The 275,788-nt window shown below is 37.6% G+C and overlaps 1 protein-coding gene across 1 annotated transcript; it reads right to left on the bottom strand.

Moving 5' to 3' along the window:
* Positions 1-101,329: 101,329 nt before the first annotated feature.
* UNC13C (unc-13 homolog C) lies at positions 101,330-249,643 on the bottom strand. Its single transcript, XM_068143868.1, has 33 exons — positions 249,080-249,643; positions 238,081-241,337; positions 226,367-226,389; positions 225,778-225,842; positions 213,991-214,069; positions 210,298-210,303; positions 204,862-204,933; positions 199,717-199,936; positions 192,386-192,613; positions 189,259-189,400; positions 181,577-181,746; positions 179,415-179,530; positions 178,090-178,253; positions 172,975-173,125; positions 170,541-170,609; positions 169,097-169,186; positions 167,863-167,991; positions 155,292-155,425; positions 144,195-144,280; positions 134,626-134,752; positions 133,572-133,668; positions 133,000-133,143; positions 131,921-131,998; positions 127,561-127,638; positions 120,839-120,927; positions 118,120-118,269; positions 117,053-117,176; positions 114,872-114,928; positions 113,717-113,797; positions 112,337-112,484; positions 104,277-104,369; positions 103,442-103,601; positions 101,330-102,750 (listed from the first exon to the last, which is right to left on the bottom strand). Exons 2-33 carry the CDS (start codon positions 241,046-241,048, stop codon positions 102,465-102,467), a joined length of 6,624 nt encoding a protein of 2,207 aa, XP_067999969.1. The 5' UTR covers positions 241,049-241,337; positions 249,080-249,643; the 3' UTR covers positions 101,330-102,464.
* Between the last annotated feature and the right edge of the window lie 26,145 nt (positions 249,644-275,788).

The following is a 275,788-nucleotide window of genomic DNA, read 5'->3' as shown; positions in this document are numbered from 1 at the left end:
TTCAGTGTGGGCTTTACTGGACAATACATTACCTCTTGAGCTCTGCAGGTCAACACTGAAGGAAGGCAGAAAATGGTGCATGTTAGTATTTGCCAACTAAAATCTGTAATGAATGTAAATTGGTTATTTTAATGTATTATTGTTATGTTCCCTTGTATAGGAAAGGCCAGCATATGGTCTCTTCTCCCAGGCAACCAGTACCAGAACAAGAGGACACAGTCTCAGGCTGTGCCAGGGGAGTTTTAGGCTGGAGGTTAGGAGGAAGTTTTACAGAGAGAGTGATTGCCCATTGGAATGGGCTGTCTGAGGAGGTGGTGGAGTCACCATCACTGGAGATGTTCAGAAGGAGACTTGATAGGGTGCTTGGTTGCATGGTTTAGTTGATTAGGCAGTGTTGGATGATAGGTTGGACACGATGACTTTGAAGGTCTCTTCCAACCTGGTCTATTCTATTCTATTCTATTCTATTCTATTCTATTCTATTCTATTCTATTCTATTCTATTCTATTCTATTCTATTCTACATATGGTGGGGTTTTGTCTTTTTTTTTTTTTTTAATGTTCTAAAAATTTGGTTTGTGCCTGAAGCACATAAATTTCTTTCCTAGATATAGCTGGTATTAATTTTACTGACACAGCATTACTCATCTAACAAGCATATTAATGATATGCTTTTATACGTCACTAAAGCTTGCCTATTTTGGGGATTATGCTCCCTATGAATGCTACTAATTCTTGCTAGGTAATCTTGAGCTTGATATCCCAAGCTTCAAAGAATACACACAGAATGACAACTTTCAGATCATGTTAGCACATTGGTAAATCACTACTGGTAGTGAGTTGCTGCAAAAGCAGATCATCCACTTGAATAAAGTGTTTTCTCCCTTCATCAGGCACGTTGGGCTGGTCTCCCAGAGCCATTCCAGCACAGGGGCCAGTCCCAGCAGGGTGCCATGGAATGTTGCTTTTACCTGCCTTCCTACCATGGTGCTTTGTAAGGTTGCTCAGTACCAAGCTCTTCACAGTCGCCTTCAGATATTAAAATGCTGAAGTGCAAAGTTTACCAAAGGGAAAGGCAAACAAAGCAAGTGTGTCAGAAAGGGCATTGATGGATGGTGCTGGTGGATGGGGAGAAATGATGCTTTTCTTTCAGCTGACACAGCAGGGACAACTTGGATGGAAGTCATGGACACAAAGTAATGAAGTCAATTTTTTTTTTGTTTGGGATCCTCTACATCTCTATGACAGTGACAGAAAGAAGATCAGGGAATCTTTTACAATTAAAGGAGCTTGTAGGAGAAGAAAAATACAGTTTGTACAGAATTTTAATTAGTCAAGAGGAATAACAACCTTTAAGAGAGAAGCTTAAGATGCAATCACATTTCTAGAGCTAAGCCAGGATCAATGTCCTTTTATTTTTATTTAATATATTTTTAATTTGCTGAGCAGTCAAAAGCTATATGGGAGCAAATCCAAGGAAATAAACCTTGTGGAGTAAATAAGGTAGAGGTTATAAACACCAGCATTCTAGTGACTGCACAAATATCAGAGGTGTTGAATCATTTGACAGTTTAATAAAGGAGGTCTAAATAAAATTAATTCTGAACATATGCGTTCTCACTGCTTACAATCTGAATCTCAAAGCTGAAATACTTTGCACACAACAAGCACTAGGTTCCTTATTTGGAAAAATGAGGGTGGATAATAAGTGTAAGTAGGTATGTAGACAGCAGGGTCAGGAACAAGAGTAACAATAGCCATCTGGTTATGACTGGGAGCTATACTTACAGAAGAAGAAATTAAACAGAGGAGCAATGGCTTCTAATTACACAGCTGAAAAAAATGCCCTGGCTCGTTGTTTACAAGATACTGCTGAAAATATATTGCAGCTAAGGCATGAGAAGAGAAAATCAGTCCTCTGATAAATGGGAACTGGGAATGTGCAATAAAGATATACCACCCCTATTGATATTTTGTCTTTAGCGATGCCTGATTTCATATGCTCTGTAAAATCTTCCATCAACCCTGGGAATTCTGCACACAGGAGTGATCTCACCTGCCAAGGAGGCAAGCAGCTAGAGAAAAAAAGCAGAGCAGTTTCTCCTCTCTCTTAAGAGAAAATATTTATGTAACTTAATGGTAAGTATGGAGAATGTGGGTGAGTGCTGTTTGGGAGCTTGATCTGGTTGACCAAAACTACTCAGTATTACTCCCTCATGGCTGTGTTGGTGGGTGATTTGCCTGCCTAAAGATGAGGCTTAATGAAGGTCCTTTAGTTTTAATATTGGTGCAGCTGCAAATCAGGCCTAAAAACTCTTGATGCCATATATCTGAGTTTTGAGAAGAAAAAAAATTGTATTGTTAGTTGTTAGCATTACATTTCTAAGGACTAGGGGGCAGACCACATGATTACTATTCAGAGAAAGTACTGACTTGTGTCAAGTTGTCAATTAGAAGCATATCAGCCAAAATCAGCTGTGAGGAAAACCTTGATAAAAATAATAGAAGGAGGTTTATCAAAGTAAAGTGAAATTTCACTAGAAACACATATTGCTTGACTGGTGATTTTGATTAGGAAGATAGTGTGATTGCTGGTGGACCTTCTCTAGGACAGAGCAATGCTTCTTATTTATCTTGCCTTAGAAAAAGATGCTGATAATCTTGTTGAGGGAACACTAAAATTAAAAGCACAACCAGAAGAATGTAACAGGAGAGGAATGAACATTTCCATGGAAAGGAATTTGAAGGTGATGGAAACTGCCCTTCTGTGGGCAGTTTCATGTACAGATTTGTCTTATTCTCAAGTATAGCTGAAATGGAGTTTTAAAGTGAGTTTGGTTGCAGAGCAGAACTTAACATTGCGGCATATTTAGGGAGATGTTTGAATCTTTTGTGCAGTTATGCAGCTGTTAAAAATATGTATATATACTTCATCAAATGCTTTTGTTTTGCTTTTCCTCTGGTTAAAGTAAAGATATTTACTGATTTGTAAATCTCATTAGACCTCTTGTTAGGCTGTCTCAGAAGACAGCCTCTACTGAACTTGTTTCTGACAGTCAGGCAGGTGAGATCTCCAGTGAGACACCCACTTCTAACTTCACAAATCAATTCCTGGATATCCCCCTGAGGTTTCTCAATCTAGACTTGTACAGGCAGCCCAATAACAGTGAAAAAAATGCACTAGACCTAATTCCACCATCTCCAACTATGCCTAATAGAACTATACCATTCCACATTTCTCATGTAGACTTCTACAAGATGAATGTTCCCAATGTTTCTCTGCTTTTCAGGTTCTCAGCAGATATTAGAGCAAGTGTCTGTCATTGATTAGTGTGCCTGTCAACAGTCCTTTGATGGATCACATGCCTGATGTTGTTTATACAACATGTTTGGTGGTGTCACTTGCAAGAGCTAACTGGTGTAAACTGGATTTGAAACAAAGGGAACTGTACTGATCAGCAACAGAGAGTGTACATTCCATTTGTAGATTAGTAATGATTTTGTCATAGTTCCCCAGTTGTAAAGCATATTTTACAGAATGCTGTGTGGAGTTTTTTGTTGGTTCTATATATGCACTATTAGCAGCTGGTGAGCTGGAGAAGCATGAGCTTGTTTTTCATGAGAGAAAGTAGCAGCCTCTGTTTTGAATGTGACTTTTAGTTTTTCCCATGTTTTCCGCCACACTGACAACCATTCTGTTGCTCTACCACATTCTTGTTTCTTAGTCCAACTTGCTGTTCTGCTTCCATGTCTGTTATCTCAGCTGACATTAGCAAATTTTTCTCAGCAATAAAAGAGCTGAGGGTTCTGATCTGGAAAAACTTGCTCCTAAATGCTTTTGTAGGGCATGCAGCTCTTACTTTTCTGTAGGGTGAAAAAAGCCTGAGAATGAATGTGTTACTATATAAACAAGCCTCAAGAGGAAACTCCAGGGAAAGAGTTTTGGCATAAGTGATGGACATAATCTGGCAGGGAATAAATTAGGATCAGAAGTGAACTTCCCAGGTGTCAGAGGAATAAAACTCTTGGACAATGTGTCTATAGCAGAAGCAAATGGAGGGCTTAAGTGCAACAGCTTTAGTTTAAGAAAGGTATATCTGAAGTGGGTATGGTAGAAAGTGTTGGAGTTGATATCAGGAAGAACCTTAGTCCTGTACACGTCACTTGCAGACTCCTGAGGGTCATTTCTGTGAGCTCAGCTTGGATAAATGTGATACTAGAGAGAGGAGCAGCAAGTAATGATGAAACAATTTCTACTGCTAGTGTAATGATTTTTCTTTGTAGAAAAAATTCAGGAAGAATAGTTAAATGTCTTCCTAAAGATCAACTTTAAAATTAGAGTATCAATAAAAAAAATATAGAAGTGCTCCCAAAATTTCTGTTCTGAATTTGTGATGGGCAATTATTCAAATTACCTGAATTACCTGATGGTTTTGCAGGATGTATTGGAAAATACAGGTGATCTGTCTGAATAGCTATATACTTGGCACAAACAGCTGAGAAAAAGCTCATCTTCAGAAGGTGCTTTGTTGCTTGGTTGCTGTGAACCAAGACTGACTAAAGCCTTTTCCAACTAAGAGGTGCCTGTACTCCTGTGATCCCTGGGTATGTGTCACTGTTATGTCCTTTCTTAATAAGGAGGCAACATTTTGCTGTGATTGCTTTTATAGCAGCCTGCTGGTGACATTCTTGGTATTAGTGGTAGAAAAATAGATACCCTGTAAATTGTCTGTGGGAAAATATTTCATTTTGTCATGACCAAACAATGCAGTCAAGCATGTAAGGCTACTGTAGACCATTGTCATTGTACTAACACCTACCTTTTGTCCCTTGTGTCACTCCTGGTTTTACTCATTCAATGAAGTCTCTAACAATCTTGATTTTAATTTTCACACTTGCTTCCTGGTCAAATCAAGAGATTATTTCTTGATGATATTCATTCAGTGCTTGATGTTTACTAGAGATCAAGCTACCTACCTTTAATTCAAGCTTCCTTTAATTTCTGATAACTTTTAATACCTTGTGAAAATAACCACATAAGAAACTGCTAAGGTGACAGGAATAAAACAGAATTAAAGCCATCTCTTCTGCTGAAAGCTGAACAAAACATGTAAGTATCCCATCAGTTTGTGACTATTGTCACAGTATCACAGTATCAGATTACTTTATGATATAAAGCTTAGGCTCTTCAACATTCAAGCACACCTGTTTTGTGAAATTTAGATTTTGAAGTTGTACAGAAGCTGTTAGCAATCGATATATGCCTATCCCTTCTTGTTAGTTCGTATCAGAAATGTGCAAAGACAATAATCTGACTGGTTAAAAAAAATAAATTCAAGGGGAGTGGAGTGTACAATTTTCATTAGCACATTTTTCACTGACTGGTGAGTTGCCTACTTTTTAATCTGTTCAAAAACATTGAAGATGAATGGGAAAAAAAATAGACATAAAGATCTAGGTGTTTTCATCTGAGAACTATCCAAATCTGATTTTCCTGCTTTTTTCTCTTGGGTGTGGCAAAATTTTTTTGCCCATGATAACACCCTAAAGAGCTATTTGTTTAAATTGTAAATGAAGTTATGGTTAAGTCAGGAAACTATGTTAATTGGTACACATCACAGCAAAAATGAAGGGTTTATGAAACAACTCTTCACAAGCAGAGTATACATCGTGTTCAACTACTTGGGGTGGAAAGGCTAGTGGCCCTTCTGTGTTCTTGTCATCTTAGTATTTAAAATAGGTTTTTCTTTGCTTCCAACCTGGGCTTAATTTGCAATTCAACCTGCAGAAGGAAATCTGATGTTTTCTGGGTTTTGGTTTTTTTTTTTGAATAAATGAAATTTTATATGTGCGAAAATATTGTGGATTTCTGAAAAAAGACATTTAAATAAGCTTCTCTGAATCACTCTATTGACCTTGGGTGACAGCAATGCTAATATAAACCATTCAGGATCCTCTAAAACATTTAATCACATTAATTAGTGTGAAATTGCTACATTTGCTAAAATAATTGCAGTAAATGATTACCCTAAATATGGCCTTTATATGACTACTGATTATAAACTTGCTTTGATTTATTTTATTTAGTTGAAACCCCTTTGTTTGCTTACATTTTCACTTTAGTGTCAGCATAATCCTAATTGACTTCTAAAATCAAATTGCATCTGAATTAAACTCAACTCTTCTTAACTTTCTACACTGGAATAATTAACTTGTTTTAAAAATAATTGCACTTAGTTTAGAATGGTATGACTAGTTTTGTGGACAAGCCATTAGCCTGAATAAGCAGTCATATTTAGGCTTGGTGATGTTTGCTGGTGAACAGCACATGCAAAATACAGCTTTGTGACAAGGCAAAGCAGACTTTCATCAGTAACTACAAAAATGGTGCTTCCCTAGAGGGCACTTGGATGTGCTTCCCTGTCAGTGGATGCCATTAGCATCTGACTGCAAAGTCAGACTTCAAAATCTGGTGTTTAGTGTACCCAAAAGGAGGCATAAACATAGACCCCGAGGAAGAGTCCACTGGTTTTGGATGGAAATTGCAGCAGCTGCTTAATGCTGGCATTTGTGGGATTCCTGTATTTCATGTATGAGTGCCTGAAGATATTCAGCTCTTGGCTCCTTGAGGCACAGCAGCCTTAGGAGTAATTGTGGCCTGTGACAGTCCAGAATGACAGGACAGGATTCCGATAGGGTTATCTAATTTCTGTCTCCTTATAACCATAGACACAAGCAAGCTGTCTTTTATTTGATTTCACTTTTTGAAGTTACTGTGATTTGCTTTTTGTGTTTGCATGTCAGCTGCTGTCTGACTGCATGTTGCATTCTGGCAGAGAAGAAACTATGATTCAATTTATCAAAAACGTAATTTCAGATACCAGCATTTTATGGTTGTCCCTTATCCACATCCAGACTCAGCAGGCACACATGAGACAGCAAATCTCCATAGAGACAAACAAATTTCAAAAGTTACAGGCTGCAGCCTAAATTTTCCTTCACTTTGGAGAGTGTAGACAGGAGATCCAGCTCTGCCTTAGAGCAGTGTAGAATTTAAGATCATAATTCCTGTAAGTACTGAACTTAACTAACAGTGACTGGACAGCTGGGCCCAAAGAGTTGTGGTGAATGGAGGTAAATCCAGCTGTTGGCCAGTCAGAAGTGGTGTTCCTCAGGGCTCAGTATTGGGACCCTTCTATTGAACATAGAGGGCGATGCAGAGAAATAGGTGCTGGTCTCTTCTCACAGGTAATTAGTGATAGAAAAAAGGGAATGGCCTCAAGCTGCACCAGGGTAGGTTTAGGCTAGACATAAGGAAAAAAAATAAATCACTGAAAGAGTAGTCAAGAGTTCGAACAGGTTGCCCAGGGAGATGGTTATCATCCCTGGATGTGTTTGAAAGTTATTTAGATATGGGTCTTAGTGATATGGTTTAGTGGTGGTGTGGTAAACTGGGTAGAGGAGGGTTAATGGTTGGACCTGATGATCTCAACAGTCTTTTCCAACCTGAATGATTCTGTGGTTCTAAATCAACTAAATTACAAGCTGTACTCCTAATTATAGGCACGCACTTGTGGGAACATAATCATACAATTCCCTGAGGTATATCTGGATTGCTGTGTTCAGATTGTGAAAAGTAGAGTGTATGATATTGGGTTTTCCTTTTAACATTAACATGAAGTGAAAGCCAGGGCCCTGAGGCCACATGGCTCAATACATGCTGTCCTAACACAATAATGAAAGCTTGCTTTGAAATAAAGCAGGAAACTCTGCCTTCCCTGTAAACATCAAACCTGAGCAACAGAGTAGTTTTTTGCTTCTTGAGACTACTCCTTGTCACAGGGCAAGAGTCCCTGGAGGTTAATACTCTTGCAGTTAACTGTAATCACAGAAGACTGCTACTACCCTGAAATAACGTAGAGAAGGTTCCCAGCGCCAGGAAGCAGCAATGGCAACACAGAGGGAAGGCTGAACTGGATCAGTGTTTCATTTATGTAATGGATAATCTCCTGTTTAATGAATATCTGAAATCAAAACATGCCATTTTATACTGGTTTTGTGGGAAACATCACTCATGTCCCTCCTGTAATGCAGCGTATAAGCCTGCTTCTGAGCAACAGCATTGCAGACGTCACTCTCTGTAACTTGTCTTTATTTTGCTGTTGGAGCTGAATCCTCTTAGGGCTGCAGGCGGGGATCCAGTCTGTGCCGCAGCCCCCTCTTAAGGGAACACACCACATGACCAGTGTATCCTCTCACATGAGCTAGCAATTTGCTTCTCATTCTTTACTTCATGACATAATTTTATCCAGTGGGACAATGAGGCTGCTTGTGCCCCCCCCCCCACCCCTGCCCCGTGTTTGTGCAGCAGAGTACTATTGCCCCTCTGATTTAATCTTAGAGCAGAGGCAGTCATGGATGGGACTTTACCTTCTCATACTGTGTGAAGACAGCTGTCAGAAAAATGTTACAGTTCTTATAACCCTCTCTTGCATGGTTGTCTGCATTCTCGAAACACAACTAGTTGGGTTGCTTCTTCCCTACTAGTGATCGGTGATAACCTTTGAGTATATCTCAGCTTTGACATCTTTTAGCCAGCTGGTGATGAGATCTGCTGGGATAACAACATGTATCCAGTCTCTTACATTTGAGATTTCTTGCTTGGTCTTCCCATAACATTAGCAAAGGCAAGAGAGAGAAACCATGGATTTCAAGAGACTCAGGTTTTACAAGGGTACTAAGCATTTCATGGAAAGGTAAAAAAATCAGTAGTTTTATGAGAAAATGCTGTTTCATACTATGAAAACCTACCACAAGAGGGCTAAAATATTAATGAAATGCTGCTCCTATTAGCATTGAAGCTGTTGAAATGCTGCATATTAATAAGGACAGTATTTCCTTTAGTCTTGCCTACAAAGCCAGAGTCTGCTGATGTTCTTGGGAGTTGAAAAACAGATTCACCAGCTTTGCTTTTCAAGCGTTGCCACTTAGGTTATTAACACCATTTTCCTCTGTGGCTTGTCAGGTTGTCGTTGTGGTTATACCTGATGAACTAGCAGATATTTGCTGTGCTCTTCTTCAGTTGCAAAATTTTATTGAAAGAGTATATTTATATAAACAATACTTTCCTTTTCAGTAGCTTGAAAAGAATTGCTACATGAAGCAAACTGACCTTCACATATTTATGACACACATGTGTAAAAAACCTGTATACCTATTTGCCATGCTTCTGATGCAGGACATAGCTAGCTCAACAAAAGTACCTTTTGCAGTCTTGAAACAAACTTCTGTTGTGATGACATTTCCCTTGTTCAGCAATATATTTCAAAGGGCTCGTCATGCCTCTGAACGTATTGCATACAAAGGAAGGAAAATGACAACATTGTTAATCTTTTCCCTTGCTTCCTCAGATAAAAACCTCTGGTTTTGTCTGGGGTTTGCACATTCAGAAAGAAAGTAACTCCTGTCACTGTCATCAATCTGATGGTGAAATTTACTGTGGTGTTTTCCTGCAGCATGGCTCCATTCAATGTAAGTACTGAAGTTCAGTAAGTTTTACCTTTGCATTGAGTAGAATTTGATGCACGTTTGTAAATCCCTTACAAAGAATTCAAATTAACTTCACATGAACATTTTTTTTTTCTTTGTAGTGCTGCTAACAAACTATAATTAATATCTGTATCTTCTGTATCATGCCAAAAAGTAGGCCAAGGAACAAGATTTGTCGTGCTTGTGAAGTAAGTGTTTGGCTTGTATGTGTCCAGGTGCTTGGGAAGGAAAGTCTTTGTGAAAATTGGTGTGATGGGATTGAATCTCCTTTCTAAGTGCTTAATTGAGTTTGTAATGGTACTTGCTCCTGGTAAAAGTAATAAGAATTAAACCATGTGGAATTCCTGTAAAAACTATTAGCAGACTTCTTGTGAGAAATACATAGAAAGGTAGCAGTTATGTATTTTCTGTGCTTTTATTCAGTTCCATTACCTAAGTAGCATATCCTAATCTATTATAATTCCAATTGTTTTTAGTACAAAGTAACATCATTATTACTACTTTTAAAATAGGCTATTTCCATTAATTTATGACTTTCTTTCAGTTTGCAGTATTTACAGGGTTATTTAAAAGATGAGCAGACAGAACCGTATGATGAAAAATCAATTTATTTTTCCGTTGTGGAGGTGCTCGAACCACCTAATTCTTGGAGTTGTAATGTAAGAGGAAAACCTGCAGAGGGCAATGTATTGTCTTAGATGAATTTGACTTCTGCCTCGACTAGTACACAGGATTTTCCAGGTTTCTGTATTTTGGTAAAATTTCAATCAGAAAATACACTTTTGTATATACAGTGAGAGTTTTATATGTAAGCAGAGTTACAGATTGGACATCAGGATTACAATCTCTGTTCTTGTGTATTTGAGACCAAAGGGTATAAAACAGAAATAGCATGCCATCTTTTCAACATGATTCTTGCCCTTGCCTTCCTTGCTTCACCACTGACTGTCTGAACAGAGCAGTGCTTGGCATTGCCAAGCCATGCAAGCGCTTGGGAAATTAATGTTCTACCTTAATAAGGTAAATTCTGGAACTGCTATATCTCAGAACAGGAGATTTGACACACTACTTGCAAAGTGTGCAGAATTCACTTCCATTGATCTAGAATGCAGGGCTCAGATTTCAGACAGGAGCTCTCCTTCCATGTTGGGAGGATGTTGCAACACATCTTTTCTGCAAAAAGTGATTCCCAAATAGAAATGTCTGCTGACTCTGGTCTTCCAGAAATTACAAATTTGTCAACTCTGCTTGTACAGACAACATATTTGTGATTGCTGGAGAAAAGTGATCAAACTGCTGTGTCTCATTGTGTGCTTGTGGAGTGGATTTAAGTAAAATTTTAGTGATTTTAAAATGCAGACCATGTTACTGCATATATTTTCAAGTCTCCTTGACGTTTTTGTTTAGATTAAGGATTTCTCTGTGAGCCAGCTGGTGTCTCAGCATTGCAACAGTCTGCCTTGTTTTTCTTCTGCAGATAATTAGAATAGAATTTACTTTCTGGTTTAATTTTCACTAATGTTTAGATCTGTGTGTGAAATACAGTCACGTCTTCTAGGTATTATTGCAAGCTCACATGCACCATTTGCAAAGGGGGTTGTTGCTTCAAAATTATTTCTATTGTGTTTTGAAAGCTGAACTTCAAAACAGCCCTGAAGATCAGCTCTCATTATAAGGTGATTCTTTAGAAAACAGTGAAAAATGAGAAAGACTGTTACAGCCAGTGAAGTGCTCATCTAAAAAAATCACAGATGATAATGTCCCTTTATGTACATCTTGGGTCTCCTAGTTTTTCCATACTTTGAACAGTCTATCTTCTGTAATTGGGCAGTGTTAGGTAAGAATGTGAGATGGGTATTCCAAGGGGCTCTATATCTGGCCATCTAGTATGCCCGCTGCTGTTTAGTAAAGTTAGTGTCCTACAAAACAGAAAAAAGGGAAAACAAGACAGAAAGAAGAAGAAAAATAAGAACTAAGTAATCTTGATTCAGACCTTGCTTTAGAAGAGGTTACAAACAATCTTCACCTTTCAGGCTTGTGGCCAAACTTTCATCCTTCACTTCTTAGCCCCAGTCTGGCAGCCCCTCCTCCTAGTGAGCAGGAGACAAGCTGATACTTGACATCTGATCAGACTTTTTTGCAACTCAGCATCTAAAAATGCTACTGTCCTTATGCATTTCTGTCAAGGGGACTGAAGATAGGTGAAAGACTCCTGTTCCTTGGTAAAGCAGAACTATTCAGCCATAAAGAAAATTTATTTGGCAGAGGATAGCTTCTGTTCAAGTCTTCTAAGGTTCATTGTGCTGGCACTTCCTAGTGAAGGGGAGCTTGTTTTTCTGACTGGACCTGCAAACTGGCACCTGAAAATTATATTAGAAAAAAATGCTGGTAATTTTATGGCAGAAATATGTGAGCTACTTTTATCTGAATGCTTTTGCTGAACAACAAGGAGACTTGATACCAAGTCTATATTTGGTTCTTCCATGCCTGCTATCAGAACTTTAGTGGCTCTCTTAGTACCACATAGCTAGACCTCTCAGAACAAGGGGTAATTGTCATAAAAACAAAGTTTGAAAAACTGAAAAATCAGTTTTTGCCTGTGATGCAAAATGATGTCCTCTGTTTATCTTGATCTGTAGAATTAAATTAGAGCAGACTGACCTACAAAGTTGTGGACAAGACTGGAAGCCCTGGCACTGCAGTGCTTTTTGACACTGTAAAAGCAGCAGGTCTGAAGCAACATAATGCAAAAATCCTGTATTTGTTTGTTCCTGCTCATGGAGCCTGTCTCCTTGATGCCTGCCTTATGTCTCCAAGCTCCTGCTAAGTATTGTGAGAGTGCAAGGTATTAGCAGCTCTGCTGAATGGTGACTAAGAATTCAGCACAACCTTGTAGCTCCCCTGCAAAAGAGAACATTGAATTCACATCGGTGAATTCAAGACAATACAAGTCAAGACAATACTAAAGCACTCACAGAAGATAGATGCATTCAGATCACTCAGAAGTGATCCAGTGCTTTCAATGCCCCTCCTGGAAAGCCCCTGAAAGTAATTATTCTCTGAGAACTGAATGGCAGTAATGTGTGTGTGGTTTTGCCTTGTGCAAAGTCTGGAGAGCATGTCACTGGGCTGAATGGGGAGCTGGATTAAAAAAAAAACATCTATCGAATAGTGGCTGTGGTTTGCTATCCTGGCTGACAAAGACAGGAGAGATTAAAGGTTAAACTAAATAGACTATTTGTGATGCTCTTGGCCCATTCAAGTCAAGGTTTAGGTGTCCTATTTTCAGACATCCTTTTGAACTGGGAACTCTGGATACACACTATGGTTAAAGTGAAGATATGCAGGAAGGTTTTAAGAGCATCAGACTCATTTATAAAGAAAGTACTTGCATTTCTTACAAACTGTTCTTGCAAACTTTCTAATTAAACTTTCCTACACCAAATAAACAGGGATACAGTTAGCCTATGCCAGTGCCTCAGGCCTTGCAGGACTTGAGGACTCCTGTAAACCTTGACACAAGTCTCTGCCTGCTTGCCTCTTCCCTGAGTACGTACTCCAGGTGGTAGGGACAGACGCTGTCTGCAATATTCTTATCTGAATGCAGAAACAGTAAAGGACAGAGCCATAGGTCTTTCTAAAAACAATTACATAAAAAATAATTTAACTTGCTGATCAGCAGCTATCATTGGAGTGCACCACAGTGGCTTACCAATAAAGTTCACAATACTATAGATGGGATTACAGCAAGCATGTACAAAAGTGTGCAAAAAGACTCTTTAATCAGAACTATGCTGTGAACACCTCTTAACCTTAGTAAAATATGCCATAGAATCTGTAGTAATTGTGAATACTCTGGATTGAGACAACAATGTCCATAAAGTTAAAACATTTTGATCTGTTCCCATGCTGCTTCTGTTTGGCATCCAATATGGGAATTAGGAAGCAAGATTATTTCCTGTTCCTCTTTGCATTAGGTTATTAGTCCCTAAAAACCACATCTGAAAATTCTTATACTATGTTGTGGACTGAAGACAAATTCTGTTATGTAGTTATAAACCTCTGTGAATAGGTTTCTCTACTGAAGTAGCTGACATGTTCATAACTGTACCACATACAAATGGGACAACTGTGCATCCATCATAATGTAAGAGTAAAAACCAGTTATTATCTGTTTGGGAGCACATTGATTTATGTAGCTGACTACATGGCGACTTAAAGCAGATTAGAGGATAGTGAAGATATTTTTCTCTTCTGTGCTGATTCATATGGGAGACTGTCTCAGCAAACAGTGATTATTATTTCATTGAAAAAGCTTTTAATATAGTAAATTCCATCTGCTGACAATATAATGAGACTCTTTTGAAATAACAAACTATATAGAAACCTGCTGGGAATATTGATAGCATAGCACCAAATTAGAGGTATATGCAGTAATCTGTCAGCTACTTTTCTGCTAACTGACATATAGAGAAATGCAGAGCAACCACATTCTTTAAGAGTGGGAGCTGCAAGAGTAGCCTTGTAAAGAGGTATTTGAAGATGGAAACAACAGTAAGAAATTATCTACTGAGAATGGGCATCTTCACTAATATCTGCTGTCCCAAATCCTGTGCTAGAAAAAGGCCAGCTTTTTAGAGACGGCAACATAGCTGGCACTTCATTCATTACAACTATATTAATAGCTTGCTAATTAGTAATTTGCTCTATCCTATAATATAAAGGAATGCGTTCAAGGCTTTAGTTTGCTTTTGTACTTCTGTAGTGCATTAAACATGAAAATGAACTAAAGCTTTTTTGCCTACTACGTGGTACTGGATGACTTACTGTGAAGAAATATTTTCTCTGTAGAGTGAATGTGACTTGGTAAGGTGTAGGAAAAGACTTCTACTCACACATACAAAAACTTCTCAAAACAGCGCACAATGTTAGGCTATTTGCTTACCTTCCTTCTCTCCTTCCTGTCTGTGGCTGCATTTTGAAAGATTCAAGGTGTTTCTGAGGTCTGTGTACTTGTCACTTGGATTTCCACACTAAACCTCAAGTTATTCAAGACTGACAACATTCATACGCACCTCCAGTAATCCTTCCACCCTAGGAAAGATTAAAGAATATAGCAGAGCTTCAGATTCAGGAGGAAAGCTTTTCTGAAACCATATAGGTGTGGAGAGAATACAACTTGTATCACTTTTAAAAGAAAATAATTATTTTTCAAATATAATGGGGAATGTCTAGGGCAAATATTAAACCCTAGAGTCTTCTGGACAGTGAGGCCTGCATAAATGACTTCCCGAGATATTTTTTCCAGTGGTTTTGTTATAATATTAAAAGCAAGTTTAGAGATTCTGATGCACATTTTGGGAAGTTCCTGATATTTTCTAAGCTGTACTTCCATTTTGTCAATTCTGTGCATATAAAAGGAATTAAATATTTACTCCAGTATCTGCTTTTTACATGAGTTTAGGATTGGAATAGGAAACATAACATCACAGAGTCTCAGTAGACATCAGCAAGTTTTCTACAGTCTGGCATTTCCCTCTAGCCCAGTTCTTGTGGCACTCTTTTTCACCTTGTTTAGAGTGTGCATTTGAGAAAAATTCCACATAAAATACAATATAAGTATAGAAAGGCATCATGACAAACACCTAAATAAGTATTTTTTTTGTTCACTTCTCAGTAGACTACAGTTGTTCTCTGTGTAACAATTTTTTAGGGACTTTGTTCAACTCAGCTGAAGTATCTCTCAATTTTATGCCATAGTCCTACTTATAACCTTAGGTTGCCTCTAAATAATGTCTTCATTCCATTGTTACTGTAATGGATTGAAGTAATGAGTCATGGCAGAAGAGAGCTCAAACTGGTGCTGAAATTCATTTGGCCTGTGAAAAATGGGGATTTGGCCAGTGGTGCAGTAATTATAACATCTCCTCGAGGTTTTGCATAGCTGTGGACAGACATGTTTTATGCTGCCTGGAAGACAAGAAATTGGTGAACCATTTTTTTCTGATGAAGTGTTTGAACTTTGTATTGACTAATACTTCTCTCCAGCTTTTCCATTTTTTTCTCCAGCTAGGCATTCTATGTGTGAAGGTGAGATCAATCTGTTTGGGTAAACATCCTCAGTGATGAAGTATTTTGCACTTCCTATGTGTTATAACAGTGTATTTAAGTCTGCTCCTACACAAATGGCTATAGTAGTCAAGTAGTCTAACTCAAGTGGGAGATACTGACACTCAGACCAGTTTATAATTTTTTCTTCTGGTCTTTCCATAGTTTCAGTGTATTGTGATATGTTTGTTCACATTTTGTTAAATGCTTGTCTTAAACCTTGAGCTCTTTCTGGAGCTCTTCCTTTCCTTTCCCTCTGCAAAAGAGAAGAAACTTTATGCTACAAAGGCAAAAAAGTTTTATATTTACCCTCAAAACCAGATTATTATTTTTTTTTTTTGTGAGATGTACCTTTTTCTGTAGCTGTTCTGAGTTCCAATGAGAATAAATTTGTCTACTCCAAGAAAGGTATTGTATCACAAATGCTTTTTTGTTTGGTTTGCACTCCAGGGAGTTCCTAATACTCAGTCACAATACAAATTGCACCTATTTATTTGCAGTTTTGCCAGATTACTTCAGTTACAAATAATCCAATTTTAAGCAATCTTGTGGGGCTAAATAACCCAAACAAATAAAATCAGCTAGAAATTTAAAATGATTTTTTCTGGTGAAGCAGGAGATAAAAGTAAATGGAATCAGAGAGGATGATTTATGTTTTGGGTTTGGATTAATTGAATGAGAGACAAGAGAGCTTTTTTCCCCCATCCCAAACACTTCAAATTTAAATTCTGAAACAACCCTCTACAGTATTTTTCAAGCTTTAAATTGTCCCCAGTAGGGATAAAAAAGCAGCTAGTGACAGTTATAAATAATGCAGTCTGTATCAATGCTGTGTGCTGTGGTGTGATTTGTGCTTCAGGGAAGACAGAACTCAGCTTTGGCAGGGGTGATTTTGAATGAAAGGTTCCAGGAAACCGTAATTTTCTTAGTATTAAATATCTGACTTTATTCTTGTATAAACACAAAGATTCAGCACTGACAATTGTAAGCTGATATAAAAACTTGTTCAGGGAGAAGTCAGTGTTTGTAGTAGAGCCCTGGTCAATATTTTAGTGTCATTTTCTGAATGTGCAGAGCAGCTTCTGTGATCGTAATTCACACAGCCCTGGGCTTCTACTCCCAAACGGCAGGAATGGTAGGATGGGTGGGTGCTCACAGCAAGTAACAATTAACAGAGTGGCTCTGGTCCAGGGTAACTTAAACAAATCCAATATTCTTCTGTGACCTACTGCAGCACTGAGGTCTCCCTCAGTAATTTTCCTTGCTTTCTGACTTCAATCAATATCACCTTACAGATGCAAGGCCATTTCCCTTATGTGTACCCTGTTGGTCTGACTGTCATCTTCCATCTAACACTTTTCTTGGGCTGCAAACTATTCTCATTGTTTGAAACTACCACACTAAAAGGGCTATATTTTAGGAGAGTAAGAGTCAAGAAGAAAGGACTTTGTGCAAAACAAAAAAAAACCATTAAAACCTGACATTGTCAAAAATGGTGTTCCTTGCTTATATCTACTAACAGAAATGCATTCAAGTGATAAGAAAGATGTTTTTTTTTAAATTTAATTTTTGGTGTGATGGGACTCCAAGGCAGGCAGAGCTTTGCAGTGGACCTGCCTAGACAGTTTTTTAAGTGAGGTGTCTGGGATGCCCAAAAGGCTTTAAACCATGTCCTTCTAAAATGGTTTATTAGAATTAAATGCAGAGATTTAATGTTTAAAACAGAAGAAAGACTCCAAAACTCAGAGAAGATGAAGCAGGATTTAGAGCTTGTACACAGTTCTGTCACCCACTGTCTTTGCAGGAAAGCTTTGTATTGCCCAACTCAACATGTTTTGGCACCAGTGAACTCTGAACAGTTCTTGTTAGTCCCACTGGGCTTCTCCCTGTGCTTTCTTCCAGAGGGCACCACCTGACCCTTTTCCTTCTCAGGAGAGCATGCGTCTCACCGACACCACACAAATCCAGCATGTAACTTGTGTTGTCGTTGTCCCACCCCCCACCCCTCACCCCCCCTTATCCAGTGAGGACGGCATGATTCTAACTCTTGCACAACTCACTGTTTTGAGTCTTCTTTTTGAGGTTTACATATGTATGCACATACATACCTGCTGAGCTAAACTCCATGTTATGCAAATGTTGGTTATCCCTGTCTGTGCAGCATATACTAGCAACATACACTTAGTTTTAGATGGTGTTGGGTGATAGGTTGGACTTGATGGTCTTGAAGGTCTTTTCCAACCTGGTTTATCCTATCCTATCCTATCCTATCCTATCCTATCCTATCCTATCCTATCCTATCCTATCCTATCCTATCCTGTCCTGTCCTGTCCTGTCCCGTCCCGTCCCGTCCCGTCCCGTCCCGTCTTATTCTATTCCATTCCATTCCATTCCATTCCATTCCATTCCATTCCATTCCATTCCATTCCATTCCATTCCATTCCATTCTATTCTATTCTATTCTATTCTATTCTATTCTATTCTATTCTATTCTATTCTATTCTATTCTATTCTATTCTTCTATTCTATTCCATTCCATTCCATTCCATTCCATTCCATTCCATTCCATTCCATTCCATTCCATTCCATTCCATTCCATTCCATTCCATTCCATTCCATTCTTCCAATGAAGCTCCCTTGTTATACTTCTGAAATTTGGTAACTGTAATAACTGTGACTGAACAAAGTTTAAAAACTGTTGGAAGGTTTATGGAGGTTTCCTCCATTTCTGCTAAGGACTGAGCTGAATATGTGAATTGAATATTTAAGCATTTCTTTTTACAAGAAATTCTTTATTACTTTTCATCTGAGAGCAGGTGAAAATTGAAGCTCTGCAGTCTGGGTAGTGTGAAGATGAAGATCTTAAATTTGGTTTCAAAGTACAGAGAAATGTGGTAAATCTGTTTTCCTTATTTGTTATAATTTAATAGCTGTTAAAAAGCAGAATTTAAATTGTATTTAATTACTACAAGGGAAAGAAGCTTAATGATAAAGTAGAAGAAAAGACTTCTTTTATGCTGAAGCAATAGTGCTTGTAAATGAACTAGGTTTTAATCAAATGATCCATACTAAACCTCTGTCTCTTCTATTGCTACTTCTGACATTTTTGATGAATCCATATCACGTGTTTCTGAGATAATAATGAAACTCATCTTATGGAAGCATTGGGAAAACACTAAACTTTGTAAACTGATTTCTCATCATCAGATGAGAAACTAGCTAAGTGGAAATTTATGCCATAAAGCTTCAAGTGTCTGGAATCAGAGAATGTTTAACATGTATTTGCAATTACACTAGGAGTTATTTTTGTTAAACTCCTATCACGTAACTGATGGCTCTTTCATGAGAGGCAAGATGACAGCAATAGATGCTCTATAAATCACTAAAATTAATGTTTGCCTTGTACTGTTATAATAGCACTGTTATAATAGCACTGTTCTTGATTAAATCATCTGGGCTCTGCTCTTGCTCCTAGAGAAATCTTGGTGCTGATGTTGGTGAGGCTGTCAGCGTCTCATTCGCAGAACAAATAACCTGGCTGCTCTCAAAGGGTTTGCAGTTCTTACAATAAAACTAGCCCTTTCAGCATAAATCAATATCCCAAAGTCATGGAAACTCTGTAGCAAGGTAAATAAATAGCTGTACTAGAATATCCTTAGGTTCTCTCTATACATTTAGCGCAATCACAGAAGTGCTATAAAGATTAGCAGCTTTGGAAATGAATGAGATAGTAAGTGGCTCTGTTAATGTAGTTATCTAATTAAGTTGGGTATAAAAGCGTGATTTAATCTCCCTTATTATCTACCTGCTGGAGAAAGAACAGTTAGTAAAATGATGTGATTTTTTCAGGAAGAATAGCAGTGCAAGACCCTCCTTTCCTGGAAAAGTCCCTTTTTTGGGAAAGTAGCTACTCTTAGATGGGTGGGTAGGGAACAAACCTAGTATTCAAAGGGTGAGTTATGCAAATTAGAATCGTTTCATTTGCATGAAAGTATGGATATTCACACTGAAATAGTGGATCTTTAAGTATGTATTGTTTGATTTATTTCCCTTCCACCCCCCAGTTTCTGTCCTTTTGGAGGACTTTACCTTTGTTGCATGTGCCAATGTGATTTAATGTAAGTTAATATCTCTGAGCATTTTTCTATAAGAAAAAAATCATAGATTCCCAAAGGTTCTTCTCACTGGATTTTATCTGGAACAGAATACCATTATGGATTACATTTTGCAAAGAGGTATTCAAATATTCTTCAGTTTTGATTTCTTGCAAAACTACAGAAAGCCAGAATAACAGCTGTCAGTGTATCTCATCGGAGCCTGAAGAACTGGGTGAAGGCAAGTATCTGTACCTGTGGTGAGCTGGGTAGCAACAAAACCCAGCAAAACAGGGGCTCACCTTCAAGCCACTGCTACTTTATCCAGCAGTAAATTCATTAGGAAATATTTTCTGTTACATGTTTGAAATACTCTTCTTTAAATTTGACAACCACCTCTGAAAATGATTTAGGAATTCTTAAGCTACCACAACCATTTTGAATACTCCGGTTGCATTGCATCCTGATTCCTTGCTTTTATAGGGGCACAGTGAGATTCTTATCTTCCTATAGCTAGTCCAACACTTGAAGCAGTCTGCAATTAACATATACATTGTATATATAGTAAACCATGCCCTAAGTCTTGTGACAATAGTAAAACATGCTTATTTATGGGGGAAAAAAAAAAATCTCTCTAATTCTTTTCTCTGAATTAAATCGTCTCCCCTCCTTCCTCTTCTCTCAGCTGTGTCTCTCTTTCTCATGTTACTGGAAATGAGAATCTTTTCCACAGGAAAAATGTTTAGAATCACTATAGAAAACATTTCTAATTTTCTCTGTTTGCTGTTGACAGTGGTTACCCAAGTCCTGACAGCATCTAATTAGACTGTAAACATGTGTTCTAATTAAAAACATGTGTCTAGTGAGGAAATGAATGATATTCTTGAGAGGACTCCTTCACTTGACTGGTTATATTTGATCTCTGAGCTTTAACATAACAGGAGACAGAAGCAATTACAGAAGACACTTGGACACACTTTTCATTGGCTCTTCTGAATGTATGTTGATATTAAAACAACAACAGCAACAATAATAGATGGGGACCCCTGAGGCCTGCCCTTCTTTCAGGAATGATGCCCCGGGTATGTCAGCTCAGGGTGGCACTTCAGGCTTCTGGTCTTATTGCGGGAAACCAGGAAATGCTATGAAGAGCTGGGACAGATGGGATGGCAAGGAGGCAGATGAGTGGGCAGGAAGCCAGAAAGCTTCAGTCATTAGTGTTGACTAAACTGACTTGCCCTTGCAGAATTTTGCTGGATTGACATTTTTCTGATGGAAAATTTTGGTTTGTTGAGGAATGGTATTTTTGTTGAACAAAGAGTACTTCTGTGCCAGGCTATATTTGTCACCTCACTTTCTGTGCAACTTGGAGCAAAGCTGCAGGGCCAGGAACGGTTGCTAGTGAGGCAGCATGGCAGTTTTTGACATGGACTCCTTAGCTAAGGACAACTGATGCCTTCCACTGGGAAACTGGGGCAGTCACAGCATTTCCTGAATGCAAACTAGAACTAACCTCACTCAGTTCTTAGCTAGACTAGACTATAGACAGACTAATCTATTAGTCAGTTTTGTTGAGCTCATACATTTTGATTTTACTCTGAAAATACCAGAGTGAAGTGAGCATATTTTAAAGAAATTTTTCTTTTTTCCCCTGCAGTCTCACAGTAACTTGTGAGAGATCTGCAGCCTGTACACTGAAAGGACCCTAAAAATGCTCGTCTGTTTTTTGTTTTGCTAGTACCCAAGAGGAATAGTATTTGCTGTTACTCTCTGTGACACTGTCGCCACTTATTAATGAAGTGACCTCTTGCCTTATGGGGACTTGTATCCTGTTTCTCAGAAAAGTTGCTCCTACTTATTTATCAACTTATTTACTTTTAGCACATCTAGTTATAGGAGCTGTCTGGTTTCTTTTACCTTGCTTTTTAAGCATGCAATTTCGATTACATCCTTGTCACATCTGAGATATGAAAAGCCATTCACAGTATTGTTGACATGTCAGTTATAATACCTTCCCTTCTGCTCTTCAGAAAGCCTACCAAGGAAGTTTGTATTTGAGGGAGATAAATATTTTTGATGATCACCTTTAAAACAGGCTGATGAACAGAATTTTCAAATCAATTTTACTGCTTGACCCCAGGGGGAAAAAGACCAACATGTACCAGGATGATTGAATATAACTAATCTTCATATGCTTTGCTGTTGATTTTGTCTCTTTCCTTAAATTAATAAAAGCTTTGCATATTCATATTAGGAAACTTACTGACAATATACTGGTTTCTACAGATTTTCCAGTGCAAATTTTTTGTGTAATGGTTTACCTCAGACCATTTTCTCAGTTTTCTAACAGAAATTTGGATTGTCAATCAGATGACAGTATTTTTATATGTTGTCTAATTTGTTTAGCAGTGCTTACTAACTGATAGTTTCAAACAGGTAGGAAAACATGTTTTGAAAACTTTGCTTGGACAAAGCAGGAAAAGGCTGAGATATTAGGAGAGTCTCCTCTGCTCATTTCTCAGCCATTTGTGCTCTGAGCACCACAACAGGCTGTAAAACCCATTGCCATGCCAAAGGGGGCTGCTTGTCCATATGGGCCCAGCTAGCAAACACAGTGTGTTTCAGAAGCATTGGATTTACTGCCCACGCAGAGATCACCTGTGCCACATATTCACAGCAGGTTCCTGGGTCAGATTCCATTCTGGAGGATATGCAAATGGCTGAGTTTAGACATGAGATACAACTTTGAAGTTTATAATTTTTTAAGCCTTTTCTTTGATAAAGATTTTTCTGCTCCAGTCCACCTGAATTTTGATATATAATTTAATCATATCTTAATCACTGCAGAGAAAGTCTGCAATATTTGCTTTCACATATGGTGCAACTGCTGCAGAGCCTGAACTAACAGAAAAGGAAATCTTCTATCTTAAGAAGTAAAACAGAAAACCTTGGAAAATACTTGATGTTGATACAAGTAGTGTTACAGTAGAATAAGACATTTGCTGCCTTCCAAATAATAGGAAAAAGTCAGATGAAGTGTGATTGTCTGGAGACGATTCTCTTCTTGGTTTTTTTTTTTTTTGAAAGATTGAATTTCTTCTGATGGATCAAAGAAAAAGTCCTCACAAATCTTCACAGTGATAGTTAATAGAAAACAAGGAAGCAATAGAAAATAAAGTTGCCAAACTTTATGTCCCTTTGGGATCAAGAATCAGTGAATCATACAAAGACAGATTGAAGCACCAGAGTGTAGAAGTTCTCTAGCAGAAAAATAAAACCACAGAGGTTTACTTTCCTCCTATTCACAAGGTCAACACACACATTCTCTGCTACTTCAGTCTAATTCCTCCATGAGAGCTGCTTGCTGAGGTACAATGAAACAAAGTCCCAAACAGACGGAATGTTTAACAACTTTCTGATTTTGTTCTTCTGGCACGTGCAGGTGGGAGGATCCAAGACAGTCTTATTCAGCTCAGAAAAATAAGAAACACAGTGCTTTCACATATGTCATTATCTTATATGAAACTGAGGTAGCTAGTGAACACAATGGTTGTAGGAATGTTTTCCTGTGATCCTCGTATCTCAGCTAAAATAAGCAGGCCTAGCATTCTGTTTACATGTTCTTCTCTTACAAAGTAGATTCCTCTTTTCCTTCCTGGGCTTGATAAATATGCAAGGGTATGAACCAGAACAGAGAAGCCCTGTCTCTGCAGAAAATGCATGATCCTCAAGGCATTGTTGATGTCACAAGATTTTGGTTTGTGCAGAGATTATGTGGCTGTTTTGTTCTTGTGTTCTCATTCTGTTCATAAGAAATGAAAATGTCTTTCAAAGTAGTTATTTCACAGCTATGTGTTTTTAAATCAGAACTGATAAGCAAATTAACGGTTGGGGGTAATGCTGGCATCAGTTTCACCAGATACTTCTACCACTGCACTTATTTTAAATGTAGAATCTTCACTTCTGAATATGACACATTAACTTCCATGTTCTTCTGGTTAAGACTGTTTCCTCCACATCAGAATTATTTTGACTAATTATGTTACCCATGGACATATATGTAGCCTATTGCTATGTCATGAAAAAGCGTGCCAGTGGATTTTTTTCTAAATACCTACTTTATTTGGCTTGAGTGCCTGTTAGAGAATGCTAGCTTTGCTTAGCATTCTAATAAATGTTATAAAAATGGGTAGAATCTTGATGACATTGAATCTGTTAGCTCCAGGACCTGACACTCTAAATCTGACTAAAACATAAACTCTTCAATGCTTCTATACTGACCAATAAAACAGTAGTGTGGACTGAAATTCTAAGTGCTCTGTGAAATGCAGCAGCACAGTGATTTGCTTGCTTCAGGTACGATTCTTTGTGTTTCCCTGGCTGTTTAACTAAAACACTTTTTCTGTCCTACAGCATTTTGCAGGCTTGTGATTGAGAACTTTCTGGAGAAAATGTAGCACAGCAGGAGGTTATTGAGATCCTGCCTTTGCTGTTAATTTTTTGAGTCCTGTGGTTACAATTAATGACAGATTTGCGGAAGGCTTGTAGCTGCTTTGTAGTTTTGACTTCTAGCAGGATCTGCACTGCCAAGCACCACATGCCACTATCCTGATCACAGGGGTGCACCACTACAGAGCTGTTCTTACCATGTTTTCCTTCTGAGCTCCCATTCTAATAAGGAAATTGCCAAGCACCAGATGATTTCCGGTTTGACAAGCACAGATGAAAGTCAAATATTTTGTAGGCGGCAAGGGAGCTCGATACCCTGCTTGTTTGACATTACTGAGGCGTTCTGCTGATGGTGTTTCTGCATATTAACTAGTCTAATGTGAAAAGGTTTGGTGAAAATCTAAGGAAACATTTGTGTCTTTACAATTGGATCTTGTGCTAGCCATGGGAATATGTGGCCCTCTTGGGAAATGGGGATAGTTAATCTCAGCCGCAGGGAAGTGCTCTGAACTCTTTTGGTGGAAAGAGTGGTGGTTAATACAAACATCAGCATTAATCCCATTGGAGCAGCACAGAAGGAATATCCTTGCACAAAACATACTAAGGCTTGATCTGCAGAGTGATAATTAGGTCTGCTTTGTGGTCTCAATCCTTTCTTACTATTAGTCAGGTGAGTTGAATTTACCGGTTAAGATAAGGCAATTTTAAACTAACAAAATGGAATTCAGAACGGTAAAATCTACATTCTTCTTCCTGTGAACTGTAGCTTTTACCTCTAATAGGTAGAGTGTAAAGACAAATGGATATGCAGTTCAGATTGTCATGGGATACAACTTGGTAATAACAAACACTTTAAACCTGTAATACTGTGCAGGGGGGTTTTGTGTTTGTTTTTTTTCCTTTCTTTTTTTCTTCCTTTCTTCCAAATGGAAGTTACTCTTGTCACATGGGCCTCTGGTGTTTTGTGGCAACAAATCTGAAGAAACTTCCAATAAAGCAAATCCTTCTAAAAATGGAAAGTTCTAGCAGAACTTAATTACTGGCAGAGGGTAGCAGGAAGAAAACTAGCTGTCAGATGAATAACTCCCCTAAAGGTTTTAACTTTTAATTATAGATTAAAGAAAGCCTTTGCTGAGTTGCTCAAGATCAATATGAAATACAGATCATTCATTCACGCTACAGTGCATTGGTGGCATAGTTATAAATATTCAAAAAGAAAAGGAAAGTAATATGAGCAGCCCTGTTTTCTGAGGACAATTACTCCACAACTTACAATACTTTCATATGCTGTGGCATATTGCAGACTATTCAAAACCAGAACAGTTCCAAAGGTCTAGAAGTATGCAAGAGAAAAAAAATACTTAATTAGTGACTGCATATATTCATAATGACTGAATTTTCCCCAAAGGTTCCTTCTGATGGATTCTTGCCCGGCAGGTGAGCAAGCTGCAGTGTTACATAATGACGTTTGCAGAATGCAGTATCTGGCGCAGCCCTGGCAGTGCAGTTCAGTTCAGTGGAAGAGGGTCATACTTCTAGTCTGAATTATGGCATTTTATTGCTTTACTTAATTTTTGCTCAAATTCACTTGCTAAATTACTGACCTTTATCCTCTCTGAGACTGTTATTCTGAGTTTATTAAATTAATTATGGATGTATTGAATAATGATATTTAACATAGCCAATAACCATTCTGTGTTCTGTGGAAGAATGAAATCAGACTCAATTTTCATGTAATGAACTCTTGATTCTTTTTGTGTAATGCTGAAACAGGTACATTTATTTTAGTTTCATGTTTGTGAGAGTATTCCCTTTAAAAAACCCAAATCCTTCCTTTGACAAGTGAGGGAATTTCTCTGAACTAAAGTTACTATAATAAAGGGAGTCACCCTCATGAGCCAGCTGCATGGCTGATGTGAGTTCTGCTTACACTGTCTCCAGGAAAATTTGCTCTCAACTCCTGGTGCTGCAAGTGAGCTTACTTTGTTGTTTACAGGTACACAGAGATGCTGACATGATAACTTTTGTTCTATGAAAGCTGGAAGTATGTAAAGTTACATTGGAGGGACTGAGGAACATATAGAGCAAGAGCTATTTGCTGCAGATGCCAAAGATAATTATGGGGCCTTCACCAAGTCTGGTTGTGGAGGTATCTAATTCACTATGTAATTGATTAGTTGCAATGATGTTTATAAATCGGATTCACAAGATTGCACCAATGCTCTTTTAGTTATGCATCACTCTGTCAGCACTGCTGGTCAATGCCACAGAAAAACTACCTTTTATTCTGCTTTACATGGCTGAATACAATGTTGGAGGCAGAAACATACTGATGCCTGAGGCAGACAGCACCATTTAATAGTATTTCAGTTGAAAGAAACTTGTCACTTGGGTAAGACAGCAGAAGAAAATAGCTTCTGGTGACCAGTCTGACTTTTGAGTGAAACTGTCTTGAAAGATACAAAAATGTCTTATGGGCTGATGTGTGGGAGTGGGATGAGAGATACTGTCACCTGCTTGTGGAGTCAGTAGGGAGAACAGGGCAAGAGCAGGAGGCCCAGAAAAGCTGGGATTACTGACAGGTAATGAATTATTTCAGATGCTTCTTTTTATTGACCTCTGTTCCCTCAAATTCCTTATTAAAGAAGGTAGATACTAGAAGTCCAGTGAAAGATAACAGATGTTGAGTAATGTTGCTTGTGTTTTACTCTGTTGCAACTTCAGGTCATGAAATTGTGAAAGCCTTTTTGCACTCACTAGCAGCAAAGGGAGCTGTGAAAAAGGGGGACTTACTCTGCAAAACTGGTTTAAGTCAGCTATTTTGACCAAGAAAGTCCAGAATCCTTTCATCAATTGGATTAAAAACCTTTGCACAACAGTTCTCGCTTAGCAGCCATGTGTTGTTTCTGAGCTCTTTCCCTGCAGTTAGCAGAAGCAGGTATCTGGGCTGTTGTGATTCTGCCCGCAGTGTACTTCACTTGATGAGAGCACAACAGTAGAGTTTGAGATTTCATATGGTTTGAGTTGCAAGAAATCTCAAGATTAGTTCACCACCGCAAGTCATAGAAAAACATTGTTTGAGATTATTGGTGCAGGGGAAGGAAAGAAACTTAAAGGTGAAAAGCTAAGATGCCAACAGTGGATGCAGCTGGCAGAAGCATCCTGATCACCAGCCAAAGTATCAGATTGCAACCATACACACTGGCATTTTTTGGGGGGCAAGTTAGCATGTCTCTAGCATTAGATAGCCCCAAGATGTGCATTCAAGAAGGAGCATTAAAAAAAACAAACCAAAACAACAAAACCAAAACCCCAAAACCAAAACCCCAACAGTTTTCTGAACTGTTATGAATAAATTTATCTCATTGCTTTAACAAAATCAATTCAAGAATGACTGATACGACCTTTCAGTTTCACTAGCACTCCATGGGACACCCTTTACTGAGGAACCAGAGGAGGTTATGAAGCAACAGACTTTATGGTGTTTCTGATAACAAGAGGTGTTCAAAGCAATAAATATTTTTGGTCTTGAAGTCCAGGTATACAAGTCAGAACCTCCACAAAAGCAGAGATACTCAGCAAAGACCAAATGGTAGGGATTTTGTACCAAGAGCAGGAAGATAATTCAAAGTCAAAGGGGAATTTAAGCTGTCAGGGAGTAATTACAAAAAATTGGAGCCAGGCCAGCATTCAAGGACTGGTGTCCTTGTCTTGTACAAATGGCTCTATGAAATCTTAATGATGAGAAAATGTCAGGTCCTCAGGCTTTACGCTTTGGGCAGAATTTCATCTCTTGTATGTATTCCCTGAGGTCTTATTGGGCTGTTTGCTCTCCCAATAAAAAGAACCTGTCCTATGAATCACTATCATAAATCCACCTCTCTTTTTGTGGAAGGTCTCCCATTCAAACTGTTTTGCTACTATAGGACTTCAAATCAGAGATTTCCAAAAAATGTACGGTAAACATATGTGAATTAAAACATTCTACAAAAGTGAAGAAATAATAGTTGAAGGAATTTAATCTATTCATGACCATTAGTTGGGATTTCCATCTGCGTCCACACTGACTGACTGTTACCTCATTACTGGCAGAGACGTGAAAAAGAAGCAGAGAAGGGAGGAACTTAGTTATCCGTTTTGTGGGTGGGAGGTTTGAAGAGTCAATAAACCAAACTGTTGTAATGAAATATTGGTTTGTATCATTGGTGATATGCCATGTAAAGAGGGTTTTTTAAAACTACTTTTTACTTTTCTTACTGATAAACTGCATCTGTAAAATAATCTTCGAACGTTCCCCCATCCCCATACATTTGCTAGAGGTAAACATTTGCAGTAATTCCAGGGGACTTTTTTTCAGCCCAACACCCAGGAGTCTGGGATAATTATAACTGCAGCAGATTCTACCTATTTGAATGTTATTAATGAGAGAATAATACATTAGTTTATATCTTTGTGATCAGTCTTTAACTGACTAAACAAAAAAATCAATTTTGCTAATATATTTTCAGTCGTAGTATTCTTAGCTTTTCAGAAACATATCCTTTTAATCTTTTTTTTTTCCTGTATGAATTAATTCAAGTAATCCAAGAATTGTCAGTCTTTGAAGTACTATGGGCAGAAAATTTAATATTTCATAAACTTAGCATATCTATGAATTCAGATGATCTTCCCTGAGTTTTCTTTCACTCTGTTTCATTGATTGGCAGATGTTATGCATGTTTGGAGCAAAAGAACAAATTTGTGAGCTGTCATCAGTTGGTGTCACGTGAATTTCTTTTTAATACATACCAAATAACGTCACTGTAACTTTGTTGAATTCGCTCTTGAATAATATTTGATTTATTAAAAAAGACAAGGCTGAAGTGATAAAGCCTTGGAGCAAATTCAGATGAGTTTAATTGTCTTCAACAGAGTTAGATCAGCAGCTAGTATAAGGCTCTTTTTCTTACATCTGTGCTACTGGCATTAGCTTCCTGCTCTGGAGATAGTAAGCAAACTAGAAGTCAAACACATAATCCAAAGTGTTTGATTTATTTGGAGTTTACAGATTACCTTTAGTGATCTTTCCAGCTTCCTAGTTCTGGAATCTTTTGCCAATAACCAGTGATCCAGAATTTTCTGCTACATGAAATGTTACCAATTTGTTGATTCATCAAAACCAATTCAGTATCATTTCCATTTTTTTTGCTGTGACTGGTAAATATGGTCACGACTTTCTACACACTACTTGATACCTGACTGCTGTAATAGTTGCTTTCCAGGAATCATGAAAAACAATAATGAAAATCATAATCCTTGTGACAGAAATTCATGATGCACATGCACATGTTTTTTGGGATTATTTTCTTCTATAGTAAAACTCAGGTGGTCTAAATTGTGTGACGTGATGTTGTAGGAAGCATAGAAAGGGCAGACTGTGAAATGTGCTGCTTTATACAAAGTTTCTTGTAAAAGGTGGAGTACTACTAAAACACATCCTATTTATGCTTCAGATCCTATTTAGGTTCCAGATTTTTTATTGTCAGATTGCACACAAAAAGCAGTTTTGTGTTAAAGTCAAAGCAATTTGAGAAACGACTGTTGCTGTTAGTATTTTTACTTCAGCATGGACCTTCACAAGGTGAGAAATTGAAAGGCAGATAAAGAGAACAAACTCAGTAGCTGCATTAAACTAAATGGTATCTTCAAGGTGGTGCTACAAAACAGTGTACTGGGATATCTTATGTTGTTTTTGTTTGTTTGTTTGTTTGTTTTTAAGAACAAAATGGTAAAGCCTTTTTGTGTATGTGTGTGTGTGTGAAATCAAAGTTTCTCTATTGCTCCCTCCTGACAGCATCACAATAGAAATGTATGTTCCCTTATTTAGCAAAACAGCCTAATTCCCAAGTGATTCTCCTTATGCTAGAGTTCTATCACTTATTTAAAACATATTTTAAAAATGTTTCTTTGTGTATGGACATAATCAGATATGCCATAGCTTATGAGTCCCATGACTACACTAATGGCAAAGATATCAAGAAAGGATCAATATGTATTTGAGGTAAGATAATTTTTAAAAACAGTTTACAACTGCAATTGGAAAATATTCTTTTTTCTCTTTAAAGAAATTATTTTTGCCCTATTGCTGCTTTTTCTGTTGGTGTATGTTTATGCATTATCAAAATAACGTGAATGATTTTTAGATAAGCCTTCCTGGCATGCATGGGACTCCTCATGTCTGTGAACATCCTGAGGACAAACCCCACATTTCCTTTGGGGCACTTCTGTGCTCGATGGAAATGTCACCACTTGTTGCTCTTTTGTGAGAACACCAAGTGTGGGTGTTGGTGGTCCATCTATCCTAGGGTTTGCTCTTTGTCAGTAGTAGCAGGAGACGCGGTTTAGGGAGACATCAATGAACTTTTTAAACGTGGAGAGAGAGAACTAAATCCAACAGAGCTTAGAGAATTATGGATATTATGAAATGTAATTCTTGTCAAAACTGATTTAGGAAAAGCAGACAATAATTGAGATAAATGACTATGCTCCGCTGCACCTCTTCCCCCCTGACTTCCCCCACGAGCACTACAGGGACATATGAATGTGCTTTTGCTTTTTTTAGTGTTGGCTCTTTGTCAAGGTTGCCACTACTTGACTTTCTGATAAATGTGTTGTAAAGCTCTAGTCAAATTCCTTTGATGTCGTGTCTGGAATACAAGACATGACTTCTAGTGCTTCCCTTAGAAACACGCACTAAGTGAATGGAAGCAGTTGCATGCATCTCAATAAATGCAGTCATGGAGTGGTTTGGAGTTTATGTGACTGTAATGAGAAACATTTCTGCAGGCAGCAGCTGGATGATCTCTATAGCATGTGGGCAGGTTGGGAAAATTTTTTCTTGTATGAGTGAGTTTGTTTTTTGTAATGATCTCTTTCAATGTCAGTCATTAATGTTGAGACTTGGCTTAGAAACGTCTGAGCAAACCAACAGGTTGTAATTGCTGGCAGCTGAGCTGATAACCTTTAAGGTAGCCTTCGAACTGGTTACAGTGGTCAGGGATGGCTGCAGGAGGGTGAAGACAGATGGGACTGAGCTTCTCTTTGTGGTGATTTTCTGGATGGGCATACCCTTGATGGAGGTGAAGTCAGTGTTACAGGCAATTATTTTCTTCACCTGAAGTGAAACAGCTGGCTCTGAGATGGCTCCATAAACAGGTACTGGTTCAGAATTTCTAAGCACTGGTTTGAATAGCTAAGAAACTCAAAAGTATCTAATAGAAATATAGTTAATTTTAAGCAATGGAACTGTTTAGAGTCTTCTTCAAGCAAATACTGTAAAGATTTATCTACCAAAATGACCTGATTTGGAGAGAATTCAATTGACTTCTCAACACTACCAGCTGGTTTCTCCACCTGTGGATCCTATATACTGAATGTGCTCGTTAGCTGCTTTCAGACTTGCCACACAGGACTAGAAAGGCTAGGGACCCGAGCGTTATCTGTGAAAAAAGGTAGAAATGAGTTTGGTGTGTCAGCTTCACACTGCCTCTACCCTGAAAATAGAGCCTATCTAAAAAGCATGCGAGTTCCCTGAGCTCAGGGACAAAGAAGCACTTTCTTCAACACAGGCAAGCAGGTGAGTCTTAATGTTCCTGAATCTTCTCATTCGTTTATGTCCCCACTACTCTTTGAACTTCTTCCCTAATGAAGAACCTACCAGCTCTGTGTAAGTTGTCTTACAAAATTCTCTATGTCTTATAAAGCCAGACCCTAGTGCTGTCTTCATTCTTCCTCTGCCACAGTACCACCATGTTCCTTACCTACCCAAACATCTGAATTCCCATGTCCTGATGTATGAGACATACCCTCTTTAGGATAATCCTGTAACTTAAAGCAGTGTCAAAGGACTCAGTGCTTTTGGATTCTTTGTAAGGGCTTCCCAGAGCTGATGTCAACCACATCCAGCGTGAAGCAATGCAATTCTTCAGAAACGAGTGCAGCAGGAACTGCATCTAAACAGATTGCAAGCCCTCAGCCTTTCCCCTACTTCCCCGTGAATCTTGTTGCCAGGTGGCATAATCTCCGACCACCAGTCACCAGTTTACACAGGATCCTCAAACTGCAGTAGGTGAAGAGAGCAAAAGGCATTTTCCTGGAAACCACTGGGTGAAGTCTGGTGTCTATTCTGTCCCTTGTTTCTCCCAGAGATGCATCCTTCTTTGCACTCACTTGTAAATCCTGCTGTACAGCACAGCTTGGATCCTTTCCTTGAGCATGGGGGCTGTGAGCAGGATCTGTTCAGCAACACTGTGTGGCTTGTGAACTGGCCACCGCCACGCTGCACCTTCTCTTTGTTGTGTTATCCAGACAGAGGTTTGTCCTTCAGGCCTGGAAATGATACTTGGTCTCAGTCCATCCTTATTGCTAAATTGCTTTGGCAGCAAACTTTATTTACATTTCGTAATTACCTTTAAGTCTCATTACGGATAGCACCTGGTGCTTGCTGTCACATTTAAGGTTGCAAAACAGTTTCCATAGCAACAAATGTCTCTGAATACCACAGTTTTGTACAGCGTTTCCCCATTGGCCCAAAAAAAAATAAAAAATCCACAATTACATTCTAATTTTCCCATCAATCAATTCTGAATTAATTTGAGGTGAAAGAATATATTACTTCTTAATAAGAAAAAAAAATTATCTCCATTTTCTTCTGGGAAAACTGATTGCAAAAAGACACGCTGAGCATTACTGGTCTTGTTTGGGCTGAGAAAAAAAGTTTGGTTTTAATTTAGTTTTAATCAAAGTAAAATACCATGGGTGTAAGGGGCAGTGATTTATTTTTGACCATTCAGTTGTACTATTGTTCATCTGTCCTTTTACCTGACCTGCTTGCTAGTTTTAAATGCTTGAACATTTAAAAACTAATAGCTATTTATTTTAAAGATTAGCTTTATTTTTGGCACATACTGTACTTTGAATCTTAGCTCTCTAAATAGTGTAATAATGACCCAGTGTTTTCAGACTACATTCCTTTCATATTAATGTGTCTGTAACATTGGTGGATGTGGGGAGGTCTGTGGATGTAGTCTACCTGGACCTCAGCAAGGCCTTTGGCACTGTCCCCCACAGCAAACTGCTGGCCAAGCTGTCAGCCCATGGCTTGGATGGGAGCACACTGCATTGGGTTAGGAACTGGCTGGAGGGCTGAGCCCAGAGAGTGGTGGTGAATGGTGCCACATCCAGCTGGCGGCCAGTCACTAGTGGCGTGTCCCAAGGATCAGTGCTGGGTCCCATGGTCTTTAACATCTTTATTGATGATCTGGATGAGGGCATTGAGTCCATCATCAGTAAATTTGCTGACGACACCAAGCTGGGGACAGGAGTTGATCTGCTAGAGGGTTGAGAGGCTTTGCAGAGAGACCTCGACAGGCTGGACAGATGGGCAGAGTCCAACGGCATGAGATTTAACGCATCCAAGTGCCGGGTTCTGCACATTGGCCACAACAACCCCATGCAGTGCTACAGGCTGGGGTCAGAGTGGCTGGAGAGCGGCCAGGCAGAGAGGGACCTGGGGGTACTGGTTAATGGTAGGCTGAACATGAGCCTGCAGTGTGCCCAGGCAGCCAAGAGGGCCAATGGCCTCTTGGCCTGCATCAGGAGCAGTGTGGCCATCAGGAGCAGGGAGGTGATTCTCCCCCTGTTTGCTGCACTGGTTAGGTCACACCTTGAGTACTGTGTCCAGTTCTGGGCCCCTCAGTTTAGGAAGGATGTTGACTTGCTGGAGTGTGTCCAGAGAAGGGCAACAAAGTTAGTGAGGGGTTTGGAACACAAGCCCTATGAGGAGAGACTGAGGGAGCTGGGGTTGCTTAGCTTGAAGAAGAGGAGGCTCAGGGCAGACCTTATTGCTCTCTACAGCTACCTCAAGGAGGTTGTAGGCAGGTGGAGGTTGGTCTCTTCTTCCAGGCAACCAGCATCAGAAAAAGAAGACACAATCTCAAGCTGTGCTAGGGGAGGTTTAGACTGGATGTTAGGAAGAAGCTCTACACAGAGAGAGTGATTGCCCATTGGAATGGGCTGCCTGGGGAGGTGATGGAGTCACCATCATTGGAGGTGTTCAGGAGGAGACTTGATAGAGTGCTTGGTTTATGGTTTAGTTGATTAGGTGAGTTGGATAATGGGTTGGACGCAATGATCTTGAAGGTCTCTTCCAACCTGGTCTGGTCTATTCCTATTCTATTCCTATTCTATTCCTATTCTATTCTATTGTTAGAACTGGTCAAAGCTAAAGCTGTGCTGGGAGGTTTGGAGACTCTCCCATTGACTTTATCCATTCTTACATGAATTAGTTCCACGATTTGCTCCTTTAAATACTTTTAACTTAAAATTAGCAAACTGATTTTCTTCAGTCAGTTGGACTGACTCCTGAATAAAGCTACAAAGCAAATCTAATTTGAAGAAAAACAGAATTTTAGTTCCAAAGTTATTTGCATTTAACAAAATGCATTTGAAAATTATATAATCTTGGTAACGCTGTTTCAGATCTCATTCTGTCCATGTTCAACCATTATTCAGTAATTTCTTGGATCTTTTCAGTTTCTCAGGCTCTATGAACACTCTCGGAATTGTCTTTTTGGATTATTCTGCATGATCAGCTTTCTTCACTTTGTTAGGTTTTATTAAATAGAAATCCCATTTAAAGCATTTGGAGGATTTAAATCATGGGTGTGTATAAAGACTCAAATTTAAGGGATAGCAAAATCTATTATGAGTCAAGAGATATTTATGTTCCTTTTAACAGTATATACACTATGATTATTAATCTGGAAATGCATGGTCAGCTCCCAGATTTATTGGGTTTGCTGTGTGTCACCTTTATGTCCACAGTGGCTGCAGCAGAACTGGAGGCATTTCATTGCACTTTCTGGTGGGTTAGCAGTTCTGTGCATGGTGCTTCAAATGCACAGCTTCCAGCTCCATGTTAAACGCCCTCCTATGAAACAGATTGCAGCCCAGAAATATGTTTGTGGGTTGGTTTTTTTTTTATTTTTTTTAAATTCAATGCACATTTTTGGTCTTTGCATATATATAATAATTGTCAGCAGTCTGAGGATGTAATTTTTATTGATATAATTAAGTTCTTTACAGACAGAGTGATTGCCCATTGGAATGGGCTGCCCAAGGAGATGGTGGAGTTGTCATCATTGGAAGAGTTTAGGAGGAGACTTGATGGGGTGCTTGGTTGCATGGTTTAGTTGACTAGGTGGTGTTGAATGATAGGTTGGATGCGATGATCTTGAAGGTCTCTTCCAACCTATTCTATTCTATTCTATTCTAAATTCCCATTTAGGCTAGATATATCTGCATTAGTTTTTATACCACAACACTTTTTTGTGTGAGGGAGTGAGTTGGTGGAAATAACATAGCTATAAGTGTAAAATTAAATCTATTGAATTACATACTGAAAGTGTATTATTAAAAAGTAGTGCCAAAGGTCTGAATACAAAATCTGTTAATGATAGTGTAATGTGACCAATTTTTTTATATTCCTTTGTTTTTTATTCAGCATTAAAATGCATAGCACTACAATTTTGATGTATTCAGAATAATGGGCTGTAGAGCTTGAGCTGCAAGTCAAAGGTAGATTCAGTGTGTCTGAAAACAGTCGAAATAATGATTGAGGTTTTTGGAAGGAAATATCTTTTCCAGTGTACTTATTGCCTGGGACCAAATTTTGCTCCTAAGAACACCAAAACCATACTGATTTTGGAAAAGACAAGTGGTCCAAATCTTATTTGAATGAGTATCTTATCAATTTGCCATTATGGCTTTAATGAATGGTACAGTTGCACAGGAAATACACATTTTCCCCATTTGAATTAAAGAATATATGTTCTAAAATATCAGAGACATACTTATTTCTGTTAAAATTAAATTCTTTACACAATTTTGACCTTTACCCCTTTAAATTGGTAGTGCATCAGCATACTAGAAGAAAAAAGGCACATTTATATTCTTTTTTTCCACACGTCTTTTCATCCTCATCTATCAAGTTCAGACCTTCTGGGGTTTTGTCATATTTTTATTGAAATGTTAATGTGCAACGTGAAAGTGCACAAAAACTCTAAGAAAATACAGGGGGAGAAAAATCATAGGCATCTTAACATTTAGAGTAACTGAAAAGAGTAAATGGATCTCTTACTGCTTGTGTTTGGATACTGGCCTTTAGAATTAGATAATATTCTCAAACATCTGCTGAATGTGCTGAATATGTCTATGTCTTGAGTCTGGTGGGTTATTAGCTTTCTGCTATCCCTGAGTTCCGGGGCTGCTCTATAACAGTAATGTGCTTTTTGCAGTCTAACACTGCAGATTTGGTGGCAATATTAAGCTGTCTTTACTTTTGGTCTTAGAATAACACAAGGAAGTCAATAAAACAGAAGAAAGTTGAGCTTTACAAAGACAAGTCTAGCTAGAATGACAAAACTTTCCATGTTTCATATTCAACAGCAGGCACAGTGTTTGTGTGAATATGGAAATCCAGAGATGCCTTTGTTAATGAGAAAGGACATAAAATTAAATAGCAAAACAACATATTTTTCCTGCAAAAAAAGTGAAAAGAAGCAGGCAGCTTCTGCAGTTCATTTAATGTTTCATTACTAAAGTTTTGTGTAGTGTATTTCCAAACACTCTTTATAAGATGATTTACCTTTCAATAACTGTTAATGTCTGGGGCTTGACATTAGTATTTGATGTAGCATCACCGTCTTGTGACAAAGGCCTTCGAGGAATGAGAATAATTTCTGGAGTACTTCATTAAAATAACGTTATCCATATAGTCAGAAAAAAACACGTTATTGTTATTTAAAGGCAGTCCACTTGCTGACTTGAGCACAGACATCTGGATGATTATTTGCTGTCTACCCAGAGCTCACTTCCGGTGTTTTGGACAAAGTCTCAACTCTTGATCCAACCCTTGCATAATACTTAAGAGCAGGATAACCGATGGAAGTCGATAGAGTCACTTGCATTAGGGAGGAGTCTGTGGCAGAGGTATAGCTAGTACAGCCAGCTCAGTACCACCTTCTGTTATGTTCTTGATATGTTAGGTTTTATTTTGTTTTTGAGTGCCTGCCATGTTTGGAAAGAGGAGATGCTGTGAAGTATAATTCATCCTATGTTTTGTTGGCAAAAGCCATTTGAAGAGTGATGTGAAGCTAGTACAGATCTGAAGCAGCCTTGGGGTTGCAAAGAACAGAGCAGGAACAAGCTGAAATGGGTTTTGCCAGGAATGAGATGAATGTAAACAACTGTAATGATATTATTACAATCTGTTGTATTTGTTGTTAAGGTGTGATTTATATCCACAGAAGGAAAAAAACCAAAACAAAATACCAAAACAGGAAAAAGTTTTCAGTCAGGGAACCATCATCTCTGCTTCACTAGAAAAGTGATGAGTTGACATCTGAACATTTTTTAATGTGGACATCATTATGGTAATTGAAGTATTAATTCCACACTGTCCTGTTGGTCATTTTGTACTTCTCTGTTGAAAACATGGGTTGTTTTCACAGGACCAACTTGCCAGGTAAGCAGCAGTTTTATATTTTGAGTGTTGACTGGCATCGATGAAAGCTGAATCTGTTTTGCCAGTTACAAGTCAACTATTCCACTCTTTGCATGAGGCTGACCAGCTCCCAGTCATCACTTTAATTGTTTGCAACACTGCAGTAACAGTGGGAACATTTGGTACTTCAGGATTTTCATGGATTTTCAGATTTGCTAAAAGTAGTTTAGAGAACTTCCCAGCAAATTATCCAGGCCTGTTGATTTCAAACAGTTAATGTTTTTCCAGATGCTGCCTTACAGATGCTTCTTTTATTGTGGGTCATGCAATTCTCTTTTACTTACAGCCAGGTAGGATGAATATATCTCTTAGTGCTCTGTTTTAAATCCATTTATGAATGGATAATATGCATGGCAGTACCTGTATAAAACATTGCCTGCAAGTTACTTTCTTTGCAAAATTGTTTTTAAGAGCATATACTTGATGTCTGTGACCCCACTGGCTATTTTATTGATTCCTTCAGAGTCTGTTATCAACCATTTGCATTATAAATCTTGTAGCATGGATGCTGACAGTTTGGTTTGTACATTCTTGTTAAGGTAGCATATTTTATTGACAATTAAACTGCAGCTCTATTTTGCTTCTCTCGTTATTAAATCTGCTGCAATTTTTCTGGTTTGTGAAAGTGTGGTTTGCTGGCATCCAGTTGGATTATTGTCAGTTTTCAATTTGAAATGTAGTATTAGTAGCAGAGATGTTTTTGCTATCACACCTGCATACTATGTTAAAGAAAAAAAAGTTTAGGGGGATGGATACTTTATGTTTCTTGCTCTCTCTTTTTCCCTAAGCAATGATGTTACAAAGTACATTCTATCTCTTTGTATTTTTATTGAATACTATATCCAAACCCCAAAAGAAACAATTTCTGTATTAAAAAAACCCAAATCTCTAAAAAATGAGCTGATTATACAAGAAAGGCTTTATTCAAGAGGAAAAGGGCAACCTCAAGATCTAAAAGGAAATTATTTTAAGTTTGAACTTCCTAGTTATTCACAGAAGTCATGCAAATGAGAAAAAGGTCCTTTAAAAGTGAAACAGTCTGTCTCATGCTAGAATCAGGAGGGAATTGAATGATCTATTTAATATAGACTTTCAAGTTTGTTAGATAGGGTTTCTAAATTTCTGAGCTTGAACTGGAAAAAGCTTTAGCTGATGTTCAAACTACTTGCTGTGTTTTTGACATTCTGGTTCATCTTAGAGACAGCAAAGGTGATGTCTTCTGACTGAACACTGACCTGGTCTGTGTTATTACATGGATTGCTGACTTGCTAGTTATAGTATGTCTTGACTTACACTGAAAAGAAGTATTGGTAATACTTTTACACCACTCAAGGAACTTACCAATATGAGGCAGGAATGCAAGTAACAAAGCTCAGCTTGTTGTTCATAACATTAACCCATAATGGACCCATTTCCTATAGATTTAGGTAATTACTCTTTTTGGTCTTGTGTCTCTAGAATGTACCTGGCTTAAACTGGCATACAGTTTACTGTGCAGTGCATAAAGAAAGATACTTGCCTTTTGGTTTGCATTGGCAAGTCATTCCCTGTAAATCTTTTCAGTACTGTTTGTAGTCTTCTGTGCACCAGAATGGCTGTCCTTATGTTCTACCCCATACCTCCCTCCTGCCATCTCTTTCTAGGATTGAAATTGTGTTCTGTGCACTTAGTCACTGGTCATTCTCACCTCTGCTGCTCTGACAGGAAGACAGATTGAAATCCTCATTGTAAGTTCCTTTTCTAATAATTGAACTGTTATAGGAACCCTTCAGCTGTTCACTGCAGTGGACAGCAATGCAGATAATTCATTTAGTTTCTCTGTGAAATGAGAGTCCATCTAGCTTGCTGGTTTTACTTCTCGTGATCAGCCACTACCCTACCTACCCTTGTCAGAAGTGATGAGATTGTGCATCCTACAGTACACAGAGCTGCAAATCACTGCTGCAATGTCACAGGGATCTTGAAACAGGCAGAGATATCCTGCTACTAAAATGGCAGGGCCTGTAAATTAACATGAGAATATGCAACTGCATTTTGAGAGGTTTACAGACTTTAAAATATAGAATTAGAGCCATGCTCCAATCTTAAAGCAGAATTAGTATCAGGGAGGCAAGTACATGTTCTCATAAACATATTCAGAGAACAAGGAGAATGACTCCATTTGGTATTATGTGGCTTACACAATTAAAGACTGAAACTTAATGTAAAAAGGACTTGGGGCTGACTTCTGCCCTTCTCTGGACTGGCCAGATGTGAATCAAATCTGGTCTAGAAGCCAGGTGGCCTTGTAATGTCATTCCTGAGCTAATGTTAGACACTGCCAATTAGCTTAGTGTCCCCCTGATGAAACCACACTAGCTGCATTACATTCTGAATGGATTGAAGCCGATTCCCATCCTCTTGACTTGGAGCATAAGCAAAGAAATTTCTACTTGTTCAAGGTAGACACAGTAAGGACTATAAACATGAAAAGTCTCAACGTTTCTGAGAATGTAGGCTTCTCAAGTCCCTTAGGCCTTGCTTATTAGAACTACATCTAAATGGTTTAAAAAATCTCCATCTAAATTAATACAGTGCAAATGAACTATCAGTTGGAAAACACATGGTTGCATCTGTCTTCTGACTATGAATTATACTCCATGAGAAACTATGGGAATAAAAGATGGAAAAGTTTGGAACTAAATTATCTTCTAACTTCACTCTTGCATTGTGTATAGCTGGAATTCTTAGTTCTTCTGGTATGTTTGCTTCATTTCCCCCTCCCAGCTTTGGAGACCTATCACATCCAAATGATCTCCAATTACTACATATTGTGACAGAAGCACTGCTCATTCTGCTTTTGTGTATAGCGGTTTCTGCGTTTCACTACTGAGAGTTGTGATTTTAAATTATGGGCACAAAGACTCAAAGGAAAATAATCCTATTTGCTAGAAACTTTCCAAATGTAATAATGCAATTAAGTAATACAATAGAATGCTGGCAATGAATAGCATCAGGAAAAAAAGTATCTAAATCTAATATGGCATAGCTGATATAATCATAGACTACCAGGTTGGAAGGAACCTCAAGGTTCTGCTGCAAATTGTCTTGGAAAAATAGTCTAGACAAGATGGCTCAGCACCCTGATCAGTCAAATTAAAGCTGTGAATGTTGATGACCCCAACATTTCCCTGAGGAGATTATTCCAATAGCTAATTGTCCTTGTTGTGAAAAATAAGGAGAGATTGAGATTGGAGCAGATATTATCTCAGAGAAATAAAAGCATAAGGAATGCCATCTGGTCCATGAAAATATGCCATTGAAATTATTATGATATTAAAGAAAAAAGTCTACTAACATTAGCAGTGTAATGAATATCATTGCTATCTCTTTAAACAGAATGGCAAGCCCAGAGATTTGTTAGGGCAAGAAAACTCTGCACTGTGACATGCAAAATTATTCTATGTCATCTATGGCCCCTGGTCACAAATTTAGATAAAATCCACAGCTGATGCAAAACTGTGAGCAATACTAAGCTAGTGCTGAATTACCATTCCAGATTCCCTTGTGATGGAAATGTGTATCTGCAGCTGAAAATGTAAAACCTCCTACAGATTTTCAGCGTTCTGTTCCTCAGAAAGCTGGCGTTTCTCTTGGCACTTAAAGAACCCTGTATTCATCTCTGGAGATATCAAAATATTGTCATGACAGCAATGCATATAAAACAAGCTGTAAAAAAATGAATCTGTGTCTTGTCACCCATAGAGCCTGATAACCATACTGATCATTTCCAGGCACAGGAAAGCTTTTGTGCTCTGATGTGAACAAGGAACACCTGGATGGTTTGAAAGTGATTTGAAAATAGTTATTGCTTTACAGTGCAAGGCTGATAGCTTTTAACTTAGCCTGGTGAATGTGTGTCTGCCTCTTTCAGATACAGGTGATGAACTTTAACTGAAAAGCACATACCAATTACTGCTGCTAGTCCTACTTGGATGATGCATTTGTGGTCATGAAAATGTGTTACTGAATCTTTCTCTGCCTTTTATATTACTGGCAAAAGAAAGGTAATTTCAGCTGTAAATACAAACAATAGGGGAATCAAACAAATATCTTCTCCTGTATTAATTTAATACTCAGCTTTTGACAAAGAAGTGAAATTACTGTTCTCAAATGTGCCTTTCATTTTTAGGTCTTCCACACTTTACAGGTATCTGATAGGAGCCATTTGGCTTTTCTGAATTCAAGATGATGGAACACTGGCTTTTTCTATCAGGTACCTCTTGAAGAACACTCTAGACTTATGATTTTGAGAGTCTTAATTTCCAGCACTTCAGTGTCCCCATCTCTACCTACAGTGGCTGTCCCAGCTGGATGTCAAGGAGGCTTGCCACTTCAACAGTAAACTGGAAAGATTGCATTGCTACTGTTCTCAGATTGCACTATAAAAACTTGGGAGAGGGAAAGTCCATGGTAATTCTCTTTCCCTCATGAACGTTTTTCCTTGATGCTTTGTCAAGGAAAAGACTAATAATTTTTTTGCACTTCATTGATCTTGCTTCTAAATCACACTGTTGGTGGGCCCTGTGCAGAAACTCAGACTGTCCATGACAGTTATTAGAGAAATATAGGATAGTTTTGGTTGGTAAAGACCTTTAAGATCACCTTATCTCCACAACCTTGATGGATCTATACTGTCCACTAAATGAACTAATGGAAAGGCTGAATGTCTGCTGAAACTGTACTTCTCCATCCTTTAATGCTCATCCATCAGCATGTCTGCAGAAAGTGAGGAATAATTTTACTAGAGCTGTCTCTACTCAAAACCACATAACTGGCACTCTCTGTACAAAGCTTTTGTCTGTCTACAAGCTTCTGTATCCTACAAAATGGCTGTCATGTTGGCCATGTAGCTTCTACAGTATGTAAAAAAGAAGTCCCACTGTGAATTTGCTTGGCAGGATGTTAAATACATTAAACTTCTGGTTGGAATACTTGCATTGAAGAGTAAAATCCTGGGCCTGTATTTACCTTTGCAGTGTCTATGTAACTCTGGGTGAAATTGGTCCTTCGAGCCTCAGGTTTCTAGGAAGTTTCTGTTAAGTGCAGAGAGTTCTCATTTTAGAAGTTATCTTTTGTATGGTGAAATTTCAATAATTTAAATGTCAAGTAGGCATTGAATTTCACATAATTTTCTCTCTGAGCTTTGATAGAGCTACGAACCTGCACAAAAGGTAAAATTGTGTAGCCTGAGCAAGCCCAGTATGGGAAATAACTTTGGTTTTGCTCTTCACTTGAAACTTTGTGGACATTTTGATGATAAATGTGAAAGGCACCTTGTCTGGACACCAGAGCAGCTCACAATCATTTGCTGGAAACTACACACTGAGGCAGATTTTTTGTGTCATACTGGACAGTTTCCAATGCATTTCCTTCAGTGCACCTGTGCTGCAGATAGCAGTGACCCATTCTCTGCCAACTTTCATACAAGGTTATTTTCATTTCTATGAAATTCCCTTTAGGAAAGGTTAGGTTGTCAAACCCTTGACTGATCAGTCTCAGATTTCTCAGAAGCACTGCATTCATGGTAAGATATCTGCTCAAGGTCTCAGAATAATATTTATAGAGTTTTCTATCATTAATAATTTCTAATTGACAGGTTTGAATTTCTAGTTGCTAAAATATCCTGAAATTCACCTTTCTGAACTTTACAAGTTATGCTTGTAAACTGAATAGGGGAAATTTTCCACTTCTAAGAAAGGGTTAAAATAGAAAATATAAAAGAAACCTAAAACCAATTTCATCTTTTTTTTTATTTCAAAGTAATATTTTGGCTAATTTATTTTTCTTATTCTGTTTGAAAGAACAATTCAATACTTTGATAAACAGGAAAAAAATATTTAATTTATCAGAAAAAGTAGTATTATCTGAGTCTGTGTTGTTGCTATGATTTTCCAGGCAATAACAGAGCAACATCAAAGGTAGTTTTGTACATGTTTACCCTCTTCTGCACAGTATCCAGTACATTTATGTTTAGTGTATCTATTCCTTGGGCTTATACACGATAACTGCACCCTTCATCCCACCATAGTTCTTCCTTGCAAAGTTCCTTGCTTAGTGATTATAAATGCAACATTAGTAATGTTCTACTAAATTTCATGAACCTAGCACTGTTGAGTAGAGCTGTGCTGCAACTGGGTTCCAAATGGAAAGATGATATGCTTGATCCTGCTTATGCATGTTGGGGTAAATGAGCTCCAGGGTGCTGCTGGAGCTGTACTTGGCAAGTTGGACTAAAATTAGAGATGCAAACCAGGTAATTAGAGACATGGTAATTAGAGACATGAAACCCTGTCCAGCAGAGGGACACAATTAAGTGGTTGTGCCTTTAGCCTCTCATTAAGGAAACTGTGTTTATTGAAAGAGGACAGTATTTTAATAACAACTGATTTCATAAGCCCAAAAAATGTATGTGTCCACCATGGAATGAAATGCTATAGCTCCTCTTCTGGGGAAAGCAACGATGAATTTCAGGTATATATTTGGATCAAAATATAGTACCATCTATTTCCATTTTAAAGCTCAGTTAGGTGCAGAGTAGCAGCAGCAGATCTCCTGATATTACAGCAGTTACTATAATATTAGAGTTAGTTCAGAGACAATAAAATGTGGAAATAGAACTGCCCAAGGTCATAATGGTGGTAACAGTTAGAAAAACAGATATATATATATATTTTTTAATATTTCATTTTATAGGCAGTTAAAGTTGATCCCAGCCAGTTTCACTTGTGAACACGATTCTGTTTTAAAATAACCTGTAGGTCTCTGAAAGGCAATGGCATGATTGTCCTGCAAGTGTGTTTCTGGGGCAAAGTATCATGACACAGCATTTTTGTAAAACAGAAAGAACAAGGCTGTGTTCTGATTTGCTTTTTGAATTGTTCTTCCCCTATAAAAATATAAAGGGATGGAACACTCAAACTATGATTTTGAAAGGACTGCTTCTGGTTTGGATGAGCAAACTCAACCCCTAGCCCTGCACCCCCCACCCCCTTTTTTTTTTTTTTTTTATTTTTAAAACTTTTTAAGACTCTGATTCTGTAGTGGTTTGAGCCTTAACTGAGTTTAAGAGCTCAGATGGTAACAAACTGAGAATTCCTCCACCCACCTCCCTGTCCTTTTCCTTGAACCTCATGAAGTTCAATAAGAGCAAGTGCAGGGTCCTGCATCTGGGTCGAGGCAATCCCACGCACAAATACAGGCTGGGCAGTGACTGGCTGGAAAGTAGCCCTGAGGAGAGAGACTTGGGGGTGCTGGTGGACAAGAAGCTCAACATGAGCTCTCAGTGTGCACTTGCAGCCCGCAAAGCCAATCGGATCCTGGGCTGCATCAGGAGAAGTGTGGCCAGCAGGTCGAGGGAGGTGATCCTCCCCCTCTACTCAGCCCTGGTGAGACCCCACCTGGAGTACTGTGTCCAGTTCTGGAGCCCCTATTACAAGAGGGATGTCTAGGTGCTGGAACGTGTCCAGAGAAGGGCCACGAGGATGATCAGAGGGCTGGAGCACCTCTCCTATGAGGGCAGACTGAAGGAGTTGGGGCTGTTCAGTCTGCAGAAGAGAAGGCTCTGAGGTGACCTAATTGTGGCCTTCCAGTATCTGAAGGGGGCCTACAGGAAGGCTGGGGAAGGACTTCTCAGGATCTTAGGTAGTGATAGGACTAGGGGGAATGGAATGAAGCTGGAGGTGAGGAGATTCAGGCTGGATGTGAGGAGGAGGTTCTTCACCATGAGAGCGGTGAAACCCTGGAATGGGTTGTCCAGGGAGGTGGTTGCGGCCCCGTCCCTGGAGGTGTTTAAGAGCAGGCTGGATGAGGCTCTGGCCAGGCTGATCTAGTGTGGGGTGTCCCTGCCCACGGCAGGGGGGTTGGAACTAGATGATCCTTGTGGTCCCTTCCAACCCTGAATGATACTATGATACTATGATAAGGAAAAAGGAGAGAAAGAAAAAGAAGGGTAGGGGAAAAGAGAAGGAGGCAAATTTACCCAAAATAATCTGGAATTGGTTTGGAAGTAGAAGTAAATTTTTTAACTATATATATCAGCAACAGGGAGGGTTTACAAGGGTAAGGAATAAGGATAAATAGGAAAATATACAAAACCAAGCCTGGATGGTCTTGTATTTCCCTGGATGTGTGTGGATTTCAGTCCTTTAGAGAAGCATGGATGCAGTAGGGAAAGGCCAGTCCTGACCACTTGGAGAAATCAGGAGACTGGCCACAGCTGTTGGTCCTCTCTAGCAGGTGAGGTAGAAGAAAGAGAACAAATGGCAGCAGTGTCCTCCTTTTTATAGGGTTGCTGGACAGGAAGGGGGAGTGGAATAGCCCGCCTTTGACCTGAGGGACGCCCTCCTCCTGGGAGGGGGAAACCAGGTCCCTCTCTTTTCACCTGGATCAGGTTTCTTTTGTCTCCTGGGGGAAGCAGAGCTCTTGCAGCCCTCCCCCCAGGATGAGTGTAACACAGCACAGATTCAAAGGTAGTGACTAATTTTTTATTTATTTTATTTTTTTTAAATAAAAAAAGGGATGGGTTAGTGTGCAGTTTATTCCATTTGCCATTAGCAGCATGTGGAAAGGCCATTCTGAGTTTTAGGCATCAAACTTCGTATCCAGTAAAATCTGCATGGAGCTTTGCGATTTATAAGTTGAAGAAACCAAAACAATAGCAAACATAGACCAAGAGCACTCTCATTCAGGAAATCTATTCTGAGGAGATCACTCTGTTGCCACATAAGGTTGTGAAAGTATAAGACCAGTTGCAACTCAAGTAATTATTTAGACATGATTAAAAGTGATAGACTCTATTGAACGTGATCTTCTGCTTAGACAGTTGAAGAAGGACATTGAGACACTTGAACGTGTCCAGAGAAGCACAATGAGGCTGGTGAGAGGCCTCGAACACAAGCCCTATGAGGAGAGGCTGAGGGAGCTGGGGTTGTTTAGTCTGGAGAAGAGGAGGCTCAGGGGAGACCTTATTGCTGTCTATAACTACCTGAAGGGTGGTTGTAGCCAGGACGGAGTTGGTCTCTTCTCCCAGGCAACCAGCATCAGAACAAGAGGACACAGTCTCAAGCTGCATCAGGGGAAGTTTAGGCTTGAGGTGAGGAGAAAGTTCTTCACTGAGAGAGTCGTTCGACACTGGAATGGGCTGCCCAGGGAGGTGGTGGAGTCACCATCCTTGGAGGTGTTCAAGAGGGGATTGGATGTGGCACTTGGTGCCATGGTTTAGTCATGAGGTCTGTGGTGACAGGTTGGACTTGATGACCTTTGAGGTCTCTTCCAACCTTGGTGATTCTGTGATTCTGTGACTTGACAGTTAAGATTCTCTGAGGGTACTAAAAATGGGAAAAAGGAGGCCCAAATTAAAGGGGTGGCTTTAGTGAGCAATTTCAGTATTCAGTTGACTTACATGTACTGTAGGGGCATAAAGACCTAAAAAACATCAATTTTTCAGGCTATTTTGATACTTTACATCTTGTTCTTTTCTTTCCCTCCCCTTCCCCCCCTTCTTTTACACATCTTTCTCATCCCACATCCTAGTCACAAAAGACATTTCCTAGATGTTTTTCTTAATTTCTACCAAAGACAAATGTCTAAATATTTACATGAATGACACATTGCATATACATTTTCAGATGTTAGAGGAATGATGGTCTGAAACATCTTTACAGACAGATTCCTTTGCAGTAGTCTCTGCAGACAAAATTGACTGAAGTTATTTGCCTAGAAGATTTAGATCTGGAAAAAAACTCAGATTTTTTTTTTTTTTCTGTTTAAATAAATAGTGTGCAGATTGTAGTGTATTTATTATGGTGTGAGTAATTTATAGAGATCTGGAGACATACTGTCTGTTAATAATAACTCAAGGGAACTCTCATGGGTTAGTGCAGCCCCAGAGCAGCATAGTATGTATAGATAGGGCTGCTAATGGTGTAAGGAAGACAGATCAAGTCACTGGCCAAGCCACACATTTTTCACTCTGACACAGCATAGAGGCATTGAGATCTAAAATGTAATCTTTAAAGCTAGTGCCCACCTCAGGGTAACAATGTGGTAGGCAGCGCTGATGTAGATGACACTGTTCCCAGATGTGCAATCTTTTGAAGCAGTTATTCCTTTCCAGAATATTAAACTACCATACATGTATCAGATATGCATCATCCACTGTATGAACAATAGCTAAAGGACTGTATTTATTTAATCAGTTATGTAATTTGTATTCCATTCAGTCTTATTTCACAGTGAAATTATCTAAGAGTGATACCTTGCTTGAAGTCAAAGCCCTGCTATATTAGGTGCTATGAAAATGTGAAGGAGGGGGAAGACAATCTGGTTTTACCATCTGCTACTTAGTCTTGTGAATGTGCAATTATATGGCTCATTTTATGCAGCACATATAGTTTGTGTCATATAAAAAGTGATGTGGCCATGTAATAACTGAACATATCAGTCCTTGCCTAAAGTTTCAGGGCTATAAGTGCTGCTTGAATAGTTCTTGGTAAGAGACTGTTGTGTGATGTAAGGTTGTGTGCGTGTGCTTGTGTCTGTAATAGCTACAGGTTAAGACACATTTGGGGAAGGAACGAAAGAAAATGACAATTACAGTGTCTATGAATATAGCCTAGCATCATGTATAGCTGGTTAGTTTGTTTCTCTTCTAAGTCATGAAATGTTTAAGAACTACCTACCACAGGATTGCCTACGCCATTTTATGATTACCTATTCCATTTTACCCAGATTCCCATGGGTGTTTTGGCATCAGGTCTCTCAGTACAATTCTGCCGCTGGCTCAAGTCAGCAACCTTCATTAGCGTGCTTGCAGTTGTCTTTCAGGGTGCCAGTGCTATACACTTTTGCCTTTTTGCTGTCTATATTGAGATGGCAATACCTGTACCTTAATTTATAGTCAATGAAACTGAGCAGATTTATAGGATTTTGCATAAGTGCAAAAGATGGAAGTTGCCCATGCTCTGAAATTGAAGAAGAGAGGTTTCCTTGTCTTCTGCTTCTGCTTCTGCATCACAAATTAGAGATTATACTCGACCTTGCTTTGTACAAGACTTGTAACTCCACTGTTGATGCAGTTCTCTAGGATTATTTTATCTCATTTTGTAGGTTGATATTTTGTATTTTCCATGCTCCTAATAAAACTAAATTTTACTTTCTAGTAGAGTTCAAGTTACACAGTAAATCCTTAAACAGCACGGGTATAAAAATTTAATTATGCAAATAATTCAAGTACTCCCCTGATACCTTAGGAGAATCAGACTCAATTAATCAGGATTAATTGAAACCTTTTAGTGTTTATTGTGTGTGTTTGTGCTTGGGAACATAATTTTTGAATGAAAATGAAATTTTAAAAATATTTTGTTTCTGGTTCCCCTATAAACATAATGTAACCAGCTAGGAACTGAATGGCTTGTATATTCATGAAGCTTTATGGCTGTCACTGGTGGATATCAGAGCTGGTTTTATGTATTTCCTATCTCTATGAGTTTCCAAAGACAAATCACTTGTGATTTGCTCTATGGGATACAGAGACTGCTTGTCAGGCATATTGAAGAATGAAGAATAATCACTAGCCTTTTATTTATTTGTCCCATTAAAATGTCTTTCATGAGGGCTTTTATATGTTAGGGATCTACCAGCTACCTTAACATATTTATTTTCTGAAGACTAGGCTAAACAGTGGGCAAACCCATATTTTCTGTGTAGCTTACCATGTTTAACTTATAATTTCAGGAATTATGTTATTTATAGAGAAGAATTACCCTAGACGCCTTGGAATAGACATCATCAGCTAAAATAGTAGTGCTCTTCTGAAGTCAGTATTGAGCATCATCATTATTTGATACAAACCACGTATGCTCCAGAGAGGGGTTAATGAATGAAACTGACTGCAGCCACCACTAGCTGCGGTGGGCTACTGTTCAGATTTGGAAGTTAAAGAGATACTATTTGTAGCTGAACAGAAGGGAAATCAACCTGTCAGTAACCTTCTGTGTGTCATGATGGCAGTGAGAGGAGAGGGAAGCCTAGGGATTTAGAAATGTTTGGATGTGAGGAAGTCTGGGTAATCTCTGAGGTCGGCAAGCGGTTCAACAGCCAGTAGGTCAGAAGTCTCTCCAGACTTTTTTTTCAAGAGGAAAGGATCCTAAAAATGATGGCAGCCCATTATTTTTTCTGACCACATTTTCTAATTATCAACCTTGAAAGAACCAGACCTCCTGGATTGCCTACAGGTTGATACAATGACAGAGATACAACCCCATCACTCCAGAGAATAGGTGAGATTGACTCATGTAGAGGTATGCACCACTATGTCATTACTGGAAACCATATCTGATCTTCAGGTACTCCCTGGAGGTACCCAAGGGCTGACTCGTGATTTTGAGTGTTTCAGTTTTTACTACTATTGCCTACATCCCATTTGGACATAGATTCACATTGTTTCCTTTAAAGCTTCTTTATTTTCTGTATTTTTTTAAATCTTCCTCTGTAGACAGCATTAATGATCTTTGATAAACAAAATGTGAATTCAGTTAATTTTGTGACTTTTCTGTTACAAAATACCTTAACTGCCTGTAGGAATAGCTTTAGTATAAATATTCTACAAAGGCTTTTAACTTGTATTTTGAATTGATATTTGTAAAGTGCTGTATGCTGATTTAGAACAACCAACAAAGCAGAAGAACCACCAACTGGCAAAACAAGCACTGCCAGTTTTATCTTCATGATACCAAAACAACCCCCACCCAGAAATGTTGTTTCCATAGTCTATCAAGATGGAAAATGAAACTGAAACTTATCTGGAAATGACAAAGATGTTCTTAGAGATGAAATCTGATGAAAAGCCATCAGTGTGGCAGAGGGAGATTGTATTTCAGGGTAGTTCAACTGTTTGTGCTGTAAGGACTCTGAAACTGCAGACAGTGACAAAATGCTGGGTGTGTTATGTCCATATTTATGTCAAAGCTGAATCTTGGCAAATTTAAAAATGTCCTTCCAAATTATATCCCATGACAGGAAACTTGAAATGGGAAATGGTTTAATTTTGTGGATAAGAGGGTAATTTATTATGTGTCTGCTTCCAGAAATCTCTCAGTATCCTGCGGTGGGTGGAGTTTTCTTTTACTTAGCAGTAGTTAACTTTGATCAATGGTTATTGTATATGTAACTTTGATCTGAATACTTGGGCTTTTTTACACACAGACATATTGTAATGTGAAAGGAAGTGTAATCATAGATTCATATTAAGCATGGTAGCAATACTGATACTAAGGATGGCAGAATTTACACCATTCCCAAACACTAGTTCTTTTCTACATGTGGGAGCTAGCATGTATGAAGAAAGTTTGACATTTTGGAGGGGTGTCCTGAGCCAAGCACTTTTTGAAAATAAGTAATCAAAATAATCACATTTTTATCAGTTATCTTTGCCACTGGAAATGCATGATACAGCCTTTTTTTGTTTGTTTCAATACCTTTTCTGTGGGTTTGTACAGCTGCATTATGCTCTGTAAGGCATCTGCAATTGTTACTCCCAGTGAAAAGTAATATTTGTGTACCATGTTTGCTCAGAGACTGTGTGACCACACCAGAGGAGCTGGAATCATTCTCAGCTGGATATCTACCCAGAGTAAGAACTGGGTAAGGAAAGAAACTATTTTTGCATATTAGGATTTCATGGGACTATGTCATATATGTGTATCTAAAACCAGAGTGAACAGCATTACAGTAACAATTGGTTTAAAATTATATTAAGAGACCCTGATCAAGCATATTTGTCCAGAGGGATCATTCTAAAATTTCTGATATTAACAGCACAGAATGCCATTTTAATATTATGCTCATGCAAAATTCAAAGAAGTTATTATCTGTATTTCTCATTGAATAAATCAAATAATTTTCTGTTGCACTTCCTGCTGTTAACTATTTAAAGACCACCCTCCCTCTCCTACCCCTGATATTAGAAATTTCAGATTAAGTAGTAATATGGTGGTTAAAATTCAGAATGTATCAAAGCTAGAGTTGTGTGTTCCTGCCTGTATAATAACTGTGACACAGTATTTTGCTGAGTCAGGGCAGTCAAAATTTCACTCAGGTGTCAAAACAATCTGTTTTAAGGCTGGGCCCCAAAGAGTTATGATGGAGTTAAATCCAGTTGGTCACCAGCCACAAGCTGTATTCCTCTGGATGAGGAAAAGAAGTCACAGTTCATTCAGGTCCTTTCAGAGGTGATACTCTTTATTTGCCTGGATCTAGTTGTGAGGGTGTATGTGCATATTTGTCCATGTGCATAGCAGAGCAAGCAATTGTTCCAAACATTGAGACAGTTCATACTGATAAAAATATAACTCTTCACAGGGCCTGTGCTGGAAAGTTCACATTTATTGAAGCTTTAACTCTTTTGGTCCAGCCATCCAGCCGGTTTCTATCCAGCAAAATGTATGCCTATCTAAGCCACAAACAACTAGTTTCTCCAGGAGAATACTGTGGGAAATAGTGTCAAAAGCTGCAATAAAGTCTGAGTAGACAACATCCACAACCTTTCCCTCATCCACTGAGAGAGTAATTTTGTCATAGAAGGGGATCAGGTTTGTCAAGCAGGACCTAATAATAATGTCATTGGTATTTCTTACATTTATTGTGGAGGTCCTTTACGAAGTAAAGTAATTTATGTGCCCATATACTATTTTAGGTGCATTTGATGGCTCAGGGGAGCATTTTTTATTTCTTTTGCTCTTTTCATTGTTTTCCTCAAAAAGCTAAATTCCCTCTGCTTCGTCTTTAACATTCCATTTAGTGGCTATACATATCTGTTACAGTCTATAGCAGTAACTGGAGCAGTACTGTTGCGTTGTAGATTTGTCTCTTGCGTATCTTCCTCAGCTCAGTGTGTGGACCTGATAATGGTGTTTAGGCTTGCACCCATGGGATACTCAGTTCCTTCCTTCAGGCTGGGTGTTCAATGCATATAGGATCAAGCCTAGGATAAATAAATGAGCTGGTTTCTTCATAAAAATAAACCTTAATGAGTTCATGGGCAGAAATGATGATTCACTTCTTTGAGAACGCTACCCTAGAGAGTTGTGGATCTGTAGTAAATGCAGAGCCCAGAATGTTAAAATGCTTATATTGATTTCCTTAAGTGAGAAGGATTCTATAAACTAGCAGTTTCCCCAAGGATTTTGGAGAAAGACTAATCTCAGAAATTTCTATTCTGGATTCAGAGTTGAAGTTTTTTGAGCCAAATTAGGCATGGGAAAAGAAGATTTTCTATTAAAAATGTAAATGTTCAAGTGAAAACATGGATTGGGGAGCTTATTTTCTAACCCAACTGCTGTTTTATGGTTACAAAAGTGGGGAAAAAAAAGGCTTCCTGTGTAACCAGCCCTAAGTGGTTCTGCTTTGCAATGGGGTTGGACTTGATGACCTCTGGAGGTCCCTTCCAACCCCTAGCATTCTATGCTTCTATGATTAACACTGTAGCCATTAATCATAATAATCATAATATTTTTCTTCCTAAATCTTCATTATTATCTATTAAAAAATGCAAAGAATCAAATATGTTTAAAGCACTTTTAAAAGTCTCCCTGTAAACAATTCATACCATTTCGCAGTGCCATAACAATAAATAGTTTTCTCCTGAAAATCTTTCATTTAAGAATATGCCAGCTGCAGTCTAATCATTTTACAATCTGTTCTGCAATATATAGGACATTGAGATCTAATATAATCTAATTTAGGACACTGAGATTTAATAAAATCTATCTTACTGAATGTTTCATCCGTTGGAAAGCATTTTCAGGCTTTTCTGGTACTTGCTTGAAATATTTAGTTGCTTGTCAGAGATAATTTTTGCAATTTTGAACAACAGTGTGAAGTGTGAAAATACCTATCTTTTCTGTAGGTAGAGCAACTCCATGGCTTTATTCAAAGGGTGTAAATGAAAGGGAATTGTATTTATAATTCTACAACAAATGTCATGGATCACTCCTAGTTGATGTTTACTTCATATATATCATAATATACACTGTAATTGTGCGATGCAGTATAAAATTGAAGGAGACAAAGCTCTTATTAATGTTATGATTATGAAAAGTTTATCTTCATCAATCAAATGAAGATTTAGTATATTCCTGATTATATGATATTCTTAGATGATTTTTTTCCCCTAATTTAAAGAAATTAATGTGCATAAAGGAAGTAATATAACCTTGTATCTGAAAACTGCCATCACAGTTATATCTTACTGGATACAGGTCTGATTGATAGCCTAACGAATTTGAAAAGAAAGTTGGGATAAAAAACATTTACTGACGTTGAAAGTGATTGGAAGAATATTTAGTGAAGAGTATCCTTTGTGACATATTGTTTTTTGATGAAAATTTCCATGCTTTATTCTGGAATATATATGCATGGATTGATAACAAAGTGTACCATCGTAGAATGATGGTGTTACAAGCTTTAAAGCAAAACTGGTTCCTTGGCTGTGATTTCTTAACCCATCCAGCAGGCTTGGTATACAGGTGTCAAGTTTCACTAAGAAAACTATGTTTAGAATTATACATATGTGTATAACTGATGCATTGAAGCCCCAGGCTGAGAAAATTTATTTACAATTTTAAAAACACTGAACCTGTGTCTGGTGGCTTAATCCCATGTAATCCTGCCTTGGTAGGGCAGGCAGATGCAGAGTTCAGCATTTCATAAAGCAAGAACAGTGTTTTCTCAACTGAGCCAACAAAATACATTAGATACAGGTAATATAAGAGGAATTCAGTGCTGTTTCAGTCTTCTGCATTAAAACAAAAACATGCTTATAATTTTGAAAGTACAAATTCAAGATGGAAAGTTGTCTCATCTCCCAAGACTTTGGCACAGAGCTGCTCCTAATAAGACATTTGAAATGCATTAATGGGACAGTGTTCAAAATGGAATTGTGGTGATATGGTCTCCTTACCTAAGAAGCTTCACAGTATAAAAATACTCAAAAAATTGTTGTCATTGTTTTACCTGAATATTTTGGTACCTAAACCCTACTGTGTATATCTCAGTTTATATTTCAACTTTTGGCTTTCTACCTTACTATGTCTCTGTATCATAAGTCTTGGTGATCTTTTCAGTATCTTTTCAGTGAAAATATATAGAATATTTATTGCTTTCCATGACCATCAGCATTAGCCTGATTAAATGTTGAAGTCATTGTACTGGAACATACATCGCAATCAAAATGTAGAATAAAATGAATGTGTGTGTGTGTGTATAGCACACAGCAAAAGTAATGCCATTAATTTGCAATATATATTAAGAATTGATGTTAATTCAGGACATTTTTATGATGCAGATACAAAAATTGATGTTGATGGATATTTGTGTTGTACATAAGGCACAAGACCAATGAATTAATTATTTGCTGCAGACATAACACTGGATTTTGTGGTTAAGCATACATACAAAGGAGGTGAAGTGAATGGAATGTGCAGGGAGATTTTGTATTAATTTCTTTTTTCTTTTCAATTATTTTTTAGTGTACATATATGATGGTGGCCAAACATACAGGGCATGCATTTCGCATGAGTATTCTGTTATTGTATAGAAAGCACCTCTTCAATCTATAATTACAATTGTTAGAAATAATTCCTGGCTAATTGTTAATTCTTGATTATATTGAAAGTGGCCACCCCTGGAAGTTTTTAAGGCCAGGCTGGATGTGGCTCTGGGCTACCTGATCTAGTGGAGGGTGTCCCTGCCCACGGCAGGGGTTTGGAACTAGATGATCCATGGGGTCCCTTCCAACCCTGACAATTCTGTGATTTTGTGAAAAGAGTTACGTGTGCTTCAGAATAATCATTGCTTGCTGACATTTGTATCAACATACAGACCGTTGATACTTGATCTGTAGAAGACACACTGAAGTTGTTTCTAAGAAAATAATTGTAGGAAAAGCTCCTTTTCCATCTTGACTGGGATAGTTAGAAACCTTCACAAACCAGAAACAAAAAAAAGTAAATTCCAGCCTGTTTTTATAAAATGGACTAATGGAAACAAATAAAAAGATTACACATATTCCAGCTTAAGAGAAATACATATTCTGGATGTATTTTTAAGTTTAAAAATACATTAGAAGCTTTTATTTTTAGATAATCTCTCACACAATCTGTCCTGAATGTGCTGAATGTAAATTGATCCCAACTGAAAAGGGAGTATGGGAAGAGAATACATTCTTATTCTACCAGCTCAGTATAATGGCCATGAGAATGGCTGTTTAGTGGGCACAATAATTTTGCCACATGACATTCCATTCGGCATCCTCTATTGTGTTTTCAGACCCCAAGAACCAGATCACAGGCAAATGAAAGATCTTAGATTATTGCTAATTAATTTAAAATGCTTGAAAGTTCCCTTTGGAACGGGCTGATTAAGTACAACTTGTTTTCCACTCATTAGAAAAAGCCAAAAATACAAATTGTGAATTGATTTCCAAGAAGTTTTATATTTATATATATAATATATATATATATTTAAAAAAATTTCTTTCCTCTGTTTGTATAATGGAAATGTTTTTGCTGTAGCAGTACATATGTTATGTCACAGAAATGGAAAGGATGGATTCTCAGATGATGCTGTATACCAAAATATAGTCACAGGCAGAACTTTACATGAAGTTCTATTTCATTTAAAATATAACTATATAGAAGACTTGGGCAACAGTAGGAAATTGTTATTGATTTCCATGCATGGCACAGCACTGGGTTCTGTCAAAAGCTAATTACTCATATCCTCTGCTCAAGAAAATATCCTGCCCAGGGCAGCCTCATGGATGGTATTCAGCTGTGTCACAGCCTTTGTGTCAGTACCCAGGTGTTGTGAATGAATGATCCATGAGCTACCATGGCTTGGGCAGGTTGGGCATTAACTAAAAGTGCTGCAGCTGCTTGTGGTTTAGGAATTGTTTTTCTTTGAAAGTACCTATTGCTTGAGAAGTAATTGCCAGGAGCAGGTAGGGAATTTGTTGATAAAATAAATTTGATAGCAATTGCCTTTGCTGGACGAAACTACTGTGTTGGTGCCATTCATGTACAATAGAAACTCTGTGTCATAACCTGTAGGAGGTTTCCCATGACAGGTTTGCTCCAGAGATGTGGGCCCTAAATATGTTGTATTTAAGTCCACAAGGAATGAAGTGTTAAGGGGACTGCCCTGAATCTTGCTGTACTTCAGTGTAAATTATGCTAAGGTCTGGGCTCCTTGCAGTCTTGCAGTGCAGCTTTTGTGAAACATGGTTGCAGTGCCCAGCAAGTAGTGTGAAAGGAACCCTGTTCTCAGTGTCTTTATTGCTTCACTGGTCCTATGAGCCAATTGTCAAGTTACTTTGACATGACCTCAGGATACTTTGTTTTAGGAAAAATACATTACATTGCTTTTAGGATAAAATTTTCTCAGAATTTCTGGTTCATCAAAAATTAAGAGAGCAATCAATGCCAAATCAGACTTAAATTGATGTTTTTATGAACCACCTGTCTAGACTTTAAAGCCAGGTTTACTGGTTGCTTGGAAGAGTCAACTCCTAGAATTCTGTAACTGAAAGACAATTATATTTCTAATGTGAAGTAAGCCAAAAGAAGAAATTATTTCTCTTTGTGTATATTCATACTAGACAGATTTTCTTTTAAATTATTGGAATGTCACCAGGTGAGCTTTTTTTGGTGATCTTTATACTTATTTACCAGTATTTAGATGATTTATAAATGCAAGCAGATATTGATGTCAATTCTCATAATGCATTAGACTAATTATGGTGTCCCATTTTTAGTCTGAAACTCAGTTAAGAAGTAGCAGGAAGACATCAATGTAAACTGTGAAAGAGAACTGGAATGTACTTATAAAATCACTGCCAAAGAGAATACCTATTTATGGTAGTGCTGGTTTTAAAAGCTTGCAAGTTTTGTCCAGAGATATAGTTGGAGTCCTGAATACATTTAATAAGCTTCTAAACTTGAAACATTTCACTGGCTTTAATAGCCAAAATTGAGTGGCTTTTGGCAGGCACAGATGTGGCTAGGTGGGAGGGTTTGTCAACATAAACTATTCTCCAGGCTTAGACTGGGGATTAAAAAATGTCAAAGTTATTTGACAAAGCTCATCAGGGGAGTGGAAGGTCCAGAAATTGCCATTAAAATGTTATGGATGTCGTTCCAAATGACAAGGGGACACCCTTGCAGTAAGAAATCCAGACAGAACAGGAAAACCTTTCCCAAAAGGCTGTAATTATTTTGACAGAAGATAATATATGTCAAATTAAAAGAAAGACAACTTTCAAATTGTCATAACTAGTGTCAGGAGAGATTTTCCAGTTCTTGGTTGGTGGTATTTCTCATGGTAGGAGCAACAGAATTGATGTGAATCTCTGTGAGGTAGCGAACAGAATATAGTGGATGAGAAAACTTTCTGGTAACTTGATCCAAGATGACTTTGGTACCTTGCTAAGCATGTTTATCATTTTGTAAAGCAGTAGCCTTGTAAGCCATATTTGTAGCTATGTACCTTTACACTTCTTGCAGTGTAGGGACTCATTGATTTTACTTTGAGGGTGGTGAAAAAAAAAGATTTCCTTTTTATCTATTTATTTATTTATTTTTTCCTAGAGAGGATAGTAAAGAGACATTTTCTCTAAAAACCACTACTTTAAACACCTTTTCATTAAAATACTACTGATGGCACTTCAAAATGTTATTTATTCTTCTGTAGAGGTCTTCTAGCAAAGAAGAAGATGCACCTTCCTTAGATAAGCACATTTTTAGCCTGCCTACTAAGAACTTCAGTATAGGAGTGTACTCAACGATTTAAAACCATCACCCCTTGTTCTGTCCCTACAGCCCTTGATAAAAAGACTGTCCCCATCTTACAGGCCCCATTTAAATACTACAAGGCTGCAAGCCTCATTGACAACAAAGGAATCTCTTCCATTTTCAATAAGATACAGCAAGTTTAATAACTGTAACATCATCCTGCTTGAAGTCTCCTCCAGGAAAACTCAGATTTTTATGGTGTTTAATGTACACTGAGCTGAAAAAGCTCAGTGCCTTCCTGTAATGCCCTAAATATGTCTATCTGACATATTTTGCTATATATATGTATTTTTATTTCTCTAATTGGAAGGAATGTCATTGTTATTATAAATTCAAGTGCTCATATCAACACACATAGCTAGGTATATGAGGAGAGAAGAGATAGTTTTAAAATATTAGGGGAAAAATTTCTGCACATTTTTATTATCAAGAATTCTTTCCCTATCTTTAAGCTGACATTACTCAACTGGAAAATAAAAATTGCCATTTATAGGACTGAATAGCAAATTATAAGCACAAATAGGGGTCAGTTCTCAAATGATTCATTAACTGTAATTGCTAACAAGGAAATAACTCACAGTACCGTTGGGCAGTGAAGAAAACTTGGAGTAATTGGAAATGGAGGAAAGGGTGAAGTTTTTCTAGAAAGATATTAATTGTGCATTACTAGCATAATTCTCAGTTCTTTGGTGCTTCTGGCTAATGATATTTTCAAGAGGGGAATTGTAATGAGAGAGAATGAATGCACGGCTGACATGTAATGCCAATTTTTGTTATGTTTGAAAAAAACCCAGATTTTGAAGCCTTGGTTTTTGGTCAGTGTTTAAAGCAATGGAGAATAAAGTGTTTTAAAGAAAAATAATCTCCTACCTGCAGAACAGGACAGATGTTGACTAATGGTTAGGTATCTGTAAGATGCAAATCAGCATTACTCTTGAGCAGCATTGATAATGCTGATGCTTTCAAAGACTTCTTTTTTTGTTAACTTATATGCTGCCCACATTAAAAAGAAAGACATTTTTTCTGCCAAGAAAATGGTAATTTTTGACAGATATAGCTGGATTATTTGAGCTGATGTTCTCATTACTTGTAGGATTGAAAAGTGCAATAGTTGCATATTTACACAAAACCAGCAAACTTACAAGGATTTCCCTGAGCAAGAGAGTTAATGCTGTCTTTTAAAATTAGTTTTTAGTTATATTAATTTGTTTTCCACAAGCATGACACAAAGGTACTAGTGCATTGTCAGCACATACTGTGATCCCCCAATATAATAACTGGAGGACCTTCTCATAACTCCAGAGATTTATATGTCTGTTAAATATCTCCCTGGTACCCTTCAATTTGCCTTTGGCTCCCTCCCATGTCACTTACACGTCTGACTGGACAAGTGACAGAGTATTTGCTGTGGCAGATACAGAGTTGTGCACATGCTGCTTGACCATCCTTCTGTCCTTGTGACACACAATACTGACCTCTGCTTCTTTCCTTTTCTGCGCTGGGCAACTGGCTCCTTATTGGTTGCTGTTTCTCACAAAACCTCTAAAAACCATCTTTGCAATATTCACAGGTTAATAGAGTTCAATGGCTTAATGTGCTTGCTTTTATTTTTAAGGAAATCAAGGCTCTGTATGTGCCCTTGCTTTTAGGGTAATTGCTGTCCATAGCAAGTAAAAAGCTTGTCTTATTTTTCACATAATGATTAGCGGAATTAGATCTCATGCTGGATAGACTAGATCCTTCCCATTTCTGTTCATCTCTAGCAGGTATATTTGAAATGGCATCAGGAGAAAATGTACACTTATGAGTCCAAAATAATGCATTAATTATCTCCTAGAATTCATTGTCTGGAAGGATGTAAAATGCAAAATATATTCTTTATTTCAGCATATTTTGGTTATAGCCTGTGAGTGAGAGCTACAGAAAAAGAATTATAGGGGAACTCAGAAGTTTAAATAACAGTAAAATTGAAGTGATTATATGGAGCAGTAATTGAATAATTTCCAAAACAGTAAAGATTTTTTTGGTGTGTGTTTATTTTTTTGTGTGTGAGATATGGATACTTACTTATTTTAACTATTCATCTGCTTTTAGAGAAGAGTGATTTTATCCTAGAGTCTTGAAAAATGCTTAGCATCTCAGTATTTGCAAAGATTCATGTAAACAAGAGGTTAGAATCATAGAATTCATAGAAGAAAATTTTGGTCAAGTTGCCTAAAAAAATGTTTTGGGATACTTCAGGAATAAATTTTAAAGTTGGCATCATCTGACTAAATTCCCCTTCTGATATTTTGCCAAAGGAAACTGAACTCACTTTTGAGCTCCTTTATATTTTTGAATTAATGTGCCCAGCTGCTCTGCAGGAGCATCAGCACAACTATGCTGGTTGAGGTGGCCTATTCATAATAAGAAACAATCACTTTTCTGAGCTCCAAGGGAAGTCCCAATTTAGTGACCTTTTATTTCAGAGGCTTTCAAATACATAGTTCTGGTGTTTCTTTGGACTTCTCCCAAGATTAAAGGTAGTTCAGAGAGTTTTTGTTGTCCTAAATCAGCTTATGAGGGACAGTGGTTGATTGCAGGAAATGACAGACTCCATTTGTCTCCCTCATACTCTCTAGCTGATGATGTTTGCTGTGCTACCTTACTGCCTTCTGGAAATGCATTTTGATTGGTTGGTAGTACTGCTATTAAATACATTTCTCTCTGTTTTATTTGTGGTTTGGTATTTGGGGGAGAGGGATGTTGAGTTTGTGTGAAGTGTATTTGTGTGATTGTTTTTCTTTTCTTTAATGTTTTTTTTCTCAAAGAGGTTGAAGTATTTCTTCTGCCAATGAACAATATTGTAGGTGTGTTAAGATGAATTAGGGGAGAAGTAGAAAGAAGTCTCCAAGTTTATAATAAAGACAAATGCAGGAATCTTTGGGCAGTCCTGAAGATCAGTGAATTCACTGACTCCTAAAGCAATAAATAAAAGCAGCAGCCAGAGCGGAATCTTGTTAAAATGCAAAAGTGTCTTTTTACAGAGGAAAGGCAAAGACAAATTGGAAATTAAATATAAAGCTCAGGAGTGAGAAGAAACAGTGGAACACAGCTCAACACATTTATATGGTATATATATGAGATTAGAAACAAAGGAGGAGGATCCAATGACCAGTGATAGGGCCTGAGAGATAAAGCAGCTGGAGTTGGAGTGGTTGTACAGTTCTGTGTGCACTCAGTTCCTTCTGATGCCTGTTCTTGGACATTGAATGCACTATGCATATTTAATGGCATCACAATAGAACCTCATCTTGGTCTTAGCACAATTGAAGGACTGTACGTTAAAGAGAACTTAAGAGAGAAGGAATTGAGCTAAAATGGGTGAAAATGAGACTGTGTCTGGCAGCTAAGGAGTTGTTGTTTTACAGTGAGCTATTATCTCTGTAATTTAGTACTAATTCCTAACCTTTTATGTGTTTTTATGGCACCTGTGTTCATGCTTCCTATTCTCTCTCATAGAAAGATTAAATGATATACAGCTAGTATGTATACTGAGCTGTGGAAATGACTGTAACAAAGCATTGATATTTATTTTTTTTTTCTTTCTCTTTTGTATTTAGTCTTAGCTCTCCTTAAATTACTTTAAAGCAACTGAATAACTCACTTTAGGTTGTTCTGAATGATGGATCGATTGATTTGTAATGCAGGGTAAAAGATAAAAAAGGAACCTTTCACTGTCCACTTTTTCCAGTGCAATCTTGCTATCTGGCTAACATTTAACTTTCTCCGTGGACTAAAATATAAACACACAATAATTTTTCTTTCTCTTTTGTTGCTAAGAGTTGACATGCTTCTCAAAGCAGAAAGTCATATATCACACCAGAAAATAATTATATGCTGCTCTTGCCAAAGTGAGATTAGAATCAGAATAGATAGCTCTTCGTGCCACTATACAATTGTTAGCGCACCATAAGTATCCAGATACGCTGTGTAGCACAGCAGCAGGCTAGATTGAACAAAAAAATTCAGATCTGTGTAAGTGCTTTTCCAAAGGGTAATACATAAATCTCACCTTAGGCATTTCTGTTTCTACTGATAACTGGTAAAACCAAAAAAGACGCTGAGACATTCACTGATTTTTTGGCAAAGTAGAAACAAGCTATGTACACAAAGTTGGAAAGCATATGAAGCCCTATTGTTTTCAACACGTTCCTTGTGCTGCCACAAGAGTCTTCGGAAGTGTTAAGTGTTCTCAAGAAGAACAAATTAATTTTAAAATAGATGTGAAAGCATGAAAGTAAACTTCTTGGCACATCTCACTTCCCCACAATTCATATTTGAATGATTCAGGTCTTAAATATTGCTAGCAAAAGGTCAACAGATAAAAATTTTCAGTATTTCCTTCTTTTCCATTTCCTGTCATGGTGCTTCTGAAATATGTGTTGTTTATTAAGCTTTAAGGACTCCAACAAAGGACCTTTACTAGGTTCATTATTATGTTTGTATTCCACTTTTTCCTAGAAATGAAGCTGCCAGAGTCTGAAACTTTGCATGCCATTATAATTAATAGTATTTAGGTTTAGAAATAGAGATTAAGGGCTGTGTCAGATAATGCTAAGTCTCCAGAAACAAACTGCATGTGTCTGATTTCAGTTTAATGGGATGTTCTGTAGCAGTAGTAAGAGTTGCATCACTGCTTTGTAAGTTATAAGGTCATATTCTTTCTTGTAGATTAATGTCTAGCTGATTGAATATGAAGAAAGCTGTCATCTACTGAAATTCTCACTGCATTATATTGTTTTAAAAGCCCTCCATGTTGCATGATGACTGACTGGGCAGTCTGATCTAGTGTAGGGTGTCCCTGCCCATGGCAGGGGGGTTGGAACTAGATGATCCTTGTGGTCCCTTCCAACCCTGAATGATACTATGATACCTTAGGGTACTGTTGCTGCTGCTTATATTAAAATGCAGTTTGTGTTTTCACAGAGCAGTTTGGATTTTAACTTCATTGGATGACATTGCGTATTTGTGAACAGAGCAGGAAAAAAAAGGATTGTGCCCTGGGACTGGCCATGTGCACACTAGAGAGATAAGCCTGGCAAGTTTTTGCAAATTTGTGAGAACTTTCACTTTTTTCTGGTTTTCTGTTGAAATAAATTATTTTGGCATTGACTGAAATGTCTGCAGGTACAATGCAGCCAACTCTCAGGCTGGCATGTCCTTCCTGTCCATTTCAGAGAAAAGCTTTCCTTCCGTATTCCTGCTCTGCACTCCTCACCACCATTGATACGAGAATAAATATGAGATGAACTTTTTAGTTTATGCATGTTTTGCTGAAAGGTTCTTGCTTTTGGCTTGTCTTCTCTGGCCAAGTGGATGTCTTCTGGGACCTCTCTGACAGTTGCTGTAGTATTTGGCAGCTTCTGGTTCTATAAAATGTTCTGTTTTCTTCTGACAATATAATACATGCTGGAAGAAGTGCTGTGTATTAACCTTTACTTCTTTTTGAAAGTGATGACAATGACAGATTACCATTAATCATGTGCACTTGTAAACATTTCAGCTAGAAGTAACCAGAGGAGTTGAAAAATTACTCCTGGTAAGTTTTTCCATATTATCCTTTGATGTTATAGGCATGTCAGTGTGAAAATACTTCCATTCTTCTTTTGAGCAAAAGGTAACACTGTTTTGTGTAAGGACACCCATCATGACCAATTTCCTCTGCAGTCAGTCTGCATCTTTTGTTTTTCATTTATTTCTTGGTGTGCTATGTAAAATAGGAATGCTCTTTCAATGCTGCACGTAGCGTGAAATCTGCTTTGTTTGTACAACGTGTCACGGTTTTGTGCCCTGCATTTCCAGTTATTAAAGTGAATTCGAGTTGTCACATTCCAAACTTGTTATCTTCCTGTTTCACAAAATGTGTGTGGAATTTTCCCATGACAGACTGTTGTCAACTGTGCTCTTTGGCAAGTATTTTCATGCTGAGGAACCAGATGGATGGGCAACAGAGAAGACTATCTCCTTGTTTAAAATTACATGAACTGGAGACCATTTCTTGTTAATTGAATTAGTGAGGTCAGTGAGATCTTTCTAATAAGAGTAAGTTAGGCCTTTGCATAATTTTGCATTCCTATAACCACTTATTCTGAATTGAAGAGCAGTGTAATGATTCCTAGCTAAGAACTTCAGGGGTTTAAATGTTGAGTATTTGTGATGATAAATCAAGTCGTTCTGGAATCCACAGCATCTGCAAAACCTCAGAGGATTATTACAGATTCACAGACCAGCTAAGTATCTCCTACAATATTTTTTTGTGTTTCTCAGTTATTGTCTATTACAAAATCAACAAATGCTCCAACTCCTTTCTTCAACCCAAAACCCAGTTCCTCTCTTCATAGAGTCATAGAATGGTTTGGGTTGGAAGGGACCTCTAAGATCATCTAGTTCCAACCCCTCTCTTCTGAGGTAGATTGCTACCACCTAATTCTGAATTGTCTGAGAAACCTAGCATTCTAGGCTGCTTGTATGGTCCATGGAGAGAGAATGGGACCATCAAAGGCAGTACAGCTTCTCTCAGTAGGTGCTCCACACCTAAGGCTTTTGGATTTCTAACCCTGCAGTTCTCAACGTGCATCTGAAAGGGTTGAATCTTCCTCTCTGTCACTTTCCTGTCTCTCAGTACAGATAGAGTATAATAGAATTAACCAGGTTGGAAAAGAGCTTGGAGATCAAGTCCAACCTATCACCCAACACGATCCAGTCTCTTCCTAAACACCTCCAGGGATGGTGACTCCACCACCTCCCTGGGTGGCACATTCCAATGGCAAATCTCTCTTTCTGTGAAGAACTTCTTCCTAACATTCAGCCTAAACCTCCCTTGGTGCAGCTTGAGACTGTGTCCTCTTGTTCTGGTTCTGGCCTCCCGGGAGAAGAGACCAACGCCCACCTGGCTACAACCTCCCTTCAGGTAGTTGTAGACAGCAATGAGATCCCCTCTGAGCCTCTTCCTCTCCAGGCCAAGCAACCCCAGCTCCCTCAGCCTCTCCTCATAGGGCTTGTGCTCCAAACCCCTCCCCAGCTTTGTTGCCCTTCTCTGGACACCTTCCAGCAACTCAACATCTTTTCACTGTGCACTTTCATTCTCTATTTCTTTACCTCACCAGCTCTCTCACATTGGGAGTGCTACATTGCAGCTCTTCCCCCACTGTTATACCATCCTCCCCAAACTGGTATTGTTACTATTTAGAAGTTTGGTTGGTATTCATTTCATAAAGGGAGTCTGGAAAAAATGCATGGGATGAAAACAGTTGTTTTTTTCTCTTTTAAATTTGCACAGTACATTGTTTTATTCCCTTCTCAGACCTAACCCCTGGTTTATGTGTGTACCCTGTATCCTCTCATCAAGAGTTTTAGCATTGAATAATGGTAATAATGACATTTCCCCCAAACAAACAAATGAACAAATAAATAAATACTTTTCAGTACAGCTGAAAAAGCTGTACAAGACTAAACTGACAAGGTCTTCAATAAGACAGTTGGTGAGGTAGAGCATTTTATGGTAGGATCTTGGAAATACTACTTGGTATTGAGACAATCTCATCAGAAGTCAGCATGTAATAGACTTTCAAGTATTTTCTTTTGAAGTAACCTGTGAAATGGGGAATTCTAGAGTAATGCAGTGGATCTGTAAGAATGGCTCTTGTTTTCAAGGGTGCTACAAGAATATACTACAGTTATATTCCTCAGAGAAATCACTGTACTTTCTTAAAGAGTCTGACAGACGCTTTCTACACCAGCTACATTTCTCCCATGTTTCTAAAATGCACTGTTGAGAATTAAACACTGTTCGTCTGTTGCCACTGAGCCGCAGGGTCACCTCAAGGCAGGCTGGAAAGAAACCCCACAATTCAGAAGAAAAAGCCCTTTGTAATTCTATGCTTTAAATTGTCCTGAAAACTCATAGCATGTGAGTAAGATGATCCCATAAAGGTCACCCATTGGGATTTCAATACAAATTATTTCTTAAAGAAAATTACTCCAGTCCTTTAGCTTGAAAAAATAATTTGCACATCTAGAGTACTCTAGAGTACTTACTGTTCTTTCATAGCACAATTCAAACTGAAAGGTAGTTTTGCAGTGAGTGGAGAGCCACGTGTTACTACAGAACACCATGTGAAAATCTTGGTATGGCTTTTAGACATCCTTGCTTTTATTTCAGATCAACAGCTGCAGTTTTAACATTATTTGACATGTACATATATTCTTTTAGCTACTGTTCAGAAGCAGTTCTAGCAGACAGGTGACTATGAATTTTGAATTAATTTTTTTTGTAAGGCATTATTCTTTCTTCAGTTATTTCTTTAATCCTTAAAATAAGAAGCAACATGAGAACTGGTGTTTCCTGGCCTTTCAAAACCTTTGTTTCAGACCAAATTCAAAGTAGAAATTGAAAGGAGATATTTGAATGGACATTCATACCCTTTGATTCCTAGGGCAAGCTGCTCAGGGTGAGTGCATCAGGAATGAGAACATAATTTTATATGCAAACAGCTGTTTCTGCCAGTGTTAAGGAATTTATTGAATTCATAAGTAAGATATGGCAAATAGTGATATTAATAAAAATAACTTTTTTGTTAATATGGAAAATTGCCAAAAACATATTAAATAGGTTAAATGTATGGTTAGAATATATATTTACAATGGGAATGTACAGTATTTAGGCAAATTTTATGCAAACAGGTAGGAATGACAGGGAAAGAGAGAATCCCCGGAAGCAATATGGCTCTCAGTCACAGGGAGGGAGACTCGATAAGAACCGTTAAACCAAAGAGCCAATGAATTAATTACAGCTGATTCCACCCAAGTGGAGCATGCTGCTGCTGTGTATTAGCTGTTGAGGCTTTTGGGGTGCTCTTATGTGCTAGGCATGGCAAGTTTCTGGCAGCAAGGCCACACGGTCTTGGGGCTGGTCTGGCTTCAGCAGGACAGTGGGCTGTTTATGGTGGTTCTCATGATGGGCTTTTGCTTTGTTCTGGGGAAACTGAGGCATGGCAAAAATTCTAGTTGGAAAGGGGAGTGAGGTTTGGCTCCGGCTCCTAAGGCTCATGGCTTCTCTAGCTCGTAGTGAGTAGGCTCGTGACTATTATCCCAGGCTCTGGACTGGGCAACTCGAGGCAAGGCCACTCAAGGCAGCTTCAAGCAATGCAGGTCCAAGCAGGCAATTCATGCTCAAGCAAGGCAGGGCGACTAGAAATTGGCCTACATATATCTTGCCCAAGATTCAGTTGGGACAATAGGGCAAGCCAGCAAATAGTTACCCAATGAAAAGGTGTTCTGCCAGGCTGTGGCCATAAAAGGCAGAAACATAGGCCTGGTCGGGGAGAGCAGTACAAGTGCTCTTAGCCAAGGAGGAAAGTTGTTTACCAGAAATGTTAGGTCATGTCCCTTTTTTCCCTTCCCCGCATTACCCTGCCTTTCTGCTGGAAGGAGGGGGAGAGGGGGACCATGTCTAGACACATCAGGGCCTCTCTGGGTTTGTGCTGAGTCTGTTTGGCCCTACCATGACATGCAGCACTAGGAGTTATTTTTTATAGCTGCTGAAAGTCAAGAACTCTTGTGAAGTGGTTTACTTTGGGAATTCTGTTGAAATCAAAACTGTTGGGAAAGTTGTAAGGGTTGTTAGCTGGCAAGAAGTAAATGAAACCATCTCTGACACATCCAGGTGTAGAACAGAATGCTTCTAGCTTACTTTTAATGGGTGGGGTGTCCTATGAAACAAGGATGTGTGCAGCAGTACTGGGATGTACCCCAAGACAGGGGGAAAACAGTGTCAGGGGAAGAACTCCCAACACAGTTGAGGAAGATAGAGGCATCTGTCCACTTTATCTTTTGGACTCTGGTAAGAGTGATTTTTCATGCAGAAGATGAGAGTTGTAGGAGATAAGTGAAACAGACAAGTTTTTGTGGTGCCTATCCTGGTGGGAGAGACTTCCCTTGTCCTGAGGGAGAGGGGATGTCACAAAACAAAATGAATCCCATACTGACCAAAAGGTTTGTGTGCTGCACAAATTAAATCTCTTGAGAGAACAGTTTGAACTGAGTACTTGATGGAATTATTTATTTAGAGTGCTAAAATTTCTAGCTTGAGTCCCAGCTTGTCACACAAAATACCACGAGTGCTTAGGAGCTAAGGGACAGCAAGAAACAGGAGTAGCAATGATGAATGTGTCTGGTAGGTTTCAAATATATTTGAATATAAATTAAATTAAAGTGAGCACTAAATAGAAATACTTTGTATTCTCAAGTATAAGTATGCAAGAGATGTTTGTATGTTGGTCACAGATTTTTAAAATCCTTTGTATTACATTGTTGTAGTTTTATTAATTGTAGTTATGCATTATGGTAGTTCAATGTGTTTTTTATTTTGTAGTAAGCTTAATTAGTCTGTTGACAAAGTGACAGCACAATGGGTGATAACTTTAAATGCGGCTTTGTGCTTATTTTGGTTTCTGTCATCTTCTAGCTTCATTTCTGAATCTTTGGACTGCTCAAAGTAATGCTCTCTAGAGGCAGAATTACTTTCTAACATCCAGTTTTAGAAGTGAGCTATATTTTATTGCTCTGAGCTAACAGCAAAGTATGATTCCCCTGGAGGTTGCTCCAAACAACTTTGTAAGAGAAAAGAGAGAAATATTTTCAGAAACAGCTTATCCTTGACAAATATATACAGCTGTCTAATAGAGCAACCTCCTTAGACCCCATCCATGTCACAGGATTTTTTTTTGGTCTCTCTAATCTTCTTACTTTTACAGAATCCAGTTTTTTATTCCTTTAGTATGCATGTGTATATTCTAATAGACTATAAAAATGCTGCGTGACCTACTTACTGAGAACCTGGTTTTATGTCCCATTAGTGGGCATGTATTTCCACAGTAACAGACTTCTGAAAAAACCGTGTGACCCATTTATTCTGCTTCAACAGAATGTATTCTGCTTCAGCAGTGTGTGTATCTGCATGTGTGCATGTATATCTCCTTTTTAATTATTTGTGAAAATATGAGAAACCCTTCCGGTTCTGAACAAGAGTTCTGTGCTGCTTGAGCTGCTTAAAATAATTCATGACACTTGGAGGCATTTGCAGTGGAAGAAAGCAGATGCAGATAAAACAACCTGTACTTAGAGGAGGATTAATATTGCAACGTAACCTGACCTATTTTTGAAGGAATCCCTCTCATTTTACTGATCTGTGATTTGCTGCTGAACTCACCCCTTTCATGCTTTGGTTTTCTCTGAGATTTACATAAGATGTTGAATGAAGAGGAATTCCTATAAATGAGAAAAGCATCTATTTATAAATTTTTCTTCCTTAGCATAAATCTTGAATATTGTGAAGGACCAGGTTTTTTTTTTTTTTCTTTCTTTTTTTTTGAACCTACCATCTGCCTGTGCTCTTTGGCATGCTTTATTTTCTGTGTTACCCTTGCTTTTATAGACTTCTATCAAAATTCTCTTTCAAAGACTGAGGAGTCCTTGTTGACTCTAATCCAAAACTGTTTAATAGGTTTACTCATTGTTGTCAGCCCTCTTTGCACTTTCAGTTGTTCTGTTTCATTCTTTTTGAGCACAGGGAGGCCAAAAGTTGATATTGAAGATGAATCCACCATGAGCTGCATAATAGGTTTTTTTGTTTGTTTGTATTTTTTTTGTCTTTATTTCTTCCTTCATGCTGTGTAAGATTTAATTTACTTTCTTTGAGTGCCACTGAACAGTAATCTGGTGTCTTCATAAAATTAGCTTATTAGAATAGAATAGAATAAACCAGGTTGGAAGAGACCTTCAAGATCATTGTGTCCAACCTATCATCCAACACTACCTAATCAACTAAACCATGCAACCAAGCACCCCATCAAGTCTCCTCCTGAACACCTCCAGTGATGGCGATTCCACCACCTCCCCGGGCAGCCCATTCCAATGGGCAATCACTCTCTCTGTGTAAAACTTCCTCCTATTATAACCCCAGATCTGAAATCCAAGTGAAGGATCTCTCAGCTGAGAGCTTATCAAATATGCAAAGTTACCATTTTGCTATTTGTATCATGGAATGTTATTTAAATATAACATTATCTGCCTTGGTGGGTACTTTGTCAGATCTTTAGTGTTTTCTTTCCATAGGTTTTCAAGGAGATAGAGTATCTTGTGGTATAGTACCATCCTTGGTGTGTCCTCAGGGTGCCATGGTTTTAGATGATTTGTGCAGAAGTCCACCTGCTTTCAGACATACCCTAGAGTGTTTTACATCCTGAATGAGAAGCATATGGTACTGGTTTTATAACATCACTCTCTGTATCACCATGTTGCTGAAGAAACTTGAAAACTCAATGGGATTCTCATCTGCTTGAGAAATAGTTAACCTAGAAGCAGTTTTGCCGTTTAAATCTAGACAGTGGTATGGCCCTGGATTGACTTATTTATTGTCCTTTCCTACCTGCACCCAAAGGATGTTGGTTTATGGTAACAATGCAAATGAGAGCTGAGTCCCAGAATTTAAACAGAAGATTGAGGCAGGCATTCCAGTGTCAAAAATGAGCATAGCATGGAAGAGGAGGACAGAATGATTTAGTTCAAATCATTTGTAAAACTCTGTGAATGTAAGAGAGGGTATTGCAGTTCTCTGGGGGTATTACTGTGTCTCGGTGTGAAGTTAATCTACTGAATTAACAGTATTTAATTTGGGGGTTTTACATTGTCCTTCTGAGGCAGAAGCAATTACATGGAGAAGTTACACAAAAGAATATGAACACATTGTTTTATTGTACCTCATCAGCACATAAATACTTCACATCTATTATATCACAGGAACTTGTTTATTTGCTTTACACATTATATCTAGGCTCATTAATTGCAGTATTGGAATTAACATAACTGAAAAAGTTGTTCTATCAAGACTGGAATTATGAGATCAATGTTGTAACTAACACCTGATGCATAGTTATCACATCTGACCTGCAGTTAATCATCACACATGAGTAGGGAATGGTACCATATTAAATAATTTTTTTGACCACAATATTTTACCTACAAGGTAATGTTCAGAAGACAGCCATTTTGTTTTGACTTTTCCCTTTGGGAACTCAGTGTGAAGGGATCAAAAGAACCGATTTGATTTGGAACTTTTATGTTAAAAGTTCACTTACAGTGAACAGGCTGCCCAGAGAGATTGTGGAGTCTCCTTCTCTGGAGACTTTCCAAACCCACCTGGAAGCATTCCTGTGCAGACTACCCTAAGTGATTCTGCTTTGGCAGGGGGGTTGGACTCAATGATCTCTTGAGGTCCCTTCCAACCTCTAACATACTGTGATACTGTGAGTCCACAAATGACAAAATGCTTAAGAGCTTTCTGAACTCTTATTTGGCCTTGCAAAACATAGTTCACCTTCCCTCATGTTAACCAATAAATTATTCAAAGTTGTAACCACTGCGTGCCTCAAATATATGTATATATGACCTGGAAAGATGCAAGATTAGTTTTGAATTTCTCATGGTATATTACATAAAGTATTTTATCCATTTGATACCTAGCAACATGAGGTATACAACATTTGTAGAGACCTAGTTAATTAAGGGAGCAAACGTCAATATTTGCATGTTTTGGACTCCAAACATTGTGTTCTTACTCCTGTAATAAGCATATGCTCAGGGAATTACAGAAGTGTGACACTTTTAATTCATCTCATGTAGGATCATATGATATCTTTATTTAAAATAGTGAATCTTTGTTTATGTAACTTGAGAATGACCATCTGGTTATTTGGCCAGTGCTGTTGACATTTCTCTATTTGAGAGTAATTAGATTAGAGAATTGCTAGGAATCTACTGCTAATTAATCTGGAATTGGTTTAAGCTGAGCTACTCTACCCATCAGTTACTGAAATTGATCTTTTGGAAGTAAGGAATGAGGGCATCTCAGAAATTAAAAACTGGCTTAAGGTGAAGTGTTTCAAGTGTAGCATGCTAGCATAGTTTTGCAAATAGCAACTGTCACTTCTACCAAGAACAGTGATAGCCTTTTGGTATCTTATTTCTTTGTTTACTCAAAATATAGAGTGGTGTAAAATATCTTGAATGTATCACTTACAGTCTACTCCATCTGTGAGTGCACTGAAACAGTCTTTCTCTCCATCTGTCCCTTGTTTCTATCATATGGAGGATTCAGTAAAAATTGTGGTTGCTTTATTTGGAACAGTCTCAGAAAAACCCTGAGTGAACACAACTAAGTGAAATGTTTAAGCATATTGCTGTTATTTTTAATAAACTGTAGTCTAATTTTAGTACTAGTGAGGTAGATTTTAATACTTCTGAGTCAGATCCTGAATTTCTGGCTACATAGCTGGCATTACTTGTTTTAGTGGAGACAGTCCCAATTATCAGTGGCACAACTGGGAAGATAATCTTTCCTGCATCTCTCTTATTTGTAATATTTTCACATGTAACTTTTATTTTTATTTTTTAAACCAATGATACTTTCAAAAACAGGTCTTCAAAGATGCAAATTTTAGCATCCTATTATGCCTTTTAATACAATCCTATTTCTTTACCAGTTCCATAATAATACAACATGTTACACAATGTTTAGCATCTGAGAAAACAGTGTTGCGTTACGTTGGAAAACGTGGCAGTTAAAAACATAAATATATTCACTCTTCACTTTTCATGGGCCACATTTAGTCTACAGATTTTGGGACACTGAACATACTAACTGCATTTAAAATTTGAAATCCAATTCATGAAGATATCAAACAATGGAAATCCTTTTTTCATCTTTTAGATGCATGCAGAAGGCTATTTACCCTCCAGCTGCAGTTTTGCTAGATAAAAAGCTTTTTAGTCTCTCCTTCTTTGGTTGTCTCTATAGGCCATCTCTGCATTGTACCTAATATGAATTGGAAATCCTGTCTTTATTGAACATGTCATCATATAAAATATGCCAGAAGTTTGTTATTGCCTTTTACATTTGCAATAATACATCAGCATGCTTCCTGGAGATGTTTGACTTCTCCTTTCCTAATCTTCCTGCTTTGCAAATGTCATTCTGTCTTCTGTTTTCTTACCTTCCAAGAGTCCAGTCTTAGAGCTGGATTAGGATTTTCAAAAATTAATTCTTCTGACTCAGGGTGAAGGTGCATAGACAGAAGAGCTGATCTGGGAAAGAATATGGGGGAAGCGGGTGAAGAATCAGGTGGGGTCATCAAGTGCTGTCTTGGTAAGAGAAGAGAGGAAAAATTTACACAGGAACATAAAATATCAATTGTCAGAAGGGACTATGAGGATCAGTGAATCCAACTCCTGACTCCACAGACTGGAACCTAAAAGTTAAATCATATATTGTCCCTTCATTAGCAGTTGATCCCAATACTCCATCCCTTACTGTGGCACCAGCGGAACCTATGTTAGCAGCTAGTGCCTGAGCACTCTAATGTTGTCTCCAACACAGTCCTTATATGACTACTACTCCTGCTATGCTACTTTGACAGTAATTTTTTTCTTCTGCTTCTTTGATTTTCCAGTGTTCTCAGAATTGCTCCTCAACTGTACTTCTGCCTCTGTGGTTGCTTCTTTCTCCTGTGTTCTGTCCTTGTTGACACAGCTTAGTGAATTACTGTCATCTTCAATGGATATCTGCCAAGGTTTCAGCTCAGCTACTGGCTGATGATCTAGAGTGTAAATATAAACACTCCTCTTTTGAAAAACTCACAGTAAATGAGAGAAATTATTCACACAAATCTGGAATTATGTGTGTTGTGCATTAGTTACTTAGAAACATAAAATCCCACTTTACAAAATACATCTGACATGCTGCTCTGTGCAAAACTTGTAAAGGTGTCGTTGTTTTGTTAGTCATTGGTAGGTAATTGCTGGTGCTTTTGTGTTTCATATAAATCATTAGAGAGGTTGACTGTCATGTTTGTTATGTTTGCAGGAAGCATAGCACAACAAAGCCTCAAACTTATTGACCTGTAGGTGCTGTCTCTGTAAATGTTAAATAACAGGGGTATGGTAGGTGCCAACAGATGGTAGTTACATGCAGTCTTTCAAGTAGGTTTTTTTCTTGGTCTATGAGCATATGTTCCATCTTGGGAAGACATGCTGTGTGGCTGTTAGCTTTGATTATGCAAGTCTCAGTATAGTGACAGATCTTTTGGAGAAGGCACATGAGAGCAGCAGGAGAATTTGCTCTCTACCCAGGCTTCTGATTAAATTCAATTCTTGAGGCAGAGCAGATCTTTGAGAACTGCCCACTGCTTTGGGGCTTATTATTGAAGGAAGAGATTGCCTAGAGGCAATTTGATAATTTCTGTTCCAAACCTTGAACAAAGGTCCTGCATAAATAGAACAAGTTACACTTAAATTATACCCAGACTTGACGTCACTAGTTTCTCTTCCATTAGGAAGCTGACCTGTAAGGCCCCAGACATCTGCTGTCATTTGGAAGAGCAGTGTCAGAATGAAAACTGCTGTGGGAAGCAAGAGAGACAGGGAAAAATATCAATCAGTATCATACACGTTATGTGTGGTATTTCATTCAAATGATCTGTTTGACAAAGTGTACGAGTTCTACATCTGTTAAGGGAGACAGCAAAGAAAAAAGAAATGTATATATGTGTGTTCTGTCCAATATCATAGATACAGACTGGCTTGACAATGCAGATAAATATATTCCTTGGTTAAGAGGTATAGATAATGGTGAAGGAAGAAAACAAGTTTTGAGGTTTAAAGTGCATGGAAAACATACTCTGTCTTCACTTGTACTCATGCAGCCTAACAGTGGTCCTTTTGTTAGTCATATTCCTTGTTCTGTCATGCCCAATGTTCTGGTGTTGTTAGACAGTAAAAATGAAAAGTTGTTTTTGTAATAAATGTTATTCCACAGGTTTTATCTGGGGAAAGTCTGATAAGTGTATCTATCTATTAATATATGAATTCCTGTTCAATGTGTGAAGTACGTTGTTGTCTTTCTCTTTGTAATATATCTCAGCTGATGGAGAAAGAAAAAACTCTGGGTTTTGATAGTCTTTTCTGAATAAAAAAGGGTAATAAGAATGATCATCACTGACTAGCTAGAGTGGCTCTGAGAGGCATACCAATGTCTTCACTTCTTACACAGGCCACTACTCTGCACATGAGTCAACCCCTAGGTCTCCCTGCTAAAGAAAGAATTCTGCCTGTGGATGCTCATTTAGAAGGATTTGCTGGGTCAAACCATAGTGTATATATATTAAAAAAGAATATAATATATTAATAATTAATAGCAGCACAGTAATATTATAATTAATAATAAACAATGTGTTAAGATATATAATATATATATTATATATATATATTATAAGACTTTCTGAGAACATAACGCCTGAGCTAGGGACTGGTTCAGAAAATCAACTTGGTAAGAAAGAAAGGTAATGCAGGAGAATGCTGAGACAAATGGATGAAGCATACATACAGACCCACTTCTTTTCTTTTCATTTTGAGCAATGCTAACCTATGAATTTTCCCTGCACTTGGCTTCTTATTCAACCTTATGTCATCTCCTTGCTTGTGCAAACTAATTGAGCTTAAAAATAACCTTTATCTGGAGCACATATTTACACGCTGAAAGCCACTGAGGAAAGAGTGAGAGTCCATGTCAGTTTGCCCAGCTCCTCAGGCTAAATTCCAACGTTTGCAGAAGAATAAACTCATGAAGGAAAGTTTGGAAAGGTGGTAATAGATCTCTATGAAGATGAAATTAGTATTCACATGTGCTGCGAGGGAAAAGTTTTACTGATGCTATCTTAAAGGCTGTGTGAAGTGAAAGTATTCATTCATCTACTATGCTGAAAACAAGAGAAAAGCAGTTTTGAAAAAAAGCAATGTTCCTTTCAGCTCTGCAGTTCACTTGTTGGTTACAGATTCTAGGGAACTCAAGAAGAGGCATCCAGCAGCAGTAGATACTTCACGTTCTGGTGAAGGACATTTTACTAAAGCTGGTAGAGATAATGGCTTCTTAATGATACTATGGATTGTGGGTTTTATTTATTTTTCAGTCTTGGAATTCCTATTCCGACTGTTAGGTTAGCTGTAAATCATCCTTTTGTATAGTTTAGGTGTATAAACAAATGAAATAGTTTTGGATGTGCCAGTTCGTACAAAGTTACATGTACAGTACTGATCAAAATTACCTCTGCTGAGATGCTACACCAAACACTGCAAAGATTTTCTTGAGAAGATATTGGCAAATCACAAAGCAAATAAGGGAATATAAAAAGAGATGAACAGGTGTGTATGGAAATAGAAGTAGAAAGAAAAGACTTGCAAACACCTTTGGGTTTTGTAAATGGTTTAATGATTTGTGTTTAATGACATGGTTTAATGACCATTGGTTAGGTCATAGGTTGCACTTTGTGATCTTAGAGGTCTTTTCCAACTTGAAACAGTTCTATGATCCTATGACCTTCTTTTGTGGAGAAAGTGAGTATAGATATGCCTGAATGATACAGATGCCACCAGATATCCCAGAATCTACTTGTGCTTTATATGTACAATGATGCATATCTTACCAGGCAAAAGATGGAATAAAGCAATTGAGCAAGGAATTCCTTAATTCTGGGTTTGTATATTTGATGGGTTTTGCTCACACAGAGTAAATCACCATGTATTTGTGTGTCTGTAGAGAAAAAGGGCTTTTAAGAATATTAAATACAGAGTAATAGCTGTTAGTATGTTGGTTGTATCCACAACAGGTATTAGTAGCATTAAACTTGAATAGATTGCCTCATCATCAATATGTAAGGCTCTGTTTATCAGAATATTTTCTTGATTTCCTCCTTCCCCCTTCACCTCTACAAGAGGCTTTGAAGAGGACTTGTGGTCAATATATTCCCAAATATAAAGACTGCCTCTTCTATTTCTGTAGATATTGGTGATGAATTTTGCAGTTTTATTTTTCACCTCTCTCCAGGAAGTATTTGAAGTCCGTCTGCACACATTTAATTGTTTGAAATCCACATTGATTAGATGTATAGATGAAGGGAATTTCAAATGAAGATATATTTGGGGAGGGAGGATGGTGAAAAAACACTGCTTCTTCTGGTATATATATGCTTTCAGAGTTGATAATGTTTTGGAATAGTTACATATCATCCTTTTTATATTTCAACTCTTGTTTATTTATATCAACATATATGGCTGCTCCCAAACTTATTTTTACAGTAGCCAATCAGCATGCAGGAGAGCTAAACCGTGCAGCTTGGAAGTAGCTCATCAGCTGTATAATGAAGACAAATGGCTTGTGAAATTTTGCTGCCTGATTATGCAAAAAGAGCTTTTTATGACAGCAGGGGCTTGGCTTTGCAGTCTGTAGAAAGCCACACACCATGCATCTGATTAATCGTGTATAATGAGATTGAAAGAAAGGAGAAACAAACAAACAAAAAAAGGGTGCTATATACTCTGGGTCTCTTGCAAGCAAACGGCTTGTCCTGGTGCTGAAAGTCTTGCCCTTTGTGGACAGGCTTCAAGGCTGAATTAGTGAAATTCTCAAACTGTAGTAAGACTAATTAAGAATTGTCTCTATTACTGTGATTATAAGAATGCCTAATATAATCTCCAATGGAAAATATTTGCCAGGATTGGTTAGATACAAATCAAATGATGGAGAGGATAAGCAGAAGAATGGTTCTGAATTCCTGATCTCTTGGCTTCCCTGTGGGCTCTAACTATAAAGAATATTTGTTGGTGATATCATTGAGGGTAGGTTCCTGCATCCAAATGAATCCAGCTTTTATTTGTCTTGAGTAGGAAGGATTATGGCTTGGGTCTGTTTCCACCAGTAGCCAATTGTGACTCTGTTTGGTTGTTTGTTTTGTTTTTCAATTGGCTAATGCACTACAAAGCTTCTTGCATAAGTTTCCATTGTCCTTGACATCTGCAAAAGTTGTAATAAGAAATCTCAAAAGGCACAAAATGCCTGATGTTGCTGTGTTCCTGACATGCTCTTTAAACAAGGAGAATCACAAGGCTTAGAAGATTTGCAGTTGTCTTGTCTTGGGAGATTTTCAGATTGCAGTTCAGGACTCCTCCTGAAAACAAAATGCTCTCTTATCACAGTACATTTGGTCTGTGGAGGATAAGGGTTGTTGATTGTCACAGCAGTATCTGACAGTTACTCTACTGTCAGTAGAATAAATGGTTGATTCAGCATATAGAGTACTGTATCAGAAAGCAAGAGGAAACTGAGTCAGATGATATATTTTTCATTCATCCTTAGACTTTCTGTGAACATCAAGGCAGTTATATACCAACGAATGGTAATGAAAGCAGACTGCATTGTAGTGCAGCAACATAAAAACCCAACCCCAGGCACTTGATGTGAATCTTTTTCACTTATATGCCAGACAATAGCTTGCTTTTTGAAAGGGTTTTGTGTTGGAACACAAAGCAGTATTTTCTGGATATTACTTTTGTCACCAGTACTGTAGTTAATCTCATCAATGATTTCCAAGTCCATCACCTCTGCATTATTGCCTTATGTACATCTATACAGTATTTCTACTGTGCAGCAGGAGAAATGTGACCTAATTTTCCAGAAGTAGGTCCTAGTTGAAGATAGAAAGCTGAGGTAATGACTGTACATTCACTTTAAGGCAGTTGATTGAACCTAGAAGCATTGTACAGTATTGCAGGGCTGCTCTGTAGTGATACAGTAGGCACTGATTGTGAAAAGACAAGACAGGACTGAATAGGCTCACAATAATTGAGGGTGGCTTATTGAAAGACAGACACCCACACTTTCTCTACTTATTCATACAGTCCCTTCCTTTCCCAGATAGGAACTCCACAACAGCATTATTGGAGCAGAATTTGTGACACTGTGGTTCCAGAATGTGTTTTAATCTTAGGGCTGAAATTCAGGGTGTTTCTTAATGGGAGACCAGAGCAATACCTGGGGAGAGAGATTCAAGGTGAGCTAGCTGAAAAATGTCTTAGAGTTAATTCATTGAAACAAAGATTGTGGCTTTCACACCTACTTGAACTCAGGTCTTTATTATCTTCTAACTACATTGTTGCAGGAAAAATGTGATGTTTGCTTCTGGCAGTAACTAGACCATGCCGTGTTTTCATCTGAAGGACACACCCGGTTGGCAGAAAAAATCAGCAGTACTTCAGATACGCTAGTTTTGCTTTAGCTTATGTATTTATTTCCTGATTAATGCATTCGCCTTACAGGGTCATGGGGAATGAAACAGTACCAGGAAGCAACACCTCTTGAGCCTGTGGAAGGACAAAGTATTAAAACTTTAATTTGCACAGTATAGTGTAAGAATATGTTCAAAATTCAATAAACAGGACGTGTCTTTGACAGTTTTGCTGACAGCTGACTGCTATAGTCAAAGTTGTAAAGTCACCTTTTGCCTATGACAACAGTGTGATGTGGATATCATTCTCTACTGCTTTGCACCTTATACAATTATTCATACCAGCTCAAAAGACTGCAAAAGAGGTGAAAATTTGTGAACTTCTCTTATATGTTCTTTATACTCTTGTTAGTTCAGAATGGAGAAGAATCAGACCAGAAAAAATGTTGCATATTCAGAAACAGTCTGGCAGTGTGTCAGTAATCCAGCATACAGGAGAGAGCAGTTTGTGATGACAGAGATCATAATTTTGTTTTTGAGAGCCCAAAACTCAGTGCAAATGCTGATCCTTGGATCCCATGGACTTGTGGGGATCCATGTGGCTGAGCAGACCTTTAACTGCTTCTTCCTGGATTACAGGGGGCTATATTGCTCCCTGACTCCATCTGCCAGCTCAGGAGGCCAGTTGTCTGGAAGATAACCTATCCTGCTATTAAAAATTGAGGCAAAGAAGGAGCTTCTAGCTCCTTGTTTGTTACCCATACTGCATTCATTAGTGTACATGCACTTCAGCTGGGCTGCTGGTTTCACCCTTGACTCCAGTTTACTACTCTCAGACTCCTGTCTGGGGGGACTAGTTTCAGCCCCTTCCCCCTTCAATTCTAGTTTAAAGCCCTGTCAATGAGTCCAGCCAACTCTCTTCCTAGAACCCTTTTCCCTCTGTGGGCTGTTCTCATGTGCTAGGATCTTTCTCCCCCTCTGGAACGGGTGTACTCCATCTGTTGCTAGTGGACCCGGTGCTATAGAAAGTTCCCAAAGATCAAAACCCCCAAAATTCTGTTGGTGGCACCAGCCTCTGAGCCACTTGTTAATTATACCTGCTTTCCTGTTCCTTTCAGTATTCCTTCCTGTAGCTGAGGGTATTGATTATGAAAGTGCTAAAAGCATTGAGGAGACTTATTTGCAAAATCATTCTCTATTGTGTGTGGTTTTAATTGAACACTATTCACTGCACCCTCACTCAGCAAATAGGAGAGAAAGAATGGTGACAGTCTTTGTATTTTGTATCTCATCTGTACCATCCTTATCTCTTCCACTCAATGAATCTGTCTTTATGGTTTACAAAAGCTACCTTAATTTCATAAATGTCAGTTTCTTTTCTTGGGAAATGTTTATCTGGGTGAATGTTTTTATTACAGTGGAGACTTTAAAGGCAAACAGGCAAAACAGGAAAAAAAAGCCCAAACTTCTTTAAAATGATTGTTATGTATTGCTAGCAACAGGTAAGGCCTTTTCTATTGAAAAAAATCCCTAACCAGATGGAGTTGGTAACATTCAGTCAACCTTCACTAAGCAATTGCAATGAACATTTAGGATCTAGTCACAAGAGCTTCTCTGTGCTCCCTGCAGATTACACATGAGGTTTCAGAACAACCTCTCAGTGGTGCACAAATGTTTCCACGTTCCTCAGGTGTTAATTTTTTACCTGAACTTCTGTCCTCAAAATTTCATACACAGACATAATTTCCTTTTTATGTCTACTTCATACAGGTGTAAAAATTGGATAATTAGTCTCTTGATTCTGAATTTGTTTGTAATTTATACACATTATTTTATATGCATTTATATTCCTTTCTGTGAAATGCATTCTGAAAAGTCTGAATTCAGGACATAACTGCATAAGAACACTTCATATATGCTTGACCTGTACTTGGAAATGCAAAGTCTACCCATTGATATCAAAGTCTGCAGCAATGAAATTGTGCCAGCAGTGGTGAGATAATGATGACTCTGCTTCCTGGTGTAGATGAGGTCTTGGTTAGCACTGCTGAGCTCTGTAGACTCCAACTGTTAGCAGAAGGATGGCATGCATAATTACCTATGAGAGTGACAGTCTGTATTGACTCATTTATAGTTTATAGGGGTATGTAAAGTGCTGCTTTGCAGCTGAGCCAGGATCTAAAACTCATGTGAAAACATGGGAATGCTGTCTTGCTGTGATTAAAGGAAACTGATGCATGACTAAATGGCATCTTAGCTAATAAGCTAGCATCCAACAAAAGGGGAGCTTCATAGCTTGAGGCTGTAGTGGTCGAGATGAGGTTTTGGTATTTCCTAAACAATCAGCAAGTAGGTGTGTGTATTGCACCCAATATTTTATATATAATTTGAAGAGTGTTGCTCATTTGAATATTCAAGGATTTCTTTTCTTTTCTTTGAATTAGTATTATTAGAATCAGGTAGCATACTTAGAAAATATTTAATGTTGTTTCTTAAAATGTGTGCATGAATTCCTTTCATCTGAGCTTGGTTCTTGGTTTTCAGAATGTGTTTTTCTGTGTGCATATGATGGTAGTCTTGACTTTCCAAGTCTGATAGCACTCAGGAATGTGTGCAGTTTCATACTCTTAATTACTTTGGTTTTATGTGTAGCATTACTGTAAGCTCAACTTTTAGGAATGTTCACTACTTTTATCTACCAAATTGCAGAAGGATCTGGGAGAGCTCATGAGAGAGAGTCTGTATCAAACCTAGCACTTTTGATTCTCATTCCAACCAAATGAGATCTATTAGAGTTGTGACTTGTGTAATAATTTTGCATGATCTGGCAGGAGCACTTCTCCAGGTGTTCTGACTCCTGATAACAAGTTTGAGAAGGAGAGATCCAACATGTACACATTCAAAATAGAGGTCTTTTCAGTATCCCTGAGTAATTATTCAGAATTATTATATCCATAATGGTTATGTTTTGTATATCAACCTTGCTAGCAACTTTCAGATTGAACCTGGTTAATTGTTAAAGTATTTTTTTTTCTTTCTGAAGTCCTTGGATTGATCTTTACTTAAAATCTTTTTCTTCTCCTAGTTTTTCACCTAAAACAACTGTGCATGGACACTACCTTATACATGCATCCTTCTTAAATTGGACTTGATCTACTTTGTGTAGAAACTTACAAGTTAATTGAAATATATGTTGTGAGAAAAGCCAGACTACTTAAAGAGTAGTTATTTCAGCTTGCCAGACTTAATTTGCTTCCTTGGTAGCATATATTAAAGGAAAGTTGAAGTTCAAATACACCTCTTTTTAAATTTGAGTGGGTTTTGTGCTGTGTAATCTTTACCAGCTGACAGAATAACCTTGACAGAGTGTAGATGTTGGCCTTTGCTTCTTTTCATATTTATCCTGCTACTCTAGTACCATTCAATGAGAATTAATTACTTCAGAGGTGATTGAAGAAGTCTTGTTTTAAATATAAGCCATTTTATGTGAAGTTTAATTCACAACATAAAAGCAGCTCCTGGGTAATAACTAAAATTGATATATTTTTACTGAAAAATAATTACTTTGGTCCCTCAGTGTCCAGCAGACATGACTCTCTTTCCAACAACCACAGATCTTTGCCATATAATGTTTAATACTTTCTTATCTTTTAATTACAGGGAAAATTCAAAATTAATAATAAAAATGTTCCTGACTGAACTGAAAGGCTTTTAGAGATGTTGAGGAGGTTGGTTTCCAGTTCAGTTCTCTTACATTAAGAAATTTTAAATGAGTTTGGGAAGAGCTCAGGTTACTAAGACCTAAAGTCCCTATGTTTTCAGGTTTGAACACAGACACTAATTCTGTAGATAGAAGGTTCTGTTTATAGGCTTGTAGAAATGTTCATAGTGGTACTCCCACATGACCCTCAGTTCCCTGCCTTTTTGTTTCTGAAAAAACTATAGCTACATCATAGTTATAGTTCACAAATAGTGTGGTCATAAGCAAATGAAGCAAAAAATTCAATTTCTTGAGTTCCTGAGTTAGTCAGAATACTGCTACAGAATAAGTATTTGAGAAGCACAGAACCTGCACTTAGGTGACTAAATTGACATTCAGAAGGCTAGCTCTGGTCCCTGTTCTATGTGACCCTAGGCACCTGTCTCTGCTGCTGTTTCCCTTTATTTTAGAGTGCCTCATCTATTTTGAGAATCTCTGCAGTAAAAATATTTACCTCTGGTTGCACTTTTACAGATAATAGGTGACATATATAAAGTGTATCTGGTATGCTATAAACCATGTTCTACTAAAACATAGATATAAGCACATAACTCTTTCTTCCCTACTTTTTCTTAGAGCAAAGTATTTTACATAGCTTAATTTAAAATTCAGTATAATCATAGATCAGACAGCAGCCTAACTCTGAATTAAAACCTTGATCAGCTTTGAATTTTAAATTTGGATCTCAGTTTGCCCTTTAAGTAATTTCTAAAACTTGAAGAATACTCAGCCTTTTGAGATATTTAATTTTTTGCTTTGGACTTGTCTTTTTGATATCCAGTGATAGCAAATACAGAAGTATTAGAGTTTTGCTGAATGAATAACATCTGAAAATGACTTAAAACCCTTCAGAGTAAAGTAAATAAATCAATCAATCTGTATTTTTATTTGTGAACTCTTTTGCTTCTGGGAACAACAGCCAGTTCCTATAGTGCCATGAAATTTCATTTTTGTGTGGTATTCTTTCAGATGGCCAGGCCAGGGGAATCACCCTGGAGCTATGTGACTGAGATTTCCAGGTGAAGCATACATTCAAAGCTTAAAAATTATTACAGCATGTGCACAGATGTACTATTTTTTTTTTTAATAGTGGAATTCTAAAATGTACTAATGAGGCTGTGAAACAATTAAATACTCATGTAAGCTTAGCAAAAAATTGCTAATGGTCATGCAGAAACGTGGTGCACGCAACATCATTCAGTTCCTGGTGGTAGCTCTTGCCTGGTGGTAGATCTTGCCTTTAGGCTGGATGTTAGGAAGAAGTTCTATACAGAGAGAGTGATTGCCCATTGGAATGGGCTGCCCAAGGAAGTGGTGGAGTCACCATCATTGGAGGTGTTCAGGAGGAGACTTGATGGGGTGCTTGATGCCATGGGTTAGTTGTTTAGGTGGGTTGGATTGGTTGATGGATTGGACGGGATGATCTTGAAGGTCTCTTCCAACCTGCTCTGGTCTGGTCTAGTTCTATTCTATTCTATTCTATTCTATTCTATTCTATTCTATTCTATTCTATTCTATTCTATTCTATTCTATTCTATGGCAAGAACATAAAATTGTTGAATAATCCCTTCCAGAGACAGAAATTATTTCTCCTCCTGTGCTGAACTAGAGAAATTCAAATAATTGCAGATGATGTGACACATTTTTCAAAAATAATAAACAATTAGTATCTAAGAAAACAAAGAATATCTGCTTTTAATGGTGAAAACTCAAGTCCTGTTAACACTTTGCCAATGAACAGGAATATGAAACAGATGAATTCCTATGTGAATTGAATAGACAGAAACATCAGTAAAAAGGAGAATTAGGTTCAAACAGCAGTAATGCCTGATTCCTACTGTCATTTCTTATTATCAATCCTTGTATTATGATCAAATCTCAGGCACCTTTACCAGCTGATAACAAATAGAATTTTACTAATGTTAACTGTTTGTGGGTGCATGGCATCATAGCTGTAGGTTTTTAAGTGAAGCCTGCTAGTTTTCTCTTGTCAAAGATGCTACTGGCTGTAAGTGGTAGTTGCAGAATGCTCTGAATTGAGAAAAAGAGGATCAGATATTACTTCTCTAATTCATCTGCCTGTTCAGTTTTGTGGTTTCTATTAAGAGCTACCTATGAGTCCCAAGGCTGAGTTGCATATTTATCTTCCACTTCGATAATTTGTGTAAACAGTGTTCTCAAGTGCCTCGTGTTTTTGCTCTCATTGCAATCAGAATTCCAGAAGTTCTGTTTATTACATTAACCATTTGCCATTATCACACAGAAAAAGTTATCAGGAATTTGATTTAAAGTGTGTGTTAGTTGCACAGGATAGCTATGATTGTAGTCTCTTTAGATCTTCAGAACTGTCTGGGGGGTTTTGTTTGTTTGATTTTAAAGCAAATACAAGATTTGTGAAATGGATTGGTTGCCACTGAATAGTGATATCCTCACTACAGTGAAAATTGTTGTACTTTTTGTATTGATATCTCCCTCTAGAGATTTGCCACCCTCCCCCCCAACTTATCATCTAGGATTACCAGGGGGCTTTCTTTCTTGAAATGTCAGTTGAAGTCTTCCTGCTTGATCTAATAAAATAATTGAAACATATCAAACAGTAATTATAGGCAGAGATAGCAGCACATCCTGTATTGTGCCTCAGGAAAAAACAAGGTACAACAGTTAGAGAGTAAATTTGGAAGCTAAGTCTGCCTTAATTTCAATTCTGATTCTGTCACTGACTCTCTATTGTTTAAAGAAATAATTTAATTCTACTCCCTCAGTCTTTGTGTAAATCATTAGGATGGGACTTTGCTTCTCTGAGAAGACTACTGTGGATAGGTTAGCAGCACACAGGATGAATGCTGACAGTTACTGTTCTTCAAATCCTGACTTGTGACTTCTGGCTCACTGCTAACCTAATCAGAAGTCTGTTCTTGTAATTCCATCAAGAAATGTGAACTAGAAAATTAGGCTGCACAATAAAGCAATGTACACATCTGTACTGGAGACAATAAGTCAATTAATCTACACATGGGACAGCACATTGTCTTGTTCTCTGGACACATCTGCCCAGGGAGGTGGTTGAGTCACCAACCATAGATGTGTTTAAAGGGTTGTTTGGATGTGGTGCTTGGGGATATGGTTTAGGGAGTGAACTTTGTAGAGCAGGGTTATCAGCTGGACTTGGTGATCCTGAGGGTCTTTTCCAACCTGAACATTTCTGTGATTTTGTGATTTATGCAAACATACTTATGCATCATGCTTGACACAGAAGCAAGGACACAATCTTTTGGAATGCTGAGTTGAAAAGTCAAAACTTTATGATGTAGTGACTCCTGCAGTGTCTAATCGGTCTCTTCACTCACACTGTGCACTTTCAGATCTGACCAGACAGAGTTCAAACTGTATGACTGGTTGTGTTTTGCCTGCTCCAGCTCCCACAGTTTATCTTGTTTTTCTGATATTATGATATTGTCTGACTGTAATTTTTCATAGCCATTTCTAATTTCTGTTCAAATAATGCTCTGACAGCAAACCTTCCATGAGCATGAGATGCGGGTAGAAAGAATGGGAAAAGCTTCTTATACCACTTCCCTATCCTATATTAACCAAAGAAATACTGAAATTATATTTGGTACTCAATATAAATCTAATAAATTTTGTCCTTATCACAGAATTTCAAAATATATTTAGAACTTTAGTCCTCCTGCTGGACCTCCTTCACAATAGGGTCTGAAGAGCCTTTTTTTTGTTTCTTTCTTATGGTTAGTCACAGTCACCTTGGAATATAGATTTCTGCTAATTATCCTTCATCACTCAGTTGCCTAAATAATTTACAGTGTAAAAGGCTCAAAGGACTCTCTAGCTGACAGGTCTGATTTAGAATTGTGCAGTCTTTGTTATGCAAAAAGGTCCTTTCGATTCTGCCCTTCCTTCTCTGCTTTGTTGCAATGTATTGTGTTTTGGTTTGGGTTTCTGTTTTTTCCAGTGATGTTTTATTTGATACTGTCACTGAGATGCAAAATGTTACTGGAAATAATGATGCTCTTCCAAGCTTTCCTCCTCTGCTTGGCAACTTATGGTTTCTAATATGTTCTCTTGGCTCTTTGCACTAAAGGCAGATGTACTTGCTATGTATTCTAGTGAATTGCATTTGCTAATAGAAACAATGTATGAAATGCTAGATTGTAAACCAGTTCTGTGTTTCAATAAGCTGATTCTAGCAGTTACATTCAGCCAGTTTGGATTCTTGCTGCTAACCTCAATAGCTGAGCATTCAGCAAAGATTTAACCCATTCTCAAAGATTATTTAGCCAGCCAATCTAAATAATAGCATTTACCAAAATTGCAAGCTGTTTATAAGCACATAGTAAATAGAGAAGAGATTACATCAATGAAGAGTTATACTTTTAATTGTTTCCATCTAATAAAAAGCAAATGTTAATAAATGTAAACAGTATTCCTGCTTTTCTGCTGTGGAATTTCTCCCTGATCAGAAGTGAAATTCTCTGCAGTAGAGAGATGTTGTTCTTCAATTATATGGGCTATTGAACACAATACAGCATATCCAAAAGGAGTTAAATTCACTGCTGCTTCTGACTCCAGCTCCCTTCAGCAGCTCCTGCAATGTTTTGTCTGTAAAATCAAGCTGAGCAGAGGAGAACGAGGGACTTGACCTACTTTCATGTTGGTCATTGTGCTGGGGAAGCTTAGTCCAGTATATTAGTTTCTCACAAATAACACAGGAAAAGGGGATAGCATTTTAAGGGCATATTGATTGAATATTTTCACATATGTGCAAATTAGCACACTGACGGATTGATGCACCATTAGAAGGTCCTCAAGAGAATGTTCCACCCAGTTAATACCCTTGTATTTTGGGTATATATTATTCAGAGAAATGATCTCTGCAGACTGTTTGGCTTGGATTTGTTTGTGATGACCTCCAGGCTGGGAATATGCTTAATCTTGTTTTTAACAGAGGGTAGTGAAATGTGGAACTCATGTATTCAGACTCAGTACAAAAGGAGAGGGGAGACCCTCTCAAGGTCTGAATCCTGTCTTGTGCCTCCGTTGAAATCACAATCAACAGAAGTAACTCCTGAACCAGACCAGCACATGGCAAAAATGCAGAGACAGATTTAACTTTCAGCATCTGTTACACCAAAACCACACTCAATATCTCTGGTTCTGCTATGAGTTAAGGAATGCTATCTGAGTCTGGCCTGCTGTCAGCCCTCTTTGTTGTCCATACCTCTCTTTAGTTCTTCATCTTTTCCTCCGAATGTCTTCCCAAACCATTGGAAAAACACAATGAGGATGACTATGTAAAACCATACTTCACTAGCTGATTGTGGTATGAGGATGACTAAGTTTCTCCTCCTTATCTCTGTAAAATATCCCAATATTCACAACATTTCACCCTTTACCTGCAAGAGTCTTCCTGCCACCTGTGCTGAAATTCCTCTCTTAGGAGCTACCTCCTAGTCTTCCAGTGACTTTTCTTCTACACGGTGAACAATGATCACATCTATTCATGCAAAGCACCCATACACATAACTTTAAAAGCAAGTCACATCATGGTTTGTAGTTCTGGTGGTGGGTTTTTTTATTTATTTGTTTTTCTAAAACCTCTCTCTTTCAAATGTCAAAATTTTGGTCACTAACAATTTTAAAGCATAGCAGTTCAAGCAGTTCAGCTCTTCTTATTATCAACTTTACCTGTCTATATTGCTTTTCTAATGCATGACTGCTCCGTAATGCCTATAAACTCGGTGGTTATGGACAAAGCTCTGCCATGTGGTGTAAACTAAAACCAAGCTAGCAGGCATTGTGTATGTACAGTACCTCTCTGCTAAAAGAAATCTAGCAGATTGCTGTCTAGAGGGGAGCATAATCAACACACTGTAGACTTCCATTAGTATTCTACTGTTCAGTGCATATTTGGGCAATCCCTTTTCATTTTTTGACTCTGGTAGTCAGTAATTGACATTTGTTTTCTTAGTGTCATGACCTCAGGCCTGGAGGCTTAACTCCCAGTGCAGTCAACTGCCATCACTCATCAGCAAAAAACATCCTGCTTAATTGGGTAAACACTATTGAAGAAAATGTGTGGAGCTTTTTACACTTCAAAGGAATGAAAGTTAGAGCTGCCTCAGTAACTATCAGAGGAACTGCAGTGAACCAAGAGCAGTAACTGTCAGCAAGCTCTTGTATATCTAGGGCAAGTGAAGACAGAGATCTCCGATTTTCCTGAGTACAGCTCCAGTAAAGTCAGCTGTGCTAATTAATGTAAATACATTTTATGTATTATGTACATAGTCAAACAACAGCATACTTACAGTTTGCAGACCAGAACTGTGGACCACTCTGTGAGTTCGTTCTATGGCCCACAGTGTGCTCCAGATTGTCCTCTTTGCCTGGAACTCCAAATACTGTTCTGAAAAACTAGAGAAATAGATGTTAACTTAATATGAGACCCCAAATCAATGCATATTGGATCCTAGGTCTATACTATAGTCTGCTACTGTGCTGTCAGTACTGCAGTAGAAATAAATAACAGAAAAATATTAAGGAATAGACTTCCTTCCTTGGATTAATTTTTCTGATTATTTTGTATTTGTTTAGTTGAATATTAACTTCTGACATTTCAATGCTTTCAGTATGAAATTTAAAGCATGACCACATGTTATTTCATATTCTGCAGTGATTATTTAGCTAAATTCACAGGGAAGGCTTTCAAATTTAATTGCTGCAGTCTTTGAACTCTGAACCAGAATTGTCATAGCAAAATGGTCACGAATCATTTAGGAACAGTTTGTTTGGGAAAGCTGATTTTCAGCTATAGGATCTGTTTGAGATGATCCATTTGTTTGTTCATTTTCTTCTCAAACAGGTTTGTCTTCAAATTGGATTCTGTAGATGCATCATTCACAAATTGATTTATACTCTGTAGTGTGTGCACATTCACTCAGAGCAGTACACCAGAAGCAGGTATTGTCCAAATACATGCTCTGTGTTTTCTACATTTCAAAACATACTTACAGTAAGATCTTTTTGCAATATCCTACTTCTGTCCAGGAGTCACAGTCTAATGTTTGTCTCCAATCTCTTGAATATAATTGCTAAAATAATTTAGGATTTGTTTCCTGAAAATTAGTCTGTAGGAATTCTTATAATACAAGTCCATTACATAATGTGATGCCAAAAGCTAACACAAATGATATGAAAATACCATCAAAATAATCACATGTACACAACTGAATACTTTCCAACACTTACCCAGCTGTATTTTACAAATAACTCTGAATCTATTTATGTTGCTTGAATGTCTGCTAGCTGAATATAAGGTAATACAACAGTTTAATGTTTCCCACATAGTTGTTCAGCTCTTTTCTTTTGTTTTCAAGGGATTTGTAAGAAATGGGTATTTAATTCATACAAATGTGGTAATGGTAAGTTATTCTTCTGCTTTCAGCATTTGCCAACAAATTTGATTTCTACAGTCCGTAGTGTGAGAGTATCAATGAAAACTATTAAAACAGATTAGAGAAAAACAAGGAAAGTTATTGTTCTACTACTGCTGCTCTGTAAGCTTCTCAAGTAATTCTGTTGAAAGTCTGTCAGACCTAAACCTACCTTTTTCTGTTTGACACTGTGTGGCATTGTGCAGCACTAGTTTCCTACACTGATTGACAGGATAGTGTTTCATATGGAGTTGTCCTATATACACAGTGCATACAGGGTCCAGAGAGTCTTGCTGATGCTGAGTCCAAAACTTCAAGTCAGATTTCTCTTGATCAGGAAAAATATTACTTTTCTGTTTATTTGTTTGCTGTTTGTAGTGGATATACTCTACCATATACTGGATTATAATCTAATAAAATCCGTAGCTCCCAATATCTGGATTTGACTTTCCTGTTATGCACAAATGATATGTCTCTTCCCCCTCTTTCCCTGCTCTAAATTTAGGTAAGAGAGAAGAACTTGGATATGTCTTTCTTTTAAACACATTAATGCAATAACTGTCCACTTGATTCCACCTTGCAAAACAGTGTGCATTTAATCACAGGACAAAGGAGATGCAGAAAGGCTGAAAAGTCTCCAGAAGCAAATTCCGTGCAGTCTCCTCACCATAAAGAAACTAATGACTAAACCCATAAATTCAGCCATGTTCTAATTTTGTTATATCTTTTTGTAATGAAAGACCCTGTACAGATTTTGTAATTACTGCTATTGAAAGGCAGGGATGCTAATTTCATTAGAGGCCCACTCAGCTTCAGGTTAGCTATATAGCCATGGAAGCTACTGTTGTGTGTACTGTGTGCCATATAGGACATCAATGATTGAATTATTTGTTAGACTCTAATTAGGACAATAGATGAAGGCATCTGTCTTAAGGTGTGAAACCGGAAGGTAATCTGGTTTTGCAGTTCTGCATGGTAACAGCCTATTTTGTTGAGCTTTGAGAGTGAGGTAGACCAGCTGCTCTCCAGAGGTGCCTTCTAGCTGTTATTTTGTGAGTGTAGGGTAAGCATTTAGCTTCCTAAGTTGAAATTAATTATTTTTTTTAAAATAGAATATTTACTCCCCTAAAAAAGAATGCAACAGCTTTTAAATTAGTGCTGAGAGCTTTGCCATATCAATTATGCTTACTACATGAAATGGTTGAATTTGACCTGCTTGTTCTTCGCTGTTACACATACTCACATTTTGATTCAAAACAGTATTTAAACAGCCCTGATGTAGAGTTAACATATTTTCTCTCATCTTCTACATGATAAATTTTGAGGCAGAAAGTATATATTTTTGTTAAATATAGTGAACCACTGAAATGCACTGTTTAAAGCTGTAGATTATAAGGGTTTGCATTGCCAAGTTGCCTGATAATCTCTAGTATGTGCAGCTGAAGGAGACTGCTAAGAGCAGTAATTGACTTCCCTGACAAGTTTGGTTCTTATCCCTTTATAGGTGAATTTCAGAGATAAATAGTTAAGTGGGTGGTGAACAGAATATGCATTACAATGTATGAATGAAAAAAGCTACAGAAACACATAAAAAAACATGAAAAAGTGCTTCAGGTAAAAGCCCAGAAACTGTCTACCCTATCTTTTCTGTTCTAATTCATAGAGCCAAGTGTTTTATTGTGGAATTCTCATTGCATTTTATCCACAAGAATGTGACATTTTGCAGGACCCATTTGTCTCTTGATTTAATTCCCTTCCCCATTATTTAAAATGTGAGACTGAGTCTGCTCATGTTTTCTTACATTATATCTTGGTAAGGGTTAATAGATTCTGTGTTTTAAATGTCATCCACTGTAGACATATTGAGCTATGCCTTGTAGAAATACAGTTAGGAAGCTGTATGACTTGCATGTACAAACAGAAATTTCTCAGCAGGCAGTATTATACAGTCTCAGCTGAAATAGCCTTTGTGGCCGGTTGACGTTGCCCCCTTAAGAAAGGGAACATGGTGGACGGAAGTTGGTAAACGGAAGGAATAGTCTAAACTAATTTCATTGGACGAGTGGGAGGAAGCACTTTTCGGAACTGGGAGTGAACTGGACATTTCCAGCACTTCTCAGTCAGTCTTGCTTCCGCCTCTTCTTCAGGCAACAGCTTTCTGTCCTGGGCTTTCTGCCAAGGCTCCGGCCTTGAGAGAAAAACAGATAACAGGCCTGTATTAACTCTTTTCCAATTAACACAAACTGCTTCTAACATTTTTTTTTCTTTCCTCTCTTTTCTCTCTCTTCCTATCCCACTCTGGGGAAAGGGGGGAGAGAGGGGAGAGCGGAGGTGGGGGACCCCTCTCTGCCGAGGGGGGCACTCTCATTTCTGTGTTACTCTGTTGTATATCTTTGTATATATTGTAGATATTGTAAATTTGTAAATAATCCCCTGCAAACCCTACATCGCTTTGTAAATATAGCTCCACTGCTTTGCTAATTCAGCTTGCGAGTTTTTTTTTCCTTTCCCTTCAATTTTTTTTTCCCTTTTACTTTACAAGGGGGAAGGGAGGAGGCTTCTCAGCCTTACCCCTTCCATCCCACCACATTTTTTTTATTGGCGTACCCAACGTGCGGCAGATAATTAGTTTAATTTATTATTTGATTGATTTAGTGTTTTCCAGCTGAATTAGCAAACATGAAGGTATTGTGGTTTGTGGAGCGATTATTCTTTTCAATTTTTGGGGCTCTGGTTTACAGGTATTGTTTGGGTTTGATTCTGGATTACCTGGGTAAATATTTGGTGCGGACAATTTATATGTGGGTTATGTATAGAGTTAAATTATGGTATGGAAAATGTATTAATATCCTATGGCCAGTGAGATACAGGAATGTTACCTCCACCACTCTCCCAATTGAGATAAAGAGTTTTAAGATTCCGCCTGAGGAGACAGTAACTTTAGGTGATGCCTGGGATCCAAAGGTGATTTATTTCATGTGTATAATTCTGCTGCTGGTGATAACTAATGTGTATTCTCTGTATTCCTGGCGTCGGGAGAAAAAGGTGTCCAGGGCGTGTTTTGTTATTAAAACTAGATCAAAAAGAAAACGCCGTGGCTCTCGATCAGTCCCAGAGTCATCTAGTGACGAGGACTGTGGAGAACCCGTGTCAGTTAAAAAGAAGGCTAAAAAGTTAATTGGTAAAGCAGCTCTAAATGACTTTGCTGATTCTGGCAAGCAGCCAAGGGCATCGGCTGGTATCAACATGGCACCTACTCCTTCTCCCACTCCTTCTCCTTCTTCTTCTTCTCCGTCGGCCATTAACGGAGCAACGTCACTTCCACCCACTCCCTCAGTGGGACCGGAAGTCACTGCCCCAGCAGCTGATTTATCTCAGGACCTGTCAGCTTCCATTAAGGTGGCTGTAAATTCAAACACAGCTCCAGTTAAGGTGGCTCCTTTAAAGACTAGAGCTGGAAAGGGCAAAGATGGAGAAGAAGAGGAGGAGACTGATCCTGGTGAGGGGCCCTCTACTCTAAAAGATCCTGCTCAGGAGGAAGAGAAGGTTTGTTTTAAAGATCTAGCTAACCTAGTGAGATCAAAGCAGGATAGAGATGAAGCTAGGAAAGCAGCTGGCAAAGGTGGTTCTCAGCTTAAAGAGATCCTTAGGAGAATGACAGCAGGATTTTATGGGCAAAGAATTCAGGGAGATGAAGATGAAGATGACATTACGGACTGTTCGTCACCACGGGAGGAATTGAGAAATGTCCGTAAAGATTTCACCAGGGCAGATAAGGAGCCAGTTCTAGCTTGGCTTAGTAGGTGTTATGATACAGGTGCTTCAGCTCTAACAGTTGGAGACAAGTCAGCAGCTCAGTTAGGAACTCTCTCAAGGGACAATGGAATAGATAGACATCTAGGCGAAGCTCTCGGTAAGGTTAATCTGTGGATACGCCTTTTAATAGCGGTTGCCCTGAGATACCCTTCCCGAGATGATCTTCCCTGGAATCCTAAACCCTGGACTACCATAGATGAGGGAATTAAGCGCTTGAGAGAATTTGCTGTTAGAGAGCTACTCTATGGTGAACATGAAACTCTGAATCCTGATGATATTCCTGTGGGTATTGGTCTTGCTAAAAAGATCATCAAACTTGCTCCTTCCAATTATGCAAACATTCTGGCAAGCAGAATTGTGTCAAGAAGTTATGGTGGAGCTTCTCCCACGGTTGGCCAATTCAGTGATCAAATGAGACAATTGGAGGATAGCATGACACGTGGTTCTTTGGTTTCAGCCATTGAAACTCTGTCTGGAAAAATTGAGAATTGCATGAGAGAGTTAAAAGATGAATTTAGAAATTCCATATCCCAATTGGCACAAAGGGATAATTTCAATTCTTCCTCCAGGTGGGTACAAGTCTCATCTGTGAGGAATACACGTCCTCCAAGGAGGCCATTCCAAAACAGGACATTCCAAAACAGGTCATTCCAAAACAGACCACCAAGGCAATCACGTAGAACTATTTGGATAACTCTGCGTGATCAGTTTGGTGAGAACATGAACCGCTGGGATGGCCAACCAACTTCTAATCTTTTCAGGAGACTGAGGGAATTGCAAAGTGGCAGAACCCGAGGTAGCAATACCAGAAGGGTAGCTGTTACTTCCACAGTTCCCCAGAACGACTCTTATGGCTCCAACAGTGGCTCCAGTTATAACATGCAAAGTTATAACCCTGCACAATATGTGCAATGCACATGTGCACATGTTCCCCATAACTAGGGGTGCCCTGCCTCCCGCCAGGGGGAGGAGAGGGATAACAGAGATAATAGAATCTATTGGGATGTGTACATCCAGTGGCCTGGCACTTCACAATTTCAGAAGTACAGGGCCTTGGTTGACACAGGAGCTCAGTGCACCATAATACCATCAAATTATCAGGGATCAGAGTCTATAACTATTCTGGGAGTCACTGGTGGATCTCAAGAGTTAAGTAAGGTAGAGGTTAACATAAGTTTAACTGGTAAACAATGGAGGAAGCATACAGTTGTGACCGGACCTGATGCACCTTGTATTTTGGGAATTGATTTTCTGAGAGAAGGGCGTTTCAAAGACCCTAGAGGTTACAAATGGGCTTTTGGAGTAGCTTCTATAGAAATTGATGGACAAAAATTGAAGCTGTCTGCCAGACCTGAACTTTCTGATGAATCTGCAGTTGTGGGACAACATAAGATACAGGACATTAAATTGCCGGTTGCTTCTCAGACTGTGCATCACAGACAATACAGAACCAACCGTGACTCTTTGTTGCCCATTCAGAATCTGATTCGTCAGTTGGAAAGTCAGAAAGTCGTCAGCAAAACTCATTCACCCTTCAACAGTCCAGTGTGGCCTGTGCGGAAGCAGAATGGAGACTGGCGTCTGACGGTAGACTACCGAGCCCTAAATGAAGTGACACCACCTATGAGTGCAGCAGTGCCAGACATGATGGAGCTACAGTATGAGCTGGAATCAAAAGAGGCCAAATGGTATGCTACCATAGACATTGCTAATGCATTTTTCTCTATTCCCATAGCAGAGGAATGCAGGCCTCAGTTTGCTTTCACCTGGAGAGGAATCCAGTACACTTTCAACAGGCTGCCAATGGGCTGGATCCACAGCTCAAGCATCTGTCATGCAGTGATCCACGATGCTCTGGAGAAAGGAGGTGCTCCAGAACACATCCAGTTCATCGATGATATCATCGTCTGGGGTAAAACTGCTGAGGAAGTCTTCGAGAAAGGTAACAAAATCATTGACATTCTTCTGAATGCAGGTTTTGCCATCAAACGAGACAAAGTGAAAGGACCTACCACAGAGATTCAGTTTCTGGGAGTGAAGTGGCAGGATGGACGCCGACACATTCCAGTGGATGTGGTAAATAGAGTCTCTACCATGGCAAGTCCCACCAACAAGCAAGAGACCCTACGTTTCTTGGGGATAGTGGGATTTTGGAGACTGCACATTCCTGGATACAGTCAGATTGTGAAACCTCTGTATGATGTAACTCGAAAGAGAAACCATTTCCACTGGGGACCTGAACAACAAGCAGCCTTTGACCAGATAAAGCAAGAGGTGATTCAAGCAATGGGTCTGGGACCTGTCCGAGATGGTCCAGACATTAAGAACATTTTGTACACGGCTGCAAGTGACAATGGTCCAACCTGGTGCTTGTGGCAAAAAGCTCCAGGTGAGACACGTGGACGACCTCTTGGTTTCTGGAGTCGAGGTTACAGAGGTTCAGAGGCTAATTATACTCCAACAGAGAAAGAAATCTTAGCTGCCTATGAAGGAGTAAAAGCATCTTCTGAAGTGATTGGAACTGAATCACAACTTCTCTTAGCTCCCAGATTACCAGTTTTGAATTGGATGTTCAAAGGCAAAGGATCCACACCACATCATGCCACAGACTCAACCTGGTCTAAGTGGATGGCTCTGATAACACAGAGAGCTCGAATGGGAAATCTTGAAAGACCTGGTCTAGTGGAGGTGATCTCAAGTTGGCCTGAAGGTATCAACTGTGCTAAACCTCCAGAGGAGAAAGTGACTCGTGCTGAGGAAGCTCCTCCTTACAATGACCTTTCTGATGATGAAAAGAAATACGCTTTGTTCACAGACGGTTCCTGTCGTCTTGTTGGGAACAAGCGAAGGTGGAAGTCTGCAGTGTGGAGTCCAACACGCCGAGTTGCAGAGGCGAAAGATGGAGAAGGAGAATCCAGTCAGTTCGCAGAGGTAAAAGCTGTCCAGCTAGCTCTCGACGTGGCTGAACGTGAGAGATGGCCAAAGCTTTATCTCTACACCGACTCATGGATGGTAGCCAATGCTCTATGGGGTTGGCTAAAGAACTGGAAGAAGAGTGGTTGGCAGAGAAAAGGAAAACCCATTTGGGCAGCCAACCTGTGGCAGGACATTGCTGATCGAATCGAGAGAATTCCAGTGAAAGTGAGACACATCGATGCTCACATTCCTAAGAGCAAAGCTACTGAGGAACAGCAACACAACCATCAGGTAGATCTAGCTGCAAGAGTTTCCCAAGTAGACATGGACTCTAATCTTGATCTCGACTGGAAACACCGAGGTGAGATATTCTTAGCTCGGTGGGCTCACGATTCGTCAGGACATCAAGGCAGAGATGCAACATACCAATGGGCTCGTGACAGATCCATAGACATTTCCATGGATGCTATCACGCAAGTCATCCATGACTGTGACATTTGTGCTGCTATTAAGCAGGCAAAACGACTTAAGCCCTTGTGGTATGGTGACAGATGGTCCAAGTACAAGTATGGTGAAGCTTGGCAGATTGACTACATCACTCTACCACGTTCTCGTTCTGGTAAGCAATACGTGCTTACTATGGTAGAGGCAAACACTGGATGGTTGGAAACTTATCCAGTTCCACATGCAACTGCACGCAACACCATTCTCGGTCTGGAGAGACAGATCCTGTGGAGACACGGAACTCCAGAGAGGATTGAGTCAGACAACGGAACTCATTTCAAGAACAACCTTGTAAAGAACTGGGCAAAAGAGCACGGTATTGAGTGGATATTCCACATTCCCTACTATGCACCAGCTTCAGGGAAGATTGAACGCTACAACGGTTTGTTGAAGACCACTCTCAAAGCCATGGGAGGTGGATCTTTGAAAAACTGGGAAAAACATTTAGCACAAGCAACCTGGCTGGTAAATAGTAGAGGTTCAGTGAACCGAGCTGGACCTGCACATTCAGATTTGCTACGGAAAGTAGAAGGTGATAGAGTTCCTGTTGTTAGAGAAAAGAATCTGTTAGGTAAAACTGTTTGGGTATTTTCACCCTCAGGAGAGGCTAAACCTGTCCGAGGGGTGGTTTCAGCTGAAGGTCCGGGTCACACTTATTGGGTAATGCAAGAGAATGGTGAAATTCAGTGTATTCCACAAAGAAATTTAACTTTAGCTGAAAGAGGTTAATTTCGAACTGTTGTACAGCTACATCGCGTCCAGAGGAAGAATCAATGAGGAATCTACGGTGCACGAACCCTGAGATCCCTGAGAGCCCTGAGTCAACTGAGAGACCCTGAGAATCCCTGTTTCCCTTTTCTTCGCTTCATCGGTGAAGAAATGAACTGTTTTCCATTTTTCTCATTTTCTGATTTTCTTGGACTTTTGAATCATCTACATCTGAGCATAGCCGGAATGGACTATGAACTTTACTCACGAACTGTAAATATCGTTTTGGATTGGATGGACAGTATGAACAGCCAATGAAATTGTTTAGAAGGGGTGGACTGTGGCCGGTTGACGTTGCCCCCTTAAGAAAGGGAACATGGTGGACGGAAGTTGGTAAACGGAAGGAATAGTCTAAACTAATTTCATTGGACGAGTGGGAGGAAGCACTTTTCGGAACTGGGAGTGAACTGGACATTTCCAGCACTTCTCAGTCAGTCTTGCTTCCGCCTCTTCTTCAGGCAACAGCTTTCTGTCCTGGGCTTTCTGCCAAGGCTCCGGCCTTGAGAGAAAAACAGATAACAGGCCTGTATTAACTCTTTTCCAATTAACACAAACTGCTTCTAACATTTTTTTTTCTTTCCTCTCTTTTCTCTCTCTTCCTATCCCACTCTGGGGAAAGGGGGGAGAGAGGGGAGAGCGGAGGTGGGGGACCCCTCTCTGCCGAGGGGGGCACTCTCATTTCTGTGTTACTCTGTTGTATATCTTTGTATATATTGTAGATATTGTAAATTTGTAAATAATCCCCTGCAAACCCTACATCGCTTTGTAAATATAGCTCCACTGCTTTGCTAATTCAGCTTGCGAGTTTTTTTTTCCTTTCCCTTCAATTTTTTTTTCCCTTTTACTTTACAAGGGGGAAGGGAGGAGGCTTCTCAGCCTTACCCCTTCCATCCCACCACAGCCTTTAATTTAATTGAAGGTACTGGAGCTACACCTGGATTTTACTTTTAAGCACACACCACCACACTAAATACATCTGAAACATTAGAGGTCTGGATAGGTTTCAAGAGTGATTTTGGGGTCTCTAAATCTTTTGGAGAGTTTTGCAGCTATTTGCAACTACACACAACTAGTGTTAAGCTTACATTCTCAGAATTGTTCAACAACTCCATGTCTAAATTGATGAGCTACTTTTTGAAATGTGAAATTATCAGCAAAACATTTCATGTAGAGAAATTTCTGAAATTATGACTTACTTAAAAACCAAGCTCATCAAAATCCTTCTCTGCCACAATGTATTTGCAATGCATAACTATCTATCTGCAGGATATACACTAAGACAACCACCTGGGTCACATCCTGCTCTGCTATGATCTTAGTGAAGTGTTGCCAACTCTTCAAATATCTAAATGTACTTATGGCAAATATACTTTTCAGTATTCCAGGCAAGAGGACTGAGGGTGTTGAAAGACATCCTTAAAACCTCATTCAAGTATCTCCCAAAAGGTTATCCTGGAAATAATGTGGTTTGCCTATGTGGAGTCACATACCACATTTTTAAAGCCTAGCTAGATGTCCTCATTCCTCTGATTTATTTTTTCCCTAAGCAAAGTGGAAAACTCCACCCTGTGTTAGAAATACTTGCAACCCAAACCAATGTCAAATATATGCATTATTACAGAGAATTAAGTATATTACTACAGAACATTACATTTTATCTCTATCTATATGAGGCTGGTGAGAGGCCTCGAGCACAAGCCCTATGAGGAGAGGCTGAGGGAGCTGGGGTTGTTTAGCCTGGAAAAGAGGAGGCTCAGGGGAGACCTTATTGCTGTCTACAACTACCTGAAGGGTGGTTGTAGCCAGGAGGAGGTTGGCCTCTTCTCCCAGGCAACCAAGAGGACACAGTCTCAAGGTGCATCAGGGGAAGTTTAGGCTTGAGGTGAGGAGAAAGTTCTTCACTGAGAGTGTTGTTTGCCATTGGAATGGGCTGCCCAGGGAGGTGGTGGAGTCACCATGCCTGGAGGTGGTCAAGAGGGGATTGGACGTGGCACTTGGTGCCATGGTTTAGTCAGGAGGTCTGTGGTGATGGGTTGGACTTGATGATCTTTGAGGTCTCTTCCAACCTTGGTGATTCTGTGGTACGCCTACCTCATTTGTTGGAGTCTTTTAGGACACCTACATATCAAATCTTATATTTATAAAAAATCCAGATGCCAGACACTGGAAATCATACATTGATATACTGTAAAGCTATATTACAAGCCTACTGCCTGGGCTTCACATGTGCATAAACCCTATAGGTACGTAATAATACCACATGGCAAAAGCAGTTTCTTCATACTTTATTTTACAATTTCTCACTAAATATATTTACAGGACATGGAGTTTGCATTAGTGCAAGACACAGTAATGTTGCATAAGTACAAACTGTTGAACTTTTCTAAAAAAAGAAACAAAACCCAAAGAAATAAAGCACTTAACTGATGTCACAGCTAAGTATGTAAAGCAACGTCATTAACTGTGTGAAAATGCTAACAGCATCTTTTCTTCTCATAAACAATTTCTAGAAATGAACCACAAACCAGCATTACAGAGTCCAAACTACTAACCCTTGTACAGTACCAGATCATTTAAAAAGTGATTTTTTTGAAAGCACATACACTGTACTGTGTGGCAGTCTTTTTTTCTACAGATACCGACTTACTCTTTGAATACAAATATGATATGACCTTGGCAGTTTTGAAGAACAAAGTTATCTCAAGATATCAAACATCAGTAACAAACTCTGATAAGCATAGCTTCTTGAGAACTTGCTTTAACAGCATTTCTTCACAGTGATACTTATGAAAGGTTGGAAAAAGATTAGCATAAAATATTTCCATCCTTTTTCAGTTTTTATGCAAAAATCATTACTTTATATTGGTAATTATAAAATTACAAACACTTTCTATAAGTAACTGCATCTGTAGTAATGATAGAAAAAGTTATCAGGAAGATACCTAAAATGAGGCTTGCTTAAAACAATAGTTTGAAGAAAACTTGATAGGCCTTTTAAAAAATAATAGTAAGGAAGGTAACTTAACTTAGAAATAACAACACAGTAGTTTAACAGAAACAACCTACTGGTCAATTAAAAAAAATAAATCTAATTATTTATTAACAAATGTTAAAAAATAAAGAAACTGTATGAGGTGAACTCAACAGTTAAAAAAGAAGTGATGAAACATTTTACTCCTAGTCTTAGTTTTGGCACTTCATTGGAACAATTACTTTACCAAAGACCAAAATAATGTATAAAAGATAGAGGGCTCCTGGATATACCTTGCAAATATAGTACATAGGTACTGGCAAACACAGAAAACAGAATTAGTTAAACATTCCCACAGATTTGCACATGCATGCACTATTTGGAAAACAGCATTGCAGCTATGCTCTTGGCGGTGCCGGTCTTGCATTACTTGGGTATTTCAGGCTGTTTCTTCAGCAGATCTTGTTTCTGATTTAAGTCTTACGAATTCTTTAGCAACCTCATCATTGGTCCTCTGAGAAAGTATTCTAAGAATTGTCAGCCCAGTTTCATCTACAGAGATGTTTCTCAGCAAGGGGTACCAAGAAGCACAGCTCCCTTTCTCTGCTATGTTTTGCAGCTGTATAACTGTCATCCCTATAATGCGATCTTCCCTAGCAAAGCAGTAATCTTTCACTGAAAGGTGAAGTTCGTAGGCTCCAGGCTTATCTTCATTACTCAAAGTACTGCATGGATTAAAAACATGAATTTAGAACAACAAGTTAATTAAATTCCCCCGAGGAATGAACATACTCTGGAAATCTTGTAAAATTTAGTGATAACAGTAGTTCAGTTTTGGTAGTTCTGTTGTGTTGCAAAAGAATATCATTTAGTTTGAAACCTCCTACACAGTTAACCTTTCATGTGCTTCTGATGACATAGCCTCTGTTCTCACTGACCTAAACAGAAACAGAATTCATCATTTGCTCCATATCAGTAATAAACACCATTACCTTTCCGTGGAAAGTACCTAAAACATTCAACTAGTTCTACAACAGACATAACCAAATCTTTAAATTAGCTGCAAAAAAGTAAAGCAAAGCAGTGGTAGCAAGCCTCAAAAGGATATTTGTGGTCAGATTGTGAGAAAATGAACTCTGTTGGGGGGATTAAAGAGAGGGAAAAGGATTTCAGTTATGAAAAGGAAGGGGAATTAAACAGGTGAGAGGTGCTGTAGGAAGTACTATGTTTAAAGCTCCAGGATAGGTTAAAATCTCTTACTGTTTTAGGGCTTACATAATAGAAATAAATAATTGCATTAATATTCAAATGCATATAATGTGGCTTAGGATTTTTTCACGTTCTTACTGTCTTAAGTACAAGAAATTCTAACAATATTTGCATGGAATATGCCATTAACAGACAAGGAAGACTTACAATTGGAAAGTTTCATTGTATTTTGGTGACCACGTATTGCTTTTTGTCTTGGTTCCATGTTTTCTCTTCTTGTCACTTAGGTTAGGACCTAAGAGGCAAACTTCCACAAATGGTCGGAACATAGCTGTTGTTTGCCAGTTCAGCTTATTAAGTGCTACAACTATAAAGAAATAAAATACATTTAGTTAAATAAAATGACTTTGGGAAAGCTCCGATTAATTATCCAGCATGACTTTGTACAGCCAATGAAAGGTGACCTGAGAGATTTCCTATGGCATACCAATACTTGGCAAGCCGAGAGGAACTTTGCCTCTTTGCCAAGTAAGATGTCTGACTATTTTGAGTTACAAGAGCAGCAAATACAAGCATTCATTTTACAAATTCTTGACATTTTCAGCTCTTTTATCTTCTACTCTCACTGTAGTTAACAAATAATTTTATGTTAATCTAAGTGATATTGAGTTTCCTCGGGAATTCAGGTTGTGCAGAACAAGGGCATTTTGTTAAAAATGGAACTCCTAAAGTCTTGGTGCAGTCATTGACCACAACTAAATTATAGGCAATTTAGAAGTGTAACTTGGCACATTTGAATTTACAACCTTGTATGATAAATTCTGTTTACACAGAGAAGCATAGGCAGTACCTACCTGCATAATGCTAACTTCTGCTGATGTTGAGCAAGCAAGGAGTACAGCCCCAATCACCTGAAGCATACTTATAGCTTTACAAGTACTGTAATCCTTTCATTATTGGTATACTTTATTTTGGGTTTAATGCTCAGAGGTATTGGACTTTGTTGCTGCTTTCATTTTAAAATCAGCTGTTTGTAACTTACCTTTCACAGTGACTTTATGCTCACCAGTTCCAGGATGTGTAGAGATCTCCACCTGTATAGATATCTCACCCACTGAGTTATTAGTGCCTTGACCTGAAATAATAATTAGTAGGTTAGCACACTTGCCTTCTCAGTACATCATGAGAAACAGACAATGAAAGCAAAAGAAGGTGAGTGGTATTTTCTCTTAGAAACATTGAGAAATTTCTGACATATATTTCATGTTGTTAAAAATGTTAGAATTAGTTAGAAATTCATCAGTGATTTTGCCACAAAAGTACCTAGTAATTGCAAATGTCTATGTAAAGGGCCTCAATATGATAAAAAAGGCCCCTTTCATCTGGAATTTTCCATTCTGGTTGTCATTAGGTGTTTTTGCATCTTGAAATGCAAAAGTTGGTGGTTTCATTGAGTGTTGTTTGCATGTACACCTCAAAAATCTTATTGTAAGCACACATTTGCAAAGTAATTTCTGTGCTGATACTGATGAAGCCTTTGCTAAAGGTTGTGTCTGAGCAAACTACTGAAGTTCTGCAGTAACACAGGCATGGGAGCTTAAAGAAGAAAGGGATGTAGGGATGGCAGAGGAGACAGGAAGTTAATTTTGAGGGCTTTTACTTACAAGCACCAGATCATATTCTAAGTCAATTTGCAAACAATGATTCCCTGAAAAGACTTTCAATCCTTGAAAGGCCTTTTAATGCATCAGATTATAACAATACAAACAAAATCAGATGTGGTTACTTGTTTTTGCACTGAATAACTGAGCGTGTTGACCTCTGAACTGTGCACTTGTTCCCCAGTCTAATTTCTGTGAACCATATATTAAAGCAAATGTCTATCCTATTATAAGTGGCTACTATTTCTGTGGGTTAGCATAGGAAAGAGTCTATCCTCTTTCTGTTTACACAGAATGTCCTTACCCACTAGTTCCCCATCTATCTATATGTGCCAATTACTTGTTTTAGCCTTTAGCTTAAAAACACACCAAATGAAAACCCTTTTAGAAGAAATCAGGAATGTTTCAAAAGAAAACAATTTGCATTATCATTAGATAATGTATGCTGCAGTCTGTGTGTGATGGCAACAATGGAACATACTTGTTAGGCTGTAGATAAAGACACATTATACTATACTAAGATAGAAATCTACAAATCTATAAGATACGTCTTGTTCTGTTTCCCTGATATTAAGTATGCAAAGCATATCCTTGCAAAGGTGTCCTGGCTGACCTTGTCCTTTCCTTGTCCTAGTAGTCCATAACTCACAACAGTGCTCTAAGCACTCATATACCTCATTAGTCCTATATGTATAGTCCTGCTTGATACAGTTATGAACTTTGTGTGAAATCTCACACAGTTTTATACTGAAAACAGCTGACATAAAAATTCCTCTGCATTTCACTATTGCTGAGGAAACTTCCTGCAGCAGAAAATCTCAGCCAGCAGAGAGAATTTCTAGTGGAGTCTGGAGTTTTCTCTCCATCCTGCTAAACTAACTAGAGGTAAAATTCTAGGACATTCAGTATTTGCTTATGGCAGCTCTTGTTGAAGAAGTCAAGGACTATGGCACTTAATTTTAAAGTCTCTGATCTGTCTGCTTCTGCTTTTTGTTTTCTTCCTTACTACCAGTTCTTGTAAAGTCCCAGCAGGAATTAGTGATTCTGATTGCAATATAGAAAGTTCTGTTTACACTACCACATCAAACAAGTTTGTTTAACTGACAACAAATATCCAGCCCTGCATTGCAGAGGATGACTACACATTTCTTCCTTTAGTGCTATAATATAACTCATTATATTTGAAAACTGCTTCCACTCTAAACCCTGCTTTGGATTATTTATGAATCAAAACACAACATCCTCTTCTAGGTGGTTTTTAAAGTGATCACCTTCATTTAGACTGCAGTCATTCTATTGCAGCAAACAAATTCTAAAGGTGTTTGGCTGTCCTCTGGCCAAAGATACTGGCTCCTCAGTGAGCAAGACCAGTCACCTTTGATTCATGCCTTATTTAGCACCTGGAATATTGTCAATGTGGTAGATGTTACAACCCAAATTATTGTGACAGAACAGATTCATTTTGGACTAAGGACATAGTCAAATATTTCTTCATAATGATAGTCATATTGGCTACGTTTACACAAAGAAACTACTTCCTCTATCTTCTATTCCTTAGCAGGTACCTTTGGAGAAATATGAGCTTGTGGACTTTGGTAGAGAAAACAGCAGAAAATACAAGTGGAAAAATTAATCATATCTATTTTGTAAAAATAAAACAGAAAGTTCCTATATTCTCTAGAATAATATTCCTGCTAAATGCAAGAGACTCTATTGAATCAGTCTGTGATTGTGCATAGAAGCAGGTTTCTGTGAGAGAGGACCTTTGTCCTGCATGAATCCTTCAGCAGCAAAAAGTTTTTTCTTTCAGGAAGACTATGGAAACTATCTTCTAGGTTTGCATGAAAAAAAGAGCCCAGCAGAAATAAATGGGATTCACAGAAAATGAACTAGCATAAAACTTAAAAATAGTGTAAGACTGAAATAGCAGGAGCAGAATCTCTGATGGAGTGTACTTGACAGTTGCTCTGAAGGTTGGGGCATGGAAAATGCGATGCTTTCATAATTTCTTGAGCTAGGCTCGTCAATGGACTGCTCACAGTTCTCAGCTCTGACTCTCAAACTACCACAGTTACAGTGCTATGAGTGTGTAAGACAGCAAAGTTTGTGTATGTAATTACTTTAGCTATGCCCTATTCATATATTCTAATACAAACATAGGGAAGCTTACATAATGACACAAAATTCTCATCCAATTCTTATGGCAGATAGATTTCAGTATTCCTAAGGTTGGAAGGGATGACCTCAAAGATCATAAAGTCCAACCTGTCACCCCAGACCTCATGACTAGAGTAGAGAGGACACTACTGCCCACTGGAGGCTTTGAACTCACAACCTTCTCATTAAGGGTCTGATGCACTACCAACTGAGCCACTTGAAGGATTTGTTGTGCCTGAAAAGGTATTGCCTGACCTGTCTGTTTAACAAAGTTAGTTTTTATCTGGTATTGAATTTAAACAAATGCTATCACCAAGCTTGCAATCTCTTCTATTTACAGTTCAGTATAGAAAAATCTGGCAGGTATAAAAAGTATAACACAACAGCCTCAAAAACTGTGCGGTGAAAACCAGTAATTGGATGGTGTAAAAACATCAGACAGAATTACACAGTACTGAAAGCCAAGAAAGAAAAAAATCTGTCCCTGCACTCAGCCATGCAAGCCCTCTCTACGATCAGCTCTGTGCCCGTAGTACAGAGTTTGAAAATGGTTGTGCAATTCTAGGTTAACAAATCATTTCATGCTGGGGAATATCAGCTACTTTATCTTCTAACTTATAAGTGCAATTTTTTCTTTTGAAACTGCCTTTTTTTTTTTTTTCTTCTTTCTTCATTCATCATATCTTCCTGTTGGTAGTTTCATATAAGACCCTCAAGTCTGGAGAAGGCTTTAGCTGAGGGTCTGTTTCTCACAGTATAAAGAATAAAAGACGTTAGCAAACTGTGCATCTGCTATTAAGAACATGCTTGCAAAAAGACATTCTTTTTATACTTCCAAGTCACCTAGTAACAAAAGAGAAGAAGAAAGGAATGCTTTTATTGTTCTTCAGCTAGGGATATATTCTTTTTGTTTCATCCAATAACAACTACAGCTTTAATAAACAACAGATTTAATTTCATTTTCTTGAGGTTGATTTATTTATTTACATCCCTCCCCCCCCCCCCCTTTTTTTTTTTTACTGTTGAATTCCAGAAACAATTGTTAAAATATTTGTGGTCTGTGCAGCATCCATTCTTGCTTGGTGGTGCTTGCAGGGATATTTCTAACTATGCAGTCATAGTATAAAAGTACAACTCACTGTTATTTTTCTTTTTTTTTCAAAATATTTGAGGACAATACACAGATGTTCTTATGCCTTCCATTGTGTCTATGAGCCCTTCCCCAAACTTGCATTGCAGTTGCAATGCTCATAGGCCTTGACTGGAAACTTGTATGTTATTCCAAAGTGAGTTAGACTACAGAATACAAAATTAACCAGGTTGGAAAAGACCTTTGAGATCATTGAGTCCAACCTACCATCCAACACCATCTAATCAACTAAACCATGGTACTAAGTGCCTCATCCCATCTCTTCTCAGCCACTTCCAGAGATGGTGACTCCCTGGGCAGCCCATTCCAATGGCCAATCACTCTTTCAGAGAAGAACTTCCTCCTAACATCCAGCCTAAACCTTCCCTGGTGCAGCTTGAGACTGTGTCCTCTTGTTCTGGTGCTGGTTGCCTTGGAGAAGAGACCAACACCACCCCCACCACCCTCCCCGGATACAACCTCCCTTCAGGTAGTTGTAGACAGCAAGAAGGTCTGCCCTGAGCCTCCTCTTCTCCAGGCTAAACAACTCCAGCTCTCTCAGCCTCTCCTCATAAGGCTGTGCTCCAAACCCCTCCCCAGCTTTGTTGCCCTTCTCTGGACACATTCCACCAACTCAACATCTTTCCTAAACTGAGGGGCCCAGACCTGGACACAGTACTCAAGGTGTGGCCTAACCAGTGCTGAGTACAGGGATGAGTTGCCTGCTCCTGCTGGCCACACTATTCCTGATGTAGGCCAGGATGCCATTGGCCTTCTTGGCCACCTGGGCACACTGCTGGCTCGTGTTCAGCCTACTGTCAACGAGGTGGATTTTTTTTGTTTGGTTGGTTTGTTCCCCTCACCCCGCTGCTAGTTTATAGATCTGTTAAGCTTAAGTTGTTGGAGTTAAATTGAGTTGTCAAGAGCTGGATGTAGTAATCTAAGTGATTTCTTCTGTACATGTGTTAGAGAAAAGGAAGGCAAGCAGGGAAACCTGCTTTGTAGTGATAACCATGCTTACTGCAATACATGCTTCGGTTCAAGAAGTTGCTGCACTGTTGATAATTGTTTTGGGGATTCTGAGAACCAAGTTCAGCTAAGTGGTGACTGACTTTCAGCAACCATTCTCTCACTGAAAAAAATCAGAAGTTTCTATTGGATTAGAAAACATAAATCAGCTATCAGAAGAATGTCTTGGTGTGAAGCTATTAAAGTTCACAGAGATTCTGCAGCATCTGTAAGCCTCTCCACTTTACAAAGCCACACTATCAAAACATTCTCTCCTATTTGAATTTCTGTAATGTCAGAGTGATATTAAGAACTCAGACAGCATAACATAAAACCAGAATATTTAATGTGTGTAGAAACTACTGGTTTGAGTGTCAGGGGGAAATTGCCAATTAAGGCCTTCCCTTTCACCTCTGCATGTAAGCCATGCTGCACATGATGTGGGCTGGCAATTGCACAACTCCATTGTGACTCTTATCTGTAGTCACCCCTATGCCTGTATGGTGAGAAACCAGGGGTGAGCCAGCTTGGATGTGGGAGGTAAGTATCCAATTAGCATCAGCCATCTATATGTATGTGTATACATACACATTTATATACACACACACACAGAGAAGTCCAATTTTTTAACCTGGCAACACAGAGGCAAGTTATAGCATCTCGTGTTACGAGGTTTATGTAGTGAATACTTCACTGATATAATTAAGAAACTAAAGTTTAACACTGGTGGATACCTGTAGCTTGTGTTAATTTTCCTTAAGACTAAAAAGAAACTGTAATATACCACTTATTTCTAATTTAGGAGGTTTACTGCTTCATTTAAACAGAGACATTTTCTGTTGTGACAGCCTCTTGAGTGAATGTTTTGTAGAAACCCTTCACTAGCTTTCTGCCACTATTCTGAATGAATTTATTTTTATATAAGCATGGGCTAGAGTACTTCTTTTAGTTGCAATTCTGCAAGTTTCTTCATTGTTCTTGTGGTTTCTTTTTTTGTTACTATACATTCATTGAAATTTTGTGCTGATTTCTGAAGCTGATAATGCAGGTCTGCTTCCCCCCTCCCCCCCCAACTTCATGCAATAAGGTTGTGTAACACATGATTGTGACCTCAATTTCAAACTACAGAGCAGGGATTACTTCTTGAGTTAAATTCTGTCTGAATTATAGGTTATGAGAGAACTGGAAACGCTCTGTAGGACATAGAATTCATGATAGAATACAGACACAGCTTTCAAAATATGACAGTTAATAATAACAGTTTTGACACAATATGGCAGAAGAAAACCAAAAATCTCCTTTTTCATTTATAAGAGCTGGCAAATTGCTTTTATTTTCTATAATCTGATGCTGTCTATCTGCCTGCCTAAACTTAATGCTTTCTAAATTAACTATCAGTTTAGTATTTGAATCTTATTCCATATATTTAAGAAGATAGTGAGGTTTTGCTTGGAATTGAATTTTGGCTTGGCAAAAGAATTTATCTTCATTTTTGATCATGTAATTGCCCTCAATTGCATCATAAAACAAACAATGCTTCTGTTACAGTTACTCATTCTCATTAGGTATATATTTTTAATTCTGCTTATTATCTCATTTTCAGATGCTTCTCCCCCTTTTAGCTTTCAGTTGTCCAGCAGAAGAACAAAGAAATTTGATACAAATTAGCTGATGTGAAAGAACAGCATTTTCTGCAGCCATTTAAACACACTAGTAGGGACTGTAGCATGAGCTCAGTGTTGCCAGATGAGTATTGATTTTTCTGCTTATGTAATACAAACTCTTTAAAGTCAGTCTAAAAACTGTATTGCAGTTCTGCCACTCTGGATTGTTATGTTGCATACTGCACAACAACAGGAGCATTCTCTAATGAGGTTTATAAAACTAAGATGATGTAAACTTAGTAGAAAAAGAAACATTTCTCTGACTATTTACAATAAGTAACAGTGGCATTTGCTTTAGAGAAATTAGTGGCAATAAAAGAGAGCAAATTCAGGATACTAATGTTTGAGGTGTTATCTTTATGTAGTTATTATTCAATATGCTATTTTCTTTAGATTTGAAGCACTCTTCATTGCTTTAATTACATCTGCCTATGGATTATGGATTCGTTACCTGGACAAATATGAGGGCTAACTGAAAGCTGATTGTACTTCAGAGGAAGTTCCTGAGATGGAAACAGGATCAATTTTAACTAAATGCTAATGAAATGGCTACACTTGTGAGGCTGGAGGATGTAATAGATGAGGTTTTAGCTCTTTTAAATGAGACATGATGATGAGAAGCTATGAGTTACTTTTCCTTAACTTTAATTCCCAGTGGCTACACTTCTGTTAAAACTGGTGTGAAAATGTAGGCATGCTAATGTTTGCACAGAGATGAACACAGACCTCAGGCTGAAATCATGATGAAAATCAGAATACTATAACCTATGGTTTATGATTTATAAAAGCTCTCTGCTTATGGCTACGACTTGTATGCTTTTTTTTTCTCCTGAAGTTACAATGAAAGTGTGCATAAGAAAAAGCAAAATATACTAGTAATTAATAACGTTCTGCCTAAGTCCATATTGCTAATATTTGAAAGTGGGAGAAAAAAGAGTTTCAAAGTAATTTTCTCACTTGTAGTGTAGGAGTTATTAACAGACATCCTCAGTCTAATATGGAAACTGCCTAGGAACATATTCCTTAGAATTAATCTTGGGGCAATCTGCAAAACTAGTATTTCATGTTTCTTATACTGTGAGTAACATACTGTACTTCAGAGGTAAAAAGAATCGATTTCCAGCCTAACTGCCCAATTTTTGATTCTGGTGCGTGGGAGCAGGGGAATTCTTTATAGATCAGCAAACTGTTTTCTTTCCCAGTCATATTGAATGGCAAGCAGGCTATCCTATTGATAGTGCTGATAGGCACTGCTCATAGAGAGCTATGGGACTCATGTAAAGTGACAAGCTGATAAACATGCTGCCTCCCCAGATAAGCTCCACTGACTGACTGCAGGTGATAAGGGATAGCATCACATGGGCAAATTTATGACAGGAAACTCTAAAATACCACAGTGTTTGGAGAATGTGATTGGCAATCAGTCTTTTAAACATTTAAAGTATAAATTGACATACTTCTACCTCTGTTATTGTTCACTTACTTTGAGACTTCTGAGTGTCTATAAATTTCTTTATCAAGGAGTCAGTCGTTTGCGTGTAAAGGCTAAGAGCGTATTTCAGAGACTGCAGGTCTGGGCTCTTTTCCAGGAAGTTCTTTTTCAGTCCACTTCCCCCAGCGTGGAAGTATTGCTAAAAGGGAAAACAAACAGGTTCTTCAGAGAGAGGCCTCAGTTACAGACATGCATTTTGAAGTAAAATTCATATGCAAACTTTTAAAAGTAACACCTGGCATATGTAGCTAGATTTCTGATTACAGCAGTAGAGACAAATGTCATTGTATCTATTGCACAGCTTCCTTCAAAGGCAAAACTTTAAGCCTTGTGGGAGATAAAAATACAAAAACCCCTTAATTTTTGCCTTCATGATCTCAAGTATGTATATGGCAAAACTATATATATATACACACCATATGCACACCCCCCCCCCCCCTATATATATATTTGCAGGGTTCTTCTAGTTTGTGGAAAGTGTAATAAGTTTTAATTCTTTAACTAAAAAAAATCAAGTCATGGATTACAGCACAAGTCAAGAACAGACTCTTTCTGCAGGACAGGGGAAATTTGTCAAAATTTAAAAAAAAGGAGAATTCTAGAATATGAAGTTTTGGATTTTGCATTGTAATTGTGCCTGAAGTGATGATTATGCTTTGAGAAATGATTAGAAATTCCATGAGAGAGTCCACATTGATTATCTTTTTTTCATTCCAATTTTGACTTGTTATACTGTGGATATGTAGTAAATGTATGTCTCATCCTTCAGTTACCACACTAGGGGTTTCCTCCACTCTGAAAGGAAGAGGATGTAAGAGAAGAGGAGCTCATCTGTTGGTACTGCCCTTGAACAAGCAGAGTAAATTTCCTGTCAACTGGACATTGAATTTAAAACAGTGCAGGGTAGCATGTGGTATTAAAAGTTTTGTTGTCTGGTGTGCTATAAAGATCATGTCATAGGTGTTTGCAGGAGAGTACAGCTAGTAATAACCACATTTTACAGGCTTAGTGTCATCACTATGTGAGAAAAAGAGGCTGCGCAGCAATGTAATAAGGATTTAGCGCAGCTGCTTCAGCTGCACTAACTCTAAACTTTAAAGAAACACAAGAATCAGATAAGCTTTGGCCATCCATTTCTTCAAGTGAATATGTTCTGTCTGCAACTGATAAAATCATTTTTCTAACTCTTCTTCAAGCAGACTATTAAACGCTTGCTTTCAAGTCAATACAAGGAACTCGGGATCAAATGCTTCTTGATGTATTCAAGGGACCTTTGTGATTCTAAGGGACCATTCTATACTAGAGTCTGTTGTTTGTCAGTCATATTTCTGGTCATTCCAGCACAGAACAGGAAAACATGTAAAGCTGTACCTTTATAGTAGCTAGTGCTACTTCCATTATTGCACACTGCCTCAAGGTCAGGCTTCTGGCTTCCTCTCGAATCACATGGTCCTGCAAAGCAAGTGAAAACTGCAGTTGATTTTGAAAGAGAGAGAGAGTGCTGTGGCCAGTCTGCTCTTGGCAACACATAGCCAAACCCACCAAATGTCTCTCAAGCGCCTATGATTAACAGGGATTAATTCAGCTTCAGACTTTTTTACAATAAATTACAACCAAGAGCAGTAACATTATAATCTGTGTTTCCAAGAAATAAAGAAAAGGAACCAATGTTTAATACTAAGCATCCCTGTAGCTTTATTTCTTTTCCCTGGATGTACTTATCTCAGGAGCAAGAAAAAAAATTAACTCTAAAGTTTAACCAAGGATAATAGCTTACACTGAAATAATTCATTTTAAATATAAACCTGACTGGTTTGCTAATGTTTTTAATGCCCTGTGTTTAAAAAACCAAAAAGTTCTATGAAAATATCAGGTAAATAATGTCATAAAGCAACTATAATCCTGTGAAATCTTTGCTTAAAATAAGCATCCTGCAGTTTACTTAGGCAACATTTTAACTCCTCTAGCAAACGGAGCAATTATTCATAGAGGCATGAATGACCACATTTCTGCTCAAATTTGAAATCCTAATGGCAAAGTGGATTGGTGAGCAACTGACATCAATACCAAATATCTAAGTTCTCCATGAAGCATCTTAAGGAGTTCAGGAATGTGGTGCTGATGAGTTTAATGTAGAGGTACATGCTGTCTTTCAATGCATACCAAAATTCCTAATATTCTCAACTCAGAGTTTTTTCAGAACTGGTTCCAGAAGGTAACACAAAGACCTCATGAGTTATTTTTTTGGTGATTAATGCTTATAAGGCCTAGTTTTGCACTGTGGGAAAAATTTCTTGACCCATTTAGTGATCATTTTACCACATAAGCATGCAAACTTTTGTTCTTAATTTGCCTTTAATAAGACTGTAAAACCATCACTCACCTATGAACAGTTACTACCATATTCAATTTTCCTGTAGTAAATAAGCACAAGAGCAAAGCTTCACAGTCACTAACATTCAATCTATTTTTTTTTTAAATTTATTATTAGAACAAGTCATTCACAGCTTCATTTGGCTCCATTACCTTGAGTTTTGACAGTTGTCCAAGATCTTTGGCTGCACTGAATATCATCTGGGGCCCCTGTGATCACATTGATAATTCAGAAAACAGACTGATTACAGTGTGTCTGCTTTTTATGTCAATATGATCTTCTTTTCTGCTAGGACATTAGCCAAAGTCACTGTTTTGCAAAGCTAAATAAAAAATTCAATTACACGAGACACATTTTCACTCAATTGATAAGGCTGAGTAGTTGATGACTGCAACATAATTGCCTCCAGTAGCCCATGTTTGATACAAATATTGCACATTCTGTCAATAGTGGTTTTGTGTGCTCCTGTTTCTTCTCTCATTTAGCATTTACTATTTTTAAGCTTAGGCTGGGATCATTCTCATGCAGGGTGTCAAATAGATACTTCTCCATAATCATAGTTCTCAGGTCCTATGCTAATATAATCATAAAGGGAAGTGAGCATCCTGCAAAAGCTTAACTGTCTACAGTGAACTGCTCAGCTGAGTAAGACACAGCATAACTGTGTACAGGTAAGACAAAACCTATTTTGAATGTAAAGTGTGATGAAGCTAAATCAACAGAGTCTTATGATCACTTTTTAAAAATCAGAACTACTCCAAGAAATATAATTACTGGTGCAGATATTTGGCAGTTCAGAAAGACATAGTTCTGAATATCTGGATTTCAGAAACAAAAAAAAAGTCAGTCCAACTTACATAGCACAATATAGGAGAATTTTTCATTAGTTCCAGAAGGTTTCAATTTCCAGAAGTAATTTTGGTTCTGTACGGTTCAATTGCAAAAGGTGTAACATAGAACCACAGCTTAATATTTCATTATTTATTAGGAGTGAGGAAGGTAAGAGAAATAAGAACAATTAAAAAATGAACCCTGCTTCTGTTTGTCTGTACCTCTTGTCCTCAGAAAGGAAGTCATATTCGAGGCTACAAAAGGGAAATGCTTCCCTTACAGTAACCTACTTTTCATTGATTTTGTTTAATTGTGTGTTCAACAGTAAATAGAAGTAGCAAAATAAATGAGACTAGCTATACAGTCCTCACCTCGCCTGAAAACTAGGACACTATATAGAGACTACCACTTGTAAAACCCAACAGCTGTTGAAGTGCAGCATACACATATGATACTGAAAGCCTAATGCAGTAGTCTTTGTACCTATTTCTCCTGTTTCTTAGTCATTATAGACTATATATTTGAGATAGTCTGAGGTTCATGTTTCTTTCCTAAGTGTGTGTGAAGAAGCAAGGGTTGTTTCCGTTTATGAAGAATGGGGACAAAGCACTTGTGGAAATCTCATCTGTCATCATGTGAAATATCTTAAAGTCATGAATAATAAGGGCAGTCTCTGCCTTTAATTGTTCATGGGCTGATAAACAGAAGCCCTTTTACTTTTCATCACTAACTAATCTAACATCCACTCAGAAGACTTTTCATTCCAGGTGAGGAGGGAGGGGGGCTCCTTGTCTGTGTCACATGCTGAGTTCTGCCTGAACTATGGAAATCTTGCATTCCAGATGTATACTTCTAGCTTAAGGAACTATCAACTGTCTAAACTACTGACTGGAACAAGCCTGTTTGATATGGCCCATAACATCAGTGTTACAGCTTTTTGTTTAGTGTTGATTTCTGAGCATCCATAAGGACAAGAGAGGTGCTTTCAGGCAGATGAGCTGACAGCCATGCTCAATTTGCAGCCAAAGGTTATTTTCACTAGGGCTAGGTTATATTTCAGCTAGGGGGAAATTTTACTATCCCAACTAACTGGAACATGTGCTAGTGTCCAGGTGGGCTTACTAAGCTTTTGCCAGGTTATTCTGTATTCTTAGCAGCCAATTTAAAAAAGCAATGAAATTAAATTTCAAAAAACAACAGAAAAGCCTCTTAGCTCTGAACTGTGCTGTTCCTATGAATCACAGTGTGACAACTGATCCTGCACCAAACCAATAAATGCTCCAAACGCCTGATGAGAAATGCAGTTACCCAATTTAAATGCTACTCATATATCTGTAGATAAAATTTGCAACAAAATGTTCGAGCAGCAAATTAAAAATCTTAGAAATTTAAATTGGACACAATCACTCATAGAAAGAGAGACTGCTTCTCGTTATGGATAGTAAACAAGAGCATTACAGTAAATAGGAAGTACCTATGTGAACTGCTGCTGGGACACTTACGGTTTGGTCTGTCAGTGGTGGAAGCACAATTTGTTTTTCTATTTTGTTCAAGACTAACTTCCACAGCTCTTTTAAAATCCGTTTCAGAACTGTCTTCTCACAGATTTTTGCAGACACACTTAAGCTGAAATAAAACAACACACAAATTAGTCTCCAAAACTAGCATTAAGACTTCAGAGGTGTTGCATCCCTCTCTGCTTGGATTAATGTCCTTACCATTTAGCTTTCCCAATATCTTATTGCGCAATATTATCAATAAATACTTTTGGTAAGAAGAAAAGAAAAAAGAGATTATAAAATCATAGAAAACCCCACTATCCAGTTTACTGCTTAATATATCACTGGCATGTATTTATCAAAAATGCAAAATGATGAGTTATAAAGCTTGATGGATGATAAAATTTAGCACTCCCAACTCCCCACATTAAAGATTTATTATGTAATTTATGTCTTAAAAACAAAAAGCAAGTGTTTCACTTGTTCTCTTATACATGTAGAGCTAGAACAACTAGGTGTTGTTAGCTGAAGCATATTCAGGGCTTCTATTTCTATATACTGGCATGTCTCTGCAATCATATTCTACTGCCAGTGGTGAGAATGCAGGACTCTCTGAAAATTTGCCTTTCTACTAACTGAAGTAAATAATGAAGTAGAGCTGCAGTGTAAGTCTGCCAATGGTGACCAGGCTTTTGGGGACACAGAAATGTATATTAATAAGCAGACTGATATTTGGTGCCAGCCTACAGTAAAGTCCTTGTCTGGCATTTAATTCTTTTATTTCATTGAATACAATCTTGTTTATGCCACGGCTCATGGAAGAGAGACTGTATATGGAAGAGAGTCCTTTGTAATGACTCAAACCCTGACTAGAAAAGCAAGTATAGAATTTATGTACAAATTGCTCGGTGTAAGTAAGCAGGTTGAGCTCAGTATGCTGCACACGTGACTACCACAAATATTACAAATACTACAGAGTGTTTCTAAGTATTAAGGATGCTTCAGGATGAAAGCAAATATTCCTGACTGCAGCACCTACTTTGTAATGCAAACCAGCTGGCCACACTTACGTTTTGTCCAGGAAATCCATGAGAGGTCGAAGCACAATCTCAGCATCAATGGCTGCACTGTTCTTATTGGCTGCTGCATTCCCGTTTCCTCTCATTTGGTTCAGTTCATTGCTCATTTGCTTTATGCAATCTTCAATAATAGATTGGAAACTACAGAATGGACAGGGGAAAAAAAAGACAATGAAAGAATTCTGGGAGAGAATAAACCTTTCATAATGTGCACCAAGTTCTTCAACAAGATTTAACTCTTCTGCAAGGATGGAAAGTTCACAAATGCCTGCAGGTGCTTCAGACTGACAATAACTCCTCCTAAGGACTGTAACTCACATAACTAATTCACATGCATTTTTTTTTAGTTCCCCCCTTTTATTTCCATTCTGTCATTATGCTTTTCATGCACTTCTAAGGGTGTTGAATTATTATTTTCCAAACACAAAAGATGTATCAGAAGCTGTAGTTTTGGGTATGATTGACTATTAGCTAGTGACAACTTCTCAAGATTTTATTTATGGTGTGAAAGGGCAAGAGGAACGTGATCACAAATGATTTGTCTCTTGACAGTAAACATGAACCAAAATTTTATATTCTTCTTGGGGACAAGTAGACATCTTCTACTGATTTTGCCCTGTTTTTTTTTTTCCTAGGTTTCACACAGAGTCAGTACCATGGGAAGCTTTTCTTAGTTCTTTGCAACTAGACAGAGTTAAAACATTTGGACTATTTTACTGTTTCTAAAAAAGCCCTCTAAGAATCACAGAATGGTAGCAGTTGGAAGGGACTTTTGAAGATCAAGTCCAACCTCCCTGGCAAAGAAGAACCACCTAGGATGGGCCACACAGGAACACATACAGATGGGTGTTGGAAGTCTCAGGAGAAATGACACTCCATAACCTCCCTGGGCAGCTTGTTCCAGGACTCCATCACCCTTACAGTAAAAAAGATTTTCCCCATGTTGAGATGGAACTTCTGTGTTCCAATTTGGAACTGTTGCCCCTTTTCCTATCACAGGACACTACTGAAAAGAGACTAGCATCTTCTTGACATCCATCCTTCAGATATTTATAGACATTAATATGACATCCTCTCAGTCTTGTCTTTTCATGACTAAACAGCTATAGGTCTCTCAGCATTTTGAGAAGTAATTGGACTCTTCCTCATGGAAAGAATCTTTTCCACTTCAAGGTGCATGTGATCAAATTGTTGCTCTTCAAGTTGTACCTGTTCAGCTTTTCTGAAAACTGTTCCTAACTGATCTGCCTAAGCAATGTGTCTGGCAGTCTTCCAGTGTCATTGAGGTGCTACGGTCTTTGGTCAATATATTTAAACAATGCAGAACAGCAGTTAATCAGAGTCAACAGTTCAGAGGCAGAATAAGGCTCTGCACACATGGTAATTTGGTTTATTAACTGATTTATAATGAATTGAATGGGTTTAGGATTAGTTTATGAACAGAAATGTAAAACAGAGGCCGTAAGTATACAAGGCCTATTAATGTGAAAAGATAAATGGCAAAGATCAGCTTGAGGGAAGTGAAAGCACTTTTGCTATGACAGAAGAGTAAATTTAGAATAAGGCAGTAAGCACAGTTAAATAATAAAAAGAGAGTGAAAACATCCATGTAAAAACACTGAAAAAATGTAAAACTTTTCCAAGTACACTGGGACATGTACTTACCTTCAAAGCCCTAGATAAAGTCAACATGAAGTTGCTATTGAAGCTACCCATGTCAATCCTTGGGACCAGTCCCTCCAACAAAAGCTAAAATATTACATCGGCTTTTCTTGATGCTAGACAACTTCCTAACATTGCTAACCTCACACATCCCGGTCATAAACTGACCCAGTAAGGAATGTTCTAGCTATCTGGAGCATATCTTAGGTTAAGCTATTCCTGGGTTTTCTTTTGTAGAAACCTAGCTGGCCCACTCAGAAAGAAGCCCTGGAAAGAAATAATATTCATGTACTGTCAATGATCAGAGAAACAGTGCCCGGGAGCAAAAATAGAGCAAGATAATATGACAAGCTAAGCACGCTCAGAAAAAGTGAACACTTTTCACCCAGATGGTTTGTTAAGTGGATTGAATAGGCAACCACAGACTTTGCTTAATGAAGACCACTACAGCGCTGACCCCTCTTAGATTCCTTTCTAAATTGAAGTAAAAATAACTTGCAGTTTCTTAAAGCACAGGCACTGCTGGTGGAGGACTGTACTCAGACTGCAATGTGCACTCTGAAAAATCTTGAGAGTAAGGATCAGTAGACAATTTTTACAGAGCCTCAGGGCAAGGAAATGACCCAAGGAGGCCATTCGCAGTGACCATTTGAAGCGGGCTGAGCATAGGCAGATATTCCTGGATGAAGCAGGCCACTTGGAAAAAGCTGTCAGTTTATGAAGGTAACATAAACTTGGTCAGACAGAAAAGTTTAATCTTCTGTCAATCAGGAAAACATCAGTGATTTTTGATTCCCAAAAAGCAGAACGAAAGTTATCAGCCTCAGCTCTACAATATGTTCATGCTCAGACAGTTTTCAGTTTTCTTTACAGTGAGATACCTGCTATATATTTCACCCTATGCACATAGACACACAAAAAGGCATGCCATCAGGGCAGAAGCAAGCTATACTTCAAGACATCTAAACAGCCACCTAGGCTTAAGCAATGAGGTAGATTTTTGAACAGGAGTATTTCTCTAAGGCTTGCACTAAACCAGGTTCATTACCTTGTAGCATATGTTACGCTGAGTTCATCCAATACACTGCTAAGTTTCACCTGAAGTTCTTTTAGAACAACACTAGCTTCAGGGTCCAGCTGCAAAGAGAGAAGCAACATTGTGGTTCTGGGTTTTCTATGAACATTAAAGAATTAAGAATTATATGCAATGATACACTGCAGTATGGAAAACCAAAGGTGAAAACACTTGTTACAACACAGGACTGGTTTAGTAGGCCTAAAAATCCAATATTTGATAGTTAATAGTGAAAAAATAAAGTGTAAGAAATAAAACCAGTGCCATTAAACACAATGGCTTTCTATGGGATGGTGCAAACCATGCTGGGAGTCACAAGAACAGAACTACCATTACAAGGCAAATGGTAGTCACAAGGCGTGTCCAGAGAAGGATGCTTGAGAAGTTAGTGCTCATGTTAATGATGCGGCAAATGGTTTTGTCTTTTAATTAATGTTGCACCGTTCAGCACTGTCAGGAATTTTTTGTGGTTTGTGTGGAAGATGTCTCCATATTCCCATTAATGCAGTGTAAAAGTAGAACAAGCAGCGCTGGTAAAGATGGCTTGAAGACAATCCATGCTGCTTCGACTGACACAGTATGAGGGAAGGGAATCTACTGAATTTCAGCACTTCTATTTCTAAAGGCCATTAAGACATACATAATTCAAGCACAGAGCAACACATTCTGATGCACAGGGAGAACTCCCAGACCTCTGATACAGGTTTTCTAAAAATAGGAAAAAATAGAAATGCAGGAGAGAAATCTAGTTTCACATTTATGGGGGTGGGGATCCATGCATGAATCCAGCAGCTGCTTTGCTATGCATTCTTTTTCAAATAAAAAAACAACAAAAAAAAAAGGCGATTTTTTTGTCTCCTTGAGCTTTAATATCTCGTATAAATGGTGAAGGAATGATTTTCAGGAATGATCCTCATATTCTGGGCCGTGTTTTGCAGTAAGCTCAGCTGCAGATCTGACAATTTCAAAGGAAATCACACATTTAGAACACAAAATCAGGTCTGCATTTTCATATAATTTAACTGTGTGGATAGTCTTTAGTGCTGATTCTTCATCTGACGCTTCAGAGTACTGTGGTGAAGTAGGTTAGCTCTTTTAAACATACTTTAGAGACAAGGGAAAGCTGTGTCACAGCACGCTGGATAATGTACAGAATCCTAAGGCAAAATAAAGGAAAAACAAAACAGAACTATGAAACACCTCCAAAGATCTACTGTGTTCTGATCTTTGGCCATCCTTTCTCTCCTTAGAGGTTATGTGTGGTTTAAGTATATAGAAAATCCATGATTTTCATTACAGGTTTTGACAACAATCTGAAACAAGGGGGAGCTGCCCCACATACTTCAGAAGATAGTCAGTGATCTGTTGCACTTTTGTAGTTGGACAAGCTCATATTTTAACACTGTGACTACTCAATGATTTTGTTTGTAATTACTTTGCATTGGAAGAAGTTCTGCTGCTTTTCCACTTCTTGCCTTAGTAGTTTCCTTGGCAGATACACTCTGACAGGTCATATACTTAAAGTGATTGTTCATATGAAAAGCAGGGATAAAAAAGCTACTTTTACTGAAACGTCTATATTAGTTAACAAAGCTAGGGATTACTAACAGAGGCAAAGATTTGTCCAGGAAATGCATTTCACTAGGGAATAATTCTGCTTCCTTTGGTGGGATATATACAGAAATCAGAAATTAGAAATTAGCAGAAATTGGAATATTAACATTTAACAAAAGCTGAGCACACAAGCATTCACACTGAACATGGCATACACCAAAGAAAGGACAAAATACCAGGCAGGCAGAAGACTCAACATTTCTTACCGGATCATGCACAAGCTAGGGACTACAAAGGCCAATGTTATTACTACCTATCAAAGGTTGCTGTGATAACCAGAAAACACAATTTATTTGGCAAATTCACCTAGAACTGGACTGCCCAAAATTTAATTAAATACTAATACCAGATTGTAGAGATAACATGTATTATAGAAAAGTGCATGCAAGTGCTGGATGTTTTAGAAGACTTTGTGCTCACAAATTGCATGAACAAGTTTGTGTGTGCACAGCTGGAAGCGTCTGGCAGGACATCCAGCCTTGTGTATACACATGCTCATGCTTATAAATGCAGTGTCAGAGGGAGAAGTGGAATACAAAGAGGTATGCGGGCTGACCATCCAGGTGCTCATCACCTGGGGATGTTGTGATGACTAAGCACATGTTAGCAAGATTTTTAAATGCTCTTCTTATTTTGGTTTGGCTTCTGGAAAACATGGCACTTTGAGTGTCTCATCAGGACTAAAATGTGCACTTTTCATTTATTTTACCACATGCCTACTGCTAGTTACTTCCCAGGGAAAATCAGGTGGTCTTCAGGCAAAGCCCTCGACTGGCATTATTCAAATACACCCCAGCCACGACCTGCTTTTTGTTTCTGCTATGGTACAGCTAAGATGGGAGCTATTGCGATGGTTCTATACTATGAAATTCTGTATGCACTTCCCAAATGGTAAAGACAGTTTTAGGATGGACTTGTACAGTGGAGATAAAACTAAGTCAGCTTTTGGTACCTTGGCACATCATACGCTAGCCATTGTGAATTATCTTCTTTATAGCTTGTATTTAATATGTAGAATAGAATAGAATAGAATAGAATAGAATAGAATAGAATAGAATAGACCAGACCAGGTGGGAAGAGACCTTCAAGATCATCGCGTCCAACCCATCAACCAATCCAACCCACCTAAACAACTAAACCATGGCACCAAGCACCCCATCAAGTCTCCTCCTGAACACCTCCAATGATGGTGACTCCACCACCTCCCCGGGCAGCCCATTCCAATGGGGACTCTCTCTGTATAGAACTTCTTCCTAACATCCAGCAATATCAATAGTAAATTAATAAATTGATTTATTTTTTTACTATAAAAATACATTCAGCTATGATGCCTCCTTACTTAAATCCCCAGCTATCTAAAAAGAAAAGAGAAAAAAAGTGGAAACTGTGAGGATTATTGTCTCACTCTTAAATATTCTGAAAGGCTGTAGTTCACAATATGACTATGTTGTGCAAAAACATGACAGTTTTGCAACAGCAAGCTCAACAAGGAATTTTATCTGTTCTTTAGAAGGCTCTATTATTACAGCAACTCCTGCTAGCACATTTTATACTAGGTTTGCTTACTCTCAGCAAAGCATTGTGTGGGAAATGTACTGTGCTTACTAAAGCTGACATGCTGCTAGACTTATGCAGGTCGACATCACCACACTCACTACTTGAGGCAGTAAAACACACATCACAAAACCACCAAGAAAAGGAGCTAAGTTTCCCAGTGAGACAAATCAGTGATAAAGAGATTAATTGATTTATCTAAGGCTTTACACCGTTCAAGAGAATTCCTCAGTGTTCTTGACTTGGCTGAGACTGCCTACTAGCAAAGGAGTAACAATAAACCCAGCCATCTCTGTTTCACGAGACAATCTGTTTCTGCATAGTGCAGGGTTATTTTAGGAAGGCAAGTGTGTAAGAACTTGAGTAAATGCAATCTCTAACTCTTCGTACTAGTTGGCACATTTCATAAGATCTGAATTATGGATTATGAAATAGATAATTAGAAGTCTGACTTTTTCTGAATGCTAAACAAAAATAGAAACTACTTTTGCTGAACACCTGAAAAAGTAAGAAAGAAGAAATATTTGAATGTCATTGTTTCCAAATTCCTCCTGTCTAAAAATGTGGGTGTTTTTTTAAATGCATATAAGCCTTGGAAAAGAATTACAGATTGGATTCATTTGTCTGTTTTTGAGATATTATGGTAGATTGAGCTATTCCATGCTGTAGTTTAATGTGTGCTTCTATGAACATAATCATGTTAACCTCCCACAGAAAGGGAGGAAACTACAGAGATACAAATTACTTTGCCTGAGTTAAATGGAACCTCTCTAATCTGAATTCCTATTACCTGAAATTTCAAAGGTCTAATTGCTTATAGTTTCCTAATAGAACCACCTAGTTGCTTCTCTTCAGAAAACAGATTTGCATATTGTATCTACATCTGGGAAAGATAGAGGTGATTAACAGATTTGTCACTTTTCTGGCCCTTTTTGTTTCTGATAGGCATCATCCTTCCTGCTCCCCCTGACCTCAACAATCTAGCTTCAGTGAAATCCATTCTGAGATGTTTGGCTCCTATTGCTCTAAGCACTTAGACCTCTGGCTTTAAAGATTTAAAGATGGACACTTCAGAACTATTCTGCTGAAGTCTGAGCCTCTGATATCCCAACAGTCTTTAGGACCACATATAGTATCCTGTATAAATTCCTAAGCAATACACAGAGTTGGAACTGAACTTACCAGAGTGGAAATATGATTTACCTACAGTCAGTGTAATGCTGTTGTACATAAACAACCTGCTTTTGCTTTCCACCTATTTACTTTTTTTGATCCCAATTGCTGTAACTCATCTCTGCCATGTTCTGCTCTCTGATGAAAAGCAACACAAGCATGAACTACTTTTCTTTCCCATTTATCAGCTTCCAATGTGTCAAGACATGAAAGAATGGTTTAGTGCAAACATAGGCACTCCTTTTAGATGCAACAAACAGGCGCTAAACCAAAATTTTATCTGTTCCCACCATTTTAGACTTCATTTAAAGAAAAGAAAAGATGGTTGGATCTCACTTTACTACTCTTACCTCATTATGGCAGACTGATCTCATTTATATAATTTTTAAAGTATGCTTCCAGCTTGGCTACAGCAGAAGAGGAGAGTTAATAAAGAAACTCATATCGTTCAGACTATTTTACTTTACTGGCAGGGGAGCTGCGAGCCCAGCTTTTTTTCTCTATTTATAGAGCTCCCTGCCCTGCAATACACAACAGGCCTACTGCTGCTTGCAGGCAGAACTACTGCTTGATTGTGGTATTTTGACTACATGGTTTAAAAGACATACTGCTCACAACGTGACACTGAAGAGATTAACAACCTTTAAGTTTTCTTAGAATTAGTTTCCTTTCAGCTGGAAAAGGTCTCATTACTCCCCTGAAAATCATCTGACTTTTTACGTGCTCTACAAGCAAAGTACTAAACTATTTTCTCCCTGCAAGGAAACGGCTTCCAGGGTTTATTGCTGGCTTTGTTTCTTATAAGTATGGGTTCATTAAGGCATATTTGCCATTAGCGTTTGTGCTTTTGGAATAGCTAGGGGAATAAATATTCCATTCTTAGGACAAACATGTTAGGGGCACTTCAGTGTGGCTGACAAAAAAAATGGAACATGCAGGTACTTCAAGAAAGAAAACCTATCGAGAAACAAGCAAAGCAAACAAACCAAACAATTTCCTATTGAGAAACAAACAAATCCCCAGTGCATTTTTTTTTGTGTGTGTTTGGTTTTGGTTGGTTTTTTTTTTTTTTTTGCTTGGACCATGAGATGCACTTAACATATGAAAAACCAGAAAAAATTAATCTCAGAATTCTCTTCAAGCTTCAATGTGCTGCACCACATTTGTCAGTAATATTGCTTTGATACTGTAACACCTTTACTAATTCACCCTTCTCAGTATCAAAAGGCAAAGCAAAGATGATGAGAGATTTTGAAAGAAAACTGTTATGAAAAAACTTTAATTGCCTTTTGTCCCCACTTTATTTTTTATTATATAAGCTATTGGGAGCAAAAGGAAAGACAAAGCTTTGTGAAACTATCAAACTACAGTGTCTATGAGAAAAAGTTGATGCATAACTTGTTTATTTAAAGTCAGCCTCTGATAATAAGGATACCATATTTGTGTTCTAAATGTTATTTTTAACAAGAAGATAGGATTCTATAGCCTGAAAAATTGTTAATTTCTTCATTAGCTTTCAAAGCACTCAAGGACTATAATTGGTAAAGTATTGAGGCTCATGTTTATGTCCTGCTGTTGGCAGGACTTAAGGCGCTTTAAAGTCTTCTCACATAAAAAGCAGATGAAACAAAGCATGCCCTGGACTGTTAAGTAGCAGCTCTTGGTGACATGGTACCAAATCTTGAATACAAACTGGACTTCTCATACTGAAAAGTGCACTTGGAAATGTTTTACAGATTTAGAAATTGAAAGACTTTACACTATCTACCTAGTTAAACTTTTCAATTAAGAGTGTCGGCGGAATGCCCAAGCATAACTCTTTTTCATTTGAGATCATAGGGAATTACACAGATGCATCAATGGAAATTAGTAGGAAATGTGACTATTCTTAGCCTTAGAAAGTATGGTCAGGAATAATAAAAGATGCTTACTATCACAAACCTCATAAGAGAATCTCTCTCCTTCTTTCTTCTGCTCAGTGGATTGCAAGTCAAAGGCATTAGACAAAGACATGACACATTACAGACAAAGCACAAAGCACATATTCTACAAAATTTTCAGATACAGGCAAAACATACTGATACATAGAAAGGCAAAGTAGAGTAAAGCTGGCACTACAGATTGCAACACAAAACACTCAGTGCTGGTTGAACTTTACAGATCATTAGCATGTTTCTGTGGAATAGTGCTAGGTCTTTCAGTATTGTCAGGACATTAAATAGTTCTTTAGGACTTGGTTTTAAAAACATATTTTGATCTTTGCAAGTAGAAGAGAAAGCTGTGACTAGGTGGAAAACATGGTGCTAATGATCTCTAAGGAACCTTGAATGAACCTTGATTCAAATATGACTCACCTCCTTTCCACCCATGGACTCAAACATTTTCTCAAGCTGGACTCTTAATTGTTGAATGTTGTTCATCAAGATACAGGGCTGCAAAGAGAGAACCAAATGTGAGAATGTGCATGTCATGTTTCATTTATGTATGAATGAGTATATTCACAGCCCCTGGGCTGAAAGCCAGTTCTTTGGAAGCCCTGCATTCATGAAATGGTGGTTTTTAAGAGGAGAATCGCAGATTCACAACTGCTGTCTTCCCTTTCTACTTTAATTCACAATCCTTGCCCAGTCAGCAAACCCATGCAGCCACCGACTACATTATGTCCTTAAGACAGTGCTGTGTTCAGAAAACTAACCGATTGGGTAGTTTTCAGAGCCCAGTAGCATCCTGAACCTCATATCCCATGTAGTTGCTAGTCATGCTTAATACAATTACATCTGATGGAATAATGCAAATAGTTCTCCATTGAGGTTGGTGAGACACTAGCACAGGCTGCCCAGGGAGGTGGTGGAAGCTCCACCCCTGGATGTTTTTAAAGCCAGGCTGGATGTGCCTCTGAGCAACCTGATCTAATGGAGGTGCCCCTGCCATGGCAGTAGGGTTGGAACTAGATGATACTTGGGGTCTCTTCCAACCCTGACAATTCTATGGTTCTGTGAAATAAGAATTATTATCTCTTGGAGAGCAGACACAATAATAATCAAAATACTTTTGCAGTGAAAATAGGCTAGGGGAAAGGGATTGCCAGATTGCTTCCTAGATCCAGTCTTTGCAGAAAGCTGCAGAAGAACTGCCATCCAGCAAATGTCTGATGCTTAAGTATTTGAATAAATTAGCAGGCAGTTCTGCTTATAACAGAATATTATTTCTTAAATTAAATTGAAAAGTTGGTGAATGAATTAAGCAACAGAATTTTGTAAACATATTATTTTAGTCTAAAAAATACTGCTGTTTAAACTCATTTCTTAAGGCAGCACACAAAGACATAGTACAAAAGGCAGCAATTGCTGGATAAATATAAAGCAAAAAATAAAACATGGATACAATTCAGCAGGTTATTCCAAAGTTTGGAAGAAAGCATTTATCATTAGAATTTTGTGTACTCAGATGACTTCACATGCTGGTGTGGTATGTTGGGAAACTGGTAGGACAACGCTTGCTAAAAGAGTTCTGGCTGGCCAAGGTCAGTGTGTTCTGGTACATGACTAGATTCATTTGGATGCTGAAGGAATGCACTTCAGTAAAACACATGTTTTTTTTCAGAGAAGAAAGTGTTGGAACCATTACAGTGATAGATACTAATTTTTACCTTTCTAGTTAATAGCATGTTCCAGTGTAGCAGCTTTAATTAGTTCTGCATTGCTCTCAAAGGACTCTGGTGTCAGAGTCCTTCTCAAAGGAAGGAAAAAGCCATTTGATCTAACTTCTTAATACTTAGATTACTGCTTCCCTGTAAGCCATGCTATTTGTCCTTCTGCAAAATACAGCTGGCTTGGCACAGAGTTCAAACTATCACCTCTCTTCCTGTCTCTTGAAAAACCACAAACCCCTCTTTACTATTATTTGTCTTCATTCCATTAATTTATGACTACTAAGACTACTAAGTCCTCTTCTCCTGTGCCGTCTCCACTCTTCAGACATTCATTACTCTGGAAGTGATCTGCAGTATCAATAATTATGATTTCTGATGGGCAAATAAGTAGCTGAGCTTGGTAATGTGGTGCTTTTGTTCAAAAGAATTGCAGAAGTCTTTGGCAATTTATTGAAGCTGCGAGATAAATGCTTCATACCGAGGCAGCTCTCCTTGAGGCTAGACAGAATTGCTGCAGACCCTAAGGCTACGTTGGCTCAATGGAAAATGTTCTGTTGCTGTCAGTAAATAACAGAAGAAGAGCTTAAAACCACTGTTATTATTTAATTATCACCTTGTCCTTCAGAGTGCTGTTCTCAGCAACAGGAATCAGCCAGTCAGATGCAGCAACATGGGAAAGCGAGTGACAAGTACAATACACAACATCAGGTTTGTTTGTAAACTCTGACAGGAGGTGGAAGAGAAGCTATTTTTACATTAGATACATGTCTTTATGAAGTGCATCTTTGGTGGCTTTTTATTTGCACAGCTTATGAGCACATTTAATAAAAATAGTAAAAGTACTGACTTGAAAAAAAAAAAAAAGAGAAAAATCTAACTTTAATCACAAACAGTATCTGTTGTAATCTCTTCTATCAACTCTAATGCAGGAGATGGGCTTTTAATGTAGCTGAGATCACCAGATCAAATAGTCTTTTATTAAGCTATATGTATGTATTTTAAAAAGGTAGTTTCTGCTAAAAAAATGTTATGCCCCCCAAAGGCATTTGATATGACACTTTATACCATAATGAGATTCATGTCATCTGAAGCCTTAGAAAAGAACAGCACACTAGTGTGACTTCAGAAATCCATCGCCCCAGCAATTAAAACAATCCCATGGGACAGGCCAAAAGACTACACAGACAATTTGACTCGATGACTCAACACTATGTATCAAAACTAATTTCTTCTAGAAAGTAGTAAGTTTTATTTAATTTTAACATTAAATTGACATAAATGGGAAAAAAATATCCATTTGTTTTGTACATTAAATTTTGAGAAGAGTTGCAACTCATATTGGGGCAAATACAGAGATGGATTTAGAAGAAGCTTGGCTTGACTAACATTAAAGCATCACTTCTCCATACTGGGGAGGGAGTGTTGTGTTCTTTTCAGTTCTGTGTTTGCCCTGAAGGGGACAGAAGTAAGGAATATGCAGAAGGTGTATTTGTGAAGTTCGAAATGCCTGGGGGGGAAAAACATGGCAATGTTGTGTGCTGGTCTATCATATATCTGCTAGTATCCAGTGACATGATGTGTGGGAATGGCTCAAAGCTGCATCAGGGGAGATTTCAACTAGGTATTAGGAGCCATTTCTTTACTGAGAGGGTGGGCAAACACTGAAGCAAACCACCTAGGAAGGTAGATGATGCCCCAGGCCTGTTGGTGTTTAAGAGGCTTTTGGACAGTGCTCTTAGAATCAAAGAATTGTTTCAGTTGGAAAAGACTTCCAAGATCACTGAGTCCAACCATTGACCTAACACCACCATGGTCATTAAACCATGGCCCAAAGTGTCATGTCTACATGCTTTTGAACACTGCCAGGGACAGTGGCACCACCTCCCTGGGCAGCCTGTTCCAATGCCTGACCACTCTTTCACTAAAGAAATTTTTCCTAATACCCAATCCAAACCTCCCCTGCTGCAATTTGTAGTTATTTCCTCTTATTCTGCCTCCTGATACTAGGGAGAAGAGTCCAATCCTTACTTAATAACATACCTAAACTTTTGGTCTGACCTAAATTGCTCAGGTAGTTGGACTAGACAATTGTTGTAGGGCCCTTCCAGCTGAGCTACTCCCTTCTATAGCTGGTAAGTTCCCTCGCATTTCTACAGCTATAAGATTTAATCCTCCTTACTTAATGATTGCCAAATGCGGTCTGATGCTTTTACTCTTTTCAGGTGCTAAAAGCGCCGGAAGAAAGATGTGTGACAATTTACTAAGATGAGTCTTTTCACTGTTTTTATTGCAAAGGGCCTCAAGTTTGAAAGTAATCCAAGTGGGATGTTAAATCCCAGATGTGACACTTCTACGTACATTAAAGTCACCCCTCTGTAAAAAACCTGTACATAAAACTTCTATTTAATAATCAGGTTTTGAGTTTGGTATTTTTATTTGTTAACTCTCCTTTAGAAAAAGCCTGCAAAATGAGCAGAATCATATAAGTATATCCTAATACTGATAGCCTGAAAAATTAGTAGGTTTAGTCTTTTGTAATTGTTCTGGTTTAACCCTAGCCAGAAACTTAGCAGCATGCAGCTGCTTGCTCACTCCTACCTCCTCCCAATGGGATGGAGAAGGGAACTGGAAAAAAAGTAAACTTTGTGGGTCGAGATAAGAACCATTTAATAATTAAAATAAAATAAGAATGCCCTGATAAAGAGAAGCAAGTCAATGCAAAATGAAAACTGGAACAAAACTATTTTCTTCTGTTTGGTAAAAAAGATGAAGCCACCATATTCACCGCTGTATATGGCTGTTATCCAGGGTGCGTCTCTGGCTGTCTTGTAATTTTATTTCTATCTTAAAACTGAAATTATTAACTGGGATTCTTAACTAATTCCACCTTTTACACAGCCATATAAGCAGCTATGAAAACATCCTGACCTGATTAAAAAATACAGCAAACCAAAAATCCCTTCTTCCCTTCATGGTTTTTGTCATGTACGAAAGTGGTCAAAAAGTACAGCATAACAACAGGTAATTTCTGAGGCAGAAACAAAGCACAGCCTTTTACTCACCACATTGTCTTTATCACAATATGAGCTGAAGTAATTTGAAATAATTACAGCATACTGAAGCAGCACTTTGTTGATAGTCTAGGGAAGGAGCAAAATATTTTAAATTGCAAATTTAATCACATAATAAAATGCAAAAAAGAAGCTTTCTATAAATTGCAGACTTTACTGGTGTTTACACATTTAGGATACAGTATTTATTATTATTTTGGTTTTTTTTAGATAGAATATAAACAAACTTGTGAGCAGATTTTCAATTCCCTGTGCAACAGCTGGTGGGTTTTTCTTAAAGGAATGTAATCTTCAGTGGCAGAGATACTTTAATTTTAGCAACACTGTTCCTGAGCAGTACTGAGAGCTGTACTCCTTGCATACTTAGTGGAACAGTAGCAAGCTCAAAAAAAATCCTCTAGGATGTCAAGGCAGAGATTAAAAACATAGTGAAAAAAGACCAGGAGAGCACTGTTCAAAGCCTGGCAACATGAGCTTACCTTACAATAACCATGTAACTAGGAACCTTGTTTGCAAATGGAAAACTGTCGCGATGGAAGAACAGGAATAAATGTAAATGCAAACTTTTTCACAGCCATCAGGACTATAATGGAAATCTAAAGCTTGTGAGGAAATGTTTCAATCCAAATAGAAAGCTGGCCTAAGTGAGTTGAGTTTATCAGGCAGCAGGTGAATAAGAACTAAAATCTCAGGGCTTCAAGCAACATACTTTATTGCCATAGCTTGAATTTTTTCTTCCCTTTGCACTGACTAATCAGATAACTGCACTTCACTGAATTCTTCCATTAATGGAATTGCAATCAGTGCTTAGCAATAATAATAATTTATTGTACAACTTATATAAATATGAAATCTCAGAGAGGATGGAAATTCTCAAACTGGTGAAAAATTTTAACAAAATGCATGAAAAATAGTCTTGAGCCACAGACAGTGTGTGTTTCTAAGGATCCCCAGTCAGAAATAGAAGAGATTGATTCTAAACATCATGGGAATTACTTAGCTTTTAAGTACATGGCAACACAATGCCACCCTCTCTGAGGCTTAGTTCAGATACATTGATTTTAATTTACCTTTGCAAATCTTCTCATTAAATGAGAAAGTGCTTCTGGATTAGGACACTCCAGTTTCCTGATGATCTCAAAGCTTTGATTGAGCTGTGTGAAGACATCAACCACAGAACAAGAGAAGAGGGCATGATCTGACGTTTGCTGAAACTAAAGAGAAACATTTGAATGAATTAATGCTTGTTCAGAGATCAAGACTGTATTAACGGATTTTCCTACACTGGAAATTCTTCCTAGAAGGGTAAAAAGTACTTAATAATAATAATAGTCTCATTTTTCATTCTGAGAAATGTGGCTTTTTTACATTTCTGTTACTTTTAGACCTCTTACAACTAAAATTTTCCTTCATGACATCAGCATCACATCAGAGTTTAGTGAAACTATAGGCTGCAGCCTATAGGGAATTTAGGCAGATGAAATTAGAAGAGGAATTTGTTCACAGGACTGTTTCAACCATTCAACCATTATGGACTGTGTATCTTCTGAGGTCCAACAAGGATGCTATGGGACTAAATGCACTTCTGGTTTTGCAAAAGTAAATAACCATCTTACTACTTTCTTTTTATCTCAAGCCTCACCCCATCTTTCTTGTCTCTTTCTAGTGCTCCATGAAGAAACTCCATTGAGACATCTTCATTTTCATCCAGCCATTGAATGACAAATGGTTCAAACCACCTGATAATGAAAAACAATTTTGTAAAGTAAACATATTTCATAAGCCTTCTGAGAGCAGAGATGCTTTTTGGCATCTTGTGCCTTCACATCTGCTCTAGTTGCTACAAAGCCTGAAAATTATTTTCCACCAAAGGCACTGTGGCTACCAAAGTCTTTCAGGCTTCAGTTTCACAGAACTCTTAACTGTTCTACTTTAGTGATACACAATTATCAACAGCACTCAGGAAAATGTGTCTGTGTTTTGCAGACACATATTCTGCATATTCTGCACTTAGAATTTCTTTTATTAACATTGTTTCTTATCATTTATTATTTACTTGTATATGAAATAACTTGGATAAAGCATGGCTTTAATAAAACATCAGCTGTGCTTTCTGTAGTTTATTAAAAAAAATATATTCATCCAATAAGAGGTAAAAAAACCATCTCAGCAAATCAGCAGACTTTCAGAAGATTAAGGAATGAGATTAAAGATAGCTCATATAAAAAGAAATGGCTAAATGTATTAATCTCAGGAGGAAAGGCAAAAATGAAAAGAGCAGCTTCAATATTAACCCAATGCAGTAAGAATAATTTCAGTAGCATACCCCACTACCATTATATCTTTATTTAACTTTGGGTATAAAGCAAATTCCGGGGCCTATAACTAATACTGCTGCTGTTCCCAGATTTCATACCTTCCTCAGGCACTTTCTTGCCAAATTATTTTGTCATCTATGAAGACCTGCAGTTGTAGCTGTCAAATAACCTGCCCTATGAAATGGCTAATTACATTGTGAGTACCTGAACTACTTCATTTGATAGACTGAAGAACTGAAGGGCAGGAAGTGCAAAAAGTAAAGAGCTGTTGGTGCTACACACCTTGAGATCTTGCACAAACTTGATCATAAATATTTAACCAAAATAACCCTTGCACCAAGGTTGAGCTCACAGGAGACTTCCCTGTACACTACTTACAGAGAGTATTCAGGCACTGCATCCTTGAAAGCAGAGAGCTCTCGCACATATTCATTATAAAACCATTTGACTTTGAAGTGCAAATTCATATAATCTGTGCTTTTGCATAACCGCTGTTTTTCATGTTCTGCAATAGAAGATGTTGAAATAAGAGCATTTAACAGCATTCCAACAGTAAATACCATTCTTGTGCCTCAGTGCACTAGTGACATAATAACGCAGTACTTGCATTTTAAAGCATGGTTGGTTTGATATTTTTAGGAGTCATGCCCACAGTTTTAGCCTTCAGGTTCTGAGTACCCTTAGAAAAAGAAAGCAAAGCAAAGACTAGAACGTAAATTAGGCTTTTCAACTTTTTTTCACTGCAGTGGGGAAAAATCCCACAAATTTCCTGACTTCCTGTTCTTTAGATTCTTCTTTGGTTATTACAAAAGGGTTAAGAAGCTGTGTCAGGTGGCAAGTTACTCATAATAGCTAAATGAAGTAACAACTATGAATACCAGTCCTGTATGAATCCATCATATATGCATTTGTAAATTATCACATATAGTTCAGAAAAGGGAGGAGGAGACAGCTCCACAGCGATGCAGCCATCCAATTTTTCCATGGCACAGGTAGAAAAGTGTCTTAAAGTGGTTTTGAAAATTTTCAAACGGGCTTCTCCACCCTCCCAGAGTCCTCCTGCTTTTACACACTGGATATGCAGATGATCATGGATTGCAGAAGTCATGGAGCTACTTGTAAACATTTTCTGCATTTTTAGTATGTGATTTAACTGATTTTGAGCAAATGTCCATTTTTCTTCCAAGATTATGATCCTTATGTTAGCTCATCCACTCTTATCCACTCTACTCTGCAGACTTTCCCATCCAGTCACTTGACATGCTACACAGCTTCATTCTAACACGCATGAGTGTTTCAAAAACACATTACTATGAAGTGAATTACTAAGTTTTGTGGAAATCTGCTTCTGAAGTGCTCCTGTGGGGCCTTATTGCCTTTTTAGCACTGTGTTAAGATTTTCACCTTCAGTGCCTTTTCATTGCATTACAGAAAAATCAGTAAATCAGTTTCTGTGTAAATACTGATTTTTTCATGCTCAATTGCTACCTGAGAGTACTACAAATCCTCCCTAGCATAATATCATTGGCTACTAGCCTTGAACAGAACCACAAACATGATTTCCCACAATCTACTATTGTAGACAGCTAGACGAACCAACACTTGCTCAATAAAAAGTAGTTTTTACGAGCGAGACCCATCTTTGACCGAGAACAATTATCTTAGTCCTACCACATTCACTGCACATCTAGTGCAATCATTATCAAGAAAAATATGTCTTGTATTGCTTCCCAAAAGAGTGGAATTTCTGCAATGTGTAACACTTCTTCATTCAAGCATTGCATGAATGTGTTATTCAATTATACAAAGAAACTTAGAATGCTTGCTGTACACAAACCAAGCAAATGCTTATTTCAGTATTAAATATGAACTGCTGCCAATGGTGTGCAGACTTGTTCAGGAGGATACAACTGACACATTACCATTAATTGATAATTCCTTTTTAAAAATCTAGATCTAAATTATAACACATTAGAAAGGAGCATAAAAGTCAATCATGAATAACTGAGGTTTTTCCCTTGACGCTTTTATGCCTTGAAAAGAATAGTATCATAGTAGTATCAGTCAGGTTTGGAAGGGACCACAAGGATCATCTAGTTCCAACTCCCCTGCCATGGGCAGGGACACCCCACACTAGATCAGGCTGGACAGAGCCTCATCCAGCCTGCTCTTAAACACCTCCAGGGACGGGGCCTCGACCACCTCCCTGGATAACACATTCCAGGGTTTCACCACTCTCATGGTGAAGAACCTCCTCCTCACATCCAGCCTGAATCTCCCCATCTCCAGCTTCATTCCATTCCCCCTAGTCCTATCACTACCTGATATCCTGAGAAGTCCCTCCCCAGCCTTCTTGTAGGCCCCCTTCAGATACTGGAAGGCTACAATCAGGTCAGCTCGGAGCCTTCTCTTCTCCAGACTGAACAGCCCCAACTCCTTCAGTCTGTCCTCATAGGAGAGGTGCTCCAGCCCTCTGATCATCCTCGTGGCCCTTCTCTGGACATGCTCCAGCACATCCATATGCCTCTTGTAATAGGGACTCCAGAACTGGACACAGTACTCCAGGTGGGGTCTCACCAGAGCTGAGTAGAGGGGGGGAATCACCTCCCTTGACCTGCTATCCGCACTTCTCTTGATGCAGCCCAGGATCTGATTGACTTTCCAGGCTGCAAGTGCACATTGAGAGCTCCTGTTGAGCTTCTCGTCCACCAGCACCCCCAAGTCTCTCTCCTCAGGGCTGCTTTCCAGCCAGACACTGCCCATATATTTAAAAGGGCCAATATTTAAAAGAATCTCCAAGGATATTATTCGCATCTACATATAAATGAGCAATGAATATTTTACCATATTATCCTGTGAGAACATCAGAAAATATTTCACATGAACTAAAGCAATTTTTACCCTCTCAGTTTATATAAATCAAAGAACAAGCAGGTGCCCATATGAGCCAGGCTGTGACAATTTTAACTGGCTGATGTCAGAGTGGTCACTGGTTTCAGTCAGAAAGCATGGAAACATCACTGTAAGCATTCTGAACTTAGATTAGAACCCACAGATCACGTTCTTAATTTCTGAAACACTTGCACAAGTTAATGTGAACGTGAGACAACACAGGATATTTGAGTGTACTTTGGAGATCTGTGTCTTTTTTCCTGGAAGGAAAGCTGGCACCGAGTCTTGCTATAAAAATATATCCATTTTAGACTTTTGGAAAACACGTATAGTAGCTGCACAAGACAACTGTTCCTAAAAAGGTCCATTCTTGCCTTGCAAAATTAATGCTGAGTCAGTCTTGATCTAAACCTGCCCATTGTAGGCCATGCTCAGTAACAATTGTAATAAAAATACAAAACCTTTCTCAGAATTGATTCCAGATAGAATCCCAGCATAGTAAACCAAATATTATTAATCTTTTTATGAAAAGTTCCCTGTAGAGCAGCATATTTTTATAAACACCTATTAATCTACCGACTTTCAAAACAAGGACATTTGCAGTTCCTATTAGTGATAATGGCACATTATTATATGTTCCTGTATCATGAATCAGTGAAAATAATACTAAGATTTCTGTAAACTGTAGAATCTGTAAGCTGTAATGGGGGTGGGGGGAGGGGCACTTTAGCTGCTTTCATCTGTTGCAGTTCCAGTAAGAGTAACATTTTTTTACAGCATTGATTACACTGTGGGGTTTCTCTAATATCTCCCCCAGGGCAGTGCTCTAATGCACATAAGCTTTCCACATGTTTGAAGTAGTAGGCTGTGTAACTGCAACTACAATGAAAACTGTATAAAGACTCCTTACATCTCACTTGTACAAATGACACTTACAGTAAGATTTTAAAGAATTCCAGTAAGCCACAGCTCTGAGGAAAACAAAAAACAAACAAACAAACACAATCAATCTTCTGTTCAGGTGCTGCTTGTGTAACCAAGAAAGAATAAAGGTGTTTGGTTTTGTTTGCTTGCTTGAGGTCTATTATGTGGAATGTAAGTGTGTTTGGTTTGTGATGAAATCACAGACCTGGTGACGCTGCATCTAGCAAATAATCTAATTGCAGGCAATCATTCTTTTGGAGAAAAATGTATAAATGGACATTGTAAGAAGGACTGTAAGCCAAGGTACTTTCCTCAAAAGCCTGTGACCAAACAATACTTTGCAACCATCTTTGGGTTCTTGTGCATTTTTCCAGCAACTGCTAAATAAAGCTGAAGAGATTTTTCTCAAGGTAGCAAACAAAAAAGATCTGTCACACAAATATTATATATTGTCTGATGTCTGTAGTGTCACAGTATTTTGTCAATGAAGTCATAGCGATGACTTCTTATGTAGACCCACATGATGCTGAAGACAATGCAGGACAGGATTAATTGATAGCTGTGTATAATTTACATTGATTTTGATAATATGAAATATTACTGGTCTTTCTGAAAGGGCTCTTTGTGTTGAGATAAATGTAATAAACAAAAAACCTCTCTCACTGCCTCTCTGATAATGGATTTACAGTTGTAATTCTCCTTTTAAAAAAATGACAATGTGTCTTTCAGAAGTGATTTCTACATAGTCAATCTTTTCTCTGCATTTACGTGGAAACATTTCACAAACATAACAAGTTACACCTTGAACATCTCACAGGTGAATAAAGTATGCTATTATATTTTACGAATGGGAAACAGAGGTGTAGGGAGACCAAGTGAATTTACCAAGGGAACACACATAAACCATGAAAGGCAGTATAAATCTTGTTCAATGGTTTCTTAACCACAGCATCATATTTTGTCACTGACAAGGAACTGAGAAAGGCAAACTGTCTCACTCTGTATCACAAGAACAATAATCTGAGTTGTGCTTCTTCACTGTCAGTGGAATTCTTGCTTTGAACCTTGGAAAGCCTAAAGAAAAGAAACCTATAAATGGAGAAATAGAAATGGCCTATTCTGTCTGAGAGCTAAGATGATGATTAAAGTCTTCATTCTGAAGAGTATGATGGAAGTATTATATACTTTGTATTGAAGTTTCAACATTTATTCAAAGTAATCACGTAATCAGAAAGTAATAAAAGAGGAAAAGTAATGCTAGTATAGGAATCCAATTTACATTGTTCAGACCTCATAAACTTCTAATATGTATAAAAATGGCAAAATGAAAACAGAATATACTTGGTTCCTGGAAACCACTGTTTCTTGGGAAATGTTATCACATAATTAAATGCTATGTTATAATGCTTGAACCTGGGAGGAAAAAGAGAATAGAGATAATAAAGGCAGCCTTAATGGCATTGGGTCTTACCTGCTAAATATTCAGCTCTGCATCTTCAGTGTATTTTTATGAGGCTATTTTCATTTAGTTCTGGTTTCATTTTTTAGAAATACATCTTTCCATGAAGGAAACATCTAGACTTGATTCTCTGCTCTTTGGCTTGTCCCAAGAGTGCAAAGTGAGCACAAAACATTACCCAAATAAGCATGGTGACATTTTGTGGGCAATTAGTAGAATGAAGTACAAACCAGGATGAATCAGACAAGACAAATGTGAGACTGCACTGTAATAATTACCTGTGCTGTATCTGGCTCTGCCTGTAAAGCAGAAGCAAAGGCTGAACACCTCTTAAACCACAGTGGTGTTCTCTGACTGTTACCCAGCAAATTTCACGTAAGGCTTACTAAAAGCTAATGTGGAAACAAGCAGTTCTAATGGATTTATCCTATTCCCCTGGGAGTAGAGCCAGTATCAAATGTTTAGTTTAGAACTAATGCACTTGCCTGTAAGAGGAAATTTGTCTCTGCATCTATTAGAGAAAAAAGACACTAAGGAACCTCTATACATGGAAAAGCCCTGAAAGGATAAGACTGAGTCTACAGTTTAATAAAACAGAGGCTGAAAAAACAGTTGTTTGCTGTATGAGGAAGGATCATGCAAGCACTGGAAAAGTGAGGATTGCACACAATTGCTGAAATGTGTGAATACATAATGAGATGAACTAAACCAAAAAGGTCTCATGTTTTCATACTGATGAAACCTTACACTGTGGTGAATGCTGCCCTGTTCTCCCTTCCATAACCACAGTCCCACCCCCCCCGAATCTGCCCTGCAGTCTTCCTCTAAGCCAAGGCTATATTCTGTCTTAAGGGGAACTTCATAAATTGTAAAGTTGGAATGACAATAGACTTGAAATCTGCCACTAAATGGCATGACCTTTCTCTGGGCAGCATTACCCTTTCAAATCACTTTATCAGTTCCTGTCATGAAAGAAGAATCTCTCATAGAAACAGGAAGATGATATTTGCTTATGCACTGAGAACAACAGCAAAATTAATAAGCAAACCTACCTTAAAAGCATAAAATGGTTAATGGCTTTCTTGTTCTTCTACTATTTTTTCTGGGCCTGACACTTCAGAATCTTAGCTCTACAGGATTGAGACTGTTTATTGCTACTTTTACACCTGCAACTAATTCATTTCTGGTCTCATCCTGGTGTTGACTTCTGGCCACTACCAGGATTATCATAATAACAGCAATTAGAATATTCTCTTTCTAACACACTGGATAGCTTTGGATGTTTGATCTAACCTATTACAAAGTTGAAAGTATGAAAGAACTGAATAAGACATTTCCGAGGACATAGAATTAAAAATTCTTCTGTAATTGCATGTCAAATTTCAGCTCATTACTCTCTCATCATCTTTTAACCTTCTCAACTTCATACTTGGAAAGGAAAAGATTTCTTACCATATGAAGTCAGTAACAAATCACTTGCACTGCTGGTGAAATGCTCTCTTCTCATTTGTTTGTGCCATAAATACAGGTTAATTTGAGGACAAGACTGTACAAATATATTCACAACCTATAAGCTCAGATAGACTTGAGTAAACTAAATGCCAGACAACAACAGTTATATATATAACACTTAGAATAACCTACAAAGATGCAAAAAAAGAAAAAGGGCTAGATCTAATAAAGTCAGTTCTCAAAGAGAAATGTGATACATTCTGCATGAAAAAGCTATACATAAAAATAATCCCAAGGTCAGATCAGAAAAAAAATTAGAACTGGTGTGGACTCAATTTGTTAAATTTGCATGACTTTTAACAGTATGCAAAGGCTAGAAGTTGTTCTTAATTTAAAATGGAAGAAAATCTAGAATTAAATTATGAACTGAATACCAGATCTTGGTGGTTTTGGTTGCAAGGCATGTCAGCTTGGCACGCTGTAGCCCTCATCTTGGCTGTTGTAGAGACTGCTTTGGGTGGCCTTTCATCCTTCACTTAAAAAGCAACCTGTTTTTTTCTGACAGCAGCCATCTACCTTGTCACATGCAAATATGCTGCCTTAGTATTCATAGTGACATCCCACCACTACACACACTCTTCTCTAGAGAAGGCCACTGCTATGGAAGTTGCTGCTCACTCTAGCTTCTCCATGTCATAGAAGCAGCCTCCTAGATAGACTGTCCTGGGCAAGAATTAGGGGAGACAAGTGTTAGAGCTGCTGGTGCCTGGCTCACAGGGGCCATTGGCTCCTATTGCCAAGGAAGTAGGCAGCAGGGCTGAAGAGCAGTGGTTGTCCCTTGCAGCAGCTGCAGCTCCATATATCCCCTGAGCAGGTACAGGAGGCATTCAGCTGTACAGTGAGAGGACATAGCCTGACAGCCATTGTGAACTGCGCTCAGTAAAAAGGGACAAAGTAATATAAACTGGATGTTCCAGAATTACTCTTGTATCAAAGAATGGAGTTATTATATAACTGACAGGAATGGGTATATATATGGAAAAGCCAGGAACAGGATCTTGGATGAGCTAATTCGATCCTGTTTGTGACGTCAGCAATCCCTTTGCATACAATGCTGGATTATTTCATTCCTTCTTGACTGGATGTAGAAAGGCATCAACTTACACTACAAAAACACTGTTTCAGATCAATACTAAATTGAATCAGGCAAAGATTGCAATCACAGCCCTGGACACTACATATGAGCAGATGGCAGCCTGTGTTAATAACTTGGATGGTGACACTGGCAGAATTCAATGCATTCTAATGACCTCCATTAAAACCATGAAGATTGAGTGCGAACATATTTAAGGGTCTGCTCCTTGTTTTACTGCCATTAACAACTAGAGAATCAAATTCAGACTGTAGAATGTCCATGGAAAGAATTAATGATTTAAAAGACAGTAAAGCTAGAGAGAGTAACAGCGTGCTGATGAGTATTTGTGCTTAAATTTATTGAGGTGCCTCTTTAGGAATGGAACCATAGAAGGTGAAATTGCATATATTTAAATTAATTTATAATTAATTTCCATTTCCTTTAATTACTACTTATACACAGGAACAATATCACTGCTGATTCCAGGAGTGCCTTGGAAATTCTAATGACATAAATGGCATTTACTCTTTTCAAAGAGACAGTATCCACAGCAACACAGAGACGAGACCATATGCAGGACTCACTTGGAACAGGCATAGAAAGTCAAGTGCCTCCTAATGAAGCTTCTATCTCTCTACAGAATTAGGATATTAACATAAAAATTTGTTTAAAAGTCCTGATCCAGCCCAACCATCCACTCTATTCATATATTATAAAATTACATCTTTCTCATGAGCTTCCTGCTCTATTCTTAACAACCACGAAACTAACCACTGCTTGTTCTGAAGCTTTCCTTTGAGTGATCAGTGTGCTCTACTTACCGAATAGAGTAACTATCTTGTTGCAGCACAGAAAGTTTGTAGTTTAGTGGCTAACACACTACAAGCACTGGGATGCTCAAGGACATCTGTGTGCAGGGTGTAAATACACATTCCAAGTTACAAAGGTGTGACAATATAAGAGCTACTAGAAACTCTTATTAATCTGCCACTTTGAGATGACTATAAAACTTTACTTTCAAATGCTGGTTTAAACATCTATGCTCCTACCCACATCTTCAATTTAATTTTCCATGTCTTCTTTTGGCACTTTGCATATTACAATAATAGTTCCCGAAATTCCTTCCTTCCTGTCTTCCTATCTTTTTCTTCTGCTGTGCATTTCTTACTGTGCAAATTCCACATTCACATAATATAATTAATGAAGCAACACAACAGTAGGTGAACAAAATAATTCTTCCGTTGACAGCTATTCTAGTCCCATAATTTTGCTCTCATTTTCTTTATCATCAGGAAAATCTACAGTATCACCTAAATGCCACCATACTGGTATTACTGAATTAGAGATTCTACAGCAAAGAATAGAAATTAATCTTAAAACATTATTTTTTTATTTAAAAAAGAAATCCTTTATGCCTGTTGAATTATATTGTTGTGGATATCCAGGAATATGTATATGTTTAATTCAGACTATTTCCCTAACTTCTTGTCTTCAGTAATTTAAAAAACATTTAGTGCAGGTATTTTCACTTGGTTTTCTGTAAACATATGTTAGTGAGTGGGTAACCATCAGTTGAGGTTATCTGCTGCAGTGAATAAAAAGGTATATTTTGTCTATAGTTAACCACAGCAGTATCTTAAAGAACAAAAGGATTTGATTCTGCTGGAACTAGAGTGACTACAATCTGCCTTTTGAGCACAAAAGGCTTTAATTATTTGTGTGTGTTTTCTCCATGATTTCAGTCAGTAAATGTTTCTTGTAGGCAAGTTGGAAACGTTCTGCTGTAAAGAAAATATGGAATGCCTACAATGCTCTCCTGCAAGATATTGATGATTTTGTCAGGTTATAAGCAGCAGCATTTCAAGTTACAGCTCTTGTCACTTGCTTCCACAGGTAACTTCATATAACTGCAGTGCAATGATTTTCATCCTTTACCAAACTTCTTTTTCATTAACTTATAAAACATCTTAAACAAATACGCTAGAGAGCTCTTACCACCCACAGAAATCTGATGGCAGGTGTCATCTGCAGTGGAAATCAGTCTTGGTGAACTCTCTAGTGTAAATAATAGTTTGTTCTAATTACCTTCCAGAGCATATTTCATGTCCTGGGCAAACAAAGTCCACATGATTTCAGCACTGATTTTCCCCATGTTCAGCTCTTGAGGGAACCTGCAATCAATCATATTACATCAATTCAGCTGCTGATAGAAGTTGTGCCTACAGCTGCACAGCAGAATGGCAAATATTCCCACAAAATTAATTCCCTAATATGCAGTTAGCCTGTTTTGGGGTTTTGTACAATTATATCAACCATCCAATCTTCAGATAAAAACTTCCCTTTAGTCTAATGTCAAGGGCCAAAGTAATTGGATGAACATTATATAAATTCCCTAACATCACACTTTAAATCAAGAAACATCTGTCTATCTCACATATAAATTCCCAACTTTAGATAAATCATAAGGCAAAACAGTGGAAAACAGTGAAACTCTCTGGGAAGATATAGAGGTCTATACTAATTGAACCCGACTCACTGCTTGAAGACTTTCACCTTAAAGTATGGATCATGGAACGGTTTGGGTTAGAAAGGACCCTTAAAAGCCATCTAGTCCAACCCCTCTGCAGTAAGCAGGGACACCTTCAAAAAGACCAAGTTGCTCAGAGCCCAGTGAAATGGGAAAGAATATAAAAGGTAGAAAAATGCATACTTTTGATTCAAAATTTTAGTTTTGGCCTCATGCTTCATGTCACTGAACACCAGTCCTTCTTAGCTAATTTTTGCTGTTATCAGGTAAGTATTTTTCACATTTTTTTTCACCGACCTCAGCTGCTTCTTATACTATGCAAAAGAAACGCTTTAATCTTTCAGTTACCATCCTTGTTTAGTTACTAGCAAAGGCTGCCACTTTAGTGACAGGCACTGTTTCACATTCTGTTTAAAAAGAGAGCTACTTGCCTGTTTTTTGGTTGGTTTTGGTTTGTTTATTTTTTCAAATCCCCAAACCAAAGAAACCCAACAACAAACCCCAAACAGATAAAACCAAAAAACCCTTATGTCCATACTGCAGCTCTCAGGGCACAGGAGTAGACCAAATCAGGTCATGCAGGTTCAGCAGAAAGTACTGCACAGAACCCAGGCATGGGAAAACAGTTGTTTATCCTGCAGTGGTGCAGTGAGAGCCATATGAATATCTGGCAGTTCACTGTGAATGCCTCAAATCATCAAAGGCCATACTCATGGGTGAAACATACAAAGCTGTGTGGCTCTTGTCTGGAATTCCTCACATAACTTTACAATATCAGAGAGTTTGGTCCAGAGCATTTTGACCTAATCAGAATAATAAAATTCACTAAACAAATTCAGAAAATATTAGCCAACAAACAAATTTTTTGAAGTTCTTGTTGCCCAAGAAAGACTGAGTGATGTGCAGCTTCAAGATGGTAGCAATATGATGTGATGTATTCAATCCAGGGACTTATTTGACTTATTTGACCCTGATCATATCTGAAAAAAAAAAAAGCACTTAACCAATTAGCTCTGTGACTTTCACATGAAGCAATTCCCAGTTCAGATCCCTGATATGCCCTCTTTCTGCTAATGGCTGCTCAGTTACAGACTTTGTGTTAATTCTCTTAACACAAAATTAATTGTTGTTCAAAAGCTCAAATGTGTTTCATCTGTCTTAATTTCCTTGCCTCCAGGTCAGACTGAGTGCTCTCTTAGCAAGAGATTTGAACTGTGACAACTTGCTCTGAGGAAATATTTAAAACTTGATTTAACATTGACACTTTTGTCCATATGCAAAGCTGACCATAATGCAGGTCTGGGTCTGATAAAAACATACTTTTTTTTGAGTAACAGTATATATATGTGTATACATTTTAACTTGTTGGAATACATGCACACACGAACTGCAACTATCTTATTACTGTTTCTTAAATTACCGTAGTTGAACACAGTATTCTTGATTAATACCACCTGGTACCCGAGGGTCACACCCAAACGTGTTGACTTCTGTGTTCTTGAGAAATATAATCTTAGTGCTATGGCCATCAACTAGACATACCAGTGAAATTCTTCCATCCAATGGCCAGTGTATGGATATTTGCAATTTCATAATTACACAGATACAGCTCTGTACATAGCCCTGCAGGTCTGAGTGTCAATGCCCATAAATCCTATTTCATGTTACCCCATACAGTGTCCTCTTAGCAGGAGATTACTGTGACAACAATCATTACAGAACAGAAAGCCCACTTTGTTATAGTTTATTTTTCACATGGAATGAATTTGCTTTGTGGCAGCTATGATACCTGTAGGTGCATTTATTAGAGACTCAGATAACAGAGTTTTAGTTTGTCCAGAGCAAGTTATCAATGCCATGTGGACAGCTAGCCTGATCAGCATTTTCAGTCAGTGCCACTAATTCAACATGCTAATGAACTAAGACTGAATATGTGGAAAGACATCATGTAGTTTACCAGGGTACAGCCAGACCTTAATTCATGAGTGTTCACTACAGTTTAATCAGATGCCTTCCAGACAGTATAATCCCATTTAAGGAAGCAAAACTTCTTGCCTGTCTTGTTCTAAGTACAGAACTCTGTCTTCAGGACTACCCCAGCCCCTTTTCCACACAACACCACCACTGCTTTTTCACTTCTTGGATTTATAAATGAGCGAGTGGAATCCCATAAACAAAGTAAACTTCTGGTTTTCCACACTGCCTTCTCAATGTTGTATGTTAGCTACTGCTCCTTTACCCAGCTCAGACAGGCACGCACAACAAAAACTGTGACAAATGCCTTTGGACATTAGAAATAACCATTTCACATCTGATTCATGGCTTTGTTTTATCTGTCATTTGTATGAATTGTGTTGACATAAGAAAAGAAGCTTGCACTTTTTTTTTCCTATTACCTTGCTCTGCATTCTTTAACCTGTTCACTGATGTACTGCAATTTGAGACAATATCACATTTGTATCACAAAACTAATTAGCCACAGGCTGCTTCTTAAAATAATGTACTACTCATAAACACATTGCAGAAATAAGTGTTATCTTTTATATATGTACTAACCACAATGGTTGAAAATGGAAGTACAGGCAGACATTACAGCTGTATGGTATAGACAATTTCATTTTACAAATTTCAACTGCTACTAATTTACAGAAGATTGGACAGAAATGATCAAATGGTAACTGACATGGCATTTCTGCATTTCTGCATTAATTGCAGAATTGCATAATTAATTTTTAATAATTTTTAATGATTTTAAAGTTTTCAACTAGTTTCTGCATTTGCTAACATCAAAAACCTGGATTTAGGTTTTCTCCCCTGATATAAGTAATGTTTATGTGTATTTTCAGTCAGCTATTCTGTCAATAAATACTGCACAAAGTGTACAGGATTGGCAAACTACATCTTGACAAACTACATCTTGACGAACTGCATCATGCATTCAAAAGATTTGCTATGAACATCAATGCAAAGGAAATAAAGCTCAGACCTGTGCCACCAAGTATCAGAGAGCTGTGCTGGAGTAAAATTTTGTTCTCAACAGGAAGGACTATAACATGATGGCTACTATTTCAACCATCTGCTGGATCATTAGCAATGATGACTGTGATACACCTTATCTCTAGTAGTGATCACAAAGACAGAAGATTGGATTTTGTTTTGAGCTAATGCAGCTATTTTTATAATATTTTTGAGCAAGTTAAGCTGCAATGGACATCTGAAGGTCATCTAAGTTGAAAAAGAAAGAATCTCAGTGACATCAGGTTGCTCAGGGACTATACAGCGGAATTCTGACTACCTCCAAACATTAAAATGACACAACTTTTCCAGGCAATGTATTTCAGTGTTTGATACCTTTCACTGTGGAATATGAATTTGCTCCTGTAGAACTAATATGAGTTTCCCTACCTGAAAATTATGCTCATGCCTTTAATGTGTACTTTTGGAAGTGGCTTGGCTGTGCCTTTTCCTTATAACATCCCACTAGGAAGTTGAAGAATGCAATCAGCACTGCCCATAGCTGTACAAACTGCTTCCTCAGCTTCTGCTTACAGAAGCTGTTGACAATGGCTGTGTTCTACTGGGAAATCAAAACTTGAAAAAAAAGATCCCTATGCACTGTCAGGGGTTCTGACTAGAAGGAAGGAATCACCTCCTTCAACTTGTGGGCTTGGTCTTTCTAATGCAGCCTAATTATATTATTAAGCAAAATACAGCTCAATGCCTTGGCAGGCCTGTTCATGAAGGTAGCTGCATTTGGTCTCCTTAACGTCCTTAAGTTCTTCACCGAGCGAGTCATTCGGCATTGGAACGGGTTGCCCAGGGAGGTGGTTGAGTCATCGACCCTGGAGGCGTTCAAGGGGAGATTGGACGAGGCACTTGGTGCCATGGTCTAGTCATGGGGTCTGTGTTGATAGGTTGGACTCGATGATCCCCGAGGTCCTTTCCAACCTAAGTGATACTGTGATACTGTGATTAAAATGGTAGCTGAAGTTTTTGTAGTACTGTTTTTTTGATTAACATTCCTCCATTGCATGAACATTATTTTAGTAACAAATTTCATGCCTTATGAGACCTCTTTTATCAAAGCCTCAAAAGAGGCAATTAAAAACATTCCTGGAATTAAAAAAACCCAAAACCAACAAACAAAAACCAACCCCAAAACCCCTTTGAGATTTCTATAGATACCCACCCCCGAAATCCAAATGACCTCTTAATTTCTTATTCAAATAAAACAGACACTTCAGTATTTTAAATAAAATCCCAAGAGAAATTCCTTGAAAGAAGCATTTTAAAACATGTCAATTTATCTACAAAAGTCTCAATTATCTACTTCATTTCCATTTGATGGAGTTCTCATGCAAGTGTGGGCATACTAAAATAGATCTCAGGCAAATAAGTTAAAGCCTTGTAGAACTTCAAACAGGCAAAAATTGTATGTACTTTGTTAAATGTAACACATCAGATACAGAAGCTTCCTTCCACGCTTCTCCCAAATGTGTCTGAAGTTGTTATTCAGTTAAAACTCACAGTATCTGTCAGAGAAGCTGATTCAGCTTCACTAATTGTAGCAGAGGTGGCACCTTTCAAGCAGACAATGGGTAAGATATTTCTTATACCACATCTCAGACCCTGCATTGACGAACATGGAACAAAAGTCCATTGACAACAGTGCTGCTGATAATGCAAGATATTTTGCCCTTTCAGCTACATTACTGTTAGGACTTAAGGTGCAATCCAGTGATAGTAAATCACATTAGGCATCATCATCTGCATCTTCTGCACCGTGCCCCACAGATAATGACTTTGCAGACCTCATTTAGAGGAGCTGCATTACTGATTCCAGCATAGGTGTGATGAAGGCAGGCTGACTTAGTGCTTGAAATCTCATGTCAAACATCCATCAATATTATAAATTAATTGTAATTATACATGGCCAATACAAATCAGTTCTACCACAGCAAGTAGCAAAACCACCTGTAAAATCAGCTATCATAGTTGTGGGTATTATGCAACCATCATAGCAATTGTTGCAGTGCTGTTATATGTGAGTCACTAGCAGAGTTTAACACCCAACAAAAGCATATAAAATATTCTACAAGCTACATGGTAACAGCAGCAGCTGATTTATGAAAGAGAATGGATAAACAAAGGTCAAAAGCATCTATGAAAGCTAGGAATTTTGTATTGTTTGAGTTTTATCACCTTATTTTTAGGTAAAACTACTATTTTTTTTTTTCAAACTACTTCAGAATCTTGTCTCTAAGCAGCAAAATATCAGAGAAATTTCCCATGTAAACCTCTACATAGTACATCTTCTAGCCTTTGTAAAAGCCACATATTTTCACATTTGCAAGTGAAATATGAGGATAACCAGGAGAGTGCTCTATCAGTAATTTTCTTTTCTCTTGCTGCAATTATTGCTGTCTCATAGGCCATAAATTTCCCAATTGCTCTGTCATTCTTAGAGCAATACTATAAAATCCCAGTTTATCCAAAACATTGTTATTAAAATCACTTTGATCATCTGTGTGACAGTCTCTAATTCTCAACTCATATGTCAGCCATGCAATACTATTTGCTAAGTTTTTATAGAAAATGAACTAACCATTAGGGTGCTTGCACGTGATACTTCCCAAAGTATTTCCTAAAGTACTAGACTGAAGGTAGTCACTTAGGAATGTCTTCCTTCTTTGAGATAAAGTAAGCAAACAAACAAACAACAAAAACCCCCACCTGTTTACAGAGGCTAGTTCTAACAGAGTGCTATACATAAAATCACATATCAATGAAATGAAATTGAACATAGCTTGAAAGAAAATGAGAAGTCAGTGTATGATGCAAACACAAATATACCTCCAAAACATTTATCCTAGATAGTACTGCATGCCTGGTTGAATTCCAGAACTAAGAAATTTCTATTGTGGCAATTAAAAGTGCTTTATTATTAATCTGTGTTGTTAAATCTTTTAAGATTGAAGTCCCTGAATCTCAGGTGTACATTCTCAGGGCCACTAATATTCCCAGTTTTATTCAGCTGCTAATGATGGTTTGGTCCTGGTGGTTTTGTGTTGTGCATGTAACAACAATTTAGATTGCACTATGTATAGAGTGCTGGGCATGATCTTCTACAGGTCTTAGAACAGAAGTTCTATCTGATTTGAAAAATCATATTGGAAATTCTATTTAAACCACGAGCAAAGATTTTATCCATAGAATCATAGAATCAACAAGGTTGCAAAAGACTTCAAAGATCATTAAGTCCAACCTGTCACCCAATACCTCACGACTACTAGACCATGGCACCAAGTACCACATCCAATCCCCTCTTGAACACCTCCAGGGATGGTGACTCCACCACCTCCCTGGGCAGCACGTTCCAATGGCTAACAACTCTCTCAGTGAAGAACTTTCTCCTCACCTTGAGCCCAAATTTTCCCTGGCACAGCTTGAGACTGTGTCCTCTTGTTCTGGTGCTGGTTGCCTGGGAGAAGAGACCAACTCCCTCCTGGCTACAACCACCCTTCAGGTACTTATATACAGCAATAAAGTCTCCCCCGAGCCTCCTCCTCTTCATTCTCAGGTTTTTCGCTCTACTCTCCATTTTTCCTAAGATTTCAAATTTTAACCAAAATAATGTTCCTTTTCCTGAAGAAAACATAATAAAGAAGACAGATACCTTATACAGTCTACATGCCTACTCTGGTCTTAAAGTGTTTGATACACTGCTACATGACAAAATGACAGCAGGTCTTGTGAAAGAGCAGCCTGTTGCTTTGTAAAACAGGACAAAGTTCACAAGTTGGATGAAACAGGTGATACTCATATGCTTCTACAGAAGGAACTCTAATTTATAGCAGGGAATATTACAGAATCAAGACACAAACCACATCAGACAGACTTTCCTTTATCAAAGAAAAATTCTAGAGTTAGTCTGACATAGTCCAATTTATGATAATTTCCCTGATGTTTTTTCACTTCCTTTTGTTTGTTGATTTTTCCCCACTGATGTATATTTTGTGACTCACTGACTCATACCTTACAGTTATGCTCTTTCTTCAGTATAAGTTACTATCCTTGACATCATGGATTTATTAAACATCCTAACTCATGAAGCATAAGGAAATCTACTCCTGCAGATTTCACATGCTAGTTCTTTCCTCATTATGGAATGAGGAGGGAATGAGTCATATCTTTTGGCAGTTTCCTTTTACAGCAGCTCAAATAATTTCCATTTCCAAACACTCAATGCTGTTTGCCCTTCTGTGTTGACATCAACATTCCTCATCCTCTGTTATTTTCCTTTAATTTCTGATTGCCCAGATTATATTGTAATTTACCACAAAGAGAACTCAGTCTCGCTGTACTCAATTCTTTTCCCCCCCTTAAGTTCTTTTGTAATGTTTAATCTCCCTTAACATTTTAAATTTCAAGGTAGTGCCTTCTGACTTCCAAAATGTAACTTTCCAAAATGTAGCTTTGCTAATCATACCAGGTTTTCTCCCCATCTCTTATAGGCTCTGCATTTTACCATAATACCATTTTTGAGTTGATTATTCACTATGTCTTCTCCAGGAACACAGAACTGACACTGATCCAAATTCTTCTCTCTAACTTCAAATACAAACAAATTTCACAGTACTATTTCATATTAGAGTACTTTCTCTAAGTACCTGATCAGCTATTCTGAAATACCATATGGGCTATTTATTTGTTTATTTAATCCATACAACAAACATTATCACTTCTTGGTTCTTCAGTGATTTGGATAGTTTTGTGACCATCCAACCCTGGTAATCTCAGAGAGCATTAATAGCATTTGTTATTGGATGGCAACCATGATTTTTATTTTTCTTCCAAAAGATGGGTTTTAGCTATTAGGTGGAGACAAAAGTTCAAGGGCTAGCTAAGCCCTCTATTTCAATACACTCTGCACAAGTCACCGAAACAAGTCACTGAAACAAGTCACCAAATGGTACTAAAGAAGCACTAAAGTGCTAAATAAGAGTATGAAACACACACAAGTGTTCACAGAGGAAAGAAAACAGATCCTTCCATTGCAAAAATGTAAGTATCAGTAAATAGCAAGCATAAAAGTACCACCATCACATGTCTTGCATCACAAGACATATGACCATTCTGTGTGCTGTAAAATTAAAGGGAAAGCTTTTTCCTAAAGATGTGCAGAGACTCAATGTTTAGGTTTTGACTTCCAACTACACTAGCATATTGTAATTGAAGATTTGCTCATGAACCAGCTTCCAATCACACTTTAATTTGTTGTAACTAGTAGAATGAGAATTTTGCAACTTAAATAACAGACTTAATGTTTTTTTTCCCTCAAATAGATATAACATGTTTCTTATGTCATATAAGATGCACAAGTTGCCAATACAAATCCCACTGAATGGTCTGGTATGGTCTTTCAGTTGTTGCAATGGTTGCTAAGGCAAACATGTCATGTTTCAACTGGATTTGTATTCTGATTCAGTTCAAACTGCTTTACCACAGCATTTTTTTTCTTGCCCTCCTCAATCCCGAGGTAGGTCTAAAAACAAGGTTTCCAAAGCTGGTTGAGCAAAAGAACTCTGAGCAATATTGTGCCATTGTGAAAACTCTTTTCAGAGTGCCTGGAGCTCTCCTGGGGATCTTCTGTAACCTCCTTTTAGCAGCAGGGTTCAAGTGGATGTAGACCTAAGTATTCCACTAAGACACTGCATGGCCATGTATTTCCGATTAGGAGTTATAGTTTACAATATTCTTATGCATCCGACTTCTACTTTCCTTTCATCCATTTTCTGGGGTACACAAGTGGAAAGAGGCTGTTTGTCATTTTTTTTTTTTTTTTTTCCCAACAGCTCTTACATGCTTCTTTTGTGTTAGGAGAAGCTTTTATTTTAAAAATAAAACATATCCAAAGAAATTCTGAACTATTTTTCAAAATTTCCCACCCACAGCTCCTATTTGTGAAGCAGATTTTTTCCCTTCCACTTCCAAAAAGAAAACAGTGGAAACGGGAGAGAAGTCTACAAACTCTCTCCCAAATCCATCCATTTCTGACTCTGGGTTCACATATTACACAGCTACTCAGCTGTACATTTGGGATCCTCCTAATCGTTTTAGAACAACTTGGTTCTTTATCCCCTTCCTTTCTCCCTCGTTTGCATAATATAGCTAGAACTACTCTTGGGATAAACAACCCCCAATTACTTGTTTCATTTCAATCATAATTGAAAACAAATATGTATTTGTTCCAGTTTGATGATTTATAATATTTGTTACACAGCCAGTCAGACAAAAAAAAGGAGCTTTTGTTAGCAGAAGAATTTCATACTAAGTTGTATAAATGGCCTAAAGCGGAAGAGAGTTTTCTTTCTCTATAGGCTGTTAACTTGTTTCTTAGTAAGGCCAGTGCAGGAAACGATTGGACAAAGATGTTTACACGATCATTTATTTATTTAAAGGAGGCAGTGAAATCTTTTCCAAATTCTGGTTATCACTAGGAGGTTTCTGTGGCTCTATAAAACATGTGGCACCTTTCATCAACAGACAAGAACATCTCCATGTAGAGAGTGCCTTTCAGTATCTATTTTGGCTGAAGGAGATTTGTTCTTGCTCCCCTTCAGACCATTCAATTACAAGCCACTGCAGACACCTCTGTTAATTGTTTAGCCATAATAAAGACAAGAGTTCCCATTTTAACTTTTGCATAAGTCATCACAACTAGATTATGCCTGGATTTTCTATAATCTCTCTCCAAGGAGCTCAAACTTTTCCCTAGGCCCTCATCATGTCACATTTCAATTAGAGTGACATCTGTTTCTCTAGCCTTAATACGTGAAGGTGGTTGAGTCACCATCCCTAGAATTGTTTAAAGGCCATTTAGATGTGCTGTCTGGGGAGATAGTTTAGGGGGTAAACTTTGTAGAGTAGGGTTAAAGATTGGACTTGATTCTAGGGGTCTTTTCCAGCCTGAATGGTTCTATGAAACATGTTCCTTTGTACTCCTTCAGACTATTTCATTTTCAAAATCTGGCACTCTATCTCCTCTTTCTGTGTTTATTGATTTTGTATCTGTTTTCTACTAGTGTAACAACCATAAGTTATTTGAATTGTCTTGGCCATTAATTGTACCCCCTTGATCTGTTTCCTTTTAAATTCTAAGAAGTTGTTTTCCATCTCTGGTAATTCCAAGATATTGCTCTCCATTTTAAAAATTTTGATGCCAGCCTGGCTAGGCTTTCTCTCTAGCAATCATAAATTTGGAGAGGGTATTCTTGTGAGGTTCATTATTCTTTTACAAATACATACCTAAAACTCTATTATAATCCCTACAAACTCTCAGCATGATTTGAACACTTCATTGTGCCTGGATACGTTAACATTAATACCATCGCACTGTTTCAGTGAGTTTTCCCTTCTGTCTATCCATTTCATTCTCTTGCATCAATATTTTGCTTCTAAATTTTTTTTGGGTTGTTCATATACCATATATCATTAGTGTTCCTAAACCAAAATGTTGTCTTTCTGTGATCAGAGCACTAAACCTTTACCACACTACGTCAGTGTTATATTCTTGATGTTTAAAAATCACTGGCTACATCATATTAAAATACAGCCACAATTCTCAGTTTTTTATGGGGAAAGTAATTACTTACTGGTTCAAGACAGGTGTGTATGCTGTCTTATCTTCATCTATGATGGTAACCATCAAAGTAATAAGCTGTGCCCAGAAATCTAAATTTTTTGTCGTTGGTCCTTGTTCTTCTTTAGGAACTTCTTGTTTCTTACCCTGTTTAAACAAGATTGAATATATTTTAAGTAAGAAGAAGTAGAGAAAACATTGTGAGATTTCTCCCTACAGGTTATTAATTGGTAGAAGAGAGTGGTATGTTAAGATATTTTGGACAAAGATCATCTGTCTAATCTAGAGTAGGTTGTCTGACAGACTGGACCTGGCTGTGGATATAGATCAAAACTGGTACATAGTGCAGAGACAGCAGGTCAGCAAGATAAACAGAGACATGATTTTTAGTGCATGCCCACACTTTAATTAAATATGTTCTTACATTCTTTGTTGTGTTGATACTAAGAGCAGGTACACTTATATGCTAGGGCAGAACTTTTATTTATAGGGTATAAATAATGAAAAAATCAATGATAAGGACATTTTGTTTTTGTTTGGGATTTTATGCTGAAGCTATTGAGCCTCACAGCTGCTATTCTGTTTGCTCCAAATGAAGAAGCAGTTAAATTTCCCTTTATATTTTAATAGCAAAATTAATAAAGCCTATTGCTCAGTTTATTCTGCACAGAGATTTCCAAGGACTTATACTGGTAGAACCATAAACTGCATTTAAGAGGTGCAAATAAAACCCCCAGAAAGTAGAAGGAAAAAAAATCCCTGGGCACATAAAAATACTAGGAAACATGGGAGAACCTGAAAGAGAGGCTTTTGAACGTATTGGCTTGCCAAGAACTTTTAAAGGTGTGTGCAAACCCAGTCTGTTATTTGATTCCTTTTATTTTTATTCAGGGAAATCAAATTCTTGTAAATGAACTTACACTCCTTGCAAATGAAGAGGACTTCAACTGATTTTACGTTTATGGGACTGAACTTGAGATGTCCTTTACATTTGTGTAAAGATCATGAGGAAGAACATGACACACATATCAGATGGATTACCAATGTGACTCTCCAGTCATCACTTAAAAGTTAATAGCAGTGGATTTTATTCCTCTTGATGAAATGCCTGCTTTTTGCACCTTTTTATATAGCTATAAATAAGTATTTGTATTAAACTGGTGTCACTGCCAGGATTTTGAGAGACAGGAGTGCAGGTTTTGTGTGGTCTGTAGCAAGGGAAGGATGTTTCTTTTCAACTGCCAAAAGGGTGAGAGGTGTCCAGAGCATAAGGGGAGCAATTAGAAATTCCTGCATACATGCCTTGGCAGAGAGCACTCCAAACTTGAGTTGCGGGTTCTGTCTTGGGATAACAAAAAGATGTCTTAGTGCAAAAGGGGGAGCTGTTCTCATATATATAACTGGCTGCTTGGGGAAGTCAAGGCACAACCTGTGGCAGATTTTGGTCCCTCAACTAAGTTTAGCCTATGTTTAATACCACTCCCCCTTCCCCCCCTTTTTTTTAGTTAAATAAATTGTTTGACAAAATAGTAACAATATCTTTGATACTATTTTTCTCTCTTTCTACTACTTTTCTATTTCCCTCTCTCCATTTTCCTCTCTATCTTTTATCACTCTCTCTCTCTTTATTCTCTCTGTCTCTCTTGGAGGATCATGCCACCCTCATGCAATTTTGATGACAGTGCTGAGCCATGGGGTGGTGTAAGAATAGGTCCAAAGAACATCATCTGTCTTGACATTGTCATCAGAAATTGGAACCCCCCCAACACTTGGAGTAATATTCTTGCTAACATCTTGAGGTAGCAGCCTGTTTCAGTAATAAGTTACTGATTAAGTTACTGAGCCTGCACAATGGAATGCAGTCTCCATGGATACACAGATGCATGCTCCACAGAACAGGACTGCTTGGTACTGAGTGAACCAAACCATTTCTGTTGTCATAGCAAAAGTCAGGATAATGGATCATTCCACTGTCTGAGCTCACTCTGCTAGAGCAAAAATCATAAATGCTGTCAGAAAAGGATTGATGCCTCGGTGCTGATGGGGAAATCGTGAGTGAACTTTGCTCATTACAATGTAGTTATAATATGAAAACACACATCCTGGTTGAAAGATACCCAACCCCAAGGTAGGCCACATCTCAGACACTCCTCCCTGGGCATAGACCACACCTCAGACACTCCTCCTTGGGCATTAGTGGTAGCCTCACTCATGAGGGTGAGAGGGGAGAGAGAAGTGGAGAGTGGTGGAGAGGCAGAGATTCGCGTGAAGAGGTGTGTGTGATTGAGTATAGAAGAGGTCTCCCTAGCAATGAGACTTTGTAAGCTTTCCCCACCAGGATCAATTAAGGAACAGAAGGAGTAGCAGGACTAGAGAGACATCTTTGGACCTTTGCACTGGTGGTAGCTATAAGCCTCTTTCTCTTTTCTCTTCTTACTTTACATCACTTTTCTTCTTTCTTTTCTCACCCTTTCCTACCTATTGTATGCTGCTTTTATGGGCAAACAATAAAGTTTTACTGTTGATTGAAGCAAACCCTCTTGGCATAGACACCTTATGTTTTGCACTTCAAGATCACAGCAAACAAACCATCATGAGCCCACTGGGTGGACTGTGACAACCACTTACTAACTTTTACTGAGAATTTCATACTTTTAAATCTTGCTAAAATGTGCATTTACAGCTAGATTTTGTCTCCACAGTTTAAATTTATGAATTCTGAGCCTACAGTTTCCTAGAAGTATCAGATTCCTTATGAATGCCCAATAAACAACTTCAGTGCATAGAATCAAATATGAAAAGAAATATTTTCATCTCTGCATGGACAGACATATACATATAATTTCTGTCACACAGCGGTATGTCAGCAGATGCTAGGTCTACACATGCTCTTCTGTGCAGCTATCAGAGAAAGAAAGGCTCAACTAGTACATCAGAAATTAAACATCTATTATCCTGCAAGATTAAACATATATTCCCTGAACTTCTCATTTGTAGTCCAAATATGACCACTTCAGTGGACCCCATATCTTTGAATAGATATGACATTATATTAGTGTCACAGTGAATTAATTGTTATCTTAACCTCAATTAACTTTTATCTATTATCAGCATTTAGAAGGGCAGAAAGGGAATTTCAACAAAGCTTAATTTAAAATTGGTTCTGTAGTCACTGTGGAATATTTTATAAAACTATTATTAATCACACCACTACGTACTCAGCTGATCTGCAAATGCTGTGGCTTCAGTGCCTAAAGCAACTGAAATAAAGGCAAGGCTCAGAACCAGTTACAATGGATGGTGTGACTACTATCAGGTGATTAACAGCCCCCCATGCAAACAAGAGTGCTTTGCAAAACAGAAATTAATACTGGGGCAATCACAAGTGCTTTCCCTGGTGTACATTATACTATTATAAATCCCCTTGTTTCCATATCAGTGATTAATTTTTCATGCACCCTTTTTTCCTCAGAAGCTAGTGCGTGTCTGAGCCAACCCAGCTGAAAGGTGGCTATAGAGGACAAAGCCAGTTTGCATTTAGTTCAGTATCCTAAGAAATACATTTCACAGAAAAAAAAACTTCAGTAGCATGTATGCAGCTGAGACAGCCTTCCACAAGTGTGGACATGAATCACAGGAATTCTGTTCCTTAGTGTAGACAAAAATTAATTATTTCTACAAAAATTCTCATACAGAGAAATCTTTTAAAAACAAGGATGATCTTTTGAAAATCCCCAAAGAAGGTATGTTTCAAATAGCCGCACATTAACAGGGGTGGTTTTATGCTCTTAAATCAAAGTGCATTCTCTGCCCCTGCCCAGTTGAAATTTCCACTGTGTATCCTAAAGTCTAACTAATGGGTTAGAAATACCCAGAATTATTCACTTTTTTAATACATTCCTGGCAGTATTATTAGTTTTATTTGGTTTCTGGCAACAGGTGCTTTCATATACGCATTGTAACAAGGTAAAACAATGCTGGAAACTTGACTGATTAGTTGCAAACTTGCAAAACTGTCATAAGTAAGTTCCATCTTGGGACAAAAATTAATTTAAAACAGCTATTTTCATATTAAAAAAATGTCAGTGATACAATTTGGCTTAAAAATCTTTTTCCATTAGCATAACTGAGAGGCGTACTAGAAAAAGCGAGTGGGAGGACAACATCATACAACTATATTTTAACATTTTCTTCATGAAACAAAACAGCTTTTGAGAGGCACTGGAGTTTGATTTCTCTCCTGCTTTGCTAGAGTCTACTCTGGCGACATGGGGTCACCATCAAACCTGCTGGGAATGGTCAGTAAGAATGCCATGTTAATAAAAGAAAAATCAAGTTCATTTTTTCCTTCTTTGTAGTCTCAAAAAAAAAAAATAATAAATCTGCTCTAATTTTGTAACTGTGATTATAATAGCTTATGCCTCAGTCTTGTGATTTGGTCCCACATTCAAGCAGTTCTCAATAGTGTACATTCTTAAATGTTAGGAGATAATGCACTTACACGGCACAGTGAGTGTTCAGTCTATGCAGCAGCTATGGAAAGGCCTTTGAAAATGCCAAGATGACATTAGCTTGTACATAAGCAAAGTATAGGCTTACAATTATTTGCACACAAAAGAAATCTGGAGTATAAAATGGTTATCTCTATGGTCTATTAAGTGGAAAAAGCTTATCTTAATAACAGTAATTTTATTTCTTCACTTAAGTTACATTCATTATAAAAAACCCCACCAGTATAAAACTAATTCAATTAAATGTTCATGTACTAAATTAGTGCCAAATTAGCACAAATACAGTGACAAGATATATGAGCCACTCACTACTACTTGTCATTACAGAGGGTGATAGCAATACTGAGATTTTTAAAAATGTATCTGGAAAGGTCAAGATGAATATCTCAATATATCAGGATGACAAAATCACTAGATACTATTCATGGTTCTTTTAAATCTAATGAGTTTCTGAAGTTGCCTGTCTTTCATTTTTGGAGGATACACAGTCCATTGAACAAGCTAAAATCATAGACTGCTCTTTCAGTAACCAAGACAGCTTTCAGAACTTTTACTGATGGAAACAAAAGTTTGCTAGTTAGCAGAATCACTTTCTTTTTTCACTAGCCTTTTCACTTAGGAAAAACAACTTAAAATCTCTCAGCTCTCTGTAATGTGGCTTGGGATGGTGATGCTGTCTATATGCACAGAACCATGAAAAGCCACAAGAAGATATTGCAGTACATACCCTATTTAAAACCTCCACAACTAACTGGCCAACAGTACAAGAGTGATATTATTAAAAGGCACCATCTAGCAGATCAAACAAATTATAATATCAGATGTCTTACAATGACAATACAAGTGATTCATAAGCCTGGCCATCAGGCACTGGATTTTACAATCCATTCCTCGATTGTGTTCCCTTTTATTAATTCTTTGTCACAGGGAATTCTGCCTTTACTGCTCATAGACAGTTATGAATAAATGCCTGCAACAGTATATCAGTGCTAGTTAAAGACAATTGAAAACTTATTTGGATCACATGATATAGGGAAAAATCCAAACAGCAGCCAATGCCAAGAATAACACCAGCTTTAGTGGCAATCCCACGTCTCTTGGAAAAGAAAATTCCAAAGAGTATCATAGGACTAATGCAAAATCCTGTTAGTTCCTTACTTCACATGAAGTGTAATAAGCCATTTTAAATAAAATTTCAGTTTCAGAGAAAATAAATTCCAATTATTTTGTACAGCTACAGTAAGTTAGATGTGCTTGCCTGGGCAAAGCTGTCTTAATTCAATTTTGGTCACTTTAGGAATCCAAAGAACTAATAGATTTTATAACATATTTTGTTACACAATATTTAATCGTATTGTGTGCATCATAATTCATTTGGAAAACTACATAACTGCAAACAAAGACTGCTTCAAATCATCTTTAAAAAGAGCCTGTATTATTTAACTTAAATTTACAAGCACAGGAAATACTGTAGATTCTATGGTTTATTTTTGATGCAAAATCCAAACTTGGTGATTTGCAACTGGGATTTTTTGTTTGTTTGTTTGGCATTTCCCCCACCCCAGAGAATACATAAAAACCAGAAAGAGGAACTATGAAATCTTTTTCATATGATATGCATCAAAATAAATTCCTTACTTGCACTATGTTTTGTTTGTTTTTCCTCTTTCCTTTTACTACCAATCTCCTAGTCACCTGAGTTCATGTGCAAGGAGTGGATTATGTAGGACAGAGGAACCAAAACCAATTGCTGGATTTTTTTATATTCTCTTAGAGAAAAAGATCAAACATAGAGGGATTTTTCTGAGTTGAAGAAAAAAAATGGCTAAACTGTTGACAGGCAACCATACTTTGCACTCTGGAAAATTGGCTGAGGCTGGAGAAAGTAATTTCAGGCACAGTGTGAAGCAGGATTAAAAAACACATCTGTATTACCCTGAGATAAATGTGTAAGGGCTGGTCTAAGGAACACAAGGCTTTCAACTTCTCTTATGATTGATCTTACCAGTTTGTAGGACAAGTGTCTGGTTTTGTTTTGCCCACTTTTTAATGTGTTAATATTCTATGCAATCAATAAAAAACATTTGTATGGGCGTGACTTTGATAAATCCAGTCCTATGATTTCAGAACATAATCTGCATTAATACTGTGTCTGCTGCAAGCCTCAAGCTAGGTTTCAGAATGTAGTATTTTCTATATAAATAATGGTAGAACGGAAGCTGAAAGACAACCAAGGCAGTAGCCCTGGTTATCAGGAGGATAGAGAGTGCAATGTTACAGACCACTCAGATGATGAAGCATTACTTTAAATGGTACTTTTGTGTTTTTGTAATGCTCACTTAACATTATTTTGGAAGAGGCTAAGAACAAGCATGGAGTGCACAATATATAGTATATATACATGGATACAAACATCTATATGTGTTTCACACATCTATTTTTAAAATCTTGTCCTTTAGAAGTACTTTAAAAATATTTTTATATACATTACAAGTGAAAATTTGGCTTTGCAGCATTTACTTAGTTTAAAGCCACAAACCATTTGCAGGCTCAAAAGGCATTTAAAACGTGTAAGAGTTTTTCACTGAACCGGTCCTCTCTGGCAGTGCTAGTGCACAACAATTCGTAAACTGTTTTCCTACTTGAAACAAAGTACAGGATGGGGACAGAACTGGAATGTGTAAGTAATGACATTCTCTATTAGCATATTTTATTTGGAAACCAAGGCCAGCTTACAGCATGGATAAATACATGCATGGTCATGTTAATCTAGATAGAAAGGAGGCCGAAGTAGTTTGGCCTCAGCTTAGGTTATGTAATCAGGATGACAGATGGTTTTGCATACCTGAATTGATGCCTGTCCTGTGATTGCTGTACTACTAATTAGACCATAATCATCAACCTACAGGAAGCATGCCACAAACTTATATGCAGAATTGTGTGTGCATATTTCTCAGAACTGTCAGCGTTCCACTCAATTCCAAGCCAATGTTAATCAGTTTGGAGCATTATTATGGAGGGACAGATTTCAATGTACATTTGCTTTTGCCAGTATTCAGACACAAACAGGACTTGAAGCCACTTCACACAAGAATTCAAGTTTTCATACCCTCAAAGCCAGAGGATTCAGAATACTGGGCATTCTGCTCAAGCTTATAATATATTATGGGAATAGTAGGATAGCCCAATCACACAGTATAAGTAAATAATTATGATCAATAAATAATCAGAGGAAACCGTTTGATATCGAACCACTTTTAAAAACACTATGTTTAAAACTGGAGGGGCTGGAATGTGAACTAACTGTAATCTCATAAGTAATCAATATTGGTTAGACTTTCGTGGTTTATGAGATAGTCTGTGTGTAAGGCCTGGTGAAAGTTCAGGTTTATATCACTCACACCAACCTTTCCCAGCATTTGTATTTCAGCACTGAAAAATACCCTGATTTTTGGAGATCCAACATTAACAGATAACAGTTCATTGCTATGCACCTAGAGCTCACACAAACAATTGAAGAGTATCAGGCTTTGGATAACAAACGAGTTAGTTTGTTTATCTCTTCTCATAACAATATTAGTACCCTTCCTTATTTCACAGCTGAAGACCTATGGCTTTTCCTACTCCTCTTTTACCTCTGCTTTCACAGAATGAGAGAACTCTTGCCTTTCTAACCAGTGTTCTCAGACAAGCTTCTAAAAAGCAATTTTATTTGTAAGAATTGATTTAGAAGTCTCAGACTGGGGTTTGAAATATTGGAGCAAAAGTGCATCTTTCTGCTGTTCTAAAGTGGCTGATGTTTCCCATTAAACACAATGCTGCAATGTAAGAAGTCTCTAAGCACCCTCTGTGTGCCAGACTTGCAGATGCTAGAACCTTTCCAGTGCATCTAAAGCAGTATGTAAATATAACAAAATTCCTCATAATAAGTATGACTTGGCACAGAAATTTGCGTGCCTGAAAAACAGGAGTCCCTAGGGTAAACAGCTTTCACTACAGTACAACTTTATTTTGTTCTTCATACTTTTGAATGTGCTCCAAAATTACAGAAGAAATGCTTCCTAATTCAATTCTTAGAGGATTTCTATTAGAAAAATAATAATCAACCTGTTTTTGAATTGCTTCTACTAAAGACAAAGAGATATGCCTTCAAAAGCACCTAAGTAGCTTGAGTTCCTAAATTCCACATGGAAGAGTGACCAGGGACTCAGATTCAAACACAGCAAAACCATGCCAGCACTCAAAGCATGGGCTGATTCACATGCCAGTCTGAAGCATCTTAATGCAGAAATTTTGGCTCCCAAGAGCTAGGACGTTGGTACATCATTGCCTTGACTTATGGTGACATATCTCTACGCAGAGATAAATTGCAAGGGAAGAGCACTGTGCTGGTACAGCTGTGTAACACCTGTCTCCAGAACTTGGTGGTTTGTTGCCCCTGGTCTTTTGCACCGTGATTCACTGTGATAACACACAGAGCCAACTAACAGACAAAAGAAAAGGTCTCCAAACCCGGTTAGAATTTCAATATTATTCTGCTGCGCAGGTGTCAGGTATAGTACTCCAGTGGTTGTTTCCAGTATACTGGTCCTGTGAGTCATGCAATGATTTGTACTGATGAAGAGCTCCTTAGAGAATGCAAAGAGCTTGATTTGCATTTTATTGGTTTCACTCAGTGCAGAAGACTGAAAAAAGAATTACTGAAGGGATTTCAGTCCTTGTGAGCATTAGCCAGGATTTTAAAATCTTTTTGTTTTCTTAAAAAAACAGAAGCAGTGACATAGTTGTACATCAAGTCAGAAAGTTATGAGTGCTTCCTAAAGTACTTTTTCAAGGCCATTTTATTTTTCAACATAAGGCAGCTAGCTCTTCACTCAGATCAGTGTTATTTAGAAAGAAATACTACATCTGCTGCATAAGGAATCAGGCAGTTCCTCATCAGAATGTTTTGCCTCAAATAATGAGGACAGTAAGATATGTGTCAGTAAGACTGTCAAGATGTCATGTTTTACTCTCTAGTACTCATATGCTTTTTTTCATCAGTTGTTCTTTCAATTCTGGTACGAAGTATTTTTGCATACTGTTAGCATATACCACACTTCACCCTAGGAAATATTGCTGCTCCTGAGAGGTGGTATTCTGCTGTAAGACATTTGCTTTATAACAGTGATTGCCTCTCTGACACGAGGGTTGGGAGTTGTTAAAAGAGGAGGTGGAGAGCTGAGCATGCTTTGTGATTTCCTTGTTCCTCTTCTTATAGTGATTATGCTCCCAAAACTCCATCTTGGGCATCCCAATTTTAATCATTCTATTTTCACCCCCAAATCCAATGACAAACATTCAGGCAGAAAACATATTTTCTAGAAATTCTGGTGGCAGGTGTCTTAGAGAATTTTAGGTGAAAGATAAAAGCAAACAGAGAGTATGGTTAAGGTAAGTTACACAGAGTGATGGTATGTAACATGCAGAACCTCCTGGCCAGATGGAAATACTACTGTTTAAGTAGACTGTCTAGGTTCCACTTTTTCATAATATCATCCCCAGTAAAACCCTGAGCCTGTATTGGGCCTCCGCAGAATAACAGCTGCCAGTCTTTCCCCTGAGTGAGAGCAGGTGGTGACCTACATATGAACTATTTCTTGTTGCTTTGGGGTTCAACAATTTCATTTCTCACTACTCACAGCTCAAATCTCAGCTGTGCAGCTAAAACATGAACCTCCTGTGCTGCACCACTTTGCTAGGATGAATTCCTTTCCTCTAAGAGGAGAGGGCCTCATGTAATGGGGAGGTAAGCAGCAATAAAAGGATGCTTAATGAAGAAGCCTTAAGGGTGGAATCCGGTGTCTGCACTGCACCTGGATTCACTGCAAATCCTTGAGCTTTAGGATCCAATAACTGTATATCCATCTGTTTCTAAAATTAAATGCATTTGCATATATATAGGAAACTATAAGAAGATATCACAGAAGGCAGTTTCTTTGTACAGCTCTAGAGTTGCTGCAGAATGCAGGTAACTTGAATTAATTCACTCATCCCTCTGTTAAACTAGAGTAGTTATTTCTAAGAATTGCCTTGCACTTGCTGTGAAAGAGTTTTAGCATCCTTTGTTAGGATTATATAGGATTGTTGTTTGGTTCCTGTTAGCAATGAGCTCGTTTGAACGTGGCCCATTTATCTCAATTTTGAATTATGCTATTTGCACATTTCAACTAAAATTGCTTGTATTTGCTAGTGATTGTAACTATATACACTTGCATGCTAAAGTTTCTACATACGAACTCACCCACTGGAAATCTTAATGAAAGAGAACAGAAGCAACGTATACATAATGTGAAATACAGTCAAGTCAGTTCTCCAGCTCAGTAAATATTTGTGTATTTTTAAAATATATATTTTAAAATATATATTTTTAAAAAAAGAATTATTTTGAGGACTTCCTATAGAAGTGGAGTTGTGTAAGAGAAAAATAATATGACATTGCCCATCCTGCTGAAAAAGAACCACAAACAGTTTGGAGAGAGACATGTAAGCTATATAAGATCCCTAAGTTTTTAAACCATTTACTAAAACAGGATGGCTAAACTGCTTCATGAATTCACAGGAAAAAAACAGTGACAGTTTTTAAATATAGACAGGCTTTTACAGGAATCACAGTGCTTTGCAGAAGTAAGATCATTTCACTTGTAACTGTTTACTGAAATGGCTAGCAGCTGCTGATAAACTGTTGACTTATGTGATAGTCTAGCAACAGGTGATACTATATTTAACAGACAAGATCAAACTGCTGCAGAATAAATATTAGAAGAAAAACAGAAGAGTTTATGAGGCAAATAGATGTGATGTCTGAAGGTGCCTCTTCCCCTACTTTATATTGCTACTCAGTTTACAATATAATCTGTTGGAGAATAAACTCATACACAAGCACTCAAAAGTGTGGAGTGCCTATGGGTGCTGGTAAGACATTCTTATGCTCAAAGCTTGGGAGCTAGAGATAAAGTTTCTCATATAACAGGACTCCAGTATTACAAAGCAAAGTCTCATTTCAGAAAAATTGGATATATAGCATGTACTGCCTCTGCTGAAGTACAGGAGTTCATATTTTGGATTCAAGTGAAATGTGCTTTCAGATAAAAATTGCTATCTTCTATCATGTAGTATGACTGTTCTTTTCTATTACATACTACACATCAAATGTGCATTTTCCAAACAACTTAATTCATCCTTCTTAAGACAGGAATAGTCACTGGAATACCTTTTTATTCAGTGTACTATCTAGAAGGTAAAAGTAAGAACAAGAAAAGAACGATGCACCTGTTAGACAGTTGTATAATTTTGCAGATACAAATGTCTTAATTTTAACTGTACTTCTAGGAAAAAATCCCCATGTTCTGAAGGCTCTTGCATGGCATTTGGACTATGACAAATGCTAGAATTTGCACCAATGATGGACTGCCGATTTGCAACTTGATGGACTAATATTAAGAAATGTTACAGAATTATCCTTTACTTTCTTGAAGTGGTTTTAAGCCTGGATACTTGGCATGCATCACAGGTGTTAAAGTATAAGGCTGGAAAGGCAGTATATAATTTTCAGAAAATGATGTTTCTTTTCTAAAGCTATTGGAGTGAAATATCAGCTTTAAAAAAATTGTTTTCCAATTATGGATCTTAAATTAACAGCAATAAATCTAGTGTCATCTTCCCTAAAGCCACTAGACAATTTTACAGTCACGTTCAATGTGATGATTAAGTTAGGAGTTAACATGTTCATTTTGAAACTCATCATGTTAAACATTTTGGTGGTCATAGCCATCTGTGGGTTTATTTATGATACATGGTTTAGTTGATTAGTGGTGTTGGATGATGGGTTGGACACGATGATCTTGAAGGTCTCTTCCAACCTGGTCTGGTCTATTCTATTCTATTCTATGTATTGCTCCTTCTCACAGAAATGAAAAGAAAATAACCCAGGTGCTTTGATATGAAGAATCATGAGAATGCTTTGCATTTACTTATGGTACACTAAGAATAATGAAAGAGCAGTAGCATGAAACAAGTTCATATTGGCCTTACCTGATCCACTAACTGGGAGTAGAGATCGTAGCAATTGTCAAAAATGTATTTGTAAGTGGAGTCCAGGCAAGCTCTTACACAGTCTTTCACCACAGTACTGGCTCGAGGTGGGCTCTGTAACTCAAGGACCTAGTAAAATATTCGATAAATGGTAGAGTGTCAGAATTTTATTGAAGCCCAGACAAAACAACTGTTGTCAAGAATGTTGCTCTGCAATACAGGATGAAAAGTGTTCAGCATAATTGTGATAAAAATATTTAAAACTCTGTTGCCTTAAATTCAGAGATGAATTAAAACACATACTGAAGCAAGTAGATTATATCACTAAGATTTATTTGAATGAATGAAATGATTCATGCTATGAAAGAGGCACACATGCCTCAGGGTTTACATCTTTAGTGGAAGATCTAAAGGCTTTTCCATTATTTAGGAAATAATTAAACCAAATAATTATGTGCTTTTCTTTGAAACATCAGCCAAAGAGCTTTCCATTTTCTAAAGTAAAGGGTTCATCTTTTAACTCCACTGTAGGATGCATTCATTTGAACTTCACTTAATGGATTATTTTAATTCTCTTTACATAGTGCCTATTGCAGTGAAATCACAGGACATTCTGACAAATGTTGCCTTGTGTTTCTGTATTTTCATCCAGTAATATTAATGTGCACCATTTAATACTAAAAATACTTCAGAACTTGATCACATAGAGAGCAACATCTGGAGTGACTAGGACAGGTAGAGATATCATACTTGCTGTTTGGCATGATATTATGATAATAATAGGAAAATATTTTTCTATATGATACATGTTCTTAACCAGATCAACTGAGTTTGCTTTATATATTTTGACATTAAAGTAATTAAATGAGTAAACTTTTTGTTTCCTTGAGGAGATGCAAAAATAATTTTAAAGAAAGCAAAAGGTAGTTTATTTTTCGAAGATAATGGCTTTTACCTCATTGCTAATCAAAAAATGACATTACACCAATGATGCAAAAATAATTGTGAAGAAAGGAAAAGGCAGTTTATTTTTCACAGATAATGAATGGCTTTTACCTCACTGTTAATCAAAAAGTGACTTTACGCCAACAATCTTTGGTAAGCTGAGAGATTTAATTTTAAACTGACAAAGATTAATTGATTCAGAGTATTAGCTAGAGTATGATACTACTGGATGAAAAAAAGACAACTTTTTTTCCCCCCCAAGAGTAATTGTGCACATAAAGGACAATACCTTCATTCTAAAAAAAGCAATGCTGGTAAGCAGGTCCACAGTTGATTTCAGATCTTGAAGTCTTTCAGGATTGCTGGCAGGAAAATTATCCTGGTGAATCAGGAAGAGAGGACGCATGTAAAGTTGGAGTTACAGGTAAAATCCTTGAACAGCTAGGGAAAAAACTCTGGGAAAACAAAGATGCTGCTTGGAAGGATTAGAAATGTTCATGTGTAACCTGAATTCTGCCTGTGAGTATGTTAATTATGTGTAGCCCTTTGATGTGAATAGCAACACTTCTGCTAACATTCATGCTTCTGTACTAGCAATGTGCATGATTTTAAATATTGTGATATTTCCAAAACATTAATGGAGTAAAAAAAAGCTTCACACAGTGGAAAACACTGCTAATGAAAATAATTTATGAGTTTTCCATGGTACATAAATCACTTGTAGGCACAAATGAAGTAAAAAGTTTAATGAAGAAATCACAGTGAAATTTGTGCAATTAACAAGACTGATGGGAAGAAGTGTTATTTAAATCACTTCATACTAATGAAACATAAGTCAAATATCCACATTCTCCAATATAATCTGGATAACATTCTTCAAAAGTAAAAGACCCTAGGATACTGTATGAAGGCTAGAGTCTTAAAAACTAAGCATGTGCAACTTCTACTACCTGCTAATACTTTGGGGTTCTTTTGAATACTCCCTTTTCCCTTCAGTTGTAGAAAGCAGGTCAGATGAGCAGAGAAATCCTTGGGGTAGAGGCTACTATTCCTAGCAGCTGAAAGGAGATCCATGATAATGGAGCCCTAATCACTCATGTGTCATCCAAAAGTATCGTGATCCCGTGGATTGGAAAAGGAGAGGGAATTCAGAGTGGTACAATAACAGACAGGTATTCAGTGCGTGATTCTTTCCTGAAAGGCTGGGTTTGGAGCACACCTCAGTGGAAAGAACTTCCATGAGGTGAAAATGAAACTGTAATTCCCATCATCTAGAAAAATGAGCAGTCAGATATCTTTTAAGATTTCAAGGAACTTGGCACAGAATTGTAGCAAAGATCTCAGTTTCACAGAATAAATACAGCAGTAGATGCAATTTTCGCTACATGAGTCAGTGAAGGTAATTCCCAGATTAATTACTTATGGATTAATTTAACCCAAGTTGTTGAATCCTACTCTTTCTTGACCATCTGTTCATCCCTTGACCTATTCTTAGATTTTGGAAAGAAAATAATATTTTTTTTTTTTTTTAAATTGGAGAAATATTCTCAAACTGCTTAAATTATGTAATCTTTTGTTCCAAAGGTGTCTTATATCAGCACCCAGTATTTTCAGCTTCTGTGTCACAAGAGGGATTAACCTCAGACTTCTTTAGGCAGCTAAAGTCCACAAGGATATTTATACAAAATGCTCCACATTTGATTTGTTCCCTAGATAGAGGATGTTGCACATACCCTGTATTTAGATAAGTCAATCCTCAGAGAGTTGTGGAGCTGGTCCAGTAGTTTTATGAACTTTTCCCTCTGTAGAAAGAAAACAAGAATATGTTGAAATAAGGATTTGCAGATTCCTGTAATTAGTGAGTTTTTAGAAAGCTGCTTTCCATTCCTAATTTATGTGAAAAATTGTTCTTTCTTGTTTGATGTAAATGTGCAGTCTGAGATATCAGTGTTTCAAGACCAGGGGGATATATTTTATCACTTTATTTTCCCTTTCTGTCCTCCATTGTGATTTACCTACTATGGATTCAACACTGTGCAGCTGTGCAATACACTAGTGAGGTGACACAGACTTTCCTATGCAGTATGTTTCTGATATGTTGCTAAATAACTCAAAACATCTAGAAACTGAAAAGTACTGCCTGATGTCTCTACCCAAAAATGCAATAACAGCATTAGTTCAGCATAAGGTCCAAAGTTTTAGTTAATTAAGGCTGATTAAAACAGATAAGCTTATTAAATATCTATGTTTGAATTGTAGTCACTTACACTCTTGAAGAAGGCACTTCCCCTTCCCTCTTTTACAGCAGAATTTGGTGTAAATATATGATAGACATTTTTACTTCAGAATCAGTGGCTTTTGTAGGAATAAGCTAATTAATACTGCACAGTAACAGTTTTCCCTTTGAAAAGTGGAGATTAACTTCCTATCTTGATAGATGAAGGTGCAGTGCAAATATTTTACTGAGAGATACCCAGCTGAGTTGTGCCATTCTCAAGTAATACTAATGAGAGGTTCTAATGACCAGTTTGCATGTTAGAACATATTCCATAGTACACTGCACAAAACTGTTCAGAAGTCCTTGCCAGCCAACAGGAAAGCAGCAGGCTTGTGCAAGTAAGGTCTAATAGCTATCAGAATGCACGTGTCCACACCCTCCCTGAGAGATGATCAACACTAGTATGAAAACAGTGCTCTTTGTGCACTCTCTCATCAGTGGAGCATTAACCTACTCCAAAAGCCACTTATTTGGCACAGTTCCCTTAAGGAAGCAATCAAAAGTAACTTTTTGTAATGTTATAGATCTGTACTGAAACATCAGTCAGCCAAATGCTTCCCAGCTGTAGCCTGAGGACTTGAATTTGAGATCTTCTTTTTGATGACTGAAGTGCAGCTATCCACTAACAGATGCCCTTTGACCCAAGAGAGAAAAATAATCTAATATTTTGCCTGTAAATCAGTTATTTCAAAAAAGACTCCAAATCTCTATTAGTGATGCCTGCTACTGTCTTTCTATCCATCTGTTGGACTCCAAATTGGATTTAAATTTGCGTCAAGGGTAAACTGGCATTAACATCAGAGGAGAACTTAATCTCTTCCCAATCTGAGGATAAAAGTAGTTCTGATCACTAGAAAAGTGATCAGGAAAGAAAGGAAGAAAAGAAAAGAAAATCTTGCCAAAAAAAATTCCTACATTTCAAAACCTAGATCAACCTCAAAAGTTCAGTAGAGCTGAACAGTAAAAGCATACCCTTGTTTCAACAAAGATGTAGAATCATTCCATAATAAACAATCCATCAGTGTATAAAAGAAAACCTGAATAAGAACAGAGCAATATTGTGGTGTCATGATAATAAACTAATTAAATCATACATATTCTGATAGTTCTTTTTGCTTATAAAACTTTTTAACCTATAGTAGTTGAGCGATATTAATATTCCTTTTCCAAAGCAAACTGCTAGGAGCAGGAGGTAGCATTTTGATTCTAGAACACACTCTCTCCAAAGTAAAGACCCAGTCCTGGGTATGTATATTTGCTCTCATCTCCCCAGTGACAGTAGGTGACTAAATTAGAAAACAGAATGAACATATTGTTATTTTTGTAATGTTAAGTGATTAGGAAGTCTGCATTGTGAGGAATTAACCCACAGGAGTAAAGTTAGCAACACAAAAAGTACTACCACATCCCAAGATGCTGGTGTTCCTCCTAAAATTTCTGATACCTAAATCCAAACTTGGCCAACACTCCATTACTTTAGCAAAACCAAGAATCCATCATTACAGAGTCTCATGAGAAGAGAGAGATCCATTCAGTTAATTAGTTCATTGATGACAAAGCCTAAGAAAACAACTGCAACTGATACTTAGTCTGGTGCAGTTAGCAGCTTGCAAGCCCCACTGTGATAAAAATGAAACCTGATTGTTAGTGATTTTAGTAATATGCATGTGTGCCAATGTTTTCTACCTTACATGCCTTATATATCTCTACATAAGAAGCTAAGCAGCAGCATTAGATCTTACAATGATTGATTGTAAAGTCTCATGGTAAAATTTTCAGAAGCTAACAGCAACTCTGAGCAAGTGTAAAAAATGTTTGAATTTAGAAGTCAATATAGTATTATATAATATAAAACAAAAGGGCTAATATTCTATTAAAAGTCTACTTACCCCAAAGTTAGTAGCGGCAAACCGGTCTGAGGCAGATACATTAGTTGCTGCTGTAGTATGAGCATAGAAAGCATTTATATTGGCCAATAACGTACTCATAACTGCTGGAACACCAGGGCACATGTATTTAGAAGACAGACAGGAAAAGTGCCTGCAATTCAAACAAATCAACAGTTACAAAAGATGGTGAAGATTCTGCTCTTTCCCTCACTACAATTTGTTTTCAGCTCCAATGATGTAACTGTCGAGCTACCTCACAAACAGTAGTGCAGATATACGCAGAGGAAATCCAGACATGATGGAAATTATTCCTACTTGTTGCACACTGACATTGTCAAACTGAATGTGTTGGATTAACATTTACTTCTTACTCTGTAAATCCTAAATACATGAAAATTATTTAACTACCTTAATTGCTATTAAGTAAAACATTCATTATTAAACACAAATTTAGAATCAAACACAAAATTATTAGCATAAAAGGCCATGAGATCTGTTCTCTAGTGGAGGAGGACTTAATCAATGACAACAAAAAGACAAACTGGCATTTTACTGTGCCTTGTGTTTTAGGCTACATTATTCATGAAGGGTGAGACTTCAAGCGACTTCTGGGTTCACTGATCAAATTTGATTCAGGCCAGTAAAGTTGGGTAATCAGTCTGTTAATCCTGAACCAGCCAAAACCAGGGCTACAACACAGCAGCACTGGTTACTTGTTTGAAACAACGGGAGATGCCTGCTTATAATGCACACAGAATTTACAACATAAGGAAATATGAATGATGAGAGGTGAATGACAGATGTAACTCTAGGAGAGTGAACAACAGGACTGCAAAACATAAAGTCTTAATATGTTAGGCAAGACTGGGAGGAAGATAAAGGGCAGATGTATAGAGACAGGAGAGTGAGGGGAATTAGGTAGAGAAGAAGGTGATGAAAACAAGTATACAGTCCAACAGAAGAGGATGGAGAAACTACAATCACTCAGGAGTTCTCTGTATGTCTGAAGGTCCTGATTTGACAGAATGCTCCTCTTAACTGGAGTCTTTGCCTCCTCTTGACTATTTTGCCTTGGGAGAAGAATGGGCTATAGAATTTATAGAATCAAGAAATTTTAAAGAGCTGCAGTTACTGCAACACAAGCAGGCTTTTTTGTTGCATTTTGGGTTTGGGTCAATAATTGTTTTTCTATTGACATAAACCCCACATCTGTTACTTCAAAGATTTCCCTCCTTAGGAACTGGGGAATTGGAATCTGTACCTTGAGAGATCCCTTGCCTTGAGACATTGCTTAAAAGAGCAAGTAGCCTTTAGGGAAGAACAGTTTATATTTCCTGTCTTTATAATGTGGCTGTGTCTGTCTCTAACAGGTGCAATCACACTTGGAAAATAAGTTAAATGAAAAAGGTCTCATTGAAGACAATGATTAAAGCCAATAAGTAACCACCTATGTGATATTTTGCATTGATATCCACATTTCAGTAAGTCCTAGGTGGCACAGAGGTAAACCCCCTTCTGATCTAGAATTAAACACTGAGTCACACGTGTTTAGAATCACAGAAAATGCAGAATTGCTTTGCTGATGTTTGTTGAGAGAGGAAATGGGTTTGATCTTCATGCTCACAGTATTTACACTTGGTCACTTATTGGACTGATTTTCCATGAAGAAGCCAAGTACAAAAACTATAAACTGATCTAAATTTTGTCTTTGCTGAGCTGCAACAATTGTGGTTGATGGGTACACTCAGTGTATTTAGAAAACCAAGACTATCATTTTGAAATATTATTACCATGCTCAGAAGGAATAAATATAAGAGAGTGAGAAACAAATCATGAGGGTTTACTAAGAGGATCATAAGATGACAGAGCCACCAGCACAAATTTAAATTGATAGAGAAGTGGGATTGTTTATTGCTGTAGCAGAACAGGATGTTAAATTGTTCTAGGAAGTGTTACTTTAGGGAGGTTTCATTGGATTTACAGTGTTCAGAAATGCAGTAAATGCTGTCTACCCACACCTTAGAGGACCAGGACTGCATATCATTAAGTGGCCCCAAGACTTTATATAATAGGTAATTTTTAAACTTAAAATAAATGTGAATTTAAAAAAATGACAGTTGTTAGAAACCCCTAAAACTCACTTGAGCCTGATCCTGTGCATAAGATGCATGTGGATGCTCTCCGGGGTCTGAGACGTGGGCTATTAAAGCGTAGTCAGATTTGCATTCATAAATGCAAACATTTTAATTTGCAATGTTATCATGAGACATACAATGGAAATATTCTCAGCTAGATTCTTGAGCATAAAATGCTTAGACAATATTCCTTTGGGCAAAGTGATTACATTCAAATTCTCTTTCTCATATGGCAGAAAATTGCTTTTCTTTCAGTAGGAGCACATTGTTACCAAATAGAATCTGAACACTCTACTTTCCAAATCAAGAAGCTGTACACTTTCTCCCAGCCATTAAAGCTGCTTTCAGGAGAAAAAAAAATTATCTCATAAACACAAAAGAAACCAGCAAATAATAATAAAAAAGAAAATTCTTCATGACAGATCTAATGTCTTCATAATTCTTCTCCCCAAAGTCTGAGTGCTGAGAGACATCTGCAGATGAATCAGCAAAAGAATGTATATGAATATATCTTCTTTGCCATGTGTTGTTTGAGATTAGATTCATACCTGATTTTATTCCTACCTTAAAGAGGATGTGGCCTATTTCTCGAATAGGGATTGCTCATTATTACTGTGTAATATTTTAAAATGTAGATGGGCTTTAGTATAGGGGCAATGAAATCTTAGCATTTCTTTGCTGTGTCAATTACCTGTGACTACCAGTATTAAATTCACTTTCTTATTACAACTGCCTTCAAATGTCTAGTTTGTAGCAAACAACATCATGAAAATTTGGTGGAAAAGTAAAGAAAAAAGGAAGAACAAAAAGCAAGACAACAAGCCAAGTCAGGTTATTTAACTTGGCTTGGTTAGAATTTTTGAGTAGGGGTTCTTGAGAAAGGATTCCAGTACTTGCCCAAATCCATGTTACATATTCTGAATAAATTTATTTCTTTTTTATCTTTATGTTGTATTATTTCCTTGCATAAAAATAAAGCATTGAGATAAGCAACTACCAAGTCTATAGGTAAGAGAAAACTAATGCTAAACCAGTCCTGCTTTATTTTCTAAGCAGAACGGTAATAAGGTTCCTCCCTTGGCATTAATAGCTCTTGGGACTTCATCTCATGTAAAACTTTGAATTCATTTTGCCTCGTAGAGCAGGAACAATTCCATCAGTTCAAAGATTTTTTTTTTGGGTAAAAATGACATACCCTTTGAAATCAAGTTGTGAAGCTATAATACTGCGTTCACTGATAAGTAACATAACTTAATCAGGATGTAAAGATATTCATGGCTAAAGAGAAGCTAAACATGAAAACCCAAATACTCATGAAACTCAGTGCATGAGTTCCTCCATATGTAGTATGACACACCATACCACAGGGGAACTATTAAGTTTAATAAATTATTCTGTGCAACAGTGTCCAAGGTCCTTGGAGAAGGAGCAGTAAAAATGTATATATTACAAATGCATTCTCTACCTTTGTGTCAGATGTACAGAACCATAATTCACAACGAGCTACATAAAATGAAAGACATGTTCATTGTAGTAGCAGATGGTGTCATTATGTATAATAAAAAAGAAAACTTAACATGTTTTATGTGCCTTCATACTTACAAGATCTTTTTTCAAGGAAGTATTGTAGAGAGATGGAGGAAATGAGATACATGTTCTAATTCAAAATTTCATAATATTCCTCTTTAAAGGGCTCATTTGGAGACCTCTGCTTTCCTGTGGCTGTACTAGGAGCAGAATCTAGCCCTTTTCGCTGGACAAATTAAGAATACATAATGAAGCTCTTGTATCCCCAGGCCTCTAACCTCAGTGGTGCTGTGTTCTAAAGCAATCAGACAGCTGCTTTAGTACAGATGATGTAGTAACAGCTTCTAATACTGCTAAAAATGGTTTGCATTAATTATTTACTTATACTATGGAAGTTTACTATAGACCTTGCTGGTGTTCTGTGATGATTTCTGTACTCCTGGCATTCAGCAAGAGATGAAGGAAAAGAAACTTCAAAATAATTTTTCAGTTGAAGTTGTCCATTAACAATACAGCCATGTTGTATTGAGATAACCAGCTGCTGTACTCCTGTACTTGTAAAATCCTGTTTGTGGTGGGTTAACACCCTTTTCTGAAAACAAAAAAACAAAGCAGGGTGGAGGGCTTGCGGGTACTTTACCCTCCCTGCAGGGCGTTTTCCCCTGGGAAGCTAAGTCTGTTCTACTCCCCCCTCCCTGCCCAGCTAGGGTATAAAAAGCAGGACATCATAGCTGTTGGATCTCCTTTTGGCTCCTGCCTCTGCTGGATGAGAGCTACTGCAGCTGCCCTCTTGCTCTTCAGCCATGTGGCCAGACCTGATCCTCCTCCCTGCTGCCTCCGCGTCTCCTCAGAGAAAGACTGGTTTTGTATTATTCTTTTCTGTCCCACTCCCATCCATCCTTGTTCCTTGCCCTTGTGAACCTTTCCTGTTATTGTTATGTACATATATATATATATATATATTGTTTAAAGAAAATTCTTCACCTCTCTACTTCCAAGCCGACTCCAGATTATTGTTTAGTGGATTTGCTCCTTACCCTTTTTTTCCCCCCTCTCTGTTTGAAGGGAAGAGGGGGGAGTGGGGGAGAGATTCTCAGTCTTTCCCCCATCTGGGCTTTTAACTCCCAGTTAAGGCTCAAACCACTGCATTGTTTTACCATCCCAATCTCATCTGGAACAACAGAAGTCTTTCTGATCTTTGCCATATATCAGTATCATAAGGATTAAGAAATGCATTAACAGTAATACCAGTAAGAGCTTACAAAATGCTTATAATATGCCTTAATTCCATTGTGGATGAGAAATAATTCAATGAGAATCAGATGGATGAAAGGGATAACAAGAATTTCACATCAGTGAAATGGAGGATGAAAGCATGAAGGCTTGGTTCTCATCACTTCCCTCAAAGAAATTCTTGACAGTAGAGCAGAAAACCAGACATGATAATACTTACGTCATAGCTTGATAAATATATTCAATTCCATAGCGCATTGCAAATTCATCTACAATTTCTTGTGCAGCATCATCAAAGTACACCTTCCATGCTTCATCACCTTTCACTTCAGGGATTTTTACACCACCGTTTGATTTAACTTCCGTCAAGTAATGGAATAGATTCTAAATGTAAGAAATGTTTCAAACAGGAATTTTTGGCTTTTAAGTGGCATCCTGAAAGTATATCCCATAGAATAGTAATCTCTATGGTCAATGTTAGGTTTGTTTCTTCTGTTTTATTTAGTTGTTTCTGGTGTGGCTTTGTTGTTGTTAGGGGTTTTTCAGTCTTTTATTAATCATTACATTTCTGAAGACTGGCACTAACTAGTCACCATTTGCGAAACAAAAATCCCCAAGGTTCTCAAAAATCTTTGTAGTGGTATTGCAGGTTTGTGATTCAGCACATTGATCTATCTCCTTGATATAAGGTCACATCGGTTAACAGCACAGAAACATCAACATAAGTTCATACAGAAACTTTATCGTCTTTATTATATGCCCTTGCTACTGAATGAAATCATGGTTACCGTGTAGTGCTTCAATTGTAACTGGATCTGTGACCAATAAATTTTAAATTCATTATTTTAGAATTGTAATTTACAGGAAAGCTATCAGAAACATCGCAGAAACCTCTCAGGTAGCAAAAGGCATGCAATAACTTCAGGTTTAGCAACCATAGGACCAAAGCTAGTGTTTAATTTGGTGTTCATATCCTATAATGCTTCTCAGAGGGCCCAGATTCACGTGTATACACAATCTGAGCAGCAGATTTTATATATATAAAAAAAAAAATCCAAAACTTTGAGTTCATTTCTGTTTTGCTAATTAGTCCATAACTGTCCTGTGGATTATCTTAAAGTAACAGAATTTTGCCATTTTTTTTTCCCCAGGCCAAAACATTTCCAATATCAGGTCAAAAAAACCCCCCAAACATCTATGAGGACAAATGCCCTGAACATTCAGTTTTACAAATGGCTAACAATGGGATTGTGTAGATACACACCAGTGCTAAATTTTCAGCTGTGTGTTATCTGTCAGCTTTCAGAAAGCAGGAATGATTTGTCGGTGTTACTTCAGCCTGCCTTTGACTCTGAACCCGATATGCCATCAGCAATGCAAAGCAGGAAATCTAAAACTTGTCCTGAGGCATAGCAACATTTATTTGTTTCCATGTTCTAATCTTCCATTGTCTTACAACATGCAACAACTAAATAGTAATTTATCCATACAACACCTAGACAGTAATTTCTGTATAGCTTGCTTTCTTTCACTTCTCCAACATACCTCATGTAGACAGGTGTACTGCACATGATAGGGAGCAACTTTCTCCTCTCCTTCTATTTCAACATTGATTTTCAATCTAATGGCACCAGAGACAGCAGATTTATCTGTTCTCTTCTCTGAAGAGCAGAAAAACAAGACATTAGTAACTAGTATCTATCTAAATTACATATATGACATGTGAAAAACTTTTATAAACCCTTCTAGCTTAATATGACCCTTTTTAAAGCCAAAAAGTCCTGCTGTTGAGAGCAAGTTATTTTTATTTTGTTTTTAATACACCACATATAGTTCAGGCCGTGAAGCAGAATGTCAAAATAAGAAATAAAGATTCTTTAACATTTCATCTGCCACATTCAAACCAGACTGCCCAATGCTTTAACTCTTTTCTCTTTCCAATAGGAATTATATTTTATTTTCTATATGGTATCTGTTCTAATTATTATTTTCATTATTGATTATTTTTTTTTTTAGATATGAAGACTTCAGCAACAACCTGAACTACGCCTGAGAGAAACTCCAAATGTTCTTGGCACATCTCAATTGCAGAGTTAAGCTGAATCTTACAGAAGAAATGAAGAAATGCATCTTTGCTGTATGTACTAGTCCACTGAATTGCAATCACTCATTATGGAGGTTACTTAACTTATTTTGACATCAATCTCCAGTTTTCCAGTACAACCAAGCAGCATAACTGAGTCAATAGGTATTGCAATTTTTATGATTCTTTCACAAAGCACAGTGATGTGGGTGGTGATAAAGAGTAAAATTAGTAAGAATTGGTATCCCACAAATTCAATCATTTTGAGTATGACACCCCGCTTTGTTCTATATGCTGATGCTGCAGTTGTGTCAACGTGTATTCGAATAAAATGTGCTATTGCTTTTGGAATATTAGAATTATTGTGAACCATTTACTAATATTTTTTACATATTGACTGATAGGTTTTCATTCTAGATTCTTCCTTTCACAGAGGTCATGGATTTTTCAATGTTATTATTAAACTCCTTCCAGTCAAATAAGTTCAGCAAGATTTGGTTTTAAAATCAATTTCACAATAATTTATATTTGCATTTATATGAGCTTAATTTTTCAAGGAATAAAATTCAGAATTCATAATGACCAAATTATCTTACCTTTAAAAAGTCTTACAAATAGGAAATAAAACAAGGAGTTATTTTCATGGTCAATAGGAAATCAAATAATTCCCCATCACATATATATTTGTCACAGAAAAATGAAACACTAGACAGTAAGCACTGTTAAGTAGGAAAGGAAAGCTCTATAATTTCAGAAGGTTATGTCACATAATTCACCTGCACTTTTCAGTGAGCAGGCAAGCTAGAGAAAAATATTACTATCACATTTTTATTATCAAATATAGGTGATTAACTTTTAAAGAGCTACTCCAGAACATTTAGTGCACTCAAGGAGACCTTTACAATTAAAGAACAGTTGTATGCTTAGATTTAGATAAAGGAAATAAAGTCTGAGACTTGCTTTCATTGATTTATTTCCAATTTAAAGAATGATACTTCTTAAGACCTGACCAAACAAGAAGGTGCAGTCATTAAAGACAAGAGAGAGTATCTTGACCCTCAGCAGGCTGCCTTCGGGATGTGACTTTGCATGTAAACACATTTGTCATGCAGGGAACAGAAAACTCAAGCAAGCGAGTTTCATGAAGGTGTAACACAGTGAAAACCAAAGACAATTATACCCAGAATGGTACATCATTTCATTATTATTTTTTTAATATGTGATAAAATTAATGTGGACAACCAAAAAATTATTTGCTAGATTTTTCTATATGTCTTCATAGATGTAGTATTTCTCAGAGAATGTTATTGTCTGAAGTGTTGGGTATTGCCTGAAGTGTTGTCTGAACTAGTTTGAAGTGTTGGGTATTCTTACATGTTTTTAATTTTACATTAAAATGATTTTTTTTAAATATTGTTGTGATTAGCCTGCTCTCTGGAACTGTCATAACATTCAGTCAAAAAAAGGTATCTTCCTCTCCCCCCCAAATCGACCTGTAATTGTTAAAATTTTAGAAGTTACATATTAGCACCAAAGCTATGTATTTTAGAGGTCACAGATCTACAGATACTGAGGTTCTGCTTAAATTTGTTTAAAAAAACCCACAAATCAGTAAGATTCATACCTAAATTATACCATACATCCATTTCTCCGCTCAGCGTTCTTACTTCAATGATCGTTTGCCCAAGAAAGTCATCCGATTCCTTTTTGAAATGTTGTTTTACTCTAGATTTGATGTCATCATCTTCATCCCATACTCTCACTTTGATTCTATCTGTAGAGTTATGGCATTCACTGTAATTAAAAAAACCAAAACCAAAATGGGCGTGATACATAAGCTACACACATTTCTACTGTCTAATTCTTTGTCCTCAATTTCCATACACTTGCTTAACTGCATAAAGTGACAGGACACAAACAACCTGTAACACTCAGTGGAATAATGGCCAGGGACAAAACTACAGTTACTATACATAAAAAAAATACAGATATTAACTTGACCAAATTTTATATATATATATATATATATATAAAAAATTTTATTCAGGAATATCATATATGTACTTTAACAGTTATCTTAAGAAAGATGCAGTTGGATCAGATTTATTCATTTAGGAATGGAAAGTAGTACATACAGTAGAACACAAAAGCAGTAGCCTAGAATGGTATAACACAAAAAGTGAGAAGAATATTTGAAATTTTTTTTCCAGTGTATGGCAGAAACTATTGGAAAAAACCAAACCACTAAGTGTTGTGGTAGGTTGAAAGGCCGATCCTCCCACCACGGGCGAAAAATAAGACTCAGACAAACAGATTGCAAAAGTGGTGGAAAGTTTAAATAGAAAAGCAGCAAATATTTACAGAGAACCACAAGTGCAATGACAAAAGAGACATCCCAAAGCATACCCCAAAACATCCCAGCACTTCCTTCTCCCCACCTGAGGGCACACCAAAAACTCCCAGGGCTCTTTCTTCCTCTCCTCCCTCCCCACCCCCCCCCTTCTTCCACTGTTAGGCTAATCTCAGCTGGCCATATCTGAGATTGCCCTTCCCCCCAGCCTTGAGCCTAGCCAGGCCCAAGAGGCCGTGAGATGGCTCACCCCATTACCAGGTAGCGGTGAGGGAAGAAAGAGGAACTGCAGGACCCCTGCTGATGGTTTTATAAGGGAGTAGGGCATTATGGGATGAAATAAGTAACTTCCCGTATCCACCCACTGGGCTTGACCCTTTGGGGCACCGCAGATGTGGCTTGTGTGGTAGCATCGGGGGGGCATCCAGCCTGAACAAGTATGTACAAACACCACAGAAACACAAGACAGGCAACCAGGAAAACCTAAAGAAATAAGTATCTGCTTTCTTTAAAATATATATTACTTTTCTCCAAGACCTCGATTCCCTGGGAAGGAGAAAGAGTAGGGACAGAATGCCATACACTAACAATGCCCTTGCAAATTTAAGTGGCTTACTAACTCCTTGTGAGTTGAGTGGGATTGAGAAAATACTAGATGTATGAGAGAGTGAGGTGGCTTCACTTGCAATCTACAGAGTTAATAGTAGATACAAATTTTTACTTCCAACTCCATTCTGCATATGTTGTCACACAATTGGAAAATAAATTCTACTGCTGCTTATTCTTATAAGACACAAAAGACTCTTTCCTGTTGTTCAGTGTTGGCTTTTGTTGATTCCATTGCAATCTCCTTAGTGCAGAAGTCTGATAATGAAAAACTCTCTGATGACATTTAATGGCTACTCCAGACCTGGCATCAGTTAGAAGCCATGTCACACTCATGAATCTGTACTAACCCAGGTCTTTCTATGTCCATTCAGTAATACTAGCAAAATATGTAATATATTACAAATCTTTGATTATCACTATTTATAACTTTAAAGTGTGGCAGTAAGTTTTTATCTTCAGCAATATCTTAGCCTGATGCTAGATTAAGAATTCTTGAATTCTGTTTCAAGCATTATCACTGCTCGGCAATCTGTCTCAGTGTTTCCAACATTAAAACAGTAATACTATAACTTATCTCCCAACTGGATTCCCTCAAGGGTGTTCTAAGAATTAATTAGTGGTGGTAATGGGCTTTGGAAGTACAAAGTGCTTTAAATGGTATTATTACTGTCGAGGCAAATCAGTCACTAAAAATGGCACGCATAGCATTTGCTCTGTCTCATTGTGACATCACTCAGTATCACAGAAATGCTTTTGTCTGTCTGCATTCCAAATTTTAACATTGCAGATATCTCTGGTAATTTAAAACCACATTGTTCTGTGATTAGCAAAACTAATGAAGCCTAGTTTCCTTTTGTCTTATGACTGGCTTCCCTGGTATCTAACACAGTGCAATCACCTATTGAATCTTCACCCATAATTGGGATTTTCATAAATTAGCCCGTCATATGGGCTCTCTGGTGTCTATTATGAGGTGAACTCATACTGAGGACACTGTTATGATTTCATGTCTGTCTGACTCCTTATTTTCTTAGAGCATGATGGATGTAGTGCTAGGCAATCTGTGAAATTCCTCTGACCAACCACAAAATTCCAAATCTGACTGGCAAGGACATATGAAGTACAGGAAGATACAGATGCATCAGATAAAAATGTTTGCCTTAAGAAACAGGCTAGACCTGGAAACCATTTCATTTTCCTAAAATATAGCTATGAATTGTTTAACATTGCTAGAGCCCTGGACTGCATTTAGCTGTACACCCAACAGAAACACTAAACAGGGGTGAGGCACAGGGTGAGGCATTTATATGACTCCCATTACTGTATTTGTTCTGTTAACAGAACTAATTTTCTTTTTCCAAATCAACATTTAACCAATCATTTCACAAATGAGTAGTCAAAAAAATAAAATATTTAGTACTTTTAAATAGAGCTCCAAAGAAGTGGAGAAAAATCTTCCCTGTTATAGTAAGATAGAAAAATCTGTTTAGAACTGGAAAGTTTTCAATGCCACAGAAAATGATCAGGTTCTTTTAAAAAAAAGAAAATAAAAGCATCCTTGAATATAACAGAACAAAGAAATGAAAAAAAGAAAGTATTATACCATTCTTATTTTAATTTTACAGCTAGGATAATGATTCACAGATAGATTAAATTACTCTAGAAGTGTCTTTCTTGCTTCTCTCATTCCTCCTTTTCAAAATGTGCTTGGCCTTATTCTTTTCTCCTGAAGCATCAGCAAAAAGGGTTATTAAAAAATTAAATAAATCAGTGTGAGATAAGTTTCTTCCATAAACATTCTCTCTGCTCTCCAATACCAAAATAATATTCACTTACATAACTCTCCAGAAATGTCAAGTCCAGAGCCAACATGCTTTAACTAAGTTTCAGACTAGTCACTTCAGTTGTTGACGGACAAACCTAAAGATCTTTTGTTTTCAGCAGGCTACTTCAGCTGAAAACTGCCAGTCTGCTTATGTAAGAGCACTTGCTGAAGAGTCATGGTGGTCTATGGTAACTGAAGTAGCTATTTTTTCCTCTATTTTGTTTTCATTTCCTTTCTCTGGTAGCTTCTGTTTCTGTTTAGCCTGTTACAAAAGTGCCTGTAATTTTTGCACAAGCACACACTAAGGCCTGTTGAGAAAACATGGTACATATCACTTCACAATACTAACCACAGCAAGATTTAATATTCATATCTTTATTTCAGGTGGATATTTCTTCAGGTGCAGACCACTGAGAGACAATATTTTGTTCTTTTAAACGCTGTAATTCATTCAGTGAGTCAACACAGACTTAATTTAAAAACATAAGAACTGAGGTGCTGCTTGGCTGTGTGAACTATATATATGAAAAGAAAATAGATCAGAACACAGCAGAGATTAAAAAAACCCCAAACTAGTGCATGAAAAGTCTGAGGGGTTTTGATGTTGTTTATTTTGATCTGTTGTGGTTTGTTTGTTTGCTTGCTTGTTTGGTAAACTCCCTTATAAAGAAATATAAAGAATACATTTTCTATGCAATTCTAAAGCAATCTAGGAACTGAACCTTGCTGAATTTTTCAGTTTTATGCACTTAGATGAAAATATCTTGAATACTATATGGTCTAGATGGGGAATGCAAGGTGATTATAAAGAAACCACGTAGTCATGGAAGACAGCAGTAGAATGAAGTTCTGGGAGGCATTTATTGCTATTATTAACCTCACAGTTATTACTCACTGACTTACACTACTGTAAGTCAGTGGATACATCCATTGCATTGCTATGAAAAGTCTGTCCATGCTGCTCTTCAGTGTTCAAAGATTGTTCTATAGTCTTTTAGGAAATCTACCTATTACTACAGAATACTAGCCTCACTATTTGCAAGCATTTTCTGAAGTCTGATTTAAACCTATCCAAATGGAATTTGTGTCTGTTACTTCTACTATAACAGCAAGCCTGAAAAGCAGATTATTCCTTTCCTCTTTGCAGGAGAAAGGATGTGTTTAAAGACATCCTTACCTCCACTACTTGTCTCTTCTCTAGTCTGGGCAATCCAATTCTTTACAGTGTGGTCACGGGCCATGCTTTCAGATAAAGCAGAATGAGACTAATTATGTCTTTTCTTGCATTACTTTACTCTGTCATAACAAAAAGAGAGTTGTATAAAATTAACTCGGATTGATAGCAGTTTGAAAAGAAGACCAAACATATTGTACTGTGAAACTGAAAAACATTGTTGCTGAACAAATAATTTATCATTTGAATTAGTTCTTGGAGATGTTCCTCTCTCTTTTTTTTTTTTGGGCCTGAGATTGTGAGATAATTAATTAGTAGGATGTCTCTGAGAGACTGACAGCTGGATGCCTGAACTAGTTACTAGGAATGCTCACTTCAGCAGAAACTGTAAATTTAAATCTTCAAAATACGAAGCAGATGAAGAGCTTGTCAGATCAACACACAGACTTAACTATCATGGTCGCTAAACTATATCAATGCTGTTTGCTGCCAGAGAGTACTAATCTATGCTGGCTTCCCATGGACATTTAGCATAGGGTTACATTATCATAGAATCATAGAATCAATAGTGATTCTATGATCATCAAAAATCATCAAGTCCAACCTGTTACACAAGACCTCATGACTACTAAACCATGGCACCAAGCGCCATGTCCGATCCCCTCTTGAACACCTCCAGGGATGGCAACTCCACCACCTCCCTGGGCAGCCCATTCCAATGGCTAACAACTCTCTCAGTGAAGAATTTTCTCCTCACCTCGAGCCTAAACTTCCCCTGGCGCAGCTTGAGACTGTGTCCTCTTGTTCTGGTGCTAGTTGCTATGACAGAGCAAATGCACAGAGGGGAGCCAATGGTTTTTCCAAGACCATGTTTTGGAACAGATTGCTTGATTTAAATCGATGTTTTAATATTATGAATAAATATGTGATTGTAAGATTTGGAGATATATTTGATTTCTGCAATTTACCATTTAGAAGTTGTAATGATGAGTAGTGTTTGATTTTAAAAAAGGCCATCAAATATTATTAGAAGAACCCAATTAAAAAACTTCCTGAGTCAATGAAATAGTTATATTAATCTACTTTAGATTTAATCTCGTGGTTAAACATTTATAGTTTATTTAATACACTTTAGAAATGCTCATATAGTTAGAGCTGAAACCCAATGCATTAAATAAGTCAGGGAAGTAAGTTTAAGAAAATACAACTGCAATAAGAGGGAATGAATGAGTATTCAGGAGATGCATGCTATTAGTAAGGTTTGGAGGGGTTTTATTAATGTTGTTGCTAGAGCAGCAGATGACAGTAATGCTTAGTGCTGCGTGAAAAAAACCCAACATAATATTTGCAAGTTTCCAAGGATACTGTGGCAACCCTGCTCAAATCTTTGAGAAAATACATTTAAAAATTCATAACAAATTTGCTGACTTGGTCACTCAACTTTTTTATACTATGCAAGGCAAACAATTAAATTCAAGGAAGTCATTAATTTCCTACCTTTGGTTACTCTGTCATTTGATGAGGTATGATACCTCAACTGTTACTGCAGTAACACTAATAACTTGAAAAGAAAACATGGTTTGTATAAGGGAAGCCTGCAAAAAGTTTCTGAGCATGTCTTCTCTCTGAATTAACTACTAATTTTAAGTACTAGCCTTTGAATCTGTGAAAGCAATGACTGTACATTATTTAATCCATCTGGATTGTCTATTACTTTCTCCAGACACATAGAAGTGACATATTGGGTAGTACCTCTTTCAAAATCACTAGTGAGATGGTACCCTCCTCAACAATAAGGTATCAGATTTTAGTCAAAATCAGGGAACAGAAAATAGGTATTGTGGTACATAATGACAAGAAGACGTGTCCCCTCCTTGAAGAAAACAGATGCCTTTTTCAAGTGCTTGAACCCAAACAGAAATTGCTTCCATGGTTTGTGTAGATGTTAATAATAACAACTGATGCATTCCTGACAGGAGAAAAGGAACATACGATAAAACAAAACAAGGTTCTAGCCTAAGTACTAGTATTTTACATTGTGGTGAGTGGTTATTTTGAAATTGTCTGCTGCACACCATGACTATCTAGAGATTCTGAATCTTGACTGGGCAGTCCGGATGGTCCTGAATTGTTCTGATCCTGTTTTGTAAATTCAGGGTTGTTAAAACAAAACAAAACAAAACAAAACAAAACAAGGCACATAATTTTTATCACTGATGGAAGGTTTCATCAAGTTGTGTGAAATTAACATCCAGCTTTGAATAGCACTATTAGGCATAAACATAGACTTTTGCAACATATTACCAAAAGGTTAGACTATTATAATGTGTCAACAATTTGCATATATTGTCAGTAAAAATGTAAATGAAACCATTGCATTTGATACTGAAATTGTGTATCCTTCTTCATTATTATAATTTTTTCTTTTCATAATTTACTATGTTTTCACACAGCTTCCACTAAATACCTACTAACAACATGTGATAATATTGTGGTAGGTTCTTCCAGAGTAGACTAGACTTTTACAGAACATTTGAAAAAAAATCTGCCTAAATAAACAGTTATTTTCCACCACAATTTTTCCAAAGAAAACCTAGGGTTTGTATTAGCAAGCAGGTGCACAGAGGTGTTGGAAGGCATTGGGGCCAGAACAGCTGACCTGAACTAGCCTAAAGGATATTCCATACCATAGGATATCATTCCCAGTATATAAAGTGGAGGAGTTGGCTGGGAGGGGCCAACTGTTGCTCAGGCATTTGTCAGTGGGTGATGAGGAACTGCACTGTGCCTCACCTGTCTTTTCGTGGGTTTTATTTATGTCTATTATCTCCCTTTCCATTACAATGATTATTGTTATATTTTTTGTATTGTTGTTATTTCACTATAGTTTATTTCAGTTATTAAACTGTTATCCCAACCCATGAGTTTTACTTTTTCCATTGACTCTTCTTCCTGTCCCACTGGGAGAAGAAGTAGGAGCGAGTGAGTTGCTGTGCTGTGCTTAGTTGCTAGCTGGGGTTAAACCACAACACTAAGGAATAGTGCTGAGAAAAATCAATACTCTTATCAGAATGGTCACATTCTCAGACAGGAATGTGTTGTATCCTAAGGCATTATTTTCAGGAAAGGATCAGTATAGTACCTGTGAATTATGAGATGTATGACTGCTATATGAAAATTTGCAATAAACGTCTCTACTTTCTCCATTCAGAACTTACTAATTGATTAATGCTATTAATAGTACAGACAACAAGTGTCTTTAGGCTAAGTAATTATTTTAGTTGGTAGCATTCTATTACCTAAATGTAAATTTTCAAATCAGGAAACAACAGTATGTTCCATACTTACAAATAGAATTTTTCATCCCATACTGGATTCAAATTTCCAAAAATAGTCTTTGTTCTCCGCTTGTTTTTGCCAACTTGCACAGTAACGTATGGGTCACTTGAGCCAGTTTTGTCCTTAGCCTGTAAGCCCTGAGCACAAAGAACTGCAAAAATAGGAGAGAAATGTGCTTTAGCCCTCATAGCTTCATTGCCAAGAAATAAATGAGACAGTGATAACAGCAACAGGAAACAAAGCCCTCAAACTGAAGGGTCTCAAAACCAAACTTTCTGCATGAATGTTCCTAGTGGCTGTTACTCTGGAGACAGACAAGGTTTATCTAACTACCCTTCTGGACTGCATAAAGTTGACAAATATGCTTCAATAGAGTAATAAATTTTTAAATTCACTACAGAGTATGAAACAAACACTTCTCAGAATGAATGCATAATTCATATACTCTGGTTTAATCAGCATGACAATGAGCATAATGTTGTATAACTTGACTTCAGTCTACTAATTCCCTAAAATTTCCAGTCCCCACCTCCCAATAAATATTTCCAAAGTTTCTCCGAAGATCTGAACTAGAATTTCCAAAAGAAAACTTCCAGTTTTCAGAAATCTGTGCTGTAGATTATGAAATTAAAGATGAGGAGCGCAGTTGTGACTTTGCTATTAGTTCTCTTCATACGAGAGATGAACTGTGCAGATTTGCAGAATACTTCCTATTTTAACACAGACAGGATGACAGTTTAAATCAATTATCATTAACTGTTTATGTATTTGTCAGCCTTTTTTGACAGTTAAGTGGGTGTATAGTTAATGCATATGCATTGTAGGACAAATACAAGTACACACAATTTGATTTTCCTGTAATAATTTATAAAAGTTGAACTCTCAGGAGAAGCTAGAGCCTACCAAACCCACAGGGCTGCAGCTAAAATACTTCCCATGGGTCCTAGCATGAGCACTGCTTGGGCTTACTGTTTGGCACACCTCTAAAACACCATCAAGGAAAGATTGCTGCTGTTCCCTCTACAGATTAATTTTGCTCCTCAGGAACACTGGGTTCTCTTTCTACCATTATCTAAGATCCAGCAATTACTTTAGGTTTGTCTCTAAGTTTCTTCACTTGGTGTGAGAAACTCTCTCATGAAGAGACAACCTGGCATTCTCTCTGCAGGGAATAGGCACCATTATTTGACACTTGTGAAGCCACACCTAAACTAAATCTTGTTTCTGCACTTTGAACCTCCCCAGAAAAAGAGACTGATAATCTAGAGAAAGTCCAACGGAAAGTTGCCAATTGTGTAACTTTAGGGCACATGATGTATGAAAAACTGCTAATGGTGTTGCATTTGCTTATCCTGGAGAAGAGAAAGGGTAAGAGATCGAACTGCAGTCCTCAACTACCTAAAAGGTGTGTCACAAAGACAATGAACTCCAGGACAAGTTCACTACTTGAGGATGTTTCTGCTTATGGATGACATTTCAAGGTCCTTTCCAACACAAACTATGTTTCTATGAAGGCAGACTCTCCTCAAAGGCACATAATAATAAGATTATAATAAGAAATAATAAGATGTAACAGCTGCAAGCTGCAGCAAGAGTAATCCCAGGTGGATATAGGAGAAACAGTTTTACAATGTGAGCTGTTAATAACTGAAACAGACTGCCTAGTAAGCAGGTCAGATTTCCCAGAGAAAATGTGGAATCTCCATCTTTGGAGAGTTTCACATCTAACTTGGACAAACCTGTGCAAGCTAATCTAACTGCTTTTAGTGGAAGGTTTGAATATACTGCAGAAATCCCTTCCAACATTACTTTCTAATTCTATGATTCATTTGTTAGGTCATGATTCTGCAAATCTCATACTCTGCAGTATAAGTTTTACTTCTGAAAGTGAGGAATCAAGCCATTCAGCAATATAAGTGAGTTTTGTACCAATACTAGTAAAGTCATATTTACCCAGCAGAGAGCCTGAAAATATTTCCACATTTACTGTTCAGGGTATCCTAGTCTCTCATTTCATAAAGAAAAAGAAGCTATATGCAAAATATCTTGTAAAATGCCATAGGAAAATTACCATACATACAAGTATGAAACATCAGGCACAAAGAACTGACTTGAGCACATCTTTTGTGAAAGTTGCTGCTAAGCACTGAGAAAAATGTGTGTTACTTAGGTATGCACTACTGTTTAGTTGAAAAATATAGGTTTTGTTTCGCTCATTTTTAGCAAAACTAACTAGCTAAAGCTAAATATAAGTTCCTGAAGTTTATCTCCTTACCCTGCATAACAGAAATAATATGAATCCTGCAGAAAGATAGAATAGCATAGAATAAGATACTTCATTTACTTTTAATATAAAAAGAAGACTTACTATTTTCTTGTGATATTAAAATAAAATTGAGGCTAATTTAGATGTGAAATATAACTGAAATCATTTAACTCTGATGCAGAGTCCTTCACATTATTGCTTTTCAATTCTTTGTTCTTTCAGTTTAATCTGTACTTGTCTCTATCCTTACATCACTTAAAGTCAGGCTGGCCTGTCAGATGAGCTTTTATTTAGATCTTCTGTGATGAGGTTTTAATTCAAAAATTGAAATGTCAAAGTCAGCAGGTCTGGAAATCTTTATGAGCAAGCAGACTAATGTAGTTGGAAGGAATATCAAGTGTGTTCTGGGTGCACACGTTTCCCTGGCTCAGCTTCACTAAACTGGAAAACAATCCTAGTCAAGCAACAAGAATGGATGATGAGTTTCAAACAAAAAGGGTCTGGAATTGCAAGCTGCAATGTTCTTAGCATTACTGTCATTAACCCCCCATAAATTCGATTGTGAACTTTAACTCTTGCACTTGGTAGCAAATAGTTCAGCAGTAACACAAGGGATATTAATAGAAGGTAGAAGAGATACAGCACCATTTACTTCCTTCCTAGAGCTTTGGAATATAAAGTAGTTTTGCCAACAGCTGTAACTTCAAGCTCTTCTAGTTAGTATGCTATAAATTCAACTGTTTATAGATGCACCAAGTAGTCAACAGAACACACAGTTCCAGCTCTAATTACAATAAATCTTGTTCCTAATCCAAGCAGGGGACCAGAAAAAAAGAGCCCTTAAAATGAACAGTTCAAAAGAAAATTTACCTGTGATGGTTATTTTTGCTGACCATTTGGATGTACCATCCAAAACATTTTGTTTTGCTGCTTTTGTATATTGTACAAAATCTTCTTTGGAAATATTAAACATTTCCTGGATCACTTCAAACACCTCTGGTCTATTTTTCTCTCTAATCTTCATTCTTTCCTTCATAGCACTAATAATATTTTGTGTTTTATCTTCTGCACCGTGTTTGGAACTTTTCTCAGCAGCTCCTGAAATGAGAGAAAATGTCAATACTTTTATTACAAAGTAGCTGCCTTAGTTCTTTTCTCTAGAGCTTCCAGACAGTTCTTAGTACTGCAATACTCAAAGGAGATATGTTTCATCTGAATAACATTAAGCCTCTTACACTGTGAAAACATCTAAACATGAGTGACTTTTCTTGCATAACTGGGCATACTGATTTTTATAGAAAGGGGTGTAGAAATATACATTGCCTGGGTCTATCTGCTCTGTGCTCTGCCTCTGTTACTACTTAAACTTCAACAACATATATGTGAATGATTCAATTTTTTTCTAAGGCCGCATGACTTAACAATATTTTCACTCCTTTCTCTTTTGGAGTAGGATGGCACGAGAAACCATACTTGGTTTCTGAGGATCAAATCCCTCCAAAATTAATAGAAAGTGTGTTTAAAACAGGTAATATTTACGCAGCATTTTTCAGAGAATTTTCAGTCTGGCAGTAAGGACATTAATCTAGACTCCTGCTATGCTCTCCCACAGTGAAAATCTAATGAGCAATAGGAAGAAATAGACAGCGACTTCAGACATTTTTTTGACTTCTTCCAGGTACATCTCAGCACTTGCTGATGTTGCCTGTTCTAATGGAAAATTTTTTGTTCCTTCCTGGAACAGTGTTCATAAAAAAAATATTATCACATAAATCCATTTAATGAAGCATTCAAAAATATACTGATCAAAAGCATTCATTTGATTTAAGCATTCAGATTACTCTGGGACTACCTTAACTGTCAAACAGTTCTGTAACACTGACCTGACATCCTTGCTCTGGATCAGTAGTGCACTCTATCCCTTCTTTAAATACCATGCATGGACAAATGAATGCTTCACAAAGCTCCACGTTAACAGCGGCATCTTGTGATGCCTATTTAAGCCAGTCTTCCATGCCCTGCTTCCCAAAGAGCAGACAGGGCTTTATGCTGAGGCTGCAGCTGAATAAAGGGAATGCTTTCCCAAGAATTCTAAGACTGGAACAAATCAGAGAATTTCTGCAAGGAATACTGTGTCTAGTACACACAAAGAAGGTTCTGGAAAGAGTGAGATAGGAACAGAGATCTTTTTAATTCTGCAGAGTCATTGCAGGGACAGGATTTAAGGGAGAGAATATTAGTGTCCTTCCTCTTACAAAATAGAAAGATGCAGATGTATTATTAGATGTAAATGTTGCAGCAGTACAAAGTAGAGAATCTTCTCACTAAAATAAATATATTTGCAAGACAGAAATGTTTTGCTTTGCTGCAAAGGCATGTGTCCTGCAGACTGAAACCTAATGACCGAAAAAGCTAATGTAGGGTCAATTCTGAGATGCAGCAGCACTCACTCACTTTTGCCAATACATTGGCAATAATTCATAAAGAAACATCAGATTTGGGAGGTTAAAAGAGTATGACAAATATTGGAACCAAAAATTTGAATTCCTGAAGTGCTAAACTGGCTGTATAGATACATATAAAACAAGATGCAAGAATACTACAAATTTTATCCAGTGACACATTATCATTTACTAGAAGTACTGCTGAATTTTAGCTAGCATTGTTAAACACTACTTGAGGGTTCCCAGCACTGACTGTGACAATCATCACCATCTTCACTAGGAGCAGTAAATACTTTACCCTTCCAAAATGTTGTGAAAACATCATTCAACTAGCAATTCTCACCTTCTGGGAGGACAAAGGCTGTATTGCTCCCTTGAAATGGATAGTTAAATTACAACAAAATTATGTTGAACTTGCTATGTAATTAGAAATCAGGTATTTCAATACTGAGGAGGAACATAATTCCTTCTCTACACTATGATCAAACACCATTATATTCTCTTGATGGCATTTTTTGCTGAGGGACAAACAGCTTCCAATGACTAAAGAAATTATGAACACATCTATAGAGCTAGAAGAGGTCATCTTTCAGCATAAGATTTCAATGAAGCCTTAAGGAACAAATACTTTATGCATTGTTTTCTTCACTGCTTTCATTGCATCTGAAGGTTCCTTAGCATATCAGAGGACAAAACAGAGAGACGCTTTCCAGCCAGTCACTGGCTGGAATGCAGCCCTGAGGAGACTTGGGGGTGCTGGTGGACGAGAAGCTCAACAGGAGCTCTCAGTGAGCACTTGCAGCCCGCAAAGCCAATCAGATCCTGGGCTGCATCAGAAGTGTGGCCAGCAGGTCAAGGGATGTGATTCTCCCCCTCTACTCAGCTCTGGGGAGACCCCACCTGGAGTACTGTGTCCAGTTCTGGAGCCCCTATTACAAGAGGGATGTGGACATGCTGGAAGGTGTCCAGAGAAGGGCCACGAGGGTGATCAGAGGGCTGGACAACCTCTCCTATGAGGACAGACTGAAGGTGTTGGGGCTGTTCAGTCTGCAGAAGAGAAGGCTCTGAGGTGACCTAGTTGTAGCCTTCCAGTATTTGAAGGGGGCCTACAAGAAGGCTGAGGAAGGACTTCTCAGGATCTCAGGTAGTGATAGGACTAGGGGTAATGGAATGAAGCTGGAGATGGGGAGATTCAGGCGGGATGTGAGGAGGAAGTTCTTCACCGTGAGAGCGGTGAAGCCCTGGAATAGGTTGTCCAGGGAGGTGGTTGGGGTGCTGCTCCTGGACGTGTTTAAGAGCAGGCTGGATGAGGCTCTGGCCAGCCTGATCTAGAGTGGGGTGTCCCTGCCCATGGCAGGGGGGTCGGAACTAGATGATCCTTGTGGTCCCTTCTAACCCTGTTTGATACTGTGATACTAAGATATCTAAACAGGAAGGCATAATGTCATCAGATTGGAAAAGCATGGGATGAGATCCCAGATACCAGTGATTTCAGACTGTCAACAGGCTGAATTATATGGCTTCTTCAAGGTGTTCTCCATTGCTATTAAATCTTCAGAAATGTTGAAAATCTCTTGGTTTGAGTACCTAATTATTTTGAATGCTGAAGATCAGACTTCTAGTGATTAAGGATTTTCTACACTGAAAAATTAGGAATTAGTAATAAAAGTAGTAAATGCTACCCTGAAACCAAATACCAGTTAAAGAATTCTTTAGTGACTCTCACCATGACAGAAATTATTGCCTGCAGAATGCGACAGCAAATAAAAAAATTCTAATTTTGTCTTAGTTTCTTACGTTCCTTAAGAACTACAGATACCACCTCATAACAGAATGATCAACCATGGACACAAACTGAATGGCAAAAATGTATTCCTGCTGAAAACCTTGCTGATTCTTGAGACAGGACAGATAAAATTGGAATATGCATTAAAATGTAACTTCTCTAAGTTTTACTGTACGATCAGTATAACCTCCTGTTTATACTAAATTATTTACTGCACCTATGTTTACAACCACTGTTGCTGATGGTATATAGACATGCAGTATTGATCAGACTAATTAAGTCAATATAGTAACTTAAACTGCAGAGGAAGTTAACAAGCCCCTTTTACCCTAGGGACTAATACAACTCAACAAGATTGAAATCAATTCTGATTTAATATTACACCTGTTACTAGAAAGGGAAGATGAGAGGCATAATGAAAGTACTACTGTTGGTTTTTTTAAAGCTAATTTAGAACAAGCTTAGGTATTGACCTTAAAGAGCTAGAGATGTTAATTCATTTCCACAGTCGACATTAGCAATCATTACATTAAAAATACCCCAGAAGCTTGGAGGCCAATGTGTCCTAGTGATTATGAGATACCCAAAAGGATGACTCCCCTACAAATAACAGCAGCAAATGACATTAATTTCATTTTATGAGACTGCTAGCGTCAGCTTTCTTAGAAACAAGGATTTTACCAACCACTCTGGTCAATTAATTTCTTCAATGGAATGTGAAAGATTTTAAACATAAATGAAATAAAGTATTGAATATAATTTTCAAAGCAGTATGATACACAAACTCACTGCTGCAAAATATGTGGCAGGATGTTCAAAAACATATGTATACTAGTAGAGAGATCAGGATCTTTAGGTGTGTTAAATATTTTTATATCTGCAGTTTGCCTTCTAGAGCTTTACTCTTTCAAGTCTCATTTGTTCAATGTTTCCAAACTGTTTATATCACAGATGACTGTCATTCGTATTTATAACTTGCAGGTTCTCTCTCTGCCTTATTCCTGATGTATTTGTAAAAAATACAGGCAATCTAGTGCTATGGACCATTTGTTATGTTTTGGAGGGATTGGTGATTTGGTTCAAGCAACCTCTAGACTGAGTTTTCTTCAGATAAGTGAAAAGGAAGATAGAAAGGGTACTTTTACTCTCTCTCTATTTTTTAGCTTTTCAGTTTTAGCCAAGATTCAACTGTTACAGGGATGAGTACATTTCTCATGCTACCTGCATCATTGTGGCATCCTGAAAGGCAGCTCAGCTCTTAGCAAGTTAGCAGCAGCTTATTTCTTTGCAGTGTGAAGGGTAGAATAGAAGGAATTGCGGTCAGTGGATAAATATCATAGAATCATGTGAAGGTGGTTCACCACAAAGGAAAAAGAACACTAATTTTGAGTGCTAATAACAGCTGAGCCCCTCCATGGTAGCACAAACACCTGAAATCAGTCCCTGCACTGTTTCTCGTACAGCCGTGAACAGCAACCAAATTAGAGGTCATACAAAACATAACTCAAAGGTACCACACTCAGGTCTAGCTGGCTGGAATATTGCTTCCTGGTGTGTATTGTGATGAAAGATGTTGTCACTTTTAAGAAACCTCAGAAAGAACAATCTTTCTAAGCATTCTCTGTTTTGAAAATTCATGGACTGGATGACGATTACAAGAAACTCACAACACTGATACTGTCAGGAACATCACCTTGGTTCTCACTTTTCTCACAATATAACTGAAGAGAAATAGCTGTTTGAAGCATGACTTTCCCAAACAGCAGAAACTAGGTTGGGAAGTTTGCAGAATGGAGAAGGGTTTACACAGATGTTTGGTGAGACAAGAACCATCCAACTAACAGCAACAGAAAAATCCCTCCAAGCAGAAAGACATGGCTATGATGCTCAGAATCATTTGATCTTTCCAGTACTTCATTACACTACTGTTAAATCAAGATGTCTTGTATATGTCTCTCACTCATGGAGTGAATCAATTTTAGTTTTCCTGAATTAAATTTTTTTCTGAATCAATGTGAGATGATATTCCTTTAAATCCTCAGAAAGAAAAAGTGCCCCTCTGGTGGAGAAAGTTCCAGTTATGCCTCATTTCTAGACCATTATGCATGCAGTTTTGAGAGGGAAATTCCCACAACACTGTATGGAGCACTTGATAGTTATCTCTTTGCCACAAAATACAATCAGTATTTTCAGGAAGCAGCAAATGAGACTCCTAGCAAAGTAGCTCCAAATCTAGCAATAGCCCAACCCCATGGAGAACGTGGAGCTGGTTAGCTTCAAATAGACCACCTGCAATCCATACAGATTTGTTTTGAGAGTCTACAACAAGACAAATCCTACATTACATGTTCAGACTATCAGAATTTATTGTGCCACTCCTCCATGTTTTCTTCCTCATATACATAAACAGTGCTAAACAAGATGTGCATAAAACAACAGATGAAACTTGAGAAAGTTATTTCTGCTTCCTACTTCTTCCATCATTTCATGAACAGGTACTTGGCAAATGACTGTAACACATCCTGTTACCAGTAGATGTACAAATTCATCATTCTTTTAACTCATTTTCATGTCCCTAAGTCCAGGTAATATAAGCCAAGTGATTCCTAGCACAACAGTGGTGTCAAATGGCTAGCTAAAACAGAGAAATCAATGGGCTGATGTACAATTATTTACTTCTGGCTGGTCTTAAAATGTACCTAGAATGAGATAGGACAATTACTCAATAAGAGTAAACAGGAATTGACATTATGAACCATACTTTGTTACTGTCCAGGCAACAGAAGTTATTTGCACTTAATTGAAGAGGATACTCACCAGCATCTTCTTCACTAGACACAGTTTTGAAGACTCACAAATAATAATCATATTAATGCTGCACAGTCTACTTTTACAATAGTCTATTTTCAAAACAAACATACATCTCTCATTTGTGAAGCTATGTTAAAAGCTTAGCTGTCAAACACTGTAAGACACGAGCCAGTTTCAATCATAGTGTAGAATCACAATTAAGCACGGTTAAGCAGATTGATTCAGAAACGTATCATTGATTTATGCTCCATGGGGTCAGTTGCTCTGGGAAATCATGATTAGTTCCTGAACAATGTGAATCATGAAAATCCATCTTTTATGACAGTTCCTCACATAGACAGCACAGCAGGAAGAATGAAGACCTGACTGGAATATCTAAGTATTTTTCCTACGTGTAGAAACTAGGTAAATTCTCAGGAACATATCAACAATGAACAACATAGAATAACTTCAGAGCTGTAAAACCCCTTCTATTCCAAATTCAGAATATCAGAAAGTAAAAGTCTTCACTTTATATTGTTCAGAGTCTTGCATATTAAATGTGTTGTAACTTAAATATGGTTTAAATGCACCTCAGGTATTTTTGGAGTAAAATGCAAGGAGACTGGAATCAATTCAGCCAATGAAAAAAGCAAAGAAAATAGTTGTTTCACCTTAATTCTAGTCCTAAAATAGTTCCTAAATATCCCACTCCCCCCCACCCCCCCCTACATGATTTGATATTTTGAAAGGACAAGATCCTGTTCACTGATTGTCTATTCTATAGCATATTAATGTAACTACAACAAGTATAAGGAATAATTTTATTATCTTTGCTTTGACATTTCATGTGTTAATAGTTAAATAAAACAAAGAGGTTTTACATCATGTTGCAAATTGCTCTGCATGCTGCTAGAGCCAGTGGAAAGCAGATAATATACTGATGCTACCAAACATTATTTTGTAACTGATCAGGAATATTCATCAAGCTCCCAGGACAAAACCAAAATCAATAATTGTTATTTCATAAAGTTTCTGGGTAGCTTCTCAGCCAATGAACATCAACATGCTATCACTACTTTCTAACAATCTGACTCCTGTTTTCACAAAGTATCTGAGTTTACATACAAAATCAAAAGGTCTGAAACACTGCAAAGATTTTGCACTCAGAGTATACTCACTCTGCAAACAGTCAGCATTCAGGAGGTCTTGGCACTTCTCATGGCATTTGACACCACATTCAGTGCATTTCATGCCTTGTCTGGCTATGCCCCAAAGTAGGCCTTCACATTCATAACAGTATGTGGGAGTTGTAGCTGTCCAAACTTCAAAGTTATGAGGTGTAGTTGATGATATTGGATAGATCAAAGCCTGTAATGTCTTCTTGAAGACATGTATTTTCTGTTGAGTAAGAAAAAAATAAAAATGACCAGGACTTCAGCTGAAGTATTGCTTAATACAAGCAAACTGGAGCTAAGCATGTCATTACACTTACAAAGTTATAAAACATAATATTATACATATAAATATGAACTAATTTGCAAACTACTGATTTATTTATTTTGCCTTGCACTTTGAAGGCAGAAGAACCCTGGATGACAATTTTGACTGTTTACAGAAACAGGAGACAAGCTGGAATCAAGTCAGTCAGTTAACACAGAGTCCCATGTATTTTTTATATTTTGAAGCAGAAATTGAAATTTCATTAGCATTACACTAACTGATGCATTTAAAGTATCTACCAAACATATTCCTTCTGAATATTTACATACTTCCTATAGGAACTTAGACATACTGCACAAAATATGCTTTGATTATGCACAGTGCTACCCTTGAATACTTAGTGTCTATGTAATGCCCTCACCAAACAGAAATGGGACAATTTTATGGTTCCATTTTGTCTATATTCCCATAGCAGCATACTTGCTGCCTTCCTTTTTAAGCACCAAGATGCTTTTTACCAATAAACAAGAATGATACTCTCAAAATTCCACACCCATTTCTTGGACTCTTTTGGCTCAGGACCCCTGACCAGTTCTAGCATATCAACAATTACCAGCTATTCATTGATAGTACTGCAAACAACCTGAATCTCAGTTCTTAATGAGGTGAAAACAAAACAGTCCCTGAAGTTTCATATGTAAAACATAGGCTTAGCTGGCCACAATAGCCTGGTTTGTTTATTTGAGCTTTGTTTACAGGCACCTAGATCTTCTAACTTCAGTTGATTTATCTGGAATAAGAAAAATTAAGCAGCTTGGAGGTAGCACTTGGTATCACACAAAAATATGACCTAGGGGTTTTGTTGTGGTATTGTTTTTCACTAAGCGCACACTGGCTGCCATGAATGTATTAGCAATTTCAGACCTGTTCCCTTGATAAAATATTTTGTGTACTTATCAGCATAATGTTGCACACTCAGAGCCATCAGTTAAAGGACTTTCCTAAGATGGAAAAATCATTACTGTACAGCCATAAATCTACAGATCCATAGGTTCAAACACTACAAATAACAAAATCAAATGCCAAGTATCTTAGGCTGCAACAGCTCTTACTGAATTTCATAGTTACATGCTAAAGCCAAAATCCATCGTGTGAAGCCTGGCCAAAGAAATGTGGCCAGCCATTTCATGGACATTTGATCCTAGCATTTCTGAGAACACTATAGAACAGAACTAAGGAAAGAACCTGGTATGGTAGGAAAGACTAGAACAAGTACTGAATTATTCCCCATGGTCCTTCCTTAGCCTATGCTAGACAATGAGTCACCTAGTAACTCTCCTGAAAGCAAGGAAAGGTCTGCAGTGGTTTGAACTAGCAGACTGTGGCAGGTACAAAATGCTCTTCCCTTTGCAAGCAGGGTGGTTGAAGCTCACTAGAAGCTGATAAAGACCAGCTTCTCCTTGTCTCTGGTGCCCCTCATTCTAGCTTTCTGTTCTTTTCTTGGAGAAACTGGCCCTCCAACTAATTAGGCAACTGACCACAGCCAGATTGACAGGGGTATAAATGGAGTTCTGCTATGGAGAAGAGTTTGCTTTCTCAGAAGCAACCTTTGCAGCTCAGAATTTCCTCCCATTAGAATGGAACCTAAGGAACCTCACCCCCTACCTCCACCTATACATTTATATCTCTCTCTATATATCCTGTCTCTCTCTCTCTGTATATATATATCTCCTGGCTATCTGTGGGCCATTTTCCTTTTCTGAGTGAATTGTGTGGACTTTTTGGCTCATCTCTCCAAATAGTCAAATAGTTTAATAGTCTAATTAGTTGTGTAACAGTGTTTTCCCAGTTGACATCCTAACCTGTAATTGTATTGTGTTGAAAGAAGAGCAGATTTAATTGTAATAAACCAGTGGCTGTTAGCTGCCTATTTGTGTGTGTTCCCTGCATGACACAGACCCAAAGAGGGACTGGGCTGGCCAGTCCGAGCCACCTAACATGGCAAAACTCCAGTTTGTGCATTTCTCTACCCTCTGCCTCCAGTGTCACAGATTACCAGCCACAGAGATCAGAAAGAAAACTTCAAAAACAACCTAAACTGAATTTACTCAGCTTGTTGAGCCATGTTTCTCTGAAACCACCAGGTCTTTGAAGATTACTTTATAGGTTACAGTTTTGCACTCCTGAACTCTGGTAGTATAAGTCCTGTCCTTTCATCTTATTCAGCTTCAGTGTTTTTTTTTCATACTATACATAATTTTAGAATTCTGACAATAACTTTTACCTATTTCTGAAATGGCAGTAAGTAAAGACAGACACAGCTCAACAGGCCTTGAAATAAACTTCTGAGAGTAAATTAAGTTTCTGCTGAAAGGCACAATGTGTAGACTAGCTTGCTGCTGAACATGATCTTTTCCTTGTTGTAAAGCAAAGCACAATTATAAAGGAGAATTTTATCTTACTGTCTAGAGGCCTTAGTTCCTAATACTCTTTTCTGTTTCAATATATCTATTATATACACTCATTGAGCTCTGGGCATGGCAACATTTAACTGTTAGTATATAGGAGGATTATGTAGTGAAATGAAGTTTATTTCTGTCATATACTACTTGAGATACTTTTGCCATGTTATCAATGTGTTATTTTCACAGACTTGTAGCTCTGTCTCTGCTCAGCAAAGCAATTGAATGCTCAGCTGAAAGCAGATACTTAACCCTCACTGAAGCTAATATTTTGACACTGCTTAAAAGATGTTTTGATTAGTGCCTGAGAACATAGGAACTCACAGTGTCATAAATGTGTTATACCAGGAGAGCAACGCTGGCTGGAAAAGCTGGAAGCATTTAACAACTGGTTTTGATTTTGGGGGTAAGTGGCAGTTGGTTTTGAATAAAAGGCATTAGTTCAAAGAATTTCCATACTGAATCTAAACAGCCAAATAACCTGCTTCCACCAGAGTTGCTAATACTCCCTCTGGAAAAAACTGAGGGAAAGTAAAAACCAGAAAAACCAGAAAAGCCTTAATCAGAGGAATAACTTGCCCAAAAGAGATTTTCTTTCTCAGGTCTCATTGGTGACTGCACCTTTTAATCTAGTAATATGGAAACTATCTGGAGAATTCTTAGATGCCTGAAAATGTCTGTTCTTTTTGGTTTTAAAGCACGCTCTACTCACTTTTAAAGATGCTTTAGAGCCTGAGGTTCTGCTGGATACTTACAGATCAAGTGAAAAAGTATTATCTTTCCCTTATTTTAAATGCCTGCAAGTGGTTTTCCTGGCTGTACTATTACAGTTATGCTTGAAAAAGTACCTGACATAAGTCAAGCTTTTCTTATTCACTTCTCTCAATTAGCTTTATACCTTTTCTCATTGAAGGAACTTTTATGTACCAAAATTAAATTTGTTGCCTGAATTTGTTGCCTGCTTTTGGGCTCAAGAAATGTTTAAATAAAAACTTAAGAGAGATCTATTTCTGGAATGCATTTTTTCATACGTCCTGCTTCAAATGTAACCCAAAAAGTGTAATTGCATAAAACCAGATTCAACTTATTTTTCCCTTTCCAGTTCTCCTTCCCTTCCAGTTCTCCACTTCTCTCTTCAGTAGTTTCTCCTGATTGACAGCAAGCATTGGCGAAATGTTGGCATTGAACTGTCCCCTGGGATTTGTTGCTTTTTTCCTTCCTGAACAGCACCACTAAAGTGCAGTCTAAGTTACTCTTTCTTGTCCTGCCTTTATTGCCAATTATTATCATCTCCAACACTTGCACTTTAGCCTTCCAACATCAGAGGCTGGTAGTTTCTGCATGGGGGGAGGCATGTGAATGAATGTTTGACCCTGTATCTATTGTCATAAAAGGTAGTGAAACATATGAATGGGGGAAGGGGTTATTTGTTTACTTGACATCTTTTAGTAAAGCATATAGAGTATCTTAGGGTCTTTTACTGATCACAGATATTTTTGTAGCAGCTATAACGTAACTGGAAAAAGTTGTCATTCCGTATCACTTGCACAGTGTAAGTTTGTTCTCTATAATTTTCCCTCAGCCTTTAAACTTCTTTTGAAGTTCTCCTTCATTCTATCAACCTTTGTTGCTGTTTTGAGAGAACAGAACAAAGTAATTACTGCTTCCACTGAAAGATCATTTCAAACACCAGCTGTTTCCTACCTCATCAATCTATCCTCGAGCACTACCAAATTGTTCCTTTATGATTACCATATAAGAACAAAAGATCATAATAAATCAGTGATGGACATGTGTATTCTTGTGCCATGGGTTTCAGCTCCTAGAATACCTGTCAACATAATCTTCTCTCCCATTCTTCTACGATGGAGTTTAACAACAGTGTAAGAAAAATGCAACATTTCACTTTTCTTGCTAAATATTTCTTCATCTGGAATCATGTGTGTTATTAGCAGGACTCACATTTAGAAAATCAAATAATGTCCCAGTCACCTGTAAGGACTGGGGAACGAAAAAACCCAAGCCACAACACATTGAAACCTCTTGCAGATTCCTCTCATTCTATAATTATATTCATGGTGTGACAAAGACAGACATTGAAAGACTGCAGGTAAAGCACAGTGCAGCTAAACAATGTAAAATAAAAAGGTTTGCCTAAGTAACTATTTTGTAAAAATAGGTTTCTTGCTTAGTGCCTTCTGACTGTCATGGATGTGAGTCAGCAGAAGAATACATGGTCTTGTCACTGTGAATTGGGCAGAAAATTCTGCTTAAGACCCCTGGAAGTTCCTATATAATAAAGGGAATGTTTATACACTCACTTGAAGCCAGTTTAGAGTGTCTAAGGCTGCAATAATTTCTAAAGCACTGTGAACAAAGTCTTCTCTGTTATTCAAATGACTGAAACCTGAACTTACTTACCATTTCATCAGTGTTTATGGAGGTCCGGATGAGCATGCCCATGGAAATACCAGATTTTCGAGCTGCAAGTGTCTAAAGCAAAAGCAAAACTGTTAAAAATTACACTACCTCAAACTGTTGAGTCATGGAAGGCAAGTAGTTCTTGAATATGCTTTTGGATTTAAGCAAAACTGGAGGAGTTACAAAAACTTTCAGGTAGTGTTTGCAACACAACTTTTGAGCACAAGCCCTATGAGGAGAGGCTGAGGGAGCTGGGATTGTTTAGCCTGGAGAAGAGGAGGCTCAGGGGAGACCTCATTGTTGTCTACAACTACCTGAAGGGTGGTTGTAGCCAGGAGAGGGTTGATCTCTTCTCCCAGGCAACCAGCACCAGAACAAGAGGACACAGTCTCAAGCTGTGCCAGGGGAAGTTTAGGCTCAAGGTGAGGAGGAAGTTCTTCACTGAGAGAGTCATTCACCATTGGAATGGGCTGCCCAGGGAGGTGGTAGAGTCACCATCCCTGGAGATGTTCAAGAGGGGATTGCATGTGGCACTTCGTGCCATCATCTAGTCATGAGGTCTGTGGTGACAGGTTGGACTTGATGATCTTTGAGGTCTCTTCCAACCTTGGTGATACTGTGATAATACAAGCACACTTTCCATCATCATCCCTGTTTCTTTCAGCAGTGTCTAGCTGAACTGCCATCTCTAATATAAAACCTGTTCTTCAGAGCTTTATGACTCACTTTTTTTATTTCAAACCGCGGGCTGTCACTATTCTTCCGCTTTGCCAACCAAATTAATGTGGTACAGGGATAAGCATCCTGCCCCAATTTGGAATCTGTCTGTGCCTGCAGCAACATGGGAGATCATTTTGCAATAGTTTTACAGTTCATGTTGTCAGTCTAGATAATATTTTTTGTAACACACTAAGCATTTTTAAACTAAGTATGTGTAAAATGCTAGTTGTCTTAAATAAAATGTCTTTAGGAAACTCAAACATGTATTTTTTCCCCCTTAAAGACAGTATTAATTCAATACTGTGAATAGCTACGTGGCTGTCCTTGGTTGTAGAGACAGTCTCTACACAAAAAAGGCACTCAAAATAAAGTGTCTTTTAACGTGCAATAAACAAGGAAAAGTTATCTTCCTTAGTGCAATGTGTGTAATTTAAATGGGTCCTCAAGAATTAATTATAGACTATTATGATCAGAAGGAAAAAGACTCCATGGAAAAGAGTTCTGCATGTTTTCCAAATAATATTTCCATTCTGAATATTAATCCTGCTATAAACAGACCTTTTGGTGAGACAGAAACAAGTAAGATTTATTCCACTGTACAAAATATTAACCTTTAGGCTGCTATATTACTGCATCTTACCTGCAAAACTAGGCTCATGTGTCCTTTTCCCTATTCTAAATAATTCCAAGTGTGTCTGTACACTTATGCTTTTTTCTCTTTTCTTCTGGAATCTGTCATCTGCTGCCCTCATAATCTAGCAGTATGAGGATGATCACTTAAAGCATAAACTAACCTCAAGTCTGTTGCCTGCATTTTGAAGATACAGATTTTCACCTTACTGTGAGCTGGGTCTCTGTAGTCCACCATCATAGAGCTATTACAGTAAAGGTTCCAGTGATATTTTTGCATATGACAATCTTTTGTTAAATACATATTGAGTCAGAAGAAATTTAGGCTTACATCAGTGGAGGAACTGCATCATTAATCTTTGGATAGAGAGACAACTACCAATTTCTTCCTATTTTATAATTCTAAATACTGACATAACTTAAATGGATTTTTAATATTGTATTTAGAGCTATTAAGACTGCTAATTTTAATTTTTAATTCTCACTTTCCCCTGAGAACATATTAATTCAATTTTCAATAACTCTCCCTTGATAATAATTAAACTTGCAGATAGACACAAGATTATTAATCTTGTGAAACCAATTAAAGTGTAAGATGCCATCCTTGGCACAGAAATATTTGATATGATTCATCACTGTCCTATTATAATTAATATGTGATGCAAGGAACCTCTCTTTTTCTTTTTTTTTTTAATTTAATTTATTCTAAACTCTGCTGTTTACAAGTCTGCCATTCATTTGTTACCATTTGTTTTCATTCTGTTTTAAACATCAAATAATTCTGTTTGCTTTTCTTTGAGGATGACAAAGTGACAAGAAAGATTAAACAATCTTTGCCATTTAAAACTTCTTGTGACAAAACTGAATGCTACAGAACACATACATCAAAGAGAGACACTGCAAAGAAAAGTGTATTGGGAATACAAAGACTCAGTAGAGTTTAAGGTTTAAAAAGTTTAATTTTAAAAACACTCATTTTCTGATTCCTCTTGAAGTATAGGTTCCTTCTCAAAGCTTTGGAAAGCAGCCATATACATTTAGCTGCCTGCAGTATGCTAGTGTTATGGTTTTGACCTCTGGTCTTCATGTCCCTTACAGTTAGAAGTGTGTTTGATCCTTTAGGTCTAAATTACACTACAATAGCCATTTGAGGCTATAGAGCAATGTGGACTACTGTCTGGGCAGGAATACAAAGGGCATAATAACATTAACCTTGAATATAAGGTAGTGAATGCTACTGTGTTCTGTGCTCCAGCAATATATCAAAGTACATGGGCCAGTAGAACTGCAGTTTCATGCTATTGGTATACATCAACAAATAGACAATATATCCTGTGAGGAAAAACAAGGAGGGAAGCAGTTCTGACCCTGTCATGTGCCCTTGAGTCCCAAATCTCCCAAGGAGTACTCCTGGAATCACACAGCTTACCTATTTTGCTTCTTAATAAGAAATGAGTCTAAAACCGTTATAGTGTCCTAATTAGGCTGATCTTATTTGTCAAATTGGAAGGATAATAGAAGAATGTGATATCTAGAAGGATTTGTGATAAACCAGGAAAGTTAACAATTGTTATGGATTAAACTTCTGTTTTAAGATACTGTAATTGGTAATAATTCAGCAGCCTGAAGCACTGAACACAGAGAACAGTACCTGTTCCTAAGGATGAAATAGAAGGGAGTATTTTAGAGAGAGGAAGGATAAATGTTGGTAGACTAATTTTTTGGAAACAAGGTGCAGCTAATTATCATTGTTTTGGTAAACGGATTTGTAGTCTGTTGCTTGTGGTGCAGGGAATGGAGCACAGAAGGTTCCATGTGAACATAAGGAAAAACTTTTTCACTGTGACGGTGACAGAACACTGAAAAGGGCTGCCCAGGGAGGTTGTGGAGTCTCCTTCTCTGGAGACATACAAAACCAGCCTGGATGTGCTCCTGTCTGACCTACTCTAGGTGATCCTGCCCTAGCAGGGGTGTTGGACTAGATGATCTTTTGAGGTCCCTTCCAACCACTACTGTTCTGTGATTCTAAGAAATGAGAAAGGAATCACCCAAAAGGAAACAACATATTGTCTGAAATGACTTACCCAATTCCTATAATTTTTCTATTTAAAAAGTTGGTGTCTGATGCTTAAATGTTCAACAGAACTGCAGTATTAGGCCCAGAAAACAGATTTAGAAAAGAAATGGCAGCTCAGCTTAACAATACAATCATTGCTAGACACCCTTGTAACACCATTTACTATTACTTTGTATTTGTTTCCACAGCACAGACACAATAGCATGTCCCACCCAGCCTCTAAGATCATTCTAAATATCAATGTTAGTCAGAAATGGCATGGAAAATGATAAAACCTAAGCAAATTCATCAATAAGTTCTTCATTTCCCCACAAGTAATTCTTAATGTTTGGAAAACACAAGCATGAAATAAAGGAATGTAATGATATCATGATTTGCAGTTAGTTGAATGTAAAAACTCACTAGCATACAAACACAGTTAAATTATTTTTATGGTTTATGCCATATATGAATATTGCTCTATTAAATTCAGCTTGTCTATTAATTATATAAAGAGTTGATAGAAAATAACATAATTAATGTAAAATGTTCCAGATGTTTAGCTTTTATTTAATGATTATTCTGACAACTCACAACACCTGAATTTATACATATGTCTTCAATATTAAAAGAGTTTAAATTGTTACACTCAAGTTATGGCCTCTTTAAATGGCTCATAAAAAGAATCATTGCATTATTGTTTTAGCTGAAATGGGCAGTAGTTTGACCTGGTGTGTTCATTTCAACAATATGAACCCAGCAGTTGTTTTACAATAGCAGAAAGGATTCAAAAATTACTCTTGAATTCTCATGATGAGATGATATAGCTAAGTAATAACACATTTTTGAAATATCAAATGATTAAATTTGCCTAATTACAGCAATTGTATAAATTCATCTTTAAGTCAAATTAAATCAGACATTTTCCAGAGTGTTCATAATATTTGAAATGATGACTTGCATTAACAGAAGCAAAGACTGAAGCATAATGAGACAGAAAAATAGAATAGCAACCTTTTGTCCTGACTGAGCAGATCACCACACCTGTTTGGCCATCACAAATTAAGTACTGCTCAGCTCCACTGTAATTATTTCTCTTTCTCTTTCTGGTTATGGTCCCAGCTCAAAAAAATTCTAGTTCTACTAGACTCTTTTTTTTTTTTTTTTGCTCCACAGTAAACAGAAGCCTGTTCAAGCCTTCTGTATTTGACTGCAACGAAAAGAACTGTTCCTGTAGATGGGTTCTGACTGCTTTATCCTCTCCAATCTAAAACAAGCATGGAAAGTAGAGTCCCAGTGCATTAGTGGAAATACTTATCTAAGAGACTTAGGAAGAAAAGTACTATGAAGGCTGTTGTTGAAAATTTGATTTTCAAATGTGAATTTATGGAACCAAATAGGAGTTAAAGATGTACCTTTAAAAGTATGTACACCATTTGGATAAAAAAATATATTGAGATTCCGTGTTCAAAGAATGAAAAGTAGTGCAGAGAAACTGGAAATGCAGAGGGACTTGAAAGATAAGGAGGGAACTCTGAAAGTGCCAGAGTTGGAGGAAAAAGAAACTATTTCCACAAGTCATTAATTTAGTTATCAGGAAAAAAAATAGACAATAGTGTCTAAGAATCCTTATTTGGTTTAGAAAATTCATCTTTTACACGAAAGATCGAAGAATTTAGTTGATTGATACAAGAGGATTTCCAAGTCTGGAACTCTTCAACTTCTCTTTATGTAGTTATCTCAAGCTATTCAGTTTCGCAGGGGAAATGTCACAACTGGGTCCTAAACAATCTGCCTGTATCATTCAAAAGGATACCTGGAATACATAGGTGACTTTTTAACAGTTTGTTTTTTTCCTGATAATTTTGGTACACATAATGCTGAGGGCAAGATATTCACATATGGCATGACTTCATTTAGGATTAAAGTCTTGGTCATAAAACAGTTTTTCTATTTTCCAGTATGACAGTCATGAAATCCCTGAGTTATAATAAGCATTTAAAAACATTTATCAGTATAAAAGCACTTACCATTGCCTGAAAAATCCAGCCAAGACAGGAAAGAAATTATAAAGAATATTAATAATTTTTAGATTTATTGCAACAAAAACCCGTATCAGTTGATATTTCAGTCAGTGTCAAAAGGATATAGCACTCATTTCTAACAACATTATCTTTACTTTTATGAAATAGTCACATGTGTAAACATAAAACCCCATGATCTACAACATCCTAGGCTGTGTCAAAAGAGGCATGGCTAGCAGATTGAGAGAGGCAATTCTGCCACTCTGCTCTGGTAAAACCTCACCAGGAATGCTGTGTCCAGCTCTGGAGCCCTCAACACAAGAAGGACACAGACCTGTTGGAGCAGGTCCGGAGGAGGGCCATGAAAATGATCAGGGGGCTGAACACCTCTCCTGCAAGGACAGGCTGAGGGAGCTGAGGTTCAGCCTGGAGAAGAGAAGACTCCAGAGAGACCTACTAGTGGCCTACCAGTACCTGAAGGAGGCCTACGAGAGGGCTGGAAAGGGGCTGTTTACAAAGGCCTGTAGCGATAGGATGAAGGGCAATGGATATTTAGATTGGATGTAAAGAACAAGTTCTTTACCATGAGGGTGGTGGAACACTGGAACTAGTTGCCCAGAGAGGTGGTTGAGGCTCCATCCTTGAAGATATTCAAAGTCAGGCTTGCCGGGGCTCTGGGCAACCTGATCTACTGGAGGATGTCCCTGATCTCCCTAGGGGCTCTGGGCAACCTGATCTACTGGAGGATGTCCCTGATCACCCTAGGGGCTCTGGGCAACCTGATCTACTGGAGGATGTCCCTGATCTCCCTAGGGGCTCTGGGCAACCTGATCTACTGGAGGATGTCCCTGCTCACCCTAGGGGCTCTGGGCAACCTGACCTACTGGAGGATGTCCCTGATCACCCTAGGGGCTCGGGGCAACCTGATCTACTGGAGGATGTCCCTGCTCACCCTAGGGGCTCTGGGCAACCTGATCTACTGGAGGATGTCCCTGCTCACCCTAGGGGCTCTGGGCAACCTGATCTACTGGAGGATGTCCCTGATCACCCTAGGGGCTCTGGGCAACCTGATCTACTGGAGGATGTCCCTGATCTCCCTAGGGGCTCTGGGCAACCTGATCTACTGGAGGATGTCCCTGCTCACCCTAGGGGCTCTGGGCAACCTGATCTACTGGAGGATGTCCCTGATCTCCCTAGGGGCTCGGAGCAACCTGATCTACTGGAGGATGTCCCTGATCTCCCTAGGGGCTCGGAGCAACCTGATCTACTGGAGGATGTCCCTGATCTCCCTAGGGGCTCTGGGCAACCTGATCTACTGGAGGATGTCCCTGATCACCCTAGGGGCTCTGGGCAACCTGACCTACTGGAGGATGTCCCTGATCTCCCTAGGGGCTCGGAGCAACCTGATCTACTGGAGGATGTCCCTGATCACCCTAGGGGCTCTGGGCAACCTGATCTACTGGAGGATGTCCCTGATCTCCCTAGGGGCTCTGGGCAACCTGATCTACTGGAGGATGTCCCTGATCTCCCTAGGGGCTCGGAGCAACCTGATCTACTGGAGGATGTCCCTGATCTCCCTAGGGGCTCGGAGCAACCTGACCTACTGGAGGATGTCCCTGATCACCCTAGGGGCTCGGGGCAACCTGATCTACTGGAGGATGTCCCTGATCTCCCTAGGGGCTCTGGGCAACCTGATCTACTGGAGGATGTCCCTGATCTCCCTAGGGGCTCGGAGCAACCTGGTCTACTGGAGGATGTCCCTGATCTCCCTAGGGGCTCGGAGCAACCTGATCTACTGGAGGATGTCCCTGATCACCCTAGGGGCTCTGGGCAACCTGATCTACTGGAGGATGTCCCTGATCTCCCTAGGGGCTCTGGGCAACCTGATCTACTGGAGGATGTCCCTGATCTCCCTAGGGGCTCGGAGCAACCTGATCTACTGGAGGATGTCCCTGATCTCCCTAGGGGCTCGGAGCAACCTGACCTACTGGAGGATGTCCCTGATCACCCTAGGGGCTCGGGGCAACCTGATCTACTGGAGGATGTCCCTGATCTCCCTAGGGGCTCTGGGCAACCTGATCTACTGGAGGATGTCCCTGATCTCCCTAGGGGCTCGGAGCAACCTGGTCTACTGGAGGATGTCCCTGATCTCCCTAGGGGCTCGGAGCAACCTGATCTACTGGAGGATGTCCCTGATCTCCCTAGGGGCTCTGGGCAACCTGATCTACTGGAGGATGTCCCTGCTCACCCTAGGGGCTCTGGGCAACCTGACCTACTGGAGGATGTCCCTGCTCACCCTAGGGGCTCTGGGCAACCTGATCTACTGGAGGATGTCCCTGATCACCTTAGGGGCTCGGAGCAACCTGATCTACTGGAGGATGTCCCTGATCTCCCTAGGGGCTCGGAGCAACCTGATCTACTGGAGGATGTCCCTGATCACCCTAGGGGCTCGGGGCAACCTGATCTACTGGAGGATGTCCCTGATCACCCTAGGGGCTCTGGGCAACTTGATCTACTGGAGGATGTCCCTGCTCACCCTAGGAGCTCTGGGCAACCTGATCTACTGGAGGATGTCCCTGATCACCTTAGGGGCTCGGGGCAACGTGATCTACTGGAGGATGTCCCTGCTCACCCTAGGGGCATTGAACTAGACAACCTTTGGAAGTTCCTTACAACCCCAACCACTCTATGATTCTATGATAGAAGATCTTAGAAGGACTTGAGAATTAAATTAGGTATTTTGGAATCAATCTATTGTAAGAGCAGAGATCACATGAGATTGCTCTACTATGTCATAAATTGAACTTCTCAATGTTTCCAGAAAGAATTCTATTCTAAAGTGGTTGCTTTCTTTCTCTATGTGAACAGTCAGATAGTATGGTATAACATTGTAGAGTAGCTGAACAGAGTAGCTGAGTATACATTCAACAATAATTTGGCAAAGATTGATCTTTTGAAAACAACCATAATAACAATTTATTTCTCCTGACTTCCCATAATTTCTTTACAATGAGAAATTGGTTTGGGGGCATACCACCACCAGAGGCTAAATAGGTATTTTACTGAATTATGATTTTATACTTCAGGAAAATAAAAAGAAAAATGTGAATGGCACCTGAAATCCTTCGGAGCAGAGAGATTCTACTTAATCATGTTTAGACTGGAAGTCAGAATTAATCTCAAAGTAAATGCCATTCTTTTCACCTTTCTGACATTTATTTGGCAAGATTATTATTGCCTACAATGACTGCTAAAATAACACACCTCATCTTATGGCAAAAGTATGCATAAATCTTGAAAACATTCACACTGAAAAAGGGTTGCTTTTACAAAAGGAACTATCTTCCTCTTTCAGTATCATAATGAACCAAGTCAATCTGCATCCCAAGCACTCAATAATTGCCTCCATAAGTTAAATCAATGCAAAAATAAGTAGCTTATATTACTCCATGAAAAGCATGTTACTTGATTCGATTCCACAAGCAATATCTAAATATTCTATGAGATATTGAGGCTTATCTAGTGCATCCTAATAACTGTCACACTGACTCTTACTGGCCACAGTCCCTTCTCTCAAGATACCTTTTTCCATAAAATAGCTGAAAAAACTGTCATTCACATGTCCAATGGTAATTACAAAGAAAGATCTAGACAAATGACAAATAAATCAACAGTTTTATGGGATCAGATGTTACTTACCACATCTCTAACAATGGGAAAAGATTTCTTTCTACGCAGGTCTGGCATGCTATCAATTCCATATAGCCCACGACCAGCACTGTAGGCGAAGAAAAGGCAAAGGAGAAAATAAAGACTTGGAACTTACAAGTTTGCATCCTTAAGAACTGCTTATCATATCTGTATTTACAGTTAAAATCCAAATTAGCAGCTATTTTCTACAGAAGGTAAGTGCTCTGATTCTTACAGAAAAAAAGAATGAGAGTGACCTTGGTGTGGCTAACATTTTTTCTCCGGGCACTCACACAAATTAAAGAGTAGCTGAAAGGTTGCTTAATACCTGCTAAAATGATTTAGCATGGATTTAGAAGTTGTAACAGTAGCTTTTCATCAAAAGGACTTGTAATTCTGGTAGCTTAGATGGAGGCCAACATTGTAATAAATTTCATACAAAGAGTAAAGTACCTAACTAAATCGATAATCGTATCTGCTCATATGAGTCCATGTGAATGTGGAAAACAGAACTTGTCACAATTTAAGATAATTCCCTTACGACCATCATTGTTTTCTCTTCCTGGTTAAGCTTTATCTTTATTCATATATTAAAACCTCCCATTAGCTCTCACATGCAACTTGAAAAAAAACAGCAAAGAACCACCTGAGCCCACTATAAAGAATAAAAGGCTGACATATCAGTAGGATTTAAAAGAGAACATTATGATCTGTAGCAATCTGCCTGATGCTTCAGAATAGGTAACACAGGTATTATCTTCCTGAATTTTTTTTCTACAGTGGATGTTGGAAGATTGTTATGTATTTTTTAGATCTTATTCAGAAATGCTTTGAGTATCAGAGAAGCTGAGATACCATATTTTTTCAAAACCCAACCCTTTCTCCTCCCTGTTCCTTCTGTTTGGTACAGTCTCAAACACTCTTTTTGGTCGCTTTTGCATTTCTATCTCTGCCTCTGTGTATAGTATATATGTCACAGCAAACAGTTAAGCATCTGAAAGCCCTTGGTTAATTTATACAGATTACAATTACTGGGTGAAAAGTGATCTAACTGAAACTAGGTCAGAATTTTTACTTTCTGAAGTGTCAGTATTTTGTCCCAAATACTCCTCTGCTGACCTAATTACAACCCCTTGCCACAGCAGAGTTGACAAATTCTGTGGTTATTTAAGCCAAGACTTTGGCTTAAACTCCTGTTATGTAGAGTTGTTGCAGTTCCACAGCTACAGCTAAATGCAAAAGGAATTGTGAATCAGAGACTTCAGCTGTCACTATTTAAGGTCTATCATATAGATATAAATGGAAATCAATGCTAGGTTATGCTAATATGCCAGACTGCAAGCAGTTTAGGGACAGACAAATTTCTGATACCTCCACTGCTAGTATCTTCAAGACAAATCCATGTAAGGCAATAGAACTCATAAATCAGAACCCAAATTATTTAGGAGAAATTAAATACATTAATAAACATTACAAATAAAAGGCACCAACTTCAGTGTAAGCAATCTCTGAATTACAAACTATTAGAAGTCTAGAGGAGTATCCTATGCTATGGATATTTTATCCACCTATGCTTACACTTTTCTGACAGTTTCTGGTTTTGGCCAGTGTCAGGAGTAGCAAGATGCTGGGCTAGATGGATGTCTTTGTCAAATTCAGTATCACTGAAGTTTGGTTGGTGTTTTTGACTAGTTTATTGTTGGGGTTGTTGTTTTCATTTTGTTTTTAAGGCAAAGCCTACAATAACTTTTCTCTCTCGCTTGGAATAAAATGGGGTTCTATTTAGTCCCATTACTCTTCTAGAGACTTTTGGGAGAAACGAACACAGCAATAGAGTGGCAGTATTTATTTCCACTCTTTACTTTCAACAGATTCAGAGCAGCAAATTTTATTTCTTGGGCTGTATTTGATAGGGGATTTGTAAAGCTCAGCATAAGTGAAGCTTAACTGAACTAGAATCAGAGGAGAGGAAAGATAAAAGAGCAAAACAGTATCTATATTGTTAGGGGTATTTGTTTGCCTTCTGTCTAGTAATTCTCACACTCTGAAGTTCTGGTGAAATTTTGTCAGTAACAGTTTCTGATCTGCAAAGAAATGGGGAAGCTCTCTCACACAAAATTCTGCTTCTAAGATATTGTGAGACAAGCAGAGTTACAACATAAAAGAGTTAGGAAATTAATAGAGCAAATCATGGCTGACAGACTACTTGGGCAGCTCTCCAAGTAGAATAAATTGCAAAAGGAATTTGAGAAGCTATCCTTAATGTCAAAGAGTACTTTTACATAATGGGACAAATTCCAAAGATGGGCTCAAAATGAACTTACAAAACCGCAAAGTGGAAATAACCATTTGGGGCAAAACCAATGGGCACTGAAATCTTTGTTTTGGATGCAAGAGGTAAGTTAGCATCAAGGGGACTGTTAACTGTTAAAGCTAATCGTAGAAATAATGAGTCAGAAAATACTGCTTTATACTCTGCTCCTGCAAATCGTGTTACCATGATGAAGCATTCATCACAACTGCCAAATATTAAAGCTCAAAAGTTAGCTGTTAGACATTTGGAGCTGTTAGTACAGAGAGAAATTCCACAGAGGGAACAACAACTGTTTCTCATATCTGTCATAAACAAAGACACTCTGAAAGTAATTTCTCATATAGATTTAAAAATATTAAATATAGTGTTCAGGATAATTTACACATTCATTCATTCAATCTGGTTGTTTAATACATCTGCAAAAATCTTAGTAAAGGTCTCCTAACACTTACACTGATGCTCACAAGATTCAATCTCCAAAACTGTTCAGTTAAACTCCTGAAAACTCCATGGAGTCTAGAAGCTTTCTCAACAAATTCAAACAGGATAAAGATTAGTTTTTCAAAACCCCATGCTCACTTCTCCCAACACCATCAGCTATTTTGATTATCTTTCCTCTGCCCTAGTAATTCAATATTCTTTTGCCTATGGTGCCAAAGTCAGCTGATGAAAATGCAATACTTTTTTTTTCCATCACACAATATTTTTTTTTTCCCCATAAATTGCACCCTTTTTCACATCAGTTAAAAAAAAATAAATCACATATCACTACCACACAAAGCAACAACTAGTTTCAGGTAGCTGGGAGGAGTAAAGCTGTAAGGAGAGTACATTTTATTTCCTAGTAGGAAAACTGAGCTCTAATTCAAGCATTGATACTCTTCAGTGAAATGCTGTTTGACAATGAATTTTTGCCCTTTCTCTTGCAAAGAAAACAACAGATATGTTTTACATTTGAAACATGACTCAGAATGCAGTGATGTTTGCATCCTTAGGTTGTGTACTGCTATTTTTTCTAAAAAGCAGAATTTTGTTGTAGTGTTAAATTGTTTCTTCCTGAGGGATGCTGAACCTCCCTAAGTCCTTTTCTTCAAAGTGGCACTGTGAAGGGTAAAGTCACAGATCACACTCTGAATAAAGTGAAGGGTAGAAATGGATTCAAAATAAGAGACTTTTTCTTAAGAGATTAGAGCAAAAAAAAAAAGTTCAAAATCTTTAGAAGCTGAGTAAGTTGAAAGTGTCTTTGAGTGTTCTATCTCATGATGTCTTCAAGTTATGAAGTTATTTATTGCTAACGGATAAGCACTTGCAAGAAGGTTCCTGAGTAGTATGTTGTTAATTGACATTTCACTTACGGATTGTAGTATGGGTAATACTCTGAATACAGAGAATAATTTCTTACTTTTGAGGATGGATTAAAGTTGTTTTAAGAGATGTGAGTTTCTGTTAAATTGCTATTTTCTGGAACAAAAGCTTCAAATAAACACAGCCATTATATACTCCCCACAATGTATATCAACATTTAGCTAAAGGACAAGGTCAACATTCTACTTTATTTTATGATCACCTATTGGTTCACAGACAAGTTCTGATTCTGCAACAGTTGAAAGCAATTTTGGAGCTCTAAGAGCCTGAAATTCAATTTTGATCCATATTGACAAAACTGGATTAAAGATATAAAAATAATATATGGGAAGAATATACTCTTTTTTCTAGGTTCTATAAACCCTGAGGTACATAGGAGATTATTTCTAAGATTTTGAAAAAAATATGATTAAACTGCAGTCTCTAAATACTCTCAATACTAACAATATGCAGCAAGAGTGTTAGATATTCTTCTTGTAAGAAACCCTTTAAACAGAATTCAGAATATTTTCTCATAATGTTCATGCTCTAAACTGTACTTTTCCATAGGAACTCAGTTTTAACGTTAAAGTAGTCCTTTAAAGATATATTTCATTATGAAAGGTGCTAAGTTTGAAATTACTTGTTACATCATCTTTAAGTAATAGAAGGTTGTGGTATTGTTTACCAGTGCAGTAAGGAACAGAAGACTACAAGATGTTTTCATATCAATGGCCTTACAGTGGATGAATAATTTCTGAGCTATTCACTGCATTTGATAAAAGATGTATTAACAGCCATGACTGACCCAGTAACGACTTGCTGTACAGCATAGAGACCACTTAGTCCAAAGAATATTTGTAGACAAAAGGACAAAATAATTCATAAAATAAATAGACTTGACATGTAAGAATCATTAAATATTCTATGTACTGCAAAGAATTTAAAAGAAAAAGTACAAATATTCTAATACTTTCTGCAACTGTTCAGCTTTGTTAAAATTACTTTCCTTATCTTCTGCCCACTAGAGCATTTTTCTCTATACTCAAATGTGAGGTCAGTGCACATAGGATGATGCCTGAAATATTCTATCTGCCTGTAATATGACAAGCTTGCTAAGACAGGAGAAAGAAATTTTCCCCTCCAGTTGATGAATTGTGCTCCGCAATTCTAGGGCTTGTACAGGGCAATTTTCCTTGACTCACTTTTGATATAGTACAGAATACAGTGATGTGTTAGGTTCACGAACAAATACTTAATCAGATAACCTGTCACTCCACAGAATCAATTTGCTTCACTTTATGTCTGCTAGCAACCAGACAGCAGAAAACTAATTATTTTAGAGTTTCATCAACTCAGGATTCACATACCAGGGAATTGATTTTTTTTCCCTTTATTTGTAGCTAAACTGGGAGCTGGCATCCAAAACTCCACAGGAAAAAGCATAAATGCATTTTTCAGCACAGGAACAATGCAGTTCTGTTGCAATTCTCCAGAGAGAATCGAATCTGCATTAGGCTGACTTTTGGTGTCACATGCATTTTAAGACAGTTTGGATCGTACTTGTGTGTGCTACAGTTAGAAAAAATTTCTACAAAGATTCCCCAGTATTTGGGCTGTTAGTAGGATGCTAAAGAAAGCACACATACAAATGGCTTTAAAGCATTACAGTAAGTAATTTCCACTTAGTCACAGCAGCAACACCACCCTATTTAGTCTGATCCTGCTAGCACTGATCAAGCCCACACTGTTCAAGTGAAATTATTCTTCCTCCTTTATTACAAACATAGGACTTGAAAGTTATAATCAAAACACTCAAAATGAACTCCTGATGAAAACAGTAATATCTTCAAATAGAACCTGATTTTTTTTTTTTCTTTTTTCTAGACTGACAGTTCAGTGCAGCAATTCAGATGCAACTCCCAACAGTAAAACATGCATTAATTTCTGTTGTGTAACTAGTAGGTAGTCTGTATGGTGAAAAACATGACAGCTAGTCTATATGTATGCCTACATGTATATACAGATATAGCTTTCATTTTTTTTTCAGATAGGAACTTGATCAACTGTATCTTCCTTTCAGACTATGTAAGCAGACAGCTCCTTTACTAAACTACACAAAACCCTATTTGGAAACTGTGATACTCTTTGCTGTATAGTTGATATATTGAACTGTCCAAAAACTTCCAAACTTCCCCCTCCCCACCTGGTTTAGTCCTAAGTTTTACAGGATAGAATTATAAATTTAGATTTATGGCATGCTACAAATTCACTAGTGGTCATGAGAATAATAAAGAGGTGAGGTTTCACTGTTTTGTTTTGTAAATCGCTCCATGATGAAATACATATTAGGTTACTGGGATACTTCATATTCTTGAAGTTTTTAAGATTTCAGGTCAGATGAGTCTGTCTGTCAGCATACTTAAATTTAGGTAGTTAAATATGATAAATAAAGTATGTAGGCAGCTTTAGTAACTTCTAAACCTGGTCTAACTTCTAACTGAGTTGGTCTGGCAAAGTGAATGTTGAGGGGAAACTTCAACCCACCACATTATCTCATGAAAATTCAGGTGAATTTTTTGAAGATTGAACTAGATGTTAAGGAAGGGAAAAAGAAATTTATTAATGCTGCATGTTATAATCATAAAATGTAGCCAGTGGCTTCTGTAAAATCATAAAAATGGAGCCATGTAAGTTAATGCTCAATAATTCCACGACAGTCACACTGTCTCAAGTCCCACAAATGCACGCCTGGGGAGAAATACATAGTTTCTGCTAGAGCAGAATACTGAAATTGGAGGTTTAATATTGTATATGAACGCTGGGAGAAAAGACCAGCACTATAGAAGTAATTATAGGATTAACAGCTTTTCTTGGTCATCAGTATATGAAAATACCACCACAGTAATACCTAGTACTTTCTCTGAAAATGAAAGTTGGATTAAAAATGTCTTAATATGAGCTAAAAATACTGTATTAAAAAGAAAGGAAAAAAGACTGAACCCTTCTGTAGAAGAGAATCTCTTATCCTGACCAATTCAAGAAGCTATCAGAACATTTTGAGGTAGAGGATGTTATTCTAAAGGACTATATGCACTTGATAGATTGTGTACTCGGATGAGTATGCATGTACATGTCATGAACATTTTGAAATTGTTTGTTAATCATATTTCTGTAGTAAAGATAGGAATTAATCACACATTAGGATATGCTGAAAGATGCTCAGATCCTGGTTGAGGAAGCAAAACAGATCTTGTGACTACAGCTTTGAGCCTCCCTCTGCCTTCTGATCATAAATCTGTTGAGTGCTTCATCCTCAGGTGCAAGCTAAAGCAGACCAATACATACTCCAAATTGTACTAATAGGCCTCTGGGGCCCATCTCAGCTCTTGATAAAAAAGAAAAATGTTTGCAAAGAAGTTCTGATCTCATTTTTTTCCCCTGCCATGCTTGTCACTTACAGAACGCTGATGCTATCCAGCTAAAATGACTTTATTCTCGCGTTGGGTGAGGTGGTCTCAAAGCACCACCTTTTCAAATATTTTTTCCTTTATTTTTTCCAATAGTTGGGGGAAAACCCAAACACCCATTCCCTGCCCCAAATAACAAGAGCAACAAAAAGCCCCCACAAATCCAAATAAACAAAAAGCAACCAAAGCCCCATGCTCCCACTCCCAGAGAAAAAAAAAACAAAGAAAAAACCCAGACACCCAACACCAAAACAATAGCCACCATACAAAAAGCCCCAAAACACTGAATTATTTCCTAAGGCACAAACTAAAAACAATAAATTGTTAAAACCCATGCATCAGCAAACAGTATTAAAACTACATTAGCTGATATTCTTGACTCTTACACCAGAGTAAATCAGTAATAAATTGTAAGAAGGATTAATCATCCACAGTATTGCAAAGACAGTCTAGAAAGAAAATCTGGTCTCGACATTATAGGAAAGAGAAAAAATTGCACACCCTTCTCAAGATTAGTGCTCCCTTAGCAGAACTAATACAATACCTTAAAATCAAGGAGGCATTTTGAAATCTCTGTACTGTCCTTGAAGTCTATGTAAATGGTCTCAGGGCTCCTTTTTACTCAGGAGCAGTTCGATCAGCAGTGAATAAAACTCATCGCATGTAAGAGATGCTCTTAATGCTAAGAAGAGCTACTTCTGACATGCAATGTCTATAAAATCACTATCTGTTCTGCTCTTTAACATAAAGCATGATCAAAACTGAGGTTCTTACTGAATTCCTTTTACTGCCACTGCAGAGTAACATACAGCAAGGAAAAAATAATCCACATTCAAGACTGACTGATGGTTTTCTCCTGGGAGAAAATAGGATGTCTTAATTAAGAATGCTGTTGATGTTACAGAAGAAAGAAAAGAACATGGCTTTTAAAGGAACAGTAAGAATGACAGAGTCAAGACAGATGACTACATAATATGAAGACATTTTATTATGACATTAGTGGTGTAATTTATGCTCAGTCAGTAATTCACACCTCCCTCTCTTTAAATAGCTCAATTTTTTACTCAATCTGTACTTCCCCAGAAATCTTTTCATTATGATTTCCAGCTAAAGTTCAGCTCAACAGAAACATCTGGGTTTTTTTTTTTTCCTCTGTGTTATCTGTACAATATTACTAATTATTCAATCACATGGATGGTTGCATTCAGAGGGTACTGGTCAATGGCTTGATGTCCAGGTGGATTTTGGTGGCAAGTGGTGTCTCTCAGGGGTCCTTATTGGGACCAGTACTGTCTAATATCTTCATCAATTTACATAAACAGTGAAATTGAGTATAAGTTTGCAGATGACACCAAGCTGCATGGTGCAGTTGTCACACCAGAGGGACAGAATGCCATCCAGAGCACTCAGCATCCACAAATTTGTTAGATTAGTAGGCTTCAATTCTATATTAGTATTCTTCAAAGCCCACTATCACTTGCCTCTCAATTATCAGAAGTTATTTTAACAGATCCGTTTATAAATGATAAGGGAAGAAACCACAAGGCAAGATGCTTCCAGTTGCCTTCATTATAAAAGTATACTCTTCTCTGTAAAAACCTAGTGAAATGATAATAAATCCTGTTTTCTGCATGAAAAATTCTTGTGTTCCTTATGGCTGTAGGCAAGTAGAATCCAACAAATTATCTGAAGCAGTTGCTTCACCTGCAGGACACTGAAGCTTGTATTGTTTAGTACTTAGTGTTCTGTATTTTGACATGAATGAACGTGTTCTTGAATTATCTTTAGAAGAAAAACTACACTTTTATCTTCTACCTTATGTAGACTCTGGAGTATCCTTAATTACTCTCCTTGTATTTCTGATGCAATTAAGCTTAGTTACAGGCAAATAATTCCCACCCCCTCCCAAAAAAAAGGTAAAAGCAAAAAATCCCCCCAGATCAACCAGCAAACCCAAATACCCACCCGCACCCCCCCCCCCCCCCCCCAGTAGTAAAACCTTAAATCAGTAGTAAAACCTTAAATCCATGTTTGTTTGGGTTTTTTTAAGGTAAAGACTATTTCTTTCCATAGCTGCATCACTGCTTTTATTTTTCAGAATTGTTCTTCAGTTATACTCTCATAAGGCTGTAAAGAATTCTCATTTTGACAGATTCCTGAAACTTTTATCAAAGTTTGGATTCATCTAGACCCAACAGTTGCCTCTCTGCATAATTTGACATAAGCAATGACTCTTCCTTTCTTTTTGAAATTAAAGAGAAATAGAGAGAAAAGCAGCTCTAGTAAGGGAGCAGATAGCAGTGGCCTTGCAGTGGTTTGAGCCATCAGGATTGTTTGAGGGGTGGGGTTCAAAGCAAGGGAATGAAAAAAAATAGCCTGCGTTTCTAAACTCTGCCATGCTAATAGCATGAAGGCTGGAATAAAGGTGCACAACACCGTGCACAATATCCACTAGAGATGTGGAAAGGTTGACCCACCAAACTCTCATGTCTCACAGCCAAATAAACAAATAATACACCTGCCTGGGAAGATACATTTCTGTTTTTTTTTGTGGAGAGTAGGACAATCCAGCAGAGACGCAGTAGGAAAAGAACTCAACCAATATGTCTGCGTGCTGAAAACACACACCTCAGCCTGATTCTAGCAGAACTGCATATGGAGTACTTTTTCTTGCATCTTTACTGAAACAGCCTTGACTTTGGGGACATGAAGTAGAAATTCAGTACATGAACAAACTTGCCCCTTCTAATAATATTTAAGAGGATGGTAAATATGCAAAGACTATTAGCCATCAGCTGGAAGTAAAAAATAATATACTGCTCTGGATTGTGAGATGAAATTTAGTGGAAAACAGGAGAATAGCTACATTACCAGAACTAACAAACTAGGCAATGCTGTATTGACAGTGATGTATTAGTCTCTGTGTACAGTCTTTGGAACATTAAACTTTACAGACATTGAAAAAATGCTTATGTAATTGACATTACACATTAAATTCTCTACTCCCCTGCCTCCAATAACTAAACCCAACAACATCCTGAGATACAAGATGATGAAGTTAAAGGCACACAAGTTATTCAGTGCAAGAAAAATCCCTATAACGCTGAGTATTTTGTGTGCTGCTGAAGATATTCTGCATAACAGTCATTATTTGAATTTGTCAGAGAGAACATGCTACTGAAGGAAAGAAGTAATCATCTACATGCAGTGCCATCTGTGTACCATTAGCTAATTTCAGAATAGATTAGGCCATGTGGTAAAATTATCAGTCTCTGACATCACTGCCATCAGGCAAGCAGTAAATTACCACAGAGCAAGTTTCTGGAAGAAGTAAAACAGTACTACTCTAGATTCATCTGACCTCCATGTACTTTTTAAAAATACTGGAAGGATGAATTCTACAGTGTCTCATCTTCAACAAAATGCAGAGGAAAAATAAAAAGATGAAGATAACATTGATACTGGCATGGCAAGAACAGGAAAGCTGGAGCTTTTGCCTTTTAACAGAGGCTTTTGTCTCACTTTATGCAGCCAATTGAAGATCACTGCAGGGAATGAAGAGCTACAATCTGTGCCATGGACTTGGGATGTGCTGGTGCATGAGGTGGGTTCACAGCACGATGTTATGATAGAGGGAGGGGTAAGGCAGCAAAAAAGGCAGTTGAGGTATTTCTATACAGATAAAGCAAGGTATTAAGTGTTTTGAGGGAAAGAATCTCCCCTCTCTTCAAACAGCAATATATTCTGGGGCAAGATGGAAAAGGACTCACAGCTAAGGCTGAAGCCAGCTGAGGGATCTTAGAATTTAGGATTAGTTTATGTATGCAGAAGTAGAGCAGAAAGCGTGATTAAAACAGAGCTACAACAGTCTTTGGGATGTCAAGGTTTTGCAGCTAAGTAAGTTAAATGAAAATTGCATCACTCTCTTCAACAGCATGGGAATTATATTAAGCAAATACCATTAGTACCTTTTACAGGAAAATAAACCCAAAGCATAGGAATCTAAGTGGGAAGACCTCATAGTGTCTAGAGTCTGCTACATAGCCTTTAAGAAATACAAATGAGAATATGGAAGATAAAGTAGACAATCTGATCTCAATATCTTGTCTTTGTAACAAAGCACAACTACAGCAAACAGTGCTTATATGGTGCAGCAGCAGTAGGAGGATAATATCCCTTTTAAATAATTAACTAATGTAACTGACATATTTTACCCAAGCCTTTCCTTTTTTCCTTTCCAAACAGAATAGTGAAAAAGTATCCAAAAAAGGAAGATTATATGTTCCTCAAAGGAAGGAATCCTTGTAACTGGATGTAAAACAACTCCATCTGGAGTAAACCAAACAAAATGTACATGTTTCTAACACATTCACTCTCAGCAAAACTACAGCAGAACTGCAACAAATCTACAGCTTCAACTGGCTTTAATTTTGTATGCAAAGAGCTAAAACATTTTGTCATTCAGCTGACCTGTGCAACTGAATTCTTGTATTAATTTCTGTAAAAAAGGAGGACTTAAAGTAAAAGGAGAAGATATACACAATGAAACTGAAACTTGCTATCTTTCTTTGAAACTAATTTAATTTCTTATAAGAAGAAAACTTCATAAAAATACAATTACACTGATTTGCACAGTAAATTACAAAATTCAGTCATATTGGTACTCACCCACTAAATGCCTGGACTGCAGAAAGTTTGGAAGTATCCAAGGAACTTCCACTTACTATCCGAGCCTTTAATAAAGACCAAAGAAAAATTACAGTTACTCAGTTGTTCTTCGTAAGTCATTGGACAGAATTTAACTGCATCAAACATGTAACACCTAATATGAAAATGTTTAGCAGGGTCAGCTCCAGGCCAAAGCTAGAGTAACTATTGCTTTGGAATACATTTTGGTAGCATTCAGGATTTGGTGAAATACACTGGAAGAACCCATGGGAAGGTAAGATACTGCTTCCCAAATATTGTTGTCCTTTAAGTCCTACAGTGTAGATGACAATTAGAGGCAAAAATCCAGATATCATGTTTGACAGTAGCAGACCCCTATGTTGGCAATTATGATAAGCACAACAGTGAGGGTTATCCTGTTTATAAATGCAACACATTTGCAATACACTCAAAGGAGAACAAAAGAGTGGAAAGTTGGGAAAAACATGCAGATTTAACAACTAAAATGAAGGAACCAAACAGGTCAAATAAGTCACAAACATACATCAACAAAATACATGATCCCTATAGAAAATACGTGATTTTAAACCTTTTCATCCACAGAACCGCTATCTGAAAGAGAATTGGGAAGAAGGGGAATATAGGTTAGACAAACAGTCTCTGAGAAAATGTCTCATGCTACAAAAAACTGACACTGAGCAGAATCCAAGTAATACCTGTGCTTAGCTGTATCATCGTGGCAAAAATACTGTCACTACATTTTGAACAAGCATAAAGATATTTTCTTTAGACAAGAACCACTGCCACTTATGCCAGACTGTGTGGAAGCCATGTAATTTAAACACTGTATCTCATCACTATGGGATTTCATTTTTTTAAATTTACTTTTAAATAATAATGAAGGCATTCAATATAGTTGCACTGTTTAAAAAAAAGGGGGAGGGGGGAAGCTCTGTTTTCAAGGAAAATGAAAGGAAGTCTTCTGAACTCAAACTGTTCTTTTCTATCCCAACAACAATTTCTATCCCAACAGAAATTATCTCCAAAATGACAGCAACATTATAAGTACATACATATATATACACTTACATATACACTTTGCTGATAGGAAAAAAATCTACCAATCTACCCTTATTTTATTGTCTTGTCCATTTAAAAATTTGTTCAGAACTGGCTTTATATACTATTCCACAGTACAGTGCATAGATGAAACTACATTGTTTTAATTGTCACCTTACTGATCTTTCCGCTTTTCCTCCTCACTACGGAGTACACATCCTACAGGCCTTATAAATCATTCGGGTATCTTTCAGATGCTTGGAGATCCCACATAACATACACCACAAAATTGTCATTTACACCTTATGTTCACTTTTAAGCAAGTTTATCTAAGAAAATAAACATGTTCACATGTTGTTCATATCAGATATCTGAAACATATATTGGCAAATGTGAAAGTGCACTCAATATAGCAGCAACGACCCAGGGAACTAAAAGGATCTGTTGTGTCACTCATTTTAGAGGCTACTGATGTGGTCTAAGAAAAGCACATGCACAAGAATGGGCAAAGTGGAAAATGGAGATAAATTGTTCTAAATGTGTTTTACCACTCAGAACTTATTTTGTATTATTCAAAAGGGTTAAAAAGGACTGAGTTACTAAGTATTAGATAATGTCAAAACACCAAACCTGAGACCACAGAAAATCCAGCTACACAACACCCTCTCTTTTACAAGACCACAAAATCTGACTACAGATCTCAGTTTTTCTTTTACAGCTATTGGGAACAATCCTTAAAGTGTATACATAAAATAACGAAATATAGTTTATATCCCCAAGGCACTTATGATTTATTAAATGAAAACTATTGCAAATAGTAAATACCACAATTTATTAAAAATTGAGTAAGCATATCTGTGCACCAAGAGCATCTGCTTGCTGTGAATTGACACTTTTCATAGTTCTCCTGCTGAATGGACATAGTAGCAATTGTTATTTCTGTGCCTTAGAAAAACCCATTGAAGTATTTCTTCTACTGGGACATGAACTATTCTGATATTGTCTTCAAAACTTCCCCTTCCCTTTAGAAATATTAGAATCTTACAATTTTCTTTTGCCTCAGAAATTATTTCTTGACTAAATTAAATGATGACATTTCAGTTGTCAAATTACTCTCATTTGTCTGGGTGGATTTACAAAAATTACTTTAGTCTTTACATTTTATTGTCTTTTTCTAAAAAAAGAAAATAAATAATTTGTCTGACATCAGATACACTGGACACTCTTTCTCCACAAGCATATATTGGACATCCATTTGATCCTACCTTCCCACTACAAAATTATTGCAGCATTTTCATAAACAGGGTAAGAGCAGAGGCAGGAGTAACTTTATGACTGCAAGCAGGTCTGGTCATGGAAATAAAATGGGATGTGCCCTTATGAGTGCTAAGCAAAATAAGAGGAATAGTTAAAACCAAAGTGCTTAGAGCAGCACCTGGACAAGCAAATGAGAAGAAAGGCAAGGAAGGATATATCAACAGGACCCTAAGTAGGAGATACTGAGTTGTCAAACTGCTATAAAAAAAAGGCAGTTGAAAAATGAAAAGGTGGTTGTGGACTGAGGGAAGCTTTATGTAGGACACCACTTGCAAGGTAAGAAGCTTCACCATCATGCAACCTGCACCTTCTATCTAGAATATCTGTCTCATATGTCAGTATTATTTATGTGGAATACAATTTTTTCAATACTTTGCAAGTACTTTGCTACCAGCTGCCTAAAGAATCACATGAAGTGCATGTTTGAGTTGTTTAGAAAGTTGTATATCTTAAAAAATTTAAAAAATGTTGAGATTTGTTTTCCACATTAAATGGAATTTTGTATTTCAGAGTATGAGAGATGGATATATAAAAGTTTCTTTACCTTTCTTGGATTTCAACCAGCTTCATCTAATTTTACTACACTTCCTTTACTGGAACCTAATTTTGCCTAAATTTAGGAAGGAGAGTGACAATCAAAAATTAAGAAGGGAAAAAAGGTATTATGCTTTTGGTTTAACTTGGTTTTCTTCATAGTTGCTACTTAAATGTAATTTTAAACACACCAGTCTAATGGCCTCTTTTCTCAACAGAAATTGTGTAAACCAGACAACTGATGCAAATTTCCCAAGCTGAGATTTTGAAAGCATCTCTTTTTTTTGCTGCTGCTTTTATTGTTGTTATAAGAAATGACTTCATCTTCAAAGACAAAATTAGTTGGAAAACTTCATTGTTTATTGCTTCCCCTGTGGAGGAAGTCTTCTCTGTGTGTATGAGAGCACCAAACAAGGAAATGTACAGTCACCAAGCAATTCACTTCAGTAGTCATTAGTCTACTAGAATAGACAGCAACATTCCTTGATGTAGATGAGAAATGAACTGTGATTATGTAAGAGACCATTGAATGTGTTTTCATATCAGGGACACAAGGCTAGAGATCTCACATTATACTGCTGAATGACAGTGATTTACTTGAAAAAGCTTATCTTCATTAAACTAATTTATGTCACCCACAGATTCTATTGTCAACAACTAACCTAAAACAATTAAGAATATACTAAGAACAGTGTAAACATCAGTCCACTGAAATCAATGAGATACATCCTATTTTAGCTTAATTAGTTTATTTCTCCTTGAATTTTTATCTTATGTGAAATTCACCCTATTACAAAATACCAGTATAGCCTTCATATTATGCATTTATGCTATATGCCATTTTAGATAACCAGAGTGTGTTTTACTAGGACTAGAGGAAAAGTCTATGGGGTGATATTGCTCCATAACTGTTGCTATTTAAGCTCAGTGCACTCCATATTATATACCTGTGTAGCGGAATGAAGAAGAGTAGGATGGACATCTAGCTATGTACTAAGGAAAAATTTATTTACAAATATGATATATATCTCTTTTTGAGACAGTCTGATAATTTCAAACTTCATTAGATATAATTAGGTAACTGGTAAAAGAGGAAAGAACTATTTTAACATAGCTAAAGATATTGTGGTGGTACAATGTTTCTTGTTGTTCATTAGTACAAAGAAAAAGGAGTAGCATATCATTAATTGCAGCAAGGAAAGCATGATGATCAGCTATCATATCAGTTCTCAAAAAAAAATATTAAAATCTCATTTTCTATGCAGAATTTTTAAGATTCAATGATAGAACAAAAAATTTGTAGGAAGGACAGGAAAATCTTAAGGAATCTATATCAAACCATATTTTACAGTCTCCATGTTTAGCAAAAAAAGTTCCCTCCAGGTCCATACCATTCTTCACTGCTTATCTCTGATCCTCCTCCTTCACTGTGAGTCCATAAGCCTCCCATAAACAGATATAAACTTTTAGGTAAACATGAAATTAAAAGGATTCATTACTTAAAATTAATCTTAAGGTTCCATTTATACAAAGTTCCAGATATTAAAGAGGCTGTATAACATTCAACATACCTGCTAGACCCTGGCATTTGTAGAAAATGATTCACAAGTATCCACTGAGGTAAGTTAGCCCTCAGATGAAGGGGGTAGAGTAAGAGAGGCTTACTTGGCATTTTTTCATCCACCTCAAATAAACTCCAAAGCTATTTTCTGTTTGAATAACAGCTAAAAGTTTTTGAGAAGGCTGATTAAAATTTCCATAAACTGTTTATTAATGCTGCATAGCTACTACTCTAAACTCATTCTGAAAACTAATAGATCTTATAACGATTAAACTTCACACTATTATCAACTGTTTTCAAGCTAACACATGGTCTGATTTACCCATTTTTAATAACAACATTGCCACCTGTAACCTACCACAAAAGACAGGAATTTATCATATAAGATAAATAGTTTCTATAGCCAAACTTTCTAGAAAAAAAGTCTTTCAAGGATGCTGAAGATATTCTTACAGCATGAAAGGTGAACTAGCAAGAAGATAAAGAAGTGAAGACAGATCTTTGCTTTTGTAACTTACGATACCATCAGAAACACAGCTGGACAATAGTCTCATCAGTCAGCAGAGACAATTACATCAAAGAGGGTCAGGAGAATATTCGACCCACCCCCTCCCCCAGTCCTAAGCGTCCTTCAAGTGCTGTGTCATTATTCCCATTGTGCATTTTTTTCTGAGCAGCAGAGCACCACCCTAGTACACTTCTCTTAATGATTACAAAAAAAGATTTCACCACCTCTCTGCCACAGAACAAGAACTGTAATAAGGTCATAAAATCTAAACTGTTAGGAAATCCTAGGATTAAAATGGTATAATGTATATTACCTTGATTTTCCACTCTTGTAAGTGTGCATAATTGTATAAAACTAAATTGGAAAAACCTTTAAAGTTCATCATTCCCACAAACTACCATTTGAATCTGTAATTCTGCAAAACAGTTGCAAGAACTTCAAACTGACTGATAATTATATCCTTCCTAGAATCAAAACCTTTAGACATAATACTTGCTGGAATTAGGTAACAATGCAGCTGTTCATGGAAATAACTTATAAAGTACTAATAGAAGTAGTTTGTAGTCCAAGATAGACAATTCCAATTAGTATGCAATGCTACGAAAAGGAAACAAAGGGTAAACACCAGGGTCAAATAAAACCAGCACTTTAATTGTGTGTCCAAATCAATGACACAAATTAAGACATCCTAAAATAACAAATGCTGTACCCAGAAGCTAATATTATCACTACAGAGCAGACTGTTACGGCGTGAGAGCCTAAAGGATGTTGTGTTGCTGAAGCATACTCTAGGAAGATACAGTATATAATGCTTGAAAGATAATATTAAAGCTGGCACACCATAAGAGATGAGTGATGCTTGTCTGACAAAGAGAAGGTCAAACTTGAATAAAGCTTGGTTGACAGGAGAAATAGAAGAATTGCTGCTAGCACTTTACTAGCAGTGATGTAGAAAAATCACTAGCGGATAGATTGGGAGCCAAAACAGGAGGTCAGCTTGGTTAAGATAAAAACTGCATTTGTGCCTTTGTAATAAACTGCTCTGCAAATCTGAAACAAGAGGACATGCTTTAAAAACATCTCTGGTGTTTGGAAATTGAGCTCCATTAGACTTCAAATAGCTCCTGTTTTCCTGCTGTCTTTTAGCAGCTCCTAGTTACTTCTACCAACTTACAAAACCTACCTCTAAATTAATAAAATATTGAATATTAAGAGAACTATTTGATTATGGAATGTGGTATGATACTAGTGCTTTGTAATTTGCCATGGTCTCAAAAAAAAACCCAACAAACACCCCTTCTGAAGACTGAACTTTCTTGACAGTCTCCAGCTTGTCAGAGTGACAGTACTGAGTAAAATAGACTGCATTGCAACCCTTGAACTCATCAAAATGGTAAAGCACACATTTATCCATAAAGGATAAAAAGGCATATTTTATCTCTTTTTATACAAATGATAATTGTAAATGGAACCAAGTAATGAATTAAAGACTGTGAAAGCAAACAAATAATTGATTATTGAAAGTCTTTCTATATCACACAGCCAACAACGCTGCAAAATATTTAACTTGGATCAGTATGTCATGGTCTACCTTACAAGCCAGAATCCCATTGTGTTTCTTCCCAAGAAATCCAAGCAAATAGCCACCTGATTTGACATCAGCTATGATCAAGAAGCCTCAGTGCTCAGAAGTCAAAAAGTTGTTTTGCTCCATCACATCTGAGATTCCAGTGTACATAAACAAGTCCAACTGGTTTCAGTATTCACCTCCACAGAAACTACTAGGCTATCTGTCAGCAGCTTGCTCTTTACTACTACTTGTTTAGTGAAAACAGAATAGTCTTTCCTGTGTTCAGCAGGATTATTCTTTTTCTAGTATTTTTTTTCCTATTTGAATTTATCTGTCAGTTAATCCTGTCTTTATTTTCAGGTTCACCAAAACTTCTGACTACGCAAGCTATCTTAAGAATACTCATCAAGAAGGGGCAAATCTCACAGCTGACAAAGTTCCATCAATTCCAACACTAATTTTGCATCAGCAGGAACTGGAGACATTTATGATATTTTCTCTTATTTAGAGTCCCAGGGAGACACAATTATGTAGGTGCTCTGCTGATCACCTGGAAAATGTGCATAAAGAAAACGTCTGGCAGCTGTCCCATGAAAGTAGTCAGAATTTCACTTTGGCAGCAAAATGGAGAATCAATTTCATTTCACATTTCATTGCAATATTCTATTCCCTGAATAGATCAGAGGAAGATTTGAGCATATTTATGAACTCATGTTTTCCAAGTAATTACATTTTTTAAATGCATGTCTAGATATTTCCTTCAGCTAGTTGCTTTAATGAGATTCCTTTTATCTTGAAGATAGGGAATGCAGGGGTATTTCTGTTTCTAAAATACAATGATCTAAAGAAAAGGCTTCAATGTTTTCCAACAAAAAATAGAAAGTCTTTCTTAACCTTGGTGATAGGATACTGATTTTTGTTCATTTCTTCAGTAGAACCAGTATAACAAAATCCTTAGAACTGACATTCACGCTCAGATTTTCTCTTAGCTCTAGCAAATTTACTGTAAGTCTGATTAAGCACAAAAAGAGTAGGCAAATTGCATATGTCTTAAAGGCTAAACCAGAATTCTACTATATGAATAGATATTCTTCCCTTACACAATCTGCACCAGCAGCCTACAAAGGAACTGTTTTCAATGGAAGAAAAACCTCATGAACGCAAGCACACTATTTTAATCAATCAACATAGTTACCTCAAGCAATTAAGAAATAAGATGATATATATGTACCTTTTGTTTCTCTTTCAACAAACAGTGATTTTTTCTTAAAACCTATTTCCCAATACAGCCCATGTAGATTGAGCATAGGAGAACTGTTGAACATTTAAAAGCAATTTATCTTCACAGACTTCTTATTTCCCCATTACAGTCACCACCAATCAATATGCAATTTTTGCGACCAAGGTAATGGATTTATTTATCCTGTTTCCACTTGAACAGATATAAAATGACTGATTAATTTATGGAACAATACTCTATCAATTGATTTTCAGCTGGGCCACAGCACTGAACTTTTCAAGTCCAAACCCATTATTTGTATTAACATAACAAGATATAATGCTATTAAGTATAGTTATTAGTAACTGCATCTATACAAGTGTATTAAAGACATATAATGGTGGCAAGACATAAAGGAAACAAAACCATAAGACAAGGTTAGATTAACTTCTGAAGCCTGTAGTCTAGGAAAATACAGCTGACTCAGGCAGTTCCAGCAAACAGATACTAAAAAAATGCCAAAAAAGCTTTGAAAAGAAGAAAATACACACTTGTTTAGGAAAAAACCAAACAGGCATAGCTTGCATGGAGAGAATTGGAAATATTCATTAGCATTTTTCTGATAGTGTTTCTTAATATGGAGTCAAATGATCACACTGCAAGGGGAAGGCAGCTAATAACTTACTGGTTCCTTTTGTTTTAAACCTTAGCATCACATTTCCTGTTTTAGGCATGTACAAAACACAGCTGTACTGATATTGGTCTTAAAGTTCTGTTCTTCAGTTAGATACCACTACACATAATAGTATCATAGTATCAGTCAGGGTTGGAAGGGACCACAAGGATCATCTAGTTCCAACCCCCCAGCCATCGGCAGGGACACCCCACACTAGATCAGGCTGGCCACAATCTTCCTAGAAAATAATAGAAATCCCACTTTCATCCACTGTTTAAGAGGCAACTGTCATCCATAGCCCCTGTAATCTTACTTACCACTGCATGTACGTGTAAAGTAAGATGAGTTCACACATCTTGATACCATAAACAATCTACAGGTTAGCCTGTAGAAAATTTGTATGAAAGGCTTTTTGAAATCTGACCAGTCACCAAATGATCAGTAAGATCCTTAACTACATCAAAAAGCTATTGCCTATAAACTACCATTCACAAAAAGTCTATGTTATCACTAAAAGCAACTGAGTACATGTAACTCTCTAAGCTTATCCAGACTGATAGTTTCACCAGGGGAGAGAATTATGGTTATTCTAAGGTACCTGTAAAAGATAACAAGATAGGAATGGTGATGAAAGAAGACATAAAAGAAAGCTAGAAAATAACAAGTGATTATACTAACAATAAATAACAGGGTAAGAGTTATTCTCAATTATAGCATACAAAGAAACAAGCTGGTATTTTCCTAAAAATTCATCAGTCTTTCCATTAAAATACAAGGAAAAACACACTGCCTCTATGTCCTTACAAAACTTGAAATCCGAGGATTACTCTTCTATTGCTCATGTCTCCTCTCATCCATATACCCTATTACTTTCATCCCACTGTGTCTCCAAAAACACATTGTAATAAATAATACATAAGCAATCAGCCCATAGTGTATTTTTTTTTATCTCCAGCTAGACACAGAGAATAGAACTATTGGATGGGGATCTTGTGCACTAATAAATTATTTATGACCATACCTCATGTGTTACTAGAATGAAAATAATAGCATTCTAAACCTTCCTTCCATACTAAATTGGAGACATAAAACTACTGTATTATCTGGCTATATCTCTGGTTGTCCAGATTGCTGCCTACCTGCACCAGCCTACACAGAGAGATGACACAATTCATTAAACAGTAGTCATTAAACAATAGATTATGCTTTGGTTACATAATGAAGATTAATTCAAGGAACTTGATTTGCAACTTGTACTTTTCCATCCATAAATAAGAAGTCAGAAGTTGATTGTGAATCAGTTATAGGTGTATGAGAGTGATAAATCCAACTCATACATAAAAGTCATGTAGATCAGCTATAAGTCACTTTTGTTTAGAGTTGTAACTGCTCCTGCAAATATTAAAAAGCTATAATACCCCAAACTACTATTTGCTTAAATGATAAATGAAACATTCTCTGGACATGCATGAATCTACACATGAAGAAGAGGGCAGGTTGTGAAAATGGAGAGGCTGCAAGCTGTACATTTTGTGTGTTTTGTAAAACTCCTCTGAGAAGTGATTTATGATATGTTGTTTCCTATGCTGATTCAAAATTGTTGTGCAATTTAAGTAATAAACAAAACCTAAACATCAGATTTTTTAGAGGATAAAATGACATTAAGAAGCCATCCTTCTTCAAAGACTTCATACAAAGTATTAAAAAAATTTATTTCCTTATGAAATAGTGGAGGCTGGAAAGAGCCTCTGGAGGCTGTCTTTTCTAAGAACCCCACTCAAGCAGGGTCACCTTGAGCAGAATGTGTTCACAGGGCTTTTGAGTATCTCCACCTCATTGAAAGCAAGATCAAGAAAGATTTTACACCAAGACTGCATGTCCCTCAGCTGCAGTTTTTTGGGTAGACTCCTCCAGGTAGGAAATATGTTTTGAAAATTTTAAAGTCTGAAAAACTCCTAGGTGTTCTGCAGATATTTAATGTGACTAAGTATTCACACATTATGTATAAAACATGATAGATTTTTGTTAATAACTATTGCCAGATATGCTACAGCATACATTCAAACACATCCTCTCTGTGGGTGTGGAAAACAGTGTGACGATAAAACAGAAGTACTACTAAAGAGTCAATGCAGACTGTTTTTGAATCTGAAAGAAGTGTTGTTGTAGCAGTTCATCTGTAAATTCCCTTCAGCCTCTTGCTGCTGTATTCCCGTCTCATTTTATTTCAGTGGAAAAAAAAGAAGGTCCTAGTATGAAATCTTAGAACCATGGAAACACTTTGTGCCATATAGATTTCAACCAATAAGGCCACCTTTTTATAAACTGGTCTTGGTGTTAGATGGTGTCTCTTTAAATATAGTATAAGAAATGCTTCAGTAATTCAGAAATAAAAAGTGTGAAGAAACGAAGAGTTTGAAAGAGCTTTTTCACCTGCTGGGTTAACAGAAGAAATACACTTAGTTCATAGAACTAATCGCATGAGATGCAACATCAAATTACTTCTCATTTTCTAACAGTCTATCTAACAATGTATACAAATTCACAAACCTTAAACAGTGGAATCTGTTTAGGTTGCACTACTGTGTGTCTTCCCTGTATGCTTTAATTAGGTCCTTAAATATTTTGTTCTAAATATACACCGCAATGACTAGGCACAATGATTGTTGTGCCCCTCTCCCATGCCTCAAAAAAATAAACTAAAAAGTCATTATAAAATACTACCTATTGCTGGATCCTTCTTCATAAACACACCATCTAATGTCTAACACAGCACTGTAGAAAAATATCTGCAAATCTACAATCTCATGTCATTATTTGAATATAAAAAATATTTAAGCACTTTCTATTAGCCATATTTAATTGCTTGAGTAACACTTTCAACTTGACAATGCATTTATTGTAAAAGTGCCTATAGAAAAAAACTTTCAAGCTCAAGCTTTGGATACTGATTACTACTAGACACAATTCTGTGCCAAAGGCACAGTTCTTCATCTTTAAAATGAATGTATCAGATTATTATTTTTTTCAAGGAAGCTAAAGAAAGCAAAGATTCAGTCAAGGTGACAATTACCATCTGGCTAGCTACTGTAATTAGGTGCTCCCAATTAAATGCACATGCAATATTATAACATTAACATTACAGTGTAGATTAATATTTAAAATCACCATATTTGTGTATTGCTAGAGACACTAAAGTTATTTATATGACTTTGAAGTATGTTAACACAGAGGGTAAATATCATTAATAAATCTGTATTGACACCCTCTGTAAATTTAATTCCTTTCCAACACCTCTTCATACACGGATGATACCATTTACACTTCTTCAGTCTTTTCTTCCCTCTCCACAACCTTTTCTTCCCTTTTCTGGAGACTGACTACAGAATTTACCTAGGATGAAGAACACTGCTACTCAGGATGCAGAAACAACCATGCCTTGAAAACTGTTAAAGAAATCACTGCAATACCTGAACACTTTGGATCACTCCCATGAGTACTTTTAGAAAGCTATAAAGCAACCTCCCCAAAACCAAGAACGGTGCACTGCCTATTTCTTTTGATAAAATTTAAATCCTGCGAAATTTAATTTTCAAGTTATGGAAATTCAAAGCAATACAATTGCTTACAAACATGTTTGACAAAACATGCTCAGAAAATTCCTGCAAAATAAGCATGTAAAATGTTAGCCTTTTGACTTCCATGGGACTATTTCCCCAGAAATATGAACAAAACCAGACATAAGCAGAAGTTTTGTCAGCAAATTCAATGAACGCAGGATCAGGTACCACACAGAAATAGCGTCTAGCTCTAGAAAGAACAACATTTTACTCAAATAACAATATTAAAATACTATTACCTCCAGCAAGGATCTTTTCTTCCAAATCATTCATTTGTTTCTTGTATGCTTTTAAAGCAGCTTCTTTAAATGACGGCCGTATTCTTTTTTTCTTTGGAATTTCAGTAAGCAGCTCTGGGACATTCTGGTTCTCATCTTCCCTTACTACTACATCAGCAGCCAAGTGACTTTCAACTTCCAACATCTCTTCAGTGACCGCACTGTCAAACTGTGTGTCATATTGTTCCTCTGGTAGTATTGAATACGGAGCTTCATATGAAGCCTGCTCCACTTCGTATTCTTGGACCTGCTCACTGGTTTCACTACTATTAGTTCTGTTCTCTAATTTAGCAAGGACTTGTTCCATTACTTCTACATAGTCTGTTTCATTCTCACCAGGTGGTTCAATTGAGTCTTCCTCATAGTCTGCTTTGTAGCAATAAGGCTCAGCATAAACATCAGAGTCAAGTGTTGTACTTGATTCATTAGCAGTAGACTGAGATAAAGTTCTAAACCTCCCCATGAAAGATGATCCACTGTCTTCATATCCACTTAAACTTTGTGTACTTTTATTCCAGACTACTTCTAAAGCTGATTTAGCACGTTGAAGTGTAGATCCAAATTTAGGAAAGCTGAAAGTCTTATCTGAAAGATCTATGCTTAATCGGCTATGCCATGATTTAGGGGCTGTTTCTTCCGAGTCGTCACTTGGTAATTCACTTTGACTTCGGTACATCACAGGCATTCTGTTTTGATTCTGATAAGAGGATATTGAATTTGTTTCTTGATAATCATCATATTGACCTGTCCACTGACTTTGTGTTTCGCTATCAAGGCCTGGACATGATGGAGAAGTACCATCAAGTGTGTAATCATAGCTTTCAGTATCATACTGGAGGTCAGAATTTTGGCCCTTTCCAAAATCTGTCTGTTGATCTGAAGGGCTGCTCATATCATACACAAAAACTTCCTGTGTAGAGGATAAGTCTAGGCCCAAATCTGTCCCTTGTTCCAACTGATTCCAGTCTTTCCAAGGAGAAAGATCATCGTGTAAAGAAAGCTGAGAATCACTATAGTGGCTTCTGTCTTCATGTGCACATGTTATTCCATTGCTTACTTGACTGTCAACAGTTTCTGTGTTCCCTACTTCATCTTGCCCTGGATACTGTTGCATATCGTGGCCATAAGTCTGTTCTTGGGAACTACTATACCAGTTTAGAGAATCGTCTTGCCTTCGCTGCCATAGTTCTCGATCAGAGGAAGACAATAACGAACTGCCATTTGCTCTGCTAAAATACTGATTTTCTGAAAAATCCTCAGAGTAAGATTGGCACAATTTTGAGAAATCTGACTCTGAACGGCTAAGTTTTGGCGTGGCAAAGTCATTCTGTAAATGCCATAGTGGAGTCACGTCTGAGTAATAGGTCTTTGGTTGTTTTTCTGTGTTGTCAAGTTCTGGTGACTGACTGCCACTATTTCTCCTGTTTGGAAAGATGCTGTCATCAGGAGCTCTATTCAGGTCTTTAGTATTTGGAGACTCGATGCTCCCCTTTGTACTGCTTGTTTGTATTTGAAATGCTGACTTAGATATCTTTGCATAACTGTTCTTATTTATATCTGATTCCAAGTCTTTATCACTGTCAGGTGACTCCCAGTCATGCATTTTAATTTTTGTCTCCACAGTTAAAAGCTTCATATCCATACTCTCATATGTCTGAGAGGAAGGTAGTCCTCTTTCTTTTTTGTCTTTTATGTCTTGGGAAAAGATATCTGTGGAAATCCCAAGGCCAGTTCCCTTAAGTTTATAAGACTTTTTTAAAATCAAGTCTCTCTGTTGTGACGACTCAAAGTAAACAAGAATAGGCCTTGGCTTTGCATTTGGACAGTCTCTTTGTTGCCCCAGTCTTTGGGCAAATTCAATTTTAATAGTGCTTTGTGCCTCTGAGAACCCCATTTTATCTGTTAATATTTTGTAAACTATGTTTTCAGTTTTTTCAAGCCTCTCTTCAGGCACATTTAGAAACCTAAGACTTGCTTTGTTTCCTGGATGGCCTATCTGCTTAATGTAGTCGTGTATGTCCCGAGTTTCTCTTCTGGACTGTACAAATCCAGTTCGCAATTGTTCAATTTCATTTTGTACAACCTCTACACTACTAGAAATTTCATCAATTGATTGTTTCAGAGCATTAACATGACCTCTTAATTCAGAGAGTTCTGTTTCAATTTGACTTATTCCCTGAAGCTCTTTAAAGATCATTTCCATAACATCATGGGTCTGACTAATAGAACCTGTTGAACTGAAGCCAGGTTCAAGAATACTTGATTTCTGGTGACGACCAGTTCTATCTAGAGATTTGCTTCTTAAGCCCCATGTTTTCTTCCATGTACTTAGTTCTGAATCTGATGAGACACATTCTTGGCTCTTTTTCCATTTCCTTAGTTTTCGTAAAGCTCCCAGTTTCAGAGTGTGTAAAGTGCGTTCTCCATCTGAACTGCCATCAGATGGCGCAAGGCTGCTTAAGCTTTTTCTGTTGCGTCTCACAGGCATCGTGTGTGATAAGTATTCGTTTTTCTTGCTACCACCTTTTACTTCATTCAGTGACTCAGAATATGAGCTATCATTGGAAGACAGATCTTGAACTATATCTTCATTAGTATTGTTGGTTACAAAAATATGCTTTTGCAGTCCATTTGCAATAGCAACTCTGTAACTGAATGTTGGAGAAAGAGAAAATTCTCTATTACTTTCCTCTTCTTCTGTTGATAAGTTGCGAGCAGATGGACACTTTGCAATCTTTTTAACAGTGCTTTTAAAAGTATTTGAAAATTTTGGATTCTTAGTTTGTCCAATTGGAGCTAAATCTTGTTCCTTTTTGCTCTGACTACTCTCTTTCCTTTTTGTACTATTTCCTGATTTCTTTGTAAACATTCCTTTGCAAATCTTATATATGTAAGACGAGATCAGGCTCCTTAAGAGGGCAGAAACCATGGAGTGTGATTTATATTAAGCTGTTTCCACAAAACACAATTTTTAATCCAGGCAAGTATTTGTATCTCCAAGAGGATCATCAGCATGTATTTCTTTAGAAACCACAGATGTATAAATTATTGATGCTCTGGTATCTGGTATTTGACATCAAGAAAAAAAAAATAGAAAATTTAAAACAAAATTAAAACAAAAAAAAATATCACACATCTGCTTGTTTGAAACCAAATCCTGAAGAGGTTTTGTATGTCTTCCAAAATCTCACTCTGCTGCTCATGGCTTCTTGAAGTGTCTAAAAAGGAGGGAATTACATTACAATGGGTGCCAAACTTAGCATTCAATAATACTAACATTGTTTTAAATGGGTTACAATGAAAATACAGAGGAGTTATGTAGTTAGCTATACCTCCCCCATAATTGTCTGAATCGAACTTTTCATGAACAATTAAAGCTGAAAGCAGTTCTAGGCAAATATTTTTAATATAAATTAATAAGCTATACTTATTTAAAGGCTTCATTGTCCAGCTCAGTTGTCTGGCTCTAACAGAGGTAGCTGGTATTAATGATGTCTTTCTTTCACAGTAATGATATTTCAATTTAGATTCATATGATATACAGCAGGGGAACAAGTTGTTACTAACAAGTAAAAGAGAATTAGAAAGGTCTCTTGTTTCATCTTTTGGAGCAAGGATTCTGTGCAATAATACTGTATCCAAGGGGAATTGTTCTGTCAAGGGACTGCATTATGCACATGACTATGATTTAAGAAATAGAATGTTTCTTTTTATAACAGACTTTAACACATTATGATAAGCCAAGACTTAAAACAGGCCTACTTTCTTAGTTTCTCTTTAAGGAAAAAAAAACCAAAAACACAACAAAACAAACCAACGAGACAAACAAAAACAACAGCCAAATCCTTGTACAAAATAACAGAAAACCATAATGACAACTAATAGAACATTTTCACCTGGGTTACTAAGTCTTACATTGTTCTAGACACAGAAAAAAAACAAAATGAGAAAAAGAGGGAGAAACAAGAATGATATACAAGTCACAGGACAAAACCAAGTGCTATTACAACAGGAAAGCAATTTGATCTACAATATGGAGGAATAAGGAAAGTTTTCATCAATGCATTTAAACATATAAATAAACCTTTTCTTCATAACACATCACACATTTGTAGAATAAAATCAAAACAAATAGCTCAGAAAAATATCCAACAAAGGAGTAGTTCTTAAATTAGCTATTTCAGTTTCTAAATAAGCTAAAAATTCTTTGGCAGAATAAGAAGTTTATTTAGAATCAGGGTAAAATTGCTCTGTGGTGTCCAAAGTGGACACATGCATCCCTGGATGTTTTTAAGGTCAGCCTGGATGTGGCTCTGGGCAACCTGATCTAGTGGAGGGTGTCCCTGCCCATGGCAGGGGGGTTGGAACTAGATGATCCTTGGGGTCCTTTCCCACACTGACAATTCTGTGATTCTGTGATATGAACTGTCCTCCTTATCTGCAAACAGCATGGCCCTGCATGAAACATTATGGTCCATTCACACACCTCAAGATCTGGTCTTTTCATTGCAGAGATTTTTGACTTCACAGACCTTACTATTACACTTATGGTCCATAATAAATGCTGATTAATGCTGATTATTGACTCATACTGCAGCAGCAAAATGCAGTATGCTGAACAGAGCCCAAGCACAACTGGTTAAAACCTGGTTGGTTTCTGGAACCCTGGAACAGTGGATGTAAAAAGACATTTCTTTTCCACTTTGAACAAAATTGAGATGCAGCTCATAAGCAAGCAGAACAAGAGACAACATTCTTTATCCTTCCTAAAGCTGCGGCCTGTTATTTTATAAAAGGTGAAATATTGTTAACATATATGCTTCAGCATAGCCCTTGTTAACTTTTTTTTTATTCCAGGCTTATACCTGAAGTCAGAATATTAAGAGTAAATTAAAAGCAAGCAATGTTTACAAGCAAAAGAATGCTTGGTGCCACTGCGCGCAATTTTTAAGGCATGCAAATAGCATCTCAGAATATTACAAAGCTCTCACCAGAGCCAAGGCAGCCTTTGCTTTCACATATTATTAGTACAGGAAGGAACCATTTTGGGAGACTTCTCAAAGGCATGTTTCTAGATGTAGAAACACTTGTTAACCATTCAGCTCTTACCTTGAATGTTTGTAACCATTTACTGAAGTGTGACTGCTTGTCTTCTCTGCCCACACAATGACAACTTTTTAAGTGCCCTCATATAAACTTCATTCAGATGACTTCGAAACTCATCTCATTGAAAAGACTTCAAACTACAAACTTATAAACAAGCTAAAATGCTTCTTTACTGGGTCAGCCTCCAAAACATCAGGAAATAATGAAGCTATCACTGGAATCTTGAACTTTTCCAGTTATTTAAAATAAGGTTTTATTCTTCTCTGTAAAAGAATCTTGATTTTGTTGCCAACCCATATGTGTTTCAGCCAATGCTTAACTTATGCTTTATCTAAACCCAGTTTCTGACAATTCTGTAGTAAATTAGAAGTTGTACTGTACAAATACATAGAAATCTGCTAAATGGAGATTTGTGTTCTCCCATGCAAGTCCCATTGTATCAGCCATATTAGTCACATGATCTGTTTATCAGTCTACAACCTATCATTGCTCTGTCAAATACTCATTATCTAAAACTGAATATGTACACCTGGAATAAAGTTAATGCCATTATAGGTCTCATCCATTTATTTTGGTAAATATTTGCATAGGATTGTTCTCATTATTTTAAATCAGTGTAGCTTAAGCTCTAGGAAATAAAGAATAGTCTTTTGAGATGCACATAAGCCCTGGGCATTTGAATGAGCTGAAAGTTGTCATTCAGTGATTCACTGGTTTTATCCAGGTCTCCCAATAAGCCATCATGACCCCATTTTTTATTTTCACTTTGCTTATTTATTGACATAAATCAATGTATATGGTGAAGCTTAACACAGATGGGTTAACCCATTCTAAGCATAAGGAGTCAAGCTGTAAAGTACCAACTTCATGTTAGATGTTTACAGAGCAGGAAACTAGGAAGTGTTAGTTGTTTCCTTCTGTAAATAAAGCACACTGACACTTTCTTCAACTTGTTACCAATAGCAAGTCTGAATATAGACTTCTGTCAAGCAACTTGACGGTGACAAGGTAACTTTAATGATTTCAAGGATACTGTTGATAACATAGACTGTCAAAACAAAAATTGTTGGTTGGAAGTATCACATGTAAAGGACCTTATTCCTAAACCTAAAACTATTGTGTCAGGTAGAAGGTGAGGGGGGGTGTGTGTGTGTGTGTGCAGTGAAAGTGAGGGCAGAGTGGGCCAGTGAAAACTTTATAGCTTTTTAAACAAGTTTTTTATTCATTTTATAAAATCAAGCCCTCTGTTTGTATAAAGAAAGTAGATTGAATCATCTTTAAAAACTATTTTGGTATTTAAAGAGAACTGCTAGATCACTGCTAACCTTCTGCTTGGACCTCAGTAAAGAAGCTGCAGAGCAGCAGCCCTCTCCATACAGAGGTAGCCCTGTGGATGCAGTGTCCCTCCAAATAGTAAGAATCAGGCAGAACCAGTATAAAGGCAAAGCATAACCCTATCAATCAAGTACAGGAGATATTGGAAAGGGATAGGGAAGACAATGAAACTGAAGTGCAGTCTCCCACTGTAAAAAGGCATATGACAGTTTATGTACACAACAGCAAAACAGAAAGGGAAAACAAAATTAAACCAAAAAGTCTCTTTCTGCAGTGCTACCACTCTGCATTACTGTCAAAGCAGTCACTACTGCCCATAGGCAGTAATATCAACTTGTGATATGTAAAATGCTTCACAAAAATTAATTAATCACATGACAAAATGCAAAAATTCACTTTGCAGCCACAGAAAATGAGTCTAAGAGAGCCATCCTCAGTCATCTAGAATGCAAGAAATCAATAACAGAATAACAAGAATTTAGATCTACAGATTTCTCAAGTATGCTCTTTCACTAGTCTTATGGTCGTCTGGCAATAGAGTTAATGTGACATCACTGTATTTTTCAGTGACCTCTGTGGGGTGACTGCATATACCTCAGAATGCATTAGTTTACTGTAAGAGCAGCCTTACACTGACAATCATGTCAGATGACCTAACTCAGAAGAACCTAATTTGGAGCAATTGTCAGCTCCTTTATATTCTTAAATACTGAGATTTAAAATCTGTGTTATTGGTGAGTCTCTCAAAGTAAAGTGATGGTCATCTGTATGCTGCACATGCTGTGCAGACGACTTGTCTGCAGACCCTGGCAAAGGCAGGAACAAGAGCAATAAAGTAGTTCTGCTTTCTCTCTTGAGTAATTAGTCTTTGTTATAGGAATCCTTTAGGTTCTCACCAGCAGTTTTGCCCTATCTTATCACCCCCTCCAACATTCACATTAAAGTATGGAGTGCTGTTAGCACTCTCTCCCTTTGACTAAAAAGCCATTCCTATTGTTCATCAATATAATTTGGAAAGCTTGCTGTACCGGGTCATCTGTCTTTATAGATGCTGCTATTCATGTATCTAACCACCAGTAAACATGTTGCTTTTCTTTGTATGAGGAACTAACAACAAACTGGTGTTTCAAGCCCCTGTCTGAAGAAACTACCATCTGCTGATATTTTAACCCACACAGCCTACTGCTGTCCTGAAGAGCTTGCACATATGTTCAAGTATGTTATGGAATCCTGGCTAAATATTTAACAGTCATACTGCAAGATTCATAGCTGTTCACTGACTTAGCTGTTCTTCCAGCATACAATTTCATTGAGTTTCAGGATAACAACAGATGCAAGTAGCACAAGCTTAAAACTGAGTTTAGCTCACTGATTTAGAACAGTGTCTCAAAAAGAAACCATATATAATAGCTTAGAAGGGTAGTCAATTAACCCACCCTTTTAACTGGTATTTGGAATTAAACTACTCTGCAATATATAGAAATACACTGTCTTCAGGACAGCTTAGAAGAAGATGTAAATTCCCAGATACCTAGGATGAGTAATTACTCTGGAGAGAAAGAGTCATCTTCACTGCTCCCCTACTGCTATGACCACTAAGGGGAAAGAGTATTTCTTTTTTCTTTTCCTCAGAGTCAAAGATGTCCTCTTCTCAATTACTGTGGAGGACAGCTGTGAGTTGTAAAAATTATTTTGCAATAATTTTTCTTACTTTCTGAGTTACACTATCCTCCACACCATAAGGTGCATTCATAATATCTGCATTTCTCTCTGAGAGTTCTTATTACAGCAATTCTAAGGCTAAAGTTGCCAGTCCATTTTCCATGAACTACTAATAAAATTGAAAATGTTTAGAACACTGTTTAGAAACAAATGTATAGAATGGAAAACCTGGAGAGGGAGAAGTTATTTACTGACAATATAGTGATAACTGTATTACTAAGTCAGTACCAGGCACGTTACCTTCTAAGTATGAGTTATACTACTACAAGCGTGCTATTATCTCAGATTATTACATATAGACAAGAGATTTACTGTATAGAGTCTAGAATAATGAGAACCTATTTAATATCTTTAAAAACCAGAAGGCACCAACATGCATTTGACCAAATCTGTTCTGCTGGTAAATGTGTCTGTATTTTTAGTAAGTTTTTATCAGAGCATTATAGGCTGAACGCCCAAGTGATTTAATTTACACTGAAGCACAACACATATGCAGAGGCTACATTTACAGTACACTGAGTGTACATCCAAGGTCATATATAAAACTAGCATTTCAAACTTTTTAGCAGATTCAAACCACCTCTATGGTAACTCTGCAAGAAAGCATTTTTTAAAATGCCTTGATTTTCTTCCAGGTGTAGAATGTTAATTCTCTAATTGTACTGGCCTGGGCCATGGGGTGGAAATTCTCTGCCCTGAGTTAGACCTCTTTTGGACAGACCTCCATGGAGTTTGTGGGCATGTGTGTACTACATCACTCTATAACACAGCGATTTTAGAGATCTTTTCCATCTGAAAGCAAGAAACTCTGCTTTGGAGTTATCAACCGAATTGACACAGATGAGAAAACAAAGCCTGCACAAGAACCTTCCTAAGTGCCAAAGAATTTTTATGCTTCAGAGCTTCTGTTTTACTACAATGGACTTCAGAGTGATTAGAATCTAATATATTGCTTCATCGTTCCTAGATTTTCACAACATTACAGTTCAAAGAAAATACAGAATTTTCACTTCTGCTTGGTATATTAATGAATTCTGAGATATTCTCAGCTATCAGTTTTCTCCCTGATAACACCCTGGAATCCCAGTACTACACCTGTGATTTCCCAAGTGTTTCCACAGCAATATATAGTCATTATGATAATGTTCTGACATCACAACAGGATCAAGCAAATGGAATAGTGACAGAAACCCTTTATACAATTCTCTTCATGTCATTTAAATTCCAAAGGAAAAAAAAAAATCCCTTATCTTGCATCATAACTTCTTTCTACATGAAAGGCATTTGAGATGACAGCTAACCATGATTTTTATTGTAATATGCTTTACAAAAGTAACTTATGATGAACAAAATATGTTTTAATGTTACCTACTGCTTTTCACTCTTTAATGCTTTTAGACTCAACAGGACAGCAAGAATTAGCATTGACTTTTAGAACGCTTTGGTGCATCAAGTAATCTTATGTTTTCCATTGCCAAATCATAGTTCTATACTACACTTTAAAAAAGGCATTTACTTTATATAACCACTGACAGCTTTGTTCAGGAAACAAGCACTCCTCTGTGAAAAATAACTAGCACAACTTCATGATCAGTTTTGTTTTCATATAAGAAAGCAATTAAATAATGTAACACCGATGCATGCTTTCAAGGCACATTCTTGTCAGTCAAGGGTTAACATTAAGATACTGAAATTGATATTAACCCTTTTATATCAACATGTTATAAAACAAAATTAACATAAGTAGGAATCTACTTACAGCCAGGCTGCATTCAAATTAGAAATGCAACTGAATGTTGTAAGAGATTTCAGGACTATCAAACAATCAGAGGAGTATTATCTTTAGTGTCTTACATATTTTTAACACATTTTTAATAAACATCCCCATTGTAAGAGAACTAACTATTAGTGTCCTTAGTTTAAGGGCACACAGCTGGATGTTCTATTTCACTTCTTATACATGATCAGCAGTCAGCTGAAAGAAAATATTAATCAGACCAAAAAATGCAATAGGACTCAGGTGACTAAAGAAAGTTGGGGGTTAATGAATACAGTCCAATTTTTATATCTGTATAATTCTTTCCTTAAGCAAAATAAACCATCAATCTCATAGTAAGAAATTAGTTTCAGCTACTATTACTTGACCTCTGGAACTGCAGAAGGCAAAATACTAACATTATCTTCCTGAACCTAGGTGGTTGAACAAAAAAGTATTAAATAGCTATAGGGTGTTTGTTTAAGGTTGGGGCTTGTGGGGCAGTGGGGGTACATGGGAAAGGGCGTTCTAATACATAGAGCAGAATCAAGCTTGTATTCTGAGCAAGCTGCCTCCTCAAAAGAAAGCTGCAGGGTGTTCATCTTGAAGATTAATCAAGACCCAGAAATACAAGCATCCATGAAGCTCAATTTATTACTAATCCTATCATGAACTAGGAAAAAGTATTGGCAGATATAAACAAAATATATAAATGCATTTTGAAAATACAGGACATCTAAATTATTTACCTTTTTATACCAATGTTACAACTCACTGTGAATATGCTGTCTTACTCAACTTGTATTGTGGAGTTACCAACATTACAAAATAAACCCTCCACTTTTTAATAAAATGTTGATTCTTAAGTCCACAAGCCCAGAGTTTCATCACCATTATAGGGATTAGAAAGCAAATCAGTTACAAATCAATGCATTTCATTAAGTAGAACAGTGGGAGGTACATTCAGAATGAAAACAAGGAAACAAAGGAAACAGAAAAATGTATGTAGACAAGATACAAAAGCACAAAGAGGATACATACCTGGATCAAATTCTTCTTAAAAATAAAAACCAAATTACATACCACCATCTTTATATTAGTTTCCATTTATGCAGAAATACTGGACATAATCCCACTACTATTTTGCCGTTCTTCCTTCACCCTTTAAAAATGGTACAATACAACATGAGGCTGCTTCTCAGTGATTCCACTCAAGTGCAATCAGGCATGCTGTTAGTCCGCAACGGTATCTGCTCTAAATTCCACTGTATTCCCTAGGCAGCTTTAAAGATTTTTTTTTATTCCTCCCTCTCCTGGTTTCTTCCCCCCTCCTACAACTTGTGCTAACAGCAAAGAGTAATCATGGTGTTCACTACTAATTCATTCTGCAGCTCAGCTTTATTTCTCCTCTATAACAGCAAAACGGGAGTCAGTGTCCTACTCCTGCTTAAATGCAACATCAACATGAGAGAACAGTAATCATCCTGGTGTTTCTAGTGCTGGTAACTTCCCTCGTTGCTGTTTTCTCCTGCTACTGCTTTTGAATGCGGTATTCGCTGCAATAGCCACAGCCCTCCTGCGTGGAAGGCAGCCCCTCTGCTTCACAGATATAGTAAAAGAGGCTTATTGAGAAACCTTGCTCACAGAAATAACACAGGCATCGTGAGAGCTGGCAGGTGCGCCAGTAGCCACAATGACGACACTGACAGTGTCTCCTGCTTGGTAGGGCCACGTTTCACCTAACCTCTTATTTATCAGTTCGATGTGACCCAGAGAAACAGCTGTATAGCTGTTTCATTCAGCAGTGCTTTCATCAACAGCTGATGACTTTTGGTAATGAATCTGCTAAATAGATTCATAACTACTATCATTCCATGCTTATTTAAGGATGCTCCAGATAATAAGCAGCATATCACTGTTTTCTGTGAAAAGTATTATGATGTCCCAAATGAATAAACAGTAGGAGTCAGTCGTTTGTTTACTGGGATTCAAACAGCAGAATGGATTATCACTATGCATGCAGCGAGCAAATTATCCTGTACAGAAAACAGTAGGTGTTTTTTTCAAACGTTAACTGATTTTACAGGGGCTGTACAGCCACATCCAGCCTTATATGTATTGAAGATATAATTAAAACTGTGACACATGAAGAGCCACAGAAATACATCCAGAAGGATCCCATAAAACCACTCTATATACAAAGTACACACGTAATCTATGGGTAAAAGTTTCACAAAACTTGTACAAACATAAACCCACAGGTTCACTATTCTCCCCTTTAATCTTAGGAAACAGCAGCCCTGAAATGCCATGTAAAAGTTTTGAGGTAGTAAATTATTTATGTTTCCTGTACAAAAATAAACATCACTTTAGACTTTCTAGTAATAACTGACACATCTGTGACAGTAAAGCTTGCAATTTTGTTATTTACTTCAAAAATATATTAAGGATTCTTTGAATAAAAGGCAGCACTTAAAAGTATGCAAGTATTTCTAGTAGTACTTGAATCTTATTGGTCGTTGCTTTCACTTTCTGCAATCCTTATATTATTGCTCGTAATGCAATCTTGGGATGCAATGCCTAATTAAGTACATTTTATAAATGGAACAATTACAGAATAAAGACCCTTCACACAGTCATAAAAATATTATTGATTTTTTTATATATCACTGTAAAAATAATTATAGACCATTCTATTTATTACGTCCCACTGAAACTAATGAAATCTATAAATACTCCATTAATTAGATTTATAGTTAAGAACCAGATGAATGAATGTTTTATTATTCAAATCTTATTGTGGTTCTTAGCTATGGTAATTGCTTACTATTCCAGCTAAACTCAAACAAACTGATGCTTCAAATCTACCATGTTGCATACCAAAAAAGAATGCAACAGAAGTGCACAACAGAAAAATAGTCCACTACTACCAGTACTATGCTATAGTCCTAATTACATGAGTTATATCAAGAATGCCTCTTAAAATCAAGATTAAGATGAAATTCTCATTCAAGCATTAGAAAAGCTAAATAAGGCAATCTGATCATGTATGGCCATCCACGGTAGATGCGCACAACAGAAATAAACTGGAGTTTTGCCAAGATGAAGCAAATGGTCTTGAGAATACAGACAGTAAAGCCAGTAAATATTTGGAATGTTTTGCCAAAATAGAAGGGTTTTTTTATGAAAGTATGTTTGCAAATAATGTTAACAGAAACACTTTTACTAATGCTGACAACTTCAAGCAAGTTCTTAAATACTGGCCCTGTTTATACTAACCTGTTATGCTACCAGATGTTGAATGTTTCCATTCAAAGCCACTTACTTGATAGCCCAGTGTAAGCAGGGAATTTCACTCTGCCAGATGTACCATTCAAATAATACTTAACAGGGAAAAACAAAACCCGAACCAAAAATCAAAAATCAATCCAAAGACCTTCAAAACTGATAATGACTTATCTAGCTGGAATTCAACCTCCATGCAGAACTTGCCCAAGCCAGCAAAATGCTGGCTTTGCTTGTAATTATACTTATCAATCTAGAATCTAATATCATGTATAGATACATATTAATTACTTGCAGCTAGTTACCCAAATTCTTTTTCACAAGAAAGTTATGGTGTATCTCTGTTCACATCAATGTTACAGATACAATGCTAAGAGCTTTCAATATTAAGTATATGAGTAGGGGCTTTCATTCTGTACAGCAGCTAAAGATCTCACAGATATGGTAGTCCAGCTACTTGAAAGCCAATGGTTGGAATGAAACTACTGTGCATTGTGAAAAGGCATCCCCATCAGCCTTCAATGAACTGATACAAAGGGACAGTCAGAATCCATGGGGCCATACTGTGATCTCATCAGTAACCTCATAATAATAAAGCTGATCTTAAAGGATGACATTTTGAGGAGTTCACATCAGTTTACTATACCTCACAAATACAGTATTAAAGATATTACATTCAATGGAACAGGGGAAATACAGAGATGTCAGAAGTTGTTACACATTTTGGCCAATCCATGTATCTTAATAGAGAACCCCGCAAACACTCAAATCCAGACACCACCAACTACCACCACCGCCAAAAAAACTACCAAATCACACCCCAGACAAAAAACTCAATCCCCAATGGGCAGCTCTAAGCCTGCGTGGAGAGGACAACTATTCTGTGTGCTTATTTCCAGCATTATGTAACCAGAACTTTCAGAGATGATTCTCAGAATTAGGAATAAAAGTCTGTCTAGTATCACTAATTTCTATCACTGTTGTTGGTTATTTCTTCCCTTCCATTAAAGAAAGGCAATAACTATGTCAGCTGTTAAATCTAATCAATCAGTTATAAATCATTACATTCTGACCTATTCAGTGATGCCCTGCTTAGGGTGGGAGTGTGGAACTGGGAAGACTAGAAAGGGGGCTTCTCTAATCAGTCTCTGACTGGAATCACACTAGCTTCTTCTAGGTGCAGAGATGCTTAAGAGGGAGGGATGGAGGGCGGGTGGAAGGCATTCATAGCTGGAGGCAGGCGGCGCCTGGGGGCCGGCGGCGGGCGGGGGAAGCGCGACCACGCCGCTCCCAGAGCGCCCCCTGCTGGCGCACGGGGAGTTCTGCAGGCAGCCGCATAGCCAGCCTGAGCGCTCCATGGGGGCAATGCAGAAAAGCCGAGAGCCAGGCGGGAGGGGCCGCACGGCTCTGACCTAGCTTTGATTGCAACCTGGTAAAGGTCTCAGGGCTTCAGCACTTGATAGAATTTCTACCTATTAAAATACAGAGAGGTATATGTACTACAACACCACCCCCGTTACAAATACTTCATACAATATATTTATCTTTATATGGCCATTATTTACCACAAATCTCAGCGTTTTCTTCTAAAAAGTGGGGAATGAGAAAATAACTACTCATGAGAGACAAGCCTTCCTATTTTGTAAGTGTGTAGACTTGGCCTGTGAGCTGGTCTAAATTCTACTTCAAATGACTGAAAAGTGTTTGGGGATTTATGAGGTTCTGAAGGCCACAGCCGTTTCTTATTCTACACCAAACCTTTTTCAAACATTTTTTCCTTAAGCCAGTTTTGCAAAGTTATGCAGTTTGAATTTTGTTAAGTGAAGTAAAACCACTTCTGTGATTTTTTTTTTTTGTAATAGCAAATAACAGGGGAAAATTAAACCACGATAACAGCTTCTTCCAGCTGCAATTTAAACAAAAGTTAACCCTGGTTTCAGAATAGATTACAAGGTAAATATAGAGGGAAGGGGGGAACCCCAACAACAAATAGTAATAATAGTAAAAGCACACCACATCATGATGTTCTGGATTTGAAGTTGTCACTTTAAAACTATGTAATTCACTCCTGAAATTCACTCCTCCAACTCTGCCCTTTCTCTATTACTGTTTTGTTTATTGCTGGCCTGTAGAAAAGTGGTCATTCTAGAGACTAGTTGATTTTCTTGTCAAGGAATGCAGCATGTTTCCTAAATATTTTTTTTTACATCAAGAATCTGACTCAGTTGCCATTTTTTATATGGGAAACTACCTCGAGTTTGATGCTTTGCTTTCTATTATTGTGTCTCTTTATGTTTTGCTATAATTATAACTTTTTCTGCAGTACCTGATTTCTTGGAGATACTACTATTAAAGCATTAAGCTTTAATCACAAAAAAGACAGTATTTCTGTTTCTAAATATTTAATCAGACTATTGTTCTACTAAGTTGTCTCTAATTCTGGAACAAACCAAAAGTTTTGGCAGAATATGAATCTTCCTTGTTCCCCCACAGCTTCAATATAACTTTGAACAATTCGTGCAGAAGAACATGCTGGTCTTTACAGGAATTAATGTAAAATGAACTCACAGAAGCATTATATTTCAGGAATATTTGTACTTTTTTTTTCCTCCTTCTTTTATTCTTTTATGCTAAAAATTGTCACTTATAGTTTCATAGTTTCATTCAGGGTTGGAAGGGACCACAAGGATCATCTAGTTCCAACTCCCCTGCCATGGGCAGGGACACCCCACACTAGATCAGGCTGGACAGAGCCTCATCCAGCCTGCTCTTAAACACCCCCAGGGACGGGGCCTCCACCACCTCCCTGGACAACTCATTCCAGGGTTTCACCACTCTCATGGTGAAGAACCTCCTCCTCACATCTAGCCTGAATCTCCCCACCTCCAGCTTCATTCCATTCCCCCTAGTCCTATCACTAGGGGTGTGCAATATGCAGATAGTCTCTTAAAATTACTTATGAGCTTGTTACTAATGCTCTTGACAATAAAGTATAATAAACTCAGTAACAGAATTTACCTGCCTCAGATCTATATGCATTAGATTTTCCTGGCCCTTTCCTATCTCAGTCTATCAGTGCAGAAATTCTAGTTCCAGCTGTGGAACTGATTGTTACCTTCAGCCTGGGGCTACAAGTTTCTTTGATTCAAGGTCTCCTCAAACACAGTATAGGTACATGACCTTAGCTGATCTTTACTGAGAAAGCTGTAATTATGATGTGAGCAAGACCAGAAGGGCAGCAGGGTACTGATATGAAGAGCTGTAAAAAAAGAAGAAAAAAGAATCGGAGGATGGCAGCCCAGTATTAGCAAGAATCAGACCAGAAGGACCCATTCCCTGCTTTCCCAGCCCAGTGGCACATGAAAATAGAACACAAGCAATGTTATCAGGGTGATGCACATATCAACAATCAGCCTAGAAACTTCCTAATCCTAGATTTCTGCTGTTCATATTAAGAAATAAATAGTTACTCTGAATTTTCAAGTCACATTTATCTTGCTTGCAGAGTCTCTTTGCCTACAGCAACACTCATTGGAGCAGAAGTGACCTTGAGTGGGAGAGTTACAGCATCTCCATTCCACACAACTCTCAGTCATATACTTAAATTCAAATATATAATTAAGAGATATATAATTATCAGATGCATAATTAACAAATATACTAACAGCACTAATGAAGAGTCGTCTTGAGACTCACCATGAACTGCAGATTCTGCACTAAGAGAGCACACCACTGAACTTGAAATGAAAAGTGTCTTTGGTAGCAATTTAAAAGAACCAGCCTCACTAATCTGACAATGGGCAAGGAGGGTAGATCACAAGAAAGATTCATAATGATGAAGGAACTCTAAGGCAGATGCTGCAAGGATTCTAGAAGCCAATTACTTTCAGCAATCCTGCTCACATTGCTAGAATCACCAGAGCAGAGAGTTACAACATTTATCATAAACCTGGATGCAAGGTAATTTCCTCTCCTGAATCTCTTTTTTCCCTGAACACTCTCTAGCCATCACACTTAGATCCCATCAATATCATACATTAGCTTTTCAGTGTGTGGCCTGTCATTCTCTTTGCCAGGATTCTGAGTTCATCAGTGGTGCAGCTCCATCCTTGCCTGCTGCCAGCTCTCTTTCCTGTGATAGATCTCCCACTGAGATGACTGCAGGTCATCCCATTATTTCTTTCTCCTCCCGCAGGGACTTCTTTCCAGTTTTTTTGCCATTGTGGAAGGTACTCTGCCAATCCTAATAGAAAACAACCCCAACTCTCTGTAATGTAATAGATTCCTCCCTTCATAATCCTCACTACCTTCATAGCATTCCCAAAGTCAGCTTTTGCCTCCACAGAACAGTGCCCTTAAAGGACAGCCCTGTTGAGTTTCATAGTCTTCCAACCACTGCCTCAAATGTTCACAAAATGTTCTATAATTCAAACACAAATGTGTTCCAGAAGCTATGGAATTGTATACCATATTCACTTAGCCACTGGCTAACAATAAAATCAGTAATAAATCTTTTAGCACGAGTCCGAAGACAAGCTGCAAAGCACTTTAACATGGACAGAAAGAATGGCACAATGGTCCCTTTTTGAACTCTGAAGCAAAGGAGAACATTGAAGTTTAATTGTGGGAGAGTACGTGTTACATTCCTCTCTCTTGATTTTCTTGTATGAGACTCGAGAGAATGCCTAGGTGAATGCTATTGTGAATCATGATATCTCACTTTTTGAAGTGGACAGTAAAGTGATAATTCTTTTTCTGACCTTGCCTGGCAGAATCCTCAAATAATGGTGTAATAGTGCATAAAGATTTCTCCCAGGGTCTATCATCCTTAATACCTTCAATGAACTGCAGAAAGCAATTTTTGACTGACATATCAATTTAAAAAGGGGGAAGAATCAATCATAAAATACCTAAATTCATATTACCATAGGAAGATTTAAATTAAAATGAGGCTTCAAATAAGTTTACAGCAGTTTTATTCAGAAAAGACACCTTCCCATCTTGTTTTCTTCAAATCTGAAGACCTTTTGATACATTTTCTGCCTGAGAAACTTTCAGAGGCAGTCACTCCAGAAACAAACAAGCATACATGTTAGTAATTTACTTGAAAAGATAGGAAACAAAACAAACAAAAGAAGTTCTTTCATGAAAGTTGATGCAGGTGTGACTCTCTCTTTACATAGTATATATCTTGCACAAAAGCCACGAGACGTGAAAGACAGTGGTGGAATAAATTTTAACATAATTCAAATAGAATTAATCTGGGCTAGCTGGTTTACCAACAAGGCAGCACAGAACTTGCAATTGCTTCCATATAACTAGCAACTACTTTTATTACTTTACATAACTTCCCTTGATATGAGACTTGTCATCTTGACCTAATTTCTAATCCATTATTTCTGCTTAGATCCATGTATTCCAAGCTGCAATTAGAATGAAGTCTTGCATGATTTTTGAAGACATGAATGAAGATGAATCAATCCCACATGATCTCTTCAAGAAAATAATAATAACAATAACAATAATAATAATTTATGGTATTTGCAAGCATGGTACTCGTTATGTGTTCATCAGCCACGATGCAAGGGAGATATGTTCATGAACTTCTGCCTTTGCCAGTGTCAAAGTAAACATCCCAAACACTTTTTGAAAGTCTCAGGAGAAACCATGAAGTGATCTAAGAACTGGATCTCTGTCCAGTCTCCTCACATTCACCTTTCTACCTTCATGTAAACTCCAAGTGTTCAGACACGAGATAATCAAGATCATGGGTACCACAGAAGTAGAACTATTTGATATAACCAATCAATACTTTTCTTCACATAACAACAAAAATAAAGAATGACATCTTGGAAAGTCCTTTAACTCCTCATGGACTTCAAGCTTCCTTGTAACATTAATTAACATTCTGAACTATTCTCAAAATGTCTTAAATTTGGCAGACTTGCACTGATACTAAATTGACTTGACTGAAAAAAAAAGTGCACCGCAATGTTTGTTTTCACATTTTCCTTTTGCCACTTTTTAAATACTTGATCTTTGAAATAAATTCACAAAACCTTAAGAATGCAGTTAGTTTGCTGACAGTCATCAATATGATGATTGTCACTTGAACACTTGAACTACTCTTGATTGCAGCAGGATACAAAATATCTATTATTAAAACTTAATGAAAAGGAAATAATTGTTTATTCCCACTTCACACTTGCATACTCTCTTTTTAAAAGAGTGTAACTTCTTTGACCCTATTAAAATCTTACAAGGAAGTTTTACATTAATCTCACAACCCCATGGCTCCTAAGCAAAGAACGATTTCTGTTCGCCCAGTTCTAAATTCCCATTGCTGTCACTGTCTAATATCTGCTTTAGTATTAGTTTATCAAGTTTTGCTTCTGAACAAGACAATAAATCAATAGTGCTGACAGAACTAAGCTACTGATAACACTGATTTTTTTTGATGTAATGGCAGAAACTGTGATATACAGATGTGCTATGCTCATCTTGCAGACTGAAAAATAAGGCATGTAGGGAAGATTTGCCTGGGCAAATCTGTGTCACTATCCCTGGTGATCTCCAGATTGTAAGGCCAGTCAATACAGTGCCACGATTTTGCCATTATTATCACTGAACACAGGTGTGAATGATACAAGAACTCATATAAGTAATCTTCTGCTTAATGTTAACCTTAGGAATCAACTACTACGCTCTGTATTTTGTAAAAAGAGAGGTAACAACTATTTATTCAAGTGATTATATTTTAACAGCACCAGCTCTCCACTACACATAGGATTAGTAGTTAAAGATATAATCAAACTGACATATATAATCAAACTGACATATACAACTGGTGTGGGTGGGAGGAAATCCATTTGATTCTACTCAAGGCTGACAGAGTTAAAAGAAAAAAAAACAAACCACCACCTCTAAATGCATCTTGTCATAATTATTGCCAGTAGTTCAGCACTTATTTCAAATCTTAGAGAAGTAAAGCAAGCAAACAAAACATCACTTGCTTCCTGTTCCTAGCAATACACTAAACATGAAGCTGAAAAACAGATACCAGGACTGGATTAGATTTTGTTTTCAATCAATAAGGAGAGCAGCAATTAGATGACCTTACTTACTCCTGTATTGTCTTTTCAAGAGTTATTCATTTCTGATACACAGTTTTCCCTTTTTATGCCTTGCTATATCCTATATTATTGGAAGAAGGTCTAACTACTGTTATTACAGACACCGAGGCAGTTTATTACATAAAAAGATACATTCTCCAAAACAACACTTTGGCACTTCTCCTGTCTGGTCGATATTTCGTAAATATTCATTAGCTAAAATGCCTCTGGTGAGCCACTGAATGTCATCTCATATTTAATCAGAACTGCCCAATTCAACTTCTTATAGGTTAGCATTAAAAGTATACACTCCAAATACTCTTACTGGAACTTAAGTCATCTATATTTTTTCTAGGGCAGTACTGTTTGTTTCACGTGTGGTGAAATACCTGAAGCAATAGTGCTCTAGTTCTCCTTCATGGACAGGTATTTTGTAATTATCTATTTTAAAAACCACTTGAGAAATCTCTCCTCCCACACTTCTCTCTTCCAAGCTAAAGGCACTTCCCTAAATTTCTAAGAACAGTTGAATCTCCCCAAAATTATTAATACTCCTCTGTTCTTAAAGGCTTCCAGTGATGGATACCCTACCTATAGCATCCTCCAATGCCTAAAACCCTTGTGATTATGAAAAGTTATGATTTCTTTTCCCACTTTTCCCAGTTGCTTATGGAACTGTTTCTCTGTTGAACCTGTTGAAACAGGTTCTTACAGTAGAAATACCTACACACTGAGATTATTTTCTGTAGGAAATGACTTATTTTGCTTTACCTGTTTGCTTACATCTTCTATGTAATTCATGCAGATTGTTTACTTTTTTGATCTTCTAGTGCTGCATGTTCCTTTTGTTTATGGCCCATTTTTAGCCACAAAAATACTTGCAAGTATAAAGCTTATTTTGATCATGCATTGGCAGAGAATCATTCTTTACATCGCTCAGATTTTCTGAACAAATAACGACACAATGTCACATCAGTTGTACTGAATCAATGATGAGATACCACCAGTGTCTTGTTTCTGGAAATCAGTTTACCTTCAGGAAGACAAAGCCGAAAGACCAAGCTGCCCCACAACTAAAGCATAAAAGACTAAACTCATAAGCATATTTCAGGCAAAATAACTGTCGGAGGGGGTGGGTGAGGGTGGAATATTACAATTAATTTGTAGGTTAAAAGGAAGGAAAATAAATTTACAATTAAGGAACTTAATTCAATTCCTTAAATTCAGTTCCACAATACAGCCCTTTCAAGGAGATGGAGGATATGGAGGCTGCTGGAGTTCAGAGCTTACACCGAATAATGCCAGCAGCCAAAGATGAACAAGTTAACACCAAAAAAAGTGGGATTTTAGGAACTGGATTACTAATTCCTTTAGCCGATGTGGCACAAAGTGACATGAGAAATAGTACTTCTGAGAAACTTGGGCAAAAATTCCTGATATCTGAATTCCCAGCCCTTCATGTGAGGCAATAGTTTCTACAGTTTAGGAGCAAGAGTGAAAAAAATGAAACAAAACAAAACAAAACTTGGTACTATTATTGACCACAAATAGAGCAAGTGCTCATACTACCTTCCCTCTACTATCACATCGAATTTCAAAATGCCTATTTAGGCAGCAGTATCATTATCAGAACATAAAGATTTTTCGTGGAAAATATATTAAAATAATGTTCTTAAACTCATTTTTCTTAAGTATTATCAAAGTATTGACACTTCTCAATATCAAAAATTATTCAGAAACAGACACCTGAAGTTATCATTTCTGGATTAACATACAAGGGAGATAAATTAGCCAAAATTCAGTAATTTCTCATACATCTAAAGAAAGCTTCAGAATCTCATCCTGTTTCTGTTTCAGAAGAAGAAAATCCCTGAGGTGAGGAAACACACAGATTTATGAACCAATGGAAGGAATTGTCTCTACTGTCAGAATCTCAACAGTTACATCCTCCTGCTGTAACTGAATAGCAGTTTACTTGAAATAGTAACCTTATACCAAATTCTCCCTCCATCTGACTAAATTCTTTAAATTACAGCAACACATCATTTAAGAGTACCTCTTACCTTCTGAATAGCCCTGGCCCATCTTGCTTTTGCAAAATTACTTTCATCAGCTTGATCTTTCTTTCTCCTGGAGAAAGGGAGAAAATAAACAACTACTCAGAACTGCAAAGTAAGAAAAATAAATAAATTAAAAGAGTTCTGATAAGTCTATGTACAAGCAAATCAAAGTCAGCTAGAAGCCATTAGCCATTTCCTCTGGTTATATTATCCTCTATATGCAAGAAAATATCAGCTCTGTGGATGTTACTTTTAATATAAAGACATGAAAATATATCCTGGTATTTAGCATAAGAGTAACAACACTTAGGAAAAGAGCAGATCCAAAGTCACACATTCTCATCCTTCTGCTAACACAAACTGTTTGGAAAGTGCCATTTCAGTGAGTGGATTCACAGTTATGATCTATTTAGGAATAAAATTAATCTTCCATGTTCAGGGCTATCTGATGAATGATGACACCACAGGACAGACAATCATGTAATGCATTTTTCCATTATGCACATCTGTTTTCAGCGCTGGCTCCCTGTTAGCTGGTAAAACAATGTTTACATGAAGAGTCCCCAGACCTGACAGTGATTTGACTATGAAGTTAGAACACAGCATACATACAGTTGACTCAGTATACTGGGAAAACAAGCAGACACTAGACAGTAGGTACAGCAAAATGCATGGCAGTAACTCCATATGCTGAGTTTCTCCAGTGTAACAAAATATTAAAACGAAGTTCTGAAACACTTCCCATCTACCTAGGTATACTGAAGCAATTAAGATATGTTCACAGTATCCCTTTAGGATTGCAAGGGATTCCATTCATTCCAAGCATAAACTAGCTTGAAAAGACATGATTCCTGCCCCTTATATTATTAAGTGTATAAAAGAGCCTCGGTAAAGCAATGTATTTCCTGATTGCAGTGGGTTCAGAAATGAAAATTACAAGGTCTTTGACATAAAGTGGCAGGAGATAAGAAAATAATAACAACAAAAGCACCAAGAGAGGGAAAAACTCAGGAAACCTTCACATTAAAACCTTTGAATTTCCTGAGTAAATGAATATGCTTGTGAAACGTAGAACTGGAACTGTCATCAAGTCTTTGCAAACTGCACTAAAGGACTTACTGAGAAGACCTCCTGGAACTGTTTATACTTCTCAAGGCCTAAACTAAAGCTCTACAAGGGAAGGAAATAAAAAAACCTAAACTAACACCGTCTACCAAAAAGAAATCACAACAAAATCTTATATCAATTACATAAGCATCAATACAGAGCCCTAGTGAATCTTTGAACTAAGAATCTGTTATGCAATTGAAGTTGTACAGTTACACAGGCCAATTATAGTGAGAATTTCTTATTCAGCTATTTCATCACACGTGAAGAAAGCTGAAAAATGTTAATTCAGTTCATGGCTTTTAAGCAAAGGTTCAAAAATAATTAGTATAGACTCTACCACTCTTGCAAGAATCTTATTCAAAAGATACTACCTTAAGCAATAACACTTGAGGGACAAAATAAAAGTACGCAGCAAAATTCCATATGTACAATCTACGGAAGACAGTAGCAGTCTGCCTGCTAAATAAAGCTGCAGCATATTTACATTATCCTTCAATGACATCCCTATGTCTACACATTACTAGTTAATTATCTTGGACTTTTAAAACAGTGTTCCTTTATTTGAGAAGAACAAATGTTCCATCTGATATGCACAGCTGAGTGCACATGATGCAGACTAAGTATGAAGAGGCTTTTCTTCCCCCGCCCTCATCTCTTGAAGCTGCAGTTTTGCAGCCTTTTTTCCTTTTCACATCACTGTTTTTTCTGTTGGTTTTTTTTTTTTTTTTAATTGTAAGGTGCATCAGCCAAGTGGTACTAATCATTAGTCCACCCCTTCCTGAAGCTGGTAGCTAGACTGAAAATACTAAATAATAATTAACGTTAAGAATTATTAGGGTAATTAACCTCAAGGTCAGATGGTTGTCAAAGTCGATTCAGAAGGAACAAAGAAAAACAACTTTCTCTGTCTTAACTGAAAGTAGGGCCAAGAGTATTAAGTTTTGAGGCATAACCTACACAGGCAGATAAAAACATATAACTGGTTTGAAACACTTATAGAAAGTCATTGGTCTGTGATCAGACTTCTGAGCAGTGCAAACAAGTAAGGCAGTTGCATACACATCTCCTTTTGCTACATAAAACCTCAGCATAGACACTTCCGGAGCAGTTTTTTCCTGCCCACTTCCTGCTGACACAGTGATTGGTTTAGTCTGGACAACAAATGATTGTTAAATTTCTACTCAGGTGTATTGAAACTAATTAGTTACCTGGCAGCAAACAGTTTCTCAATATTGAATGATTCCAGATGGCATGTAGTTTACAGAAATTGTGAGTAGCAAAGATCACCAGACACTGCTGGCAATCATCTGTACTGCTAATTAAACTATGCAAAAGTGAAGTATTTTAGTCCAGGCAAATACATTGCTATGTTTTGGGGTTTTTCTTGAAAACTAACAGCAGATTAGGAAAACTTCACATAAATATTGTCTGAAAATAAAACCTGAATTTACTGCTAGAAGCATTTGAAAGGAGTAACCGATCTCTAGGTGAAATACAAGTTTCATCACTGACATCAAAGGAGACAAAAATCTCACTCCACTATAGATTTAATTAATGGAGCTGAACAAACCACATATGAACCAGACAGCAGTTAGAGTAACAGGTCAAACTAAAATGGAATAAGATCTGAAAAATCAAACTGCACTGACAAAGGAAGAAGAGAGGTAAAACCATACAATTTATTTATAGAGAAATGGTAATTTAGGAGGATTGAACTGGAACCAAGAGGAATAAAGAAGAATAACTTTTGAAAAATATTCTAGTTCTGAGGGATTATGGATTGTGAATTTTGTTTTGTCATCTTCATGTTTTTGTTATTTTTTTTTTAATATAATGAAAAAATAAGAAAAGAGGCATAAACCAAGTTGTCATTCAAGGCCTACTGTTACATTCTCTTCATTCACATTACCATTTACATATGAAATTAAACACTCCCTGTGACACAACTCTACAGTGTGATAGAGGAATTCTATTTCACTCTGACAGTAAAATGCTGAAAGGTCTTATTTTTATTAATCTTCAGTAGTTAGAATTCCATCAGTGCAGAAGCTAACATACACAAAAAGGCGAGATGTTTTACTCAGAAACTCGAACTCACGCTGAAAACAACTACTTGGACAGGGTTTATAGAGACAGCCTACAGAATGTGACGTCTTATTATGCTTCTGAGACAACCACGGAATTATTTAGGAATAAATTTATCAAGTACATAGATTCCTAATTCTTTGTGGTCGCTTCACACATTAAAAGATGTAGGTGGATTTTAGATTTGACATTATGAGACTTTGTTACAGTTTGAGCTGGGTGCCCCCCTGCAATGTTTACTTCCTGTGTCCAGAAGTCCAGCCCAGGGGCGGACACAGGAAATTATGTAGTATTTGATTATTTGATTAACAATTTTTCTTAAACACTGACCTGTACCTTTCCCAAAAGTTTTGGTTTGCAACACTGGGTGGCATCTTGTTTTCTTTATGATGGAAGATGTTATGCAGTTACATTCAACCTTATTCTGAAGAACCACTGCTACTGAAGGTCTTAGTGCGGAAGTATGTAAAAACAGACGTAGAGTGACCCATACCTAAAATACTTACATGGCAATTCTTGCCACTCAAAACTATGACCTAGACTGAAAGTCATCATCAGACAGGTCAGAAGGACAGCTTGTGATTTTGATCTTAGTACATTTAGTATCGTGCCAGTATGTAATAGCTCATTTTCTCCTACATACAGAAGAGTAGCTTCAAAGACAGTGTCTAGTTTTTCAAGTGTGCCAAGGCATTAAATCAACATCTTATATAGTAACCTCCAGGGTTTTCTGATGGATACAAGGATACTGCAGGGCAGTCTTGCTACCTGAGAAATCTTCTCAAAATACACTATCTCTTCAGTGCTGCAATAGGTTCATTCATTCTTTCCCAAGTGCAAGATACTTATCAGAACAAAAGAACATGCAATTAGGACAGAAACTGATTGAGAAGACCAAAGGCTATCATAGAAGACAGGCGACACAAAGAAACGTGTGTTAATGTGAATGAGACACTAGTAAGATACTGTTCTACTGTGAAGTGCCAGTTTTTAATCAGTCTTGAATTTGTCATCTTGAAGGGTCTTCTTGGACTGTTCCCAGAAAGAAAACAATGTCTGACTCTTATGGAAGTTTTATTGTTTGCCACTACACAGGTATTTGTTTGTCACCTGTTTATCACCTATTTCAATACCATACCATTCAGACAATATTTTCCTTCTAAAATGTCCAACTCAGAAAATACTGATATGAGTAGTTTTTTATCAAATTATGCTGGAAAAATGTTTTTCTTTATTCAGCTAAATTCAATCTATCTTGTACAGTAGTGTCTCTGCTCACAGCCAATGCCTAACCTTTCATTTAAAAAGCATGCTATGTGAAATCAGTTATCTGAAATGCCTCATTTCTGCAAGTTACTCAGAGCACTCCAAGCAGAGATGCCAAAAGGTTTGTCAAATAAATTTATTTCAATTATGCAACAGAGTGCCTGCTTTCAGAGGGACATAGCATGAATATATAAAGCTCTAGTTCTTTTTTTTTTGAATGAGAAATATTTTGGAAAATACTAAAATTTAAAAAATAAATAAATTATCAATTCCATTTATCATCAATAAATCAATAATTAAGCCAAATCCATGGTATTACTTTTTAAATCAATATTTCCTCTCTCTCCCTTTCTGTTAGGGCTCTGAGTGTACCAATAGATCTGATCAGACCAGCCTGACATGCAGCTTCCACAGAGGATCCACAGCCCCACAGCTCCATTTGAGCTCAGCCCTGGGCTTCTGGTCCCTGTCTGAGATGACAGGAGCAAGTTTCTAGTTCAAGTACAACTCTGTCAATGTATACATGGATCTAGATCTTTCAGACCACTTTCCTGGTTTGAACTTGACTCTGCATCATTGCTACGGATCTGCCCAGTGATCACCATGCTGTGTCTTACTCTGGTTGCCATCACTGGACCTGATCCTTGCCTGTAAGCATTGACTTAGCAGTTTGACTTCAGACCTGTCTCATGATATGTCTGTCATCCACACTATTGTTTCACACTTGCTGTTATTCCCAGGCTTGACTGGTGGTAGTGAGTTGGGGCACTGGTCGGTGAGGCCCCTGCCCTGTTTACTCTGGTTTTGTGCCAGACTGCCTATCCCTTGGGGAGTAGCTGGTTGCACTGGCTCATCTTCAGTTACCTAAGGCCTTAATTCTGCATTCTGGGTTTGTAAAAACATAGCTGAGTATGAAGATTATTGTTTTCAGAAGTGCCACAAAGACTGGATTCATAGTTGTGCACTATGTAATTTTACAGCAAACTTTTAAATAGATCCTACTGAGAACTTCACAATGTGAATTGAAATGTTTAACTTTGGAAAAAGACAAATTAAAAAACCCAAATCAACAAGCACACACACACACAAAATCTATTTGGAATAATTCTAGGAAAGAAAATAGACATCAAGATGTCACATCAGCTTATCATCATATGTTCCAAACTGCAATTTGCCTTGCCAAAGTAAATCTGTTTTGTTCCCTGCTATGCTTCTTAACAGTCTTATACATAATTCATTTTTGGTCTTTTTTTCCTAACAGAATTCTCAGTTCCCTCTTTTTTTTCCCCCCTTAGTTCTCTCAATGCCCCTTTTCTTGATTTCTTTCAAGTACAATGTTTTTCTCTACATACTGCTGTCTGCCAATTTTTCCATGATTTTAATGAAAAAATTTGTATCATCTAAGAATAAAACAGGTAGCAGCTGCAAAGCTGACATATAACAAAGCCCATAAAAACCTTTAAAATTTCAAATTCATTATATGTATGAAACTTTGTATTTCCCAGCTCTAATTGTAAACTGTCTGTACTTTACCTGCTATGCAAAGCTACGGCAACATTTAAAAAAAATATCAGAACTTTTATGATTCTATGATAACTGCTTTTACTCCAACCATTAGCAATAGTTTTAGCCACAAAAGATCACAGAATCACCAAGGTTGGAAGAGACCTCAAGGATCATCAAGTCCAACTTGTCACCACAGACCTCACAACTAAACCATGACACCAAGTGTCACATCCAAGCCCTTCTTGAACACCTCCAGGGATGGTGACTCCACCACTTCCCTGAGCATTCCAATGGCAAACAACTCTCTCAGTGAAGAACTTTCTCCTCACCTCGAGCCTAAACTTCCCCTGGTGCAGCTTGAGACTGTGTCCTCTTGTTCTGGTGCTGGTTGCCTGGGAGAAGAGATCAACTCCCTCCTGGCTACAACCACCCTTCAGGTAGTTGTAGAGAGCAATGAGGTCTCCCCTGAGCCTTCTCTTCTGCAGGCTAAATAATCCCAGCTCCCTCAGCCTCTCCTCGTAGGGCTTGTGCTCAAAGCCTCTCACCAGCCTTATTGCCCTAAGATGTGAAGGAAAAGCATATTTGAGAAAAGCAAGAGGGTGGAACTGAATTTGGAAAGGCAGGAAGGACCATCAATGAGTCTGTTAGCTTGAGTGACAGATGATAATTAAGCCAGAGGAACAACGAAAGGAACTCTCAGCACAAAGGGCTTCATTTTACATCAGATATAAGCCACTATTACACCAATTTTCTCTTATTGAAAATATCTTCCTTACTCTAATAAGATAAATTAATGACGTCATTTATTTGCAGTTTTAAATGACTGATCTATAAAACTAAACAGCTAGAGCAGAACGCCTTCCTACTCACTCTGCTTTATATAAATTAAGTAGAAAATAGATGCCCAAGTATGCCAAAAGCTTAGAGGAGTGATCTTTAATTTGTGAAAATAGTTCATATTTAGAGAAGTCACAGTGTGGGTGTTTGATGTAAACAGCCATTCCACCCTGCCTTTGAAACACACAAGTGTTGCATGAGTGAAATTCCTATCTAGAGGAAAAATAAGCTAATTCTTTTAGGACAGCAAATCAAAGAACTAGCTGCAACAGCCACTTATCAAGATTCCCATTCTCTTTGTTTGACTTGTTATGGACATGAGCTGTTTCTTAGGCTTTTCTACTCTGAGGGTACTTTCGTATAGATTGTGCTTTCAGAAAATGCACCAGCGAGTGCCTAACACTACAATACCAGCTTAAAGAAAGCATGCTAATTTAAATAAGCGAGTTTCAGCTGAGATGTCCAACTTTGCCCCTGCCTGAAAGTATTCCTTAGAGGCACACATATATCACCCTCCTCTCCATACCCACCTTCACACCCCCCAGAAAAAGAACAAACGTGAATAAACCACCACGGACTCCAGTAAATACAATATGTCTGAAAGACTTAGAAAGAATATTCACTATTATGAAACATCCTACTATGAGATGTTCCTCACAGCTTTCCAGAACAAATTAAGCTGCTGTCCTGGGAAGTAGTTGTTTTCTTCTTCAAAGGTGTGGAAAATCATAGTATACATTATGAGAAAGTAAAGCACAGTGACAGAACTGGAGTTCTCTAAAATCTTAGAATCTTAGAATCAGTCAGGTTGGAAAAGACCTCAGAGATCATCAAGTCCAACCTATCACCCAATACCTAACACCTCCTGTCCACTTCTGGGCTCCTCAGTTTAGGAAAAATGTTGAGATGCTGGACGGTGTCCAGAGAAGGGCAACAAGGCTGGGGAGGGGTCTGGAGCACAGCCCTGTGAGGAGAGGCTGAGGGAGCTGGGGTTGCTTAGCCTGGAGAAGAGGAGGCTCGGGGGAGACCTTCTTGCTCTCTACTACTCCCTGAAGGGAGGTAGGGGTTGGTCTCTTCTCCCAGGCACCCAGCACCAGAACAAGAGGACACAGTCTCAAGCTGTGCCAGGGGAGGTTACCAAACCAAAACCAAACCCAACCCAAACCCAAACCCAACCCAAACCCAAACCCAACTCAACCCAAAAAACCCAAGCCAAAACAAACAAGCAAACAAAACCACCACAAGAAAGAGCTGCAGAGCACAGGACCTGCAATTATGTAATATGGCTTAATTTTAGAGAACAACCTCAGAATAAATATTGGATACCAAACTCAGGCTAATTACAATGTCAATTTATTTCTATATTTTAAAAGTAACATGCCAGTTCTGAAAGTCTGGGAGCTGGTGTACAAAGCCAAAAGGCTTCTGTGACACCTTCATTTTTTCTTAGTGCTGTCCCCAGGGTTCAGTACTGGGGCCTGTTCTCTTTAATATCTTTATTGCTGACCTAAATGAGGGGATTTAGTGTGCCCTCAGTAAGTGTGCAGATAACAGCAAGCTGGGTGTCTGTGTTGACCTGCTAGAGGGTAGGGAAACTTTGCAGCAGGATCTGGACAGGTTAAACGAATAGACCATGGCTAATTGCATGTCCTACAAGTTGTGTCTGAGGCAGCCGGGGTTGTTCAGTTTGGAGAAGAAGAGGTTGAGGGGAGAACTCATCACTCTCTATAACTACCTGAAGGGAGGTTAGAGCAAGAAGTGGTCCAGCCTCTTCTTGATGACAAGCAATAGGACTAGAGGAAATTGTTTCAAGGGACTGGTTGATTTTCATGGTCTCTCTCAAGCAGACATATTCTTGTGATACTGTTATTCTGTAACTTGAGGCTATTTCCTCTATTCCTGAATGAAGATTCACAGTATCACAGTATCACTTAGGTTGGAAAGGACCTTGAGGATCATCGAGTCCAACCTATCAACACAGACCCCATGACTAGACCATGGCACCAAGTGCCACGTCCAATCTCCCCTTAAACGCATCCAGGGTCGATGACTCAACCACCTCCCTGGGCAACCCGTTCCAATGACGAATTACTCTCTCGGTGAAGAACTTCCTCCTCACCTCGAGTCTAAACCTCCCCTGGCGCAGCTTGAGACTGTGTCCCCTTGTTCTGGTGCTGGTTGCCTGGGAGAAGAGGCCAACCCCTTCCTGGCTACAACCACCCTTCATGTAGTTGTAGAGGGCAATGAGGTCACCCCTGAGCCTCCTCCAGGCTAAACAATCCCAGCTCCCTCAGCCTCTCCTCATAGGGCTTGTGTTCAAGGCCTCTCACCAGCCTTGTTGCCCTTCTCTGGACACATTCCATGCTCTGTCCCACCATAGTAATGGAAACATATGCCTTATTTTTTCTTATGTTTATAAAACTTCCAGCACATTCTTGCTTAAAATAATCACATTGTCATTTAAAAAAAAATAAATTTAAAAACCATTAAATGCTGTGATACATGTCTGATAGGACAAATACCTTAGTTTGCTTTCTTGTAGGCTGAGATCACTTTCCATGGATAACAGACTATCATATGTATCTTGATTTGAATGTCTCGTGTTTTGGAGGGGTGTCCACCTTTGCCAGCCTCCTGAATCTAAATCTCTATGGGTATCTGCAGAGAGACCAAAAAGTGAAGTCTTTTGGTTCATTTTACAGCAGGAATTTCTAAAAGAGGAAGTGCACATTAAATTCATGACATTAATTTGTTACGTCCATAGTACCAGGGAAATAATCAAATAAGTTACAAAAAAAAATTTATATTTACATCACTTTTCTCAGGAATAGCAGAGAGTTCCAAGACCACCTGAAAACTTCAAGAGGACTAAAACAATTACCTTTTTGTTACACAGTCTTAGGAACAGTTCATTTTACAATTGAAAAATTAGCTATTAGTAGACTGCTAAAGAAATGGATCTCAATTTTCCAGTCTAATTTCAGTTCTTAACTGGTCATGTGGGTTTTCTTAATGTGTCCATGCACAGCATTCCAAGATGTGGAGTTTGAGGGTTGGTTGGTTGTATTTTTTGTTTGCATTTTGTTTTTACTGGGAGGTTTTGTGTCTTAATTAAAGGAATCAAATTTTTCATTATTTCCCTGTGCTATTGTCCTAGAACTGAAGTTTTTTGAAGCTGTTATGTCTGGAGAAACCTAACAAATCTCATAATAATTGGAGGTACAAACTGATTTCTTGCAGAATATTTTACTCCATAAATCATTCTGTTAGCTTTATTGAGAGCAAGGTGTTAATGACCTGGTCCAAATTTTCCCCATACTGATTAGAAGAGCATGTGCCCATTTCTTCTTCCATTTCTGATGTTTTGGTAACATATTAGGAACCACACTCTGATTTATTTCCTCTCACATTTATTCACAGTTAGCTGTCAAAAGAAAAAGTAAAATTCATGTCATATCGTTTGCTCAATAAAAGCAACACTGTTGTGAAACAAAGAAGATAATGAGTATACTTTGGCAGAATCTTGTGGTTTTCTTAACACATGAAGTTAATGTCAACTTTTATGTTTTAAGTATATACGAATTGTTATGTTAAGGTGCTGTGTACTTGGAATTTTATACTTTGATGTATGAGTTTTCCCAATCTCTCTGCTATGATTTTTCAGGATGTTGTTTTAGGCCGATCAACATTGTAGCAGAGCAGTTTGGTTTATTATTTTTTAATACCTTGGTGTAACAGTGAATTAGTATGGTGACATACAGAAATGGATTACTCTCATCATTGTTACTTTGTTCTTGTTGCCTCATTTGTTCCTTTGCTTATTAATGTATATGATAGAAAGTGATAATGAGTTGAATTTCAACCAGACCTCCTAAATATGGAGCAAAATTACTGTATTTCATAACAAAACCTGATTATCCTTTAAAGCTCCTGAATATTAGAAACATTAAAAAATGTTTGCAACTCAGCTATTGCATTTATCCAGAGTCTGTGTTTTATTACTGTGAATTTTCCTCCAAAGTTGTAAATATATTAGATCCTTATTTTACTTAGCAGTCTTTTGAATGGAGGTCAGTCTACATGGCAATGGTGAAATGACTTTTTTCTACCACAACTACTGTTAGATAATACTTGTAGATAAAAGTACTCATGAATGAGCTAATGATGTTAAAACACTTCCTGTTTCTACATACACTACTTTAAGCCCAAATGAAGCTCTATTGTTGTGACAGTGCAGAAGGCTCTTTATATCTCTAAGTAACTGACATTCTCAAATGGACATCTTTTAGGAAATGTGAATAATAACTGCAGTTTTCTAGCTTTCCTATGTATTTTTCCTTAACCAAGAGGCTGTACCAATTCTAATAGTTGAGGACAGATTCTCAGCTGATCACAGATGAGCTGAAAGTGATTCAACAGAATAAGTAACCCAAATGGAATTCCTCAGTCAAAGCCCAGGTAAAAGGGAAAAATAAATCTAGGGCTTTTTCAGTAACTGAGACAGTAGTTTTGAATTCTTCCCTCTGCACAGAAAACTATAGTGTCAGAGTGACATCTGCAGGATTTCCACAACTGCAGTCCCAGGGACTGCCTTAAAACACTCTCAAATATATATATTTGGAATCAAAACAGATTTCAGCCTACAAACTGACATTCCCTTCAAACAGCAGCTTGAAATCAGTAACATCCTGGATTTACAGCCTGTAAATACACTGTTTATGTATTAGTCTTGTGCCAGCTTTAGAGATATGAAAACTATATAACAACATACTTAAAACATTCTGCTGGTTCAAAGGAGGATTCAAGAAGAATTTATGGCACACAGGAAAAATACAATTAGTGCCATTTGTTCTCCTTTTATAATGGATATTTCACTGTTACTGCACAAATTGTCCTTTACTGTCATCTTCTTTATAAACTGTTGATTCCTTGTACTACTATTATATTTTTATACTTAAGAATTCAAGTTCATTCAATATAGGTACAATGTCCATCATGCTTAAAGGAAATAAAATTATCTCCTAAGTGAACATAATCTAGATGAAAGCACATGTGAACAGTAAGATAAAAGCTCTTCCATATGAGTTTTTACTAAGACAACTGAAAATTGCTTGTTGCTGCTGGGGAAAATATGCCAAACAAACAAACTAAACAAAACCCAGAATGCGACTAGGACTTAGGTTATATTTTAAAATACTTTGTCAACACAGAAGTACTAAATAAAGACTAATTTTTGTAAGAACACAAAGGATGTAGCCCCTTTTGTGACTCAGAAGAATCCACAAGACTTCACAGCTACTCTGTGGAAATGTATACATTCTATCACATGTATTAGAAGGGGTGTAGTCATGCAGGCTACACCCAGACACATCCAAAATGATGAGTCTCTTCTAGTCAGCATTAGCTCTATTGCCCAGTTCAGCTTCAGACAATGCATTTCAAAAGGAACATTAAACAGCTGAACAGCATCTTTTTGGTATGAGTCCTATTCTTCCCTTTCAAAAGATAAATAATATTTCATATATCTTCACATTTGAAACCTTTCTTTCTTGTACAAATTTCAGAATTAGTCTTTTTAGTCATAGTTCATTAGACTGTTTAGAGAGTGAAATATTAGGTGAATTTATCTTTGTGAACTTATTTGGTGTATTGGACCATACTCTGTAGATGGATTGATAATCTGTAGTCAAAGATTATCTTTGTATTATATGTGAAAATAATGTGAAGTGATTAATTGTTTTATGTTCAGTTCCCATTTTCACCTTCATTACATGGTTTTCATACACACATATGTATTTTTCATCTTCACAGGCATTGTTCATAAAGGCAGACAACCTTTGCTAATAAGAAGCCCTAGATTCTACCAAAGCTTACATGGTGCAAACAGTGTGTCAAAGCTGACATGATATAGAGCTTAACATAGGATCTAAGAGATTAAGCCTTAAGGAAGCACTTTCTTTATCTCTACAACCCACATGTGGATGAACACTAACCAGTGGTTCATCCAGTTCCTTATGGGAAGCGGCTCTCTGTGATTCTATTACTTCTGAGTATCAAGTCTACAAATGCTCCAGTGATGAACAAACCTATAACATTCTACAGAAAAATTACTCTTTGCCTCTGTATTTCAGGACTTTAAAGGGGAACAGAATGGTTGAAAAGCTGGAGTGAGATCTCAATCCATAACTCACCAAATGGTAATGCAAAGTAGACATCTAGTAAGATCTCATGTGAAGTTGGTGTTTTTGTGCCTTGAATCTCACTCCCAATTTTTATAACTTCAGAATGCAATGTCCACCAGGAACCTGGACCTTCCTAGAAAAAAAAGTGTTCTGAATATTACCTGGGCAGGAATTGTCCATTAGCATTATCCACCTTTTCCTGAATGAAGGTTCCCCTGAGTCAATAGGAGTTTCTTTATGACACCAGTAGGATAAGGATCTTTTCTAGACTTTTCCAAATTTTGTTTATATAAATAGTAGTTAGGACTTCACTGAGTTTTCTCATAGGAATGGAATTTGAAATAATAAATTATTTGTTCTACAATATAGACAAATACACATTAAGATCATCACATGATGAAGACACAAGAAATATGAATATTAAATACTGTTTTTATGAACAGAGATGTTCTAGTTCCTTTTGAACTGGTTCTAAACAAGTACATTCTAGCAAGACCAAAGCAATCAATATATGCTAATGACCACACCAAAAAAGAGCTTTTGAAGTAAAGCACTTCCATATGTTATTTCTGAGTTAAAAAGCCCAGAGCACAGCTGAAGAGTTAAGATGAGCAGAACAAAAAAAATAAAATAATTTAAAAAAAAAGGCAAAGTTCCACAGTGGCCTCATTACAAATGAAGGTTTGGGGCTGCCAGGATAGTCAGCAAGTTGTAACTCAGTAACAGCCAGGGTAGCAGAGCAAAAAAAACCCGCTTTGGGGCCTGAAAGGTGCTTGGCAGCTGTGATACTGAGCCACTTACAATTTAAATTGGGATTACTTTCTTCCTCTGCTTCTATTCTCTGAGTAGAATTACTGAACTGTCAGTTCAATGTACATATGAATATTTACTGGTTCCTATAAAGAAATGGATATAGAGATGGATAGCATGTGCTCTAAGAATAAGTAGCTATCTGATTCTCTCTTCTTCATCATCTTTATAAAATTTAAAGAAGGCAAACTTATTTGCAGATTTATTTTTTTTTATTCAGAGTTATTTGTTAAAAAGATATACTTTGTGGACTACACATAGCATATTTATGAATGGGAGAATTGTGGAATGTTAGAATAAGGTACCTCTTTTTCCATTTTCAGACAATTTTGCAGCGCTTCCAGACCACTTCAGTATTTCCACGCTTCCAGAAACCCTCTTTGTTTTCTAATTAGAGCCAGGCCAGGAACTTCAATTTGAAATTTCCACACTCTAATCACCTAAACCAAACTCCTCTGCCTTCCTAATTGTTTGTAAGTGCATTTACTGAACTATACCCAACTCAGCATGATAGCCATTTCTCTGTGTTATACAGTGAATGCATATACGTTGTCTCTTTGAGACATTATGGCTCAGTATTACAGACTGAAAGAAATGAGATAGAAGCATACCTGAATCATAATTGTCATTACAGTATTCAGGGAGAATAAGAATGAGAAATTAATTGAACTTTAATCAGTGTTTTTATATCCACAGAAATACCACTTACATCTGTTGCATGTTCCACAGTTGCAAGGGGAATCCACAAAACTCCTAAAATGCTATCCCAGAGCAAGCCTTTCTTCCACAGCTCTATAATGAAGCCTTTTCCATCAGCACAGATTTCACTAAAAACCATGAATACACAAACCACTAAACTGAAAATGCAGACTTAACAGCTCAGTAATATAACAACTTGAGTTAGTAACTTACAGCACATACAGAATCACAGAATTGTCAGGGTTGGAAGAGACCTCAAAGGTCAGCTAGTTCCAACCCCCAGCCATGCTCAGGGAGCTGGTGGAGTCACTGTCTCTGGAGGTGTTAAAAAAGGGATTGGACGTGACACTTGAAGCCATGGTTTAGTAGTCATGAGGTCTTGAGTGACAGGTTGGACTTAATGATCTTTGAGGTCTTTTCCAATCTTATTGATTCTATGATTACAGAAGAAAGATTGTAAATTCTTATCTCATGGTATTTTTGGACCCCAACTTTAAAATTGTTGCACTGATAACAGGTTTGCTGGTTAGGGCTTTTTTTTTGTTTGTGATGGTAATTTTGGTTTTCATGTGGGGTATTTTGCTTGTTTTGTGTTTGTGTGTGTGTGTGTGTGTGGTTGTTTGGGGTTTTTTTGGGTGGTTTGGTTTTCTTTTTACAGGCAAAGATGGAGAGAGAGCCATAGAAAAAAATGAAATGCAGTATGATTTTACAAAGTCCAAATAAATGTGTTTGTAAATGCCTATTTATACTGCCTTTTAATAGTCTGCTGTGTTGTGTATTTGAGTAGGCAGCAGATGG

This window comes from Melanerpes formicivorus, unplaced genomic scaffold, assembly GCF_026170545.1.
Source record: "Melanerpes formicivorus ecotype bairdi unplaced genomic scaffold, bMelFor1.0.p_v2 SCAF_10, whole genome shotgun sequence".
In the NCBI taxonomy this organism is placed as follows: domain Eukaryota; kingdom Metazoa; phylum Chordata; class Aves; order Piciformes; family Picidae; genus Melanerpes; species Melanerpes formicivorus.
Note: the sequence above shows the minus strand (reverse complement) of the source record. Positions and strands in the feature narration are given on the sequence as shown.

Bases quoted from the DNA above. Each gene is read 5' to 3' on its own strand.
- UNC13C (XM_068143868.1), bottom strand. From the start codon at position 241,048: ATGGTTTCTGCCCTCTTAAGGAGCCTGATCTCGTCTTACATATATAAG. The intron at 131,999-132,999 runs GTAAATTAAAAT...CTCCTTCCCTAG, and splicing joins TAATGAGAAGATTTGCAAAG to ACTATCAACAAAGTGCTGCT. The intron at 127,639-131,920 runs GTGAGTAAAAGG...CTCTCTTTGCAG, and splicing joins ATTGTGATAAAGACAATGTG to CCCTGTATCTTGATGAACAA.